The 277,853-nt window shown below is 37.8% G+C and overlaps 35 protein-coding genes and 2 long non-coding RNA genes across 61 annotated transcripts in view; 21 read left to right on the top strand and 16 right to left on the bottom strand.

The window, feature by feature from the left end:
* LOC109703669 (late embryogenesis abundant protein 1) lies at nt 274-1,388 on the bottom strand. The gene is made up of 4 exons (XM_020224381.1): nt 1,248-1,388; nt 1,066-1,152; nt 869-970; nt 274-597 (listed from the first exon to the last, which is right to left on the bottom strand). Exons 1-4 carry the CDS (start codon nt 1,299-1,301, stop codon nt 466-468), a joined length of 375 nt encoding a protein of 124 aa, XP_020079970.1. The 5' UTR covers nt 1,302-1,388; the 3' UTR covers nt 274-465.
* LOC109703581 (glutamyl-tRNA(Gln) amidotransferase subunit B, chloroplastic/mitochondrial) lies at nt 1,884-6,472 on the top strand. Its single transcript, XM_020224245.1, has 9 exons — nt 1,884-2,000; nt 2,419-3,099; nt 3,462-3,671; nt 4,076-4,216; nt 4,324-4,527; nt 4,862-5,059; nt 5,350-5,418; nt 5,757-5,873; nt 5,975-6,472. The coding sequence occupies exons 2-9, from the start codon at nt 2,443-2,445 to the stop codon at nt 6,053-6,055; spliced, it is 1,677 nt and encodes a 558-aa protein (XP_020079834.1). The 5' UTR covers nt 1,884-2,000; nt 2,419-2,442; the 3' UTR covers nt 6,056-6,472.
* LOC109703633 (protein ILITYHIA) lies at nt 7,520-30,213 on the top strand. The gene is made up of 60 exons (XM_020224329.1): nt 7,520-7,850; nt 9,400-9,779; nt 9,866-9,997; nt 10,102-10,483; nt 10,606-10,752; nt 10,859-11,043; nt 11,156-11,282; nt 11,392-11,465; nt 11,894-11,970; nt 12,099-12,135; nt 12,333-12,499; nt 12,706-12,889; nt 13,597-13,674; nt 13,872-13,991; nt 14,082-14,141; nt 14,693-14,815; nt 14,922-15,021; nt 15,112-15,284; nt 15,869-16,171; nt 16,267-16,383; nt 16,495-16,596; nt 16,682-16,828; nt 17,080-17,244; nt 17,457-17,633; nt 17,882-18,004; nt 18,140-18,220; nt 18,316-18,432; nt 18,702-18,874; nt 19,334-19,411; nt 19,499-19,646; nt 20,033-20,155; nt 20,248-20,304; nt 21,198-21,308; nt 21,429-21,620; nt 21,765-21,938; nt 22,561-22,671; nt 22,808-22,877; nt 22,939-23,017; nt 23,113-23,215; nt 23,301-23,471; nt 23,607-23,729; nt 23,842-23,955; nt 24,122-24,228; nt 24,300-24,351; nt 24,436-24,542; nt 24,654-24,713; nt 24,793-24,907; nt 25,474-25,584; nt 25,663-25,800; nt 25,879-26,001; nt 26,123-26,194; nt 26,515-26,627; nt 26,990-27,148; nt 27,231-27,327; nt 27,601-27,783; nt 28,088-28,282; nt 28,558-28,731; nt 28,879-29,011; nt 29,131-29,209; nt 29,689-30,213. The coding sequence occupies exons 1-60, from the start codon at nt 7,685-7,687 to the stop codon at nt 29,729-29,731; spliced, it is 7,932 nt and encodes a 2,643-aa protein (XP_020079918.1). The 5' UTR covers nt 7,520-7,684; the 3' UTR covers nt 29,732-30,213.
* Nucleotides 39,326-47,994, top strand: LOC109729063 (ABC transporter C family member 5-like). The gene is made up of 11 exons (XM_020259706.1): nt 39,326-41,830; nt 42,230-42,550; nt 42,631-42,717; nt 43,167-43,862; nt 44,618-44,782; nt 44,941-45,235; nt 45,725-45,939; nt 46,426-46,731; nt 47,021-47,084; nt 47,173-47,412; nt 47,577-47,994. Exons 1-11 carry the CDS (start codon nt 39,755-39,757, stop codon nt 47,678-47,680), a joined length of 4,569 nt encoding a protein of 1,522 aa, XP_020115295.1. The 5' UTR covers nt 39,326-39,754; the 3' UTR covers nt 47,681-47,994.
* LOC109703636 (bifunctional TH2 protein, mitochondrial-like) lies at nt 50,500-54,560 on the top strand. The gene is made up of 6 exons (XM_020224335.1): nt 50,500-50,962; nt 51,381-51,489; nt 51,828-52,115; nt 52,243-52,654; nt 52,781-53,050; nt 53,809-54,560. The coding sequence occupies exons 1-6, from the start codon at nt 50,544-50,546 to the stop codon at nt 54,225-54,227; spliced, it is 1,917 nt and encodes a 638-aa protein (XP_020079924.1). The 5' UTR covers nt 50,500-50,543; the 3' UTR covers nt 54,228-54,560.
* On the bottom strand, nt 54,649-57,430 carry LOC109703637 (GDSL esterase/lipase At5g33370-like). The gene is made up of 5 exons (XM_020224336.1): nt 57,130-57,430; nt 56,448-56,575; nt 56,095-56,337; nt 55,750-56,002; nt 54,649-55,394 (listed from the first exon to the last, which is right to left on the bottom strand). Exons 1-5 carry the CDS (start codon nt 57,371-57,373, stop codon nt 55,162-55,164), a joined length of 1,101 nt encoding a protein of 366 aa, XP_020079925.1. The 5' UTR covers nt 57,374-57,430; the 3' UTR covers nt 54,649-55,161.
* LOC109703578 (NACHT, LRR and PYD domains-containing protein 4C-like) lies at nt 60,292-66,146 on the top strand. Of its 3 annotated transcripts, XM_020224240.1 has the most exons (17): nt 60,294-60,409; nt 60,591-60,721; nt 60,816-60,915; nt 61,534-61,599; nt 61,680-61,853; nt 61,954-62,027; nt 62,187-62,280; nt 62,565-62,607; nt 63,363-63,425; nt 63,852-64,081; nt 64,183-64,303; nt 64,389-64,489; nt 64,630-64,743; nt 64,867-65,037; nt 65,127-65,273; nt 65,350-65,495; nt 65,784-66,146. In XM_020224240.1, the coding sequence occupies exons 2-17, from the start codon at nt 60,622-60,624 to the stop codon at nt 65,933-65,935; spliced, it is 1,896 nt and encodes a 631-aa protein (XP_020079829.1). In that variant the 5' UTR covers nt 60,294-60,409; nt 60,591-60,621; the 3' UTR covers nt 65,936-66,146. The 3 variants fall into 3 exon arrangements, with proteins under 3 accessions (XP_020079831.1, XP_020079829.1, XP_020079830.1); XM_020224241.1 differs by lacking the exon at nt 63,363-63,425; XM_020224242.1 differs by lacking the exons at nt 65,350-65,495; nt 65,784-66,146 and having other exon boundaries at nt 60,292-60,409; nt 64,867-65,033.
* On the top strand, nt 68,090-77,227 carry LOC109703575 (CLIP-associated protein-like). 7 transcript variants are annotated; one of them, XM_020224233.1, is made up of 17 exons: nt 68,091-68,301; nt 68,615-68,776; nt 69,927-70,024; nt 70,690-70,764; nt 70,842-70,910; nt 70,986-71,071; nt 71,147-71,264; nt 71,879-71,977; nt 72,051-72,384; nt 72,513-73,993; nt 74,096-74,194; nt 75,447-75,551; nt 75,673-75,747; nt 75,824-75,892; nt 76,004-76,072; nt 76,485-76,586; nt 76,864-77,227. In XM_020224233.1, the coding sequence occupies exons 1-17, from the start codon at nt 68,223-68,225 to the stop codon at nt 77,023-77,025; spliced, it is 3,282 nt and encodes a 1,093-aa protein (XP_020079822.1). In that variant the 5' UTR covers nt 68,091-68,222; the 3' UTR covers nt 77,026-77,227. The 7 variants fall into 7 exon arrangements, 5 of the variants coding, with proteins under 5 accessions (XP_020079822.1, XP_020079823.1, XP_020079824.1 ...); XM_020224234.1 differs by having other exon boundaries at nt 68,609-68,776; nt 75,836-75,892; XM_020224235.1 differs by having other exon boundaries at nt 68,609-68,776; nt 76,485-76,581.
* LOC109703576 (transcription factor PIF1-like) lies at nt 77,805-83,474 on the bottom strand. Of its 3 annotated transcripts, none has more exons than XM_020224238.1 (8): nt 83,094-83,474; nt 82,450-83,014; nt 80,653-80,751; nt 80,469-80,534; nt 80,325-80,390; nt 79,191-79,613; nt 78,514-78,577; nt 77,805-78,114 (listed from the first exon to the last, which is right to left on the bottom strand). In XM_020224238.1, the coding sequence occupies exons 1-8, from the start codon at nt 83,195-83,197 to the stop codon at nt 78,110-78,112; spliced, it is 1,392 nt and encodes a 463-aa protein (XP_020079827.1). In that variant the 5' UTR covers nt 83,198-83,474; the 3' UTR covers nt 77,805-78,109. The 3 variants fall into 3 exon arrangements, with proteins under 3 accessions (XP_020079827.1, XP_020079826.1, XP_020079828.1); XM_020224237.1 differs by having other exon boundaries at nt 80,653-80,754; nt 83,094-83,471; XM_020224239.1 differs by having other exon boundaries at nt 80,653-80,754; nt 82,450-83,024; nt 83,094-83,467.
* On the bottom strand, nt 88,083-92,283 carry LOC109703619 (GDT1-like protein 2, chloroplastic). 3 transcript variants are annotated; one of them, XM_020224309.1, is made up of 10 exons: nt 91,922-92,280; nt 91,645-91,804; nt 90,607-90,790; nt 90,120-90,167; nt 89,676-89,772; nt 89,241-89,404; nt 89,071-89,136; nt 88,859-88,909; nt 88,550-88,654; nt 88,083-88,387 (listed from the first exon to the last, which is right to left on the bottom strand). In XM_020224309.1, the coding sequence occupies exons 1-10, from the start codon at nt 92,058-92,060 to the stop codon at nt 88,322-88,324; spliced, it is 1,080 nt and encodes a 359-aa protein (XP_020079898.1). In that variant the 5' UTR covers nt 92,061-92,280; the 3' UTR covers nt 88,083-88,321. The 3 variants fall into 3 exon arrangements, with proteins under 3 accessions (XP_020079898.1, XP_020079899.1, XP_020079900.1); XM_020224310.1 differs by lacking the exon at nt 88,083-88,387 and having other exon boundaries at nt 88,618-88,711; nt 91,922-92,283; XM_020224311.1 differs by lacking the exon at nt 88,083-88,387 and having other exon boundaries at nt 88,620-88,744; nt 91,922-92,282.
* On the top strand, nt 94,742-97,022 carry LOC109728951 (tubulin-folding cofactor A). 2 transcript variants are annotated; one of them, XM_020259512.1, is made up of 4 exons: nt 94,742-94,865; nt 95,055-95,213; nt 96,441-96,527; nt 96,709-97,022. In XM_020259512.1, exons 2-4 carry the CDS (start codon nt 95,061-95,063, stop codon nt 96,802-96,804), a joined length of 336 nt encoding a protein of 111 aa, XP_020115101.1. In that variant the 5' UTR covers nt 94,742-94,865; nt 95,055-95,060; the 3' UTR covers nt 96,805-97,022. The 2 variants fall into 2 exon arrangements, with proteins under 2 accessions (XP_020115101.1, XP_020115100.1); XM_020259511.1 differs by having other exon boundaries at nt 94,749-94,865; nt 95,026-95,213.
* LOC109703567 (uncharacterized protein sll0005) lies at nt 97,425-103,862 on the bottom strand. Its single transcript, XM_020224224.1, has 13 exons — nt 103,412-103,862; nt 103,165-103,314; nt 102,586-102,762; nt 101,958-102,101; nt 101,637-101,742; nt 101,368-101,516; nt 101,171-101,296; nt 100,522-100,665; nt 99,736-99,823; nt 98,932-99,305; nt 98,539-98,859; nt 98,008-98,223; nt 97,425-97,809 (listed from the first exon to the last, which is right to left on the bottom strand). The coding sequence occupies exons 1-13, from the start codon at nt 103,622-103,624 to the stop codon at nt 97,675-97,677; spliced, it is 2,343 nt and encodes a 780-aa protein (XP_020079813.1). The 5' UTR covers nt 103,625-103,862; the 3' UTR covers nt 97,425-97,674.
* On the top strand, nt 105,900-110,884 carry LOC109703548 (7-hydroxymethyl chlorophyll a reductase, chloroplastic). The gene is made up of 19 exons (XM_020224198.1): nt 105,900-106,097; nt 106,191-106,287; nt 106,390-106,474; nt 107,268-107,376; nt 107,507-107,591; nt 107,988-108,029; nt 108,197-108,275; nt 108,373-108,424; nt 108,520-108,582; nt 108,703-108,800; nt 108,989-109,024; nt 109,209-109,270; nt 109,438-109,465; nt 109,607-109,686; nt 109,824-109,893; nt 109,984-110,041; nt 110,163-110,227; nt 110,305-110,399; nt 110,481-110,884. Exons 1-19 carry the CDS (start codon nt 106,007-106,009, stop codon nt 110,560-110,562), a joined length of 1,377 nt encoding a protein of 458 aa, XP_020079787.1. The 5' UTR covers nt 105,900-106,006; the 3' UTR covers nt 110,563-110,884.
* On the top strand, nt 111,040-112,880 carry LOC109703549 (dehydration-responsive element-binding protein 2C-like). Its single transcript, XM_020224199.1, has one exon. The coding sequence runs from the start codon at nt 111,869-111,871 to the stop codon at nt 112,529-112,531; it is 663 nt and encodes a 220-aa protein (XP_020079788.1). The 5' UTR covers nt 111,040-111,868; the 3' UTR covers nt 112,532-112,880.
* On the bottom strand, nt 117,247-119,225 carry LOC109728962 (F-box/kelch-repeat protein At3g24760-like). Its single transcript, XM_020259535.1, has one exon. It carries the CDS (start codon nt 118,927-118,929, stop codon nt 117,625-117,627), a length of 1,305 nt encoding a protein of 434 aa, XP_020115124.1. The 5' UTR covers nt 118,930-119,225; the 3' UTR covers nt 117,247-117,624.
* Nucleotides 123,803-129,294, top strand: LOC109703559 (NADH dehydrogenase [ubiquinone] 1 alpha subcomplex subunit 9, mitochondrial). 2 transcript variants are annotated; one of them, XM_020224212.1, is made up of 13 exons: nt 123,821-123,891; nt 124,053-124,129; nt 124,295-124,391; nt 124,705-124,769; nt 125,038-125,123; nt 125,246-125,330; nt 125,409-125,479; nt 126,274-126,405; nt 127,200-127,315; nt 127,403-127,526; nt 127,708-127,776; nt 128,081-128,201; nt 128,670-129,294. In XM_020224212.1, exons 1-13 carry the CDS (start codon nt 123,875-123,877, stop codon nt 128,801-128,803), a joined length of 1,194 nt encoding a protein of 397 aa, XP_020079801.1. In that variant the 5' UTR covers nt 123,821-123,874; the 3' UTR covers nt 128,804-129,294. The 2 variants fall into 2 exon arrangements, with proteins under 2 accessions (XP_020079802.1, XP_020079801.1); XM_020224213.1 differs by lacking the exon at nt 124,053-124,129 and having other exon boundaries at nt 123,803-123,968.
* On the top strand, nt 132,514-147,507 carry LOC109703489 (myosin-6-like). 2 transcript variants are annotated; one of them, XM_020224096.1, is made up of 39 exons: nt 132,514-133,025; nt 133,261-133,389; nt 133,730-133,873; nt 134,046-134,191; nt 134,297-134,453; nt 134,553-134,611; nt 134,718-134,877; nt 135,322-135,471; nt 135,596-135,732; nt 135,821-135,967; nt 136,059-136,160; nt 136,596-136,653; nt 136,758-136,859; nt 137,396-137,433; nt 137,570-137,696; nt 138,200-138,370; nt 138,460-138,591; nt 138,681-138,790; nt 138,876-138,936; nt 139,044-139,221; nt 139,385-139,590; nt 139,800-139,919; nt 140,363-140,461; nt 141,153-141,365; nt 141,600-141,739; nt 141,829-141,952; nt 142,054-142,098; nt 142,188-142,271; nt 142,355-142,525; nt 143,348-143,503; nt 143,886-144,065; nt 144,456-144,587; nt 144,717-144,787; nt 144,868-144,967; nt 145,041-145,097; nt 146,318-146,374; nt 146,479-146,559; nt 146,872-146,954; nt 147,071-147,507. In XM_020224096.1, the coding sequence occupies exons 1-39, from the start codon at nt 133,023-133,025 to the stop codon at nt 147,183-147,185; spliced, it is 4,545 nt and encodes a 1,514-aa protein (XP_020079685.1). In that variant the 5' UTR covers nt 132,514-133,022; the 3' UTR covers nt 147,186-147,507. The 2 variants fall into 2 exon arrangements, with proteins under 2 accessions (XP_020079685.1, XP_020079686.1); XM_020224097.1 differs by lacking the exons at nt 132,514-133,025; nt 133,261-133,389; nt 133,730-133,873; ... (5 more) ...; nt 135,596-135,732; nt 135,821-135,967 and having other exon boundaries at nt 136,087-136,171.
* On the top strand, nt 149,060-155,179 carry LOC109703490 (dual specificity protein kinase splB-like). 3 transcript variants are annotated; one of them, XM_020224098.1, is made up of 9 exons: nt 149,063-149,369; nt 149,655-152,322; nt 152,415-152,501; nt 152,742-152,894; nt 153,130-153,293; nt 153,387-153,534; nt 153,858-153,980; nt 154,113-154,200; nt 154,714-155,179. In XM_020224098.1, the coding sequence occupies exons 2-9, from the start codon at nt 149,971-149,973 to the stop codon at nt 154,908-154,910; spliced, it is 3,312 nt and encodes a 1,103-aa protein (XP_020079687.1). In that variant the 5' UTR covers nt 149,063-149,369; nt 149,655-149,970; the 3' UTR covers nt 154,911-155,179. The 3 variants fall into 3 exon arrangements, with proteins under 3 accessions (XP_020079689.1, XP_020079687.1, XP_020079688.1); XM_020224099.1 differs by having other exon boundaries at nt 149,652-152,322; XM_020224100.1 differs by lacking the exon at nt 154,113-154,200 and having other exon boundaries at nt 149,060-149,369; nt 154,714-154,859.
* Nucleotides 155,644-160,192, bottom strand: LOC109729032 (carbamoyl-phosphate synthase small chain, chloroplastic-like). Of its 3 annotated transcripts, none has more exons than XM_020259643.1 (11): nt 159,807-160,161; nt 159,627-159,687; nt 159,315-159,436; nt 158,559-158,647; nt 158,405-158,465; nt 158,221-158,288; nt 157,992-158,120; nt 157,638-157,747; nt 157,204-157,551; nt 156,183-156,348; nt 155,644-155,999 (listed from the first exon to the last, which is right to left on the bottom strand). In XM_020259643.1, the coding sequence occupies exons 1-11, from the start codon at nt 160,019-160,021 to the stop codon at nt 155,947-155,949; spliced, it is 1,422 nt and encodes a 473-aa protein (XP_020115232.1). In that variant the 5' UTR covers nt 160,022-160,161; the 3' UTR covers nt 155,644-155,946. The 3 variants fall into 3 exon arrangements, with proteins under 3 accessions (XP_020115232.1, XP_020115233.1, XP_020115234.1); XM_020259644.1 differs by having other exon boundaries at nt 159,315-159,441; nt 159,851-160,161; XM_020259645.1 differs by having other exon boundaries at nt 155,709-155,999; nt 159,851-160,192.
* Nucleotides 160,819-165,981, bottom strand: LOC109729031. The gene is made up of 10 exons (XM_020259642.1): nt 165,823-165,981; nt 165,635-165,722; nt 164,152-165,215; nt 163,749-163,832; nt 162,540-162,683; nt 162,408-162,464; nt 161,696-161,793; nt 161,506-161,605; nt 161,295-161,393; nt 160,819-161,216 (listed from the first exon to the last, which is right to left on the bottom strand). The coding sequence occupies exons 3-10, from the start codon at nt 165,199-165,201 to the stop codon at nt 161,154-161,156; spliced, it is 1,695 nt and encodes a 564-aa protein (XP_020115231.1). The 5' UTR covers nt 165,202-165,215; nt 165,635-165,722; nt 165,823-165,981; the 3' UTR covers nt 160,819-161,153.
* LOC109703638 lies at nt 166,874-169,405 on the bottom strand. The gene is made up of 2 exons (XM_020224337.1): nt 169,259-169,405; nt 166,874-167,873 (listed from the first exon to the last, which is right to left on the bottom strand). The coding sequence occupies exon 2, from the start codon at nt 167,861-167,863 to the stop codon at nt 167,015-167,017; it is 849 nt and encodes a 282-aa protein (XP_020079926.1). The 5' UTR covers nt 167,864-167,873; nt 169,259-169,405; the 3' UTR covers nt 166,874-167,014.
* On the top strand, nt 171,459-173,013 carry LOC109703739. Its single transcript, XM_020224462.1, has 3 exons — nt 171,459-171,933; nt 172,236-172,850; nt 173,000-173,013. The coding sequence occupies exons 1-3, from the start codon at nt 171,459-171,461 to the stop codon at nt 173,011-173,013; spliced, it is 1,104 nt and encodes a 367-aa protein (XP_020080051.1).
* Nucleotides 173,744-177,172, top strand: LOC109703621. 3 transcript variants are annotated; one of them, XM_020224313.1, is made up of 5 exons: nt 173,744-173,884; nt 174,024-174,176; nt 175,254-175,441; nt 175,693-175,922; nt 176,792-177,172. In XM_020224313.1, the coding sequence occupies exons 1-5, from the start codon at nt 173,793-173,795 to the stop codon at nt 176,882-176,884; spliced, it is 756 nt and encodes a 251-aa protein (XP_020079902.1). In that variant the 5' UTR covers nt 173,744-173,792; the 3' UTR covers nt 176,885-177,172. The 3 variants fall into 3 exon arrangements, with proteins under 3 accessions (XP_020079902.1, XP_020079903.1, XP_020079904.1); XM_020224314.1 differs by having other exon boundaries at nt 176,760-177,172; XM_020224315.1 differs by lacking the exon at nt 176,792-177,172 and adding an exon at nt 175,517-175,603 and having other exon boundaries at nt 175,693-175,766.
* Nucleotides 177,964-182,687, top strand: LOC109703564 (putative 4-coumarate--CoA ligase-like 8). The gene is made up of 6 exons (XM_020224218.1): nt 177,964-179,114; nt 179,374-179,560; nt 181,531-181,676; nt 181,761-181,828; nt 181,997-182,099; nt 182,318-182,687. Exons 1-6 carry the CDS (start codon nt 178,116-178,118, stop codon nt 182,453-182,455), a joined length of 1,641 nt encoding a protein of 546 aa, XP_020079807.1. The 5' UTR covers nt 177,964-178,115; the 3' UTR covers nt 182,456-182,687.
* LOC109703565 (auxin-responsive protein IAA10-like) lies at nt 183,204-186,594 on the bottom strand. 2 transcript variants are annotated; one of them, XM_020224221.1, is made up of 5 exons: nt 186,053-186,594; nt 185,046-185,401; nt 184,173-184,275; nt 183,832-183,893; nt 183,204-183,588 (listed from the first exon to the last, which is right to left on the bottom strand). In XM_020224221.1, exons 1-5 carry the CDS (start codon nt 186,496-186,498, stop codon nt 183,551-183,553), a joined length of 1,005 nt encoding a protein of 334 aa, XP_020079810.1. In that variant the 5' UTR covers nt 186,499-186,594; the 3' UTR covers nt 183,204-183,550. The 2 variants fall into 2 exon arrangements, with proteins under 2 accessions (XP_020079810.1, XP_020079809.1); XM_020224220.1 differs by having other exon boundaries at nt 185,046-185,404; nt 186,053-186,592.
* On the bottom strand, nt 197,899-198,660 carry LOC109703738 (zinc finger protein GIS-like). Its single transcript, XM_020224461.1, has one exon. It carries the CDS (start codon nt 198,658-198,660, stop codon nt 197,899-197,901), a length of 762 nt encoding a protein of 253 aa, XP_020080050.1.
* Nucleotides 201,993-204,891, bottom strand: LOC109728913 (putative kinase-like protein TMKL1). The gene is made up of 3 exons (XM_020259457.1): nt 203,150-204,891; nt 202,925-203,019; nt 201,993-202,696 (listed from the first exon to the last, which is right to left on the bottom strand). The coding sequence occupies exons 1-3, from the start codon at nt 204,558-204,560 to the stop codon at nt 202,145-202,147; spliced, it is 2,058 nt and encodes a 685-aa protein (XP_020115046.1). The 5' UTR covers nt 204,561-204,891; the 3' UTR covers nt 201,993-202,144.
* LOC109728987 (probable pectate lyase 8) lies at nt 208,137-211,913 on the bottom strand. Its single transcript, XM_020259566.1, is given in 7 exon segments — nt 208,137-208,654; nt 208,910-209,048; nt 209,179-209,282; nt 209,370-210,075; nt 211,063-211,116; nt 211,604-211,684; nt 211,782-211,913. Coding segments are annotated over 7 exon segments (1,428 nt in total). The 5' UTR covers nt 211,904-211,913; the 3' UTR covers nt 208,137-208,432.
* On the top strand, nt 218,124-219,424 carry LOC109728989 (ubiquitin-like-specific protease ESD4). Its single transcript, XM_020259570.1, has 2 exons — nt 218,124-218,643; nt 218,724-219,424. The coding sequence occupies exons 1-2, from the start codon at nt 218,347-218,349 to the stop codon at nt 218,976-218,978; spliced, it is 552 nt and encodes a 183-aa protein (XP_020115159.1). The 5' UTR covers nt 218,124-218,346; the 3' UTR covers nt 218,979-219,424.
* On the top strand, nt 220,163-221,012 carry LOC109728990. The gene is made up of 2 exons (XR_002221174.1): nt 220,163-220,500; nt 220,580-221,012. It is a non-coding gene; the product is annotated as an uncharacterized LOC109728990 (long non-coding RNA).
* On the top strand, nt 226,540-228,963 carry LOC109703547. The gene is made up of 3 exons (XR_002213981.1): nt 226,540-226,776; nt 227,742-228,628; nt 228,700-228,963. It is a non-coding gene; the product is annotated as an uncharacterized LOC109703547 (long non-coding RNA).
* Nucleotides 228,349-231,587, bottom strand: LOC109703545 (shugoshin-1-like). 2 transcript variants are annotated; one of them, XM_020224196.1, is made up of 11 exons: nt 231,354-231,587; nt 231,064-231,233; nt 230,939-230,976; nt 230,694-230,802; nt 230,573-230,596; nt 229,861-229,929; nt 229,694-229,765; nt 229,513-229,600; nt 229,336-229,396; nt 229,105-229,236; nt 228,349-228,858 (listed from the first exon to the last, which is right to left on the bottom strand). In XM_020224196.1, exons 1-11 carry the CDS (start codon nt 231,406-231,408, stop codon nt 228,519-228,521), a joined length of 1,158 nt encoding a protein of 385 aa, XP_020079785.1. In that variant the 5' UTR covers nt 231,409-231,587; the 3' UTR covers nt 228,349-228,518. The 2 variants fall into 2 exon arrangements, with proteins under 2 accessions (XP_020079785.1, XP_020079786.1); XM_020224197.1 differs by having other exon boundaries at nt 229,513-229,612; nt 229,718-229,765; nt 231,354-231,586.
* On the bottom strand, nt 232,018-235,902 carry LOC109703552 (protein N-lysine methyltransferase METTL21A). 2 transcript variants are annotated; one of them, XM_020224202.1, is made up of 9 exons: nt 235,798-235,902; nt 235,329-235,395; nt 235,109-235,174; nt 234,406-234,499; nt 234,171-234,287; nt 233,708-233,808; nt 233,409-233,483; nt 233,229-233,321; nt 232,018-232,528 (listed from the first exon to the last, which is right to left on the bottom strand). In XM_020224202.1, exons 1-9 carry the CDS (start codon nt 235,809-235,811, stop codon nt 232,238-232,240), a joined length of 918 nt encoding a protein of 305 aa, XP_020079791.1. In that variant the 5' UTR covers nt 235,812-235,902; the 3' UTR covers nt 232,018-232,237. The 2 variants fall into 2 exon arrangements, with proteins under 2 accessions (XP_020079791.1, XP_020079792.1); XM_020224203.1 differs by having other exon boundaries at nt 235,329-235,412; nt 235,798-235,876.
* On the top strand, nt 236,013-239,140 carry LOC109703553 (U11/U12 small nuclear ribonucleoprotein 31 kDa protein-like). Its single transcript, XM_020224204.1, has 3 exons — nt 236,013-236,182; nt 236,239-236,925; nt 238,934-239,140. Exons 1-2 carry the CDS (start codon nt 236,072-236,074, stop codon nt 236,914-236,916), a joined length of 789 nt encoding a protein of 262 aa, XP_020079793.1. The 5' UTR covers nt 236,013-236,071; the 3' UTR covers nt 236,917-236,925; nt 238,934-239,140.
* On the top strand, nt 247,956-249,957 carry LOC109703580 (transcription factor MYB36-like). Its single transcript, XM_020224244.1, has 3 exons — nt 247,956-248,222; nt 248,484-248,613; nt 249,057-249,957. The coding sequence occupies exons 1-3, from the start codon at nt 248,087-248,089 to the stop codon at nt 249,772-249,774; spliced, it is 984 nt and encodes a 327-aa protein (XP_020079833.1). The 5' UTR covers nt 247,956-248,086; the 3' UTR covers nt 249,775-249,957.
* On the top strand, nt 264,966-272,026 carry LOC109728991 (ABC transporter B family member 1). The gene is made up of 10 exons (XM_020259572.1): nt 264,966-265,467; nt 265,564-265,618; nt 265,716-265,891; nt 265,973-266,173; nt 266,252-266,511; nt 266,601-266,917; nt 267,255-267,478; nt 269,210-269,583; nt 269,699-270,404; nt 270,498-272,026. The coding sequence occupies exons 1-10, from the start codon at nt 265,102-265,104 to the stop codon at nt 271,773-271,775; spliced, it is 3,957 nt and encodes a 1,318-aa protein (XP_020115161.1). The 5' UTR covers nt 264,966-265,101; the 3' UTR covers nt 271,776-272,026.
* LOC109703603 (zinc finger C2H2 protein ECU02_0310) overlaps nt 277,498-277,853 on the bottom strand; it is a 1,795-nt gene continuing 1,439 nt past the window's right edge. Inside the window, exon 4 of the mRNA XM_020224282.1 lies at nt 277,498-277,853. This exon is cut by the window's right edge and continues 86 nt beyond it. Coding sequence (XP_020079871.1) covers nt 277,837-277,853 — 17 coding nt within the window. The 3' untranslated portion in view covers nt 277,498-277,836.

The following is a 277,853-nucleotide window of genomic DNA, read 5'->3' as shown; positions in this document are numbered from 1 at the left end:
TTTTTGCTATTATTGTTAAATTGATTTCATTGCAAGATATATGATATAACATCCTATATTCGAATCGATAGTGAGATGTTCATCTGCATAAATATTCTGTACAAGGGGTTGAGTAAAATCTCATTGTAAAAGTGAAAGAAAGAAAATCTTTGATTCTCAAATAAAAAGAAGTGTTCAATGTTCACGTCAAGCTCCAGGATTTTTAAACAATTAGGTGGTTGCTCTAAAATAGGCTATTACATTTCTCTCAAACTGCAAATTTGCATACATAGATAGGGGCCAAAAAAATTTAATATTTTATATAATAATCAAAGAATTAATTCCTTACAAGGCAAAAACAGAATTAAAAGAAACCATATGAAGAGAAAACAAGACGAGGGATTCAAGCGGCTAGAATCACACCTAGCTTATTTCACATAATATGTAGCGCCAAATTTAAAGAAATTAAGTTCGCCCCGAAACTAGCTAATGCTTGCTGGTAGTGGTGGTGGTGGAAGTAGTGGTGTTCCCTGCAGCAGTGTCGGTGTTCCCCATTCCGACCGCGTTCTTCACCGCATTCGCAGCACCCTGAGCCATCTGCTTCACTTGATCCCCGGTCTTCTCGTACAATATTTGAAAACGAAAAATAAAACACACGTTATATATGATCCAGTAATTCATGCATATATAAGAAACATATAAATTAATGACATATATTTGCGATTTGTACGTCTATAATTTTGGTTTGAAAACAAGCATAGTAAACTCATTTTACTGAGAAAAAAACAAAAAAAAAAAAAAAAAAGGNTCAGTTAGAGCGTGGCAATCTTGTAAATACAGGTTAAAGCGCGAGTTAATTAATTAATTATGATAAGACTGAAGTTTAAACCTGCTGGAGGAAGCCCGCGGCCTGGTCCTTGTTCTGCTGCGCGCTGTCGCCCATGGAGTTGGTGGTGTCCTTCGCGGATTGCATCCACTGGCCCGCCTTCTCCTGCACGAATCAACAAGCGATGATCAAACGGTCAGAAAATCATCACCTGCCAAACCCTCGACCTCATCCTACTCTGCGCCGCCCTGTGAACTCACCGCGGCCTGGTCCTTATTCTGCTGTGCGCTGTCGGCCATGGATTTGGTGGTGTCCTTCGCGGATTGCATCCACTGGCCCGCCTTCTCCTGCACGAATCAACAAGCGATGATCAAACAGTCAGAAAATCGTCACCTGCCAAACCCTCGACCTCATCCTACTCCGCGCTGCCCTGTGAACTCACCGCGCCCTCGCCGTGGGCTTTGCCCGACTTGAACATCTGCTGCGTGTTCGACATCCTCTTCTTTCGGAAGATAAAATATATGTTACGAAAAAGGTACGTGGAAAATGTATTTGTGTGTTACTAAGTATATATCAAACAAGCTTTGCATGCATGAATATGCTGATCCGTGCGAGGGGAGTTTATATATATAGAGGGCTGGAGCTTGCCGAGTGAGATGACACGTGGCGGGATTGCATTAGGTGGTGGCACGTGTAGGGATTGAAGGATGGTTGGAGCGGGTAATCCTGCTTTGGACCAGGGAAAATAGTTACTGTTACGAATTTGGTGATGCGGTGGCCAAATGTAATTTTTCAATTTTGAGGCTAAGATGGAGATTACGTTCGCGCAGTTTAGAAGCTTGTAATTTAATAGTAATTATTATTATATTATTTAAATTTCAATATTAAATATTAAAAAATATGTTTTTATTTTAGTTTCGAATTTGGACTTAACCCAACTTTTGAGGCCCGAATCCGGCCCCGTTATTGGCAACTTTTAAGGCCCATATAAATAGAGCCCATTTTCCCGACTCTGGGCTATGGTTTGAGCTAGGCCCATTTACGGCCCATCCTCTGCTACGAACCACACTGGCTCTTGTGGTCGGAAACTGGGGCCGAGAGAAGCGCTGCGATAAGATACTCGTCTCCTTCGCACACGGATTAGCTTCGCCAACAACAATGGCTTCTGCTTCTCTTCGCCGCGCTTAACTCAACAGTGAGTTTCTCTTCCGTGCTCCTTTTACTCTTCTTTTTTTCTTTTTTTTTTTGCCTTAAAAAATCTCAACTAGTAATGATTCCTCTTCTCCTTGCGATTCGGATGTGTTCGTTCATTATCTGATGATGATTTACGTCTATTTTGGGTGGGAAAAAGTACCCATCAATGTTTTTTTATAGCTAATTCGTCAGATATTGCAAAAGGAGTGATTGAAATGTATTCTACGACCAAATTATGAGCTGGGCTTTGTCGAAAATCTAATCTTTTGTTCTTCATGCATTTCATGGAGTAAAAATTCATGTTCACTAGGTTTTACTTCTACAAGTGTTGGGCTTGAGATAGCTACAAAAATCTTTTTTTTTTTTCTCTTTCAAAAATCTAATTTTTCAGTACCTTGCATATGTTCTACTCCAAACAGTTTTCATGTGATCAGTGGTTCATCATGGCCTTAATCGTTTTCCGAGGAGGATTCAGAACCAACCACCTTCTCCTCCGCCGAACATTTCTCTTCTCCGCTCGTCGCGACAGTTCCCTTTTATGCACAATACAGCAACACCACCAAAGATCTCGATACAATGTTCGCGCGGAGAGCCTTCAAGCAACAGAGAGCAAAACAAGCAGTAAATCTATACAAATGGCAACTAAAGAACTAGTAGAGAAAAAGACACGGGGATATGAGGCTATAATTGGAATAGAGACCCATGTACAACTCTCTACTATCACCAAGGCTTTTTGCAGCTGCCCTTATACGTACGGGTCGCAGCCCAACACAACCATTTGCCCAATTTGCATGGGACTCCCCGGAACTCTTCCGGTTTTGAATTCGAAGGTCGTTGAATTTGCCGTTAGATTGGGTCTTGCACTCAATTGCGAGCTATCCGTGGCTTCTAAATTTGATAGGAAACAGTACTTTTATCCTGATCTACCAAAGGGGTACCAGATATCTCAATTTGATATCCCAATAGCGAGGAAAGGGTATGTTGATGTTGATCTTCCTGTGGAGTTCGGCGGCGGGCATAGGAGGTTTGGCATAACTAGGGTTCATATGGAGGAAGATGCTGGGAAACTACTTCACTCTGAAAGTGAAAGTTATTCGCAGGTTCGTTAGACATTCCCCTTGTTTCGGTAAATTTTTATCATGAAATAATACGCTTATGCCGTTCTTTGCGCCTATTTGGCCGGGGTATTGGAACAGTTTGCTGCTTCGAGAAGCAGCAACTAGGTGTTTGACAAACAACAACTTGCGAAGATTTTGTTGTCCTCTGAAGCTAAAATGAGCTTTTGAAACCCAGCAAGTAGAAACTCTAATTTGAAGCTTCTCGTTTTGCTATAGCATGAAACTGTTTGGCGGGGTGGTGGATATCGAACAACTTTAGAAGCTTCAGACGAGCCAAATAGTACCTTTATCATCTTTCAAATTATTAATGATCTGTTGATGTCTCTGGTGTCCTTTTTGTATAGGTCGACCTAAATAGAGCAGGGGTTCCTTTGCTTGAGATTGTCTCTGAGCCAGACATGAGAAGCGGGATTGAGGCTGCTGAATATGCTGCTGAGTTACAGCGGCTGGTTCGGTACTTGGGGGTCAGTAATGGGAACATGCAGGAGGGTTCCCTTCGTTGCGATGTGAATGTTTCCGTCCGGCCAATAGGACAGTTAGAGTTTGGGACAAAGGTAACTGCTCTTGATCTTTGAACCAAACTAATTCTTATTTTTGTAATATGTGTAAATCACATAGATTCACTATCTAGTTTCAGATCACTGTTGTGTTGTGCTCGTTTTTGGACTTTCAAAGATTAGCATCTTTAATTGGAGTCAGGAGGAAAATAGCTTATAATTTCTTGAATGATATCTATAGACACTCATCTAGTTAATTATTTTAGGGAAAGACACCTTCTGAAGAAGATGGGCAACTTAGTTCTTTGTAGATGCCAATGTTATTTTTAGGGCTTTAAAAGCTATTCTGAACTTCAATCAACAATTTTAGTAGTATGGTTTTGGCACATGCTTTTTTTCTTAAGATATCGAGGGTACAAATATGACATATATGACATTGCTTTCTTTTACTTTATTGACAGGTTGAAATAAAGAATATGAATTCATTTTCTGCAATGAACAGGGCAATTGATTATGAGATCTCGAGACAGATTCAACTCCATAATAAGGGTCAAGTTGATCAAATTGTTCAAGAAACTCGCCTTTGGGACGAGGGCACTCAGGTTTATAAAAATCTTATGTTCTGTTTTTTTCTCAATATTTTATGGCTTTGATTTGCTTCACAGGTATCATTCATTTATTTATTTATTTTTCCTATGTGCTTCTTCAGAAAACTTTCACAATGCGGAAAAAAGAAGGGCTTGCTGATTATCGATATTTTCCCGAGCCTGACCTTCCTGAAGTTGTCCTCACAAAGGACTTCATTGACCAAATTCGTCAATCATTGCCTGAACTTCCAGAAGAAAAGCGGAGACGTTATGAGAATCTGGGACTCAGCATGCAGGATGTTCTCTTCCTTGCAAATGATAGCAGTGTAAATTTCTTGACACTATAATATGGCTTAATAATAGGAACCCTCAATTCATATCAGGATTTTTTACTTTGTCCCTGAAATATTGAAACATAATCCAATAGTGTTCATTACTTTGCCTCCTTTAGTACTCTGTTTAGTGTTGTCTATCACGTTGCTTGCAGTCCCATGGCTTAAAAATATAGGTTTTAAAATTTAGAAGCTCGGAGGGCAGAGTGAAAATTGTGATATTTGTAAGCGATTTCCTGCATTATGGCCATGAAATAATTGTTGCAAAGGAAATTCTAAAACAATTTATCTTTATATTCTTCTAATTTCACCCTCGATGACGTTTCAGGTTGCCGACTTTTTCGATGCCACTCTTGAGAATGGTGCTGATGTGAAGTTGGCTGCCAACTGGATTATGGGTGATATTGCAGCGTACATGAAGAATGAAAAGCTTTCTATTAATGAGCTCAAACTAACTCCTCAAGAGCTTTCTGAGCTGATTGCTTCCATTAAAAATGGAACTATCAGTGGAAAGATTGGGAAAGAGGTAATCACATCGTTTTGGCACTTGTCTTCTTTAATACCTAATAGAAATTTACAATTACATCATGGTTTTGCAATTTATGGGAACTAAAGATGTTATATCCTTGGTGTGTCTGGTGGTTTATTTTGTTTATCTTGTTTTTCACGCTTTTCCACTTTATTGCCTGTCATATAAATACAGTATTGATCATTGTTTTGGAAATTATTTGATTTTTTCTTGGCCCAACCTTTCTGTACTTGTTATTGAGCAAAGTTCGATTATAAGTATTAAGATTTTGTTTTATGTGCTTGCAGATACTCACTGAACTGATATCCAAAGGTGGAACTGTCAAACAGTTGATTGAGGAAAAAGATTTGGTTCAGGTAAATCTTTTTACATTTTTGCAAGAACTTAAAGAGGTGAATATTTTGCCAGGGAAATGAACCGCAAAAGATATTCTAGAATCAGAGCTGCAGGAATAAGCACAACTGTGCAATTTTACTACCTCTCTATCAGAAATAAACACCTGTCTTAAATGGATGCTCCTTTTGTTGAGAGTCGGCAACATTAAGGACTCCGAGACATTCTAATATCGAAATTCATTTAATGAGTGTGTTATTGTGCTGAGTCATGATAAGTAATTAGTTTACTAAATTGTATGCGTGCTTTACTGCTAAACAACCATGGTTCAAATAAGAGCTTATATCACATTGCTTCCCAGATAGTAGATCCAGCTGCTATTGAAGCATTGGTCGACAAAGTTATTGCTGCAAATCCGAAGCAGCTTCAGCAATATCGCGCAGGAAAAACCAAATTACAGGGATTTTTTGCAGGCCAGGTTTGTCACATTTAGAGAAGCTTTTTTCACCCCCTTATCCTTCCTAATGCAAGTGCTGATTTATTTATTTATTTATTTTTCCATCCTAAATACTTTAATAGGTGATGAAGGAGTCGAAGGGTAAGGCCAATCCTGTTCTTCTGAACAAGATCCTTGCGGAGAAATTGAATTGTCCAAGTTGACGAGGCTGAACACTAATTAGATGGATATCAGAGTGTGCGGACTGTTAAGCTTACGGTTCAGTTGAAGAAAAAGTGAAATTGAGAGGGGAGAGTCATCAATTGCTTCTCTCTTTTGTCAGTTTTGGCGTCTGTTTTGATGCAGCCATATGTTGTATTCATGCATCTCATTCTTGGGTGAGCAAATAGCAAGTTTTAAGGGTAGAAATTTGCCGAGTTTAACTTAATTTTGCTACTACATTTCTCTTCTTTTTTAAATTCGATCCAAATAGATCACTGTGTATATTTTCTTTTTATTCTACATTCACATGTAACACCTAAAGTAGCCTATCGGGAAAAAACTGTGTGTAATGTTTCAAATTTTTCCGTCTATTTATTCTGTTTGCACATGTTCAGTAAATAAAGCATTTGTTGTTTCTTCTATGTGATCTGTGTGAAATGCTGGAAGAGAGATAAGAAGATAGCCTGCTGCTTTCATTTTCCTTTTTGAGTCAGCTTTTCCGCAAGCATTACTGTGTATTTGACATGTGAAAGATCTGGAGCTTATACTAGAATGGGGAGCCAAGTGAGTTTTGGGCAGCAGCAGAAGCTTAGTTGTGACAGTGAGGTAATCTTTTGTATCTGCAGATTCCAGGGAATAAGCTGTTGTTTCTGGGCCTGGCTTTCAGGTGCTCAACACCGCGAGTTTTTTGGGCTTTGCCTGGGCTTCGAAAATTCAGCTCTTAAAAATTAGGCTGAATTTTAGGGACTGTTTGGTTTTCCGAAAAATATTTTAAAAAATAATTGTTTTTTGACTCACAAGTATTTCTGACTGTTAAGTATTGAGGAAAAGTAGTATTTATGTAAAAGTTTTTTTTATTAGATTTCATGGAAATGTAGTGTTCTTATTTTCTGATTTGTGAAAAAGGATGTTTCTTATCGAACTTTTGTTTTCCTGAAAAATAATTTTTCATGCTTTTTTAAGAAACCAAACACCTTCTCAGATTCCATATTCGCATCTAATTTCAATAGTGTCATTGTTCTCAGCATATAATTATTATCTTATTAAATTGGAGTTACAATAAATCGTCTCATTTTTTGTGAGTACATATTTTATTTCCGAGCAGTAATTTGATTGTTTGTATAACCACGTTAGTTTGGAATTGTGCGTAAAAATAGCCAGAGGGCTTAGCCCCAAGTTTGGGTGGGTCTCATTAATTCGCATAAAGCGTTAACTTGGGCGGAAACATGGCCCATAGCGCGTCGTTTATTAGGCCGGGCTCCAGTTTGCGTTGGGCCAATTGATATCTTGCTCGCAAGTATGAACCAGTACGTAAACCCGGTCTACACAACCCGTTCGTCCGTTCCAACACCACACTATCCACTACATGTTGAGGACTTATCCGTCATTTTCGAATGTCACCGGGTTTTCTACGGCATGTTCATATCTCTATATATACGCACTATACCCTCGGCCAAAATGGTAGGACTCCTCCGATTCGGCCACTGAAAACCCCTAAGCTTCTCCCTCTCGGCCTCTCCTCTCCGTCACCGTCCGATCGTATTATAACGCTCCTCTTCTTATTCTCCGCGCCGATCTCTCTAGGGTTTTCCTGAGATCTCTTCCTCCGCCTCTCTCCGGCGTCGCCACTAATGGAGGCGCCGAGAGCCTCCGCCGCCGCCGCCGCCGCCGCCGCGGAGGAGGCGTCGTCTTCGTCAGCGGTGCTCATAGCCGCCGCGGAGGAGGTGTCCACTTCGTCGACGAAGCGGCGGATTCGGATCTTCCGCGAGACGCTACCTCCGCTCCTGAAGAATTCGGGTGATCCTTAGACTTTTTTCTATAGTTTGTGATAAGGATTAATGAGGTGTACTCAGCTTGCTTGATTCGTTGATGCACCGAACGTTCAGTAAATCGGAATGAAGTGGTGCTTTGTTTTAATTGTTCTGGTGTAGGATAGATAAATCGAGTAACGGAAACATTAATTTGCTGGTATCTTAGTCTTTTTAGATTTACAGTGGCATTGAGTTTTTTCACTTACCACCCTCCCACTGTAGTTTACGATGCACATTGCATTTTACTTGACTGTGAAGTGCTTTAGTTGCTTAAGCTGAACGGATAAGCAGGTTTCTGATCAAACAAGCTTGCAGTATAAGTTGTTGGCTTTGTAGCTTCTGATAACTTAAACTTGGTAAGAAAAGAAATAGTGATAGGTGGATTTGAGAAGTGGAAAGCGCATAGCAGTTTGTACTAGATTAAATCTCCATCAAAGCAAAAATTGATGGCTAAGATGAAACCCTCAAACTTCATGTTTTTAGTGGCCCTGATACATAAGCAAGACCCCTAGAAGGTGCCCTTCTCCTCTTCACTTTCTTCCTGGCTTGGAGCAAGACGCCATTTGCTATACTAATCTGTTGATTTATTTGAGTAGGAATTCGTTTTTTCAGTATTGGCCAAAAGTGTTTTCTTGAAGCTGGTTGTTATATAATTGGAACTCAAGCGAAAAATAAGAAGTCTCACTCATAGTAACATACTCAACTGGGTAATTCTGTGTATTTCAATGCTCAGTTCTTGGAATTTATCGATCCGTTTCTATTACACCCATTCTTCTGCAAAGTAAGGACGACATTGATGTTATTTTTATATTTTTTTTCATTGAGGGAATCTTTCTTACTGCTTGACCTCCTGATTTGCCTCTGCTCTAGTAGTTGTTTGTATCTTCTCTGAACTGTTGAGTATTGATCTGTTGAGAAGTTTTGTTAAATTACATATTAAATTGTGAAGAACATAAGCTGAAGTTTTCTGAGATTCTCAACACGACCCCACATGCACCACAATGATCATACTTATTAGATAAACATGTCTCTTGCACCTTTCTGGGCCAGAATAAAATGAGATCTCTGTACCCGTATATATGTTGTTTATTCTGGAGAATAGTCCTTCAGTTTTTATTCTCATAGTGCTTCAATTTACTGTATAAGATTCTGTGCTCTGAATTGTTTCATTCTATGAGGGCTATCTGAAAGAAACTGCTTTATTCCTTTTTCTCTTATCATCTATCACTTGCTTTAGATTTCTGGAAATGCTAATCTATGATAACTGTGCTGCTTTGCGGCTTTCTGAGAATTGTACAACTACTTGGCCATTAGCATGATTTTAGACTGTGCTGCTAAGGATATAAGTTCATGAATTCAATTACATATTTTTTCACACGCCACTATTATACAGCATTAAGTTTGATCTTCAGCTATTATTTGTATTAATGGTTTTTAGATGCTATTTGGAAATTTCACAACTTTTTCCATATGGACATTGAAACATAAAGGAAGGCATGTTTTGATTTCTCATCTTGGTTTTGGTTTTTCTACAGACTCATTGCTTGATGTGACATCTCATTTGGTTGATATTGTATTCCATACGTTGCATATATACGATGACCGACCATCTAGAAAAGCAGTAGATGATTTGATTGTTCAGGGTCTTGGAGAATCTACCTTCATGAGATCATTTGCTACTGCCCTTGTTCAGTCCATGGAAAAGAATTTAAAGACTCAAAATATTGTAGTATGCTACAAGCTTCTCAGGTGGTCATGTATCCTTTTAAAATGGAGCCAGTTTATCAGAGTGTCAAAAGGCGGTTTTTCAAGACTGACTAATGCACAAGCAGTCATATGCCAGGTCCTTATGCAGGGTGGTTCATTCCATATGCGCCAAGCTTGCAAGAAAATGTTTTTCAATCTATTCTCTAAGGTACTTTGCCTTTGGTTGCACAATTCTCGAAGTATAAGACGTTTCAATAATTTTTGAGTTTTTCTTGTTTGATTTGTGTTTTTCAGCCTGTTGGACTATATGGGGTCTATATGAGGGAGCTGAAAGAGTTAAGGATTTCTAGCAGGGACTGTCCTGCATTCATAAGAACATTACTTGATTTTTCTATTTGTCATCAATCTATGTTTGGAGAAAACAAGGTAAGGGGCAAGCCTCAGGCCTCTCACATGATACATGTGATGTTTATTGTGTTGTTGTTTTTTATCTGATTTGCATCTTGATCTGTTGCTTTTGATCTCTGCAGCCAATATTTCTTGATCTATATGTTAAAGCTGTTTTAAATGCAAAAGATAAGCCATCCCAAGCTCTCGGGGAAGCTTTTGAACAGCTTTTTGTGCACATAGAACATGAAGATTTCAGGAATGTTGTGGTTCCATCTTGTATCAAAATGTTAAAAAGGAATCCCGAGATAGTATTGGAATCTATTGGGAATCTATTAAAATCAATCAACCTTGACCTGAGCAAGTATGCTATGGATTTTCTTCCAGTTGTTCTGCCACAGGCTCAACATCCTGATGAAGACAGAAGGGTGAAAGCTCTGACTATTATTGGTTTCCTAAGCCAGAAGTCCAGTGATCCAGATACTTTGCCCTCAATGTTTAGTGCTATAAAGGCCATATTAGGAGGTTGTGTGTGGATTTACCTTTAGCTGACATCTTACTTTCACATTATATAGAATATGTTCCTGCTATTAATGGATGAAAATACTACTGGTCATCCGGTTGCATAACAGGTTTGATGTGAACAGGCTCAGAGGGAAAACTGGCACTTCCGTACCAGAGGATCGGAATGATTAATGCTATACAAGAGTTAGCGAGGGCTCCAGCTGGAAAGCAACTAGACAAGCTGGCTCTTCTTGTTTCTAGTTTCCTCCTAACCTGCTATAGGGACAATGGTATAATCACATATCATATTTCCGTTGTCATCTATGCCATTTCTTTATTCCTTTAAATTGTTCAATTCTAGATTGTGGTTGGTAAAACATTGTCGATTAATTTTAGGAATTGAGGAAGTGAAACTGGTGACTTTGTCGGCATTAGCTTCTTGGTGTTCAAAATCTACTGAAGCTGTGCAGCCAGATGTTGTTTCTTTTATTGCTGCTGGCTTGAAGGAGAAGGAGGCTTTAAGAAAGGGGAATCTTAGATGTTTGCAAGCTATATGCAAGAATTCTGACTCGTTAACCAGGGTATGCTAGTTATGTTGCACTATTTGCAGTTGTTTAATTGTTAAATAAAATGTTTTGGCATTATTAGTTGCCTAGTGTAGTTCAAGGCTTACTAAGCTAGATCAGTTTTCAGGTTTCTTCTTTGCTGGATTCCCTTATTCAGCTAGTGAAGGCTGGTTTTACCAAGGCAACTCAGAGGTTGGATGGAATTTATGCATTCTTTTGTGTAGCAAAAATTGTCTCTGTCGATACCAAAGGAGGTGCTGTTTAAATTTTTCATTCTATCTTCCAAGGAATATGATGTGTTATCAGTGTGCTGTATGAACTTTGGCTCAATGATGTTCTCACGGTTGATAATTGATTGAACAGAGGGAAATCTGGTCAAGGAGAAGCTATGGACATTGATTGCTCAGAATGATCCTTCATTGGTTCCTAACCAATTGGTATTTCCCTTGCCGTACTAGCTGATAGAAAGCATAGTCCTTTAACTTTGAGTTTATCGCTTGAGCCTCAACCACATGGTTGCAGGTTTGAGTCTTGAGAGCAGCCACTTCATGCAAAAATGCTGAAGGTTACGATTGTCTATGAAAACAACTCTCTTCCCAAATCTTACTTTATTGGCACCATAAAAGGTGCAATTGCCTTTTTGTTTATTAAGCTTCTAAGCCTTGTGCCAATTTATCTGGAAAAGCATGACCATTCTTTACATATCGAGGTCACTTGGAAGTCATGATCAACCAGCTATATCTTTGATGCACTGTCTGACTCGTATTTATGCTTACTTTCTGGACAACTCACTAGCAATTGTAGCTTGATGCTTTGGCTAATCCTCATATGGCCTTTTTGTAACTTCTTGTTGTTGATATTATAGGTTGCAAAACTATCAAATGAAGATTGTGTAACTTGTGTAGATCTTCTTGAGGTACTGCTCGTGGAACATCTGTACAGGTTTTCTTCGTTCCTCGTTGCTCATTAACACTGTATTTCAAGTAGTTTTGGTGCCATGCATCTAGTTATGTTATTTTCTTCCTCTGCTGGTATGTGAGCCTCTCTTTTCCTTTTTTTTCCCGTTGCAGAGTGCAGGAATATTTTCCTATCAGATCGCTGTTACAGGTGAAATAATTCATAATGCCATATTTTGGATTAAAAAAGCCAATAATTCATAGTTTTTCCAAGGAAAAAAACACCGCCCAATTAGCACTTTTATGAAATATTTTTTGACAAACGTTCACAATTTGAAAAACAGGGCACCTCCATCGGAGTCCTGGAGCTCTTTGTTTCTTAATCCTTTTTTGTCTCTTGTGATGCAGTTGCTGCTCTATCTAATCTGTCATCCAAGTTGGGATGTTAGAAAGCCAGCTTATGATGCTACTAAAAAGATCCTCTATTCTTCTTCATCTTTAGCAGAAGATATTCTTCTCCAATTTACTAATTGGTTGCAATTAGTTGGAGAGAGGGTATCCCTCTTGAATATGAGGTATTGTCCTGTTTATAGAGAAGCAGCTTTACTTCGTCAATTTCATTTCTAATCACGGAATGAACTGCATTTGTATAGTACTTGTTGATTTGAGCTATTGCATAGTATATATTCCTTTTAATTCTCTTATCATTTTGCAGTTTGAAACTCCATCTTGCTGTTACTTATCTTGATATGGTTACTGTTTTCTGTTTTGGGCTTAATAGTGACATAGAGAGTTCAATGGACCCGCAAGTGCCTTTTATTCCATCGGTTGAGGTGCTAGTGAAGTGCTTGCTTCTAATTGCACCTGCTGCTGTTGCTAGCAGTCCAGCATCTTATTCTCGTCTTCTGTTTTGCTCTCACCATCCTTGCATAACTAGCACCACATGTCCTAATGGAGTGTGGAAGGTATTGGTTTCTTTGCTTAGTATCTTTGTTGTATTTGTTGCAACGGTAGTCTTTTTGTATTATGTAGATTCGTGGAATTCTGTTTGTAGACAGTTTGGTTAGTTAATGAACAGGACGACTGTTGCTAAGTCTTCTTTTATTCATTTTTTAAGTATCCTTCGTATATCTCTGGTTAACGTTCTAAATGCCTAATAGCCTGACCTTAAAAGTAGCCTTATGAGTTGGACATATACACAAAAGTACAAATGGAGTGTGTTACCACCACCTAAATTATAGAAGATAGTTATACAGACATAGTATTTATATGAAAAATTTCTCAATCATTGTGGATACTCCTAAATTCTCTTTCTGCTGCATCTAAGCATCTTATAATCATATCTTATAACCATTTTATGACTTCCAAATTACTTTTTCTGAGAAAAGAATAAATGATCAATTTGGAGTTGCTTAGTGGGCTTATGTTACTAATGCTGTATACAAACGTTTAAAAGCTGATTTGCAATCTTCTTTTCGTAGTTCAAATCTGAAATGTTCTTATGGCATTTCAATTTGTACGTGTGAGCTACTGTACTGTTAACCAAATCTTAGTTGCCAACCTGTTTTTGGTGGACATGTTGCTGCCTTAGTATTTTGATGTGGTTCAGTCTAAGTATTTTTTGTACTGTATTTTTGTATCAAGTGTCTTGCTTCTTCTATTGATATGACAGAGGCTTCAAAGAAACTTGCAAAGGCATGGCAATGATGTCGTTGACATAATTACTGCAAACATTGAGACGATTTGCAAGGTAATCTCAGTCATCAACCAAGTTGAATTTCACCTCTTTATGCTATGATAGCTTATTCCTATTCACTGTAAGAAGTGTTATTGTTCTTCTGCTATTGGTCCACAGAGTGTGCTGGAATTTCAAGCTGTTGCTATAAGTTTTTTGGGTTTTATTGTTGCCCTTTATTGTTTGTCATTATTGCTATATGTTTGTTTCAGGAATTACTTGGGCCAATGGCTTTACTAAGTTCCAATATCCTAGAACAGCGGGCAGCCTTATGCTCATTGGCAACACTGATGACAATAACGCCCAATGATACATTTTTAGAATTTGAGAAGGTCAGTTGCAGTTATTCTGTGTTACCTGATATATAAACTTAAGGAACTTAATGCAATTAACATAGCGATTTGTTTGCTCGTCCTTCTCAGCATTTCAGTGGACTTCCAGAGCGTTGTTTGCATGATGAACTATCAGAGAGCGATATAAAGGTGAAGTGATTCAACCATGTGTTACTTATATCTTTGCCTGATAACTGATCTATGATGAAACTGTTGGCATTCTAACTTCTAATTTATGTTGGAAGAATATGCTAACTGCTCCAATTGACATATTCTGGAGAAAAGCTTCCCTTTGCTCCAATTGACATATTCTGGAGAAAAGCTTCCCTTTTGCCTCTTGTCTCGCTGTCATAATTTGTCACGTCTTTCTATCAACCTACTTATTTTCCAAGATTTTAACATGAGCCGAATACCGAATCAATCATTCCCACGTTATAACAAAGATAATGATAACTCTCTTTGCTACCCTCTTTTCTGTCTGTTTCTCTTCAATTTCCTTCTGGTATAAATTTGCCACCATTTTTAATAATCAACACCAAGTCGGTTTATGACTGTGGAGTCTTCTCAATCATTCTGGTCAGTCCTTTTGGAGATTCTGATGGGATTCTTGAGTGGCTCCTTTTTTTTATTACTTTTAAGGAATATAACTGCAAAACGCGTGCTTCTCAAAGAGTGATTTCTGCCTTTATGTTCTTCACCAGATATTTTATACTCCTGAAGGACAACTATCAAGTGAGCAAGGTGTTTATGTAGCTGAGACTGTTGCAACTAAAAACACAAAACTTGCCAAGGGCAGGTTCCGAGCTTATGATGATCAGGATGAGGTACATTTCTATAGACATATCACATGAGTAAATTGTTATACTATGCCTATCTGGCTATTTGGAACTAATGCTTAACTGCTGATCTTCCTTGTTCATCTATTTGTAGGATGTTATATCTTCCAGTGTTCCTGTCCGAAGAGATTCGATTAAAAGAGAAACTGTAAGCTCTGGCAAGAAAGAGACTGGGAAGACTACAAAAAAGACCGGTATGTCTTTCACTTTCAGCTATTCTTTAAATAAATATTTTTAGATTGTTTGAAGCTTGATTTTTTTTTCTTTTCTTTTTTCATCTCAAGTGGAGAAGGTAAAAACTGCAAAGGAGGAGGCGAGGGAGCAGCTCCTAAGGGAGGAAGCGTCTGTTCGTGAGAAAGTTAGGTGTGTAAAGAGGAATCTTTCGGTGATGCTCAGAGCTCTTGGTGAAATGGCTATTGCTAATCCAGTATTCACGCATGGTCAACTACCTTCTTTGGTGAGCATATTTCACTGTTTATATCTGGTTATTTGTTAATTTACCTTGAATCTTCTCTCAAATGTTTCCTTTGTCCTTTGGAAGTTTAGTCTCATTAACTGGAATTTATTAGTATTGTTACTTGTGATAAGATCTATGCATTTTTTTTTCGTCTTATAATCCTTACACCATTTTGTTTGGTATTGAAGCAACATACACTTTTTTATTAATCTGGCAATATACAGTTATTTTCTTTGTTATAATTTGACAGCTTTTTTTTATTCTTTATATGATAACTGTGCCATGCTAATCTTCTTATTCTGCAAACCAACTTGCCATGAAGCTTTTGGCAAAAAATATCCTATTTATTTTGTTATTTATTTTGCCTGCAAACATATGTAATCAGACAGACCAGTATTATTGCTTCCATGCATCTAAATATGACTCGTCGTATTTTATTCGCTAGTTCTTTTAGTTTCTGGTACATTGCATGCTTATTGTCATATTATGCTATGATGACTATGCTGTCATATAGATGGTCATTAGCAATTCATTAACTGATTTATCACCAATTTTGGTTTGCAGTGCTAACTTTATTGTTACAGGTAAAATACATTGAACCATTACTGCGCTCTCAAATAGTAAGTGATGCTGCATTCGCTACCATGCTAAAACTCGCGCACTGTATTGCCCCTCCTCTTTGTAACTGGGCATTGGAGATTGCTGCTGCTTTACGCATAATATCTACCGAGGAATCTAATGTAGTGTGGGAACTTATGCCCCTAGTAGTTGAAGGGGAAAATCATAGGAGGTCGTCGTCGGGTCTCTTTGAGCAAATAATTACAGGTCTATCAGTGGCTTGCAGGGCTGGCCCACTACCGGCAGATTCATTTTCTTTTGTGTTTCCGGTACTTTATTTTGCAATCTGGAATTCTCTCAATCTGACAAATTGTGGCTTTTTATCTTTTCATCTAATTGGATTTTCTTTTTACTGTGTTCTCAGATTATTGAGAAGATTTTGCTTGCTTCCAAGAAGACTGCACTACATGATGATGTGCTTCGAATCATTTCTATGCACTTGGATCCTATATTGCCTCTTCCAAGGCCTCGAATGTTATCAGTTAAACTACTACCACTCTTACCTTCTGGGGATAAATGATGTTATCTCACCTTTCACTCTTTTTCTTTGAACATCTGTGTCAGCTGTTAACCATCTCTAGTCTTTGTGTAGGCTCTTTATCATGCACTTGGTGTTGTTCCAGCTTATCAAGTGTTGATTGCGCCTATGCTAAATGAATTGTGCTTAGGTCTTCAGAGTGATGAGCTAGCAGCAGTAAGTTTCCCCTTCCATCAAGCCTTTATTTTTCTCCTTCTGCAGTTCTGCTATCCTAATGTATTTTAAATCCTAATATATGCAGGCTCTTTGTGGAATTTATGCAAAAGATGTGCATGTTAGAGTTGCCTGCCTAAATGCCATAAAATGCATTCCGTCTGTCTCCTCCCATCTACCTCAAAATCTTCAGGTTACCACAAGTCTATGGGTTGCTTTACATGATCCGGAAAAGGTTCGTCATGTTTTGGAGCCTCATATAGCAAAGTTTCTCTTGTATAATCTTGTAACTTTCACAATGCTTCACTCAAGGATATCTGCCATAGTGCTATTATATGTCTAAGAAAGCACCTAATTCCTAATATCCTCTCTATGACATATACATGCCAAGTGAGCACTTAACAACTAATACCAAAACAAGCACCTTCAGAGCTTTGTTCCTTTTAATCTGTTCTCTTAGTTAACATTTCTCTTTATTGTTTTCAGACAGTAGCTGAACTGGCAGAGGAAGTCTGGGATCGCTTTGGTTTTGACTTTGGAACTGATTATTCTGGTCTGTTTGATGCACTTTCTCACGTGAATTATAATGTGCGAGTTGCTGCAGCTGAGGCGCTAGCAGCAGCCCTAGATGAAAATCCAGATACAATGCAGGTAGATCTTTTTTTTTTTTTGCATTTTTTATGAAATAAAAAATTTGCGTTTCTTCCTTTTTCATTCTCTGATGTACTGTGAATTTACTACCCAGCACAAGTAAAGGTCCAAGGATCCTAGGATTTTGGCTTCTTTTCTTCCTTATGATGGCTGCAGCGGAGTGCTTTTAACCTTTTTTTTTGTTTTTTTTTCCCTTTTTGTTATGTTTTCAGGATACACTCCCTACTTTATTTAATTTATGCACTCGGGATCTTGGTGGTGGAGATCAAACGGCGGATTCTTTATGGCTAGGAAGACAAGGTGTTGCTTTGGCACTCCACTCGGCTGCAGATGTATTGAGAACTAAAGATCTACCTGTTGTCATGACGTTTCTGATATCACGTGCCCTGGTAAGATCTACCCTCTTCTTGGGTGTTAACTTTGTGGGAGAGGATTTTTTCTTGTTTCATCTAGTACTTTCTGTTTAATTTTTATTTTTGTTGCAAATCAGTAGATTGGGCAAACTCAGTCTATTTTCTGCTTGACATGAACAAACTCTAATCTGCTTCTTAATATGAATGCGTTAAGTATCTTAAACTTTCATCTTTTCTTATTTATTTGGGAGATGATTTCTGTTGTCTGGCACTTCTAACTGCAGGCAGATCCTAATATGGATGTTCGTTCAAGAATGATAAATGCTGGCATTACGATTATTGATAAAAATGGGAAGGAAAATGTGCAATTGCTATTTCCTATATTTGAAAGTTACTTGAATAAAAAGGTAATTTATTTCTCTTATAAAATGTTTTAGTATGTCAATTAAGGATGCACCATAGTTTTTATTCCTTGAGTTGTGACACCAATACATAGGAAACCTTTTGGACCTAACATTGCAATGTTGATGCCTGATGTGCAGGCGTCTGATGAAGAGAAGTATGATCTGGTAAGGGAGGGCGTTGTCATATTTACTGGAGCGCTTGCGAAACATTTGGCAAAGGTTTCATATCATTTTTTATGACCGTTTTTGGTATCTCGAAACTGCTTTCTTCCTCCTATATTTTGCTTACCTGAATGTGTGATTTGTCGTTTTAGGATGACCCTAAAGTACATAATGTTGTTGATAAGTTGTTGGATGTTTTGAACACTCCCTCGGAGGCTGTTCAACGAGCTGTATCAGACTGTTTATCCCCACTTATGGCCTCGAAGCATGTAAGTAATTTTCATTGCTTTGTGAAAAGTTACCATTTGGATGTAATTTACTATTTTGCGAAAGAATGGCATCTGTTGTTGTACTGCTTAGCAGATTCTGACCTTTTTTTCATTAGTATTGTGCTACATTGTCGGCTTAGTTCTCCAAACTTCGCCATGGAATACCCAATTTCTTGCTTTTATTTCTTGTCCTTAATGATTTTAATCCTACTCTTTTCTTCTTATATCATTTTCTTCGTTTTTTTCTTCTTTTTTTTGGCTTTGATCAGGAAGATGGCCAAGCTCTTGTATCTAGGCTTTTGGATAGGCTGATGAAAGGTGATAAGTATGGGGAACGCCGTGGAGCAGCTTTTGGGCTTGCTGGTGTAGTCAAAGGCTTTGGAATTTCTTGCTTGAAGAAGTATGGTATTGTAGTTGTTTTACGTGAAGGTTTGGCAGACAGGTTTGCTATCCATCTTGATAAACTTTGTCATGGGATCTACCTTTGTTGAAGTCAAAATATTGGATATATATTACTTGTTATCAATATGTTTTGGAGTAGTGCTTTAACCTCTGCTTGCTTCTTTATGTGTATTTTTAGGTCACTAAATAAGTTTCATATGAAACAAATTCTTGCTTTAGAAATTTGTTTATTTATTTTTCTATTTATGTAAATTTTTTGTCTCCTTATTTTATAAGTCTACATAGTTTCTTAAACTTTTCACAGCATTATCTAATCGTCAACTCTCTTTTTCTTTTTCTTGTCTCTATTGAATAGCAAAGACTTTTTCGCTTTCTTATATTAAGTGCACTAGTGTCTCTTTGCTGCTTCATGCTGTGAAACTCACCATTCCACTTGGTCAAGTTTGAGTTTTGTAACCTACGATGTGTACTTTGCTGAAGATCTTCTCTTTCTTTCCAGAAATTCTGCAAAATCTCGTGAGGGAGCTTTGCTTGGTTTTGAATGCCTTTGTGAGAAGCTTGGTAGACTGTTCGAGCCGTAAGTTAGTTTGCTATTTACTGTGTGAAATGAATATTATTCACGTAGCTGCATTCATTTTTCTGATTAGATAACCCTCTTCTTCAGGTATGTGATTCAAATGCTACCACTCCTTTTGGTTTCTTTTTCCGATCAAGTTCTAGCAGTACGTGAAGCTGCTGAATGTGCTGCTCGAGCAATGATGTCGCAACTTACTGGCTATGGTGTGAAGCTTATTCTTCCGTCGCTTCTTAAGGTGTTCTATATCACTGGTTGCCCCTCTTCGTTATATATGTTATAAGCAATGCTTTTTTATTCTGATTAGTCATTCTGCTGGTAAGTAATGGTTATCGTACTTTAGCATTTTGAATCTGATTGTGATGATGTTGTGCTCTAATCTGCTTTGAAGTTGTATCATTTTAATTTGGGTAATTGACATGCTTGTTTGAAGATTTTCTCATTTTCTTAGCTATTGTAGTTCTTGGTATTTTAACCAGTATTCTTGATGTTTGCATATGCTAATATTGCTGTATATATATTTCAATATGTCTGTGATCGTCAGAAATTATGATGACATATCCTGCATTATTATCTTGTAAGTTATGATCTGGAGGTTTGGGTTTATGTTCGTGATCTGTCCAGGGTCTGGAGGATAAAGCATGGCGGACTAAGCAAAGTAGTGTGCAATTGCTTGGTGCTATGGCATATTGTGCCCCTCAACAACTATCTCAGTGCCTACCTACAATCGTTCCGAAACTAACAGAGGTTTCTTTCCAGCGAAATTTTGGACCCCACTTTTCCATGAGTGATTCTTAAGATTCAAATGTCATTTTTATATATATGTAACCGCATTACAGGTGCTGACTGACACACACCCCAAAGTCCAAGCTGCAGGGCAGACAGCTCTCCAACAGGTATCATGTATTTTATTTAAGAGATATTAACACCTATACCCTGCAAAAACTTATATAGGGAAAACCGTACAAAGATCCCCTGAACTCTAGATCTTTTGTAAATAGGCGCCTGAATTTTCAATTTTGGAAATTGGACTTCTTAAACTTTATCAAATAATTCAATCGATCCCTTTCTTCAATTAAACTTGTAATTATACAAATGAGTCATATGTATTACTATAGTTTTGTGAAGCTTCAAAACAGCTGCATAAATTATCTTTTAAAAAGAAAGTGATAACAATTGGAGTTCGGTTCAACCTATTCTTCGATCATCATGCTAAATTATCGAAATTGAAAGAGAAAAAATAGATTTCTTTATATTTCGAAGTCTTACAGGATTATATGCGCGACATCCAATCAGAACGGCTCTGTGTAAATTCACTTGAGGAGAGGCGCCTATTGAACTTTTTGACAAAGTTTAGGGGACATAATTGTCAAATTGAAAGTTCAGCCGCTTGTTTGTAAAAGAGCTAAAGTTCAAGAGGTCTCTGTACATTTTTCCCTTTATAACATTTACATGTATACCCGAGAAAATTTTTGTGTTTCTATATATTTCTTTGCAAAATCTGGATTTCAACATATGCCTTTCAGAAAAAAATCATCAAACTACAGAAAAAAAAATCGTACTTCAAAATATTTTTTTTCTAATAAAAACTAACTCCCACTCGTGAATCGGATGACTCCCCAGTTAACAATTTCTTTTTCTTCTTATTCTTATTTTTGTGTGTGTGGGTGGGAGTGGGTGTGTGTGCGTGTGTGCGAGCATGCTCATGATCATGGGTATATATGTAAAAGCCCCTTCTTTCGGTTGTGACTAAAATACTTGTATACTATTATGGTCATGCAATCTGCAGGTTGGAAGTGTCATTAAGAATCCCGAGATATCTGCTCTTGTCCCAATCCTATTGATGGGTCTGATGGACCCAAATCAGCATACCAAGCACTCTCTTGACATCCTTCTTCAAGTAAGCGGAGTGCATTCTCAGATACTGTTTTCTATTTTTCTCTCTCTTTCTTCATGTAGCCTTTAAGGAACCTTTTTTTATTTTCATTCAATTTTTTAATGCTACATAATACCTCTGCAGACTACCTTCATCAACTCAATAGATGCACCATCTTTGGCATTGTTGGTGCCTATTGTACATAGAGGGCTGAGAGAGAGAAGTGCGGACACCAAAAAGAAAGCTGCTCAGATTGTTGGAAATATGTGTTCGTTAGTAACTGAACCAAAGGATATGATTCCTTACATAGGATTGCTACTTCCTGAAGTGAAGAAGGTCAATCACCTCTTGTCCCATTCCACCTCTAGCAGGAAAATATAGAAAAAAGAATACATGTGCAGACGCATGCACATAATTCCTCTTCCTTCAAGTTTGATTTGGCCTTTGACTTGTTTGTTGATGTATTTTCTTGTTATATAGGTTTTAGTAGATCCTATACCAGAAGTTCGGTCAGTTGCTGCTAGAGCTCTTGGCTCTCTTATAAGAGGAATGGGAGAAGAGAACTTTCCAGATCTTGTTTCCTGGTTAATGGATACACTTAAATCTGATAGCAGTAATGTTGAGCGATCTGGAGCTGCTCAAGGACTTAGTGAGGTTAATATTTATTTTCCTCCTTAATTCATGCATCTGAATTGTAAAATTGTTATGATTACGTCATGCAAGAAATTATGCTGTTATTTGCCTGCTATGCTTGTGCTGTTTATATATCATACAATTACTCTTATATGATATTTTATGCCATATGCCTATGATCTAACTTGGATATAATTATGTATATTATCAGACGGGAGTGCCCAATAAATCAAATTATTATTCAACTTACTCCCTCAATTAGTATGTACTAAATGACTAATCAATGAAACTAAACATATTTCAGAGGCTCCAGAGAAAACTAGAATTCAACATTTTGATTCTTTACTAGTCAACCAGAATGCCAAATGACAATGAAGAATCAGGCCATCTAATTACTATCATCCCTGTGTTCTGATCGGCATGGTACCTTTGTCTCCTTTTTTCAACAAAAGGCTTAGGATGGGGAGCAGATTTTGCGCTGGAAAGACAGTCCAAAAATTTATTAGCATTAAATTGGTAGCATTGAGTTCACTCTAGTGTCTGTAAGACTCTGTATATGCAGAAAGCAGGATTCATGTGCTCTCAGTGAAAAATAACATTACTAGGTAAGAAATTGTTCACATCTTCCTGTTTTGTTTTCCAGGTGTTGGCTGCTCTTGGTAAAGAGTACTTTGAGCGAGTTCTCCCTGATATCATACGAAATTGCTCTCATCAGAAGGCATCTGTTCGTGATGGACATTTGACTCTATTCAAGGTTAAAACTTCATCCGATCCCCTGATTTGATATACTTCTATAGTTATATTAGTAATATATGTTGCCTTTTTTCCCCCTTTGAAGTAAAAGCCCATAGGTTTCCATCATGTTTCTAACATAAAATGTTGATGTGCAGTACTTGCCAAGGTCGCTAGGAGTGATGTTTCAGAATTACTTGCAAGTTGTTCTTCCTGCAATATTAGATGGTAAGTCGTTTAAGCATAAAATCTTGTCATGTGGGAGAATATAACTGTTTATTCTTTATAGGACTTGCTGATGAAAACGAATCTGTTCGTGATGCTGCGCTTTCTGCTGGCCATGTTTTTGTGGAGCATTATGCAACAACGTTTGTGCCCAAAAATCCCTTAAGTTGTTTAATAAGTGCTCTTTATTTAATGTCTATGATTTACATTTAAACTTATGTGGATATCGTGGATATAGGTCGCTGCCTCTGTTACTACCTGCTGTTGAGGACGGCATTTTTAGTGAAAACTGGCGAATTCGACAGAGTTCAGTGGAGCTTTTGGGTGATCTTCTTTTCAAGGTTGTATATCCTGTTTTGCCTTCAACTTTTCTAAATTCTGCTTGGGCCTGTTCTATACTTTGAGTCACTCATGTGCTGTTTGCAGGTTGCAGGAACTTCTGGGAAAGCACTTCTCGAAGGTGGCAGTGATGACGAAGGTGCCAGTACAGAAGCTCATGGTCGTGCTATAATTGAAGTACTTGGAAGGGATAAGCGCAATGAAGTTCTTGCTGCGGTTTATATGGTTCGTACTGATGTCAGCTTATCTGTACGACAGGTATATAATACTGTATCTACTATTTTTACTACCTATTTTTTTAATCTTTTGGTCCACATATTCATTTTTTCCATCTAGTAATAAACAGTTTCGACAATCCAAAAAGTTCACCTTTATTTAATTTTGTTTGATCAGGCTGCTTTGCATGTATGGAAGACAATTGTGGCAAATACTCCGAAAACTCTCAAAGAAATAATGCCTGTTTTAATGAATACGCTTATTTCATCTCTTGCTTCACCTTCCTTGGAAAGACGACAGGTCGTAGTGTCTCCTTTTTGTTTGTGTTTGTTTGCTTGCCATTTTGAGTTCTACTTGGATAATATATATGTTTCTAAACTTGATACTGAACTTATCATTAGCATCCCTTCAGGTTGCTGGAAGATCTCTTGGGGAACTTGTTAGGAAACTAGGTGATAGAGTGTTGCCTTCTATTATTCCTATTTTATCACGAGGACTTAAAGACCCAAATACTAGTCGGAGACAGGTGAGTTTTTCTTTCTTAAGAATGCATTAATAGGAGCTCCAATTTTTCTCAAACGACATATATGACACAACACACAAGTGCTTACGATGAATGAGAAGAAAGGTGAACACAGCCATAGATATCGCCTGCCCAGATTTATCTTCAGTGTATACTTGATCTCTTCCAGGGTGTATGCATTGGTTTGAGTGAAGTGATGGCAAGTGCTGGTAAACACCAGCTATTGGATTTCATGGATTTGCTTATCCCTACAATTCGTACTGCGCTATGTGATAGGTTTGTTCTCTCCCCTTGTATTTTCCGTGGACTTCGTTACAGATTGTAAGCATATTCAGCATGCATGACAGTGCTCAAGAAGTTCGTGAATCAGCAGGCTTAGCATTTAGCACTCTTTATAAGGTAATTGTGTGTAACCAATTTATATACAAATATATAATAAATTATGTAACTGATCTTTAATTTTTTATTACAATCTTAATTCAGAGTGCTGGGATGCAAGCTATTGATGAAATTGTCCCCACGCTGCTTCATGCGTTAGAGGATGATGAGACCTCTGATACAGCCCTTGATGGCTTAAAACAAATACTAAGGTTTCTATTCTTCCACAAATTGAATTTCAACTTGTTTGTTAGCAGATTTTTCCATTTAATTAGTTTTTTTTGTTCCTTGCCTGCTCTAAATCGATGCCTTGGTAAATGCAGTGTCAGGACAGCAGCTGTTTTGCCTCATATCTTGCCAAAGCTAGTCCAGCCTCCTCTCACGTAAGTGGATTAATTTTTTTTTTTTTCAGTTCTGTTTTCTGATAACTACTTTCTCTTGACACGTTGTATATGCATTTAGAGCCTTTAATGCACATGCGTTGGGAGCATTGGCAGAAGTTGCTGGGCCAGGTCTGAATTCTCATGTTGGAACGGTTCTCCCGGCCTTGCTGCTTGCTATGGATGATGAAGATGTGGTAACATATCATTATTCTTGAATGTTAATTCGTTGTCAATATATCAATGTTATTGATTAGTATGATTTTGTGGTTGATTGTTAATCATTGGGCATCTTTCATTCTGCTTTAATCATTTTGCTCTGTTTGTTTCCTTCCTTCTGATTTTCTACCTGTATCATCATACTTCAGATGATACAGATAACATTTTCTTTCAGTTCATCGTGTATACACTTTACCATAAAAGATCAATTCGTCTCTATAACGTGCTATGCTCCTCGATATGATATCCAACTACTTACTGTTAGTTGTACTTTGGAACTTTGGCATTTAAGCCGTGCTGTTTAATCTCTTAAATTTTGGTGTAATTTACAATTACAGATTAAGTTCATATAAGATTTGTGTTACATTTTTCAGATGCGAAGAAATATAATTACTTTCTATCAAATGATAACTTTCCTACTCATTATTAAGCAGTCTTCTCTATTGAGTCCTAGTAGTTTGTCTTTTATATCACCATCTTTGTGGACATTTTCTTCCTTACATTGCTTATGTTTCTAAGTCACATTTTTTCTTTTCTGTGCTAGGATGTAAAAAGTGCCGCAAAGAAGGCTGCAGAAACTGTTGTATTGGTTATTGATGACGAAGGCACTGCATCCTTGATATCTGAACTTCTTAAAGGAGTCGCTGATAGTCAGGTATACTTTTACTTTTTCTGAATTTATATGTAGTTCTACGGTTATTGCAATTAAATGCTAACAAATGTCTTTTGACAGGCTTTTGTGAGAAGGGGTGCCTGTTATCTGATAGGTTATTTCTTCGAGAACAGTAAATTGTATTTGGAAGAGGAAGCACCTAATATGATCACCACTCTGATCACTTTGCTAAGCGATACAGATGCAGCTACTGTCTCGGTAAACACAGACTATTAGTAAATGTCATTGCAACTTCTTTTTTTCCTATATATTGTGAACTTAAGTTTTTATTGATAGGCTGCTTGGGAAGCTTTACGGAGAGTAGTAGGCTCAATTCCAAAGGAAATTCTGCCTTCATATATCAAGCTAGTCCGGGATGCTGTCTCAACAGCGAGAGATAAAGAGCGAAGAAAGAGAAAGGTACTGATTCTTTTACTCCATGTATTTTGTATGCATTTGCTGTAGTTGGAACTTGGAAGTCTTATTATTAATTCATTGTTGTTATAATGCTTATTTTAAATAGTTTAAACTTGTATTGCAGGGAGGTTCTATTCTTATTCCAGGATTATGTCTTCCAAAAGCTCTACAGCCTTTACTTCCTATATTTTTGCAGGTATTTCTTATCATCAGCTGTTGAGATTCTACTTAATTATTGGAGCAATAAAACTTTAACTTTTGGAGAAGCAAAGCATCTGAAAACTAAATCAAAACAGATTTTCTCTCTCAAACAGGGACTCAGAATAATGGCAATTTATACAGACAATGCAGATATCCTGAATTTTGTCTATTATGTTTTTTCTTCAACCATATATCTATATCCTGCCCTTTCTGTGCAATACTTTCCTTTGTTGGTTACATTCAGATCCTAGGCTTAGACATATTCTAGCAAGCTGAGTTGCTCTGTACAGTAAGTTTGTTCTCTCGATATTCCAGGGTTTAATTAGTGGTTCAGCTGAGACACGTGAACAAGCAGCTCAGGGCTTGGGAGAGTTGATCGATGTGACAAGTGAGAAAACACTAAAGGATTTTGTTGTACCTATTACCGGGTATGGATCTTATTTGATGTTGAATTGGTCATAGACCTAAGCATCTAACCATCTTCATAATAGAGAAAGCATTATTAAGACTTGGTGTCTGCGCAGAATGTAACTGCTGATACATTATTGATCATTGCGCATCTCTCTTGAATTTGCAGTTTTGTTTGACACTCTAATATATTTGGTTTTGAATACGGTTTGGCTAACTCTTATTGTTAGTCCTTTCTTTGATAGTTAGGAATGCTGCTTCTCTCTTTTTGGCAACAACTATTCACGGTTGCTAGTATAAGATGGATCTTTAAAAAAAATATTTGGTTTTTCCACTGTCTTCACATCCATTGCCACATTTGTTTTTTTTTCCTTTTTTATAGGCCTCTCATCCGGATTATAGGAGACCGGTTTCCGTGGCAAGTGAAAGCAGCCATCTTATCAACTCTATCCATCATAATAAGTAAAGGAGGCATCGCACTTAGGCCTTTTCTTCCGCAGCTTCAAACTACATTTATAAAATGCCTGCAAGATAATACAAAGTAATTACTCTTCTCTTCTTCACATCATATTAGACTGTTATGTCTGTTTTGATCAAAGGCATTGAGAGTGTGGGCATTACAGGGCTGTTCGTACAAGTTCCGCGCTTGCTTTAGGAAAGTTGAGTGCACTCAGCACGAGGGTCGACCCATTAGTTAACGACCTCCTATCCATGTTGCAGGTAATTCTTGTTTATACTAGCCTTAAATAGTAATGCTATGGGCACCTTAGAATTTACCCTGAAAAGCCATTGTTGCATCAGTTTTCTACATACGGCAGTTTGCCAGTGCTTTACTATTTTATATTTGATATTCAACTGGGCTGCCACATTTGAAACCTATCTCAACTTTACTGTGGATACTTTATGGGGTACCCAAAGCATATCGTGATATTTTAGTTAGTGTACCATGCCATCGGTATTCTTAGAGGTGAGCTGATTTGCCAAATTCTTCAGGGTTCAGATGGTGGTGTGAGAGAAGCTGTTCTAATGGCACTTAAAGGTGTAATAAAGCACACCGGAAAAAGTGTAAGCAGTGGGGTCAGATATCGTGGGTTTATTCTTCTCAAAGATCTGTTACAAGTTGATGATGATGAAGTGCGGAGTTCTGCTGCAAAAGTAATAGGCACATTATCTCAGGTACGACTGATTCAGTTGAACTTCTGCGAAACTTCTTCAGTGTTTGCCTGAAAAACTAAAACGTACCTGTTGGCTTAAATATGATCGGCTAATATGCTGCAACATAAGAATTGCCCGATTCTGCACTCAAAATGTCCATCTCTATTCTGAAAAGAATCAATGACCTGTGAAATTGTTAGAAATTTTATCGGTTTCCTTCTGTTACATGACTGGAGTTGTTTAATGTGCATGTTTTTCTGTTTTTTTAAATATATATATATATATTTTTTTGCCTAAGTGCCTAACCTGTGTGTTGTTGTTACAGTACATAGAAGAGGGTGAATTCACAGATCTGCTGAAAACGCTCTCTGATTTCAGTACCTCTTCAACGTGGTTCATTAGGCATGGCTCTATGCTTGCATTCTCGGCCATGTCAATGCATAGTCCATCCATGATATGCCGGTCTCAGCTATTTCCTTCTGTAATAGATCGCCTTAAAGATGCTCTAAAGGACGATAAGGTATTGCATGAACCACAGACATCATGATTATCCAGAGTTGACTTAGAACCTTCTGGAATCACTTGATGACTGGTACTTTGTTTTTATGCACGTTGAATTGCTTTGAGATCTATTTGTATTTTCTTGAAGGTGCGTGCCTGCCTGATGCATCCTCCTCATCAGGGGCACACACTGATCTCAAAGCCAGTCCGACATTCACAGAAGATTGACAACACTGATTGATCTTAATAATCAACATATTAACTTGTCTGACTAGTTCGTTTTATGTGAGACAGTTCCCCATTCGTGAAGCAGCTACGAAGGCATTAGGAAGGCTACTTCTTTATCAGGCCAAATCTGAAGGGAACAAAAGCATAGTACAACTAGCTCAATTACTTGTTATAGCTTTGCAAGATGATTCAAGTGAAGTCCGGAGAAGATCTTTGTCCTGTATTAAAGCTGTCGCAAAGGTCTTGTGGATTAAAATTATATGCCTTCTCTGCTATAACTTTAATACATAGTTTAGTTATCATACTAGTTACATAGTTTAGTTATCATACTGGTAAAGTTTAGTTATCACACTAGTAATTATTCAACTCTTCTGTAATTGGAAGCAGGCAAATCCTTCGGCTATTACAGCCAACCTTTCGATTTTGGGGCCGGCAATCGCAGATTGTTTGAAGGATGGGAGCACACCGGTCCGCCTTGCTGCAGAACGGTGTGCTCTACATGTTTTCCAATTAACAAAAGGTACAGCCTGCACCCGATGCATCACATCAGCCATTATTTACTTTCTATTACTTCGTTTTGAAGATTACATTGCGATAGTTGACGAGTTTGGCACATCTTTGATTAAATATTTGTTGTAGGTTCTGAGAGTGTTCAAGCTGCACAGAAATATGTCACTGGTTTAGATGCTAGGAGACTTGCAAAGCTTCCAGAAATCAGGTATGCCGGCATGTGTTACGTTCTAACTGAGTTAAAAGTATACACGATCCCCTGACCAGTGCTTTGAATTTGTGTAGTATGTGTTGTTAGGAACATGCTTGTGGATAGTCGTAGTTTACACTCACCTTTAATGCATGGTTTAGCCTGGTAAACACAGGAAAAAAACATGCATCCATGGAGATCACAGTTAACTTCAAACGAAGGTTTGCTGTGTTCGTGGCACAGGTGGTGCTAGCTTTGCTAGTCTTCCAACCTTTAGGCTATATGAATATAAATTTTCTATTTAAGTTATGAGATGAGCTTTGGCAAACATCCAAGCTCATTTAAACAGGGGAAAGAAAAGTTTCAGCACAGGGTGGGTACACCAGTTGGCACATATCCTTATTAAATTGGTGGTAAATCACCTTAAATACGAATTTACATTAATCATTGAGCTCTCTTGCTCATCTTTTCCTTACGTCATGATTCAAATATTGCAGCGATGAAAGTGATAACAGCGACGATGACCAGACGAGTGCGTGATATACGCTGACAGTTGACTTTCGAGAAAGCTTCCTTAACTCCCCATTCATAATGGGATTTTGAAGAGAGTGGTGCTATATTTCTGGGATACAACCTTTTGAAGTACTTGAGCTGCCATTCATCTTTTGAACGGCGGAGCTTCTCAGATGATTGATATATACAAGGTAGCAATGACGCTGCAGCGGTGGCTTTCCTTCTCTTGACGTGGTTCTTGTTTTTCCCTGTTGTGCGGTTCTTCTGTCTGGTTTGTATATGCTCTTAAACTTATAATCAAGTGAGAGTGTATAGTAGGCATAAGTGAATGAATAAAATTTTGTTCATTTGACTTTTTATTATTATAGATAGGGAAAAGAGTGAAATGGTAATTTAAGGATGTTCCCACTTGTTGTATTATTCATTTTGAAAGAAGTAAGGTGATGGTAAGTGGTACTTTAATGTTTCAGAAAATCAATGAGACTGGAATCCAAACTTATTATCTATAATGCTTCTTTCTTCTCCAAATTGTTTCTTAGGGCTAGTCAACTCTTTAACTTTTTTTTTTTTTTCTAATGAAAAAATGTAGCACAGAAGAGGGAATATTTTACCCGAGGGGTGAAAAGTTGGCTTAGGAAGCGTACCGAAAAATTATTTTCAGTATGAAAAATATTTTTTCGCTTATTTGGTTTGATGTAAAAATACTTTTTTATAAAAATATTCTTACAAAATACTAATACTTAAGCTGCGAAAAATATTTTTTTTTATATTTTTATCGAATTAAATAAATGTGATTTTTTTTTTCAATCAAACAAATGTTGATGAATTTTGTTTTAAAAAAAAATTAATGAAATATTTTTATGAAAAATTATTTTTTATGGTTTTACGTTGAACCATACAGACCAGATCCATTGGATCAATGCAGAGCAAGTGTAGTGGTTGGTATGTCTTTTTTCTGCTTCAGGTTGAATAAAAAAGGAAAAGATAATTAGGTGTGAATTATTGTAAATTGCGATCGCGGGATCACAACTTTAACTAGGCCTAGTTTATCAATAAGAGTGGCCCAGTGAACTGGGCTTTATTGGGCCTCTACTTTTTAGATCCGTCCTGTTCCCATGTGGCTTGTTGAGAGTCATTTCTATGTTTCATTGTTTGTTTTGACGGAACTTCGCTACGAACAAAGTTGAGTTGCAATTTTATTGCTTTTCTCCACTCAAATTGGAGAGCAGAAGAAAACGACTTCCCTTCTGACTAAGGCCGAGTCATTTGTAGAACTACGGCTACTCTGTTTTCTAGCAGTGTTATTAAAATAAAGAGTGAGAACTCTTCACTCTCAACTGGAACTTATTTCTAATCCCCTCGCCTACACAAAACCAAACATTCTGTTGTCAGCTGGGAATGTATGCATTTCATGACAGCGACGGTGGTCGCAATTCATCACCCGCGCTGGTATGAAGGGACAGGTACAACTGTCATTTAGAAAATCATTTCAAAATTATTATTTTAAATTTTATCAAAAGATCTAAATTTCAAAACTAAAAAGTTATCCTTTAAACAAGTTTATTTCGTCGAGGTTTGAGTAAAATTACAATCCTTTCTTCTGAGAAGAAAAATGTAGCAAGATATCTGCTTTATTTATTTTAAAACAAATAAAATTTAACTAAAATATAAAATAATTAGACTTAAATCTTATGACTCGAATATCAGGCCGTGCCACTAAAATTATAATTTTAAAAATAAAATTTGATATATCTCTTACCACATTCATCCCACGAGTAATTTTGCTATTTTTAAAAATAATTATAATAAAATGATTAAATTTAAAAAAAAATATTACATCAGCTATATAACTAATGCATTTTATTTTATTTTATTTTTTTTACCGTTCCACCAGCAAACATGAAAGCTGATCCAACACCGTTCGTCAGCCTAATAGTCATGGTTTGTGGCGCGGAGCTTCTCTCTCTCGTCGGTATGCAGAAAACAGAGTCAGAGGGTTTTATCGTCAGCTACTTTCTCTTTTCCACGTGTTCTTAATGCATGGACCCACGTACATCAATGCTCCATCACAAAATCGACGTGGCTACAACCGTAAAAGCTCTCGCTTTACAAAATTATTACCAAATAAAATGGATAATAAAAATTTTACCGGTGGTGGAAGGGGTAGCCAATTTTGACTAGTCATTTTAATTACTGACGATTGGTTCAACAAATATTTTGCTAGGCTTTACTAAATCAAACTAGAATTGGTCTATGTTTTAGGCTTCATTTCAAATTATAAAATTATTATTTTATATATAATAAAAAAATAAGATAAAAAATTATAATTATTTTTATATATAAATTACGTTCAGTATATTATAATGAATCCAAATTATACTTTTTATTAATAAAGATTGATTCGAATATGATGAATCACGTAGCCTAGTACGGTAGACACCAACCTATATATATTAAGTGGCCGTGCTGATTCTTGAGGAACAAAAATTAATATATGATAATTAAAAGTTAGGGACCAGGCGCAAAATTCGAAGAGAGCAGGCAACTAAACTGTAGAGACAAGGAACTGTTTAGTTAGATATAATTATAAATATAATATAATTAGAAAAACATACAGTTAAAAATACAGTTGTTATAACTACATGCATCCTGTTTGGTTGGATATAATAAAAAGCGCTGCAAGTATAAATAATTTGTTTGGTTGCATGCAAATAAGAAATAATATTTAAAATTTTATTATTTTATATATATGATGGTGAGATTATCTCAAATGTCAAAAAAAAAATTTGTTTAAAAAATAATTGAGCAGGAAAGCATATTTTTTATTTAAAGTTACTCTCCAACTGCTATAGTTGAAACTACGGCTAATTTGGGTGTAGTTTGATGAGCTACAGTTGGGCCTCCTCCTGCAGTTTCTACTACAGCAATTTGAATTAAATATATCAAACAAAATATTAAATTTACATTTGCATGTAGTTAGTTGCAACAATATATAACCAAACGGTCCCTAAAACAAGATTTTATTTTATTCTTTATTTGCTAATTATTAATTAATTGTTTTTTTTGGCTGGTTTCACGAACACGCGGAGCGAACAGATCCGTCAACAGCTGATTGTGACATCCCGCGGTTGCGTAAACGAGAAATTCTACACTATCACACTTGCACCACGTCATCAATAACAAGCCAATCACCTTTCTTCTTCTCAAATAAAAATACAATAAAAATATTTTTTTATAATCATAATGGGACATATATTTCTAAAAAATTTTTTTTGATTGGTTTGTTACGCCACGTCATTAATATACCCGTTGCATTCTAAAATTTTTCTTGCGTAAACTGAACACGTGGCGCCATAATTGAGACTCGTCCGCGTAGGATAACCACGTCGTTTATCACTCGGGGCTCCTTTTCCCTTGTAAATATCTACATGTCCAAAACGCTTTGTTTGTTCTCCTTTTCAGTTTTGCCCAATTCTAACCGCATGTCAAATTAGTCAACTCAAAAGTACTGTTTAATTTACCTGTATACCTCAAAACTTAAGTAAAAAAATTTATACTTTAGTCTGTGTGTGGCACGTATTTACTCATTTGTTTTATCCTTCTTTTCATTAAATTTTTTTTAAAAAATGGTAAAATTTTGTATCTAAGGAGGTAAGATATACAACTATAGATCGAGTGTATACGTAGTGCTTTTATTCGGAAATAACTGGCGTTAGAAATGTGAAATAGATAGGCATTATTTATTTTTTATAAGTTGTATTGTAGATGTAATTACAAGTAAACTTTGGTCTGCCATATTATATTAGAATTACAGATGAAAGCCTAAATACTGTATTTTCAATCTATGCCCAAACTAAATATAGATGAAAATAAAAGAAATTTCTTTCTTCTTTAAAATTGCAACATATAAGAGAACTTCCAATTATAGGCAAGCGAACAAAAATATCGATAACTTTGCACTCTCAATTACATATATTGTGACGCTCTACTTTTCAAGATATCATTCATTCTATGACTATTTTAGTCCTAATACATTTAACTTTCTCAACTTCTTGAATTTAACTACCGTCCAAAATATTATAGCCAGCGTTGTGAGACGCGTCTTGCTAGTTTTAGCGGATCTTATGGTGAGCCATACTTCACCTACAATAGTAATCAGTATGAGAGTCTCGCTCTCTTCACTATATAATCTTACTTAACCGAGACTCATCTTACACTTCTAACTGGTAATTCGCTTTGATACTAACCGTGATGCCTCATTTCCCAAAGTGTCACTCATTCTATGGCTACTCTAGTCCTAATATATTTAATTTTTTTAACTTCTTAGGCCTAACTAGCCACCGCCGAAAATATTATAGTCGAGTTAAGAGTCTTGACTCTAATATATCCTATATATAGGATTATTTGAAGTCTCACTTCTAGCTATGAAATAAAATAGTTACAAATATAACTGCTGCAAATCAAGCTACACGTCTCTGTAATTACATTATATTTGTAGATACATTCATCTAAACAGCCCCCTATCTTTCCAGCCTGTTTTTTAAGTTGAGTAATAAATAATAAATTAAATACACCATTGTTTGTTAGCCTAACCATTGATTGAAGTTTGTTTGCTTGCTTAAGCATTGATTGAAAGTGACTTGTCTCACAGTGGCTAAGTAGTCAACCTCTCCAGTTTCATGCCTAGCATTCATCAATGAGCCTAATCTAAGCATTCACTGAAGGTTAAATTTGTCTTAAGCAATTCATTGAAGGTAGGTTTTAGTCTGACACATGCAGCAGGTTCCCCAATTACTTTGTTTTCTTTTTCTTTAAGTCGATTTAGCTTTAATTAGTTTGTGAATGGAGAAGATTTATTTACTTTGCTAGGCACTAGAACTTTATATTATTTTTCGAACGGAATAATTTTAGCCATTGAGTCGGCTTTTGATCCGACCCGTTGGTAATAAACACTCAAAAATTGCTACCAATCTTAAAATTTTGTCCCACCAAATCCAACTTTTACCATCCAAATCATACTATGTATTGTACTTAACTTTGTTTTACTTAAAAAAAAAAAAAAAACTGCTGGCACAGTTTGTTAAAATTATTTATTTTTTTGCTCATTATGAATGAATCCGAATTTCCACAGATTTAGTTTATGTCCCTGTCACAGTTTTGGAACTAACGCCCCTGTTTTCTATTTGAGAAAAGGGGGAAAAAATGCGACCACTCCTGGCCCCATCACATTGCATCATCTAAACAAATAGAGTCAAAAAAAAAAAAGAAAAGTAAATAGGAGTTTAATGCTCACTATGGAAAGCTTTGTTAAGAAGGAGAATGCATATTAAATGTGACACGATATGTATAAAAAAAAGAAAGGAACAAATATCAATACAACCAAGATGCTATCCTTGTCATATTCCACAGCACATTTCCCTGTTAAACCCAGCATCTTACTGTCCCTAACAATTAATTAATCGTTTCTTTTTTGAAATCCACCTCATCTTTGTGGAGTTCTTTATTAATTAAAAGTTTTTTTTTATTAAAAAGATTGATCACTTGCAAAAAAATATTTTAGAATATACCCCAAGCATCCCAGCATACTTTATAATATCTGCTAGTTAAGCTAAGCAGATCAAACATTTAAAAAGAAAAGCGTTGGGTGATGAATGACGTAATGAATTGAGCTTGTGTTTGCTATTAATTAAACAAATCAATGAAAATAGTAAATAATATATCAATAAAAGCAGTGCTATTAACACTTTTCTATTTTGGAATCTATTTATTTGAAAATATTAATTTAGAATAAATTGAATATTCTGAGTCAAAAGGAGCATCGCTTGAACAAAAAAAAAAATCTCTTCAGAATGCCCGATTGATTTACTAATTAACTTTTAGAATCAATTCAAAAAATCTAAAATTTGCTAGTGTTAAATATAAAAGCATATAAAAACTGTTCCCTGACAGCTTAAATTTTTATAGTATAACGATTGTTTCGTATTATTTCATATGATATTAAAGCCCTTCTAGAATTTTATTTTCTTTCAACTACAATTTTGCTCAATTCCCCGTAAGGCGAATTATTCGTCTGAGATCAAAGGTTTCACATAGTATCAGAATAAGAGGTTATGAGTTCGAGTCACACTAAACTCCTAATATTATTAATTTTTATTTCATTTAATTCAAGTCCATGTTATGAACTTTATAAAAAATTTCGAATCCAGATGTGAAAGAAAGTGTTAAATATAAAAGTATATAAATATCGTTCTTTAATAAATTAAAGTTTTAAAGTACAACGATTGTTTCGTATTATTTCATAGCTAGGAGCTAGATGTACATAGCATGCGGGTAATTGTCACCTCCACTGAGCTGTTTATCCTGCATTTCCTTTTTCTTTTTATCAAGTATTTTAATGTTTCTAGTATTTAATAAAAGTTCTTCTCTTTATCACGTTAAAAGGTATACTTCTAACTAAGATAATCACTTTTATTATTGATATGAAGTAATGCAATTTTACCATATTCTCAAGGATTTTGGGAAGAAACACTTTACTATTCTAGTAGCTACGTTTTAAAAGTTAAAAATTAATTAATTATATATAAAGGTTGTGAGACCGGTTTCTATAAAGGTGCTACTACGTGTACCTCATAGCGCAAGCCGGTGATTAGTGCAACTATATATTTTAATTTGAAAACGTAATTGACTAGAAGGATACCCAAATTTTCAAAAGCAAAAGGAATGTGTCGTTTATTTTGGAATTCGCCGGTTTCTGATATTCAATTGTTTTTTTTATTTTTTATTTTTTTAAAAGAGATAGGAAGCACATTATCCGCTTCGTTTATTTTATTTTTAGAAATAAACTTTGCTGGAAATGTGAATCAACTAGGATTCGAATTTGGATCTCGGGTACTAACCACCAAGTTCTTTGTCACTTGCTTTAGGGACGATCAGTGATATTCAATTGGATCTCGGATATTCTATTGTTATAATCTCGCATAGTCGCATAGCAACAAAAAAATATTTTACAAACTCTGATGGGACCAGATCGAGCACTCGACCCTTTCTCTCGTGCTGCGTATGCGTTAGTGGTGCACTATAAGTGCACCACTGTAGAGTTCAAAAGATCAACAAAGTTACCAAACAGCCATTTTTTTAAGTTTTCGCTGATGCCATGCCTTTAGTAAACCTAAATAAATTATTTATTTATACAATGTTGGAGTCAGACTGGTGAGTTTTCTGCCGTTAGATCTACTACTACTTCTTTGATCGTTTTTACCCTTTAGATCAATCATACTATTCAACCAACGATCTATTCAACTTTAAGGCATCGTTTGTTTCGGGGATAAGCAAAAACTAACTATTCAAGAGATAGGTATAAATTGAGATATAAGCGGGGATTAGATTAATTTTGTATTTGGATAAAAATTAGATTATTCTTGGGGATAAAAAGAATATCGTTTGGTTAGATAATATGAAATAAGAAGGATAATGAGTAGTTATAAATAGAAAAATGATATTATCTCTCTCGTTATATTTGAATTTGAAATTTTTATTTTTATTTTTAAATTTTAAATTTTAACTTTTAAATTTCAAAATATGAAATTAAACTCTCAACTTTTAAATTTTTAAAATTTAAAATATCAAATTAAAATTTAAAATTATAAACTTTAATTTTGNTTAAAATTATAAACTTTAATTGTAAAATTACAAATTAAAATTTTTTAAAATTAAAATAAAAATAAAAATTTTAAAATTTTAAAATTTTTTTAACAAAAGGGGTGGAAACAACTTATTCCCACCCTTAGATATAGTATTTGAGGAACCAGGGAGGATAACCCCTTATCCTCAGTTCCCTCCTTAACCAAACAAGGCGTAAAAAAGACCACTATCATCATAATCACAAATCTCTTCATCCTAACATCGATAACCTAGCCTAATTTTACAATATTCACTTAAATACTTAAAAATATAGAATTAAAGATATTATTTTGTTGCAAATTAAGCATTACTTGTTATTATTATTATTATTATCATATTATATACATAATAAGTCGCCAATTAAGGAATCAAATCACATTTTCTCCTGCTTTCGATCCCAACCTTTTTAATTTCCCCTTTTAGTTATTTATTTATATTTATTTTCAATTAGGAGACGCGTGACGTGCGACTATTTCCCTAACAAAGTAGATCGCCTATTTGACACCCAGCTACGTTGGGGACCAAACTCTGGAGAGCGTGGAGCTCAGGAAGAGGAAGAAGAAAACAACAATTACAACTCTCTCTCCTCCTCCTCCTCCTCCTCCTCTACACACCTCTCTCTCTCTCTCTCTCTCTCTCTCTCTCTCTCCCTCTCTCTCTCTCTCTATATATATATATATATATATATATATATATTGCGTGGACATGCATGCTTGCACCCAAAAAAAAAAAAAAAAAAAAAAAAAAAAAAAAAAAAAAAAAAACCAACACACAGTGAGAAAGAGAGATTAAGATTAAGATTGAGATTGAGATTGCTTTTGAGGTCGGTGAGATTAGCAGAAATTTCAGAAACTTTTCCTTGTCTCTTTCCACTACACTTTAATAATAAATCTGTTTTCATCTCCACACAATTTAAACCCTCTGTTGGTTTCCGCAATGTGGCCTCTCTCTCTCTAATCCCCTCCACTCCTCCCACCCTTCACCTTCGCAAAGTGTCGCCACCTCTCTCTCTCTCTCTCTCCTCCTCGGGGCTCTGCAATAAAGAGTCGAGTTTCACTACCCGCGTAGTGAAATGCTCAAAGCCAATATACACTATCCCCACCGCCGCGCCTCGTCCTCCTCTTCCGAATCTCGCCCGAAGAAGATCCAAGCTCTGCGCCGCCCCAATTCCCATTCCGGGAGATGGCTTCGTCTTCGTCTCCCCTCTCCTCCTCCTCCTCCTCCTCCTTCGATTCCCTGCCCTTGCTCGAGAAGGCCTCCGTTCTCGCGCAATCGGCGCTCATCCTCTTCTTCCTCTTGCTCGCTTTGGGGCGGAGGGTGTTCCGAGCGGGCTCCAAAGAGCCCCCGAACGCCTCAATCCGTGCCCAATCCACCGCCAATTCGGGCTCTGCGGCGGCGGCGGCGGCGGGGGGGGGTTGCTGGTTCAAGGCCACGGCTCTGTGCTGCTTCTACGTTTTGCTNGTGTTTGGGGAACAAGGGAGGATAACCCCTTATCCTCAGTTCTCACCCTTGTTCCTCAACCAAACAAGGCGTAAAAAGGGACCACTATCATTGTAATCACAAATCTCTTTATCCTAACATCGAAAACCTAGCCTAATTTTACAATATTGACTTAAATACTTAAAAATATAGAATTATAAGTCGCCAATTAAGGAATCAAATCACATTTTCTCCTGCTTTCGATCCCAACCTTTTTAATTTCCCCTTTTAGTTATTTCTTTATATTTATTTTCGATTAGGAGACGCGTGACGTGCGACTGTTTCCCTATCAAAGTAGATCGCCTATTTGACACCCAGCTACGTTGGGGACCAAACTCTGGAGAGCGTGGAGCTCAGGAAGAGGAAGAAGAAAACAACAATTACAACTCTCTCTCCTCCTCCTCCTCCTCTACACCTCTCTCTCTCTCTCTCTCTCTCTCTCTCATTACATNAAACCAACACACAGTGAGAGAGAGAGAGAGAGAGAGATTAAGATTAAGATTGAGATTGAGATTGAGATTGCTTTTGAGGTCGGTGAGATTAGCAGAAATTTCAGAAACTTTTCCTTGTCTCTTTCCACTACACTTTAATAATAAATCTGTTTTTATCTCCACACAATTTAAACCCTCTGTTGGTTTCCGCAATGTGGCCTCTCTCTCTCTAATCCCCTCCACTCCTCCCACCCTTCACCTTCGCAAAGTGTCGCCACCTCTCCCTCTCTCTCTCTCTCCTGTTCGGGGCTCTGCAATAAAGAGTCGAGTCTCACTACCCGCGTAGTGAAATGCCCAAAGCCAATATACACTACCCCCACCGCCGCGCCTCGTCCTCCTCTTCCGAATCTCGCCTGAAGAAGATCCAAGCTCTGCGCCGCCCCAATTCCGATTCCGGGAGATGGCTTCGTCTTCGTCTCCCCTCTCCTCCTCCTCCTCCTCCTCCTCCTCCTTCGATTCCCTGCCCTTGCTCGAGAAGGCCTGCGTTCTCGCGCAATCGACGCTCATCCTCTTCTTCCTCTTGCTCGCTTTGGGGCGGAGGGTGTTCCGAGCGGGCTCCAAAGAGCCCCCGAACGCCTCAATCCGTGCCCAATCCACCGCCAATTCGGGCTCTGCTGCGGCGGCGGCGGCGGGGGGGGGTTGCTGGTTCAAGGCCACGGCTCTGTGCTGCTTCTACGTTTTGCTCCTGCAATTAGCGGCGCTCGCGTATGAAACGGTGCGCTTGGCGAAGGAAGGTGGGCGGCGCTTCTCCGCCGTTTATGTGCCTCTGGTGCAATCCCTCTCCTGGGCTCTTCTCTCTCTATCCGTCGTCCACTGCAGCGGCCGCGCATTGGAGAAATTCCCCCTTTTGGTGCGGCTATGGTGGTTCGTCTCCTTCTCCCTCTCCGCTTACATCGCCCTCGTCGACGCCGAGGGTTTAATGAGCGGCTCCTTCGCTCTCGGCTCGCATGCGCTCGCCAATTTCGCCGCGTTCCCCGCCCTCGCCTTCCTCTGCGTCGTCTCCCTCCGCGGCTCCACCGGAATTGCCCTCGCTCCGGGGAATCCCCGCCTTCGCGAGCCGTTGCTGGCCGAGGAGGAGGAAGGCGAGGACGAGAGAGAGCAGGGCTGCCAGAAGGTCACGCCTTATGCTCAGGCCGGGCTCTTCAGCCTCGCCACTCTGTCCTGGCTTAACGCCCTGCTGTCCATCGGCGCGAAGCGGCCCCTCGAGCTCAACGACGTGCCGCTCTTGGCTCAGAAGGACCGCGCCAAGACCTCGTATAAGACGCTGAATTCGAACTGGGAGAAGAGGAAGGCCGAGCACCCTTCCAGGGCGCCTTCTCTCGCATTGGCGATATTCGATTCGTTCTGGAACGAAGCGGCTTTAAATGCTGTTTTCGCGCTGCTGAACACTCTCGTCGCCTACGTCGGCCCCTACATGATTAGCTACTTTGTCGATTACCTGAGCGGAAAGATCGCGTTTCGTCACGAAGGCTATGTCCTCGCTTTGATCTTCTTCAGCGCCAAGCTGGTGGAGACCGTCACCGCTCGCCAGTGGTACCTGGGGGTGGATATAATGGGAATGCACGTTCGATCGGCTTTGACTGCCATGGTGTACCGCAAGGGGCTGAGGCTGTCGAGCGCGGCCAGGCAAAGCCATACGAGCGGCGAGATTGTGAATTATATGGCGGTCGACGTGCAGAGAGTTGGCGACTTCTCTTGGTACCTTCACGATACGTGGATGCTACCTCTGCAGATACTTCTCGCTCTGGCTATTCTGTATAAGAGCGTCGGGATCGCCGCTCTCGCGACGCTGGCTGCCACAATTATCTCTATTCTCGTCACTATCCCGCTGGCGAAATTCCAAGAAGATTATCAAGATAAGCTGATGGCTGCTAAGGATGAAAGAATGAGGAAGACCTCCGAATGCCTTAAGAACATGAGAATTTTAAAACTACAAGCTTGGGAGGACCGGTATCGGTTGATGCTCGAGGAGATGAGGAAGACGGAGTTTGGGTGGCTGAAAAAGGCTCTGTACTCTCAAGCTCTCATCACTTTCATCTTTTGGGGTTCTCCCATCTTTGTTTCGGTGATAACTTTTGCTACTTCTATATTATTGGGCCACGACCTAACTGCCGGCGGTGTTCTTTCCGCTTTAGCCACTTTCAGAATTCTCCAAGAACCGCTTAGGAACTTCCCTGATTTAGTATCTATGATGGCTCAGACAAAGGTGTCCTTGGATCGGATATCAGGTTTTTTACAGGAGGAAGAGTTGCAAGACGATGCAGTAACAAATGTTCCGCCTGGAACTACAGATGTCGCTATTGAAATAAGAGACGGCGATTTTTGTTGGGATCCGTCTTCTTCACGGTCGACGCTATCTGCGATTCAATTGAAAGTGGAAAAGGGAATGCGTGTGGCTGTTTGTGGTGTTGTTGGTGCGGGGAAGTCGAGCTTTCTCTCTTGCATACTTGGGGAGATACCGAAGCTCTTCGGAGAAGTCAGTAAATACATTTCCAGTCATCTTTGTTGGTTTCTAGTTTGGCAAAGAAGCATCGAGGCCTCCTCAAGTATATGCCATTTTGAAAATGCCCTCTAACTTTGCATTTCATTATTGACACCTCGTCAGCTGGCAAATGAATAGAGCTATTAAATTCGGCGGAATTACTGTTAAATATAACGGAATCTCAATTAGACCAGTTGAGCTCACTCAAATTAAAACAAGCTAAACTTCTAGTAGCATCGATTACTTAAACAAAATAAAATAAAAAAAATTTGGAGGTCTGTTTCAAAATGGCCTGCTATGTAGGAAGCCTCCGTACATTTCTATCTTCTGTTTAAAGAAGCTTTTGTATTATGCAATCTGTATATATTATGACTTCCTTTCGTGTTCTTTTAGGTCAAGGTATGTGGATCTGCTGCTTACGTGTCTCAATCGGCTTGGATACAGTCTGGAAATATAGAGGAAAACATTCTTTTTGGATATCCGATGGAGAAGCAAAGATATAAGAATGTTCTCCATGCTTGTTCACTAAAGAAAGATTTGGAATTATTCTCTCATGGAGATCAAACAATTATTGGGGATAGAGGTATTAATCTAAGCGGTGGCCAGAAGCAAAGGGTGCAGCTAGCGAGAGCACTCTATCAAGATGCCGACATTTATTTGCTTGATGACCCCTTTAGTGCGGTCGATGCGCACACGGGAAGTGAGCTATTCAGGGTAATAATTAGAACCTTATAATTTTGTCGTTTCCTTAATAGCGTTAAACTTAGGTAAACTCATGAAGTATAATATTGCAGGAGTACATAATGACAGCACTGGCTGGTAAGACCGTGATATTCGTCACTCATCAAGTTGAGTTTCTTCCAGCTGCTGACATGATACTGGTATTAATCTCCCTTTTCATTCTTATCTTTTCACCCCCAATGGCAGAATCGATGATTGATATGTTTTAGATCTCCTTTAGTAAAGCCCATATTCGCTTCAAAAAAAAAAAAAAAAAAGACTTTTACCAATGACATGTAGTTTTATGGAAAGAACTTTGTTGTCCTACGGCAAACTTGGTAAGAATAGCGCCTAAATATTATTTGATTTTTAAGTACGTATTTATGGATGTAGATACACATACGTTCCCATTGCTTATCTAGATAAAGAAACTAAAAAGAGAAGAAGAAGAAAGAACGGGCGATTTGTTTTTCTTGAACTCTCCTTACCAATTTTTTTTATCCATTACGACCATGTAGTTTTGTTATTTATTGTTAAAGAGTAATTAGTTGGCAATGTTATGTTCTTGATCGAATTTAACAACAGCACATCATATTATTTTCCCGTTCAGGTCTTTAGAGAAGGTCAGATAATACAGGCTGGAAAATATGAAGATCTTCTTAAAGCAGGTACTGACTTCAACATTCTCGTTTCAGCTCACCAAGAAGCAATTGATGCAATGGATATTTTTGAAAGTGCTTCTGAAGATTTAGAAACTAGTACTTCTAATGGAGAGAGTTCCCTATTCAATAAAAGGTTAACATCAAGCAAAAGCAACATTGACAATATGAACAGTGAGATATCGGAAAAAGAATCATTGTCTGATAAAAAGGCAAGGAAGGAGAAGAAGAAAGCGAAGAGAATGAAAAGAAAGCAGCTGGTTCAAGAAGAAGAGAGAGAAAGAGGAAAGATCAGCTTTAAGGTGTACTTGTCATATATGGCTGCAGCTTACAAAGGAGCACTTATTCCTCTCATTATTCTATCTCAGACAGCTTTTCAGGTGCTTCAGATAGCTGGCAATTGGTGGATGGCGTGGGCAAACCCTCAAACTGAGGGAGATAAGCCAAAGACAAATAGTGTCGTTCTTTTAGTCGTTTATATGTGTCTCGCTTTTGGGAGTTCAGTGTTTGTTTTCATTAGAGCTGTTCTTGTTGCTACCTTTGGTTTAGCAGCTGCACAAAAGCTGTTCATAAAAATGCTACGAACGGTTTTTCGAGCCCCAATGTCCTTCTTTGATTCTACTCCTGCAGGCCGGATCTTGAACCGTGTAAGTAATTTATCACTAATTGTAAACGGTCTTTCTTTAACAATTCTAAGAAGAATATACTAGTTATGTAATATTTCACTTAGCCTCCGTTTGGTTCGGGGTTAAGGAAAAAGTAGCTATTCCAAGGATAGGGTTAAGTTCAGGGTTAAAGTGTGGTTAAAGTTTTTTTGTGTTTGGTTGGGGGTTGGAGTTAGTCTAGAATAATGAAAAATAGTGTTTGGTTGGAGTAGGTGGGATAAGAAGATAATGATTGATAAAGAAGGATAATGATTGGTTGGAGTAGGTGGGGTTGGAGTAGGTGGGATAAGAAGATAATGATTGATAAAGAAGGATAATGATTGGTTGGAGTAGGTGTGATAAGAAAGATAGTGAGTTATTATGAATATAAAATAGTGTTTGGTTGGAGTTTGGTGGGGTTAGGTGGAGTTAGCTAACCCGGGATAATTTATTTGAGGTGGGGTTAGCTAACCCCATCCATTTTTTGGGGTGTTTGGGGATAAAATGGGTGTTAAGGGGTTATTCCACCCCTTAACCCCCAACCAAACAAGGGCTTAGGGATTTTACATGTATATTTGTGCAAAAACACCTCGTTAAATATACGGCTGTAAAATATGAATGTTCATACATACTCCTTGACTAGTGTGGTTCCCTTTTTTTAACTTCATGTTGACGAGTCATCCAATTTATGGGTATGGGGTAGTTTTGTGTCCGGATGCAGATATGACTTTCAATAATATATTGGTATTATCTTTCAGGTGTCTGTTGATCAAAGTGTGGTGGATCTTGATATCCCTTTCAGGCTTGGTGGGTTTTCATCAACAACAATACAGCTGCTCGGTATAGTTGGTGTTATGACGAATGTTACATGGCAAATTTTGTTTTTGTTCTTTCTTATGGTGATCGCTTGCTTATGGATGCAGGTAAATAATTTTTGCACTCATATATTCTCAGTTCTGAACATCATGATAATAATTTTTTTCTTCTTAAAAAAACATGCTAAACTTCCTGATACATTTTTCACAATCTAGAATTAGATTCGCATATGGTATGAACATTGACATTTTTCCTTGTAAAACAGAAATACTACATGGCTTCATCAAGGGAGTTGGTTAGGATTGTAAGCATTCAAAAGTCCCCTATAATACATCTGTTTGGAGAGTCTATTGCGGGAGCTGCTACTATTAGGGGGTTTGGTCAAGAGAAACGCTTCATGAAAAGGAACCTTTTCCTCCTAGATTGCTTTGCTCGACCATATTTCTGCAGTGTTGCGGCAATAGAATGGCTTTGTTTGCGCATGGAGTTGCTGTCCACCTTTGTATTCGCCGTCTGCATGACTCTTCTTGTGAGCTTTCCACATGGAAGCATCGATCCAAGTATGTATTTTGTGGTTTTGCACAACTTTTCCAATTTTACATTTGTTTCTTTACTATGTTGTTGAAACTGTGTAAGGTGTTATATTTATTTTTGTGATGTTGCACATTTAGGGTTTGTTTGGCCAAGTTGGAGCTTCTGTAGATGTTCTGCTTGAGTAGAGCTGTTTGAAGCTCCATTTTAGAAGCAGAAACTTCTGCTTTCTGCAATAGAGCTGCTGCTGCTTCTTGTGACATAACAAGTTTATGCTTTTGAAACCCAGAAGCTAATCTTAGGTTCCAGCCGTGACAAAAGTGTCGCACTTTCATTTAGTCACTTGCCTGGTTTCTGGAAGCTTTAGCTTTCTTGAGTAGAGTAGCTGTTCCAGAACCATGGCAGTGTTTTTACTAAATTTTTTAGTGTGACGATTGTAATATTCTGAACATTTGTTTCTCAGCAATTAAATGTGCTTGTTTTTGAGAGAAGATTAAATGTGCTTTTTTACTTGATAGGTATGGCAGGGCTTGCTGTTACGTATGGCCTTAATTTGAACGCCCGTCTATCCCGCTGGATATTGAGCTTTTGCAAACTGGAGAACAAAATTATCTCTATTGAGCGGATTAATCAATATTGCGAAATACCTGGAGAAGCACCACCTGTTATTGAGAACTGTCGACCTCCACCTTCATGGCCCGAGTCTGGCGCAATTGAACTGATCGATCTCAAGGTGCGCATCTAACAAAGTAGCGTCTTATGCGTCAGAGATATTTACACATGTTGCTGCTCAAAATGATATTTCTATGCACGTATTAGCAATTTGATTCTATCACGGTGCTGGTGTCAGATAGAAATGCTGTTCTTTGACATATATTGGTCTAATACCGTGATAGTTTGAAGAGGTTAAACTTCTCACGATCCTGATTTTTGAGCTCTCAAGAATAAATTACATTGCTGATATGTGCTACCTCTACCTCATTTTGACAATTTTAAAAGAAAAATACCACGGCTTGGCATGCTCTATTTTTGGCGGCATAACATATTCATGCAGTTGTGATTTTTTCAAATGATCCCTTGCAAAATGTTTCCCACATTACATCACGCAAATGGCATCTTAAGATTAGCCAGTCAAAATATGACCTTTTCTTTGCCATAGATATCTATAATTGATTAATTAAGTGGAATTGACTTTATTCTCTTTTTAATTTGTCTAAAGGTTCGTTACAAGGAGAGTCTACCAACAGTCTTGCATGGAGTTTCGTGCACATTTCCTGGTGGGAAGAAGATTGGAATTGTTGGGCGGACAGGAAGCGGCAAATCCACTCTTATACAGGCACTTTTCCGCCTAATTGAACCTTCTAGTGGGAAAATTATAATAGACAACATAGACATCTCCACCATCGGCCTCCACGATCTACGATCCAGGCTCAGTATCATACCACAGGATCCCACCTTGTTCGAGGGTACAATCAGAGGCAATCTTGACCCTTTAGAAGAGCGTTCTGATTATGAAGTTTGGCAGGTTAGGCCAATAATACTTGTTTTGTTGAAAAGTTTCATTTCTTTTGGATATACTTACATATATGCCCCTGAAAGATTATCTTTGACATATATGTATCCCTCTTTAGAAAAATTCTTCTATTGCTAAACCAACCTTCCTCAAGAATTAACGTTGTTAGGGCTTATGTATGAAAGGTTTCAGATCTTACGAAGATTTGTATGTAAATAGATGATTTATTTATTTTATTTTATTTTTTGGTGGATTTGTTGAAACCAACTTCTTAGCATGACCTTCTTATGGTGTCTTTCAGGCGCTTGATAAGTGTCAGCTTGGAGATGTGATCCGCCAAAAGGAAGAAAAGCTCGACTCCCCGGGTATTTGCCACGATACTAAACCACCATATGTTACTCTATTATTTTGGCATTTTTCTGTGCAAATAAATATAAGATTTCGGCCTTGCAGTCTTAGAGAATGGAGAAAACTGGAGTGTCGGACAGCGACAACTTGTTTCAGTAGGCAGGGCACTGCTGAAGCAGGCACGCATATTGGTGCTTGATGAGGCAACGGCGTCGGTCGACACAGCCACTGATAACCTCATTCAGAAGATCATCCGAAGCGAATTTAAAGACTGCACCGTCTGCACCATTGCCCATCGCATCCCGACTGTTATCGACAGTGATCTTGTCTTGGTCCTCAGTGATGGTAAGTTATTTACATGTAATAAAACAACCATGAAGCATCATGGTTTAAGTGACTTCCACTTGCTGTCTTTTTTAAAAAAATAAAAATATATTTTAAAGTGCATTTTCCTGCTGCTTTGTTTTTCTTTTTTCTTCTCTTATATCTTTGAAATGTTCCACTTTCAGGTAGAGTTGCAGAGTTTGACAGCCCAATGAGATTGTTAGAGGATAGATTCTCCATGTTTCTGAAGCTGGTCACTGAGTACTCCACCAGGTCAAGCAGTATCTGAGACCGTCGAGACCGCAAGGTTACGATCATCGAACTGGTGGAAGCGACAAATATAAAGCAGTAAATAAGACAATAATGATCAATAGATCTGATCAAGCTCTAAACAGGGCTGAGGACTGACAGAGAGAGAGAGAGAGAGAGAGAGAGAGAGAGAGGAGAGAGAGAGAGTCTACCAGTTTCAACCAATGAAATTTCCCTATAGAGAGAGGCTAAAGAAGTAGAAAAATGAGTGAAAAAGTATGTAACATGTGCTAACTTTGCAAGAAGATTTAACATATAGTTTTGAGTAGTACTCAGGCTGGCAAATTTTCCTTCCGTCCTATCCTTTTTTATCAGTATTCAGTAATTCCTCGGCAATTGTTTCGAGTGGCACGGGGTGGGATAGGTTCGGTTGTGTACGATAATATTCACACACACACACACACTACCGTCTATATAAACTTATGTACATTCTAATGTAGAGTGTAAATTTTACATTGCACAACTTTAAGATTTAAAGTTACCGACCGTCCCTAGAGCAAGTGGCAAAGGATTTGATGGTTAGTACCCGAGATCCAAGTTCGAATCCTAGTTGATTCACATTTCTAGCTAAGTGTATTTTTAAATGAAATAAACGAAACGGGTAGCATACTATCTATCTCTCAAAAAAAAAAACTTTAAGATTTAAAGTTGATAAGTGAATATTTTCTTTTTAAAGACTATGGTGTAAAATATAAAATATGCGTACGGTCAGCATTGCTAAAACATTACCCACCTTCTTAATTTATTTTCTATGCAAATGCTGTTAATCCATGCATACTACAATCTACGAAATAGAAAAGCATGCGCGCAAAAGGCCAAATAAGAAAATCACAACCATTAACTAGCCTTGTTGGTTAAGGCACCAACAAGTGCCTATCATAGGCTGGGGGCTTAGGAGGCTATTCATTTTCAGAATTACGTGTCACATTGTCATCGGATAGGTAGGACATTTGGTAGGTCATCAACAATAAGAAATTATAAAAGAAAAAAAAAAGGAAAGTTCAAAAAGTAAAATCAGCCCCTTTCGGAAAAAGGAAAAAGTCAATCAACCAGGATCTTCCGGAAATTGCATGAAGTAAACAAAAACTACCTTCTTTTCTCTCTCTCTCTTTCCTTTTCAAATTTAAATTATATCATGATTGCAATAACTTAACATAGCATGTGTTGGCTGATCAACAGAAAATTAAAAACAGAATTGAATCGAAACGTGCCTCTTGTGGGCTGTGGGCCCGCAAATGTCAAACAATCGTTCAGTTTTTTCTTTCTTTTTTTTTTTTTTTTTTTTCAATCTCAGCGGGCCCATTTAATACGTGGACTTGGCTATATTTCTCTCAAAAATCGTCATCACTAACGTTTTAAGCCACCGCATCCACCGTCGAAACTTTACGATGAACGGTAACGGGCCGTTGATAGTTTTCTAAAGCCCATTGGATTATAAAAGGCCAAGTAGGCCCCACGGGCTGCTTAGTTTGAATCAAACCCTGTCTTATTCTAAAACTTCATTATCCATAGGACATTATGACGTCACCCATGATATTTCTATATTTTTTTTACTCCTTCGCTCTTTTGACCGTCGGATGAAACTGGCACAAAACAGGCCATCTTCATCTAGCCGTCAAAACGAGACGAATTTAAAGGTCGTGGTGTGCATATGACAACTGGAATTGGAAAACATGTCGATGTCACGAGAGAAAGGGGTTCAAGCTGGACACGTGTCAGTAGATGAGTCGCTGAGATTCGGACTTTTCACTTTTGCCGTGCGTTCCATCACTCAATTCCCTCCCTACCTGTAGTCGTGAAACGGTGCGTCGCACGAGAAGGTTTAGCATATTTAATTTATTTTCTCTCTTTAATCAAAAATCTAAATTATGAATTTTAAGTGTGTAGAAAAATTTTATGCATACTTGTTATTCAATTTTGAAAAAAATTTCAAATACCATCTCTGTGATTTCACACTTTTTCATTTTAATATTCTGTGGTTTAAAGTGTATTAATTTAATATCCTGTGGTTTTATTTTTATCTTTTTATTATTGATTCTGTTAATTTTTTTATTAAATCGGTGACAAAGTTAAAACTAAATACTAAAGTGAATATTCGATAAACTTAGGTAGGGTATTGAAGTTTTTTGTATATAATTTAACGAAATATTAATGAAAAAGATGACGAAAAGATAAAAATAAAACCACAGGACACTAACTTGATACACTTTAAACCATATAATGCTAAAGTGAGAAAGTGTAAAACCACAAGAGTGGTATTTAAAATTTACCCCTTAAGATTTTTCTGCTTCGCTTATTTTATTTAGAAATAAATTTAGCTGAAAATTATGAATCAACGAGAATTTTAACTCGGCATCTCGGGTATCAACCACCAAGTTCTTTTCCACTTGAGCCAGAAAACAGCGGATAGGAAGAAATTATCTGGGAGAAAAAGTACACGCATCTTCAGGCTCTTTAATTTGTGTGTTGGCGTGCGCTCGGTGTATAGGCTTCGGTGCACGCAGAGGGCGAAGTGGATTTTCCTTAAACAACAGCGACAAGTACCCACCATTTGTACCGAAGGCCCTCCACCAACGTCCAACCGCCGACCCGGTCCGATTCCGACCCACTACTTTCACCAGAAAGCACTAGTAGACCATGGAAAACCGCGCCGGCCGCCGGTTCCTTCCTCCTCTTCTCCCTCTACTCCCCCGCCTATAAATACACCCGCTAAAAGAAGTAACCCCAACTCGAACCCTAACACTAACTCTAACCCTAGTTTTCCTTTTTCCATTTCCGGCCTCTACCCTTCCTCTCCCCTCTCCCCTCTCCCCTCTCCCCCCCATCCCCACTCCTCCCCATTGATGCGATTCCTCTCCCCTCTCGTACGACGAAACCCTAACCCTAGCTCCTCGCTCCTCGCTCCTCGCTCCTGGCTCTCGCTCTCGCGCTATAGATCCGCGGCATCGATCCGCTCCCATTCCCGTTCTCGCTGCGCGGACGCGTTTGGATCGCTCCGTGGGGAAGGATCGGGCCGAACGGAAGTGTTCTCGGCCCCGGATTTGGCTCCGGATTCGAAGAAGGGAACGGCCATGGCGGTTGTGACGAAGGGGGTGGAGGAGGGATCCCCGGCGAAGAGGTTCTGGATCAGGTCCCAGAAGGAGGCGGTGTTCACCGCGTACACGCCCTTCGTCGTGTGCTTGGCGGCGGGAGGCTTAGAGTCCGAGGCTTTCCAGGGCTACGTCGCGCAGGACGTCCACTTCCTCAAAGCTTTCACTAAGGCGTAAGTGTGTTTATTCTTAGGCTCTTTTCGTCATTTCTTTGAGTACTCGCAGTTAAGGTGAACGGGATTTAGGGTTTGCAGTGCTTGTTATAAGTTCTGCTGAGACGTGCATGGATTGTAGTGTTACGGTCAAGTAGACAGATATCCATATATCTATACTGTCTTGATCCTTTGCTATCTAGTGCACTTTCCGATTTGGTAGTTAGGATTTACAATCTAGCTTTTGGATTTTATCTATTATATCTTGCATCCTTGGTCGTAGAACTTAAGGCAGATTTTGGTGTTCATAGTAATTGTGGACGATTTAAAGTGTTTATATATGTAAATGCTTGCGACTGCTTTATTTTGTGGCATATTTTTTTTTGTTATGAGATCATTAATAATTGTAGCTATGGACTTGTTATCTTGGTTGTGTTAGCTATGAGATGGCGGAAGAATGTTCTGATGATGATGATGCCAAGGCTACGATACGTGAGCTGAGGAAAGCTGTGATTGAGGAACTGAAAATGCACAATTCAGTTGTCCAAGTAAGATACATTAAGCACGAGCATTTTTAATTTTATTCTAATTTTTCTTAAATTAGTCGCATCACATTAGGTTTCACGGTTTTTTTTATGTTGCCGATACTTGATGAGGAACTCAAATAATTCCGAATTGAATTTTATATTTTGGAGGCAAGTTGATGTTTGTATCACTATTTCTACGAGAACTCATACTCTATAATTTCTGAGAATTGTTTTGCATGGGCAGTATTGTTTAAGAGATAGTCAGTAGATGTTCTTCATACTATATCAAGAGCAATTATATATCATCTGCTTTTGAGATGCACCTTCCTTAAATAGTTCTCAGCAAATAATTTTTGCAGGAATGGGGAATTGATCCCTCCAAGGGAACTGCTCCTAGCTCGTCCACAACAAGATATATAGAATTCCTGATTGCGACAGCTTCAGGGAAAATTGATGGAGGAAAAGGTCCTGGGAAAATTGTCACTCCTTTTGAAAAAACAAAAATTGCTGCTTATACAGTAGGTGCTGTGACGCCTTGCATGAGGCTTTTTGCATATCTGGGGAATGAACTTCAAGTGTTTCTGCAAAATAATGGTAATCATCCCTACAAGAAGTGGATCGAAAGTTACTCCTCTAGAGCCTTTGAGGTATGCTATCGAAATCCTTCTCTTTTAAGCTGTTCTCTTATACGACAGAAACTTCTAAATAGCTGTTTATCCTTATATTATAGGAGCTATTTACTTCTTCGATTTATCATTGTTCACTTGCTTGCAGGACACTGCTGTAAAGATAGAAGATTTGCTTGATAACCTGAGTGTTTCGTTGACTGGCGAGGAACTCGAACTTATAGGAAAGCTTTACCAGCAATCTATGAAGCTAGAAATTGAGTTCTTCTCCAGTCAACAAATAGCGCGGCCTTCTGTAGTTCCCTTGACAAATCCGCATGATCTGAAAAATCGACTCATTGTGTTTTCGGATTTTGATTTAACATGCACGGTAGTTGATTCCTCTGCCATTTTGGCAGAGATTGCTATATTGACTGCACAAAAGGCTGATCAGGGTGTGGCTGATGGATTGATTGCGCGGAAGTCATCATCAGATATGAGAAACTCCTGGAACATGCTCTCAAGGCAGTTTACTGAGGAGTACGAGGAATGCATAGAAAAATTACTGTCATCACAAGAAGGTAATAGCATTCTGTGTATCATCTTATTCTTGACTTGCAACAACCGGGTAGAAAATATAAACACTACCTGGCCTGGATAACTAGGATGTTAACTTCCTCATGGTTTGGTTGGTTCTCTATTTGCAGTAAAGGCATTTGATTATGACCGCCTGCGCACAAGTCTGAAGCTGCTATCTGATTTTGAGAATCGGGCAAATTCTAGGGTTATCAATTCTGGATTGTTAAAGGGACTGAAGTTGGATGACATAAAGAAGGCTGGTGAGCGGCTGGTTCTTCAAGATGGTTGTACAAATTTTTTCCAAAATCTTGTAAAGATAAAGGAGAAGCTGAATGTGGATCTGCATATTCTTTCATATTGCTGGTGTGCCGATCTCATAAGGTCGGCCTTTTCTTCAGGTATCTATTTCCTTTCTTTTCCTGCTTTCCTGTGAGAACATTTCATAAATGTTTGTTACATCTCTCCTACCAGTTAACTTCCCTCTGTTTTTCTTTACTAGAAAGCCCCCTGATCCTCTTTTCGTTCAACTTCTGTTGGTTTTTTGTGTTCAAATTGTTTCCATGTCAATGAGTGAAGATCAGCTAGGAATGTAGAATTTACTTGAATATTCAATTTGATGATTGATACACACTGTTCACTACATTTAAGCACCATAATGCTTGCTTATCAAAGTTTAGGTGATAAGTATGGATTTAAGCCATGAATCAGAATGTGTTCTTAGTGATTAAGGAACTGTTCATTTAGTTACTAATTGATGCTTGGTTTGAGCATCTTCAGAAAATTTCTTGTAGGTGCTTTGTAGTAATTATTAATTCTTGCCATCCGCTTTGCCAAGTGGGAACAGCCAAATTCTTCCCTAGGAGCAACTAAGTCATCTGGATTTTCCTATTTTATCTTATGCAGCTTATTTATGCTTCGACTTGCTGTGGTTGTGTGTGTGGCTAATGCCTTTTCTTGGTGAAATTCTATTTATTATTTTTTTTCTTTTAGCAAACTATCTAGCTTATCTTTGAAATGAGACCGACTTATAGCGTTAAACATTTGTTTTGTTTTATTGGTGAGACTAGTTTTTTATGTGGCATCTTACAATGCAACATTGTAGTACTATTTTCTCCAGATGCTTCTAACATTGTATTTTCTGGTATTATATGCGCAGCCGGTTGTCTAAATGATCTAACCATCCACTCAAATGAATTTGGCTATGAAGGATCTGTTTCTACCGGAGAAATCTTCAGAAAGATGGAGTCTCCCCTTGACAAGGTTGAGAAATTTAAAACCATCATAAGCAACTTAAGCCGTGACCCGAAGCATTTGTCTGTGTACATAGGGGACTCGGTGGGAGACTTGCTCTGCTTACTCGAAGCAGATATCGGCATAGTGGTTGGATCGAGCATGAGTTTGAGGAGAGTGGGAAAGCATTATGGTGTTTCCTTCGTTCCACTATTCTCTGGATTGGTAAATAAACAAAGGCAGCTCGACAAACAGGAAAAGACCCCTGTTTGGAAGGGCTTGTCCGGTGTCCTCTATACAGTATCTAGCTGGTCTGAAATACATGCTTTTATTTTAGGGGCGTGACATTTCAATGTTTGTTCTGATCCATCTATTTCTATACAAAGAAATATGATAAACTGTGGCTACTTTTACAAAAGCCGCAGGTTTAATGCTCTTCCTTTTGCCTATATTGTTGATAACAGTGTACTGGTGTTTCGCCTATATTCTTTTTAGGTACAAGAAAGTAATTCCTGGTGCTATCGGTATGCCCGAATTCAAGGGCATTTGTTTGTGAGACGAGCTAAAAGGATGTCTTAGTTTGTGTTCTTTCATTTTTGTCGCTGAGCTACACATTCTGTAACTGCTCATTGCAAACTGTAACTACTTTCTTCTATCATGAAATTTGAATATGTGATCTCCTTTCTGTTGTCACCTTTCTCTGATTTATGCCGAGGTATAACTCTTTACTCATTTTATGGCCATGTTTTTTGAGTAGTGCCACGGTTTCGTAGTTTTACTTGTAATGTTTCGGAAGCTTTCTCACTTCTCCGTAAAAGCTACTGTTCCTCCTTACTGCATGGAGATACTAATCGTCGGTTTGTGACCATTTCATTGAGGATTTTTATTAGAGGAAAATTTGACAAGTTTGATATGTGCATTTGCACATTATTGAGGTATTGCCTTTTGTCTCTTTTTGGGTTTTCCCGCGCTTACATGGGTATAGGTATAGGGTATAAAAGCTTATTTTATACCCGTTTCCCCCTTACTAAGTGCCATCTTTTTCCTGGAATATATTATATATGGAACTTCTGAAGCAAAAGATGCATCAAGCAAGGAGAGTATAGCTAACACCTCTGCTAACTATACCTTAAGCACACCGTGGATTATTAACAGTGACTTCAAACAAGGTAAAAGCTCAATCTAACACTCAGAGGGGTGAGTAGTGAATTCGAATAAGGTAAAAGCTAATCTAACACTCAGAGGGGTGAGTAGAAGGGAAATTCTGAATTCTAATATATCAGATTCGCGCATCCATGGCGAGGATTGTGCTTAGGTTCATGGGGTTCATGTACTCGGTGGATCCGGCCATGAATTGGCTCACGATGATCCGGTTAGCTCTCTCTGTTGGGTGGAATGCATCCCAGAATGCGTACACATCTCTGTTCGGGCACACGCTTGAAAGCACGGTGCAGAGCCCGATCCCGTTGTATGGCCCTTGCCCACAGCATGCAACCTTGGATGTCACGAAACCTGCCAATAATTTTGACAATCAATTAGAAATGCTCGTTTGTTAATAAAACAGCAATTACCAAACCAGTAGTTGAGTTTTTCGATTATCAGAAAGTAAAAGCGACACATTAAAACAATTTGAAGCTTCTACTACGGAGGAAATTTGAAGTTCCACTTTAAGCTTCTACTCCTATGTTCTAACTACAGCAAGAAACTGCCATGGATTTCGATGTTAGAGCTATTTCCAAATGGCGGTTCTTCAGCAAAACTTCTGCAGAAGCTCCAGTACAGTTATGGTTTTCATTTCTTTTTCTTATACAAATAATAGGTGTTCCAACATAATAATGCCCTGATAGTACCCACAATGATTTCTTACCATATGCTTCTGGGTTGGATATGAAGTCCATGTGCATCCGGAAAGCGTTAACGGCGATGAAGATATCCGACTGGAGCTGACTATTAAGCTCTCCCAGCATCTGAACCATCTGGGGATTGAATAGGTCTGCGGCTTGCTGCAGCTCCGGGTCACAGAGCCCGGCGCGGCTCCTCAGTGCTAGCTCGGCCGGCACGCACCCCAGTGGGCCAGTTCCAGTGACCAGGACTTGTCTCGCGCCAAGTTCATAAAGCCTCTGAAATGTTACCAAAAACAGCAGAAGAAACACAATGTGAATGAACCATTATAGCTGCAGTGAAATAGATCAAAGCTAGGAGTGAAACATACAAAAAGAATTTTCCGGTATTCAGAATTGAGATACTGGACATAGTCGGGCAAGGAGAACTCTCTTGATCTCGCAGAGTAAGGCACCAAGTAGTAATTGTTGACAAAATCATTTCCTCCTAGAGTTATCAGAACGAGCGCGCTGTTCACGAGGTGCCGCGTCTGTTTCTCGCCAATCAGAGAGCTCAGCCTCTGCTGGTATTGCTCAAAGTACTGCAATTGCTTCTCGATCCTTATTATATTAACCTGCATATGGGGCGGCAAAAGGAAAAAGTTTTAACATGGTTTTTACTTGTCAATTTGGATAGACTTTTTTCTTTGACTTTTCTGTGTAACTATGTTATGAAAGAGCTTACAAATTGGATTCCGGTGTCGTTGAGAATCCCAATCCCTGCTGATGCAAAGTTCGCTCCGACAAGTAGTTTTTCCCCTTCGAGATGTGGACTCAAGTATGGCAAAGGAGATTCAGCTCCAAGGTGCTCGCCTAGGCATTCAACTAGCTCTCTTAGATGACACTTTTTGGAACAAAATCACAATTCAGTAAAGAGCATTGGAATTGCTTTTCGAAAAAATCGTTGTAAATTGGTCTTAGTTTGAGACCTCTTGAGGAGAAGCATACTTAGAATCTGGAATCCATACAAAGTGTGGTAAATTTACTTTATTGTCGTGACATTTTGAGAACATCATTGGTGACTAGAGATTGTCAACTTGAAGTGTTCCGCAATGTTAGTATGTACAAGCAAATCGAGTAACGGCACATATGGTTTTATGTTGAGTGTCGCTAGGAGTAAGATTCCAGTAGACAAGGACATTCAGATCCAACTCTAATCTATTTTCTACAGATAAATTTTTATGCATACTGTTATGAATTTGTTTCTCGTCATTCAGTTATGCTACTCATGATAAAACTACTTGTCTCAAGATACCTCCAAATTGTTATAAGAGTACGGAAATGAGATGACCAGCTAGAAATTATTACAGACATGTTTAATACTTCAGTAACATTTTTTAATGTATTCTGATATTAGATACACTAACTAATAATGTCAGGGATGTTCAATCCATTGGAGAATCGGCCTGTAGGGTGGTGAGATGGGAAGTCTATGCCGTAAGGAGGTGCGTCGGCCCGAGCCGTCGTCGCGAGATAGTTGTTGTTGCCATTGTCTACAAGAGAATCGCCAAAGACGAAGAAGGCGCGTGTTGCATTTGACACAGGAAGTGTTCCTAAAGATAACAATAAGCATGGAAGAAGAGTGAATAAGAAGATCCTAGAAAAGGTCATGGCTGTAGATTGTAGAAATGTGAGAACAGGAGACAGAATAAGAAGGAAATGGGTTTAAGAGTTCTTGCAAGTAAACTGCTGAAGGCCCAACTGGTGCTTTATATAGTCCTCTACGTTATGTATTTTCTTCATCTTTCGAGCGATGGTTGGTGGAGGTCCTTAACTACAAATTTAAATTCTGGAGTTTATATAGTAAAAAAAAGAAAATTTGATGTCGTCTTTGTCATGAGGACTTTTTCTTGCAATATCACATTTTTGTGTGACAGTTGGGAGACCGTGTGTTGTATTTGCAAATGACGATGACGACATTTGGGATTCTAATTTTTGATGCTATAAACAGTGACAATGTAACTATAACAATAATGGCATCCAAGATTCTAATTAGATACACCATTGTATTGCTGAAATCCTATTATACACTTTTGTGTCAGGTTCCTTGTATTGATAGCTAGCCTTTGCTGAATATGATCATCGCTCAATTACACCAGTTGAGTTGTTAAGTTGTATTAACTTATAAAGCAGAGGAATCTGAGATTGTTTAAAAGAACATTTATCGGTAAATCCTCTTGCCAAACTTTCATATTATGCCTTTTCTGTCAAAATCTGTCCAAATTATTGCTGGAAAATTGCAGTAGGAGCAATATTAGGATTAAGAGAAGTCATCTGGTTCACTAAATATATCGATATTTTTCTTTTTCTCAGCACTCTCTCACATCTTAGTGCCATATAGATCCTTAACTTCATCTGCTTAAACCCACAATTCTACCAATAAAATTTTAGTCAACTGAAAACACAATCCTTGAATATCAAACAGAAACAACTCTCTTCCGAAAAAAAAGAAGAAAATAGATTAGTTAAGCTAATGTGCAAGATCTTGCCTCTATGATCCTTCAAGGATCATAGAATGAAATACCTACATACTCATGATGAGGAATTATTTAGCGAGCGCCACTGACTTCCTTTTTTTTTTTTTTGAAAAAAGGGAATCGAGCAATTACTTTATATGCACAGCTGCAAAAAAAAAAAAAAAAAAAAAAAAAGCTGATGTATTTCACAGCTGCAAGAATAAAGAAGGTTATATAACTTCTTTTGAGTTGAAAGTAACCTTGGCCACTCATTATTTTTGTACCATATTTATCTACATCCTTTTAGGCCATGTTCAACCAGTGCATTATTCAGGGCCAACATCAGGAAGGCAGGTACATGTACTAAGTACATTTCCATTAATGAGAATGATAAAATAGGAAATAATCAGCCTCTCTCCAGTATATAGCTAAAGGCAATGTGAAAGTGTAACTGGTGGGGTTTTATGTCTAAAGTTTAGTAGTTAAATTCAACTAACAAATGCATGAAACAAGCTGCGGTTAAGATCAGTCACTTGAGAGCAAACCAACCATGTTGTCTTTCTATTTATTCCAAAAATTTTGAACCACATAACAAGTAGAAACTGTACCAAATTAGACTGCTTAATTTACTGCTTTAACTTTCTGAGCTTTTCTCAACTCAAGATTATAAAAAAGTAATCTGAGTCTTTCATTCTTTTATTTACTGTTACCACTCTCACTATTAGTACCTGCCACCGCCATCACCAAAAGAGCATTTATTACTTTGATGATCATGGTGCATATGATCAATAAAGAGTCCCTTTTAACTTATGTCATAGATGACAAAGAGTGCTCCATGCACCTTGCAGGTTGATGTTTATGCCAAATGTAGGAGGTGAGCACTGAGCGACAAACACGCCACTAAACAGTGTCCCTGAGTAATGAATCTCTCACTCTATATAACTCTCCTTTTGAGGGCAATGAATTGTTATGTCCACTTTGGAAGAAAAAGAAAACAAGTTCACCAAAAGTCAGTATTAAACTTAGGCCAGAATTGTTGTAAGAAGTACACAGGCATTTATCAGGTTTGTGCAGTACGTTTGATGCGTAAAACTTTGAAGTGTAAAAAAAAAAAAAGAAGAAAGAAAAGTATGTTTGGATAGTGTCACTTCGACGAAAATTATATATTCTTATACAATTGTGAGTTGATTTTTTAATGCCGATAGTTATACTTTCTGAAGAATTAAGATTGGAGTTGAAGTTTCACCAATCAATTTAACTTTTTCAGTTAATCAAACTTCCCATGGGTGAAATTGACAGAAGTTTGAGAGTCAAGTTAGAAACATTTCATGATGACTTTATGTGCAGTTGACTGAACATATGAAAAGAGACCTTCTTTTGCACTTCATAGCAATAATGACCCAACAATATTTTCAGGCCATTGAACGCGTCTTGTACTACAACTTCATACTAAGTGACAATTCTTCCTGAAATGTATTTTAGGCAGTAATTTCCGTCACCATTTTGTAATATCAAGAGAGAAAAATGTATTTAAGTGGATGTACTACGGTGATATATTTTTAGATTAGATCCTAATTCCTCTTTGACAAACTTCAACTTGGGCACAATTTTTTTTAATTTTTTAATTTTCTATTTTTTTTTAAAAAAAAATTTAGACATGAAATCTGATTGTAGGCTCACCCCACTCTCTCTCTCTCTCTCTCAAAAGATAGTAAAAATAAAGAATAAATACAAAAATAAAATCTGAATTTGTTGCAAAAGACCGAATTCGCCGACTTCAACTTGTGACAAAAAAAAAGAGGCGGAAGTGGGGTAAAATATGTCGCCAAGAAGTCGCAGACGACAACTGGAAACTGCCGACTTCACTTACAGTTGCAATATTGAGTTTCGGTGGCGGAGAATCTTTCGCTGCCGACTACAAGTAAAAAGTCGGCGTACGAAAGGAAGAATGCGACGACTTCAGTTCGGGTCTAACTTAGACCCGACCAATCGGTCGAACCCGTATTGGCTCGTATAGGTTTCGTATGGTTCAATTAGGGTTGTGAAATTTGACTCGACCCGACCGTTTCTCGTCCTTCACCTCTCTACTCGACTCCACACTTCTTCTTCCTCCACCATCGCTCTCTCTGACTCTCTCTCCTCTCAACGTTGTTTATAGCAACGTATTAACCTCAATCGCCCATGTGATTCGGTAAATTATCGTTTTTATTGGCAACTTTTTAAGGTTTAATAAGTTCCTTTCGATTTTTCGTTTGATCATAGCTTACTTCTCTTTGGTCCTTGCTGTGAATCATGGATTTTGTACGTCCCGAAATTAAATTTCCTAATTGAGATTACTAACCCTAGTTTATTTTGAACTTTTTGAGCTACAGGTTTTGTTGAATCCATCGTTGATGTTACCAAATGTCGGAGGAGGTTCCATCTTTGTTCGCTCTATGTTTGAAGGCTATAACATCAGCAATCATACATGGTGAATTTTTTACGGACATTTTTGAGTGTTATGGTAGTGAATCGTTAATACCATTATTGAATCTAATGATTGTGTTGTTTTCAATGCTATTTACTTGTTAAGTAATGTTTTTCTTTTTTTGATTTAGGATATGATCATTTGCAAGACATACTAGATCTTCCGTCGGATTTGCTTGATAGCGTGGTGATAAACTTACCTCCATTGGCCTTGCAAACACTTCACAACGTGTCAGTCGCTTTCATTGTGTTCATATTGGTTAAATTTGTAGTTCGTGTAATTGTTTACGTAGTTCGTGTAATCATTTATCTTCTCTTTTATCATAATGTGTGCCTCTCATTCGCTATCATTGAGTTGTAACTCCTGAAGAAAGATTAATTGCTAAGTTCAGAAGAATGGTGATAATATTATAGTATGATGATATGGAATATTTATAGATTACTTGGTAAAGTTTTTTTAGTATCTTTGTCAAGTATTTCAGCTGTATGAAAGATCACTTATCTTGTACAGTAGTTAGCAGTTATGTTTAATGTTAAAAAACTGTCCTAATTCAAGGGGTGCTTGGATCACAATTGAATCGAGTCATTCTTTATTCTATAATAGTAATTTGAGGTTTGATGACAATGATTTTAGTGAATTTTTTCTCATTTTTTCATTAGATTGGGATAAATAGTTGGTTTGTCAAGGCTTTTAGGAGTGTCAAGTATGATCAGATTCTTGACCATCGTTTTTAAATACGCAATGATTTGTTATTCTTTGCGCCATTTATTGCAGATCTGTCAAACATTGATAAAAGGTTGTTGTTTGTTCATGCTTATATCGAAAACATGGAAATTGTCTTCTCACAGATTGATTGATGATTGTATGGAGAAATTCAGAACTCCTGGTGAAATTCACGGGAGAAAACGTGGAAGGTTTATTACTGATCATGTGAATTCAAGAAATGAAAATAAGTCATTTTGCAAATACGTATTTATAATAGATCAATTTTCAGGTATGAAAACTTCAACATTGCGTGGAAGATACTGTTTAGAAAGCGGTGGCCAGAGGATCTCAGGAAGATTGATCCAAGAAAATACATTACTACAGATGACAGTGCAGGAATACATAACTCGGTGAAGGGTCCTCTAGATTGGCAGCAGCTGTTCTGGGAGAAGCACCTGCAAAAGTATCCAAACAATTTGATTTGTTATAAATTCACTTGTTTTTTGTTTGCGAGAGTGGAGAAATGATACCGAGTGTTTGACCAACTTTATCTGCTAGAGAAGTTGCTTAGATGATGCTGCAGAGAGAGCCCTTCTTCCTTCTTTTTATGGGCGCATTGGTGAACTGAGAACATCCAGTAAGTTCCTTTGTGACAATTCTGAAATTTATTACTGGTCATTTGTGCTTAGTGCAACTGATCCTATCTACTATGTTGTATGGAGGATATTATTAGTATATCTGCTGTTGTCTTGAAGTGGCTTTTGCTTCTCCTTTTTCCTTCTCTTTCTTTTTGCAGATAGCATAATTAATGCAATCAGCCATGGTGAGAACATGCTTGATGAGTGTTTCAGATTATCGTATCATTGCGACAGATTTGGATGCTATGCAAGGTAGTGCGTCATTTTAGATCCTGTTCAATTTGATAAATGGATCAATTTTTTTGTGCTATCGTATTATGAACTGTTTTTCTTCAACTTGATATGCTGATTCAGCAGGACATAAATTTGGAGACTTAGCGGTACTATTTTTTTTAGGATATTGTTTGTTTCTATCAAGTCTTTACCTTGCCAGCAGTTTGTTTTGTTTTGTTTTGTTTTTTTAAGAATTGAGTTACCAGAATTTCAGATATGATGTCTTCTGTTACTATTATCAAACTTTTTTTTCTGTTTTGCAGATGTCTGAGACTTCAAAATGTGCTGTGTGCTGTAGAAATATGTGTAAGCATTACGACTAACTGCAGTTAAGCCTTTTAAGATGGGTGATTTTGGGCTTGATTTTGTTAAAATTCATTAAGACTAGATAAATTATAGTTTTATGTTTACAAGGATCTTCTTGTGGAAACAAATCTTTCTGTAAGTTGTTTTAGGCAGACATTATTCCCATGGAAGTAGAATCAATGTGTGAACATCAAAATTACTTCATTCACGATGTTCTAAATTTATGGCCTAACATTTAAAACTATATTGATGTATAATCGTCCAAGCATATTATTCTCAAAATAGGGACATTAGTATTTATTTGTATTTTCAAATACTCTGCTTCATCTTCAATGGTTCTTCCTAGATTATCCCTTATTGTTGAGAAAGGGTTTGGCTAGTGTAACTGTTGCAGATTATCCATATATAGCATTTTGTATGTATTCATTCTGTCGATGTGTTATTGCCGATTTGTGCTGCCTTTATTTTTTTCTATTTCTCCTTAATTCAGCTTTTTTTGAATTTCTGAATCACATTCTTCTACATGCTGCAAACTCTGAATATTTTTAGATTTAGAAATCATCTCCTTTATTCTTTCATTTGTTGGCTGATAGGTTGATCTCTTTTTATAGTAAATATTTTCCTACCAAAGATCAGAACAAAGATGAGAAGTCTATCCCTGTACTTCTTTGTTTTTTTTTTTTTTGTAATGGTGGCTTGGGAGTATTTTTTTGACCTACATGAATGTAGTGTTTACGATTTTTCTATTCTTACAGGAGATGTTGAGATCTTGCAAGCTGCAAAAATTAATATTCATTAGAATTATCTCCAAAACTCAGGCAAGTCTCACACAAATCCAATCATTCACTCAAAATGTCTCAAGCATAATATCTTTGTATGAGCCTATAAGGGTTTTATTTTATGGAGAAACTAAGGTGATAGATAGTTGATTCTGTATAAAAATAATTCAAGGTTCACTTGTGATCGATATCTCAAGTATCAGTTGTTTATTGACACGGTATTAGCCTTGGTATGTCATCTGATGCTTGCCATGCATTGGTATAATAGCTTCTTTGCACAACTCTTAGCCTACAAGCATGTTAGTACTTACCTTTTACTAGTTATAGCACTGTTGTTTCTGAAACTATGTACCGCAACATACTTTTTTTTTATATAAATCTTGAAATCTTTTTGTTTTCTTTATTACTTATTGTAGTGAGTGTTTTACTATGGTTAACTTATTCTTTGATTTGTGCCACATTCAGGTTGATGGAGTGTGTATGCTTCTGAACCACCATAGGAAAACATTGCTGTCTCTTGAGTTTAGCCACTGTCAACTGTATCCCACCGTTATGAATAAGATTTGCAGTAGTTTGTGTGAGGAGGGATCTCTTATTCATGGGATCCAGAGCTTCTGTGTCAAATCATCACCCATTTCTGAAAGCAAGTCATCTTCAATACCTACTTGTCTACTATCTTTTCTGTCTTCAGGAAGGTAAACTTCAATTCGCTACATCTTTTTCATTCTTTATCTTTATTTAGTCTTGTTTTACCATCCATTACAGAAAAATAAATTTAAAATGTTTCATTGGCCAGGTTGTTGGAATCAGTATGTTTTTCTGATACTAAGATGCAGCCAAAATTTGCAAAAATGATTCTCGATACTCTCCTGAGCTCTTCATCTGATTTAGTGACTCTTGAGATATCAGAAAACAATGTGAGCAGTTTTAGCAGTTGCTCTTTCTTCTTTTTGGCCATCAGTAGTATGAACAAGAAAATTTGATCATGTTCAGTTTCTGCAGATTTCAGGTTGGCTGTCTAAAATTGAGAGACAATCCAAAGATTTCCGATCACTACTTGGATCAGATGCTTCCTTGAAGTCTTTGACTGTTCTAAATCTTAGGTATCACTGTTTATTATTTTTTGCTTTTGTTAATTTACATTAGTTTACGGAGTCTATTATGTTGTTTTTTATCCAGGTATATCCTCAGTCTGGAAATTTCCATAATTAAAATATTTATTAATCAATTTTTATCATACTAGGGGAAGCAATTTGCATAGCAATGATGCAGAAGATCTTGGCCATATATTGGTAAAAATGCCTTGCTTAAAAAGTCTAGACATAAGTGACAATCCAATAACAGATGAAGGCATCAGGTATTCTGTGTCAAGAGTTTGTCAAGTACGATATTTTCATCTTCTTTAATAAAATACTGCCTTTATGAATTATGACACTGTTATCTTGGAACTTGAAAATTTTGATGGCCATAAATCTTGCAGATCCCTTATTCCGTACTTTGTAAGGGCTCTTGGAAAAACAAACCTTCTTTCAAATGTAAAATTAGAAAATTGCAATCTATCCAGCGGAGGAGTGATTGAACTTCTAAGAAGCCTCCCATCATTGGAGGAGCCATTGAACATGCTATCAATTGCAGATAATCACCTTGGCAGGTTACTTAGGGATAACTTTTTCTACTTATTCTGTTTTCTTTCAATCTCTTAGAAGCCATTATTTTAATATTAATTTACTTTAATTTCAGTTCTGTAGCTGCAACATTGGCAAAATTTTTGGGTGCTTCTGGTTTAAGAGAACTCAATATTGAAGATATTGGACTGGGAGCAGTGGGTTTCAAAGAACTGGAGGAAATATTGCCCCAAGAAATTGCTCTTTCATTCATCAACATCAGGTTAGTGTTGGTTATTCCGAGATGCCTATGAAGCTAGTAAGAAATACGATTCACCTAATTGCTGTTTATGTTGTAGCAAAAATCGAGGTGGGATTCGAACTGCATACTTTTTGTCCAGGCTCATTTCACAAGCTCCAAATCTTCTGTCGATCAATGCAGGAGCTAACATTATGCCTCCTGAATCAGTGGACATTATTTGTGACGCACTAAAGCTGTTGAAGGGTACGCGTCTTTCAGCTTTTTCTCTAGGTTTTATTTACGAGTTAGCTTGTGAGCTCAATCACTTGGCTGCATTGATTAAGAAATATGACTTGGACCACTTGGTTTGTTGTCCATGGGTCTCGATTGCGATATGGACTTTCATCTACATTCTAGTAGTCATCAGCTGATCAACTATGCTCTTTACTTCACAAAAGTTGCTCCTTACTTCCTGAATTTTTGTAGAATATACCTTTCCCTTCCATGAAAATATGAAATTACCAAAACTCATGCCATGTCCACTAACTTTAGGTAAACTGGAGCATTTGGACTTATCAGAAAATAGCCACTTATGCCGGTCAAACAATACTTCGGCACTGCTGGAATTTTGTCACCAGGGAAAGCCCATTGTGATGATTCCGTCACCACCACAATCCGGCACACCCTACGATGATGATCCATAAAATGATATCTCCTATATGTTCGTGAGTCTTATGAATGTTCAAATGAGATGCCTGCTATTTTGTAGCAGATAATATAAGAAGAGTAATTACTGACTGAAAGAGGGAAAATGGTTCGGATTCATAATACTTGTTAAATGGGCTTCATGGTAATGCTTTGTATATGTTCTATGTGGACAAGCAATGAAAGATACAGGTGAGCTACAGTCTATCATGTGATGTATTTCTTTATTGGATATGTATATAGGGATATGCTGATCCTAATTTTGCAGAAGGAATTAAAATTTTTGGTTGTTACCTTCCGGTAGGAAGGTTTTGGAAAAGAGCAAAAATTGCCAACTGTGTAGGAGGTGTCATATAGAAAAGACATTCCGTTGCCAATTAGTTTAAAATTATGAAGGAATCTTCTACCTTCATTTCACCAGATTTCTACTCCTAGATAAGTTTTTTGTAGGTTTTTTTTTTTTTGGCTTCCTGTATTTTGTATATCATGCACCGGTGACATTATGCCTTCATTATGCCATGAAACTGAAGGTTTACCGACCTGCAGGTATGATGATTTGGCTCTCGATCATTTATTATCATTACTGTTATTAGTTTACTCTTCAAGTATGAAATGTTGTGAATTGGTGATGATTCGTATTTAGTGACCATGTACAATCAGAGTCTTTCTATTTGGTACAACCTGCTTTTATCATGTGTACGAAAGAACACAACCAGTCGTATTTCAAGTTGTTAAAGAATTGGATTAGTAAAAAATTAAGGAATTAAAAGAATGGCAAAGTTGGTCATATGTCGCAGTTATCGTCATTAAAGTTAGAAATTTATTATGAAGCATGATGTTTTTATACGTCGTTGTTGGCTAACCACATTGGTACGAGTTGTTTGCCCACAACACGAAGTAAAATAATGAAAAAAAAGAGAATAAAAGAGTAGGTAGTTTTGTAGTCTGTACCAATTATCATGGTTCACGCTAACTTCCTTGTATTTGTTTGATCTTGTTAATACACCAGGATTTGCTGCACCAGAGCATAAAAAGAAAGTGATTTTACTTTTAAGAAAGATAAGTTTGTTGCATGGATGTTGGAACATCGTATTCAGATGGATAAGAATAATCACAAGATAACATTGTGTGAACGTTGAAAGAGAGATGATCTAATGTTTAATTTCAGTAATATTGTAGATCACCTTTGAAACGGATTTTGTTGTTTTGTCGTGTTCTTTATGAATGTATGGACATCTAGTTATACATATCCTTTTGATTTACCCGGAAAATTTGTAATATTTAAAAATAAAGACCATCTTCAAATGTCAAGAATAACGTTGCATATTGGCACCTTCAAATTTTTTTCGTAATAAAAGAAATTACTTCTCAAGTAAAGTACGTCCTACCAAATTACAAAAGTAAAATTTTTTTAAAAAAAATAAAAATCAAACTCTAAATTTTTAATTATAATATACATTTCGATGCATTCCGAGCAGTTCCAAGTAATACAATTGGGTTTTTTTTTTTTTTTTTTGCCAGTTATTCTAGAAACTAGAACACCAAAAATATTTATTTTATTTATTTTAGTTTTAGAAAAAAAGAAAGATAAGTGATTATCACCAGTAATTCTCATCTTTGGCCTTTTCACACAGCTGAAGTGGCATTCTCAGAGTGCGACCTTCGTTGTCCTCCTTTCTCTCCCAAGCCAATATCAAAGCGAGAGGCCATAAAATGGGTGGTTACTCAGCCCATCTGAACCGTCCAAATCCGTGTACCCATCAATCTGTACGTGGACCACGAAGAAAAACGATCATGGCCGTTGGATTAGTGAACTTCCCTATCCCGTATCCGACGTCCCAGCTACCGTTGCAACCTCATACGCTTTACGAAGGATACCTCGCTTTTTTCTGGCGTCAATCACAGCCGTCCGATGATCATCTTGCGGTCCTCGTGTTTGCTCTACCTGTGAAATTTTTGTCTAGTCAAAGGGCCAGTGGCACTTTTGTAAATTATCTTATGAGAAGGGCCAAATCCAAAATTTCGAACACTTGCAAACGAGCAGTGGCATGGATCGGTAAATTACAGGAATCTCAGTGGCAGTTTCATTAGCATCGCATGATTCGTGGACGGTGAACTACCTATAAAAGGAGGCTCGCATTTCCCTCCCTCCTCTCTTCTTCTTGAATCCACCGATCGAGTACTCTCTCCCTCTCTCTCCTCTCTCTCATTTCATTCGATACAAAATTAGCTAAACCCTAAACCTAACCTAACCCTAGAGGTTGTTCCCTCTTCTTAGTGGTGAAGATGGAGAAGGATGTGGAGATTCCGAGGGGAATTAGCCCGAAATGGAAGAGCAGTTCGAGGGAATCATCGTTCTTCGGAGGTCGATTTTTTCTTTTACTTCTCTATGCGATCTCCACAAGAAAAATATTTGTTGGTGGAAACATAAACGGAGCAACGATTCGGTCGTAGGATTATGGCGTGGGTTTGTAGATTTTTATATGTATCATGTCATATATACTACTCGTGGACATAAATTTCCTTGGTTAATTATAATTTTGGACTATTTCTTAATTTTTTAAGTATATGCCGTATTAATTATAGGAGTTTTTGCCGCATTGTTCCTAATAAATTGATTTTAGAACATCTATTATCTAGATTACACTAATTAGGTCCTTTTTTAAAAAAAGTTATAGGAGAAAATGATATTGCCGTAAAGCCAGTTGAGCCTATCGAGATATACTCTGAGAGGGATTTGACAAGGGAAATTGGGAGAATTTGTTCGAATTTACATCCAGATAAAGATTGGTTTGTTCGGGTGACAGCCATGCAGACAATCGAAGGCCTGGTGCTTGGAGGTTTTGTTCACTCAATTTATTTTTCATGTTTAGAAAATAAAATGTTCTCTATTTGATTCCTTTTTTCTTGTTTCTATTCATTTTGTTTCTTTTGAAGTAATATAATGAAATACATAGTACTCGTTCCATTACCTTGCAAACTTGCAAATATTTATCACTATCTCTAATTATCCTCAAATTGCTCTTGTTTATGTGGATTGAAATTCATCTAGATATTGTAGGATGCTTGAGATATGACTCTGTAGCAGGATTCAATAATGCCGACTTTGATCGGTCCCTGTTAATCTAATAATGCTGAGTCAGATTTAACAAATAATAAAAGCTAAATTGTGTGCTCTCTTAAATGTTCGATTAGATCTGCCTTCAAGTTTCAAGAAATCAAGCCTGCAACCTGCTTATAATTCGTGGAGTTGGATCAACAAACAAAATGCACTCAGGCTTCAAGTTTTGACTGCTGGATTATTTTTTGCGGCTAAAGATAAATCTCCATATCCACAAAACACACAATCATATAGACATAGTTTTTCATCTACTGGGTACAAGTATGTTGCATATAAGGGTTAAACTAGAGAGTTTGCTGCTAGATTAATAAGATCAGAAATTTGATTAAGTAGTTGAATGCCATAGCCGATAATAAGTGTGGCCTCAAGATCAACAGTTTGCAGTGTCCCAACTTCCAGAATGGTTGTTTTCTTTGTTCAGCTAAATATATAACAAATAGATGGCAAAGAGTTGATGAATTTTTCTGCACAAGCCTTTTGATGCTTGTTTGCCAGATCATTGTTTATTTTGATTATTAGGTTTCTGAGCTTCAAGCTCACAGTGACTATAAAGTTTTGGGCGTAATTCTTTGTATTGTAACCATCCTTTCGCACGCACAAACATGTAGATGTAGGTGCGTATATTTGTATGAATTGCTTCACTAAGCCATGCCAATTTAAGATAAAATCTGTTTATTCTCAGCTTCGAATTACCTTCCAAGCTCGATATATAAAATCTGATCAGCATAAGTAATGACTCTTTTCCTTTGCATGCTGGTCATATTTCAATAATTAAACACTAAACTGGAATATTATTTGCAAACATAGAAGGTTAAATATTACTTCTTTCTCATGTGGTATCCCTTATGTGCTGCTGTGCTATTTATCAGGTGCTGCCAATTATCCATCATTTTGCCTTCTTCTAAAGCAGCTTGTTGCCCCATTACACACTCAGCTACTGGATCGACGCTCTAGCATCATTAAACAGGTCGATGTTTCGAGCTCATTTACTGGCTATTGTCTCTTAGTCTTTGCGATATGCCAGGCTTTGTTTATATGAAACACTCTGGTGGCAGTTGGTAGTTAAATCAGGTTTATTTACTTATAATTGATCACTTCATAATATCCTCTCCTGCTCATGTAGTGTGAAACCTTTAAAACCTTTATTAAGTTTGTCTTGTGTGCTGGGGAGATAATTGAAACCAAAGTTCGACCCAAGGACCGAGAGGAAATACTCTGTTATGCTAGAGATGTTCAAATCTGTGTTGTACTAGGCTGGTGCGGGAAGCCCATAAACTTTCCTTGCTTGTTGGATATGAAGATATATTTATGACTTTATGTCTATTTTTAAACCTGTTCTCATAGAATTTAGCTTTTTATGATTTGTACAACTTGGCAATATAAGTAATTCTGCAAAATCCTAAGTTTGATACCATCTCAGAAAAAACTTTCCCTCAACAGACAGAAATAACTTGCATTAAAACAGTCCTTTTTTTTTTTGAGAAATTGCATTAAAACAGTCCATTAATTCCTATTTTGTGTGCTAATGCATATATGCAAACTTTTGGTGCTTTACCAAGTATATTTTATCTTTCTGGAGGACATTATTTGGGTGTTAAATTGTATTATATTAATTTCTCTTCCTTTCTTTAGGCCTGTCATCTATTGAGCTTCTTATCAAAGGAACTTCTAGGAGACTTTGAGTCTTATGCTGAGATGTTCATTCCGGTAGTTTGCACTTCCCTTTCACATAATTTGCTCTTTACTGCATTTCTGCTGACTTTTCATGACACCATACCTTGCAGGTTCTCCTTAAGCTTGTTGTTATAACAGTTTATGTAATTGCTGAGTCAGCAGACAATTGTATAAAAATGGTATGAACTGTGAAGCTTCCCTAGTTACTTTTACCTATTGGTAATCCTTTATTTTTACAGGCTGTTGCTTTTCAGATGTTGCGGAACTGCAAGGTTTCACGTATTCTTCCACGAATTGTCAATTGTGTCAAGAATGACCGAAGTGCAGTTCTACGTGCTAGGTAGAGCATATTAAGGCCCGACTGTTGATCAAGTATATCTTCTCTCTGTTCTAAGTTTTCTATTCAATATTGCAGGTGCTGTGAGTATGCACTTCTGATACTAGGGTACTGGGCTGATACCCCAGAAATACTTCGTTCAGCTGATTTGTATGAAGATCTGATTAAGTGCAGTGTAGCAGATGCCGTTAGTGAGGTATGTGCTTGTAATTTTGTAATCATTGCAGGGGTGGGGTGTAAGCATGCAGAAAATGATCAAACTTAGCTAAGTTCAAAGCGAGCTTGTTTTGGGATCAAACTGAGCGAGAGCTTTTTGCGCTTGGAGTTCAAACCCAACTGCTCGCTAAAGGCTTAGAAAATTATCCATAAGAAGCAAGAAAAGGATATGAAAGCACCTAGAGAACGAGATCACTTACATTGTTATTAATGTGAACTTTGATCCTATATACCTTTTTTTTTGTTTTTCTTTTTATTGAGAACTTTGATCCTAAATCCTATTTAAATTCATTGCACGTGTAGAATAATGTTTGTATAGCATCAAATATTATCTCATTTACATAAATATCATTTTTCATACAAATAATCACCATATCACTATTGCTTGATGTGTCACGGCCATTCACTTGATAATTCTTTCTGTTTTCTTCATATATTGCATCACACATGTTTAACTAGTATGGTCTATATTTTTTTTTCGGACTATCATTAATTACTGTAGAAAGCCAATGATAACATAATATGTTCCTGCCTTTCATTATCTTTCTACCCCCTTAATCTCATCAATATTAAATGTCTTTTACACCACTGAAGGTGCGATCAACTGCACGAGCTTGCTACAGGATGTTTGCCAAAATTTGGCCGGAGCGTTCCACTCGCCTTTTCTTGTCATTTGACACTGTCAGACAAAAGGTACATCACTCTCTTCTGAAGTGAAATTGATTTATTTGGATTTCATGATTTTACTAATTTGATTCCTTTTCAGATAATCAATGATGAAGATGGCGAGAAGCACGAAATATGTGCTTCTCCATCACTTAACAAACAAGCAATTCAACTACTGCAAACTCCATCTCATGCTCCTAGCCTAAATTCACCTGCATGTGCTACTTCTAATGCACTTGCAATGGACAAGACCATCGATTTTGCTTCTTTATCACAAACAAAGCTATGGTCAATCAGTGATTCAGAAAAAAATTACCAGAGTCTTCTCTCTGCTTGTAAAGAAAAGGGTCCACCAATTGCAATATCCGTGAAAGCTGTAAATGTATCAGACAAGGAAAGCCCTCATATTTCATACTTGAACAATTCTGATTTAGGTATTATTTTATTGCTTCTGTGAATTACAGTTGGTATGAACTTATAGTATTTACCTAATTCAAACTTACGCAATGTCAAATTATTTTATCCACTTCTCACCTTCTTTTACTTTTCTTTACTAGCGCAGGAGTTGATCACTTGTCTGCAAGTTTCTCTTTACAGAATTCAGCATTTTCTCATGCATCCACGGCTACTTTAAACAAGGATATTGTAAATCATGGCGATCAAGATTCAGAAAATCTCATCCCTCTGGTCCACTCGGCGAAAGATTCTACGAAATCACCTAACGCCGGTCAGTTATCATTAGATTCCGTGTCAGCCTCTTCATTGCCTTGTACTTCAAAAAGTTCAGAAAAGTCTCAAAATGGGGGTGTCATTGAATTCACTAATGATATTAGATCAAGTAAGCAACTTTCTCATCAAATTGACGGTAATTTTATCCCCAATTTTCGCCGACCGCTTCTAAAACAACAAGTCAATAACTTGCTTCTGGCGACCTGCGTAAATAGTTTTGATGATAGTGAGCTTTTACTGGGTGAAATGGCTAGCTATATCGATGCTCCATCATCTCTTAATGATTCTCTAGTTGAGGGCCTAAAGCCAAGTTCAGGTTGGATTATGAGGATTTTCGCATTCAATTATGTCCATTCATTGTTGCAGCAAGGACCCAAAGGAATTCAGGAAATTACCCAGAGTTTTGACAAGATCATGAAGCTCTTTTGCCGATATTTGGATGATCCTCATCATAAAGTAGCACAAGCTGCTTTCTCAACACTATTGGAGATGATCCCAGGTTTTAAAAAGCCTTTTGAGACTTATCTTGACAGGACTTTACCGCAAGTTTTTGGTCGGTTAAATGACCCAAAGGAATCAATTAGACAATCATGCTCAAAAATCTTAGACATTGTCGGTGCATATTATGGAATTGAATCCTTATTACCAGCGCTTGTCCGTTCATTCGATGAAAAGAAGTCCCCTAAGGCAAAATTAGCTATCATTCAGTTTGCAAATAGCTCATTCAGCAAACAAGTTATAAATGATGATGATTATTCTGGTCATGGATTTCTTAAACTATGGCTTTCTAAGCTAGAACCTTTATTTAATGACAAAAATATAAAGCTAAAAGAAGCAGCTGTGACTGGATTCCTATCAATTTATTCAAATTACAATCCTGGATCTGTTTTAACATTTATACTTAGCTTCTCAGTTGAAAAACAGAAAGTGCTCAGACGGGCACTTAAGCGGTATACTTCGAGGATAGAGATTGATATAGTGAATTTTGTTCACACTAAGAAAGACAGGCAATGGCCAAGATCTTTCTATGACCATTTTGATTCCACTGGAACATCTTTCAATGAAACTTATTGTGGAGCACCAATGAAAGGTTCTGCTAGCAAGGATGGTTTAAGGAAAATGAACTCCATGCAGCAATGTTCCACTTCCCTCAGTCAGTCTGATTGTGGTGAAAATATGCAGCTAGTTTATCATAACAACAAGGCTGGCTTGGACTCTCAGGTGCACAGGCACAATATACCAACGCAGCTCATGATCGCAGATGAAAAGCTGACTTCAGATAGTGGAACCAGCTTTCCCCAACTGCTCCATCAGGTCCATTGTTATTAGTTTCTCTTTAAAAATATATATTTAACTGTGCTTATGTATTTGTCTAGCAGTTTAGACTGGTTCGTAATCTGTGATTCCTCATTTTAGGTTAGCGGGAATGATCGAAAGTCAAGTTCAGACAAACATAAGGCACTTCATCAGTTGGCTGAAGTTCTGAAAACCAGTGAACATTCTGCCATGGCCAAGGTTATAGACCTGTTTACAGGCTTTCCTCTATTCAATTTACATAATTGATGTTTATCGGCAACATGGCAGTTTTTTTCTTTTCTCTTCTTTTCCTTTTTTTTTTTTGAGAAACTATGTGGGGTTATGTTTATGCAATAGTTAAATTTTATGCATTTGTTGCAGGATGGCTTCTTTTTAAACTTGGGAATATCGTAATAAAATATTACATTTAGGGCGTGTTTGGTTCGCACTATGAAAGATTACTAGAAATAAAAAGATGTCCAAGAATTCATATTCATCCTATTACTAAGAATATGGTATTACTGTGTTTGGTTCGTACGGTCATATTATTTAGTCATGTTATTTAAGATTACAAAAAAATATATAATTTATTTATTTATTTCTTTAATTAATTTTAGATAATGCTACCAAAAATTTTAACATTTTTTTAGTAAAAAGGGAGAGAGAACATAGGTTAGAGAGCGAAAGCATAATTAAAGAAATAGGAAGAGAAATAGAGTCGAGATTAGAGGGAGTGAGAGAATTGAGATTTTAGGAAAAAAAGGGGAGAGAGAGCGCTTAGTTTAGAGAGAGAAAAAGAGTTGAAGTTTAGAGAGAAAAAGATAAGTTTAGAGAGAGATATGAGGTTAGAGTGGAAAGAAAAATAATACCAACTAGCCGGCGGATAGGGAGAAAGAAAGAGATTAAACATATTATGATTACCCCAATCCATTAATATGAAGATACCCACCCTCTCTCAAGGGAATGAGATTAGTACTTTGGAATGAATCTCATTCCCAAGTAAATATAATATTATCAACTAGATTACTTAGTGCGTTTAGCCAAACACCGCCATATTTTGTTATTCCTATTAGATTACTAGGAATCTTAAAAAAATAACGCGAACCAAACGCACCCTTATGATTATCTTAATAGCATCTTTTGAAGTAGAAATTGTGCCACTTATTCTCATATTTTCAAGCAAGATGGATTTACTATAATTACATATCAAAGGACATTTTTTTCATACTTTTCATGTTTTGACTATAATTACATATCAAAGGACATTTTTTTCATACTTTTCATGTTTTCAAGCAAGACAGATTAACTGTAGTTACAGATCGAAGGACATTTTTTTTCATACTTTTGGTGCATAGCTTGATTACTTGGAAATATATAGTTTCAAATTAAACTAAAATCAAGATATAGATTCTACTTTTGAATATAATGTAGAGATTGTGTTCCCTGGTGACATCAATTGTCATGTTTGCAGTGCGTCAATCAAATTTTAACTGTCATGCTTGAGATGCTGGATGATCCTGATTCATCAGTTAAAGATCTCGCTCTTTCTTTATCCCTTGAAATGCTAACCAAACAGGTCTGTGTACATTTACTATCACTTAAGTTGTTGCTTGAACCTCTTTAATCATGTCAGCTGATTCTATAAGGTTGCCAGGATTGTGTGCCGGTTTTTATGAAACTTGCCTTACTGTTTTCAGAAAAAGGTGATGGAAGATTCTATTGATACTGTTATTCCTAAATTGATTCATGCAACCAAAGATGTCGTCGTGAAGGTACTATGGATTCATGGTAAAAGATGTAGCAACTTTTTAGAAATCTATTCTTTATTCGCTTACAATCTTCTTGCAGGTTGCACATCAGGCAGAGAGCTGCTTAATTATTGTGTTGACAGAGTATGACCCGTTGAGATGCCTAGTTGTATGAGCTCTCTCAGAACCTCCTTTATTCTTCCAAATCAGAAGAAAAAGATTTGCTCAAACTTCTAATTGTGCTACATAACTTTCATTGTCAAATTTCGTGGATCTGTAGGGTATTGCTCCTTTGCTGATCAGTGATGATGAAACGATACTTATTGTTAGCATCAATAGTTTGATCAAGGTATATTTCTATTTTCTGATTTGTTATAACCACGTCCTCATGTGTTTTAACCCATAGGAATGGCCATATGGTGTATCATCTACCTTTTTTCATGTTTTGTTGATAACAGTTTAGTCATGCTTGTCTGAAAGGGAACATATTCTAGCGTCAAACCCCGAACTCTTATTCCAGATTCATGTGATAGGTTTTCAAGTCACCAGTTTCATTGCTTAGCACTATCTATTGCTGTCACCAGTTTCATTGCTTAGCACTATCTATTGCTGTCAGTAGGGCAACAGCAATATCTTGTTTCGACTTAACTAATGCCAGCGATTAGCTAGATCTATTCCTTCTCTTAATAAAGAGGAAATTTCCACTTTAATCATCAGTTTGCATAATTTCTCAGGGAATTTTATTTTTTTGCATTATGCAGATTGTAACTCGACTTTCACAGGAGGAGTTGATAGCTCATTTGCCTGCATTTCTGCCTTCACTTGTTGAAGCATTTAGCAATCAGAGTACAGATGTTCGTAAGGTCCTATTTCATTCCCATTATGCAATTTCTCTATATTGTTTAGCTTCTACTTATTTTTCCCGAAACACATTATGTAGCACCACGATATGCTTAGAATAGCTTGGAGTGGAGGAAAACATATTTCGTTTTTACCAAGCTATGTTGATGTGATTCGCATTAACCACTTAGATCCTTTGTTCTTTCGTTCACTAAATATCTCAAAGCCTATTATTGATCAACATTACATAGGATTACCAACACAACACACTGAACGGATGAAATCTCTCTCATTTTGCAGACAGCTCTGTTCTGCTTGGTGGACATCCAGACCATGCTTGGCGAAGAAGCATTCTTACCATACCTGGACAGGTTTAATAGCACACAGCGGCAGCTCATAACATTTTATGCCAACGGAACTTCACGGGCGAAGACTACTGCAAGAGATGCTATACAGGGATAGAAAATAGTGCACTTAACTGCATGTGTAATTTTTAATTCTATCAGCAGCTCTTGTATATTTATTTCTTGTTTACTTGATGCCCCCTTGAGTAATTTGTTGACATGTTTACCCCCACACATTATGGCGTTTAAACGCTAAACTAGTTAATCCGTGCTGAACGATAAACTAGTTAATCCATGCTTAAGAACATTTGACTTTCAAATATGAAGTGTAGGTACTAATCATGAAATATTAGATTTTTTACATTAACTTTACTACTGAATTTTGTTCAAGGATTAGAAAGTTCTTAGGCGTCTGTAATTTATTTAATAGATTTGTTAAACAAGATAACAGTATAAATAGTTAATTAAAGTTAATTAAATGTGACAAGAATATATCAATATAGCAAAAGAGGTATAGTCAAAATAAGGACGAGATAAAAAAAAAAAGATAATAATCCATCAATATGAAAGTCTACAGAAATCAATTAATTACGATAAAAATATTTCAGTCATTTCACTAACATTTAACTATCATATCATTACATTTTTAATAAATCTTTTTAAGAAGCTTATTATGTACAAAAGAATATTTAGAACATTATTAATATATTTTTAAATTTCAATGATGCCATGAAAGTTTTTAAAGATAGATCGTGTTAAAGAATTGAGTTCACACACACAAAAAAAAAAGAAAAAGAAAAAAAAAAAAGCGAGGTTTCTAAGAAAAGCTGTCGGTGTTGTGAAAGAACAAATTGATAGATTGATCAAGGGCGGAAAAACAGCAAATGTATATGCATATAATGATCAACAAAGAAAAGCAAATATGTTATATTCAAAAGTGAAACTTCAAACACTGTAATTACTTTTATCTGACGAAGAAACACATCACATTGGCACCGGGGGGAGAGAGAGAGAGAGAGAGAGAGAGAGAGCATATTTTATTGTACTATAGATATTACAGTAGTACAAAAGGTTTGGAGATAAACTTACTATTTGTATCCGCGAAAAGGTAATTTCTCTTCATCTACTCTACAAAAATTAGCAGGCCATGCCATCCATTTCAGGGTACTTCCTTCAGTTTTACTTCCACAAGTTCCTACATTTCAACCTGCAAATGGAGACCAATTTACAGAAATTGGATAAAGTACATTTTTTGCAATTAGTTTTCTCGAGCATCAAATAAAGTCTGGAGCAGGCTCAGGCTTTTCTCTTAAAGAAGAACTTCAAAAAGTAACGAGGTTGTGACCATTGAGAGATAGACTAAAACAAGAATGCATCTAAGAATTGCAGCCAAAGAACAAGAAGCACAAACAGACGGTGAAAGAGCTTTAGATGCACAACCAAATTTATGCATCTTAAGATGCAGGAAACTGGAAAAAAAAAAAAAGAAAAAAAAAAAGAGAAAAGAATATCGCGGAGAGGTGAAAAAATAGAAGGTGAGACTAGTAACCAAAACAAATTACAACTATCCAGAAAAAAGGAGCAAAACTAATAAGGGCAAACCTACCATGGGGAATGTTTTCATTGTTGCCAGCTTGCTTGTTGGCTTCTGGTTTCTCCACTACTCCGTTCTGCCAGAAAATTATGTAAACTCAAGAAATGGTTTCGAGCATCAGCTCTCAAAATCACAGATAAAATATTCAGAAGTCCTTGAGAACACTTGACAGCAAATTCAACAAGTATTTTAAAAAACTGTTGAAAAATAAAAAGGAAAGCACCAAATTTAAACCATTTCATTAGAGCAAAAATCCAACCGACAGAACGGCAAAGTTGAAACTCTCATTTCTACCAGAAAGCAAGGTCCAAACACTAGTTTTTTGCTTTAAGGTAATCTTCAGGCCACATTAGCTGTGTTTATGTCTTTTCTTTTTAGTTAAATTCAGTGCAATTGAATATGCTAGCAGATGGACTTCTGTGTTCTTGTCATCTTTGGTTAGCTTGAAACTCATTTCTTTCTTAAAGGAATAAAGAAGTGAGAAAAGTTGGTACTAAATCTTTGTCGTATGCTGCCAAACAATAAATAGACATACAGATTGCATAGAGTTTTAAAAGAAGAAAAATGAAAAGCATAACTAAACAAGGCCTTAACAATTTCCTCTCAATTATTTGTCCTTCTTTTCAGATAAGAAGCAACATAGAGAGGATACTTAAGAGGGCCAAAAAGAAAAGAGAAAGTACACATACCTGAGATGATACTTGAAAGGGGTTAACTGGAACAAAACCGTGATAAGGATCACCAACATGAGGAATTTGAACCATGTATTGACTCTGCATGTTAGATGCCAGTGCTTGCTGACTGGCTGCTTGAACTCGAAACTGGTTCACATTGACAACATTTGGTGGATGGATGGATGGCATTATGGGCAGAGGTCGAGCAGGACTAGCAATAGAAGCACATGGCAATAGGGGACCAAATGGGAGCATAGGAGGCCTTAGGCCCCCACCACCTACTTCTGCACCAATTGTCATTCCTGGAGCCATGTTCATCCCCATATGCATTCCCATGCCCATACCCATGCCCATGCCCATACCCATGCCCATTGGTGGCATGTATGGTTGGACACCAGGAAACATAGCAGGGTTAATGCTGCATCCTGCAGACATCATCTGCAGAATTGAATATTCAAAATGATCATTAGCCTCCAGTATTCTAGTTCTATAACGAGGATGACACTACAACAGTATAGCAGTTAGCTCAAAAATGGCCGTCCCCTACAACTGATCTTTCTCAATTAGCGGTACCATACCAGCATTTAAGAAAGTCACCTGTGTTGCAGAAAAACTAACAACAATACAAGGAATGATCATCAAAGAGAGAGTTTGACTATTGACTATTTAAGCCTGATATCAATAAAATAAATTGAAGGGTCTCTAACGAATAACAAGATATGGCAACTTCATAAATTATGCAACAGTAGGGTCAGAAAATTGCTGATAGTTGCAACTTAGAAATCAACCCACATGAGAAAAGAAAAGGAATGGAGTGCAAATAGCAAGAGGTAACAAATCAATTTTTTCAAACATTTAAAGCCTAGCTGACATACTTCTAAATCGGATAATTAGATAAGTTTAAACCAGTGAACAAATCAAAGTAATGTACATCTGTGGAAAACAGGTGGCTCCAAGCAGCTATTTCAACAAGAAATAGGAGCCCCTTGAGGCCCTGACAAATAGTTGATCTGCAAGGCTAGATCAGATAGTAGAATTGTTCATATTCTCTCAAGGCCTTCATATTAGCAGACAAGTTAAAACCCTCACATTGGAAAGAACATATGCCTTCATCTGAGAAAAAGATAAACAATCCTAGTCAAAGTTCACCTGGATTTGTGACTGAAGTGACTTAAGGTATCCGATGGCTTCATCCAACATTGAAGCTTTATCTGACTGAAAATCAGAAGATGACAAAGGAAATTATAGTCGAAAATGATCCGATCTAAGAAGATTGGACTGTATGATGGTGACCTTGTTGCATCTTGGTATAAGTTCTTGCAAGGCCTTCATCTTCTCATTGATCCTATCCCTACGCCTCTACAACATAAAGCAGCAAATTTCAGTAGGGACTATAGATATGGGTAAAATATGACATAAAAGAGAAAAACAAACAAAAATAACAGAAAAGCCAAAAAGAAATCTTAACGTAATATACCCGCTCAGAGAGATTGTGGACCTCAGCGGCACGAGATCTTCTTCCAGCAGCAGATCGGCGAGCGTCTTTCCTTTTCTCCAAAGTTCTAAATTCCGTATCCTTCTACATAAAAGAGAGCAGCAAATGCTAAAGGCATCTCGCCAACACAAGTGCTTAAGATTATAGATCGAGAAAGTCTTGCACATCATATACAACCTAGGATTTTTTCAACATATATATATATATATATATATATATATAGAGAGAGAGAGAGAGAGAGAGAGAGAGAGAGAGAGAGAGAGTTGGGCGAGAACACTATTAATAGTGTTTACCCCCTTTTGCTATCAAGTTTTTAGTTTTTGGATCAATTCCGTTGATTATTTCTAACCATTGGATTAAATATGATCATTTCTAACTATTGGATTAAATATTATAACCCAGTGGGGACCACTCAACCTTAAAGGACTAATATCAGAGCCGGAGCTCCGGTACTATAGTGTTGTTTTCGATCTTCGGGCGTTCAAATCAACGATCCACACCGTTAAATATGATCTAGGGTATATGATGTTTTTAGGAATAAAATTTTAGTTTTTTTCGATATCGTTTACTTAGTAAATAAATTCAAAATGGATGGTGGAAATTGAATGCTCTTTAAAATTTGAGTATAGAGCTTTTAAATTCAAGATCAAGAATGTTAACCTTAATCTATATAGTTTAAAATATTTTCTATCAAAATTTGAAGAAATTTAGATTCTTCTACACCGTTAAACTCCAAACTCGTTGTAATAGCCATTGAAAATTGACAATTTTGAAATGGTTTGATCATAAAGTAAACTATATCGAAAAAATATAAAATTTTATTTCTAGAAACTTTAAATACCCTAGATCATATTTAACGGTATGGACCGTTGATTTGAACGCCCGAAGATCAAAAAAAACACTATAGTACCGGAGCTCCGATACTATAGATAGTATAGTAGCCTAATTCCTAATATCATCCTAACATTACAATTTCCCATCCAAGGGTAAAAACTTGATAGCAAAAGGGATCAAATGCTATCAATAGTATTCCAGCCCAACTCTATATATATATATATATATATATATATATATATATATATGAGTCCGACTGGGATACTATCGATAGCACTAAAGGCTTGGTGCTATCGAGTTTTCCACTGTTAGATTTAATCCTTTGATTATTTTGACCCGTTAGATTATACTATTCAACCAACCACCCACTCAACCCTAGGGGACCCACATCATCCTAACTGCAGATTTCTCAATCCAAGGGCTAAAACACTAATAGCACCAATAGCTTGGTGCTATTTATAGTATTCTAGCCTAATTTTATATATATATATATATATATATATATAGGTGCACAAAAAAACCATATGATATTTTCTCCGCAACATAATACACCAGAATAACTCTGATTATTGGTCCAAAGAAGTATCATAAGCAAGAAGGTTATTTAGCATCTTTTGTCCCCTGGACAGCGGGAGGAGTTCTCAGCTCACAAAGTGCAATGAAGAAAAAGTAATTAAGCATAAAATCGAACCATTAGCAATAGTGTCGACGCAGATTGATTATATATCAGATAGATCTATTATGATGAAACATATATACTGCAGAAGCACTGTCGAAGAAAAGCAGAACACGAAGAAGTTCTACACATACTAGTTTATTATGTTAACTTAAAGAAAGCATATAATAAACAACCTGTCCCCACGCAATTGTCCTGCACAGTGACAACATAACGCAAAAATTATTGGATTCAAAGAGACAAATATAGGTGAGGGCGTATTAACTAACCTCACTGTGACATCCGGAGCCGCCGCCCCCCTCTCGCGCCTTCCGCTTCCGCTCGTCCGCATGCGCCATCCCCCGGCGCTCACTGCTCGCCTCCGACGACGAGCTCAACGCCTGCTCGCACGCACGCGGAGATCCACCACCTCCTCCTGTCCCAACCCCGTACGGATCGCACACCTCCACAACCGATACCTCGTTGGATCCCACCGCCGACTCCTTCGGCGCCGCCACGAGCCTCTCCGCCGCCGCGGTAGACGCCGCCGCCGCCGCCGCCGCCGCCGCCGCGGCGCGCCCGTCGTTCCCGATATCCTGCGGCGAGGAACCGAAGAACAGATCGCCTCCTCCGCCTCCCCCGATCTGGTAATGGAGCCACGACGCCATCTCGTCCTCCTCCATGAATAGCTGGCTCGCCACGTCCACCACCAACCCCGCGTCCGCGCGCCCGGAGAGCGCCGCCGAGCCCGGACTCTCCGGCGGCGGCGGCGAGAGGCCCCGGATCCAATCGCCGTGCACCGGCTGGGCCACCGGCCCATTCCGCCATATCAACTCCAGCAACTCGCTCTCAGCTCTACAAAACCCTAAATCAACGATCACCAAAACCCAAACCAAATCAAACGAAACCAAAAAAAGGCGTTCCAGCTACTCACAGGGCGGATTCGGAGATCTTGCAGCGGTGGGGGGCGGGGACGAAGGAGGAGACGAGGAATGGATCGTCCACGTCGAGCTCGAACTCGGGTACAAGGTGGTTCATCTCCAGGGGCCAAGGAGGGGTTTCTCAGAGAAGAGGAATGGGGAGGGTGATGCGGGAGATATATATATATATAACCTAGAGCCATGACAAAGGGGATGTATACTCATCGGGTTTCGTCGGGAAAGAGCATTAGGGTTTTTTTCCTTTCTTTTTTGTTCTTTTCCTTCTCCGCTGCCAACCGACTGAGCAGATCGAATTGCAACAGAGCTCGTCTATTATATTTTTTATTTTCTATTTTATTTTAGCTATTATGTTGTGATCTTTACTGCCTATAGCTATATACACAGACAAAAATTTTATGGGCACCGGCCCCAATTAACTTAGTTTGGGGTTAGTTCCTGATGGGCGCCGCATGGCACAGGCGCCACGCGGCGCCCATCCACCACTGCTCTCTCAATATGGGCAGTGAAACTTCTGGGTGCACCTCGTACATCTATACCGGGTGCACCATAAAATTAATTTTTAATTTTTAGTTTTTTAAATTATAATTTTATATAATAATCTATCATGTAGAAATTAAAATTTTAAACTCCATTTGATTTCAAAAAAAAATAGGAATAATAAAAATTATCCACGCTATTCCACGAAATCAAAAATAAATTTATTTTAAAATTTCAATTTTATAAATTAGTAATCATGAATTATAGGCCATATAAATCTTAAATCACAACATATATACTAATATATTAAATTTTAATTTTAAAAAGTTAAAAAATTACATTTATGGTGCACCTCGTATACATGCACCAGGTGCACCCAAAAATTCCACTGCTCTCCCATATGGAGAGAGCAGTGGTGGATGGGCGCCGCCTGGCCCCTGTGCCATGCGGCGCCCATCAGGAACCGGCCCCAAACTAAATAATTTGGGGCCGGTGCCTATAGAATTTTTGTCCTATATACACTACGAAGTGAAACCCTAAAATTACGCCTTTAAATAGCTAGAGATTTGTCGCGAAGCTAGTGCAGATCCAGAAAGTTCTTGGAACAATGGAACCGCTTCAGTGAGCAGAAAAGTTAAAAAGTGGGGGTTTTTTTGCATTTGACTTTCTCAAAAGAAAAGAATTTCACAAATAGTCCTATTAAATTAATAATTATAATTTTGATTTTATCCCGCCACGCAAGGGAAGGAACAAAAGTTGAACCCTTTATCGTATTTCATACTTATGTTCTTCCTATTCAATACTTATATTTTTTTGCAATATATATTTTTCTTAGACACATAAACTTTGACTTTTTTTGTATTTGGCACTCAAAAAAAAAAAAAATCATAAATAATTCCATCAAATTTATAATTATAATTTTGACCGTATTCCCGCCACGCAGACGTAACATCAATGCCACGTAGCTGGCAGGGGAGGGGCGTTAAATAGTTCAACTTATTCCATATTTATATTTCTCAATTCAATACTTATATTTGTTGGTAATTCATATATTTTTTCCGCCGTAAAATCATAACTATTTGGATGGATGGATGGTGGGGAAAAGGAAGAGGACGAAGCGGGAAAGAGTGGGGGCGCAGCACTTTGAGAATTTTCGGCTTAGACCCTGTCCACCACATCACCAAATAATCAGTTCATATTTTTATGTAGACTCATAATATATCGATTAGTTCATCAAATATTATCCAATTAATTTATTAACGTATCTAAAACTTATTGTCAAGACAAACTGAAAAAAGGCTTGAAGCATGAATAAATACAATATATATATATATATATTTGGCAATAGCAACTATAATATAAGTTTTTAAAATTCATTTGCGTATATATAAAATTCAAGATATGGACGACCAAAACATTTTTCTTACGAAAAAATAAAAAATAAAAAATAAAAAAATCCTAGTGCTCGACAGTATTGCAACAATGACATCAACCACTAATCATATTTAACTATCTAAATTTGTAGATCCAATTGTTGCTGTATACAGATTTGAGTTTTAAGAAACGGGTCCATGAGCAACGCGCGTTGCTCATGCATTAGAATCACTGCAGGGCTAAATCCTGCCATAGCGGGCGATTTCGTCGGCTCCCTGAGAGGAGAAGAGTTACTATTTTGNTATATAATAATCTATTATGTAGAAATTAAAATTTTAAACTCCATTTGGTTTCAAAAAAAAATAGGAATAATAAAAATTATCCACGCTATTCCACGAAATCAAAAATAAATTTATTTTAAAATTTCAATTTTATAAATTAGTAATCATGAATTATAGGCCATATAAATCTTAAATCACAACATATATACTAATATATTAAGTTTTAATTTTAAAAAATAAAAAAATTACATTTATGGTGCACCTGGTATACATGCACCAGGTGCACCCAGAAATTTCAGTGCTCTCCCATATGGAGAGAGCAGTGGTGGATGGGCGCCGCGTGGCGCCTGTGCCATGCGGCGCCCATCGGGAAACGGCCCCAAACTAAATAATTTGGGGCCGGTGCCTATAGAATTTTTGTCCTATATACACTACAAAGTGAAACCCTAAAATTACGCCTCTAAATAGCTAGAGATTTGTCGCGAAGCTAGTGCAGATCCAGAAAGTTCTTGGAACAATGGAACCGCTTCAGTGAGCAGAAAAGTTTAAAAGTGGGGTTTTTTTTGCATTTGACTTTCTCAAAAGAAAACAATTTCATAAATAGTCCTATTAAATTTATAATTATAATTTTGGCTTTATCCCACCACGTAAACTGGTTGGAGAGGGATATTAAGTTGAACACTTTATCGTATTTCATACTTATATTCTTCCTATTCAATATTTATATTTTTTGACAATATATATTTTTCTTAGACACGTAAACTTTGACTTTTTTTGCATTTGGCACTCAAAAAAAAATTTTCACAAATAATTTCATCAAATTTATAATTATAATTTTGAGCATATTTTCGCCACGCAGGCGTAACATCAGTGCCACATAGCTGGATAAGGAGGAGCGTTAAATAGTTCATCGTATTTCATATTTATATTTCTCAATTCAATATTTATATTTTTTCGTAATATATATATTTTTTCCGCCGTAAAATCATAACTATTTGGATGGATGGATGGTGGGGAAAAGGAAGAGGACGAAGCGGGAAAGAGTGGGGCGCACTTTGAGAATTTTCGGCTTAGACCCTGTCCACCACATCACCAAATAATCAGTTCATATTTTTATGTAGACTCATAATATATCGATTAGTTCATCAAATATTATCCAATTAATTTATTAACGTATCTAAAACTTATTGTCAAGACAAACTGAAAAAAGGCTTGAAGCATGAATAAATACAATATATATATATATATTTGGCAATAGCAACTATAATATAAGTTTTTAAAATTCATTTGCGTATATATAAAATTCAAGATATGGACGACCAAAACATTTTTCTTACGAAAAAATAAAAAATAAAAAATAAAAAAATCCTAGTGCTCGACAGTATTGCAACAATGACATCAACCACTAATCATATTTAACTATCTAAATTTGTAGATCCAATTGTTGCTGTATACAGATTTGAGTTTTAAGAAACGGGTCCATGAGCAACGCGCGTTGCTCATGCATTAGAATCACTGCAGGGCTAAATCCTGCCATAGCGGGCGATTTCGTCGGCTCCCTGAGAGGAGAAGAGTTACTATTTTGATCGAACAGGTAATAATTGAATTTAGTTGGCGGGGTGGCGGAATTCGCAGCCGAAGACGACGACAAAAGAGAAGTATGAAATTGGGTCCAAAAAAAATCTGCTATATCACACTTACACTATATTATCAGTAACTAATTAATTATATTCTTTAAAAAATATATATAATAATAAAATAGATGAATTTAAAAATAATAATATGATTAATTAAAAATATTAGGGTTTTTTTTTTTTTTTTTTTTGAGCTACAATGGTATCAGAGCGATGGTAGCAGAGCGGATACTGTGGATGGCCCCTCCTTTTATCGGGATGGGACCCATCCTTGTTTGTTTGTCCTTTAATTATGGGTCACGTACAGAAACTCGGATCGCAGGAGTTAAAACTTCCGCCCAGAGTTCAGTGCCACCAACTTGCTTTTCCGCTCCTCCGTGAGACAAGCAATGATAACCGTACATCTATAATATTAATATAAAATTTATTGTTTTATGGTCAATATTGATTCCACGTTTTATCAATTATTTTTATTAATTTTTTTTTTTTTTTTGAAGATATAGAGCGTACGGATAGTATCTTTTTATTTAAATTAAATTACCATAATAAAGGGCAGCTACAGTGTATCAATCTCCATCCACTCTTTAGAATTTCTTTTTTTCAGCCTACAATAAGAAGATAAAATACATTCCCTGCTATAACAGAATTTGAACTCTGCAACCCTTCAGAATATATTATTCGGCTCAACAAACAGCTTTTCACAAGTGAATAGTATTAAAAAGATCTTTTTACAGCTTAATTTTAATAGTTTTAGTTCAATGCACATACAAAACCTTCAAATAAGAGTTTATATTTTGGATGCTGTGAAGTTTATTTCACCTTCTCCCAAAGTTTTTAGTTCTTCACAATTTGTTTGCTAAAGACACTACCGGTTGCTTTTATGAGCAGAAAAACTGTTCCTCGGCCCAGCTTGCAGGAACGTCTCAGCTCCGGGAAGTGAGATTGTGAGAAGCAGTAGTTAAATAAATAAAGCATTCTTAGCTTTTGCTGTAAAGCAGCCAAAGAATAATTTTCTCATTCGAAGTATATGCTAAAAAGAGTTGTTGAAGGCATTTTAAAGAAAGCATAAACACCTCTTTGGGCAACTCTTAAATGCCTGTTTGGCTTAACTTACCTATCTCGTTATCACATTGCGTAACGAGGTACGTCCACATTTATCTTTTTATCACTAGATCCCACAGGTTCACAACCCAGCAAACGAACAAACGTTAAGTCGCGAAAAAGACTCACCCAATCTAGTGAATGAATTTATGGATGCTGCTTCACTAAAACTGATGCCAATATCAAAACTCGCATCTGTTACGCCTAATTTCAAACAAATGATCATCGACTACATATTTTAATAACACAGATTTATTCCCAAACTGGCCGTAAATAAGTTAAAAGTGCGAACTATTCTATCTAATAATGGAATACAACATGTAATATCCAAAGCATCTTTCTTACCATATCATCCTAAAAAACTCCGAGCAGAGTGGCCGCCGCGAAGATCAAAAATAATACTCCACCCAGAAAGCCAACCTGATCGTTCAGAAAATTCAGCAAGCAATATATGTATATTTTTCATCTTTTCTTTGAACTCAGAAACAAATATTTGATTGCCGGCATAAAAGCTTCAGAAACAAATATTTGATTGCTGAAGTAAAAGCTTCGAAAAGGAAATTAGCTAGATGAATTGTGTACCAGTTTCTCGGAAATATAGTTGGCTAGAAATGCTCCACCCAGAATGGCAATAGATGTTGCAATTAGGTGTCCGGCAATGGCTCCACTAGCAACACCCCATGGAGACTGCAGAGAACAAACATATCCCTAAACTGATTCTGGCTTCTTGAGGATAAAAATTGACTGTTTTGAATATCTTCGTTAGCAGCTTATCCGCTTCAAAATGATACTTGTGTTGCAGCAGTAAGCTAAAATAGACCTCAAAAGTACAAGCTAGCTTCTACATCTATTGTACATGTAAAAACAGTTTGTATATACGTGCTCGCTCACCTGTGCAGCACCTAAAGCAATTGTAGCCAGCATAGAGCGATCACCCCATTCCTGGAAATATTTAATACTTGACACATCATCATATACAGCTTCTCAACATTCAGTTAAGCTCAAAGAGAAAGAAAGAAAGCATACAGAGGAATTTAGTGACATGTCTACTTATAATAAGACAGATTAATTCAAGACCAGAAGTAAGATGAGATGTGGCTCACCGCAAAGAATACAAGGCTAAAAGACTCCCAAAGGATCTCAAGTGGACTGGTTAGCTTTTTGGCTACCTGAAAAAGAAATATAATAAAATAACTTTCAAACTTCATGTAAAGGCAATTAATAAGACAAGTTATAAGACATTGATAGTTTCTTGCACTATGAAAGGGACAACCTTTTCCTTCACAAGCTCCTCTGCTTCAACAAGTTCTCCAAGTTCAGTAGTCTCTTTCTTATCACCATTGCTAACATCTGATGGGAGTTCCCATGCATCTTTTATTGACTTTAGACCAAAAAATGTAAGGAGAGCCACTGCCGCGTACTCTCCAATGGGTAATGCTGCACAAATGCACACAAATTTTCAGTTACTGCACAAGCAAAAGGGCCAAAAGAAACAGAGTGGTTCTTATTCTACATAAAGCACCACTCAGTCTAAAAATCTAGTTTGTTAAAAGCTATAATTAACGGAAGGTATGTGCACACGAATAACTTCAAACCACAAACATAATAGGGCAATTATCTCAAGAGCACCTTACTTTCAATAATTATTTGCATGTCAAGTTTTAACCCCTTAGTTTCTCAATGAAAATGGTGTTATTTCACAACTTACTAGTCTGAAATTGTGCCGGCACAGATTGGAATATCCGTCCTATTATGACAGATAAGATTGTCATTAGTGAGAGAGCACCCATTGATCCAAGTAGAACCTGCTCATTCAGCAAAGCCACAAAGGAAATTAAAAAAAAAAAAAGAAGAGAGTTTAGGACGGTTTACAGAAACAAAGCTTATATACCAAAATATATATATATACACATTACAATGGAGGAGGGGAAACAATTTTTGCAGTATCAGATGCATACAAGAATCATGTGAAGAGGCAGCTGATCATGTAGTGAAGGATACAAACATAGAATCTACTCATAAACAAACATGATTCAAGTCTACGGCAATTGCAACATTTATACATGTAATTTTGTTATTTATTAGAGGATCAAAATAGTAAGCTTTAATATGGCATCCGTGATGAAGCACTACAATAAGTCAGGTCATTTACCAGTGCTCTCTTATACTGCATAGCTAATAGTGCAGCAATGAAAAATGTCTGCAAAAATAAAAGAAATAAGGGTTAATTGAGTTTTTCACGATATTTGCAACATAGAAGGTAAATGTTTGAGTAAAATCAGGACTACCTTCTACCATGACTATGAGATTGATGGAAAAAGAAAAGAAGACGAAAAATCTTTAATTATTGCAATAAGCTAAAAGAGTAAGTCATCACGTTGAGATTAAGGTTCTTACTGTTGACAGACTTCTGTGACAACTTTTGAAAATTACGAAAGTAAAAAGGTGTTCATCTTCAAAGAAAATGAGCACTGAGCATGTTGAGATTTAAGATAAACATAACATATATGCAAACCATTGATCAACTATATATTGAAAAAAGGCTCCAACTGTTAAATCAGATAAGCTTCTAGCGGAACTCCTTAGATATGAAATAAAACAACTAACAACATAAGAATCAGTAGATGCAAGTTGTGTACCTTATCTCCAATCTCAGAAACAGATATTAATGTGAATGCAGCAGTGAAGCCTGATTTTGCAAGTGCATCTATGACCGCAGAAGGTCCTCCTTTCAAAGTAACAATAAGAGAAAATGCCAGCATGGATATAAGTAGCACACCAGCAATAGATAACTGGTATCGAACTCCTGAAAGAGGCTTTTCTCTGCCATTGGTTATATGTTGAAATTAAGGTCAGCATTAACTCATACATAAATTCCATAAAAATCATTAGGCAAAAGAATTCAGAAAAAAAAGGAAAGAAAAGTCAAGAACAAGAAGAAGCCAAGAGTAGACTGATTTAAAAAAGAGAGAAAAAAAAAGCACTTATAACAAGTCAGAGGAGGCATCTGAAGTAAAACTTACTAGAAAATCTCATGATAGATGATTAAAGTCACATGCTTATGTAAGCCTTGCATGCTATTCCATAGAGATTCCTGATTACATAAGCTATGGATATAGGTTTACTAATGTAGAAAGCTTTACAGCTTTTTTAACTTAATTGTGCCTACTCTCTCCAAAGTTGCTTAATCTTTTAAGTGCATCATGTAAATTTTGTGCCATCAATTTACATATGGATCTTCTTCTCCGTTTGCAGACACAAGCCCCTGCTTTCCTACAAGATTCTTCGTTAAAACCCAACATGTTTATCATGTCACCACTCACCAGTGCATTAGTATATTCTTCATTATGCCATAGCAATTCTGAATGTTGCAAACGAAGTATTACTTCACAGTTATGAGTAGCTCGATAGTACAATATTTTATTCTGTGTTATTCTTACTTTCCAGGTTAACATTAGCAACAAGATCTCTGTTTTCCAACACCTCAAAATGCTTTATGCCCTAGTTTTCTCACCTCCACGAGCAACTTTTCCTGATTCTATCCTACTCTGTTGGCAGATTGGAATTATAATATATGTCTTTCCTTGATGCAATTGTTACGGCAAATGTTACTCGCTATTGTTGATAAAATGAACGGAAAGCAAACACATTAAATCTGAAAAACAGGAACTACTCACGATTTCGGTGAAGTTCCACTTGTAGACCCATCCGCCATATCTCCGTGGCTACTCGTTCCTCCTTCGCCTCCATAACCCCCAGCTCCAATGTTGACATTTGATGCTTGAGCTCTAATGCTATAATGCAACGATCTAAACCTCGATAAGCATCTGTATCTTACTACAAAAAAAAAAAAGTTTATTACGCAAGATTCCATCGTTCGAATCTCTTCAACATAAATAGGACAAGTAAAGCTTCGAAGAGAAAGATCGGTCAAACACTACGCATCATACTTACATGAAATCGATGGACTTAGGGATGATCTTCGTCGTCTTCTTCGATCGAGAAGTAGATCTGGGGACGAATTGAGGAGCGGAGCAGAGGGAGGTTTCACGGAAGAGAGGATTTGGAGGTTGAGCGCGCTACAGGATTGCATCGTCGCCGTCGTCTTCTTCTTCCTAGAGATCCTTCCCCATCGTTCCGTGTAACCCTAACCCTAATTCTCCGCTCTGAGTGCGGATTTTTCTCCCGCTCTGTAGTCACTACTACTACTAGGTAGGGACTAGAGAGAGAGGGAGAGAAGGGTCGGGCGAGGTCGAAGGAGGAGGAGGTCGCGACGTTCGTCTCGCACGTGGCACGTCGAGGATAGAACTGTTCGCGAATTGCGATCCGCTGTACTTACGTTTTGAGCAGGTAAATTACACATTTTGTCCCTCAAATTACTGAATTTTTTTTCTAACATAATACATTTATCAATAATAATATTAATATATTAAGGCCAATTTGCATAAAAAATTCACTTATTTTGGGCTTTTGCAAAATCAGGTCACTTTTTTCGTTTTTGCAGATTCGGTCCGTTTTTTCAGTAAACTGACAAAAATACCCTTATTACTTTTTCTCTTTCCTCTTTCTCTCTCCTCTTTGTTTCTTCCGTTCTTTTTTTTTCTTTCTTTCTTTTTTCGAGCTCGCCGCCGAGCCCCTCCTCCGCCTCCGCAAGCCGAACCCCTCCTCCTCTCCCCCGCCGCCGCCGCCGAGCCCACCCCCACCGTCGTCTCGCCTCCTCTTTCTCTCTCCTCTTTCTCTCTCCTCCTCTAGCCCCTCCTCACCTCCTCGTCGCCCTTCTCAAGCCCGCCGCGAAGCTCCGCGTCCTCCTCCTCCGCCTCCACAAGCCGAACCCGCCGCCGCGTCGTCACCGAAGTTGCAGGGGCGGAGCAAGCTCCTCGTCAAGCTCAAGGTCGAGGAGTCCCCGATCGTCTCCCTCTTCACGCGAAGCTCCGCCGCCGAGCCCCTCCTCCTCTCCCCCACCGCCGCCGCCGAGCCCACCCCCACCGTCGTCTCCGTCGCCGTCGCCGTCGCCGAGCCCACGTCCCGCCCCTTGCCGACCGCCTCGTCACCCTCCAATCGCCTCGTCACTCCCCTTGCTGAGCCCTCGTCACCCCCACCGTCGTCTCCGTCGCCGTCACCGTCGTCTCCGTCGCCGTCGCCAAGCCCACTCCCCATTAATGGTATAATGGTGCACCATTGCACCATTACACCATTAATGGTGCACCATTACACCATTAATGGTGTAATGGTGCAATGATGCACCATTACACTAATGGTCCATTGCACCATTACACTAATGGTGCACCATTACACTAATGGTCCATTGCACCATTACACTAATGGTGCACCATTACACCATTACACCATGAATTTAACAACAATTAATGGTGTAATGGTGCACCATTTTACCCCATTAACACCAGAAATCACCATTAATGGTGTAAAGGTGCACCTTATTACTACTATTGAAGAAAGACAGAAGAAGTAGCCGGCACGCGCGCGACCTGCGTGCGCCGCCCATACGCCGCTGCGTGCACCGCCCCACCGCGGCTCGCGTGCCCCGCGCAAAGCAGCCCGTGATCAGCGCTCCCGCCGCCCGCCAGACGCCTCAAGAGCGTCGTCTGCAACGCGGCCGGGGCTCGACGTCAGCGCCGAACTCTCGCAGCAGCTGACAGCCCCGCCTTCCGGCGATGGCCGAGGTGCAGGGCAGCCGACGCGGACTGGCGTCGACGGGTCGGCCGGCGCAATACCGGGTCGCTCCGTCTCGCAGCCGCCGGACGAACTCCGCGTCTCTTCCTCCGCCGGCGCCGCCTGGGACAGCCGACGACGACCCGCGACGCGACGAGGGTCTTCGGCGATGGAGACCGAACAGTAGACGGCGTCATTAGGCCGCCGACGGCGCTGCCGTGGCTCGGCGACAGTGACGGAGACGACCGTGGGGTGGGGCTCGCGGGGCGGCGGGGGAGAGGAGGAGGGGTCGCGCGCGGTGGAGAGGAGGGTAAGGAGGGAGGCATCGGTGAAGAAGGAGGGTGAGGAGGGAGGCGACGGTCCAATCCGCCTCTTTTTTTTCGGCAAGAAAAAAAAAAAGAACGACAGAAACGAAGAGGAGAGAGAAAGAGGAAAGAGAAAAAGTAATAAGGGTATTTTGGTCAGTTTGTTGAAAAAACGGACTGAATCTGCAAAAATGAAAAAGGTGGCCCGATTTTGCAAAAGTCCAAAATAAGTGGATTTTTTATGCAAATTGGCCATATATTAATAATAACATAGATATTTTAATAAAAAATAGTTCAGTAATATTTATAAAAATATAAAATAAAAAAATTTTAAAATATAGTATAAAGATTAATAAAATATAATAATATATGGTGTTTTTGAAAAAAAAAGTTAGTACTGTAAAAGTGAAAAAAAATTATAAACTATAATATTCTACAATGTAATTAAGCCTAAAATAAAAATAAAATTATATATCTAGACTGAAATACTATAAATAGCACCAAGCTATTTGTGCTATTAAGTTTTTGACCCTTAAATTGAAAAAATATACGGTTAGGAAGATATGTGCCCTCTAGAATTGAGTGAGTTATTAGTTTAATAGTATAATCTAACGGGTGAAAATAGTCAATGAGTTAAATATAATGGCGGAAAATTTGATAGCACCAAACACTTTTGGTGCTATCGATAGTATCACAGTCGGACTCTTATATAATAGTAAAATAATATTTTTAAATTATAGAATGGTAAAGTTAAGTTTTTTTATTGTTTGTTTTAAATCCTTCTTCGCCAGANTTTTTTTTTTTCGGGTTATATGTTTTCATTGCAGTGACCCTCCCTCAGCTTCGCTCTCCGAAGATCGATCTGGGCCGAAACGAGTGAGCGGATCCTCTCTCAATCTCTGAAACTACCCTCGAAAAGAAAGGTAAATTTTGTGTATTTATCTCTCGATCTGCGATAATTTAATATCTCATTCCCCATTTTCAGAATCGATTAAGCCCTTACTTGGATCAAACCTTCATTCTTTTTCTATGCTGATAATAAATTTCTATAAACCCTAGAATTCTCTTTTTGAAAATGGTTAACATTATTCTAACGGTGGACTATGCTGCAGCTTGAAATGGCTACTATTCGGAATCTGAAGATCAAAACATCTACTTGTAAACGCATTCTAAAAGAGCTCCACTCCTACGAGAAGGAGGTCGAGAGAGAAGCTGCGAAAACTGCGGAGATGAAGGAGAAAAGCGCCGACCCTTATGATCTTAAGCAGCAGGTACCTGATCCTGTAATCTCATTTTCCTTCCTTATATAGATTTTTAATTTAGTTTAATTTCCATTGATTTTTTTTTATGTATTCGCCACTTTAGTGTTGATCCCTAAATAATTATAGTTTTTCGAGCTCGTAGCAGTTTCTGTGTTTGGTGAAATGCTAAAGTCACTGCATGTATTTCTCATCAGTTGCTGCTTGTTTTGTATGACTTTTGCTACTGCTGTGATCTCTCACTATCTCTCTCTCTCTTGGCTAAGATTAATGTTTGGTTTTAGATTGGTAGGAGAAGGGTTTTCGGCAGTTATGAGATTTTTAGTGGGAAAGGTTTGTGTAGGATCAACTTGTGATTATAAACTGCTTTGTATTGAGAAACTAGTGATGCGAATGTACTCACGCTTGTGTATCCCATTATTGCCGGAACCTGCATCTTTCGTGTTTCATGATGAAATTGTAGAACTTTCAAGGAATTCTAGGGAGAAAATCATCCTATTATAGGATGACAATGCCTCCTTGTTAGTGCAGGGTAAGTTGTCGGTATAAGTATTGATTGTTGACGGTTGAAACATTTGATCCTTTGTATCGAAGATTGTGATTTTTAACCACTAAATCACCCCTTGCTCCGCTCAATTTTATCGCTTCATTTCACCAATTTGGTCCCTTCTTTCCAAGTTTGTATGGTATCTTTTGTTCAGACTTTGAGTGCTGCTGTTTGCATTCTTGTTTCATACATCGAGAAAGCTTTGCTGTCGGCTAGAAATAATTCAATTCGCTTGTCAGGCTACTGCTGCTGCTGGTTTTAACGATAATTTCCATGCAATAGGAACTCGTGTTATTGATCTGATCACTTGTTTTAGAGGCCATTGTGTAGCCTACTCAATGTATCAAGAACTGAATTTTAGCTATCTGAGTCAATAAAGGATAAGCAACGGCAACTGTATTACTAACCATCAGTAACTAAGAAAGCTCGCCAAAACCAGATCTTTGAAAGTCCAAGGCTTAAGGAATTGAGATGTAAATTTTATCCTGGATTGGAACTATCTTCAACCTATTGGTTCTGTTTTACATAGTACTTTTACAATACGAGAGCTATTACATAGTACTTTAACAATCCTGGATTGGAACTTATCTTTTTCATTATTATGAACTACCACACTTGTAAGGAAAATTTTTTAAGTACTTATAGGTAATTGCATCTATGATTGATTCTGCTGACTTTTTGACTTTGAACAGGAGAATGTGTTAGCAGAGTCAAGGATGATGGTTCCAGATTGCCGAAGGCGACTTGAAGCTGCACTTGCTGACCTGAAAGCGATATTAGTATGTGCATCTAATGTAGAGATATTTACATCAATGCCGCTACAAGATCATCTACTTACTGTTTAACATGTAAATAGATGGTTTTGTAGGGTTATATATATGTAAAAGCACCTTAAATGTTAAACAGGACAGGCTAGCATGCTATTCTTGCTTTGTCCTTACAATTAATGCACTGCTGCAGGAAGAAGTAAAGGAATCAAACCAACAAGTAGTGGAGATTGAGGAAGCTGGTAGCACGATTGCAGAAGTTGAAGCTTTATTTCAAACAGCAGAGTAGACGTTCAAGGATCTCATAATGTCGAGAGATTAAATGAATGAGTTACAGATTTTATGTACTCTTGGAGGATTGCTTTGTGGTGTTTTCAGCTTTTATAGCGAAGTTGTCTCCAACTTCGAGTGCATCTGTTTTTCAAAACCTTCAGTTTAAGACTGGTCTCTTCGAGTTTTATCAGCAACTTGGTTTGATAAATTGGTATATATGATCTATGCTACCAATGCTGTCATTTGCAAAGTATCATAAGTTTAACCGACTACTAAGATGAAACCTTTTTAGTTATTGATAAGATCATTCCATCATACAGGAGTGTGATGCATAAATTAATGGCCTGCTATAATGTGATTTTCTTATGGTTAGATTTGAAATGCGGAGCTTGACAACAGTAAAAAGAATTCATTTTCCATTTCGGATGGTAACGGCCAAAATTAGTGCTTCATAACTTCTCCATTTCAGATAGTAAAAGCCAAAACTATTACTGGTAATTTGTCTAATCTTACGTCAGTACTGATATTTTGGGCACATTGAAACAAGCATAATAAAGCACCACTGTAGCTAACTCCTTTTTCTTGAACAAAAGGCCCTTTCCCTCGCATAGTTTCTTGCTGCAGGCGCACACATAATTTCTGAGAAGGTTGTCATCTGTATATTAAGCATATGTGAAGACAACATCTATGATAAGAATTAGATATTCTCAGCTCCATTTGGTTAGCTAACCTTTGATATGTTACACAAGAAAAATGGAATGGGTCCTTTGAGGTCAAAGATTACATTTTCTTGTGCATACGCCCTTCCATAGGGACGATTACATTTTTATATACAAAGAGAGCCATCCCAAATTCTCTTTCTGTCAAATTAAACTAATATTGCAAGCTACAAAAATGTGTCCCGGATAAGACGTGCTAAAATCCGTGAAGATAACCGGTTCAAAACCTCCGGCAGAACCTTTGCTGATATACCCGGCAGCACAGGAAGAAGCTCTTGGATTATATAGGCAATATTTACTTCCTGGCAAATTATTTGTCAAAGTAAACATTCAATTAGAGCATTCATGCTGCTTCTAAAGAGTTTACCAAGTAACATGGTCATATGTCGCCCAGAAGATACTAATTATCACCAACGAGCTTGAAATTGCAGCATAAGCAGATAAACCTACAAAGATAACAACGAAATTGAGATAGCATGAAGGACAGTTGTAGAATATACCTGCTGTGATGTTGTGGTTGAAGTCCCAGCTGTCAGAAATCTCACAACTTTCTCAACATTGTTTAATATAACCTTGTCTTCCTCCGTGATGGTGGGTAGCAAAGATGCAGGCCTTAGAGGAACCATACTGAAAACAGGGGCTAGATTCCGAATTCCCAAAGCTGCAGCTATTTGTACCAACTGCTCCCTAGAAACTGCGTCAATGGCTTTGACAATCTAACATTGTTTATTAAAGTATCAATATCAAGAACTCTAGTCTCACCACAAAGTTATTAAAAAAAAAAAAAACTTAATCCAAGATTGAATTAATAAGAGAAAATATATCACAGGTATTATGAAGTCATTAGATGACCCTTTTACGTGAAATGAGACATTGCATTAGTTTAAGATTTCCTTAATTTGAACTCAGTCAGTATTCCTTAGCTAAATCATTTAGAATTCCAGACTGGAAACTACATCTATTTGAAGCTCAGCAGTCTATACCATACCAACATTATATTCATTAAAAAACATAATATAATGGTAAATTACCTCATCAAGGATAAACTCTCGGAAGAAGTTGCCCTTTTCAGAGAGCAAAAATGTAAGGGCCACCCTGGTTTTGACCGGCTGCGCTGGCTGAGATATAATTGCTGGAAATAACGGAACCAAATAACCAGGACTTTGCAAAACAGCAAGCTCGGCCATATTGCCATTCAGGTTCTCACCACCTCCACTTTTTGCCGCACTGATAAAGTTTTCAAAGGCTTGCATAACATCAATGAATCTTTCAGCATCAAAAACTCCACTTTTCCCATATATGGTGTATCGTAATGCATTTTTCAACCGAGGAGACTCATCAGTTAGAAGTCTCTGAAGAAAAAGATCATACTAGATTAGCAAACTTAACCTTTTCATGGGAAAGCTCTCAAATAGGTGGCTTACCTGTGCAATATATGGATAAGCTTCATCAACTATAGCAAAGTCAGGGTTCCCCACTAATGCAATGCCTTCCAATACTCCAATGGCCCTGATAATTAAAGCAAAATATGGGGGTATCCTGAATGGATAATCGAATGTTATCTGAGCCAAATCAGATGCTAGTTCTTGAAAATTGATATTTTTCGCGCCCCCTCCTTCAAGTGCCTGATCAAAAACTTTGGCCAAGACGGGTAATATTGGATCCAAATTGACTCCCTCGGGGATGAAATCAAGCTTTACAAAGTCCTTAACTATTGCATCATAATCACGATGAATAAGGTGAGCTATTGCTTCAATCATTCCGTATTTTTTATCATCAGTCAATTTTGTTACGAGGCCTGCACCAAATGGAATGTGGAATAGCATTACTTACCCACTGATGAGGAGAAGAAACATGGAAGTTGAGCAGTCAATTCCCAGAGGAAAAAAGAAATCATACCAGAAGTTTTTTTTTTTTTGGTTTTCCTATTTCAAATATGAGCTTCTATTGACTTAGTTTGGAAATTTACAAGAAATTAATCACTATGGCTGACAGGTAGTCATATCAATTGAAGATAGATTATGTGGTTGAGAAAACTGCTATATGATCAGCAAAGATGTTTTGAAGTTCAGCGCACTTCCAATTTTGAATCATCAAATAACAGGACTATTTATGAATGGTACAAAGAAGTCGGGTTACTATGCATATGTAGCTGACAATATTCCATATACAAGTCAGTTGTTGCGATATAACCTGTATTTTTAAAAACATATAAAGCGCATATTTACCAAAATCAAGAATAGCCAACTTTCCATCTGGGGTTCGGATCATATTCCCTGGATGTGGATCAGCATGGAAGAATCCAGTATCAAGCAACTGCAAAATTCATCTTGAATCCATCAGATAAAGTGCAATTACACCGGTTTTGCTACAGTAAAACTAATGAATCATCCCACAGTAGCAAGAAATACTAGCTTTTTGGTTTACACATCATACTGCATCATTGAGAGAAATTTCGAAAAGAGTGGGCGAGCTGACATCAGAGAACAAAGGGCAGTTTAATTACAACTAGCCAGTCAGGTCATTCGAACAAACTACAATTAGTAGCGAAGGGCAACAAAGCAACCATATGCTAAGGTAACAGATATATTTTGAGGACACAAAAAGAAACTACTTTAGTTTAGGGCAGTAAACAACTGCAAGGAATGTAAATATATGATTCGAATATCATAATATCCACTTAATTAGCATCAGAAGAAATCTGCGAATCATAAATTTGACACATGATAAGTCCCAAAAAAAATCTTCAAAGCAAAATATAGAATTTCATTAAGAACAACATACTGAACATACAGATGCACTATTTCCTCTATAAACTCGTTGCTCTTTCCACAGATAAGAGAGCTTAACCATCAGCCCACAACAGTTGAAAAGTCAAGCAGAATTACAAAGGAAAAGCATAGCCATTGTGGCATGCACACAACATTATATCATAGGTGCTACAAAAGACAAATGGAATTAAGAGAAGTCGAATTTTTGATACAAAAGTTCCAGACATAAGAGAAAATAATCACCTGTTTTAGGTAGCATATGACTCCAACACTAACCAGTTCCCCTACATCACTTTCCGTGCTCTGTGATAGCTTTTCTCCATCTATCCATTGAGTGGTAAGAACTTTCCTTGATGTATACTTATGATAAGTCTTTGGTACCACGACCTGAAACATCAGATCTGAATGATTTAGAGCGATCACGTGCAACCAACAAATACAGAAACAATTGTGCAAATAGAAGGTAAATACAAGAAAAAAACATCATGACATGCATGACAAGAGAACTAAGATGATCATTCTATTTATAACTGAAAAACCATCATATCCTATTGAAATAAAACATCAGTTGATTTCCTTAAAGAGGATCAGTACAAATCAAGTTGGTACTTGTACCTTTATTTATTTGCGCTCAGCATTATTTCTAGAGCTTAACCATATCACAAATGGCAATTGTCACACAAAAGATCTTCTATAATAAAAATAGGTACAAAGAGAAAAAGGAATTGAGGCACAGGACATGTAGAAAGAGAAGTAGCATTTGTGTCGTCAGCATAACCAGCTGTGCAGATGCATTTGCAATATCAGTTTATCTCAATATGTTCAATATCTACTGTTACTAAAAAGGAATCCGGAGGATAAGAAGCGTAGGAATGAATGGGCAGCTAGCTACCTGAGGAAGGTCTTCTCTCATCATTTCAGCGAATAGAGTTCCATTCTCTCCTTCATTCACATAATCAAGTTCTTCAAAAAAACGAGCAGCCCACTCATCTACTAACCCAACAACATCAATAGAGATCTGAAAAGTTTGGGACAAAACATAAATAATAGAATAGAGCATGTTAAACAAAAATACAGAAAACCAATTACCTGTGGAAACTTCCTCAAAACCAATCCCAATTTCCGGATAATATATAAGTCAATAGTCACAGTCTCAAGAACGAATGGTCGTTGTACTTTGACAGCAACCAATTCTCCCGTTTCTCTTAGGCGACCTTTGTAAACTTGTCCCAGAGATGCTGCGATGCAAGATATAATGCAATCAAAGGCACAAAAACATGGAAAAATAGTTGCAAAACAGGATTGGATAAATAGGAATGCAGCTACAGAAAACTAATTTAATGAATACATGACCTTACCTGCAGCAATTGGTGAGGGAGACAGTTCAGAATAGATCTTCTGCCAAGGCTGACCGAGCTCTTCTTCAATTAGAGCCATTGCCACATCATCTGGGAAGGAAGGAACCTTGAGGTAAAACACGAGAAGATCCAGTTAGAAATCTCAGACACCAAGTTTATCAAGTACATAGGCTCCAAAGACGAAAAGTTTTCACAAATTAAAAACAGATCATTCACATAAAAACCATGCCCACCAACTGGTGGCTAAATAATCTGCAGTCAATTATCTCTTAAAAATCTTAAAGGATACTGCAGTATAAAATAGCTTCCAAAATCAGTTACCTTATCACATAGCTTCTGTAGTTCAATCATTGCCGCAGGAGATAATATGTCTGGTCGAATACTTAGTGCTTGCCCGAGTTTGATGTAGGCTGGACCCAAAGACGTGACTATCTCCCTCAATTCGATGGCCCTTGCAACTTCATTCTGGAGAATAAGCAGAACATAAACAATGAAGTATCATAGAAACATCAGAAATTATATTCTGTATAAAATATAGAAAAAATTTATTTACAAGGGACAAGGATTAAATGGAACTCAATCACATATCATTTCTAGTTCCTTGAGATTCTAAACAAGGTTATATGTACCTTGCTTTTTTATCTATTCCCCAAGAATAATCTTTCTGAAGAGAAGGTAATGATCATACTAAAGCAGCTGAAGGAGATTTCTAAATGGAAACAACTCTGGACATGCTGAAACTCGACTAAGAGTATTAATATGCTCTAGCTTACCTTTATAGATTCCACAAGAGCAATAGCTATAGATTGTAATAAACGTAATAGAAGCTCTCAACAGAAACAAGTAAGGCTTCAACAAATTAGCTTAGTAGTTAAATAAGCAAATGGCGTCTTCTAAACTTATTCTATTAGACATCACAGAGCAGAGTGTCATGTAGCTATAGCTTTACCTCTTTGATCTTCTTATTAACCAGATCCCAAATTAGATGAGATAGAAAGCCGCCGGCGACAGATAGCAACTGTACAATTCGTGTGGCAACAGCTCTAGGACGTTTTCTCCAGTATGATGCTATGATATCTGGATCATACACTAGAGGCAATGTCTCACTGTTGTTCACTGCTGGTACCTAGAAAAGCAAATGCTTACTATCACAACCGCACCATCAAAAAGAATATTCAAAAAATAAACTAACTTACCAAATTTAACGTCACATTAACATTTCTCATTGATGAAATTTGACTCTCCAATCAACTTAAAAATAAACTTAAACATGCATACTGTTCTGCAACTCTCATTGATTTTCCATAGCCCTTCTATATGTTTTACTTTCACAATGGACATCTATAAACAATACTTCTCCACTCCACAGGCAATCATACAAACTTCAAACTTTGACAGTTATAAACGAAAATACCTGCAACAAGTCAATAAGATCTTCCTAAATTATCCACATAAATGCGATCTCAATCGAACTAAATAACCGAGAAGGCAAGTACAATGCATAAAACAAACATAAAGTGAAATGAACCTCAACAAGGCGCAGCGTGATGTTCTCATCGGCAAACTGAGCATCTGTGAGGTTCTGACCACGGAGTCCTCTCATCAACGTCGCCAACTGTTCATCCTCCTCCATCTGCTTCCTCACCTTCTTAATCTCCTCCGACATCTTCCCAAATCTCTACAAAACCTCAAACAATTCAGCAAACAATCACACAACGACTACAAATGAGCAATAGAGATCTACAAACCCTAAATCGAATCTAGCAGTCTCTTACATTGGCAGCTCCATTGATGGAGACACGAGAAGAGGGCCCGGCGCTACCGGGCTTCGGCTCGGTGGCGATGGCGAAGACGCCGAGTCCCCGTCCCTTGGACCTTGCGAGGAACGGGCGGGGGCGAAACTTCCCGCGCAAAGCGCGGAGATCGAGCGCCGACGATCGCCGGAAAGGGTCGACGCCGCAGTGGAGGAGCTGAGGCGGGGCTTCCATGGCAGAAGAAGCTCCCTCCGCTCCCTCCCTTTATCTTCGATTCCCCCTTCGATCTCGCGAGATGAGGAAGAGGACGAGGAACCCTAGAGAAGAGAGAGAGAGAGAGAGAGAGAGAGAGAGAGAGAGAGCGTGTGGTTCGAACTTCGAAGTGGTAGTTGTCTTCGCTTGCCGGCGAATCGCAGGACGGTAGTAGAAGAATCGAAGCGGGCACTGTAGTCCGCGGAATTCTACGGATGCTGTTCCTTCGGAGTATGCTAGTGTCACTGTCCTTCTATTTAAAATTAAATTTTGATTTATAACGAGGGCTTTTCGCTGGAAAATATACGGACCTTCTATTAAATTTTCATTTATATAAATTTTGATTTATATAATTATTCTTATTAAGCTTTTAATTTTTGAAAACTAAATCTGTAAGTCTACTATTTTTTCTAATATATGGACCATTCCATGCAAAATTTTCAAAATATATAAGTCAACTAATCAAAAATTTGTTTTTTTTTTAAGATAGGTAGCACGCTACCCGTTTCGTTTATTTTATTTAGAAATAAACTTAACTGAAAATGTGAATGAGCTAGGATTCGAGCTTGAGTTTCGGATACCAACCACCAATTTCTTTGCCACTTGCTCTAGGGACGGTCGGTCTAATCAAAAATTTGGTCATTACAATAATATTAGCGTATCAAATTATATACAAAAATAATATTATAAAAAAACTATAGTAGTATTTTATCTAACATGTTTATCTTTTTGTATAATTTATTTTTTAATATAAATCTTTGGCAGGACAGTAATCTCAAGGTTTTGAAATTGCATATACCAATATTAATTTTCAAAAATATTTTATATGATTAATGTAATGTATATTAAGGAGGTATATACAAGTAACAAAGATTATTAGACACATTTTGATATTCTTATAAAAATACTAAAATGGAGGTTTATGTTAGTGTTGAAGTTCTCGAAGAGTATTGCAACGAAACTGGAAATGAGTGGGCACGAGAAGAGCGTGCTCTGAGTGGGGAGCATTTCTTTTCGTTTCCTTTTCTTTTCTTTTCTTTTTTGCGCTTTTGTTTTTTGTTTTCTGTGTAACTCCGACCAGGTAGGGAAAAGAATTGGACTGTGATAAGACACGTGGCGCTTTGTCGTGAGATCACTGCGGGTGCTGGCTCTCTCTACGCCGTCCGTTTACTACCAGTTATATCGCACAACATCAAAGCGCGATCTTCTGAGAACGTTAAGGGGACACGTGGCAGATACTTAGCGGTGACTCGTGGGAGGAACCGAGTCGACCACTCGACCAGCCGAAGCATGGAGCGCCGCTGCTTTGATCCCGCAACGAAAAGTTTGGCCTCTACCTTGTGCACCACGTCATCATACACCGGCCTATCATGAATTTTTTAAATTAGAAGTTAAAAAAGAAATGCATGGATCTTATCTAAACTGTTTATCATTTTATTTAATTAACTTGAACTAGTGGATGATTTTTTAGGTAAAAATAGTATAACACACTAATTGCTTTAATAGGAATACGGCAACGTCAATTAAGCAACATGCTTTATTTATATCAAATAAAATATAATCAACAAGTTTTAAAGTTAAATAGCACAATTAAGTTACATGCATTTCAACTAAATTAGAATTTTGACTTGAATAAGCTCTGAATGATTGTTGAGATATAGTAATGGAGGGGCTGGGATTGGCCAATAAATGGCCGACGTGGTGGACCAGGTACACAGGTTACAGGCAAAATTCACTTATCACGCCCGCAAAGCTGAGCTTATTTTGGGCCCAATAAACAACATGCGGCCTAATCTGGACCCAACCGAAAAGCGGAAATAGAATAATCATCCATTCATTTGGCCCGATGATGGCTTAGCCAAGACCCAAATTTTTTTTCTACGTCAATTTTTCTTTTCCCCTTCTCTAAGATCCAAGTAATATTTTTTTTAAAAAATTGAATAGAAATTGAACTTCTCTAAGATCCAAGTAATTTTTTTTAAAAAAAAATTGAATAGAAATTGAACTTCTTTAGAAATGAATTTTCAATTGTATTTCATGAGTAAGTAAAAACGGGCCGGGTTACTCTTCAGGTTTGGGGCCGTGTTGGGACCATATCTTCCTATGTTTACATATTCGGTCCACGGCCCAATCACGGAAGCGGGTTCAATTCGGATCTACACATATCACGGGTCGAGTCAATTAAACCCCGACCCGATAAGTCAAATAAACGGAATTAATTAATTAAATAATTAGTTAAAATCGCGCCCATATTTCAGCGGCAATATCTCCATTCTCCAGCATCGTCAAGCTCTCACCCCGTCCACTCGTTCGAGCTCTCGCTTCGGCGTCGTCTCCCCTCTGTGCACCTCCGCCGCACCCGCCATGGCCACCGCGGCTTCGTGCTCCTCCTTCGTCCTCCCCTTCACCATACGCTCCTCCTCCTCCTCCTCTTCCTCCCCATCCCCTTCCCAAGGTACGAAGATCGAGTAATCCCCATCAATTTCCCATTCCTTTTCGAGCTCTTATCGATCTCCTTGTTCCCAAACCCTATCGGTCATATCCATAGAGAAATCGACGAATTCGGTGAAGCTAAGAGAGGATTGGAGGAAGCGATCCAAGCCGATTCCTCCTGGTGGGGTTTATCCCGCAAAGGACCATTGCAGGTGAGCTTATTATTTTGATCTCTTCCTTCGGGCCTCTTTCACTGCTTGATTTGATGCCTTCTCTTTTTCTCGATCGGTTGATGTGTGTGGTGGATTTGTTAGTCGTTGTGGGCTATGCGATACTTACTACATCGCCCACGTGAAGAACGCGTGTGCTTTCCTCGGAGACGGAATGTCGAGGATTGAGGTGAATTTCTGAACTGGATTTCCTGTTTCTTTCTTATCTGGAAGTTGTTTGAATGTTAAATGAATCTTCAGAGAGAAATTAACAAGGCACGTAAGGAAAATGCTTTGCTGCTTTTGTCGGTATTAGTGTATAGCTTCTACTTATTCCTCATTGAGGACAAGGTTTCTTAGGAAGCGCCATAACATACAAGAGAAAGTAAGCTGATGAAAAACATCTGTAACGAACATTGAAAGCAGATTGATTGTAGATGCTGGTGGCTTATTGATGTGGAATTGGTTTTATTATATGAGGAGTTTAAAGGACAAGAAGCAATGTTGTGAACAGTAAGGAGAAACAGGACCAAATAAATGCAGTGAGGGACTTAATGATCAATGATCAAATTTTTGCATAATAAGCAATCTCTGCAATCAATATTAACATCGGTAGCAATTCTATGGCTTCATAATTCACATTGGAAAGAGGGTTTTTTTTTTTCTTTTGGAGAGTGTTAGAATGTTATAACTTATAATCCATTCAGAACATTTCTTACCTTTACCACCCGTATGTTAGTGTTGACTGGTTGCACTAACAGATCTCGTTAAGTTATTTATTGAGCAATTTAATCTTCAAAATCTAGGTATTAAAGTGCATCTAAATTATGTTTTGAGAGTTTTTATTCTTGTCTCTTAATTTATTTTTTAAATATCATCACTTGTGATCCGAGGATTGAGATGAGTAGTCCTTATATGTCTGCTTTTTGGTCTCATACCTTCTTGGAATCACTGCCAAATTTAGAAGCAATATGTGTTTTTAGGCTTTGGAGCCCATGGTCCATGGAAGAGAGAGAAACACAAACGCTGATGAAATGTACTTCGGTGTTCATGAAAAGTTGTTGTATGCCAAAAAGATAAAACCTGTGAAAGGTACTGATACAATTTCGTGATTTCTTATTTAAGTAGTTTACTTTAGATCACCTGATGATGCCTTTTCTTCCATCATTGCTAATTCACTGTATTGCCACTTCAATTGTCATGATGGTTCTCTTGCATGTAGGAGCTCAGTGGACAGGAATTGTAACCACAATTGCGGTAGAAATGTTGAAGGCAGATATGGTCGAAGCTGTGATTTGTGTTCAGAGGTAGCATGATGCAGATCACGGATCAAATATCTACGTCCTTGTTTGGTCGCACTTACGTTTTGCTTTGTTTTATAGACACAAATTTATGCAAATGAATGTGCTGGCAGATGGCGGATTAAGTGGTTTTGTTTAGCCGAGGCAAAGAAAAATTCAATCGTATATTTCTTTTTTGCTTCTTTTTTTCCCCAAAGGAGGCACTGTTTTGTGTCCAAGCTTGGCATGTCGCAAGGTGACCAACAATAAAAGGGATGTGAAAGTCCATTCACTGATGCATTCAGTTTGCATAGAATTCTAGTTAAAATGCATAACTGTAGCCAAATGATGCCTAAATTTCTCATTTTATGTTTTTATAGTTCTTAGTCTACTTTGAGGTAATACTTTCTGTAAATAATGCAGTGATCCAAATGACAGACTTGCCCCAAGACCTGTTTTAGCGAGGTACCGTTGAAATCCCAGACATCTCCTGAGATGAACTGTTGTGATACTTAATTAATAACTATATAAAACGATTGCAGACTTTTATATTAAGTACTTTTATTGGTCACACACAGCCATTTTGGCGATGCTCTGGCATGTTCAATAATTTTTCAAACTGATGCTCGTAGGACCCCAGAGGAAATTATTGCAGCAAAAGGTGTTAAGCCAACATTGTCTCCTAATCTTGATACACTTGCCCTAGTTGAGGTAAGTTGATAAATTCTAATGGTATGTATTCTATTCATAAGATAATGTAGATCAGAAAAGATGTACACAGTATATATAATTTCTTCTTTGATGACAGGCAGCCGGTGTAAAGCGTCTTCTTTTCTGTGGTGTTGGTTGCCAAGTGCAAGGTATTGTCTATCTTTCTGTTATTTTTTATTTTTGTAGATGTTTGCTTTGTTATAACCCACCACTATTGAAATGCAGAGTGATTTGTTAACTGCAGCATTGAGATCAGTTGAGAAGTACCTAGGCCTGGACAAGCTTTATGTGCTAGGAACTAATTGTGGTAATCGATTGTCTTGTATTTTTGTAATTTTGATCTATCCATAGGGTTTTGGGAGAAATTTTTTGCTTTTTAAGCAGTTAAAGTTGAAAATTTTTACTCTTATTGGCCTTGTCTTCTTAGTGGACAATGGAACCCGTGAGGGATTAGACAAGTTCTTGAAGGCCGCAAGCAGTAATCCAGAAACTGTTTTGCATTACGAATTTATGCAAGATTACAAGGTTTGCACATTGCACCTTCCTAACAGTTTTAATATATTGCTTCACTGTTAATTTTCTAAATATGGCAGCCACCTTTTGCTATGGCGTATCTCCCTTACTGGCCTTTTAATCTGTTATCTGTTAAGATATTTACTGTTATGATTCCTTTTTATTATACTATACGGTGAATAATAGAAAGTATCTACCAGGTTCACATAAAGCATTTGGATGGGCATATCGAAGAGGTAGAGTGCTTCTATTTTGTTATTCCAGTGCCTTGGATGTTTCAAGCAAGCTTTAAACCTCTCTCTCTCTCTCTCTCTCTCTCTCTCTCCCTCTCTCTCTCTCTCCTTTTATATCTTTTTCTCTTCTTTTATTATTATTATTATTATTATTATTATTTATGTAAATCATTTCTTATTGAAGCAGGTTCCCTATTTTTGTCTGCCGGCAAGAGAACTAGTTGATGTTATTGCCCCATCCTGTTACAGGTACTTGTAAGTGGAAAATGCTAAGCTGAAATAAATTTCCTTTTTTCAACTTGTTTGCTCGCAACGGAAATTCTATCGTAGAATATTTCCTTATCTATAAATGATTGACAAACACTTCAAGCAAGACTGTTGTCTCTACTGACTTCATTCCTTGTTTCATCGTGCAGCTGCTTTGATTACACAAATGCATTGGCGGTGAGTTTGTTACTTCTCGGGTGAAAATTATTATTTATGAATGCAACTCGCAAATGGTTTTTTCTCTTTCATTAACAGTCTTATTTTAGTGAAAAACAACAAATTGGATTCTCATTCTAGTGAGTCTGTCTAAAACTGCAGGACTTAGTGGTTGGGTATATGGGTGTGCCAAAATACTCTGGATTAGCCATGACAGAGCACCCACAGTATATTACAGTCAGGTAAGTACATTTTTTATCTCCTTATTAACATTGTGGTCCATGTGATATCAAAAGGATTCCGTATGATTACTCTGGTTAGCTTGCATATTTGGCTGAATGCATATTACCTCCTCAAGACATGTAAACTTTGAACGCAGGAACGAACGTGGAAGGGAGATGCTTAGTCTTGTTGAGAACCTCTTAGAAATCACTCCTACAGTAAGCAATGTAGGTGATTTTGCTCATAATATCAAACTTATTTTCTGCTCTGGGGAAAAAATAGCTGTTCGCCAATTGAACTGTGGCATTTGTATTCAGGGTAATAGACGGCCTTTCGTCATGGAGACAGTTAAAGCAGACGATGCTGCAAAACTTGGTATGTGCGGTAAAAGTTGTTGTTTCGGTATAAAATGAAGTTGAATTTCCAACATTTGTCAACTTAATGAAAGAGAAACTAAAATATTTGTGCATGATATTGATATCTCTTAAATTATCAGGAAAAGGTCCTTCTCAGCCAGCTCCAAGGTTTATCGGCAACATTATAGCATTTCTACTAAACTTGGTACTAATCTCTCTTATTATGCATAAACTTGTAAATGCTGCATGCTGTTTAAGCTAACAGCGAGTGACCTTCTCCAGATTGGTCCAAAAGGTCTGGAGTTCGGTCGCTATTCTTTAGATTACCACACAATAAGGAATTACCTGTATGTAAATCGGCAATGGGGTAAACAGAGGTATGAAACTCTTCTTACAAGTACATTATCTGAAACTTGCCAATATCTCATTTGTCTCATGTCGAACTCTATTTCTAGCAGAGCTGATAGGCACATCCCGTCGTATGCCAAGAAAATTGTGGAAAGTTATAATGAGGACGGGCGCATTGATATGATGCTCTGACTTAAATTAAATCCCCATTAAAAGGTTGGTATTTCCCCAACTGATGCTAGTTAATTTGGTATCTTCACATATTCACGATCGTATCTTGTCGACTTTTGAATGGATTTTCGGGTAGTGCAGTTACTTTGCTTTCAGTATTTGGTGAGAACTGTAGTTGTTGTCTGTCAACGTGAATACGCATGTGGCTGATCCTCTCCATTTTTTTACTGGCCAATTGTTTTGCGAGAGGTAAAATATTTAGCTTGTATAAATAATTTCACTTCTCGGTGCACTTTTGGGAGTATCTCTTGTACTTGTAATAAACTACAGTCTCTATTGTTTCCGATCTCCTCTCAATTCGTCTCTTAACAAATGCTTTTGTTCAATGTTGCTAAACTGCTGATCCAAAGGTCGATTCTGAAATTTTGGTGGGATTAGTATCTTCAAATTGAGATGCGGTCACCTTGTATATACGCTCACAAGTACGCGGGAAATTTATGGACGCTCCACAATTTGGCCATTCATCTTTTAGACGAAACTGGATAACGGTTGGAGGACACGAGTCTTGCATTGTGGCCGGACGGTCGGATCAGCGATGGACGGTGATTGTAGACTCACCATACCTCTTTTGTGTTCACCCAGTGCAGAGTTTCTCTAAAAGGGAATAATAGATATCCAGAAACGGATAACGATGCATAAGATTCACGTGTCGATTGCAGGGCGAGGGGGCACCCGAACCCTGCCATTACACTCCTACATGTCGAGCAGCTAGCGTCGGTTCCGGCCGTCAAAAAAACAATCCTGCTTTCGATGTCGCGCAATCCATCAGAAAATGTGAAGTCATTCGATCCATCATCACCACCCGGTAAACCGGTTCACGGTGTCAGCTTGCAAGCCCCTCGCATTCCCTCCACGTCCCCACGCGGAACCCTCCTGGACTCCGCCCTTCCCGCCACGTGGCACATCCTTGTGCGCCTCGTGGAGCCCACCCCTTCCGGACGTGTGGCCCACTGCCACCCCTCCCCCGGCTCGGATCACGACACCCTCCCTCTTGGTGTCGTGTCGAAGCCGCCGAAACCTTCTTTGAGGGGCTCTCTCCTGATCTATGAATGATCTCCACTCCCGCTAGCTTAATTATTTGACCACCAACCCTCCTTACATCTTTACCCCATCCACAAGGCCTTCGCATTCGTATTCACACTCCCTCCTCCTCGTCCTCCTCTCCGTGCAAATATATATAAAAGGGGCCCACCTCTTACTTTTATTTTCTGCGTTCGAATTATCATTTACAGAATTGGGTAATCAGGCGTGGTGTTCGTAGGGGATCATGCAGGGGTCGGAGCAGCAGCAGCAGCAGAAGAAATGCTGCCCGCTGCGGCGGTCGCGGAAGGGGTGCATGAAGGGGAAGGGGGGCCCGGAGAACCAGCAGTGTCCCTACCGCGGGGTGCGGCAGCGCACGTGGGGGAAGTGGGTGGCCGAGATCCGCGAGCCCAACCGCGGCGCTCGCCTCTGGCTCGGCACCTTCAACACCGCCCTCGAGGCCGCCCAGGCCTACGACTCCGCCGCCCGCAACCTCTACGGCGACTGCGCCCGCCTCAACCTCAACCTCAACCACCCCAACCCCCCGCAGCTAACTAGTACTAGCCCCAATCACCAACCCAACACCCTCCTCTGCCCCTCCACCCCGACCTACTCCCCGCCGCGCTCCGCTGACTCCACCACCACCACCACCACCACCACCACCACAACTACTACTACAAGCGACTCCACCGTCCCCGGGGGAGGGATCGAGTCGCCCGGCTTTTTCTGCGGAGTCGATGCAGGGCTCGACGATTTCGACGACTACGTGACGAGGCTCCCCAAGGCGGAGGACTTCGGGCTGGAGGGGTTCCAGGAGGTGCCGCTGTTCAACGACGTTGGATTCTGCGACACCGAGCTGGATCGCGACCTCATGAGCTTCGACGCGCTGCAGCTCTCCTGGTGCTCCTAAAGCCATGCATGCACCAACCCCCCCTAGCTAAGCTAGCAGTAGTTGTGCGTGCGCCAACGAATTAAACAAACAAAAGTGCGCATGCAGCTAGCCGTACATGTACAAATTAGGAAGGGAAAGGCGGCGTACGTACGTACGTACGTGGTGTGTACATATGTACAATACTTTGTGTATGCATATGTCTTTGACATAGTATGGGGTTTGGGTTATGGACTGAATAAGTTAGTTTCGCCCAATATTTTCTTTTTATTTTGAAAATTAAGGAGAGAGAATAATTTGTTCTAATCTCACTCAGTGAATTGCCGTAATTAATGCCTGATTCGGGTTGGCGTGGGTAATTAATATAACTATGTATTCGCGCTGAAATAGAGCGACGAGTTAATTAATCATGACCAATCAATTCCTCGTGGTCGTAGGCTCGTGATACGTACCATGCACTCGCGAGCACGAAACCAGTTCGGGTTGGGTTCTCGTTGGGGCGCCACCCGTGTATAAATTTACGTCAGGTTGTGCGCGCGAAACATAATTTTCTGGGTTTTGTTAATTACTTGCTGAGTTCGTAACTTTAATTTACGGAACTTAAATTTTGCGAGGTTTAATTCATTAATTTGGGTTCAAATTAATTACTTTGTTGATCAAATTTCTTAGAAATTTTGTTGAATTGAGCTTTTCTGGCCTGTTCGTGTGACCGGATTAAAGAGAATGGTCATTGTCAATTAATGGATTGAAGATTTGGATTTTGTTATTTTCGAATGAATGATCATGTAATACTGTAACTAATTAACACCCGTGATGTGGATAAAGTACAATCAATCATACTCTCTCCCATCCATCAGACAAAACAGCTGAATAAAAAATAGATTTAAATTAGGAATATTTCTAATTTAACATATTGTGTAAAACATAACAACGTTGGAAAAGCTTTCAGCATAAAAATTCGAGACATGTATAACAACCCAACTACTCTAATTAAATCAGCATTTGCACTCTCTTTCACGATAGTTCCATTGTGTCTGTTAGCAAGATCATACATTTTCTACGATCTCACATGTACAAATATTTCGCACTTAAGCTACCGACATGTTATCTATCCTTTCACCTCCTTTTAAGTGCATGATAGATCACTCTCCAACTTTTGGACAATTATCACATTGATTGCTCTCTAGCTTCAGCTGGACATTGAAGTTTTGACGGATTGTTAGACAAGTATTACGTTAGCAGTGTGCAAAAGAATTTCTATAAAATTGTAATGTAAATACACATGAAAGCCATCACACGCCCACCTATCGTTGCTTTTATTGAGGAGCTATTACTATCCGGTATCTTTTTTTGAGAGAAAGATAGTATGCTCCCCGCTTCGTTTATTTCATTTAGAAATAAACTTAGCTGGAAATATGAATCAACGAGAATTCGAACTTGGGTTTCGGATACCAATCATCAAGTCCTTTTGCCATTTTGCCACTTGCGTTGGGGACGGTCGGTATTACTACCCGGTATCCACCGAGCCAAGGTAGAGTTTGATCACACCATATCCCGACAAAGACCCTAACAAAGACACGTATATCCATTCACACCCTCCCAGGGATAAGTCCTCGTCGAGTGCACTCTGGGCCTCGGGATTCATAATACCACCACCACTTTATCCTCCAGCAACTTTTATTTTATTTTATTTTTTTTAAGATATGTCTTTTTAAAAGGAGACAAAAAAAGAAAAAGAAAAAAAAAAAGAAAAAAAAAAGTAAGGGGATCAACATTGATCTTGGTATTTTGGGCCGGGTGTTTTTGATAGCACACGTGGGCCTCCGAGGATGCAGGTAACGGACGATATGTAAAAGCCCACGTGGTGGTAGTTGGGGGCGTTGAAATTGTGGGAACTTTGATGCTTTGGTGTTAGTGGGAGTGGATAAGCATCGTATTAAGTGTGCCTTTCAACTTTTATGGTGGGTGCATGAATCCTCATTTTCTAGGTCTAGGTTTCACTGCTGTGATGTAAAATTGCATCAGAAGATTCTGCTTCTTTTTCTTCTCGATCTCGCGATTACATTCCTGGAACCCAAGTCTTCCACAGGATTGATTTTGCTACCTCAGAAGAATGGCATTTTCTATGTGTCCGCATCCATCCGTATTTACAGAATAATTAGAACTTGAATGCAAAAGATTTGTTGATTCCATCAATCATTTGGATAATGCCGTGAATAAAAATACTATTTTTAAACTTAAAAAACTAAACTAATACAAAGCGCTTATAACTTTTTCTTTTCTAATACGTTAAAACTATTATTGCAAACACTACCAGAAAAGTTTGTAGTTATATGTTTTCTTCGGTAGTAGATATATAACCATAAGTTTGTAGTATAGAAAAGAAAAAAATTAATAAGGATTTTAAAATATAAAAATCATGCTTTTAATCACCACGTTATCCAACTATACCTAATAAGTTATGAAAACATATAATACTCTGATTAGAACTGCATGCATATTAAACTATGCTAAGTGAGATAAAATAGATGACGAAAAAAATAACATAAATGACAAATCAATCCGATAATTAAACTGAAAAATATGAAAAATAGTGAAATTGATTTATTAATTATGTACGTTTCTATCATGGTGTCGCATTTATGCAAACGATTATTATTTTTTGCATACTGAACTAATACTAAACTTGTGAATGTTTGATTTTCTAGAAAATAATGCTGATTAATTAACCAGTTTTGTAATACAAAGCAAAGTAATAATGATTAATTGACAGGTTAGATATCATATCCAGTCGGACGTCATGTCGAATTAACAAAAGAAGAAAAGGTAACATAGTAAGTAATGTCTTTTTTTTTTGAGAAATACATAGTAAGTAATGTCACAAGTAGAAAAATGCGCACATATTGCATTTCATGATTTTATTTTGTTCATAAAACATATAAAGCTTTCGCAAGGACTTCAATCATTTGAAAACGCGTGTCCAAGATTTTAAAATTTTGTTTATTATGCTTTTTTTTCGCTCTATTTAGTTTAATATACGAAAAATTATTGTCTCCATCCAATGCATTTAAATATCCATACATCTATTAATCTATTAAACATAATGAAAGCTCAGTTTCTTTGTACATGGCGGAGAGGGCTCAGCGGGAAGCTGGGTGGGTGGGCCCATCCCTTTTTATGCCTTTATTTTATTTTATTTTTTTATTAATTTTAAGAAGTGGATTTTTTAAAAAAAATTTAATCTAATTTTTCTCTCTGATTATAAAAATTTAAAATATATATGTATTTTTAAATAGTTTATATTGCATGTATTAAATATAAATTTTAATTTTATAATATTAATTACTTAGATATAAATTGTATAATAAAAAATAAAAAAGCAATTGATGATATTTAAGCTAATTATTTATTTAATAAATTTAGTTGTAAAAATTATATGAAATACTAATTAAATCTGTAAAACTAAATGATATATTCAAATTTGAAAGTCAAAGTATTATTAACTGATTCAAATCTAACATATAAAAATGTTAGATAGTAAAAAAAAAAAAGAAGAAAGATTTGGAAACGTTTGTCCAAGATTTTAAAATTTTGTTTATTGTACATTTGTTCACTTTATTTAGTTTAATATATGAAAATATTATTGTCTCCATCTAGCGCATTTAAATATCTGTACATCAGTTATCTATTCATTCATAGTGTATTTTTTAATGCATCTTAACCATTTAATTCTTAAAAATAAAAAATTATTGCTAATTAAGCAGTTGAACAACCAAATAGATCAGAACACCGATGAAAAATATAGAATAGATATAGGTAGATGTAGTAGACATAAAAATAAATTTAAAGTCATAAAATAAATAGTTTTGAAGATTTAGCTAATAAAATAGTTCGTAGTTCAGAAAAATTCTATATGTTTTCATTTTTATTTTAATATTAAACTTCAATACTATATTTAATGTCACGAGTAGAAAAATGCACATATATTGCACTTCATTATTTTATTTTGTTCATAAAACATATAAAGCTTTAGCAAGGACTTCAAATCATTTGGAAACTCTTGTCCAAGATTTTAAATTTTGTTTATTATACATTTGTCACTTTATTTAGTTCAATAAATGAAAAATAATTGTCTCCATCTAGTGCATTTAAATATCTGTACATCAGTTATCTATTCATTCATAGTGTATTTTTTAATGCATCTTAACCATTTAATTCTTAAAAATAAAAACACCTATGAAAAATATAGAATAGATATATGTAGATGTTCCAGACATAAAAATAAATTTAAAGTCATAAAATAAATAATTTTGAAGATTTAGCTAATAAAATTAGAAGTTTTAAAAGTTTTTAAAAAAAGTATGTCTCAACCAACTAAAAGTTTAGAGTAGATTTAAAAAAAAACTTCAAATACCATCCATGGTTCAGCGTTTTCTAATTCTAGTAGCTTATGATTTAAACTGTATCACTTATTCACTTTAATTAATACCATAATATGATTTTATTTTTTCTCTTTTTGTTATTTTCTTTGTTAATTTTTTTATTAAATTAACAAAAAGGCTAAAACTACATATTACTAAAATAAAAATTTTGTAAATTATAAAATATTAAAATAAATATTTAATAGACCACGTATATAAAGTATCTGAAGATTTTTTTTCTATATATCTTATTAGAGAGGATAAGCAAAAAAAAAGAGTATACATAGACATATTTAAATTTTTTCCTAATTTTTATATATTATTTACCTTACATACATACATTTACATCAAATCGCTGTTACAAGGACCACTGCATTGTCTTGTCTTATTTGATGTTTGTTGCCCCTGTTGAATAATCTGTGTTAACTCACATCATGTGATGAATGCTAACTAATAACTGCCACAGTGCCACTGTAATGGGAGGGAGATACTAGCTTATATTTTCCAAATCACTTAATACAAACAAAGTACATAATTGTTTGATTCAATTTAGAAAATCATTCGAATCAAAATAAGTTTAAAAAAAGTCAAAAAGAGAAGCGCGTACATAACGAAAAGGCAAAGCAAAGGATCTGTTTCAGAAGGACACGGTTGTTGAGGGATCCAAGTGCAAATTTCTACCGAAGGTTTACTCTACCGTACGACAGGTCCCCGGGGGGCGAGGACCGGGTGCACGGGCACCGGGGAGCAAAAGGCGATGACCTTGTGGAACGGGTCCACGGGCGCGGGGAGGGGCGGCACCTTCCTCCACGCGCACCTCAACCCACCGGGGGCGTCGTCGTCCTCGGAGATCTCGCACACGCACGCGGGGAAGCCCCTGTGGCGGTCCTCGTTGAACACGTACACGACCCCGTCGACCCCGGCGCACTTGAGGCTCGCGAACCTGTCGTCGTCGTCGTCGGCGGCGGCGGCGGCGGCGCCCTCGCCGTCGAAGAGCCACGCGAGGAGCTCCGCCGGCATGGCCCCGACCTCCTCGCACTCCATGGCGGCGTCGTCCACGGCCCAAACCGCGAACTGGGCGGGGCCGTAGTCGGGCCCGCTGCGGAGCCCCGCGAGGACGAGGCGCCCGCGCGCGGCGGCGAGGAAGGCGAAGAGCGGCGGCGGTCCGGGCGCGCGGGGGCGGAGCGGGCGGGGGCGGGTCCAGGCGCCGCGGGCGAGGTCGAAGGCGGAGAGCACGCCGGAGTAGGTGGCGAGGACGAAGAGGAGGCCGCGGCCGGGGAGGAGCGCGGCGGAGAGCCACTGGGAGGAGCACCCCGGGCGGAACTCGGCGGGGAGAGGGGGGCCGAGCTCCCACGCGTCGTCCCCGGCCTCGTAGATCTCGACGGGGAGCCGATCCTCGATGTCGACGAGTCCGCCGACGACCCGCGCGCCCCCGACGACGACGACGCTGGGCCTTTCGTGGCCGGAGCTGAGGACGGAGACGACGAGGGGGTTGGAGCGGGGGAAGGCGAGGGGAGGGGAGAGGAAGGTGGTCTGGGGGCGGAGGAGAGGGGAGAGGGAGAGGCGGGAGGGGGAGGAGGAGAGGAAGGAGAAGGAGAAGCCCCCGGAGCCGGAGAAGGAGTCGGGGAGCGGCGCCGAGGGGGCGGGGAGGGGGATCCACGCGGACTCGTCGTCGGAGGGGTCGTAGGCGAAGGCGCTGCTGAGGCGGGGGACGAGGTTGTGGTGGGCGAAGACGAAGAGCCAGGGCAGACGACGACGACTACTACTCCACGTCGAAGGAGGGCAGCGGGCGACGACGGCGCGCCACTGCCGGCAGACGGCGCCCGCGCGGACCAGCGACCGGAGCGGCAGACGGCACAGGATAAGCTCCGTCAGGTCCCAGCCCAGCCGCTCCCACTCCGCCGCCGGCACCGCAGAACAAGCAGCAGCAGCAGCAGGAGGAGCCTCGCCGCCGTCCGTCTGCCCGCTCTTGTTGTTGGGGCTGTCGCCTGCAGCCATGATATGATGGCTTCGATCGGTTAGTCACAGAGAGAGAGAGAGAGAGAGAGAGAGAGAGAGAGAGAGAGAGAGAGGAAGGATTGGGTTGGGTTGTGTTGAAATAATAAGAGGAGGAAGACGTATATAGGTTTGGTGTAGGATACTAGAAGGGAAGAGGAGGAAGACGAAGAAAACGACGACGACGGAGAGTCAATGGGAAGAGAGTAAAGTAGAGTAGTAGAACGTAACTGGCTGTTCGCTGGCCCCACTTAATTTGCACGTAATTAGATAGAGCGCATTATTTGCTAATTTAATTATTATTCCTTTTTACTTACTTTTTTTTTTCTAAACAATAAATTTTTTTTCCAGAAAACAAAATTTATTTTAAATTTTTTTTACTGAAAATTTAAAATTTATGTACTAAAAAAATATTTATGTGATTTTTTTTTCTTTTTTGGAAAACCAAACACTTAATTCCTAAGTAAAAAAAATAAAAACAGTGTACAGTGATCCGTGCAATATTAATTATATATATACATCTTGTATTTTTGTTGATGAAATTATGTTAGTATTTAGAATGCATGCACATTTATATCTGTACCTATATCTATATCTATATATCTATATCTATTTTATATTATTATTATTATATTATATACATTATTTTTTATAAATTTTTACCACGTGGCAGCACCAAATATAGTCTCTCAATCTCAATATTTCAACTCTCTAATCATTGCGACCGCTTGTCTTCAACGTCTGTCTCTTCGGCTTTCCGTCTTATCAGTTACTTTTTCATACCGTATGCCTCTTTGGCTTCCTGTCTCATTAATTCTTTCTCTATAACATCGTTGTTTCGATTTTCCGCTTTATTAGTTTTTATTTTCTAAGAAGCGTTGCCCGAGAAGCCTGTGGGCACAGCATACGACGTCCTCGACAACGACCTTGCATATTACGTCCGCTCCAACCACAAGCCCACAGGCACGCTGCCCTCGCCCTCGCCCTCGCCATCAACGTCGGATGAGTCGAACTCCAACCCTTGCCCCCAACCCTCCTCTTTCGATTTCGACTATTTAAATTTGTAATGTATAGTTTATACAAATGGTGTGTATCTCTCTCCTCTAATGGTCTCGGAGGACGAGAAGTATCGGCTAAGATATAGATTTACTGAAAAAGAGTTGAAGGCACTGTGATATTTTACGAAATGGTCTGTGTTAGTATAGAATACCCTAAATAAGGGTACAAAAAGGTCTAATTTTTATGTAACAAATTTCTTTTTTCCTATTATTTTTTTTATCTGTTCGTTGATTTTCATTGAATTATAATTCTATTCTAAAAATTTTAAAGTATTTTTTATATTATTAAATTTAATCAAATATAATTATATCTGCTACATCGAGCGAGTTTCTACACTAGTTATTTATAAAATACCTAGGGAGTTAACACTTGCAAAAATTTTAATTAATATAAAATAAGTTTGTTGATATATATATTTATAATTTTTTTTTTTGGACTTTAAAAGCGAGGTTCAACGTGACATTTTCAAAAGTGATGGGGCGAGCTAAACTTTCTTTCCGTCGGCAAACACCACAATAAGTTACATGTGGAAACCTTTTCAAGTAACAGAACTGGGTGGTGCATTTAGAAAGCAATTTCATTTAATTAGTAAGATAAAAAAAAAATCTTTATATAATTCTAAACAGAAATTTTATTACACTAGTATAAAAATATTAGCACTTATTTACAATATAAAATCTCAATGAAATCAGTGGGCGGTTACACTAGTATAAAAATATTAGCATTTACAATATAAAATCTCAATTAAATCAGTGGGTGGGAAATTAAGTGCTTCTAGAAGAAGCTGTTTAAGTTCAATTAAGGTGGCATTTTCTACGATACTACTACACTATATCTAGCTGGAACTCTCGCTGGCGTGAGTTTTACTACCATCCCCCCATTTCGAGTGAGAGGCTTAATTTATTTTTTTATCTGATACCCATGTTGGAGAAAAATGTGAGAAAAAATTATATATGTATTATCTCTTTAAAGTACTTAAAAGAAGAAAATTGGCTAATCGGCGTAAATCTAGAACATTTCAACAGTTTATTGGCCGAATCATCAATTTTGCCATTTTTTTAAACCCTACAATTTAACTTGCAATCTTGGATCATCTTGAATACCGATCCATAAAATTTTTAAATGTAAAGTAAAACTTCAGAGTTTTTTTTTTTTGAGAGAGATAGGTAACACGCCACCTGCTTCGTTTATTTCATTTAGAAATAAATTTAGCTAGAAATGTGAATCAACTAGGATTCGAACTTGGGTCTCGGGTACCAACCACCAAGTCCTTTGCCACTTGCTCTAGGAAAGGTCGGTAAACTTCAGAGTTATTCAAGGCCAAAATACCTTTATTCTTTCCTGAGCAGCAAAAATAATTAGCGACATAATGGTCTTTCTCCTCTTTCATTTGTAAAAATTTTCAAATTAAATATATATAAAGCAGCTTTACTTGTACAGCGTACACTACAAAAAAGAGTGCGAATCCGACACCCTTTATTAAAAAGACCAATATTATGTCATTACAAGAGTTTATAAATTTTAAGACAAGATGACGTATGATTTAGATTTTTTTTTTTTTGAAGTTTACATGGAATAATCTTTACATATATATGCTCTATTTTATAATATATTTTTCAATCAGGAAATATTAGTACAGTTGACAGAGACAAATTGCACCTAAGAGTCCAGGCTAAAGATGCTCAAACCTATTCGTTTGCCTCAAACTATTTGGCCCTGTTGGTTCCTACCTAAAAGCAACACGTATACACACACAAAAAAGCTACATATATAGGTTGCTTGTATCTTTGTGGACTGTGGTCCATCCTTTGCTAATTTATTACTCTCTGAATCTTTGGCTATCTCAACTTTTTTTTAATTAACTAAACAAAAAGAAAATGCCCTGCATGTATATATATATATACTATTATTAAAACTGATACTTGGGATCTATTCTGAGATATTGTCCTTTGACATATCCAATTAGATAGACCACACTGTCGACTATATATTTTTGTTGCATGTCAACCAAACGACAACGCCATTCTATTATTAGCATATTATATGCCATATGTTCACTTTATTTTACTTTTTATTTTTTTTAACCATACCATTTTATTACAACATTGTTGCAACTTGTAAGCATGGAATAAAAGCCAAGTTGAACAAATAAATTAATTCCTTTTCAGCTTCTTGCTTATAGGTTATTACCCATTCTGGTATAAAAGGAATTAATAAATTAATGAAAGAAGGAAAATATAGTTAACGTTAAATTATATGAAATATGAAATAAATATTATTTTCTGACAGCTTAAGTTTTAAAAGAGCGGTGTTTTTAGTATTTATATTTAATGCTCACTCTTACGTCTGAGCTCAAAACTTTTTAATTAACATAAAACGTAGGCTTGAATTACATGAGAGAAAATTAAATAACACTTGGAGTAGGCGGAACTCAAACTTAGGATCTCCTATTTTGATACTATATTAAATTATATAAAACAACCATTAAAAAAATTATTTTTTTAAAAAATATTAAAAACTATTATCCTTAATATTTATACTCAACAGTTAAAAACAAGCATTATACTTGTAAAGCGATGAAGAGGGAATATTGAAGAGAATATGTACCGAGCTTGCCTCAATAAAGAGGTTTTAAAAAATGAAACCATTATAATGTATGCTGTCATAGTGGGGAACAAGTAAGGTGTTTGAGATGAAATAAAGATATGTTTCGGAATGGACATTCTGTTCAAAGAAAGAATGATTAGGTAATATTTCATTAATAAAAAGCCCTTTAGTGACGCAAAAGTTAGGAATTGGCATATGAAATCAACTTTGGCATAATTGGAAGGGTGGAGAATATGGCTATGATAGATCCCAAGAGGGGACAGGTGGAACAGGCCCTAGGGGAACACACTTGTCGGTTTTAGATTGTAAATCTCAATTTCGGATCTGAAAATCTATACCCGGTTCGAATTCAAGTCTTTTTAAGTCGGATATCAACAAATCGGGTAATCATTCACCTTTTATACATTTATATCTATATCTATATCTATATATTATTTCTTCTAAAGTTGTCATATGACCATTATTAAATGTGGACCAGCTTAAGTCCTTTTTTTTTCTCTTCTTTCGGCTGTTATCTTCGTTCATATGCAAGATGAATCTTATTTCTTATCATTATTTTTGTTATCACTGTTTTTTTTTTTCGTTGATGTTTTTAATTCTTTTCGTAATTATCTATCCGCCGCATTGTGTTGGTTACTACGCTAGTATTTCATTATTTCTCTCTGAAACTATCTAATCTTACTATCACTGTATTTAAAGATTGCAGATTATGTGGCACACACGATAATTTGGGGTGTTACATGAGGTTGCAAGGATATGGGCCATAGTTGGTTTTACTGGGCTGGGCCAGTTTCCCCATGTTAAGCCCATTAAATCATCGGCCCATCATTAACCAATTAAGACCAGCAGCGTGCCAGCGTGCTACCTTTTTTTTTGGCCCATTAACTCATCGGCCCATCATTAACCATTAACTCATCGGCCCATCATTAACCAATTAATCTGTGGTTTTTTTTTTTTTATTTTCCCCCCCCCCTCNAGATATTTTTGCTGCACCCGGTGCAGTCGTTACGCAGTGAACCGCTGGATAAAGATGAATTTTAGTTGGGATGGACGGTTGATAGAACGCCGTGCACTGACAAACTGATGCACCTGGTGCAGTCAATTGGTTGAGAAATAAACGGGCTATGAATATTTGCTCTCATTCACTGGGCTGGGCCGAACCTAGGAAAGCCCATGAACCGATGTGGCTCGTCTCTTCCCCCCCCCCCAACCTCTGCGTCCACAGCTTCCACGCTTCTACTTCGCTTCGTGGATCTCTCTCTCTCTCTCTCGCAAAGGAACGATGCAGGCAACGTGGAGGCGCTCCTCTCGGGGTCTATTGGAGCAATCGCTCGCTCTCGCTTCGCTCAGATCGATCTACCCACTCTCCTCTAGTGGTATCTCCTCTTCCCAATCTCGTTTCTAGGGTTTCAGTGACCTCATCCGATCTTGTTAAAGCTCCAATTCTATTTNACGTGGAGGCGCTCCTCTCGGGGTCTATTGGAGCAATCGCTCGCTCTCGCTTCGCTCAGATCGATCTACCCACTCTCCTCTAGTGGTATCTCCTCTTCCCAATCTCGTTTCTAGGGTTTCAGTGACCTCATCCGATCTTGTTAAAGCTCCAATTCTATTTGCTGTTCTCATCAAATCTTCGATCGGTTTACTCTCTTCGACCTCTAAGTTTACCGTATTTTGTGGTTATGACGATGATTTATGACCACAGAGTGTGGAGTCGATCACCCTCGCTATGTGTCGACCATTTCGGTCAAGGGAACGGGGCATATCCTACGAAAGGGCACGGGTGGAAGATCATCTGTGAGGTACATTATGCCCTTTGGTGTTCTTTTTTGGGGATTAATTTCCTCTCTGATTGGTGGATTGATTGATTCTTTTTCCATTCGGTGTCATTTCCTTAGATTTAGTCGATACAAACCGGTGGGTTGCAATTTCTAAGATCAGATGTTAGGTGTTGACGTCAAAATTGTTCATTTTGGTTCGGATTTGTTAGTTTGTTGATTATTGCATTCGAAAGCTGGAAATTTTCTCTTTTGGAACTTATTTCGGTACATCTACTGTAGCCTTTGTATGCATTAATATGGTTATCTCACTAGAATTTCATGATGGTTCCTGCAGTGGAATCGTTGCAACTGTTTTTGGAGCTACAGGTTTTCTTGGTCGTTATGTTGTCCAACAGCTTGGTAAGTTCCGGAGATGCTTACTTTTTGGGTAGTGATTTGATTGATAGACCAACGTTTATGATTGTGAAATGTTCAGTTATATGATTAGTTGAATGGATGTTTGATTAATTATGAATAAGCTACAAATATCTTGATTCTAGAAGTTGACATGTTGGACTTGTTTCAACTCAAAATACTACCTTTATATATTTCATATTCTAGTGCTGTTCAAGATGATGGACTTTCATCATTCCATATTTGAAATTTATCTTTATGTATTTATGTGCAGCTAAAATGGGTACTCAAGTACTTGTTCCTTTTCGAGGATCTGAGGATTCTCACCGACACCTCAAATTGATGGGTGATCTGGGTCAGGTATAAAACTAGGGGTAAATAATGCTTGATTTATTTTTTGATCAAATAATCTGTATTTTCTTAAAATCTTTTCTTTGCTCAAGAGTATAACTTTGGTTCTCTCTTGATTTTTGTGCTCTCAGATTGTTCCTATGAAATATAATCCAAGGGATGAAAATTCAATTAAAGCTGTAATGGCCAAGTCAAATGTGGTGTTAAACCTCATTGGTTTGTATTTACTTTTATACATAATCTATACATCCTGGCGGATACAAATTAAATGGTTGTTGTTTTCTGAGATGGCAGGGAAGGAATATGAAACAAGAAACTACAGCTTTGAAGAAGTGAACCGTGACATGGCTGAGCAACTTGCAGTGGTATGCAGATTGAAAGTTTATAAACATGATTTACTACTGGAGCTTTAAAGCTCTTCCACAAACAAATATAACAAACTACTATAAATTACTGCAATCTGATTAGAGGAATGAAGCTTCAAAGTTGGTGAAGTTCTATTGACTTTGATATATAAATGCATAGTTCAAAAACACTAGGCGGAAAAGAAATGATTAGGTTAATATTTGGAATTGAATTTTGAGTTAACCATACAAAAAGATACCTTTTTCATTCAGCAATTTTGCTTATTAATAAGTGCACCTTTATCACAACCTTTTTATTTGTTACATCTCCAGTTTACATGGAATTTGCTTTTCAGAAAATGTATGTATCTTTTGGCTGGCAGCATAAAGCTAGTTCTGTTCCTTTCTACAGGGTGCTATCTAAAGACATATTTTAATTAACTGATTAATCAACTGAAAATTATGTTTAACCTGGTAAAGATGTTGTTCACTGGTTCGCTACATTTGTTAGCACATACACAATGAAAGAAGTTCATATTTATTCTTTGATGGATATATGACTCATTCTGAAATGTGGCTACTCAGTTCCCATTCTGTGCGTTTCAATATATATTTAATACTTTTGTATGGACTTTGATTTTTTTGGCAGCGTTGTTTTCTCTTTGCTAACCCGTTAATGGCACTATCTTTTTCAAACTTAAACATATTGTGACCTTTTTGCTTATTAAATTGGCATGATATTGATGATGCTGAAACAACCTTTTCCTCTCTTATTCATAGAGGATGTATGAAGGTTTTTTTAACATGTTGTACAGATTGCTAAAGAACATGGCGGTATCATGAGATTTATTCAAGTATCTTGCTTAGGGGCATCTTCCTCATCTCCTTCGAGAATGTTGAGGGCAAAGGCTGAAGCAGAGGAAGCTGTACTAATGGAGTTTCCTGAGGTCGGCATCTTGTATTATGCGATTCTTTACTGGTATTGGCGATCATACACTTTCATTAAGTTTGCATAGCTGTGAAGCATATGAACTTGTTCATGTCATTGTTTTATAGGAATATGTGAGATAGGATTACCTTCATTTCTTCTTTTTTTCCTACCTGATCTAACTTACTACCTTTTGAGGTGCGCATTAAATCTTCAATGATTTTGATTTGTATCAAGGTTCAAGCAACCATTATTTTTGATATATAGTGATTGGGATATCAATGATTGATAACTGATTGGTGAGAGTGAGAAGGGGTATTATTTTTGGTTTCCTAATAGGTTGCCACTCGATCAAAAAAGTTCAGTGAGTCAATGAATGATTCAAGGAATATTGCTTTTAGAACTGCTAATTTAGTTTATGAATGACTCCAAAACTCCCTGATTTTCATATATCGCATATAATAGGATGCTCATTGATGTCAATTGCTCATACATGACTGGTTGTTGTTCTTTTAGTATTTTGGTTGCATATGTGCTAATCGCAACTCACTATGCAATAACATTATTTTTCTCAATAAAATAAGCTTCATGAGACTTATGATGATTTTTCCATTACTTTTCGGTATTGTGTACCATAAATCTAAGACTGGCTAGATAATGTTACATAATTCGCAGCGACCTTAACTGTGATTCGACATGGTTTATTTTATGAGGCTTCTTAAGCTTCTATAGGTGAGAGAGAACTAGGGAAACCAGGTCAAAGGTATAATCAACTTTTTATCTATGACTAATGTAAAGATTCACTATTGTTAGGCCACGGTTATGAAGCCCGGAGTTATGATTGGTACAGAAGATCGGATTTTGAATAGATGGGCACGCTTTGCAAAGAAATGGAGCTTCCTCCCGCTCATGGGGGATGGTTCTACAAAGTATGAACTTTAACTCAGGATTAATAAAGTATTAATTAGACTATCCATAACTTGCTAAGTTTCATTTTGCTGAAATTATGCTCACAGGATTCAACCAGTTTATGTAGTAGATGTTGCTGCTGCCGTTATAGCTGCCTTAAAAGATGATGGTACAAGCATGGGGAAGGTATATGAGCTTGGTGGACCTGAGGTTTTCACTGTGCATCAACTGGTAAGTATTGTGTAATCACTTAAATTTTACAAACGCATGAATGGTTTACATGTAACGAGAACGCAACAAATATGTGACATTCGAATCATGAAATTTGATAAACGGAATAAAGTTTGTTGGTTATAGATTTGACTCCTTTTATGTAAGTGTTGAGCCGGCACTGAAACTTGGTATCTTGCAGGCTGAATTAATGTTTGACGTGATACGAGAATGGCCACGATATGTGAAGGTTCCTTTCCCTATTGCAAGGGTAAGAACACATTATTTTCTTTCACTGAAAATTTGCTAGTTCATCTTGGAAATATTATACGTTTCCTATGTTGATACTTTGTATCATGGGTTGTTGATTGTTATCATTGTTATTGTGATAATGCCCCTCCTACTTCCTCTCTATCTTGGAGATATTACTTGCCACTTGATACATAATTTCTCATTAAGTTAACAATCTACATTTAAGTCTTTGAATATCACTGTTCACCAACATTCTGCAACAGTTCAAGGAAACTTTACCAATTAAGTAAATGCTATTAGCTAATTTGTGTCTGGATTTGCAGGCAATTGCATCTCCTAGAGAGCTCCTTTTGAAGAAAGTACCATTTCCTTTGCCAAATCCAGAAATATTCAACCTGGATCAGATTAATGCACTCACCGTAGATACTGTAGTGTCTGAAAATGGTAAGTATACTCTGTTAGATCATCCGTATTTAAATGTGAGTGTAGATCCCCCAACTAGAGGTCATTTTGAAATAGACCCCAAACAATGCCCTTGTTTATATTGACACCAATTCAACTTTTATTTGTTTTGGTTTGAATTATTTCCATCAATCTAACTGGAGATTCTGTGAACATTAACAAGTTTGTTAGCTAGCTGCCATAGATAATTGGTATCAGTAGTTTCAGTTGCTGAAAAGCCGATAGAACCATTAAATTTAACTGAAGCCCCATTAAACTAATAGACATAAATCAAAACAAGCAAAAGTTGACGGATTGTCAATCAAAATTTTTAAAAAAAAAATGTAAGAGGGTCTATTCAAAATTTCCTATGGTTGAGGGCCTCTTTAAAACTTTACCTACATATATTAACATCCATCTCTCTCTCTCTCTCTCTCTCTCTCTCACCATGAGTTGTCTGTAACCATGCAGCTCTAACATTTAGCGATCTGGGTATTGTGCCGCACAAGCTGAAGGGCTACCCAGTGGAGTTCCTTACCTGCTACAGAAAAGGTGGGCCGGCTTTCGGCTCTACAATCAGTGAAAGAATACCCACCGAGTTCTGAAAATTCAGCACGAAGATCTCAGATCTCTCTTACAATCTTTTAGTTGCATATATTGTTTTCTTTCCTTAACTGTTGCGGAAATCACTGCTGCTTGGAGAAATTCCTCGAGTTCAAGCAGAGCTTGACTGCCCTTTCAATACCCCATTTTCTGAAAGACCCCTTTATTTCTTGAATAAGTGAGGAGAATTGTATGGATTAAGTTATCATTTGGTGGTACAAGCGGTGAGAAGGAAATATGTAATTTGCTACAGTCCTTTGCTAAATTTTTACTGTTTAACTCGTTTCCCCTTTTTCATAAAATTTGTACTGTCATTATACAGGAGGTTTGACAGAGTGCTCTCTTCCACCGACACATTTCAGTTGCTTGTGTTGGTATTTACATTTTTTGGAATGCCTTACGGTAATCGGCTATTACCTATCATCCTGATGGCATTTTCCTTGTCTTATGGTACTGTTTCACTTAAATAAAAGTATTCATTGGATTGGTCGCACTGTGGATCTGCATCAATGTAAACACCACTTTAGCAATTTAATTTTGCACGGTTCTGATGGATGTAATGTCTAGTAGGTGCTAGAACAGCTAAGTCTAGATAAAGTACGCTCAGCAATTTTTTCCACATTAAATTTTGGCATGAAGATTTCTTTGGGAATTTCTCTACGGATAGGCTTGAACATGTTAACCTGTTTACTCAGATTCAGTTACCTGTAATTGAATCTCATAACCTATTACACTTTACACAATTACTGCTGGGCCATTGAGTTGGGGCGTAGCAGACTCTGGGCCAATGTTTTAAATCTCATGCAGTGCGCTTTGATCCACTGTCAGGGCCATAAAAGCCTAACATTGCTTTCTGTAAAGTTTTCAGGTAACTGCAGTTGTTATACGCCAGAGAAAACAGGTACGCCAGAGAAAACAGGTACAAGGCACCGTGCTCCATATTCGTGTTATAGAGCTTTAAAATTAAACTTTTGATTTATTATTTATTATATGTGTTTCATGACGTATGCATATATGATTTGAACAATGTTTTCTTTTAAACCCGTTTGATGTTTTTTTAAACCCGTTTGATGTTTAAATGATACATTTCTTTATAAAATCCGATATATTAAACCTTGATTTAAAATACTAATCATCGACGTGTATGAATACACTGGGCTCAGGCAATTGGTGGAAAAACTAGCTTTCTCGTGCAGCGTCTAGTTGCATTGACCATGGAACGCGTGACAGGATTAAATAAATGGTACAATTAGGATTTTTGTTTTTTCGGGGACTAAACATGTTACAGGTCATCACTCTTTTGGTTATTTCTCGGCATCTGTATGTGTCGAGTTTCGGGTGCTTTATTGTTAGTCTAAGCCTTAGTTATTGTCTAATTAAATGCTGTGTGCTTGTTGCCATAAAGGGTTCTTTTTTTATACGAAACCAAACGATTTTACTTCTGTAATGAAGTACCAAAATTTAAAGCAGTAGTACGTTAGAAAGAATATAAAAAGGTTGGATTTACTAGGGAAGGGGCATGTGGATAATGAGTTCCTGCCTATTTCACCGACACATTTTTTAAAATTTATATGATAAAAAAAGTAAATTTTTGTGTCCCAAAATTGAAATTCTAATATATGAGGTTTCTATTTAACAACTCACCGATTACCTAAATAATAATTAATTCTTTGCAGCAATTACGTATACTGTTAAATTGATATTTTGATAATGATCATAAACGTTGCCTATTGTTCATTCTAGTTGTACTATTCTCTACCAAGTACGTGGGCTTTTTTAAATGTTGCGCGCCAATTAAGGACACATCAATATCTGATACACATAGATATTTTTTTTATTTTCAGAGTGAAATAATTCTAATTTTTCCTCTACCGGTTCAATGTCATTCAATTTCACTTCGTTCATCTACATTTTGTTGCTATATGCGATTTCTTCTAATAGAAGGCAATTCTGAACTAAAAAATTAACCAATCCGACGACAGTTCAGATGGATCTTCTCCGAGTATTAGTTAGTGTGTGGAACCGCCGAGCTCTGGTCATTTGAGCCAGAACTCAATGCTTCTGCTCGCACCGTTTGTACGCGTCTTCAATATGTTAAAGTCGAAGACGAGCAGGCCGACGGCATTGCCAAATACTGGATCTCAATTAGCAGCAGAAATTGCTGGTCAAGTTCTGGATCCGATTCTGCTAATTCCAAACTCAGCTCTAATAAGCTCGTTAAGCTGATAAACTCTAGCCATATTATGATCACACGAACCGGAGCCTAAGATCCAACGGCCAGGAACGAACCCACGGGACTGAAACTGCACCGGATCCGTCCGTTTGTTTTTCGACTCGTGAGGAAACGAGGTAACGACGTTCTCGTGATTCGCGTTGGGAATCTCTCGGGCGCACCGCCACTTTCCCCCGGAGAGGGCGTAACGTAACTACCCGCGGGCCCCCTCCATCATGTCCGTCGGTGGTTTCACGAGGCGATTTTAGCCGTCCGATCTTAAATGGGTCATAATAAAAGTTCGGAACCTGTCACCATTTCGAATCAGATTGGAGCCAATTTTGGCCGTCGGATTTTGAAACTTTTTGGGCGGCTAATAATTACTCCACAAATTATTTTGTAAATTACCACAATGACCTTCTTGGGTCGAATTAATTGGGCCTAGTAATCGGATCCGTATCACCTAGAGATTGGGCCTAGCCCACGAAGTGCAGAGGGCCGTCCATTTTTAATCACGCGGTCCATATTACAAAGAAGGTGCTCATTATTATTTTAGCAAGGCAAGGGTAAATTTCGTAAATAAAGGCCCCCTGATCTATGGTCATTAATTTCTAATTAAGGTTTCTAATCCCTAATTAGTGGCTAAATAATAAATGAGTAAAAGGAGTAAGAGAGAGCTCTTTGGATTCGAATTGAGCAATAATATGGCTCGAGTCAATTGACCGAGTCAGAAAAAGTGATTTATTGAGGGACTTGCAATGGTATCCAAGGACCACAAGTCCATTATGGATCCATGGGACCATATATACGACGCTCGTTTGATCTGGGTCCACTCATCCAAATTTCAAAAGAGAAAAGTTAATTAATAATAAATTAATAAAAGATATTACAATTTCTATGATAAAATCTACTACTACTTTCGAGAACCACCTAGCTCTTCCTTTTTCTTTTTTTTTTTCTTTCTCTTACCTGCAATTATTTGGAACAAAATAAATTTAAAAATTAGAAAAATCTATAACACTTGTCATAGTAAAAAGTATTTTTTTTAAAAATAATACATAATCAAATAATATAACTTGGTTAACTTATTTTATTAAACAAATTACTTCGCGAGTATCTAAAGTTTTCGATAAAATGGCTAATATATTGTGCTGCGTAAAACATGAGCAAGGGTTTAATCAACCAAAATTGATACTTTGATACCCCACTCTAACCTAAATTAAATTAAATTAATTGGTCTTACCGAGCGACACCAACTACCAGTCGTGTTAAGGACCCAAAACCTCATGATTAATCCCCGGGCCCGAAGATTAAGCGAGTGCTAAACCCGATGCTTCAACGTTGAAGGGAGGGGCGCGGGTCGAAATTATTGGAATCATCGGGGGCCTTTTTGTAATAACGCATTCACCGTTCCTGTAAACAGAGAAAAACAGAAAAAAAGAAACAAATTTTAGAAAAATAGAAATAAAACAAAACGTCGTCGTTTTACGTAGCTGTTTCATGTGAAAGGTAATAGAGAGAGAAAGGAGAGAGAAAGGGGGAGGGAGCGAGAGAGAGGGAGAGAGAGAGAGGGATCGGAGAGCGGCGGAGGAAAAGGGATTTGGGAGGCGAAAGGGTTTTCTCTCTCGAACCTTGTCGCCATTTTTGTCTCTCCTCGATCCCTTCAATTGGATTCGCCGATCTTAAGAAGAGGGAGGAGAGGAGAGGGAGGAGAGAGAGATCTTTGTGTTAATCCTAAGCGTTGGTGCCTTAGATCCCATGGAGGTTATGTGGAGGCTATTCGCGGAATTAGCTAGAGAGAGAGTAGCGAAAACCGTAGAAAGAGGAGAGGAATCGGCTTTTTGTACATAAGGGATTAATCGATAGGAGGAGATTGGATCTAGTAATTTTTCTTTTTTTTTTTCGCGATTTTTTTGGGTTCTCTCATTTGATTTTCTAGGGTTTAGGAGGGGGTGTGTAGGAGGCCGATCGAGGTGCTTTTCAATTATCCTACCACTTCGGGATCTGGAATGGTATGCAATCGTCTTAATATCCACCTATTTCTTACTTAGATTTCGACAATGTAGGGATTCTTAAAGTTTCGGCGTTATTCTCATGCTTATACACTCCATTCAACTTGAAATATGCAGTATCGACTATCGACTAATGTAGTCATTTGAGAACTTTATACGTGCTTCAATTGATTCGGCTGTTTTTTCAGTAATTGATGTGGTTGTGATTGTGTTGTAAAACAATTTTGGTTTACAGGCTACTGTAGCCAATGTTACAGTGGGAGCTCAGGTTTGGGTGGAGGATCCTGATGTGGCATGGATCGATGGAGAATTATTGGAGGTCAATGGTGATGATATTAAGATTGAATGTACTTCTGGGAAAACAGTGAGTACTATTACTTACTTTTTGTTCTTATGGCATTTAGGTTATTGGGCATTTCTTGCCAGTTAGCTGCGGAGTTGATTTCGATATGCCAATCATATGCTTAGACCTTGTTTTGTGGTGCATATGTTTTTCATTATTTTTTTTTTGAAACTCAAATTCTGTTCGATTGGATCTGCTGGTGGATGGCAGACTATTTGCTATTCTATACATCTGTGGGAATTGTGGCAACAATAGCTTGTATACATAAGAATCAAAACAAATTCTTATATATGTTCTTGTATAAAGTTCAAAATACCCAAGCTGGATAATCAAGGATTAATAGTTTGTGCTTTTACTGCAGGTCACGGCTAAAATTTCCAGCATTCATCCTAAGGATCCTGAAGCCGCACCATGTGGGGTTGATGACATGACAAAGCTCGCTTATTTGCACGAACCTGGTGTTCTGCAAAACCTGAGATCTAGATATGATATGAATGAAATTTATGTAAGTGTTGACCGAAAAGTAAAAATGATTTCCCATCTTTTAACTCTGCCGCTTGTCTATATTTTCCTACGTATAGCCTTAAGCCTTTATATTATGATATAAATCATATTCTTCAACAAATATCTATATCTTTTTTCTTTTGCCCATTCTGTTTTATCTTCTCCATTTCTAGACTTACACTGGAAATATCTTGATCGCGGTGAATCCATTTCGAAGATTACCTCATCTCTATGACAGCCACATGATGGCACAATACAAAGGGGCTGCTTTTGGTGAGCTAAGTCCTCACCCTTTTGCTGTTGCAGATGCTGCGTATAGGTATCTTCTAATACCTTTCTAGACATACTTCAATGGAACTAAAGTGCCTATAATTTCCAAAAAAGGAATAAAAAAAAGAAAATGTCATTGTATTCCATGATGCAGACTGATGATAAATGAAGGAATAAGTCAAGCTATTCTTGTAAGTGGAGAAAGTGGAGCAGGTAAAACCGAAAGCACCAAAATGCTTATGCGTTATCTTGCATACATGGGAGGGAAAGCTGCTGCCGAGGGCCGCACTGTGGAACAGCAAGTTCTGCAGGTGAGACAGTGTTGAAATCACTTTGTTATCCTTAATTATATTATCTGCTATCCATTTCTTGTTCCTTATATTAGTTTTATTTTTTATTATTTTTTGCAGTCCAATCCTGTTCTTGAAGCATTTGGCAATGCGAAGACTGTCAGAAATAATAATTCTAGGTTGGGAAGTGACCCTAATTTATCTTTTTCTTGTTGGCTGAAGTTTACACTGAACATATGTCTGTAACTGATTCAACATCTACCTTTGTGTTGTTGCTATATATAGCCGCTTTGGCAAATTTGTTGAGATTCAGTTCGATTGTAAGGGAAGGATTTCGGGTGCGGCAATCAGAACTTACCTGCTTGAAAGATCTCGAGTGTGTCAAATATCTGATCCCGAGAGGAATTATCATTGCTTCTACATGCTGTGTGCTGCTCCACCGGAGGTTAGAACTCTGATTTCTTTATTGAATTCCTGCTTAGGATATATATGATGTTAACAAAAGATTTTTGCTTAGGATTACTAATTTTGAGTTTATAATCCCAACTTTACTGTCCTTAACAGCTATGCTTCTCTAACAGAATCTGATTTTTAGCATGAAATTAAAATTGGATAGACGATAAGTATCATATGAGATTCTTGGATATTCAGCTGACTTAATATTAGATTGACACCTTCTTGACAACTACAATTAAGATCATGAAATCTGAGTAGTGGACATTTGATACAAAATGTTCTTACGGTTGAATATAAAAGGCATTAGGATTTTATAACGAGGCTTTTTTGCCTACTCTTTTTCAATCTTCGAGTCCTGAAAGTTCTTTTTATTTTATCACTTATTTTGTAATGTTGCTAAAACCTCGACTAATTTAAGATACAAATCTGTCAGGATATTGAGAGATACAAATTAGGAAATCCGAGGTCATTTCATTATCTTAACCAATCGAACTGCTATGAGCTGGAGGGGGTGGATGATTCCAAGGAATATCTCGAAACTAGGAGGGCTATGGATATAATTGGAATCAGCTCAGATGAACAGGTTCAAGTTCTTCCTTTTTCTTTTTTGTGCTTTGTTTTGAGGAAAGAAAAACCCATTGTGCGTTATTATTAATTACTAAAGTAGCTTTCTTCTCCTTAAAAGTGTTAATATTTTCTTCATTTAGGATGCAATTTTTCGGGTTGTGGCTGCTATTCTCCATTTAGGAAATATTGAATTCTCAGATGGGAGTGAAATTGACTCGTCTAAGCCCAAAGATGAGAAGTCATGGTTTCACTTGAAAATGGCTGCTGAACTCTTCATGTAAACTACCCTTCCTATTGTAATCGTAGTATTGAATATCATGTTGGATCATATGTTTTTGAAAGGAGCTTCATTAAATTTTCCTTAGGTGTGATGCGAAGGCACTGGAGGACTCTCTATGTAAGCGTATTATTGTAACTCGTGATGAGAACATTATAAAGACATTGGATCCAGAAGCTGCAGCTCTTAATAGGGATGCCCTAGCTAAAGTTGTATATTCACGTTTGTTTGATTGGTATGTGCCAATGGAATCTTCAAATTAACTTATTCAGCCAGTTTATATTTTATATTGCTTTAGCATATGTACTCTACACCCTTAATTGCAGGCTTGTGAACAAGATTAACAACTCTATTGGTCAAGATCCTGATTCGAAGTGCTTAATTGGAGTGCTTGATATTTATGGATTTGAAAGTTTCAAGACAAACAGGTGCTTAACCGGTATGCTTTTGGGTTATCACTACAAAATGTGAATATTTTCTTCTAAAACAGATAGTTTGTTCCATCAAGTGCTTCATAGTTCTAACTACTTAACCACACATAAATATCGGCTGACCGATCATTGGTCCTAAGGTTTCATAGTTCCTTAATTTGATTGACATGCTTTCAATTCCTTCACCTAGACACTTTATGGAGGGACAATATGATAACTGGAAATTCCATGAAAGTGTTATCCTGCAAATCCGAGGTTTCCCTCTTAAGTTGCTTTTTCGGGCTTTTATGACTGGATTGGTGCAGTATTGTTTGAATTGTTGCTATTTGTTACCTATTATACAAGTTGCTCTTTCTTTATTTGATTCTTTGACGCTGTTTTACATATATTTCTAAATTCTAATCAAGATATCTAATATGCTTTTCTTGACAGCTTTGAGCAATTTTGTATCAATTTGACAAATGAAAAGCTGCAGCAACATTTTAATCAGGTGCTAATAGATTACTTTTACTTATTACTACTACGAATGCCACTTGTCTTCTTCATTATTACTGAACAAGAAATTCCTCCATCTAATTTGTCTCGCTTATACAGCATGTTTTTAAGATGGAGCAAGAAGAATACACAAAAGAAGAAATTAACTGGAGTTATATTGAATTCATTGATAATCAGGATGTTCTTGATCTCCTTGAGAAGGTATGTTTCTATCGCCACACCAACAATCAGATAAACATGAAATGTGAAATTTTCATATTTGAGTCTTTATGTCTTTAACAAGGTAATGATTGTACTGTCATAAAGTCTTGGTTACTAGTCTGGCAGAATGTAAATTTTAATCATGTCAAGACTTTCTTTATGTTGAATATTTTGTGGCAGTTGTTGAATCAAAAGTAGGTTAAAAGCTAGTTTCCTTTATGCTTGTAGCAACTACTATTATAACAATTGACTATGACATGCAATTGACATAGACTAGCTGTAGCTGGTACAAATCAATAGTGTTCTGCTCCTATACATTTTGATTTTACCTGCTAGTTTAGAAAAGCATCATGCCAGTGCTAATTGGCGCTCAAGAAAAGGCTTTTCACGCGCCTGTGGTTTTTCGCATCAAAGCCTTCCTTGAGTCCTGCCAGCGTGAACATTTCTGTTCTGATAATTTAAACATGAATTCACTGTAATTAATTTTGTGAACATATTGCTTCTTAATGCTTTGTGGTTGTTTCACTGTCTTCCAGAAACCAGGTGGGATTATTGCTCTTCTCGATGAGGCTTGGTATGCTTTTGTCTATGATAACAGATGGCTCTTGTTTTGTTCTTTTGTTCAGTTATAGTAATGGATCGGTTTCAGAGAATCTGTAATTGATTTAGTTGATTGTATTTTTGTGCTGTTTTTGTTATCTGCAATGTAGTATGCTGCCAAGATCAACACATGAAACATTCGCTCAGAAGCTGTACCAGACTTTTAAGAACCACAAACGCTTCAGCAAGCCAAAGTTGTCACTCTCTGACTTTACAATTTCTCATTATGCAGGAGATGTATGCACCTCTTCCTCATTTCCTTTTTATAGTTTTCTTTTATGGACTTTTACACTCTGAAATCATGTATATACACATACTTCCCTATAAAATATGATTTTCCACATGTTCCTCAAAAATACAGTTTTTTTACAATAAACACACTTTTCTTAGTTTCAGAGTAACGCGATTCATTTAGGCAAAATGTTTTTGTTTTAAACAAAAAATTATAAAGTGGGTACTATTTGTTTTTTTTTTTTTTTTTTTTTTTGCGAGAAAGGTAGCATGTTATCCGCATCGTTTATTTTTTTTAGAAATAAATTTAGCTAGAAATATGAATCAACTAGGATTCGAACTTGGCACCTCGGGTATCAACCACCAAGTCCTTTGCCACTTGCACTAGGGACAGTCGGTAGTGAGTACTGTTTGTTGTTAGACGGTTATACAGGAATTCTGCTGTGGTATAGATGAAAAAGATCTCTTCATGTTGATTTGTTTAAAAGGCAGACTACTTTCTCCATTAGGTTACATATCAGACGGAGTTGTTCCTTGACAAGAATAAAGATTATGTGGTAGCTGAACATCAGGCACTCCTGAGTGCTTCTAAATGTTCCTTTGTTTCAAGCCTATTTCCACCGCTTTCCGAGGATGCATCAAAATCTTCAAAATTTTCATCAATAGGGTCAAGGTTCAAGGTATGTGCTTTGCATGTCAAGATAGACTGCTTCCTACCTTTTCACCTTTTCATGGTTTCAATCTTCTAGTTATTCTATGTTGATTGCAGCAACAACTTCAAGCTCTCCTAGAAACTTTAAGTGCTACAGAGCCACATTATATTCGTTGTATTAAACCAAACAATCTTTTGAAGCCTGCCATTTTCGAAAACAAGAGCGTTCTTCAGCAGCTTCGTTGTGGGGTAAGTTCCACACCCAAACCCCCTCCCGGCGACTGCTTCTTAAAAACGTTATACTGTAGTTGTTATATATTGTGATATGCATTGGTTAGGGAGTTATGGAGGCAATTAGGATTAGCTGTGCTGGGTATCCAACGAGGAGATCATTTTATGAGTTCATTGATCGATTTGGTATTCTTGCTCCTGATGTTTTGCCTGGAAGGTATGTTCTATATGAATATGTAAACTTAGAAATTAATTTTATGTGCATCCTTTCACATAGTATATTCAATTTCGTTTTTTCCCAGTTCTGACGAAGTCACTGCTGCTAAGAGATTGTTAGAGAAGGTTGATCTTAAAGGCTATCAGGTAAGTCTGAATATCTGATTGATAGTGGCTCTGTTGGTAAATTCTTGAAGAGTTCTTGATTCCACCGCAATTTTTTATTTTGTTAAATCCAATGTTGAAACTTCCAGATTGGAAAGACAAAAGTATTTCTTCGAGCTGGTCAGATGGCTGAACTTGATGCTCGTAGGAATGAAGTGTTAGGACGATCTGCTAGCATAATTCAAAGGAAAGTTCGGTCATACTTGGCTCGTAAAAGTTTCATCTTACTTAGAAAGTCAGCTAAACAAATCCAGGCTGTGTGCAGAGGTAATCCTGTGAGACTGTCATTCCTGTGAGACTGTCATTTGTTGCTGGCTTCTCTTATGTTCATTTGACTTCCACCTAAATTGCCCCCACCCCCCTCCTTTCTGAATCTCTGATTGAGATGCTTATGAGCATTACAATCTGATTTTTTATATTTGATGTGAAGGACAACTTGCTAGACAAGTTTATGAAAATCTACGTAGAGAAGCTGCCTCTGTTAGGATCCAGAGCTGTTTCCGCATGCACTTTGCCAGGAAAGCTTACAGAGAGCTGCTATATTCATCGATTACCATTCAAGCCGGTTTACGTGGAATGGCTGCTCGCAAGGAGCTTCATTTGCGGCAACAAACGAGAGCTGCTGTTATTATTCAGGTAAAGGGATGAGTCAACAATTGAAATTAATTCACTACCATTGTTTTTTTAGAGAAACTTGTAGGGACTCTTCAAATGTGTGGATATAATTAAACATTTTTCAAGCGGGTAGTTGCAAAATTCTTTTTTTTATATATCAGTTTGGAGGACTAAGGATGATATGAAAACCTTTCTCTTACTTTCATATGCTGGTGATATATCTTTGCCAGAGCCAATGCCGCCAATACTTGGCACGTTTACATTATTCAAGACTAAAGAAAGCTGCAATAGCTACCCAATGTGCTTGGAGAGGAAGGGTCGCTAGAAGAGAGCTACGAAATCTTAAGATGGTATTTTTTTTTTTTTTTTTCTTCAATCAATATTTGCTACCATGTGTGAATTTAATGAAGGGCTGATAATTTCTTTTCATATGCAAAATGGCTGTACTCACATTCTTGGTTTTCACACCATTCAATAGTTTATGAGAACTTGTGCAGCAATATTGCAGAAATCAACACATTTAATGCTTAAAGATTTGATACTTGCAATTCCTATTCATCGTACAATATTCCACTACTATATTTTCAGGAATGTGAAACTGTATGTACCGTTCCTCAGACTTACCATTTGTAATGTATATTTATACGATCAAAACTTCTAACAAGAGTATTTCACCATTGGATTTGTTGTCAGTACTAGGTGATTCCTGCTTTTGAAGGATTCGTTCTGAAAATAGTGATTGAGTACCTTTTTTTCTTCTTCTTTCTTTCTATCTTCTCTTTCTTCTTGTTAGGCTGCAAGGGAAACAGGTGCTCTTCAAGCAGCCAAAAACAAGCTTGAAAAGCAAGTTGAGGAGCTTACATGGAGGCTTCAGCTGGAGAAACGCATGAGGGTAAAGACGAAAATTATCTCCTGATACCTCCTCATTAGTTTTGTCATTACTTTTTGGCCTTTTTCCCCCCTTTGGTTCTTTCTTTTTTACATGTGCAGAAAGGTAAAGATAGTAGGATCTGTGGGAAAGGGGATCCAAGTGAATTTTATATGGTTATGCATGTGCTATTCTTCTTCACATATCTTGAGTTGGTCCAATTTAATTGTTACTGTATAGCAGACCATTAAAATAAGATAGTTTAGGAAGTCTGAACATCGTCCAGAAACATTTGAAGCAGAAAACTGCTTCTCAGAAGAATGCTAGAAAGAGAAATAGCAAGACAACACGTTGATTTCTGTGTTTTTCTTTTTCCTGTAAAACTAGATATACTTGTAGAGCATGCATGTAATGGTTATTTGAGTTATTCACCGAAGATAAATGAGCAATGCGTTATTTGAGCGACGTGTTACTGGTTGGTGTCGCATCCTTGAGCTCAATGTCTTTGGTGCTTTTTTAATTTGAGTTACTTTTTGTTTATGACTTTGTGAATCATAAGTTTGATGAGTTCTGAGAGGTTTTGTTGTCTTATATTAGTTATTGATAGTTAGTCTCATTGCGGGTCGCAAGTCAGTCATTTTATTTCATTACCTATCTGTCTGTTGCATGCTTTCTTTTATATTTTACTGGAATCAATGCGCGCTATACTTTGCAGGCTGATATGGAGGAAGCCAAAACACAGGAAAATGCAAAATTGCAAACCGCCTTGCAGGAGATGCAACAACAATTTAAGGAAACTAAAGAGTTGCTAGTAAAGGAGCGTGAGGCTGCCAAAAAGGCTGCTGACATTCTTCCAGTTATTAAAGAGGTTCCTGTTATTGATACAGAAATGATGAATAAGCTCAAAGTTGAAAATGAGACGCTTAAGGTGCTCATATATTCATAGCCTATCTTATATACCTGCTGATTTCTTTTCTACACTTTGTCTTAGAATATTATTTGTGGAAACTTTGGTGTTGAAAAGTGCAATCATGTCAGAGATTAAGCCGAATTTTATTTAATATCTTTTTTTCTTGCCCTTTTCTCTATGTTCATCCCTTTCTCTTTGCATTCTAGTTGTTGGCACTTGGCTATTATAGCACTTCATGATTTTTGAAAACAGACGCTGGTGAGTACGCTTGAAAAGAGAGTTGATGAAACTGAAAAGAAGTTTGAAGAAACGAGCAGAATCAGTGAGGAGAGGCTGAAAAAGGCAATGGAGGCTGAATCAAAGATAGCCGACTTGAACAGTGCAATTGGAAGGTTCTTCTAGTTTCTTCTACTCTCCTTATCAATAATACAGAATGAGAGTAAGTACAAACATCTAAGAGTCACTGGTTTCTCCATTACAGGCTTCAAGAAAAACTATATAACAGACAGTCTGAGGATAAGATTCTCCGACAGCAGGCCTTTCTTAATTCACCTGTAAAAAGCATGTCTGAACATCTAGCAATTCCAGTGACTCCCAGAAAACAGGTATTTATGTTATATGTGTGCACGCACGCCTGCGTAATTAAAGTTTGTTTGTTTGCTTTCTCTCATTCGGTGTCTTATTACTTTCTGCTTCTGTCTTGAAGAATTTGGATAATGGTCATCATGTTGTTGATGAAGTGGAACCAAAGGTTTTTAACTTCTGTCACTATTTTGTTTTTGCACATCTTTCTTTTCTTCAGTGTATTGTTGTTTATACTCAATACCTATTATTTTTTAGGAGCCGCAAAGTGCACCTCCCGCAATTAAGGATTATGCAAATAGTGATCCTAAATTGAGGAGATCGTACATAGAGAGGCAACATGTAAGTGCTGATGATTTCCTGGTGAATTTTTTACTTCTCATTGGGTGTTGATACTTTATTGATGTGGAAATGTTAATATGCAGGAGAATGTTGACACACTTATCAATTGTCTCTCTAAAGATCTTGGATTTAGCCATGGTAAACCAGTGGCTGCTTTTACGATATATAGGTGCCTTCTTCATTGGAAATCTTTCGAAGCGGAGAAGACAAGTGTTTTTGACCGTCTTATTCAGTTGATTGGCTCTGCAATTGAGGTAATTTAATGCTTCTAACTATTGTTTAACTTTCGAACTGATATATGCGTTTCCTTTGCAACCACATTGGTTCTTACTTAGTCACAGACTCGTAGTTATTACATATTAGTAGGTTTTTTTGCTCCTTTAATGATGGTTTAGGTTCTGCAGTTCCAAACTAGATTTCTTAAATGTGTTAGCTAATGATTAAGATTTATGTGCACGATTTAACTGATATGAAGTGCTTCCAACTTGATATTAAGTTTTTGTTTTATTCAGAATATAGAGAGCTTGATAGATTTCTAATTTTGGCCTTTACTTAATAAATCTGCTGAAAATTCTAAGTTTTGCTATTTTGTTGGTGTTGCTTGATTCTCGTAGCTGTTCTATCCTGTTGATACTTCTGATGGATGGACCAAAACTAAGCACCACTACCAACTAGCTTCCCCTATTTTTTCTTTGAATTCTACCAGTTAGTTTGCATGCTTATCAAAATTATCAGCACGATAGATAGAAAACCAACAAGAATGAAGCAACGTTAAAAAATAAGTTATAAATATTATCTTTTTGAATATAAAACCAAATCATGCAATCATGCTTTGACAAAAACTTTCCTACTACCTTTGTTTTTATAATTTGTCATTCAAGATTGCATTCAAAGTTAATCTTAACATGCATGGGTAGATAATTTTTTCCCCTTGAGAAAATCTCTTTGTAGCAAATTCTAGCTGCCATGGCTTTTTGTAGCTGAAACAGAACAAGCCGGTGCTTTCCTTCAACACCTAAATAGTAGATTCTATGGAGACATTTTTGTACATTTCTTTGTCATTCTGAAAAATGCAGAATGAGGAGGCCAATGACAATCTCGCTTACTGGTTATCAAATACATCTACATTGCTATATTTGCTACAACGAAGTCTTAAGGCTGCCAGTGCAGCCGGGCCTCTTCCACCTCGAAAGCTCCCTCCTTCAACATCATTTTTTGGGAGGATGGCTCAAGTATGTAATTATTTCTTTTTTAGATATTTGCATATATTCCCCTGAAAAATCATTTATTTACTATACCCTGCAAAAACTGAACTTCTATTTATGTCCTTTAATAAGTTAATTTGTTACATATCAGCCATTGTACTTGAAATGGCCTTTTCAAAGAAATGTTTAATATGAAACAGTGCGCCCCCGCTTTAACATAAAGGTATATAGTTTACGTGGGTGCAAAAGTATTTATATGTAAAAGCCAGCCTTGTTTTACCTAAATTACGTAATTTGTTATCTCTTGCTTTTGGTTACATGGCTACTTTGTTGGGCTCATCCTAAATCAACAATGCAAGCTTAGTTTAGAGAAAAATTCATATGCTTATCATCACATGGCAAATATTAGGGTTTCCGTTCTTCCGCAAACCTTCCTGTAGATGGATTGGATGTGGTGCGCCAAGTGGAGGCCAAGTACCCTGCTTTGCTATTCAAGCAGCAGGTCACTGCCTATGTGGAGAAGATATTTGGAATTATTCGAGACAATGTAAAAAAGGACTTGTCTTCCTTGATTTCAGTGTGTATCCAGGTACCTTCCATTTTTATATAGCTTTTCTACTGCCTACTCTGAATGATTATGCTGGATTAGTAAGAATAGATGCTGCATCATTGGTCCATGCTTCTCAGAATTTTAGCTTGTGATATGAGGATTATTAGTTCATATAGAAATCATCACAACAGTTTTATGTGGTTTGATTCGCAATGTTGGAGATGAGGGTAAAAAGTATTCCAATTATTATGTATTTTGCTCTAGGTGATTGATCATGTCCTTTCAATATAGTTTTTCCTACATATTGTAATTATGTAAAAGTTTGTAAATGCTAATATTTTACTATCTATAAATGCTAATTTCCATAGTATGAATTCATGGGCTTTGTTTTTATATCTAATTGCTAGTTGATTTCTTTCTTAACTTAAGGCTCCACGAACGACAAAGGCAGGCATATTGAGAGGGTCTGGTGGTTCATTTGGAAGGCAATCTCAGAACAGCCATTGGCAAAGCATAATTGAGAGCCTCAATAAACTCTTAAGTACTTTACAAGAAAATTATGTGAGTATTAACTAAACTCTTAAGTACCTTGCAAGAAAATTATGCAAGTATTAACTGGTGAAATTACTTAAATTGCATCTTTGATATTAGATTACTTAATCTGTGCTTTTTTTTTTTGGTAATATTCAGGTTCCACCAATTTTAGCTCAGAAGATTTTCACTCAGATTTTCTCATATATAAATGTTCAACTTTTCAACAGGTTAGTTATCTCTAATAAGGTAACCCCTTTGTACATGTGAATGTGTTATTTCATAATTGTTTCTACTTCTGCTTTTCCAGTCTACTACTTCGCCGTGAGTGCTGCTCCTTCAGCAATGGAGAGTATGTGAAATCTGGGCTAGCGGAGCTAGAATTGTGGTGTGCAAAAGCAAAACCTGAAGTAATAATCTAGACCGAGTTATTCCAAATTCATGCCTCTTGGGTTAGATCTTATGAATTTTCAAAACTTGCAGTATGCTGGGTCAGCATGGGATGAGCTTAAGCACATAAGGCAAGCAGTAGGCTTCTTGGTATGTTATTCATGTTATGACCTTAAATTTATCTTATTGATCATCTCCGTGCTTGAATTACATTTAATAATAAATTAGAGATCTTCTTTAGTCTAGTACGTGATACATTGTCCAGATATGCTGTGGATCAGGATTTTAAATACCATGCTTTTATTACATGGTGCGTCAATGAATTGCATGCTTACCTTTTATTATAGATTTTTTTTATTAATAGGCTTGAAAAATATTATAATTATGAAAATAGTTCGACAAAAAATTTATTTAAAAAACTAGGCCAATATGGTGAATGAATTACCGCTTTCTAAATGCGGCAAATCACTTATCGCTTTCTTCTAAAATTATTTTTAGAGTTTAATATTATATATTTTTCGGAGTTCGGATGTGGAAAACATATAAGTTATGTGAAAGCGGTGAATGGTTTACCGCTTTCTAAAAGCGGTAAATCATTCAACGTTTATGCCTAGTTTTATAAATAAAAGTTTTGGATGCCTATTTTTATAATTAAAAAGTTTTGTAGGCTTAATAACCCAAAAAGCCCTTTTATTATATGCTCTCCTAAAGTATAGTTCTTTCTCCCCTACTTTTGGTGATGGCCTTTCCGATCTTGTATGGATGATTAATTTTCTAGTTTGGACAATATGATAGAGTATATATCGGAAAAGAGGTTTCCTCCTGTTCTTACAGAAGGCAAAAGAAAAGAAAATTGACCAATCTGATGCCTTTAACATCTAATCCGCCGCAGAAGCCAATGTCTTCATCTATATATATATATATATATATATATATATATTACTAGTTTACTTTATGGCTCATTTGCTCCTACTAGTTTGCATTGTGATAACTCTATTTATAAGCTTTGGCTTCTAGTTTTATTATATTGTGAATTCTGGTTATGTAACTTAAAGTTCTACTCGACCATATGTCAAAGGAGAGTGAAGTTGTTTTATAAGAAAATAGCACATCCTTTTAAACAGGAAAATACAAAATTTTTTATTTAACCATCAAATCTGGTTTAAAATTTGGGTGAGATTGGCTGAACAAAGGCCAGAAGATGAAAAAGTGTTTAAAAGAGCTAGTTGCACTTCTACTGATAAAAAATCATCAGAACTTCTAGTAATTAGTACATGTGTCAGAAAAGAATAAGTAGATTCCCTAGGGTTTGGAATAGTTGCATCTCCTCTTGACTACTGATGTATCTGCTGGTCTGGTGCAATATGCAGGTAATATTTCAGAAGTATAGGATCTCGTATGACGAGATAGTTAATGACCTATGCCCGGTAAAAAACACGACCTCTCTCTCTCTCTCTCTCTCTCTCTCTCAGTTTGTTTCTGTGTGCTAGTGTACCAGAGATAACACATTGATACTGATAACATCTTGTAGATCTTGAGCGTGCAACAGCTCTACAGAATTTGCACACAATATTGGGATGACAAATACAATACTCAAAGCGTTTCCATGGGTGTAAGTTAACTTGTTTGAAATCCTTTACAATTTAGATCTATGCACTATTCTTTTTCATATATTATGCACCATTTCCGGTTGTTCTTAGGATGTTAAAACCAAGTTGACATTCATTATGTATTGAAAATAGGCAATGCTTTCTTATATTGTGAAAAAGAAGAGAGCCTTTTGTTACCAGTATAGCCACTAATATATACAATTACACTATTGGTGGTAGCAGCAATCTTATTCCATACGTTCATTGCTCTTCGGCTTGGAAGTTAGCATTCATTTCTTAATTTATTGGCTTGCTTCCTCATTGTGTTTATACAGGTTCTTTCCAGCATGAGAGTTCTCATGACGGAGGATTCTAATAACGCTGATAGCAATTCATTCTTATTAGATGATAACTCCAGGTAATGAGAACTTGTCGAAACCACCCTGTAGACATGAAATCCGGCGTTCGACATTCTTTGAAGCTTATAGATCGACGTTATTTGATAAAATTTCAAATTAATTTGTTCTCATGCAGCATTCCCTTTTCGGTTGATGACATATCGAGTTCCCTACAAGAAAAGGACTTCTCGGAAGTGAAACCAGCAGAAGAGCTTCTCGCAAACCCCGCCTTCCACTTTTTACAGGAGTAAGGCTGTAGTATTCTTCACTTGTAAATTTCATTTACCGTTCCCATTGTTCCCATCTAGTTGGTTGTGTAAAATTACGGTTTTTATATGTTTGGGGTTGGGTCAAATTTTTATAGGTAGCTAGTAGTGTTCCGAGGTGGCAACATTCTTTATAGGCAGTTGAATAGTCGTTGAAGGGCTTGTTCTAGATTTCCATAGTAAGTCGCCCTTCTTTACATTGCGTACACATATTACATTACTGTAAAAAGACTAACAGAAACATTCATTCATAGAATATTTATTTATTTCTTCCATCGAACAGAAAATTTTCAATCTATTGAAATGATTGGCTTTCTTTCTTTCTTTCCGGTTTTTAAACTTTTTTTTTGCATATATAGCCTTCAACATACTCCGTATTCTTCTTCGACAACCTCACAGGTGATAAGATTCCCAAGTATTACTTTTGAGATAGAAGAAAAAGAAAATGGCGTTTTCTCATGGCCTTCAACATCTGACTGTGTACATCATATTAATTGCTATTACTGTGTGTTGCTTCTTGCGATTTTAATAGATGGGCCTTTGACATGACACCTGCAAACAGTGACAATCTCATGTGGACAGCAGCATCTGCGTGCGTTACCTGACCCAGAAACTTAAATAAGTGCACAATTAGTTAACTAAGTATGCGTTGGCCTCATATAACGAACCGCTAATCGCCATTTCGTCATCAATTGATAGCAACGTTTGCTTTTTTTATCATCATTACAAATTTACAATAAAACTGTAATCTCACACAATGCCTCCACTTAAAACATGGAAGCGCACCAACTTAAACAGTCTCTTGTAGGTAGGATGCTGCAACTAATGGTCCAAACCGTGTGTGAGGACTTAAACTGAGCTCGGATATCCACCATGTGAAGTCGGCGACGATTGTAGTCCCCACGCACCGAAAGCTGCCGACTTCTTCTCCTGGCTACACTTCATGCTGCCTCCTCCACATGCCTACCTGGGGTCACGTGGAATCAAAATATCTCGTAATTATATTATAGAAACTTGTCACACACAAAAAAAAAAACGACAAAACAAAACAAGAAGTGTCACGAATTTATTTGAAATTATCTGTCGAACCTACTCTATCGCACCATTCATGTGTCTTAGGCTAGTGAAAAATGTTCTATCTGTATCTTCTATATCACACAAAAATATTTTTGTTTGGATGAAAAAGTCTATATAGCCCAAAGTTGTGTTCAAATAGAGCTTTTCAAAGAGTCTAATCTTTCTCCATAAAATCTTTCGCGATACTCTTTACTATAGCTGCACACCATAATCAAAAGCTCTTAATATGAATATAATAATAGAAAAAAAAGGGCTAAGAAATTTGAATTTTGGGGCTCGTCGCATGTTTTATCTGATTAGAATTCCCCATGTAAATATTAAGTTTAATAAAACTCTTGAAAGAAAAATACCAACAACTTTTTCCATGATATAATTTTATAATTTTATAGTTTCTATTTGTGAAGTCGAGCCAATTTTTTTAAAAAAACTTCTGAACCCAAAAAATTTGTAGCTTCATATTTGCTGCATTTGTTTTCAAGCCAAATAACACTTGAATATCATTTTACTCTCTCGTACAGGTGTGAAATTAAGCTTCGAAAAAAGAAAAAAAAAAGAAAAAAGAAAAATGCCATAAAAAACAAAACAAGGAGACTAAACGAACAAAAACAATGGGACGAACCAGAAATGACAAATGGCATTTACTAATGGAATTAAACTCGCTCGAGAGACTTTTCATTATAGCCGTTGAACTATTTCGATCATAAATCCCACGTGCATGTCACGTGATTTAATAGAGAGAGAGATAGAGAGAGAGAGAGAGAGAGAGAGAGAGAGAGAAGGGAAAGGTTTGGTAATCTCGTTTCAGTTACGCCTTCTCCCTTAGTTATTGCCGCGTTGTTCTCAGGGTGCCCTTTTTTAACGCACCGTATTTAATCCCTTTCCGAAACACTCGGCTCTTTTTCCCCCCAACCCAATCCCTAATTATTCTTAAAAACAAAAAAAAAAAAAATAAAATAAAATAAAAAAATACTAATCGTTGCAAATTATTCCAACTGTAATTTGGTATCCAATTTCGAATCTTGGAATCCGATTTCTTATTGGAGACCTCGGAGTTGGTGGAAGAGTCAAGGAAGCAGTGATCAGCTCTTTGAGGTTTGAATCTCGCCTTAAATTTACAATTCAATCGGAACCAATTTGGCGATCTTATCTGAATCTATAAATTTTCAGTTCAAAATCGAATATTGTATTGTAATGAACCCCTGTAATTTGATGTGTTTCCCTGTTCCTCTCTTGTTATTGTGGATTTCGGATTGATTATTTTTTCTTTGCCTCCCTTTTTTCAATGATTTTCCTCTCTTTTGCAACCAATTTACATATAATTGATGTTTCGTAGCCCCTTAATAACTTTATCGTTTTGTAATTTCATATGGGTAGCAGATATATTGGATAAACTGTTCACTTTTGAAGTTTGATGCTCTTGAAAATTTCGGAATCTGGGCGACTCACTTTTGCTTGGTTATCCAAGGCATTTCTCACAATGTGAACCGGCTACGCGTTAATTCGTTCACCGATTTGGCTTGTAGAAGAAGCACATTTGTTAATCTATGAAATCTGCTGGTGCTGTATCGTGTTTTCGGAGAAATTTGTGCCCCTGCATTTGGGATTCCATGAGATGGAGGCATAAGAGTGTATTAAGAAGATTAGGAAGGTGCCATATGATACATTTCGATAATCATTTTGTCCGTGTGGAATTATGGAAAATGGTTTATCAGGGTCTCCGCGCCAAAAATTTGCACAAAATGGTATTCCATCGGCCTCAGCCGGGAAAGCTTCGAATAACCACTTAAATAACATCTCCATTCAGACTGGTGAGGAATTCTCCATGGATTTTATTCAAGATCGAGCCGCTCCGAGAGGAATAACTCCTAGACCTGTTATCGATACCGGTCAGATGGATCACGCAAATTACAGTAATTGTCCGAATTTTCATGCGGTATATGAAGATCTCACTGGCATTCTCGGGCTTAGCAGATCAAACTCTGATGCTTATTCAGATGTTTCGAATTCTAGCTTGGCCAAAGGCAATGCGGGTTATCTCGATCGAATACGCAAAGTTCCATCTGACGGTTGCTGGAGAATAACCGAGAATTGTATAGATGAGTGCGTTGAATATAATAACCAGTATGGATCAGAAACCTCAGAAAGCCCTAATTCCGGCAAAGTGAAGTTTTTGTGCAGCTTCGGAGGGAAAATTTTGCCTAGGCCAGGTGACGGGAGGCTTAGATATGTCGGCGGAGATAATCGGCTCATCTCTATTGGGAAGCAATTTTCGTGGAGAGAGCTAATGCAAAAGACCCTAAAGGTCTACAGCCAGCCTCACACCATCAAGTACCAGCTCCCCGGGGAAGATCTCGACGCGCTGATATCAGTTTCCTGCAATGAGGATCTTCAGAATATGATGGAGGAGTATAATAATCTTGAAAGGGCAGATGGGTCTTTTAGACTCAGAATTTTTCTCATCTCTCCGAGTGAAACTGAAAGTCCTCCATTAGATACTAGAGCCTTGCAAAGTGACTCGGAGTATCACTATTTTGTTGCTGTGAATAACATAGCAGAGCCAAGTGCAATGAAGGTCTCAAGTGGTAATAATAGCTTATCGAGCCAAATAGGGTACATTCTAGATAACAATTCTCCAAGCATTCAAAATAATTCCCAGTTCTCTCCTTTGGATATCACTAGTGGGGCTAAAGATTCGGCTGGAATGTGCATAAATCAGCCTTCTCCTCAGCTTTTTGATACTTCGCAAATTGTACGAATTCCCATGGAGTCATCTCCGTTTACTCCAACGGTAAATCAAAAAGAAAGTGCCAAAATTTCTCAAAAGCAATCAACTGAGGATCAATACGTAATTTATCAGCAAAAAATACAGAGTGATATTCAGATGCCAAACGGGTCCTCTAATTTGCCTTTTGTACATCATGCACAAATTAGAGAATTAGTTAATCCTCATTTTACTCATAATCAGAGTGACTTGAGTTCAAATAGCAATTATGAAAAGAGTGCTCAAGAGGAAAGATCTTTTCATTCTGAAAAGTGTCGGATAAAAGAATCAGTTGGCCCAGTTCAAGGCATGCCTCATGCTTGTTCTGATTCTCTATTACAAGATGCAAGTGAAAGAGTTGTACCAAACATATCAGAATTTGCAGAATCCTACCTAAACTTCATGGGACAACCATCTTCTCATAATACTCTTATTGTTCAGCAGCAGGAATTAGACTTACAATGCCAAGAAAATGCTCTAAATGTGATATATAATCCCTACACATCACAGAAGACAATATCTGAAAATTTTCAGAATAGGGAGGAACCCTCGATTTCTCACCTTGTTAGTGAGACTTCTACTTTTACTGGTAATTTGGTTGACACGAACTGCAACCCTTATAGTATACATGGTGGTCATGGTTCTTCAAAGGAGTCAGAAGCATTTGAGTGTTCTGTTCCTACTTTTCATTTGAATTCTAGCAAAGAAAGCCAAGCGGAGAAACCTGCGATAAATACTGGTTTTGTGTGTGAAGATACTAGTACTATGCCCTTTGTGCCCCCTTCTTCATGGCCAATGAATTATTTGGAAACGTCGTTTCCAAATACAGCAGCTCCAACATGCACTGTGCCTTCAAATTCAAAGAGTACAGAGGATGGAATTGCGAATTCTTCGAGTTCTGTACCACTTGTAACATTGAGTAGCACTGATATGAGCCTGAACTTGTATTCTAATGGGCTGCCTACTTGGTCATTGTTCAATAGTGCAGCCATGGATGATGTTTTAAAGAGAGAAGTTGCCCTTCTTCATCCGGACGCTGCAAAGTGTTCCTACTCAGGTGCAAATCCGGCATACCATGGGGTGTTTCCGGAAAAAAGTAGGACAAATGCTGTACCAAATGTGAATGCAGAAGCTCCCATAGAGACAGTGGTTACTGTTGAAGATGTAACAGATAGTGTTCCTCCAGATATTCCAGCTTCCTCAGTAGTTGTTCCTCATGTATTTCATGAGTGTGCTGAAGATGACGAAAATGGAAATACCTCATCACCAGAATGCAGAAGTGAGGTAATACTTCCATGTTGCTTTTAACAGACTGCCTACTGAAACTAAATAGGTTGCCTCTTACACTAATTTGATTTGCCTTATAAACACCGTAGGATGGGAAGAACGATGAGAGAGGTGCAGATGAATCTATAAGCGATGCAGCAATAGCAGAGATTGAAGCTGGTATATATGGTTTGCAGGTTTGTTTAGGTGGAATTGTTGTCTAATTAAAACATGTCACCTCACACTGTTTCTAGAACTACTTGCTATTATATGCTGTTTAGTATTGCATGATATTATTTTTTTTTCCGCAACAACATCGCTCATGCAGTTTCTAGTCGACCTAGTTATGTGCTGGTACTTTGGTTTAATTCTTTCTTTGGCCTAGAGAACTGTTATCATCCACTTGGATATGACAGTGTCATTTCTCACTGCGACAGATAATAAGAAATGCCGACCTTGAAGAGTTACGTGAATTGGGATCCGGCACATTTGGAACTGTTTTTCATGGAAAGTGGCGCGGAACTGATGTTGCAATCAAGAGGATCAAGAAAAGCTGCTTTGCTGGGAGGTCGTCTGAACAAGAGCGATTGGTCTGTTCAGAAATCATCTACTCCATATATATATATTTGTACCATTTTGCTTTCGTTTTCTAGCATTAAAATAATTAATAGCTTTCTATATCTGATATCATGCATAGCGACTGCAGCAGCTTGATTACTGCTCGATTCTAATATGCATTCCTTCACGTATATCTTACAAACCAATTGCATGGGCTGATAGATTTTCTAATTGATTATATATTAATTCAGTATATACATTTTGCAGACTAAAGATTTTTGGAGAGAGGCTCAAATCCTATCAAAGCTGCACCATCCAAATGTTGTTGCTCTCTACGGTGTCGTTCCAGATGGGGCTGAAGGAACACTGGCCACTGTAACAGAATACATGGTGAATGGATCACTCAGGCATGTCCTACTAAGAAAGGATAGGTAATTTCAAGCCCAATTGCAGATTTTATTTTTTTCCCCCTTTTTTCTTCATGATAATGGTGTGTGATTATATTTTTGAAATTGCTTTTGCAGAGCTCTCGATCGTCGTAAAAGGCTTATAATTGCTATGGATGCAGCTTTCGGGATGGAATATCTGCACTCCAAGAACATAGTGCATTTCGACTTAAAATGTGATAACTTACTCGTTAATTTGAGAGATTCCCTAAGACCTATATGCAAGGTACTTCCACAAAATTTATGCCGAGTTCTCTATAATATTGCTACAAATCCTTAATTCACTCGGTAATAGCTTAACTACGTTATCAGGCATTGTGATCAGACATGTCGACTTGTGTATCTGTACCAAATCTTCATACCAACTGATAGGTGCACATTTGAAAATAAAAATCAGCAATAAAAGAGTTAGCTCACATGTATGTTTTTTCTGATACTGATCACTGGAGATTATTAATATGGTCCATTTATACCTCAAAAGGTTTCAGTTCTGGTTCTAGTGTAATATGGTTGTGTAATGAGTAGATGATTAAACTTTGACATTATCAGGTTGGAGACTTTGGATTGTCGAGAATTAAACACAATACTATGGTTTCTGGTGGGGTTCGAGGAACCCTTCCTTGGATGGCACCAGAATTGTTGAATGGAAGCAGTAGCCGAGTTTCTGAAAAGGTATCCCTTCTAGTTTATTCTCCTCTCTCTCTCTCTCTCTCTCTCTCTCTCTCTCTCTCTCTCTCTCTCTCTCTATATATATATATATATACACACACGATAGGATTTACGGAACTATTTATGGCGTTGTAGGTCGATGTTTTCTCATTTGGAATAGTTTTGTGGGAGATCCTTACTGGCGAGGAGCCCTATGCGAATATGCACTGCGGTGCAATTATAGGTAAACATTTAGATGCTTCGTAGTTCGTAATTATTTTTGTGGGCAAAATTAGATACTCCAATATGCTGGTGTGATGCTAACTTTACCTAGTGATGGATTAGTTTGTCTCCAAATCAAGGTCGTGGGTATCTAAGTATACAATGCTAAAACTTACATATTGCCATATATTTATCCACACGTAAACAGTGTCATGTTTTTTTCAACAATAAACTATTATAATTGGTGGATTCGATTGGTTTTTACCAAGCTGGGAATTTGTGTTTCCTATTCTTGGAAATTGAGTCAAACCAAACCAAGCTGAGAAGAAGTGGTTTAAAGAAGCAGGTAAATATTCACTGGTATACGATGTATGTTTTGTTGGTATCGACTGTTGTATGATCTTTCTTTTGTCATCTATACTTTATTCCAAATTGAACGAAAAGAAGGATGTCGCATGATTAGCTGGGTTCCATTGGATTAGCACATCATTTTACACAATGCTGATAACAGTAATGTGTATCTGTAATTGTGAAGGAGGGATTGTGAGCAACACTCTTCGGCCGCCCATCCCCGAGAAATGCGACAGCGAGTGGAGAAAGCTAATGGAAGAATGCTGGTCGGCGGACCCTGCAGTCCGCCCTTCATTCACTGAGATAACCAACAGACTGCGCACTATGTCGATGCAACTTCAGCCAAAGGGACAGACTCATCAGTCCAACAAATTAAGCTGAATCGTCCAATTGAGATCCTTTTTTTTTCCTTTTTTTCGTTTGCGAACTTCATTAGTAAGAGGGTTTTTGAGCTGCGTAGTTGCCTCTCCTAATGATATTTTGATGAAGTTCAACTCCTTCAACAGCATGAGCATGTGCATTCTATTCTTGTGATATAGATCTGTATGTAGTTTTCTCACTCCTTTTTGTTATGATACGAGCTATTTAAATGTAAAGAATTGTTCTACTTTTTCTTATTGAGTGCAATAAATTTCACTTCTCGACCACAATAATACAGTAATGCTAACTATTAATGCCAGCTTTAATATACATTGACTACTCTTGTGATGAGGAAATTCGACGTGTGTTTGGATTCAGTGTTTTTAAGTCCAATTTGTAGTAAGAAAAGGTCATTGTGAACAGGTTTGTAAAACATAACTAAATCAAAAGCAAGCGAAAGGAAGTTTGTGCCACTGAGAAAATCAAAGTAAACTTTTCTAGAGATAACGAAATGCTAATCCTGTTTCTGTGCTGAGAACAAGAAATTTAGTACAATGCTGAAGCATATCAGATTTGCTTATCTTAAATGGCATCACATATTTGATACTGTGGTTTAGATATAGCTAGAAAGAGGGCTATGAGGGATCATCCGTTATGTCACAGAACAGTAAATCCATGGGTTAGAAAAGTATAAGAAAAAGATGAGAGTGCAAATTAATGAGAAGAGCAACCAAATATGGCATAATTCTTAAGCTAACAAAGAAAAAGAGTCTTCATTAAGACTTTCTACTCAAAAGTTCAAACGAAAAAAAAAAGAAAAGAGGAAATGAAAAGCAGATCATAATTAATTTCAACATACAGTTTATAAGAGGCATACAAAACTCTGTATTTTGCGATAACTAGAAAACAAACAGCTACTCAGAGTTCATCTGAGACCGTCTTGCAGCAGATGGAACAGGCAAGAAAGAATAAGAGTATTCCTACATTAAGCTTTTCCTACTGCTTTTCATCGCCAGCCTGTGTGCCAATCAAGCAATAAAACTAGAAAAGAAACAGCTTAGGACTTATTTGCCTTCACTGCCTTCATTAGCTGTAGAAACTCCCCAAAAGCTGTAAAAACAGGGGCAAAAACAGAAAGATGGTGTAAATAAGAAGGTGAAAGAGAAAAAGCATAAAAAATCTGCAAATCTTGTGCATAAATTTGCAGTAAAGACATTGGATAAAGGAGTAAGGGGATTGAATATTCTTGTAGTCATGTATATGTATGACAGAGCAGATAAACTAAATATATACCAGGATCGGAGTCATGAGGCCCCGGAGAAGACTCTGGGTGATACTGAAGAGACATGAGGTTGAACGTCGGGAAAGCAAGGCCGGCGCAGCTATTATCATTCAAATTTATGTGTGTTACTTCAACACCAGCTGGAAGTGATTCAGGGTCCACTGCATAATTATGGTTCTGCAAGGGCAGCAACATGGAAAATCAAACATTAACAACAGAAAAAAAAAACCCTAAAATTTCAGAGATACACACGCGCAGTATAACACAGCACTGAGCATATGATGCTCGCCTATTTGGCTTGGCTACATCTTTAGGCAGAAGTCTTGTCTGATTAAAGTTGTAGAAAGCACTAATAGCCTTTTAATATGCATTCCCACCAACAGCGGCATGCTACAGCAAAAGTAAAAGCTTCAAATTAAAGCTTTTTTTTTTAGGATCATTGGAACTTATTACAGAATAAGCTCTAGCCTTTTTCCTTCTTTTTTTTTTTTCCTGTTTAAAGCGAAACATTTGATTTTTGTTTCTCGGATAGAGAAAGTGCTCCACACTAGCCAAGCCTAACAGGCACTACGGTGGCAACACTAAACCCAAATAGAGTTCTTTTACTAAGATTATTTTCCAGTGTATTTGTTATTTCGACAGGTACAGTGGACAGCCATAATACAATAAGTTGGTCACAATTGGAAAAATCATGTCTCATAGAGCTATTTCTCACAAACCCCAGAATAAGGCCTTTTAATAAACAAGGTAGAGATATTTAGAGATAAAATTCAGAAAAATTATCTATTTACAGATAAATCCCTGCAAAACCTGTTTATAGTTATGCCCTCAAAGAAACTTATTTATGTGCGTACCCTTGTACTCACAAATATACTCCCTCTTTCAAAGACTTTTCGTAACGCAAAACAAACTTTGTCATAAGTAAAATCAATTCATCAAATACAGCTCAAATTCCATGGAGGTAAGTTAAATTATCTACAAGGAGACATATGAAAAGGAGCCAACAAGGTAATTCTGTGAAAATACACAGACCTGTGCACTTATGTCAACACGTCCACTCCGGAGATCACAAACTGGGTGGTTCCCACCATGATGACCAAACTTCATCTTAAAAGTTTTGCCACCCAATGCCTGACCAATTAATTGATGGCCCATACATATACCAAAAACAGGAACATTTCCAATTATAGCCTTCACTGTTTCCACAGCATAAGGGACTGCAGAAGGGTCTCCTGGTCCATTGCTAAAAAGAACCCCATCTGGTTTCATCTTTAGCGTCTCTGAAGCAGGCCAATTTGAAGGGACAACTGTGATTTTACATCCATAGGATGCTAAGCGCCTCAAGATATTGTGTTTGATTCCAAAATCATAAGCTACAACCTACACAGTGAGACAAACGAATGAAAAGAAAAGATGTGGAAAAATAAAGATTTAGGGCTTCATTTAGAAGAGTAATTTAAACTAACATGAAGATTTTCACCAAAAATCTGATTTTTCTGGAACTCCCACTCTGGGTCGGTTTTATCAGTCCATTCATATGGAGCATCACAAGAAACGCCGCTTATCAAATCAACACCTGTAAACCACCAACATAAGTCTCCTTTTACCCCATTATTCGTAAATCAGATAATTTTAAAACAACTTAATTTTCTTCTGCTTCATTAGCATTTATCAGTAAAAACTCTTTAACTTATTTGACTAAAATCAACAAAACAAAATAAAAAATTTGAAATCAAACAATCAGAGAAGACTTCTCCGAAGGGAAAAGCAAGACCAGAAATGTCAAAAAAAAAGAAAAAAAAAGAAAAACTTAAGCATACCAACAATTTTCCATCTGCGTGCCATTTCTAACAAATCTTCATCAGTTTTAGATTCTTCAGTACTTAGGACTCCTATAAGGCTGCCATCTTGTCTCAATCTACGTGTTATAGCCCGTGTATCCACATCATCTGCAATAAAAGGTTACATATAAAAGAGCAAAAAAATAAAACAAAAGATAACAAAAAGAACCATTTGTCAAATACAAAAACTAAAAGAGGCATCGCTCACAAATGCCCATGATGTTTCTCTTTGCCAAGTAATCACCAAGTGTTTCCGAACAGCGCCAGTTTGAAGTACTGCAGAAAAGATGGATTATAAAGTAAATGCAAGGTAGGAGGAGGATAAAGTTCTATTAGCAAATAAGTATATCCTAAACTGAACCAACTTAAAGCAGATGGAAGTAAAAGTGCACCAGATACTTAGATTTCTGATTATAAGGCCAGCAAGGAAGCAACGACTTGATTCTTCATCATCTGCAGGATTGCGATTTCAGTACTAGTTCACAAAAATTTTGGAATGCATTTCTTCTAATACTTCTAGAATTCTTGAATGCATGATCCACTTACCACTATTAACACCAGTATTTCCAATATGCGGATTGGTCATCAAAACAAACTGGCCAGCATAGCTAGGATCCGTCAAAATCTCCTGATACCTACAGCAGTTTGTTATCTATAAGACCTCTACACTCATCATGTAAGCATGTAAAGCAAAGAGCAGAACCGCGATCATTTTTCTTCATTATCTAAACAAACTGGCCAGCATAGCTAGGATCCGTCAAAATCTCCTGACACCTACAGCAGTTTGTTATATATAAGACCTCTACACCCATCATGTAAGCATGTAAAGCAAAGAGCAGAATCGCGATCATTTTTCTTCATTATCCACATCCCAATGAGAAATCAGACCATTAAATCAAAATAAAGCAGATATGTTTCACCACAATATGGCATTATTCAGGAGCCAAACAAAAAGTCACTAGGGAAATAATAGCAATGCAAATAGCAATAAGTTTGCAGCGAATCAGGATTGCTTAATCCGTATATACTACACATTATACCAAAGTTCGAATGGTTGTATGCAGAGAGATAAAAAATGCTATTTGATAATTAAAAAAAAAAAACAAAGAAGCAGTTGGTGTTCCATGTGGAATAAAAAATGGTGATTAGCAACAAGTTACAACAACATGGTTTAGCATATATTACTTCTAAACTATTCAATATTCATAGAGTGACAAATTAACTAGCGAAACGAGAGAAGATAACGACACGGAACGTTAGTAGAATCAATCTAGAATAGAAGATGAGGATATATTAATTCACCCGGTCAAAGACGTATTGAACACGACTTCACCGACTTGTGTTCCTGACACACCAAAGGACTTGGCCCTCCATATAGAACCATCTTCAAGCACAAGCCTAGCATCACTTGTTTTCCACGGTCTCTGTGCTGGACGGAGAAACACAGAAATTAATAACGAAATCATGTTTCGAGTCCGGAGAGAAAGAAACCCACAAACAACAATCTAAGATTAAAAACTACTTTCCCAATCAATAAAACAGTATATATCACCGAGCATGATTAGTTGATTAGAACAGTTAACTATTAGTGTCCTCTACGGTTCAAGTAACCACCTTCTTCACGAACTCCAAGGGCACTGCTACCACCTTTGACGCTCTGATTGCAACTAATGCCCTGTAATCAGAAGACGAAGATAGAACAAGGTATTCTCAAACTTAGATCAACAAAACCATCCTTGAACAATTGAACCCAATACAGATATTCGGAGACAAGGGTAGCAACGAAATATTCACCTTTGACCCAAAAAAAGGTAAAAAAGAAGAGACAGAACCCTAACCAGGGATTTGAACCGGTGGGAACGAGCACTGCGGAAGGGAACAGGGGAGGATTTGGGGAAGGGGAGGAAGCTAGGGTTTTGGGGAAAGATCTGCGGCTTGGAGGAGAAGCCGCAGTTGCTTGTTGGAAGCTCGAGGGGGTTCGTGTAGGAGACGGATCGAATGGTGGCCATGGATGTGGTGGGATGGATTTGGGATAGGAGAGAGAGAGAGAGAGAGAGGGAGAGAGAGAGAGAGAGGCGGCGGAGGAAGCGGCGGAGCGTGGAAGGGTTGAGCACACTGCGACGGCGCTCGAGAGGATGGGAGAGGTGAACCGGAACCGAGCGAAGTTCTCCGGGTCAAATAAAACGACCCAAAAATTTAAAAGCTGAAGTATTTTTTCTTTTTTAATTTTTTTTTTTTGTGAAAATGAGAGCCCCTCAACTATTTGGACTTTGAAAGAGGTCCCTCGATTTCATAGTTTTATGAATACACTCTCTTTTTATTTGCATTATTTATTTAATTAATTTTTTTAAAAAATACAGACACTTTGAAGTTGTAGTTCTCTCCCTCTACTGTACACTGCAGAAGAGGCCGCGGCTCAAAATTCCCATCTTATTAGAATGCACGAGCAAGGATTTGAGCCCCTCACCTTCTTCATAGCATTCAGAAAAACAATCTATTATTCTAATTACTAATTGTTGATTAAATGGTATATTAAATTTATAAATTCTATAAGCTATATGATTTTGTTGAAAACTGTAGAGCAATTACTATAAAGAAGAGAAAATCGACTGAAAATTTGCTATCACTGGACAACCTGATTAATAGAACAAAGTCCATGTTTAACTCCTCCAATCCCTGAGAAATTGGGCGTTCATAGTTCAAAGAAGATAGATGATCAGAACGATCACACATTTTCACGGGATAGCAACGTTTATTAAGCTTCCGAGAAAATATCCAACCATAAACTGATCACAAACTCCAGAAGTGAGATTAAAAAGCGTGTGTATATATATATATATATATTTACATTATTATAGAGCATTAAGAACCCGTCCTATGTAAGTATGATAAGTATCATCTGCCATTGTAATTGCAATTTATAGAAAGAACCACTAAATTTACGGCAAAAATGGGTGAAAGGATGGAACAACATCTCCACCCTCAAACTTTCAAGAAACGAAAATGAAAGTTCTGCTCGCTCTACACGAGTGCAATTATAACATTTGGTTTGCCAACATTCTTTGTCGCTCCCAAAAAGATGGAAAATCACTTTAAGCAATTTTCCATTCAAGATCAGAAAATCGGTCATCCAATTGCAGCTTAGGTGATCACGGACTTGCATACAGGACATGAGGTTCTTCTCCTGAGCCATGCGTCGATGCACTGGAAAGGCAGCATTTGCGGCAGTTAATAATTATATAATGTTCATTTAAAAGTTAATATTTGATAGGTAGAATTTACTTCTTTATGGAACTTATGTAAGCACGGTAAATGGCGGATGACGTCTCCAACACAGGGTGAGTCTAGGCAGATAGTGCATACATCCTCAAGGTTACCTCTCTGACAAGAAAAGGTTAATACAAAAAATTACAAGAGTTAGTGATTTTGTAATAAGGATAACCTTCCAATCAAATCCTCCAAAGAGAATGAATTCCAAAGAGAAAAGTTGGACCTGAACAGTTGATAGTGGCAAGCTATTGATCTGACTGTCTGAAGCACCAGCATACAGAGGATTCTTGTCGTCGATAGCCGAAAGGGCGTCATAATCATCACTATAATAATATATAGAAACTTTTATAATATTAATAGTGGTTCTTCACTTGAAAGTTAAGGAATGGTGACCAAAACCTGTAAGTACTTACTCATCATAATTCCAAATATCTGGGAAAAAATCATCTGAAAATGCCATATCATTGCTGCTTTCAAATGCAGCTTCCAATGCCTCCAAGAAGTTAACCCTCTGTACATTACAAGAAGAAAAAAAAGACAAAAGTAGATGCATCTTTGTTCCAAAATATTAAAAAAAATAATGAAAGGAACTGTACAACAATCATCTAATTTGGCAAATAAGACATCCCAAAAAAGCCAACACTTAGTTCATAAACACACAATAGGCATATGGAGAAGTCCTGAGCACTTGACTATAATATAGAACCACCATTAATAAAATTATGGCTGCCAATTAAATAGATAAACCACTTATTATGTAGAGATTTAAAAGATGTTCAATCTATGCTCCAAATGGGACTTACTAGGGTATCAAACCAGTCAGGTCAGGTAGCACAAGAAAAGATATCAGTAAAACAAAACAAATAAAACCCTAATACTTCAATGGACAAAAGTCTCAGCAAAATCAATCCCTAAATCAATATCATACAATAATAAAAGCTAATATGTTGTCCTACTGCAAGAGAAGCACAAGGTTCCACGTTTTATATTCAACAGTTAATGACAGGGTTAGCAATGACCAAAAATATGACTGAGTAATACAAGTTTGAGATCATACAGATACTTGTGAAAATTTACACAAGAATAGTCTACAAGTTTTCATTCACAAGAGAAGTGAAAGGATACCATTTCTAGATCCATCTTGTTGCTGCTGAACCCTCTCCTCAATTGTGCTATAATAGTCTGGTGATACATTGAATACATTAGTAAATAAATTATGCAAAAAATTACAAATAAAGTCTACCCATAAAGCAGTACCATCTCCTGATCCATTTCAGCGCAGTTGAAGTTTCTTAAGTGAATCCTTCTACCGGATTCAGGAACTGGACGATGATTTTGTTGTGCAGAAGAAAATGGAAAAAGTTGGCTGTCTGAAGATAAATCTACCATTGGCTGATCCCTCTGCAGAAAAAACAAAGCAAATTTCAAATCGAACGAAAACAGCATTTTGGAGATTAAAAAAAGAGCATCAAACACTAAATGAATTTTAATAACAATGAAGAATACGAAAAGGACAGAAGATATAATATATCTTATCTCAGAAGGCCAAGCTAGTTGTTAGACGGAAATCAGAAATAGACGGCACAAGGTACTAGAAGTAGCCTTATTCTGCTCCACAAGATCATGACCAAGTACCACTTTTAGGGTAAATAGTCCATTTAGAGATTCTAGAAGGCAAATGTCTTGTAGCAAAAAATTGGAAGATACCACTTAATTAGGAATCAAATGTATACACAAGGGAAGCAACCTATAGCTACATTAACAAAGCACAAACTTTAAAGAAGACAATCACTTTCCATCTCTGCTCAACATTTATTATGCAGAAAAGGAGCATAAATATAAATACCAGTTTCAGACCAAACATAAATAGTAATAGATAGTATTCACACCTCCACTGTAGAGTATTTCTCTAAGTTCCTTCTGTTCAATCAATAAAATTATATCAATGATAATGCATCAACTACTGTTTCACTTTCGTTCAACAGCAGGCATAAGTTGGACCATGCAACACATTCATTTGCAGGAATCTTAAGAATCTCACCCAAAAGCCGAAAGTATATGTTTCATTAACTTATTTTACAGCTATGTCGGCTAAGATATAGTTTATTTTTCCATTTATTGTTCAGGACTATGCAGTTATACATGCCAGCTCATCGACTTTGCTTAGTTAAGTCAAGCATGGGGTGCCAATTAAGCTACATGGAACCGGTAAGCTAAGCTATTAAAATACTTTTTCTCCCGTATTGCAGGAGAACATTCATTCGAGTCAGACGTAGTAAGGGACAATAACACATTAGTTTTTCAACAAACTCTGAGTAGACAATAACAAAAGATCAGTTCTAGCTTCCCGCTGATCTATCCAACGAGTCTTTCTCTCAGAGTTGAAATTAACTTTCGACCCTCTAACTTGAAAAGCTAAAAGATGTAACAATTGTCTATATATGTAACCACCATAGACCTACTTACTTCAAGAGAGTGAGCCTGCCTTGCGAACGACCTAGCATGTTGGGCATCATCTTGCTGCGATATCCATGCTGTAGTTGCATCTACCTATCAAAATGGTGGGACAAAATGAGCATTACATCAAAGATAAAACTGTTTTATCATGTTAACTCAACCCCTTTTATGATAATTGAAGGGGTGTATGGCCATTAGGCAATGGATTTTCTGCATAGAAAATGTCATGTAGAGTTCTGTCAACCACCCTTCCAATAGGGAAGTTTTTGTACTTAAACAAGAAAGAAAGAAATAGCGCTTCTTACAAACAACTCAATGTATTGCTCATACAACAAGAGCAGCTGAAGTAATAGGTTAGGCTGGAATAATCTCATAACAAACAAAAAAGAGGAAGAAAAGGTATGGGTAGAACCTCTTCCGTGCCTACTGAGCTTTGGGCTTCCTGCAAGAACTGCTCTTGAAGCTGACGAGCTAATATTTCATCTGATTCGACTTGACAAATTCTTGAATCACGGTCATCTGATTCGACTTGACAAATTCTTGAATCACTGTCATCTTCTGTTCGAAAACTGCTATGTCTAACTTCTTCAGAATTCAGTACATCAACATTTCTTAGGGAAGCCCAGTTAGAAAAGTGTTGACCCTGGGTAAAATTATGAAATCTATTTGGTATAGGGCTTTTTTGCCCATACACTTGACCAGAAGAAGTTTCCAAGGATTCAAAAAATGAGGAGGAGGATTGACCAAAATTAGAATGAACTGAGCCATATTTCCTTTTTCCTGTTGTCTGATTCTGTTGCCTATGTACTCCAAACTCCGAATCAGATTTTGTTGCCAGGGATTCAGGTTTGGCCATCTCACTTGATACAACTTTTCCTTTCCCTTCACTACTGCTTCTTTCTTCAGACCAAGGAATTTTAATGTGCATATCACTCTCGTCAGGCAGTTCCTTGCATGGCAACTTTCCCAGGATCCCATCTTTAGCCACATTTCCACATCGTGAAGTATTGTTAGGAGATGAAAAATCATTATGCAACTGCTTTTTATGTCCATGACTCTCATGACAAGCATGAAACTCTCTTCCCTTTCGGAACGCATGTTCATTTCTAGGTTCTGCTCCAATGGTTATCCCGTTTCTGTTATCTCGATTTCTGATTTCAGCAAATGAAGAACACGCCTGCCTGTTAGATGAGTTGACGATATCTTGACGGTTAGCTAACAGGTAAACATTTTTCTTCCCAGTATTACATGGAGCGAAATGACCATTTTCACCGAGCCCACTATGCACTTTACTCCTTTGAGACCCATCATGCTGTGATTCTTTTCGTTGTACTTCTCTTATAGCTTGAGGAGCACTACCAAGGATTCCCTTCTCTTTGTCGATAAGCTCGTTTACGTTAGCAATAAAAATGTTTCTCTCTGACCTCGATGTATCCATTCCATTAAAATTTTCTGCATCCATTCCATTAAAATTTTCTGCGAAAGTTGGAGAATACCCAAATAATCAAAGCAATCTACATTAACTAAACTCGAAAGTTCTCTCTTTCAGTTTCTCCAAACAAATCCCGAATTTCAATGCAAGAGTACAATATATATATANATATATATATATATATATATATATATATATATATATATATATATATATATTCAATAATCATCAAAAAATAAAGAAATATCATGAGTGTATCTCTCTGAACATTCAAGGGAAAAGTGAACTCTCGCACACAAACACTCAGTTACACGAGAAATAACAGGAAATGATAGAGAACTACAAATATTACTTCAAAAAAGACTCAAAAACAAAGGGGGGGGGATCTTAGACTCCAGTGATTCAAAAATAAGTAACAAACGATGATAATTTTAGAATATAAACAGCGATTACAAAACCGAACCTAAATGCAGCTTGCGACTCCTTTGATCGATCGTTGCAAACAAAACATGACGAAGAAGAAGAAGAAGAAGAAGAAGAAGAAGAAAACCCTAGACGCGCATTACGATCAAAAGAATCAGCTCATAAAAATCGCAACAGCAACAACACCAAGAGGATCGGAAACAAACATGGGGCGAAGAGGAGTATAACCTTGGGATTCGATTCGACTCGGGAGGGATCGAATGCGGCGTCGAGAAGCTTCGCGAAGCAGAGAGGAGGGGGAGGGCGATACGCCGAGGCTCGGCTATCGTGTTCCCCAACTCTGAGCTCCGCCCACTTCGTCGCTTGGGGCGCGTGATATCGACTGTGGTCTATGGAGGCGTGTGCCGGCGCATCGAGATTCGTGCGAGTGCGGGTGATGGCGTCGCTGTTATCCCGTACACCCGGTGTACAACACCGGACCGGACAAACCGTAACGATGTTTCAGATAATAAAAAGGGCAAAATCATTAATTTTAATTTTAAAATTGACACCCCTTTAGCTTCTAAATTCTTTTATTTGAGATTTTATAGTTATCTAAATTAAAATCTGTTATTATTTTATAGCTCAGTTAGCTATTAGTAGTTAATTAGTCTGATTTTGTTCGTTATAAAACAGTTTAAACTTTAAATTTTGATATAATTATTAATTATTTTAGTTAGCTAAATCATTTAATTTAAAAAAAATCAAAAATTGAGAAGGTCTCAATTAAAAAGTTATAATTCATCGGTCTATTTTAGATGGCCTATAGACTATAGTGGAGAGGGCCTCTATACATTTAACTTGACCTGATAAATTTTTATTAATTCTTTTTAGCAATTTTTATGGCTCAATATATATTTTATGGCAAATAAATGAAGCGGATATGTGCTACATTAAAAAAAAAAAAAAGCATATTTCATGGCAATTTTCTTAAATTATAAATTCACATAGCAATTTTTATTAATATTTTATGGCATTTACTTATTCTATGAGTTATATTTTATGGTTTGTACTATATACAAAATATAATACTTTTGTCGTCCTTTTCTACTTTTTTTTTTCCTTACGGAAAACACTTTTCCTCCCTTCTTATTGGTGGGTTTCTAAAGTGCTAATCTTTGAATCATACAATAAAAGACTTTTAAAAGTATATTTCAATAAAAAGGTCCAGTCATTCGAGCCATTACTTCCTATTTGAATGCAAGTAATAAATGTATAAAGAATTTAACCATTTCTACCATCCTAAACAAATAGAAGAACTATTGAACTGCAACAATGTATTAAGTCCACAAAGCTAACCTTTTTAATAAACAAATCTGAGACAAATATATTTACAACGATTTCGCGAATGCAAAAAACTACAAAGAGCTTCATCATCGCATCACGACCGCTCCTCTCTCGATCTTCTGAATCTACGACGCCTTCTTGGCAACCAAGTCTCGTTATTCTCCAGATTCCCGTAGTCGTCGCCATCAATTTCCATCCAGTTTCGGTGCACCGCGGAATGTTGATGGGTCCTCCGGGCCCGAGACGAGCTAACTGAATTACTGATCATATGGTCCATCAATGTGCTCCACCAAGCTCCATTCCCATCATCCAAATGATAGTCCTCCGAAGGCTCATCTCCGATGTCGATCACGTAATCCCCCAGCACGATCGCTCCGGGCATCGCCGATCTGATTGCGCTAAGGACATCCCCATGCTCCCTCCGGAGTTCCAGTTGGCGCCACGTGCGCAACCTCGATGCGTCCACATCAGCAGGCCTCGCAGCAGGGTGTGCCCGCCTGGCATGACTGCGGAGCTCCGCATAATTCCCTGAGAAGTGACAGAATTCACGAGAGCAGCTCCGAACTTTCAGGTCCATGTAATGCCGCGCTTCTTTAATAACTGTCCAGCCTGTTACATTTCCCCGACAAAGGGGGCAGTTCAAGTAGTTCTGCACTAATGTATCAATACCATTACCAGATTCACCAACATTGTTCCTTTCTTGTGGATTAGGTTCGCAAAGTTGGCTTTTCTGAATCATTTTTCTGAATCGGTCGAGGCAATTTGAGTGCCTATGACTTGTATTGCAAATAAATGGTCTGCAACCTTCGTCGTGAGAAGTGCAAATTAGCAGTACAGCATTATGTGGATGGTCCATACAGATAGAGCACGTGGCCTCGTCCCATTCATTGCGCTGGGCGAGTGAATCAGTATTGGCAGAGTGTTTTTCTTTAGTTTCAGTCATCAGTACTCTACTGCCATCAGTTGCCAAAATGTTAGATGAACCAATAATCAGATCTTAACAGGTATACTTCACGATACACGTTTAGATAAAACTAAATTGGAACATTGCGGCATCGTTTCAAATTCAACGAAATGTATGACCAAATATGAAGATTGTCTTACATTAACAGAGTTGAAGAAGGAGATGCAGTTTAGTGAAATATGTCAACAAACAAATCCGAAAGATAGCACAACAGGACCTTTTTTCCTTGACTCTAACTAATAGCTCTGAGTTTCAAGATTAGATATTGGACTTTTCAGTGAATCACAATAAACAAAATCGAGCAAATCTGTTTCCAAAAGTTCTAATTTTAGAACAATGTTTCGATCAAAGAGGAATATAGCAGTCTGATTTGTTCCCAGATCAATCTGACAATCTGAGAAAATCTTAATACAGAACTACGAAAAGAATTAATGTTCATTGACAATTTCTAGAACTAATATTTCTCAACAGACCTGCAAAGCTAATTGACAGTGAGGACAAGATTCACAGCGCAGTATCTTCCTCAGAAAAACCACAATTTGTCTCGATAGCGAATCAGCATGCAAAGATCAAAAGTGGTAACCATGTTGATAGGTAGATCATATAAGGAAAGCCTAGTAATAGTCTTAATGCTTCCACTCATGTGGATGCTGGAGATCATATAAAGTATAAACCGCGCACATAGCATGGTAACGAGGAATTGGGGATTTATCCTTTAAACATCAAATGTCAAAATTGAATCCACGACCTCACTGAATTGAGAGGGTTCAGAATGGGGCTGAACCCAATACCATATTATCTAAAACATCAATAAAATACGATAGTGCCGAGGCCTAGGATCAATCAATAACAAGTAATCTGAAGTTATATAAATTAGTACTCACTAACAGATCAAGCCCGACAATGATCCTAAATTTTGATTTAAAACAAAATAAGATCTATATATGGAGATTGAAAACTTGGATAATAACACATGCCCTGCATCTTTTATGGCTCAAAGATTATAAACAACTAACCTCGATGAGAAGCATGATGAAAAAAGATAATAATGAAAGTAAGAACTTGAGAGGGGGGGCACAAAAAAAAAAAGCTTTTTCTAATTTCAATCATGAATCCCAAGCTATTTCTAAATTCACCAGCACAAAAGAAAATTCACAGGTCAACTAAACAAAATTTCATGATACCTAAAATCCCAAATAAACTTCAGAAGGGAACGTTTTTTCTCCCAACACGATCCCCGATTCAAGTTACAATTAACCTTAGATCTAATTTGTAAAGAATATTTAGGAAATAACATAAAATAAACATGTAAATTAATAACAATCAAAGGAACAAAATAGCCAAATAAAATTTTTAAAAAAAAAAAAGTATTACAGGATTTATGGTGATAAGTAATACGCTTTCCTTTTTTCCCCCTCCTCACTCTCTTTCGTCGTGGGAATCGTAGAGCGCAATGATGTTTATGTTCTTCCTATTTCGTCCCTGTATACTTACCTTTTCTTTATTTATTTATTTATTTATTTTTTTCGGCGTATTTACTTGTATCATCAGTTATTTATAGGAAGGAAACGTGGAGGTGGAGCGCCACGGACGTTTCCGCACACGAGGGGAATCGCGGGAGCAGGAGAGAGCGAAAAATCATTCGGTGGAAATCGTCCACCACGTCATCCGTGGACCAATTATTCCACCACTCCAATTTTCCCCCTTTCAATCAGAAACCTCTAGCATTCTTTTGTAACGTATGATCATTTTTTATTGTAAAATATTAATTATATATTATATATAATTTAATATATGGGAAATGTATGATAAATATTATTGAAAAGTTTTAGAAAATTATAAGTAATTCGTCGTCCCCTCTTAAATTATTTTATGTAGAAAAATTATTTACAAAAATAAGAATGGACGGCGAATGTTCCAACTAGGCAAAATTTTCACTTAAATAAACTGGATAAAGCTGTTCCACGGATGACTTGGTAAGCGAGGTGCAGGAAATAATTTTCCCGAGAAGGAGAAAGCTTCTAAGGTGGCCAGAAGAACCGTGAAGGCAAGTAAAAGGATGCTTCTTACCCTATTATTTGGGTTTCTTCTGGTCAAACAAGTTTTAAGTTGACATTTTATCTTATATCTCATGTTTATCACGTGTTTTACAAAGAGAATGAACCAATTTGCACAGCATTGAGTTAGAAGTGGCGATGGGGGGCCTGACTCATGAAGTGTTCTAATCCGATCGACGATCATGGGTAATCGCCAAACAGTAAACCCTAGGGATTTGTATGCATATTTGATTTATATTATTAAGGTTTACTTAGATGTTAACAGAAGTTTACGAAGAAATAACTCGTGTGGAATAAAACTAAAAGATGCGTGAAACAACAAACCCTTTAGGAATTGATTTGTATAGCTCGAGTTGAATGTTGAACTTCACTGGAGCTTCCGTAGAAGCGTCGTTGTGGTAAAGAAGGCTATTTGAATCTAGGTCTATTAGCTTGAAACGAAGGGTAGCTACGTACGAACACAAAAGAGTTTTGGTTTAGAAAGTGTGCCTTATATTGGCAAATAGTCCTTTTGATTCATTGTACTCAAACAATATTCATTTCCCCTCCTAAGCAATTCATGCATCTTCTTAATTTACGCCTTTTAATTCTCCATCCAAATTACTAAATTATTCTTCCTAGACCACACTATTGATAATCTTTCTCCCTGACTGTGTAGATTTGATTAGTGATTGCCTTTGCAATCCCAGTACATCTTTTTTTCCCCCCTATCTTATTAATTCTTCTTAATCACATGCTCCCCTCTTGAAGATTCAGCCCTATACTTTTTTAAACCTTGAAAAGTAGCATTATGCAATAAGAAAGGTTGATCTAAGTGTCGACGGCCTTTTAATATAGGGATTAAAAGATCTTAGCTTTCAGATTGGGCTAGCCTGGATGTCCCGGCACATGGACGATTTAATCATCTCTCTCTACATCATTGGCAAGCTAGTGTACTACAATAATTTTCACAGCCACATATACTATATATTAAGATGACGTGATAGCTAAATCAGTTACTATATAGTAATTTTATTAATCAAAATTTAAGACAATGACTTGATAGAAATGAAAAACTCTGTTTGTTAATGTGTTAATTAATTGCAACAAATTTCATGATTGAGATCAATTATAGCCAATTGAAGTCCAGTACCTTGAGTGAAACTCCGCGATATGTTTAGCAACCAACAGTGCAGTTTATCCTTCCTCCTTTCTCCATCACATGTGATTATTCCCTTTTAGTGATCTTTATAAAATCCCTTCTCTTTAAAGCTTGCCCCTCTTAATTAATCATGTGCTAAGATTAAACAACTAAACCTACTCTAATTGCTTTGCTTAATTCCTCTTTCCAAATCATTATTCCCTGCCAACCAATGCAACTCTTTCCCTTCTCTAACACCCATCACCTAATTTTGAAACACACCATGCCACTCAAATGATGATCATCTCCACCTCACCACTCTCTTATAAACACTTATTTACTCCTCTTCAACCCACTTAATCTCAATCCTCTCTCTCTCTCACGCACACACGCAATAATGGACAAGGTCCAACACAGAGCCCGGCTTCTAGAAGATCCCAGGAACAAGAGCTCCTCCAAAAATGTGTTGTTCCATTGGAAGAGGAAGCTGGTCGGACACGTGGCGGGCATCCGCGCGCGGCGGACGCGGTGCGTGGTGTGCCTGCAGGTGCACCAGATCACGGGCATGTCCCCGGCGATGGAGGGGCGGGGCGTGATCGTGGGGTGGAGGACGAAGGGGTGCCGGGGGGAGCACACGCGGGCCGTACACGTGTCCCGGGGCGCCGCCGCGTTCGACGAGATCTTTCTACACTATTCTAGAAGCGACGAGCGCGCGATCCTGCGGAGCTTCGCCGTGTGGGTGTCGCTCGTCGACTCCGCGGATTGCGATCTGGGGACGTTCCACCTCGTCCTCGGCGGGATCGCGAGCGGGGGAACCCTAACCCTAAGCGTGTATTGTCGGATGATCGAGGAAGAGAATAGCGAGAGCATAGGTATGTGCACAAGATGTTTGTGATAGTTCCCATTTGGAAACTATATTGATAAAAGACGTAATGAGACCCATGTTGAAACAGATCCCTTACCATAACCAGTTAAATGAAGAAATTTGAATAAGTGAGTTACTTATTATTGCACCTTTATTTGCGGAATCACTGTAAAATTTAGTAAAATTTTCAATTTGATTGATTAAGATCCCTCAAATAGTCAAATTATTAGTTGAAGGGGGCCATTTCAAAATGCGCAGTAGTTGAGGGGTCTCCGTGCATTTATACCTAACTACTTTAACGATATGTAGACGCAGGGGAAAGAGAGCGTAACAAGACCGGTTGCTTCTCCTGCCTACCTGATCTGAGCTGCCTCCGAACTCGGCCGGTGACCGGCTCGGCTCGGCAGGCCAGTTCGATGCGGTCCGACCGGGGCTTCATCACAATCGAGAACTCGAACTCGATCGTAGGCAACTCCGCACCGCCGACCGACGATGGCGAAGACGACGGCGACTTCATCACGATCGAGAAAGGCACCGTGTCGTTGCGGCGGCCCCCCTCCGACAGCTTCGACGCCGAAAGCGTCGGCGCAGACGGCGACGAGAAGCCGTGCCTTCTGATGGAGATCGCCGAGGAATTCGACGCGGAGAAGGTGGAGGACGAGTTCCTGCGGATACTCGAAGAGAAGTGCTGGAGAGGGGGCGATGACGTGGATGACGACGTGGAGGTTATGAGGAAGGGGGTGGAGGGGAGTTTGAGCTTGAGCTTGGACCTGAGTTTGGACTTGGACTTGAACTCGCTGATTAAGGAGGCGGAGATTGAGCTCGCCAAAGCGGCGCAGATGTGGAGGGGTAGAGTGGGTGCGGCGCTTGTGGAGAAGGAAGAGTACGAGGACTTGATGAAGAGATTGGGTGCAAATGAGGAGAGTAAAAATACTACTACTACTACTAATAATAAAAATAACCGATATAATAATAATAATAATAATAATAATAATTCTGGGTGTGTTCTGGGGAGAAATGGGTTTGGAAGTCCCATTTAAGTGTTTGTGAAATTCTTTTTTCTGCTGTGCCAGTTTTTAAAAATTAAGGGGTGTGCTCATATGTTATTGATGGTTCAATCTCTTGTGTAATTTTTGTGATTTAAATAAGCCAAATTGGTTACTTGAGATGAAACTTTGGAATTGTTGCGTGCTCCTCTTGCAAAGCTGTGGGATGTGCCATCTACGAAGCCACTTGAAGCTCTTAATTTTTTTTCCCTTTTTTTGGTTTTAAGAAGATCATTCACGTCTGAACACGGGGTTTAGCAGTAAGTTGAAGCTGTTAATTAGAGATTCCTTGAGTCTTTATCTATTAGATCGGGAAGTTGATTGAATAATGTGACTCCAAAGTGGAGTATACGAGGTGAGAATGTAGGTTACAATTTGATTCGTTTCGTGATAAAACAACTAAGATACAAGACTTGTTTAGTTTATGGATATCATTCTTTTCTTTGAGAGATAGGTAGCACACTACCCGCTTCGTTTATTTCATTTAAAAATAAACTTAGTTAGAAATTTAAATCAACTAGGATTCCAACTTGGATCTCGGGTACCAACTACTAAACCTTTTTCCACTTGCTCTAGGGACGGTCGGTAGTTTATGGATATCATTCTAACAACACTTTTTTACGGCTCAATCCAACTCCCAGAACGGCCATAAGGTTCGCCCTATCATGTATGGCCTGTTAAAGGGCCTAGTAGGCTAGTACGGCTTGTGTACTGTAGCAAACGGGGCGGGCCCGACCCGGCCCGTTATTGAATAACAGGCCTGTTAACACACGAGTCGCACAAACGCTGGAGAGGAGAAAGGAGAAAGCGAAGGGGAGAGATGTTGAGGACGAAGCTCGCGTCTCTCGTCCTAGCGAAGAGCTCTTCGTCTCCGACCCCTCTAGGGTTTTTCGAGCTCCACCAATCCCTTCGGTAACGCTAATCGACCTCTCTCTCTCTCATCTCTCCCACTCTTCTTCTTCTTCTTCTTCTTCTTCTTCTTCTTCTTCTTCTGCGCTTTTCGCTCTAAATCTCAATTCCGTGACCTAACGATGATGGTCACTTCGCTCAGTTACTTTTCCTCTACCTCGGAGCAAGCCAGAGTAAGCAGCAACCGGACGCGATATTTGGGTCGGAGGGTGCTCCAGATCGGGCTTATTAGCCTCGCCGGAGGGTTTGCCCTAAGCGCCATTAATGACCTCGCCATCTTTCATGGATGTAGCAGGTTTTGTTTCCCTTTGCCCTACTTTTTCTTCTCCTTCTGTGATTTAAGATGGTGGAGTCGGTGGTTGTGCTCTTCCGATACTTTAATGAGGGTCCACTTGAAATGGAGTGTGGAATCATGGCGTTTCTTTTGATTTCTACTTTGTATAGTCAGTAGGTTATATATGTTACTCGGAGTGAAACCTCAATAGTGGAGATTGGTTGGAGATCATCAATTATTTCGGCGTTCCCATGTGCACGGAAACCGATTTTGCTAGCATTAATGTTCTTGGTATTTATCCTGAAATTGACGCAACGGCTTCTGATCCTTTCATGTAACCTTTGGTGCTAATGAACAAGAAGCTCTTTGCTTCGCAACAAGTGCGGCGCTTTTATTTCCTTGTGTGGTATTTAACTGCATATTTGCTGATTTAGACTAAAGTAGCACTCAGAAAGTAGTTGTCCTTTGTACAAAGGATTCGGTGGAAAATAATTTTTAAGATCATATAGAGGTTGTTGCAACACATTTTAAAACATCAGTCACTTGAACCTAACCTGTTTGATAATAAGGTAAAATAGACATGTTAAGACTGAAATTGGCATGTGCGTGTGTGACAAGCAATTTACGTAGCTTGTATAACCCCCTAACTTGCCCAGTAGTTTGTAAAACAACCCTCATGTAGGCATGGATTAGAAGGCCAAATTATCACTGGCTTTCCATAAGGGAAACATTTGTTTCAACAAATTGGCAAATCTCGGTATATGAGTGTATCAGGAAATTTTCTTTCGTGTGCAATGTGATGCCACATTGACTAATTTGATGTTTGCAGTGGGCTAAGTCCTTCATGAGGCTCTATATAGGTTCCTTATAGCATCTCATTTACATTATTTTACTAAACTTAAAAAGCTAGTATAAAATGCTTCTTTAACTATTCTTTTTTGTCTTCGGTTTTGGAGAACACAATCATCTCCACTGTTATGCTGTGCACATCATTTGATATTATTGCTTTAAAAGATTGATTCTGATGACAAAGGTAGTGTGGTCTTTTAAATGATTAGAACACTCACTTCTTTATATTTCAAATTGAGCTGATTCCAGTAAGGCAATTGAAAAGGCTAGTCAAAATCAAAAAATCGTAGAGGCTATTGGGGTGCCGATTGCTAGAGGACCATGGTATGATGCATCTCTTGCAGTCGCCCATCGAAGGAAATCAGTCTCTTGCACATTTCCAGTTTCTGGTCCACAAGGATCTGGCATTTTTCAATTGAAGGCCATTCGAAGTGGAGGTTGTTCTTTTCTCTTTCACTTCACAATTCGATGAAATTGACATTATTAGGGCTAATATACTAGCCTCTATACAGGATTTAGGAACTTCATACGGCAGTTAATTCAGAAGATCTAGCATAAAACTTTTCATTGTTTAAATAAACACTTTATGTTTTACCAAGGTACATAATATGTTCCCCAGAAGCTATCACCAATTTTGATTGAGATTGCTCGAATGATGAAAATATCTCTTCTTAACTTCGTGATGCAGAGGATGGATTATTTTCATTTCTGCGGCACCATGACTGGGAGATACTAATTATGGAGGCTCTCCTTCACGTCCCCTCAAATGACGAGAAACAACACTCTACGAGTAAGTCTCACGGGCGATCCCCCTACTCTCACCGCTCCACTCAACTGCGATGCCTGCCTACATCAAGAATCGGAATTTCCGGAAAAATGAAGTTCTCTTCATTTTTTGTTGGATGCTTACTGCGACGGGTACTAGTTCTTTTTTTATGATGATTAACTTTCTTAAACAAAATATGGGAATTTTCCAATGGCGTGTTTTTACTGTTATTTTTATGAAACTTTTGCTATTAATTATGATGGAAATGCTTATGTCTTTTTGAAAGATCAATTGGATATGGAATAACTTGAGGATAGAATAACACTGCTTCTAACATGTCGCTATTTGCATGTGACACAAATAGAAATGCAGGAGATAGTGATTGAACCGAAAAAATTCAGTTGTCGGGAATCAAACCCACGACCTTACAGGACTGCGAGGCTTAGGACCTGGCTCTAATACCGCATTGTGTAAAACATTTGTTACAACCGGATGGCCTAGGAATGGCCTTAGCATTTAACACTATAGATGGGGTAGGACATGGACTGACACGAAGAACATGCAGCCACGGTCTCTGAAAATGATTTCCTTAATTTGAGGTTGCTCAGTAATGAATAGAAACAGCTTCTATGAGCACGAATTTCTAGCTCACAGCTGATGTGGCGATGATCGCTCACCGCTCATAAGGCCGTTGAACAGTGAGCAGAAAAAAAAATCCTTTTCTGAACCTCCTAAGTTTTAGCGACTTGCTTGTATACATGATAAAGGAACTATTCCTATCTTTAGATGAACATAAACTAAATGCGCAATGAACCAACATACAGCTGGCCTTTGATACAGCTGGCCTTTGATAGAGTTCCGTGTTGAAAAGCCCAAGGACACCTTTCTTTTCTTTTCTTCTCTTTTTATTTAGTGTTCTTTCATATTCATTGTGTATTAAATTTTCACTTGTTTGATCTTTTAATGCTCCATTTCTTGCCGCATGTTAGTTACCAGGGGCGTGATCTTTCCTTTTCTCCAGCTGGCTGGTCAATGGACAAGAGAGTCGCTGTGTTTGTGGAAGAGTTGTCTGTGTAAATTTAGATCCCCCGGCTGGAAGAGCACCTCTTATTGAAGCGGCGTGGTTAAATGTAATGTCGAAGATGAACGAATGCTATTTCAATTAGTGGTGGCGTTACCCCCCACATCCGATTTCAAATCACTATTCACCCAGTGAATTTGACAGATGCTCATTTAATATCAATGTGTTTCATGTTCATTGTATTTTTTTTTTTTCATTTTTTTAATTATACGGTTGGCGCTTGCTAATAATATATTAGGACACGACTGTAAGTTCTTGCTTTTGTGACCTGAATTTATTGATGGAAAGTACGAAATGCCGGTATGTCTGCATTCGATTGTTTGTGGTGGTTTGTCGTGCTTTACAATTGGGTAAAGTTCTGTTTAAATAGCAGTAGTTGTTATTTTGAAGCGAGTGATCCAGCTAATTGGATGAGCCTCTGACTTAACAAGACTTTCTAGTTGTACGAGGGAAGTTGGAAACCCTTTTCTTTTTCTACATACACCGGACCGGAAATCTAAGATATTCCAAAACATAGGTAGGTCACAAGAGAATGTAAGGTATTTTCTTTCCATTTGAGGTCAAGCAGTTTTTAGTTTTTAATTTAATAAGAAGATCTCGTAGATATTGCGCATAATGCCTAATAATAATGCTTTAAAATTTTCATTTTTTAAAAATTGTTTTTTAAAAATCTATCCACGGAGGCGGACCAGACCGGGGCAATAATTAGTACTATATTACTACGACCTACAGGAGACGCGATTGTCATCTACAGCGCACTATTCACTTGCGGACAAAACAAAACAGTATGAGGCTGTCTAGTGTCTAACATGGAGACTCCAGTCAACGTGACTGTATATGTTGTGTAATTCTATATATGTTATTGTAAACTTGGTATTTTGCGTCAAACGAAACGAAACGAAACGAAACTGCCGGTCTTGGTAATTTATAACGTAGAAGAACGGTTGATGGTTGATGGTTGATGGTTGATGGTTGATGTCTTTCCACCGTCTTGCTATTTATTGATTTGAGTAGGAGTGCGTGAGCGAGCGAGCGAGCTGGGTGAGCGATGCCTCCCACGTCGTCACGAGTTATCACCGCGACGTATCCCCCGGCCCCTCCTCCTCCTACGATCCCCAATAAATAAATTTTCCCTCCACATCCACTCTCCCTCTCCCAGTCTCCCAGTCTCCCAGTCTCTCTCCCTCCGTGTTCTGCTCCGAGAAACTAAATAATATATTTTTCAGAGTCCCGGCAGCAAGCAGAGAGCAATTCTAGCGGCAGCATGGGAGATGTCGGCAGCGGGTTCTCCTCCGCGGCCGGCATCTTCCGCAGCCTCTGCTCCCCCCCGCCGCCTCCCTCGGCCGGCGACTCTGATTCCTCCCTCCCAGAATTCCTCTTCTCCCTCGCCCCGCCCCCGCCGGCCGACAAGCCCGCCTTCGTCGACGCCTCGTCCGGGCGCTCCCTCTCCTTCGCCGACCTCCGCCGGCTCTCCGGCGCCGCCGCCTCCGCCCTCTCCGCCCTGGGCCTCCGGCGCGGGCACCTCGCCCTCCTCCTCTCCCCCAACTCCCTCCCCTTCCCCGCCCTCGCCCTCTCCGTCCTCTCCCTCGGCGCCCTCCTCTCCACCCCCAACCCCCTCCTCACCCCCTCCGAGCTCCACGCCCTCGTCCTCGACTCCTCCCCCTTCCTCGTCCTCGCCACACTCGACCTCGCCCCCAAGCTCCGTTCCCTGCGCACCCCCCTCCCCCTCCTCGTCCTCGTCGAGCCCTTCCTCTCCTCCCTCCGATTAAACCCCGGCCCCATCCCCATCCCCGCCGTTCGGGTCTCCCCCCACGACCCCGCCACGCTGATGTACTCCTCCGGAACCACCGGGAAGAGCAAGGGCGTCGTCGCCACCCACCGCAACCTCGTCGCCATGGCGCGCGTGCTCCGCCACGTGTGGGGGTCGGAGGAGCACGTGTACGGGTGCGCCGTGCCCCTGTTCCACATGTTCGGGTTCTCGGTGTTCGTGTGCGGGGCCATCGCCGCGGGGGCCACCACGGTGATGGTCGGCGCGGAGGGGCGGCGGTTCGCGGCGGAGGAGGTGATGCGCGCGGTGGCGGCGCACCGCGTCACGCGCCTCCCCGCCGTCCCCCCCATGGTCGTGCAAATGGCGCGCGCGGCGCGCAAGGCCCAGCATTTCGACCTCTCCTCCCTCCGCGAGGTCATCTCCTCCGGCGCCCCCCTCGCCCGCCAACATTTGGAGCGCTTCGGAATGTGCTTCCCCCTCGTCAGGCTCTCGCAGGTATATTCTACATATATATATATATGCACACGCCTATGCATGCATGCATATGCATGCATGCATGCAACTAGATGATAAGTAGCATGCTAAAAATAAAACTGAAAATATGAATCAATTATAATTCGAATTTGAAATATTGGGTATCATTCATCACGCTCTTCGCTAATTGAAAAATTATTACAATTTTTACTATATTTTTCTTATTATTTTATTAGCATAGTCTTTTTGGGTAATGTATTGAATTACACGCTGTGTGCAGTGCTATGGTTTGACGGAAACGAGTGGGCCAGTGACATTGTGTGATGGGGTTAACGGGAGGCTGCACCTGTCCATAGGGAGGCTGATCCCAACAGTGGAGGCCAAGATAGTGGATGTGCGGACAGGGAAGCCACTCCCACCGAACAAAGATGGGGAGTTATGGATTAGAGGCCCCCCTGTTATGCAAGGTGCTAACTACCCACTTTAATTCCTGTATTAAATGCATTACGCATTTATGGAATCCTTATTATATATATATATATATATATATATATAGAGAGAGAGAGAGATATATATATATATATATATATATAATTGAGTTAGAATACTTCTAAAAGTATCCAGGTATTGGTGCTTTTATATTTGTAGCCTTTGGATGAAGGTGATNTCCTTATTATATATATATATATATATATATATATATATATATAGAGTATGTCTTCCGTGCTTTCGAAAGTACGGAGGTCTCCAGGCCTGTAAGTTGTTTTCGATAATAGGACATCCGAACGATCGACTCCGTTAGGCATAATCTACGCTATTAAAATTATTTAGAAACCAAATTTTATAATTTTTCGACATCATACACCAAGCGATCACAGGGTCTCAAAAATAACTATTTTAACGGCCGATGTAGCACGTTTTTAAGTTCAACGGTTTAGAAGTATCCAAATTACATAAAAATTTAATAAAAAATTCTACTTAATATCAAGAGTAAGAATAATACTTTCGATTTGAAATTTGAGTCTTTTATCACTGTTTTTTATGAGTTTTTTATTTTCAGTCGTTCATTTTGAGACTACTCGTTCACTAGGCAAACGAAGTTAAAAAACTATGAAATTTGGTTTCTGGATAGTTCCAATAGCGTAGATCATGTCTAATGAAAACTGATCGCCGAATCAGACGTCCCATCATCGAAAATAACTTACAAACACGAAAACCTCCGTACTTTAGAAAGCATAGGATATATATATATATATATATAATTGAGTTAGAATACTTCTAAAAGTATCCAGGTATTGGTGCTTTTATATTTGTAGCCTTTGGATGAAGGTGATTTAGGGCTAAGATGATACTAGCCCACTTGAGATTAGTGGTAGTATATGGAATAGTATTTAATTCAAAATGTAGTAATAGACAAGGGGTAGATCCAAAGGTTAGAAACTTAAAAGCACCAATATCTTGGTGCTTTTAAGTGTATTCTAGCTTATATATATAGCAGGGCTACTGCATTATTAAGAGTGCAGTAGTCCGTGTGCTTCTAAGTTTCTAATCATTCATCAATTTTGATGAGTAGTTGGGATGAGAGAGAGAGAGAAAATTGAAAAGAAATTTGGTATTTCAATTTCTCTTTTCTTTGTATTTCTTTCTCTAACCATCCATTAAAATTGATGGACGATTAAAAACTTAGGAGCACACGAATTGTTATGCTCCTAATGGTAAAGTAACTTTACTGTATATATATATATATATATATATATATATATATATATATATATATATAATCCAATTCAATATGAGCTATTATTACCAGAGTCACCGTATGCAGCATTACAAGGACTAGGTATGCTTAATTTATAAAGATATGTTCGATGCAATAAAGCACAGAGATATTAGACCTTTGTCGTCTTATTTCCAAGCATAGTATTTGGTAGAATAATTTTCTCTGCGTTGGAAGTAGAAGTCGAATTGAAAAGATATGGCTGAAATAAACTTCCGAAACCAAAAAGAGAGTCAATTGTAGCTGACACAACTAGCTTTAATAGCCTTTTTCATTAATAAGACACGCAATATCAGCCACCTACAGCAGTTGGGAATCAGATTTTCTCTGCTTTTGGGACGTTTTGGCCTTTTGCTCTAGTTATTTTCGTTTTCTCCTGGTCAAATGCCTGGATAGCGAAGCTATAATAAGAATTTTAAGCCAAATAGGTAGGTTCCTAGTCAACTCCAGAATTACAGAACATGTTATAGTTGGATTTGTTCAAGTTGAGAAGAGTGAATTCAATGGTGTTTGAAATTTAGTTTCAGCGTGATCAACTGAGTGAGTGTAACGAAGTTATTCAGCTAGATCCTCCTCTTTATGTGAGTACAAATTAAGTAGTAGTAGTAGTAGTAGTAGTAGTAGATGATGATGCAAAAGCTATTTATGAGGTTCTTCCAGGCTATTTGAACAACCAAGAAGCTACAGCTCTCGCCATCGACGAAGAAGGATGGCTCCGCACGGGAGACCTGTGCTACGTCGACACGGATGGGCTCATCTACGTTGTCGACAGGATCAAAGAGCTCATAAAATACAAGGCTTATCAGGTATTAATTTTGCGCCCAGAATTCTATGCAAGGAGAGCCCTGTTAAGACTGTGTTTACTTCTGGGTGTGTTGCTGCTTTTGTAGGTAGCCCCAGCAGAGCTTGAAGAGATCCTCTCCTCCCATCCTGATATTCTGGATGTTGCTGTGACATCGTAAGCCCGAAGATTTACTTAATTGAGAATGTAGCTATACTCCGTCGAAAATTCTTCTATTATAAAGTGTGAAACAACATTAGATAGAGCTCTTTGATCCTCTTCAAGAGTGTTTCTAAATGTCCTCTACTTGTTTCTAAATGTTCTCCTTATTTTTGCTCAATCTAGGCACCCAGATGAGGAGGCCGGTGAGATTCCCATGGCATGCGTAGTGAGAAGAGGAGAGAGCAAAATCAAAGAAGAGGATATAATTTCATTTCTGGAGAATAAGGTACTTGAGATTTGCCCTTTTCCCAAAATCTCAACGTTAGCATCTTCTCTACATTTCCGTTAACCAATCAACATACATGTTTAATTTGAATTTCTTGCTTTTCTAATTTGATCTCTAATGACAATTTACAATTAGTATTAGTGTTTTTTTTAAGGATATGATTCACATGAGCAACATCAAGCAACTATTCATATGTGACCTTTTGTGATTTCTCCTAGGTGGCTCCCTACAAGAAGATTAGGAAGGTGGTGTTCTTAGAATACATCCCAAGATCGCCTTCAGGGAAGATCCTGAGGAGACTTCTGAAGGCCACAGCTTCAAATCAACAGAAATTAGAAGTCTCCGCCAGGCTATAAACATATATTCATTGAGACATAGACGTCGGAATAACAAACAACAAATGCTATGAAATTATAGCTATATCTACTATATTATTCTTTTGTTATAAACAATTGCTAATGTTGGAAATCGAGGGTAAAGGATTATTTACATATGTCCTTAATATTCAGGTAATCATTGTTTGTTTATCATATATTTGTAACACAAATATTAGTTGCGAAGTTACGATTATTTCTTGCCTTTGGTTCATGTTTATCCCAAAATTCATTGGATTTCTTTTGTATATTTACCATAGAACATCTTGAGAAAACTAATCAAAGATATTAATAAGGAAATAACGGGAAAACTCTTGATTAATATATATGCAGAAAATAGTAATAAATCAACATAAAAGTTTACCTCCTTCAGGCCCCTACAAGAAAAAGAAAAAGAAAACTCTGCTTACGCAACAAGGTTCCACAGGTATGTATAACCTATCATCAGTAATAGTATTGGAGGATCAAGACATTTGCATATAGAATCAGACCTTAATAATCCGGAAAAATTACACCGCTCTTAACAGTTCACACCACTCCACATTTAAGGCCTAGTTTAATTTACCTACAAATTTTCGGTCTCTCCTAAAAGTCCTGAGGATGGAGCACGTAGCATTCACAATATGCACTAAAACTCTCTACTTCACTATCTACTGACTGTCAAAAATGCCAAATAGATATGTAGGTAGCTCAAATTCGGATTCACATCAAAATACAGAGAATTAGAATATTTGCGAAGCATAAACATTCATATTCGGCAAACAAATCGCAAAACAACAAAGCAAACATAAAACAAACATAAAAAACAGACATATTTACACTATTGCAAGTAGCATTTATGTTCTGGTTATAATTGCACAGCACTAGCAGGAACAGGGAAACATAGGGGGTGTAACAAAGAAACACCCAGCAAAATGGACAAATTTCCCAAACAAAGAAAAAAAGGGGGGCAAAATCAAAAGAAATGGCCAGTGGAATGATCGATCCAGGCTTGACTTGGAAAGAAAACCAGCACTCAATTTCTCTATGTTTCTAGGGTTGATAGACTACCTTGCATATGCAGAGTCTTCTCTAGAGTCAACTTTTCAGGTCACCAGGCTGAAACCGTGGTGCTGCTGCAAAGAGCGACCAAAAGAAGAATTTTAACAAAGTTTCCCCGTTAAATCAAAAATATTATAGCTAATACATGATGAATTGATGACCATAACACATTTTTTTCATGACAAGCCCTGGAAAAACCAATTTAAGGGTAAAGAACTAATACATGTTCTAGGCATCAACATAGTCTTCTAATATGTAATATTTTAGTGCAGAGTTAAGGATTGATACTTATTCTTAGAGGGCAAATCTGAACTTACCATGTCCACTGGTTTCAGATCTCCTCACAATTCTAAGTCTCTCGACACTATTCAAAAAGAGCCTGCATGGACGACAAACCACAACTGAGAATTAGGACAGAATTTAAGGTTATAAGACAATATAATCACTTAAAACTTTTCAAGGAAAAAAACATTTTGGAGAAGAAGCAAAGCCATGTAACAAAATCATCATTTAGAACAACTGAATACAAGAAAATAGGAAATGCTATCATGCCAAGCATCCAGGCCACGAAGAATGAAAATGGTAATAAATTGCTCTGATTTAATTGTTTCAATCAAAGCAGATTATCCCTTTGAAAAAGTGAGAAAAGAAAGCCTACCTCCAAGGAACATCCCCAACCATCATCCAATCACCATCCTTGTCTTTATAAGTGAGCTCAAACTCAGAAGAAGCATCTAATAACTTTAAAGCGTTTAAACCATCTGCCAATATCCACAACAATGAGATCAAGAAACTATAACAACAGAATAAACATTTTCCTCGATGACGCAAACACAGATATTGCAGGATGATAGTTACAAATAGATATATATGTATATATATATATATATATATAGAGAGAGAGAGAGAGAGAGAGAGAGAGAGAGTTGGACTCGTATAATATCTATAGTACCAGGGCCTACGGTAGTAGTCTCATTTTCGATCTTAAGATATTCAAATTAACGATCCACACCCATAAAACTGATTTAAAATATTTAAAATTTTTAGGAAAAAAATTTTAATTTTTTTTTAACATAGTTTACTTAATGATCAAATCATTTTAAAATTGTCAATTTTCAATGGCTATTATGGTGAGTTTGTAGTTTAACAGTGTAAAAGAATCTAAGTTTATTCAAAGTTTGATAGAATATATTTTAAACTATCTAGATTAAGGTCAGCATCATTGATCTCGAATTCAAAAATTCTATTCTCAAATTTTAAAAATTGTTCAATTTTCACCGTTCATTTTGACATTATTTACTTACTAAGTAAACGATTAAAAAAATTTTAAATAATTAAAATTTTATTTCTAAGAATTTCATATACCATAAATCATATTTCGCGGTGTAGATCGTTGATTTGAACACTCGAAGTTTGAAAACAGGGCTATAGTACTGAAGCTCCAGTACTGTAGATAGTATAGTAGCCTTGTTCTCTCTCTCTCTATATATATATAATTAGGACCACAAAGTTGTTAGGAGCAGATACATACGGATCGACACACCAAGATCCGTCGTTGGCTTGTGGAACATGAGCTCAAGAGAAACGGCAAGGCTCTCATAAGAGTGGTGGGCACTAAGATCCACCTTCCTCCCAATAGGATCTCCAACCATGTTCACCTTCACGAAGAGAGAGTTCCTTGTAGCCGGTCCTTTCTTGACCGGATCCTCGACCCCATTGCTACTCTTCATATTGTTGCCATTTCTGCTACTGCTGCCGCCGCTGCTATTGTTGTTGGTGGTCTTCTTAGGGTTTGAGGTGTCGAGCTCAGAATTGCTCTCCTTAGACAGGTTGAACAAGCTGTTCATCCTGAATGCTCTTATGGGGGGCCATCCCACCACCATCTGACTGCTGCAATGCAAAATTATTCCTTTATTAATATACATATCAATAGACAAAATAAATTAAAAGTAAAAACCAAAAAAAAAAAAAAAAAAAACATTTTTTACTACCAGGGATTAAATGATTTATGCATTAGGAAGCCCATTGTATGCTCTTCCCTTTATTCTGGAATTTTTACTTTATTTTTCGTTCCATCAAACTAATATCAAAAAGTAGGTTTTCCTCCTTGCTATCAACTGTTTTACATGATATTATTAATTATATCGAATATTGTGAGAATTTATTTTCTATTTTTGAGAGTATTATAGAGGAATAGTAAGAGTTTAAGAAAGGATGAGACATAGGGGAAATAAAAAGGGGAAAAATACCAGGTGATGATTAAGGAGAATAAACATGTGTGGATTGAATAAATTACCCATTAACATTAAATAGAACGATAATATTAAAACCAACAAAAGAAAAAAAAGGTCCTAAATCTTACGAAAATCTCTCATTCAGTCAAAAGAGCTTGGTGAAGAATTAGGAGAAAGTTAATGAAATAATACAACCAAAAACTAAGGGCTAATTTAAGAGAGAAACTAAGAACATCAGCTAATCATAAAACCCTAAGCGAGATTATAAGAAAAACCCCAGAACAGGGACACCGCTACTGCTCACCTAGGGGGGTGAGCGGATCCGACGCCCTCGGGCGAGACGGGATCCGCCGCCGCGGCCCTCTTGCTCCCGGCGCCGGCCAGGGCGGCGGAGGAGGAGGAGGACGACGACACGGACGAGTTCGGCGACGAGAGCGGCGACGCGCGCCGTGGCGGCGCCGTGGGGGGGAAATCCTTCGCCGTTAGTATTCGGCAGCCCTGCCCCCTCGGCGCCCACTTCGCCCCACGCCCCGAGCTCACCTTCTTCTTCGCCCCCAAACTCAACCCTAGCTCCAACTCCTCCTCATCCTCCTCCTCCTCCTCCTCCTCCTCCTCCCCCCCTTCTCTCTCCTCCACCTCTTCGCCTCTCCTCTCCTCCGCCGCCTCCTCCCCCGTCGCCACCGGAGCCACCGCCGTGGCCGACCCCACCGACGCGGCGCCGCCTCCGACGAACCCGCTCGCGCGTCTCATCGGAGCTCTCTCTCTCTCTCTCTCTCTCTCTCTCTGCTACAACAGAGCACAGGGGAGGGGAAATGCTGAGGGACCGCTTTTTAACGGGGATAGTTTCGGGAGTCGCGAACAGGGTTCGGAGTAGTGGTGTGAAAACTGGTTTTTAAATTGGGTTAATTACACCGGTAGTACCCAACTTTCCACTAATTTTCACTTGAATCCCAACCTTTATTTTTGCAATTGAATTCCTAATCTTTTAATTTATTATAATTAGTCCCAACCATTAAAAAAACTGTTAAAATTAACGGAATCGCCACGTCAGCACCTATGCGGCAACCTTTGTATGTCAATTAGGTCCCTAAATTTTGCACATTTTTCATTTTAGTCCTAAAAAAATTCAAAATTTAAATTTTAAATTCAAAAATAATATTAAATTAAAATTTTAAACTACGCGAGAAATTAGAATTTTGAATTTGAATTTAAAATGAATTAAAATTTTGAATTGAAATTCAAATTTTAAATTTAAATTTTAATTGAATCTAATTTGAATCCAAACTTAAAATTTTATTTTAATTTTGATTTTGATATTTCAATTACATTTAAAATAAAGTTTCGAAACCGAAATTTAAATTTAAAATATGAATTTAAATTTAAAATCATATTCAAAATTTTTATTTTAAATTTTAAAATTGAAATTTAAATTTGAATTTAAGATTTGATTTTAATTCTAAATTTGAATTTAAACTTCGAAGTCAAATTCACATTTTGAATTTGAAATTTCAAATCGAATTTTGAAATTAAATTAGAATTTAGAATTCCAAATGTGAATTTGAATTTAAAATTAAAAATTAAAAATTAAATTCAAAATCGGAATTTGAATTCTAATTTAAATTTGAATTCAAAATTAAAATTAAAATTAAAATTTAAAATTTAAATCTTAAATTAAATTTTTTTTTGAATTTATAAATTTAATGGGTTAATTACACCATTGGTTCTCAACCTTTGCACTATTGTTCAATTTGGTCCCTAACCTTTTTTTTTTTTGCTATCCACTGACACAGCGCCACCGTGGCGCTGACATGGCGCCTCCGTGGCGCTGACGTGGCATTTTTCGTTAATTTTAATAGCTATCTAACCGCTGAGACTTAATTGAAATAAAATCAAAAGATTAGAGACTTGATTGCAAAAAAAAAAAATGTTGGGAAACAAATTAAAAAATAGTGTAAAGGTTAAGGACCATTGGTGTAATTAACCTTTTAAAATTTGGTGTCTTTGTGTTTCTAGAAAATGTAAAATTTGTGGGTGAATTAAATGCACCATAACACTCGGCCCATCTTTTGGGACCTAGCGATTTATATGGCTAGAAATGCTGGGCCCCATCTAGGCTACTGGGGAAAAAGTTAAGGTGGAGCATTTCATTTCTTCATGTGGAGTTATTTTTTGTGGTGAATTAGATGCACCCGTGTTCCTTATTTTTGTCATGCTAAATATTACCAATATAATTTTGTGGTTAAAAATAAATTCTTTTGAAATATTTAATTTTGCCGTATCATAGAGAAAAATTTCGCAAGAAATTTTATGTAATATTTTTATAATGCTTTTTTAATTATTTTATTAAACAGTATTATTTTTATTTTGACTTTTACATTTAAAAATAATTCTCAAAATAAAGTATTTGATGAGTAAAAATTATATCGAAATATATTTGCTACATATTTTTTTAATAGTATTATATCTTAAGAGCAATTGCTGGGACACTTAAAAGGGACAAAGAACATGAACCTTTTAGAGAGAACAGTTGTTGCATGTATTTTGTTGATTGTAAACTACTAGGTGCAAATTTACAGGTCCATGTAACTATTGTTTTAATGATCTAGGTAGTAAAATACTAAATATTAAATTCGCTAATTATATCTCCTTATCCTTACCTAGTGGACAATTATGTCGGGAAAATAATGTCCTGTTCTACATACTTTAATCACTTTAATCCAAAATTTTAAAATTTAAATTTGGTTTAATTTACAATAATCAGAAGAAAGTAGAGACAGGGAGTTGGACCACCTCCGCACAAACTGCAACTTTTGCCCATGGTTGGCTCATTTTATTAATAATTAATTAGTTAATTAATTAATTGTGAGATTAGGAGAAGAACTTAGCTTGACCAGTTAATTAAGCTTAGTGGAGTTGCAATTGGTGCTCCTGTGGTCCTAATACACACAGTTTGGTAGTTGTTAATTGCTTGTCGATGTTCTTCTCCTTTTAGAAAGGTGGACAAAAAGAAGATGCTGTCTGGTTAATGGAGGGTTAGAGCAGTAAATTAAGCAATAATCACTATCCACCTATCGCTGCTCGATCTCATTATTTACTTTTAACTCAACCGTGATGTATGGATTACTGAGCAATTTTACTGAACTTGATCTAGTATACTATCGATAAACTAAACTCCATTACTATCTTTTTTTTTTTAGAGAGAAGAGTAGCTTGCTATCCGTTTAATTCAATATGAACATAAACTAATTAAGCTACATCGATTTGACAACTAGACCCGGGAAGGAAAAATAAAAATAAAATAGAAAAAGGATGAAAAAGAAAAGAAAGCGAAACAACGCAAAGCATAAGAGAAAGAGATGAAAAAAAATACCAACAAAAACAGAAAGTAGCTAACTTTCTAACTGTGGGATGTCCAGTATCTAGTGTATTGATTGAAACATCGAATAATATATATATATATAGAGTCTGGCTATGGTGCTTGTAAAAGTACCAATGACTAGGTACTTTTAAAAGCATAGGAGCTCAATTATATATATATATATATTAATATATATATATATATATATATATATAGAGAGAGAGAGAGAGAGAGAGAGAGAGAGAGAGAGTAGGGCTACTGGGCTATCAGGAGTACAACAGCTCTTGTGCTCCTAACTTTCAAACTATCCATCAATTTTGATGGATGGTTAGGATAGAAGAGAGAAGAGAAATTGAGTATCTTAATTTCTCTTTTCTTTGAATTTCTCCCTAATATTTCATCTCTTTTTCACCCTAACAACCTATCAAAATTGATGGATAGTTAGAAAGTTGGGAGCACAAGGGCTCCTGTGCTCTTAATAGCACAGTAGCCATACTCTCTCTCTCTCTCTCTCTCTCTCTCTCTCTCTCTCTCTCTCTCTCTCTATATATATATATNAAGGGAGAAGAGTAATTAGAGAGAAATTGGATTTCCCAATTTTTCTTTTCTTTGAATTTCTCTCTAATTTCTCTTCTTCCATTAACCCTAATCACCTATCAAATTTGATGGACAGTTAAGAACTTAGGAGCCCAAAGACTGCTGTGCTCCTAATAGCACAGTAGCCCTACTCATTATATATATATATATATATATATATATACAAATGCACTGATTAACTAAAAACAACTTGATATAAGATTTAATTGATCCAGCTAGGTATAATTCATTACATGCCTAATCTAGGTCTAAATAATTTATTATTTTTGAAAAAAAGTCTAAATAATTTATTAGATATAGAATGTAGCTAGGTACAAAAAAACATCATAGATATAAACAATAATATATTAATTGCTAGCTAGGTTTAAAGAACAGAACCATCCTGACGCCAAGCACCTTAGAAAGGGCAAGGAAAGGAGGAAAACTAGTTAAGGGCCAACTGGCTTTTGGAGTGTTGGAGATTTCGACTATCACAAGCTCTTAGTTATCAATAAAATTTTAGTTTGGGAGGCCAAAAATGATGCGATCTTCAGATTGACTAGGCCAGATCCCTTTAATGGAATTTACAAGATTAATCAACTAACAAGTCAGTGAAAGCAACTTCGTCAATCAGCGGGAGACAATTGTACTGGTTAACCTCTTATAAATATATACATTTTTTTTTTCGTCCTCCTCGAGGCCTGCAATGCCTCACCCATGTAGCTTAGTTCACTTTTTCAATTAATAAAACAGGTAGCATGCTACTTTTTCCTAAAAAAATAAATAAATAAATAAATAAAATTTTAGTTTAAATAATAAAAAAAAAGTATTAAGTGTTACCTAATGAAACCTTAAATTGCAAATTTTTGTCTCAATTGGGCGCAATTAAAAAAAAAAAATCCAAGTAGGATTTATTTATTAGTATATAGTTACCGGTATTCACTCTTCTAAATAAATGTGCACTAATGATTCATAATACAAATAGGATAAAGTTCTATTTCTTTCTAAAATATATTAATCAGTAATAAAGTAGTTTTTTTTTTTCAAACAACATTGAATTATTTAGAAGCACAGAAAAATAATATATTTTTGTGAAGTATAGCACTAGTTACTTCTAAAATTAATTAGTACAAGCCAAACTGCAGTTGCTTAAATCAAAATTTTCATTCTTAATTATGAAAATTAACTGCTTCAATCGGATCTTTCACCTGTCTATTTAGGTCAAAATCTTTCCCTATCAAGAGTTTAAGGCAAAAACAAAGTATAAACTATAAAAACTTAGAAGGTCCACCTACTCTCATTTCAACACTAATTATTATATATTAGAATTGAATTAAGAATAGCTTAACTTGTGCATGCCAATTCATACTCACCCAACTCGAGTTAAGAATAAAAAATCATTAATGATGATCCGCGTGCAAAATAATTTTAACTAGTAAGCAAAAGGAAAATAGTTGTTGGCATTTTCATTCGTTTGTATATTTTGTGCAACATACTGGCTAATACTTTTTCTCAACGCATATTTACAGCTACCCTTTTCGCTGATTGCAGGTTGGATGATTAGATTTTAAAGTAGAAGAGTATTTTACACTTATAATTAATATGTGAAATAAGATGCAGTGCGACAAAAAATAATACATAAGATATACGAAGTGAGGGTTGTAAGCGATATAATGGAAACTCTTCCATTATTTACTGCACCTACCGCTACTCTTTCAAAAATAACGAACAATTAAAATTAAATTTTTATTCTGATTTTTCATATTAGCATTATACTTAAATTTTTATTATTAATTAAAATAAAAATCATTCCCTACTTTAGTTTAGTTAGTTTTTTTTTTTTTTTTTTTTTTTGTGTGGTGGAGAGAGCTTAATTAATAGCCTTTTCCCGTGTTTCCCTCCCAATACCTTCTCTTTCAATTGTGTCGGGAGTTTCCCTCATTAATAAAACGTCAACTTCACGAAATTAATGAACGATACGAACAAAACATCGCGATAAATTGAGAACAAAATCGTTCATGGTAAAATGAGTTATTGCACCTAAAATCATCCTTAGGATTCGCTACAGCACGTGTTGTACAAAATGTCACAATGCGGGGCCAGCGGAGCGTAATAAGTGATTCATTTTGGAGGACAAAGCAGCCAGTAGAAAGACGCCACGTAGGAAAATTGATGTTTCGTAGGACGTGGGGGTTAGGAATCTTCTGGGGACAAGGCGACAGCGTGTGTGGGCCCGGGCTCCAACACGTGTGAAGTGTCGCCAAGTGGGCCGACAGGCTTTGCGAGCAAGGCGCAGCAGAGGAGGTGGGCCCCACCTCACCCCCGCCTTTTTTAGAAAAAAAAATTAAATTAAAAGATGGTGGGGTCCACCTCCACTCTGCGGCGGTTGGACGTTTCCCCAACCACACTTAAATTGTTGGAGTCGTAGCTTTCAAGTCAAAAACTTACTCAAAAGATGTACTATTCTCTGGACCCGGTCCACCAGTCATCCATGATGGATATACACTCAGGAGCCACGGCCAACCAAAATTTTTTATTTTTTTATTTTATTATTATTATTATTATTATTATTTTTATCACTTGCGGTGCAATTCCAACTCAAGAGATTTAACTACGTCGAAACAAAAGATAGCAATAAATTACTGATGATGATCAACATGCATAAATATTTTTATTATCAGATTGGCATAATATATAGTTACAATTTAGACTGTACTTATCTCATGATGTGTCATTTTATTATTATTATCAGATCGTTGGCGTTAATTATTAATCCTAAAAATTTTGCTGTTAGAAATACGTAATAAATTTATTAAAAGCGTACGGACACAGCGTTCACGGGTCATGATTATGACTCGGCCCAATCTGACCTATCGTCACAGGACAGTATGCTGGTCTTTTTAAACCAACAATCATTAGTCGAGAAATTGCTAGTACACAACAATGAGTTCTATCTTCAGCTTCACCTAAACTAAATATCAGACCTCCATCGCCCTCACTTTTGTCGGGCTCGGCCAGTTACCGTTCCATGTCAGACACGCATAAGTAATGGTTGTTTTGCAGTTGGTCTACGGATGGTGGAATAGACAATGTCCAGGAAACAGTTTCTTCTCGAAAATGGTCCCAATTATACTGATCCCCTCTGCTCATCCGTATAGAAGTGATTGTGCGACAGCTGTTTAATTGCCCGCATAGACATATTTATACATATACAGGCGCGTAGGTGTAGGGGGGGTTTGGGCCGTGTTGAAGGAGAAATTCTAGAATGCAACGGGTATATTAGTGACGTGGCGTAACAAATCAATCAAATTAATCTTTTTAAGAATATATGTCCCATCATGACTGTAAAAAAATATTTTTATTGTACTTTTATTTAAAAAGAAGGAATGTGATTGGCTTGTTATTGATGACGTGGTGCAACTGTGACAGTGTAGAATTCCTCGTGTTGAAGGGCGTGCGAGGGGGGGGGGGGGGGGGGGGGGGGGGGGGGGGGGGGGGGGGGGGGGGGGGGNGGGAAGGGAACAGGCGACCGCCCAGGTGTTGGGGGCCCACCACAAAATTTGAGAGATTCGTAATTATGACCCCTAAGATACGATTAATTATTATTACAACAGTAATTATTTAGTTGATTAATTATGCACCTAGCTATTCGTTTTTTTTTGTTGTGTTGTGTGTTGGATTCGTCTTTGATCCGAAGCGCCCTAGCCCAGCAGTGTAACTAGACTCTAGCCTCTAGGCTAGGTGGAAAAAGCTAAGGCTAGAAGCTGCTTCTTCGCATCAAAAAGTGCTCCTGCTACGAGCTCGAGTTGTGACGAATGTTAAAGCGCATCAACATTCGTTTATTTTTTAATAAATAAATTTAGTAAACAATATAAAATAATTAAATTTTAAATTTAAAATTTTAAATATCAATTATTAAGTCTTTGGCATTTGTACGAGAAACAGTCAATAATTTGGATATATTAATTTTGGATTTCTTTCAGCTACTACATAGGGTCTGTTTGGTTGCAAATATTATAGTTGGAATTACATCCAAATTGGCTACAGTTCCAACTGCCGCAGTTGGTGAGGAATAGAATCACCCACAAATTAACAATAATAAATAAATAAATAAATAGCTAAATAAATAATTAATTAATTAATATATATATATATATATATATGGATAAATAAAAATACTTGTAAATAAATTCATAGTACTAATAAAAGTTTTTAGACAATACAAACTTTGTGCAAAAAATTAATTTTTTTAAATTTATTTTATTTAAAATATAAATATAGATTTTTTTTCTAAATTTTTATAGAATGTGATCGTATATGTTAATTTAATAAATTTTAATTAATTATAATTATTAACTTTGATTAAAAAAATGAGAGAATCATTTAAATTTTTTAAGTTTGATTTATATATTAAAATTAAATATATTAAAAATTTTAAATTTTTCGATTGATAAGTTGAAGAATTATTAAAAACTACAAAAACATTACATATATCCATTAAATAAACAGTAAGTTTAAATAATTAATAAAATTATACAATTATTTTATGTATAATAAAGGTAATCTCACCACTTGATTTGAAAATCAGGTGACGAGATTTACAAATAGAACTATTAGCTCCATATTATTAAATAGAAGAAATGCAACTGTAATAGTGTAAATATAACTGTTATATTTTTAACTGTATGTATTTTTAACTATACAGTATTTACAACTATATCGAATCAAACGGCCATATAGTGTTCAATGCCGTGAATTACTATTCTGAGAGATATATATCATGATCTGTATAGTGCGGATAAAACAACTAGAATATTCTCCTTTTTTTTTTCTAAAAAGAATTAGCCTTATTTGGTCCATTTATATTTTTAAAAAATAAACATAGGCAACTATACTAGATATGATCAAATTCTTAGCGAACTATACTAGATATAATCAGTAAAATTTGACAATATATATATATAAAGCAATGGAGCTTTTGATCTCAAACACAAATCATCAAATTCTTAGTCAATTATATACACTAGATACCATCAGTAACAATTGAGAATAATTAAACTGTTGGATAATACACCTTTTCGTATTTTGATTGGGCGGATGTATCAAATTGAAGTGAATTCATCTCATTTAATGTATTCCATTTCTTTATCCTCAATTCACTCCAAATTAAATTTTCCTCTTTATCCTCACACAAATCTTAAACAAATAGGTTGACACCTTTAAAAGGAAAAACTAAACCTACCGAAACGACAAATTAATGTAAGGAAATCCAAACTCTCATTCTAATCTTTTGCTCATTTTTTAAGGAATCAAATTTATTTTGGAGCCAATTAATGACTTTATTTTATCATTAGAAGACATAAAAAAGGGCGGATAATTGGAGCCAAAATCTAATTAATAAAACAATCCATTTTGAGGCACTCAAAATTATTATTTGAATAAGAGAACTTAAGTTTATCCCACTTGTCAAAGCTCAAAGGGTGCTTAATATATACAACCAAAAAACATAAAAAAATAAAAAAGGGAAAAAAGCTTTGGTGAATTGGGTGGAGAGTGGAGACAAAAGGCTTTTAGTAAAGCGAAAGCATTGTTGTTGTTGTTGGTCTTTGCGATTTTAAGCGTACGCGTGTTATGGTTGTGCATAAATAATCCCTTTTTCTTTTTTTATCTTTTTTTTTTTTGGTCCCAGGACTATGTTTAAAGTTGCCTTTCATATAAACTAAACTAATGTAGGAAACAAGGAGCAAATGTATCTCACCATGGATTATGTGGATACCTTGTCCTTATCTTTTTTAGTAAAGGAGTTTGCACTAATTTTATTTTAAGAATGATATCATCAGTTTGTTGAAAAAAGAGGAGATAAATTTATTTGTTTGTTCCACCAAAGCAATTTGATCTTCTCCTGATGTGTTCAAGACTTTGGATTATGCGTCTTTCGGGCAACAGAAAAATCTAAAACTTCTAGCTAGATCGAGAAGCTAGAATAAGCTTTCGAAAAGCAAAAGATCTACTTTGGAGTTTACACAATAGCAAGTTATTTCTCACCACATAGTATTACAGTCGCGGAAAGTATATCTTTTCATACTAAATTTGTGGTGGTGACAGAATAGTTTCTTCTACATAATCTTGTAAAATAGTATTATGTTCTACTGTAGTGCCCTTAGATCTTCTTTTTTGACAAAAAAAAAAAAAAAAAAAAAAACTTTACTAAAATTGATAACGAGAAAAATGGGCTCAACATGTACCCAATGGTGGTGGGCCTAACCGGGCCAGGCATAAAATGGGCCATTACGTAGTGTATGTCGACGTAGTGGTAGACCCGGTAGTTGAACTTGGGCTTGGCCCAAGAAGCCCGTTTACATCTCTCCATTAATCACCTCTTAATTCTCTGCTAATTTACTGCCACATTTTAACTTTGTCACAACATTTATTATTGTCATTTTTTGCAAACTACTTTTCACAACTCCATATAACTCATGCAAGTACTTGAATGCCGTGATCTCTTCTTTTACCTCTTGATTCGTACCGCATTGTCTTTGAAACGTCAACGATATATCGAGCATGTAGATTTGTAGACAATTCTAGAATTGAATAAAAACTAGGTCAATTTTGAGAAAGAAGATCAGTGAAACAGGCAAAATCAATTTGATCTGATTTATCTGCAGACGATTTTAATAACTTTATCGACTTCTCCTCTCTTAGTTCATAGATTGATGAAATTTGCACAAACGATTAAACATAAAAAAGAAGATTAACCTTTCATGACAGACCAAGTATTAATGCTGACAAAACTTTCGAGAAATGGAAGTGCTTCGATTCATTGAAATAACGAGTTATTTGTATTAATTGTACACGTACCCGAGATGGCGAAAATGCACATCACTCGAACTCCGACATTTACTTCCTATATCTATCTCTCTTCTACTTACAAATTAAGTTCATTCCAGATATTTACTCAATAGTCATATTAAGTGTTACTTAGCTGGCTAAGGGGAAATGTTTTGTTACATTTAGGGAAAATTTTCATATAGAAACTATTCAAGTACAAAACTTTTAATAGGGGCACCTTTCATATATATACACATATGTATATATATACATATATATATATATATACATATGTATACATATGTATATGTATACATATGTATATGTATACATATGTATACATATACATATGTATACATATGTATATATACATATTATAACAATTATTATATACATATTATAATATAATACATATGTATACATATTATAATATATACATAATATATTTGAATATTACTATTATACATATTATTATATATACATATGATATATATACATATCTATAACATATGTATATATACTTATACATATATATATATCTACATATATAACATAATACGGATGTTTTCTGATATACTATACATATGATATATATATCACACATATATATATATATATATAGAGCCCATATAAATAATATATATATAGCACATATAATATTATATATATACCCATAATATAGAATTATATATACACACATATATATATATATATACACATATATATATATATATGTATGTATGTATGTATGTATGTATAATTTAGTATTTTCTGACACTTTGTTTGATTTTAGATAAAATTCTAAAGTGGAACGTAGACAACCTTGCAAGATTTTCACAAAAGGAAATTTTTATTGAAGACATGAATTATGAGAAGAGGTGAATTGGCAATATTTATGCTTAAAATAAACTCAAGTACTATTTTTTTTTTAAATAATAGAAAGCTGCCATTAATTGCATGCAACGAAATAACGTAGAACGTCGCTACGTAAGTTTACGGTGACACTTGATTTAAATTTCTTCATATTTGAGTGGAAGATATATATCATTTCCGATTCAAATTTTATCATCCATATCACAGCAAAGAAACACCCTTAATGTGCAAATTAGAAGATATATATGAAATATAATTGAGAAAATGGTGAAACAATAACCTTCACCCTTAAAGGGTAGTAAACACATTTATAGGGAACAAAGTTCTCTTTTATTTTGCCATCCATGATGCATTGACACAACTATAACCTATAAAGAAGCAAAGCAAGTTCATAACATGTTTGGGCCATTGCGCAAACTGCTAAATGAGGATTGAAATTTAAAAGAACAACAACAACAAACAAACAAACATGCCAGAAGAAAATTCTGATCTTATTACTCTTAAAAAATATGCCTTCATAAACGGAGAGTAAGGTCGATCTCGTTCTCGACCTCATCCTTGCCGTTGTTGATTGCATTAGAATCCATGTCAGCTCCCTGGTTCGCAGTTGACGGGCCCGCCGTCACCACATTTCCCCTCTCTTCTCCTATTGTAGAGGGTGCACCATTGTTATCACTCAAATTCCTATTCAAGATCATAAACCTCCTTTGCTCTTCATCTCTTGCCATTCCTACTACATGTGGGCAAGTGGAATGGAATCTTGAAGTAATCCTAGGGTCTTCGACACCAAAATTTTGCATGCTAGTAGGATATCTAGAAGGGAATCTAATAAGATCTTCATCCCTTGCAATTCCTCCAATATTATTATATGAAGAAGTAGAAGAATATCTAGGAGCAAACCTTGGGGTAAGCACGACAGGAGCCCCTGATGCTTGGTGGGTGCAATATGGCGGTCGATGAGTTTGGTAATAAGAATGTCTCGAGATCAAACGATTGGCGTGACAAGTCGGAGAGTGCACATAGTTTTGAGGGTTGTATTGTAAGGGTTGGTGGGGGGGGTTATTGGTCGCGGGCGGGTAAGATGGTACTTCTAAAGATTGTGGGGGAGGTGGTGGCATTTGCATGGCTAGGAGATGAGCTTCTTGTTGAGCCTTCTTCACAGCCTCGCGCTCTCTCCGGTGGCCATTTTGATGGCCGCCCAATGCTTGCGAGCTCATGAATAGGCGGTCGCAGTAGTTGCACGGGAACCTTCTCTCCTCGTTGTAGTCTCCTTCCATGATTTCTCTTCTAGTGTTTTTGTTAACAATTTGAACCAAATTAGAAAAGAATAAAAGCAAGCCAAGAAATAAGTAAAAGGTGAATGAGATGGATGATATTAACAAGACGTTTCGAGCACAAATCTTTTCAACGATTAGAGAGCTAGACAAGGTACGATAAGAAAAAAGGAAAAGATAATAGCCAACATACCACATGGGGGATTGAAGCAAAGAGAAGGATGAGATGTGGTTGTGAGAAGTTTCTCCTTTTATAGTAGTTTGTGAATTGTAAACCCTAGTTTCCTAATGGATCTTGTTTCCCCTTACATGCACACCAAACTTGAAATTCAAAAAAAAAAAGAAAAGAAAAGAAGATAATTATGCATATCTTCTAACATTATGTGCATACATTCATGGCAATTTTTCTTTCCGGAAGTACTTCAATGCATCCCCCCTTACTCTCTTCTTCATTAAAGAGTTATTATCTCCACTTTTCTCCGATTCCATTCGAATAGAAACATCAACTTTTCCAACAAACTACTTAGTTGTCCATAGTGACAAAACAAGAAACACGAAAGCTTCAAATAGAAGGTTTTCAGTCACTAGCTCTAGTAGATTTATATGCTTTGACTTACTCCTATATTGCAAAATAAGCATTTACTTAAAAAAATCACAGAAGCATTTGATTTCATGCGTGAAACAATATCTTTGAGGAAATCCACTTGACACAGTGAATTTATTCAGCAAACCATTACAGGTCACAGTGTAAGTAACTATTCGGTTGATCGAATAAATGGTATCTCCGAAGATATCTTCGACGAACCTAGACATTTAAGAAGAAAACATCTGAACACAGTTTGCAAATGTTTGCAACAAATTAATAGGTTACCGTATTAAGTTACTGGTTAGATGTTCATTGCAAAGTAGTAGACCAAGAAAAGATGGTAAAATATTTATGCTATTATGTAAATTGACTTATTACGAACATCTGATAGATGGAGAAGTTAGGGATCGACTTTGCGTGTCATCAGAAAATTTTTAGACTAGAATAATAACAAACGATAAGAGATTTTATGTACATTTGAGTTGTTATAAAATTGCATACTCATGAATGTCCTTTTTAATAAGAGTCGATCACTCAAAACCACGCAAGAAGGATCATAACTTGAAAGAGGATTAACCAACTTTAGGAGAGACGTAGTCGAACCACGTACATTATGATTGTTAATGCATGGTCATTTAATCCTTCTAACTTCACCATGATCATAACAATATTTCACGCAGATTGCACATGCATACGTGCAATCAAGGATACGTGCCAACACACGCGATGAATGCGATCGATGTATATTCATGAAAATTCTTTCTCGAGTGCTGTGTTCAACTAGAATTTGCAGTAGTTTTATTTCTGTAAAAAGAAATGTGAAAACATGAACACTTGGATTGCGATTATGCAGATCAATTGACTATAATTATTCATACTATTTAAGGAACTCTTGTGCGTAGCTCCGCAAATATCAAATGCTAGCTACTGGATAAATTTCGACTTCTTAGTTCTCACTTTATTTAAGATTAACACGATTAATTACTTGTTAGAAGCAATTTAATTTGATGTCTGGATCTCTCAAACTCACTAATCATTCCGACCTATATTGTTCTTATCACTGACACGACAATTAAGTTAATTATCGCGATGTTTGTAAACCAGAGTTTTCTACATACCAACCATGAGATTCAAATTCAGAACCTATTATCCAATCGAGTAGAGGATATATACTAGCCTACGTACATACTCGTTATTTGTTTGGGTAATTCAAGTACATATTCAACATAAATAATTAAAATATATATCATTTTTAATTAATATAAAACATAGTATCAGAAACACGTTGAAATCTCATGTTCTTCATGGTCCCTATCAAATTATTTTCCTTTCCTCTATGGGTTTACCCCCACACAACATGGGAATGATATTTATTGCTTTATCCCAAAGTGGGTAGTTAGGGACGTGACATGTCCCGCCCAATCACACAATCGGGAGAATAAGTCAACAGCCACGTCATCATTACCCTCTTTTCTTTCTATCAGTCAACTGTTCCAAGGTTGACAACAGAGTCACCAACTAAGTGACAGGGACACATTAATTCAACCCTGTCGATCCGTGCCCTTTTTTTTTTTTTTGGTTCCCCAACCATTTATTTCTCATATTATTCGACATGATATGTTTTGTAATTCTATTCAATCCAATCATATACATAACTCAAGTTACCGGTCAAAATACTTATTAAAGTTTGATTATTAGTATTAGTAGACTAAATTATTACAATATTTTCTAAAAAAGCTTTGATTTGATATTTTAAAAAAATCCTCATGCTTTTATCTTTTGAGTCTAAAGTGATCATTCATGTGGGTCTGATAAACCATAAGCACATCAAAGCAAGTCGATCCTTTTTTCCTTTCTCTCTCTCTTTTTAAAATAAGGGAACACCATGAGGAATGTTCCTTTATTAAGTCCACAGTGAAAAGAAACATCACAGGACACTTTATATGGGCCCCTTTTAAATTATCTAGTGAAGCTTTTCTTCACTGTGAGCTTGGTACGAACTCTAGTTTGTACATCAACTTGTGCATAAACAATATTAAAAAGTTCATTGATTTGGATCCAGCTATACATACTGATCCTACCAACCAATTTCCTCCCATATATATTTATAAGAAAGAAACATTTCACTAAAGTCTCACTTTTAACTTTAAGATCAATATTAACAATTGGAATCCATGAACAAAGAAGCTTGTTTATTCTAAAGAATCACAAGATGATTAATTATAACAAGAAGCACCAACCACTTAACAACATAGCTATAGATAATAAACATAATCAAATTAGATGAGCCATGTAGCCCAGGTAAACTATGGACCACAATAAAAGAGCCTGTTACACCGGCTAAGTAAATATTAAAGACATAGAATGTACGAATAAATGGCGATGCGCAATTTGATCATTTCAAAGAACAAGAACAAGCTGTTTAACAGAGGATGACCTAAATTAACAGAGCAAAATAGAGGCCTTATATGTAGACAAGTTATAAACCATCAATCTCTCTTAATTCAACATCCCTACTACTTCTTTACATACTAATCCTACTACACCCGAGAGATCTTAATTCAACAATCAACTTATCATATCAGATTGCCCACTTTTATCAGTTTTTCAATTTATATTGCCACCTTTTGAGCCATCGTGTTTCGGCCTGACTACAACTTGAAACGACCTTATATATATATATATATATATATATATATATATATCTTCGATATACAGTGGTAAAATGTTGTTGCTAAAAGTAGAATAATAACCAACAAGGAGACTTTAATCCTTACCATCTTGAATCTTCTCTAATTTCATAGCAGCATTTTTTTCTTTTTTTTCCTTTGAGAAGGCTCATTGAAATTAATCCAATTCTATTGATCAATTACCATAAGATAAAGGTTTCGACAACAACAATCACAAGGGTGTACCAATTTCACTCCTAGTATCGGCAGGGCTGTAGAGCGCGGACCGATTCCTCGGCCTATTCTCCTCCAACTGCTTCACGACTTCGTTCATGTCGGGCCGGACCTGAGCCACGGGCGCGCAGCAGCCCATGGCGAGCTTCAACGCCTGCACGAGCCCTTCTTCCGTCGGGCTCCTTATCCCCTTCAAAATCTCCACGTCGAACACGTCCATCGTGTTCTCCTCGAGCACCGCCACCTTTACTAACGCCGGTAGGTCGGACCCCTCCCCGCTCCCCTTCCCAGCTCCCCTTCCCGGCTTCTTGCCCATCAAAATCTCTAAAAGCAGTATACCGAAGGCGTACACATCGGTCCTAGGGTTGCACTTCTTCATCTTCTGCAGCTCGGGCGCTTTATAGCCGTCAGATTTGGCGGCCGATACCATCTCATCGGCGACTGCAGGGACTAGTAGTTTGTTGAGCCCGAATTCAGTTAGCCGCGGCACGAAAAACTCGTCCACAAGCACATTCTTCGACCGCACATTGCCGTGGGCAATTGGCGTCTCCTGTTGTTAAGCACGAGAACGTTACAAAGTTGTTCTTCGACAGCTTAAGAGAGAACTCAATTACCTCATATGGTATTAGAACTGAATAAGAACCATCAATTGACATATACGGTTTTACAAACTAAGTTCAATGCATCTGTTTTGTTAATAATCAGTGAAAATTTGTGCTCTATTAGTATCACTGCCGCTACGTATTTAAGCTTTCACGGGAAATGGTTCTTTTCATACCTGACCGGTGTGAAGGTACGCGAGCGCCCTCGCGATCCCCAACGCTATCTTATGCCGCCGCGTCCAGTTGAGCAGCGGCCTCCCGGCTCTACTCTCTGCAGCAGCATTAAATTAAACCAAACACTTAGTCCATAAACAACAATTTTCTCAGCAGCATTAAACCAAACACTCGGTGATCGACAACACAGCTGCGATAGATGGCGGTAATGAGTGCGAGCCGAGTACCGTGAAGTAGATCATGGAGCGTTCTGTTAGGGAAATAGTCGTGTATGAGCAGCTTCTCCCCTCTCTTGCCTTGGTAGAACGCTCTCAGGGGGACCAGATTCTCGTGGCGAACCCGCCCGAGCTGCCGAATTACGGGCAAGCACGAAGCCGTGTCGGCGCAGCTCCCTTCGCGCAGCAGCCTAAGCACGATGTTGCCTCCTTCGGCGAGCTTCGCCTTGTAGATAGTCCCGTAGCTCGTCTTCTCCATCACCTGCCCTGTAGCATTTAGCACGTCCTCTAGAGTAAGGTGCTCACCGCCCTGAAACACAATGAGCTTACCCTCGTCCCCTTCGTGCCCTGCCTCCATTTCTATGCAGCCGTCGTCGCCGTCGTCGTCGCCTTCCCCTTTGCCCAGTCCCCGGCTCTTCCTCTTCCGCCCCTGCACCCACCCGATCGAGACGGAGGCGAGCACCACGGCCCCGGCCATGGTCCCGATCACGATCCCGGCGATGGCGCCGGAGCTCGGGCCCGCGGAGCCGGACCCGCACTTCCTCAGCGGAGCCCCGCAGAGGGAAGGGTCGTTGCCCTGGAACGCGGCGGCGCCGAACTGGGAGCGGGAGAGCGCGGCGGGGAGCTCGCCGGAGAAGTTGTTGTAGGAAAGGTTCAGCCTTTGGAGGCCGCGGAGCTGGGCGAGCTCGGGGGGCACGGGGCCGGAGAAGCGGTTGGCGCTGAGGTCGAGCTCCTGCAGGGCGCGGAAGCCGGTGAGGAAGAGGGGGAAGGGCCCGTCGAAGCGATTCTCGGCGAGGTCGAGGAGTCGGAGGCGGTCGCAGGGGGAGCCCGGGGCGGCGGGGTCGGGGACGGGGCCGGAGAGCGCGTTGGCGCGGAGGCGGAGGGAGACGAGGCGGTCGCAGAGGTTCCAGAGCGAGGCGGGGAGGGCGCCGGAGAGGGAGTTGGAGGCGAGGTCGAGCTGGGAGAGGGAGGGGGAGTTGGCGAGCTCGAGGGGGACGGGCCCGGAGAGGGAGTTGACGGGGAGGAGCAGGGACTCGAGCGAGGAGAAGGCGCCGAGCTCCGGGGGGAGGGAGCCGGAGAGGGCGGAGGCGGGCAGGCGGAGGGAGACGAGTTGGAGGGTCGGCTCGTACACGAGGGAGAGGTTGGACCGCACCCCCGCCTCCGAGCACGGCACCGGCGCCGACGATGCCGACCATCGGAGGCCGCGCCACAGGCACAGCGGCGTCGACGCGTTCCACGTCGCCAGCTCCGGGTTCGTCAAGGACGGTCCTTGCAGCGCCGGCTTTATCTTCTCCAGCAGCAGGGCCACGTCCGAGGACATGGCCGATGAGGATACGGGGACGACGACGAGGAAGAAGAAAAAGAAGAAGAAGAAGAAGAGGAGGAGGCGGAGGGGAGTGCTCATCAATGGCGAAGAAGACATTGTCGTTGGAGCCTCGAGGAGAGAGAGGAGAAGAGTGTGGAAGGAGAAAAGGTGGGGTTTTGATTTTGATTTATTCTGAAGAAGAGGAGGAGCCGAGGAGGAGGAGGAGGAGAGATTTTCCTTTTCTTTTCTTTTCTTTTCTTTTCTTTTTTCTTTTGGTTATTTTAGCACTAATTAAAAAGAAAAGTAGGTGAGTACTAAAACTGGTATGGTAGTAGTAGTAGTAGTAGTAGTAGTAGTAGGGTTTTTGAGAGTGGAGATGGTTGGAATTTTGAGGTGGCTTTTTTAAATTTCTCTTTTTCATTATTTTTCTCCTTTTTTATGTTTTTAGAAAAAAAGATTGTTGTCTTTTATAGAGTTTAATAAGAGCTTATTAGAAGATCAGTGCTCAACCAAATAACCCACTTGCATACACCGCAATGATGGGATATATCCCACTTAAGCATTTGCGCGGGCTTTATCAATCAGTGTGTAGAGATAATAAATGTTATTAATTTTAGTGTTGATCAGTGATGGAACGTAAGTGAATTATTTAATATGAACAGCTTAACTATATTTGTTGACTGATGAGCAATATTATCAATCTGAAACATAATTCTTTTTCTTTTTCTTTTTTTTTTGTATACGAGATAACACTTAATTAGTATGCGGACATGATGAGTGTGAATAATGGTGTAGGTGAGGACTTTGAATTATTAGTTCGCTAAATAGTGTGAAAAGAGGAGGGACGGGTAGAGACTAGAGACTGTGGACGCTGACTACTTGGCTTGTTCGCTGGTAGGTGTGGGCGTCCATCTGATGTTTTGTCCTTTCTATTGTTCTCTATTTTTATTCTTATAAATAAAAAAAAAAATTTATTTATATACTTTTGAAATATTTTTGACTTTTCAATTTATTTTTCTTAAAAAATTAATATTCAAAATATTTTTTCTACGTTCCAACCTATTCCTAATATACTCATAAAGTTAAAATCGTTAATGAACTATGTTATTTCTGTAAAATTATTATTTTGTCCTTTCAAATGTACCTTTTCACAATTACTGACTTTCTTATTTGCTCTTAGGGTGCGTTTGGTTCGCGCTATCTTTTAAAGATTCCTAGTAATCCAATGGAAATAAAAAATTATGACGGTGTTTGGTTAAGCGCACTAAGTAATCTAGTTGATAATATTGGATTCACTTGGGAATAAGATTCACCCTAAAGTACTAATCTCATTCCCTTTAGGGAGGGTGGGTATCCTCATATTAATGAATTGGGGTAATCATAATATGTCTTATCTCTTTCTTTCTTCCTACCCGCCGGCTAATTGATATTATTTGTCTTTACACTCTAACTTTATATCTCTCTCTAAACTTATTTTTCTCTCTAAAATTCAACTTTTTTTTTTCTCTCTCTAAACTAAGCTTTCTCTCTCTCTCTCTCTCTCTTTCTAAAATTTCAACTCTCTCACTCTCTCTAATTTGACTATATTTTTCTTTCTATTTTTTTAATTATGCTCTCTCTATCTAACTTATACTCTCTCTCCCTTTTTTCTAAAAAGATGTTGAAATTTTTGGTAACATTATCTAAAATTAATTAAATAAATAAATCAATTAATTATATATTTTTTGTAATATTAAATAACATGGCTAATTAATATTACCGTGCGAACCAAACATAGGAATTCCACATTCTTAGTAATAGAATGAATAGGAATAAGATTCTCGGATATCTTTTATTCCTAGTAATCTTTCATAATGCAAACCAAACGCACCCTTAAAGTCAAGGGCACCAAAAGTATTTTGACGTTTGGTCTTTCAATTTTAATTTTTTTTAACTATGGTAGATATTTAACTCACATTTAACTCAAGTTAACCTAACATGAGATAACTGCGGGAATATTTTGCAATAACGGTAGAACATATGAATGATATTTTAGAAAGAAAAAAAAAAGATAGAAATAAATCGGATATTTTTAAACTTATGAGGGGCATATAAACAATTATCTTTAAAAAAAAGTATCTATATATTTTTATTTATAGATATTTTTTTATTCTAAAATTTATAAATTTTAAATAAAATTTTAATTATATGCATTAATAAGATTCAAATGAAGAATATAAATTTTAGAATAAATAATAAATTTTAAATAAAATTTTAATTATATACATTAATAAGATTCAAATGAAGAATATAAATTTTAGAATAAATAAAGTGTAAAAACTATTTTCAAAATAACACATTTCTTTAGAAACTAGAATATTACATTGTGCGTCAAATTAAATAAAGACCATCTCATTGCTCTATTTAAGAAAAAAGTACATCAAATGCTGTATAATATTTAACAATTCAATATAAACATATATACCAATATCAACCCACCAGAATCAACCTAACAAACTCTATTAATTATTAGCAAAATAATTATGCTCAATGTGGCCGAACCCTGTTATATAAACGGGGATCAAGTTGAATGGTTTTTTTTTTTTTTGCCTCGGATTCCAAGCTGCATGACGAGCGCCAAGATATCATATTCTTATACATCCCGCGATCTTTTTATTTTTAGAATTGACATTATTAGTTGAAACCACTCTTATCTTCCAAATAAATAGTTCACCAAAAATGTAGAAAAAAAATTTGCACGAAAACTAGAGAAAATTTATTCGAATAATCAGACCATTTTTTCCTTAATTTATCCGAATTAATAAATAGCTTCTAAGTAAGATTATCGGTTGCTTACTAATTAATGCCTTTTTGTGTGTGTGTGTGTGTGTATCAGTGTATATACATATATATAAGTTTTGTAGGCTTCGTCTTGTCATGTTTGCGTGGCTCGAACTGGTGTCCATTGCTGGGGCTCCCAGAAGAATCAAGAGGGCTTGGCTTCTACAGATGACACCAACTTAGACGTGACAATCTCTTCTCATAAAATCACTGTTGACTATGTGGTACTTGTCATGTATATAGGTACAAAAAATTCCACGCACAAGGTACTGTTGTTGGTCGCTGTAAATTAAGTCGTCGATATATGATTTTGACGTTGCTTGCGTATATGATATAAACTATTTAATTTGATGTGCAGGATCAATAACTATGTTGTACTTATTTACTGTCTATAAGATAAGATCAATATTATAGGGGAACCAAGTTATTTTGCTCAATCTCCCTGGGGATACAAGGCCTTGTGTATACATATATGGGCTAAAAAGAAGCTCTTCGTGTACAAATTATGTGAACATACACACCCCTTTTGGGCCTAGAACTGACCGGGCCAAGGCCCGATATAACATCTTACTCTCTATTTATGCACTAGAACAGGAGTTTAATCTCAACATAGATGCTCTACTCGGCGTGGCTGTAGGATCGTCAAGATGATGTTTACTGTTCCAGGTTTCGAATGTACTCCTCAAATCAAAGCAAAACTGGATAGAGAGGCTTGGAAATGACAAGGGCTTGCGAAAAAGATGCTATGCTCGAGTCACCGGAAATGGTTGGTGACCAACAAAATCATGTCACATTCCATTCAGAAAAGAGAAAATTGGACTAAGTTGCCTACACATCAATCTAAGAAGATTAATACACAAACATATATATATATATGCAGCTATTACACTATATATACCATCCATACAATTGCCAATTTGTGAGTGTACTAGCAATGGACATGGATTCTAGTCACAAAGGAAAATGTAAAATTTAACAACACTGCCGCATTAGCCACGCAATAATCCAACAGAAGCAGGCAGAGGTTGCGAGAAAACAAAAACATCGAAATATAAATACGACTATGCTGCATAAAAAATATCGCACAAATCTATAGCTGCTGCAGAAAATTTTAAAAAAAGAAAGAAAGAACGGAACTGTGCGGCGGCCGTGCTTGTCGCGTACATTAGCTAGCACGACTTCCCTTTGCGGCAGGAGAGGACTCCGGCGCCAGAAGTGATATCGCCGACCATGTCGGAAGGCCTGGCTCCGAGGCTAGATGCCCGCGAGTAGCTCGCGGAGGCGCCAGCCCCCGACGGGGTGAAGTATGCACCGTTTAGCATCAGGTCCCCTTCCGACCTCCAATTCCAGCTCTTCCACACGCTCTCCTCTGTCTCCACCCTCTTCGTTACCTTTATGTATATATTTATATTCTTCGAATTCAAAATAGCGTAATAAATAATGCACCTATCATCATATCATTCTGTGATGATGTGATGATTAAAGTATAATCAACTGTTATATCACAATTTTCATTGTAATTAATGCCTCTATAATCTAATCAGAGAAGTCAAATAGAGTTTGGGTATAGCTCATCAAATTGAAATAGAGGTTCAAAGTTCTGCGGCAATGCTGCATCATGTAAACATTTGGTAAAGTTGGTTTACCTCTTTGGCGAAGGGGTTGCCGGGGGCGAGGTAGCGGTTGCCCTGGCTATTGATGGTCGGATTCGCGCTCCCTCCGATGGCGTACATCTCCCAGTGCGTGTAGTCGTTGTTCACGACGTGAAAGTACCCGTGCCTGCACCTGTCGTTAATTTTCCAATCCCCAAATTAACAAACAATTTAGCATTACTAATCCATCCTCTACAAATTAATCGATCACCCTATCAGAATGCAGAGCATGGAGTCACCCACTATTATTATTACATTATTACCTCGGCATCCTCTGAATTAGGCCCTCGCCAAAATGATTGAACGCAATCGTTACTTGCATGGCCTTATCTTGCTCGTACGAATCACTGTGACCCAATAACATCACCTATACATATTTTAACCGGTTAGTAATTAAACAAGTCGAACATTAATAGAACTGTTCGGGAGATATTATTGCAATATGTACATGTACCTCGTTGTGGTGGGTGAAGTAGTTGTTGGATATGGTGATGGCGGTGGAGCCCGCGACGGCGTCAATGAGGCCGTCGGCGCAGTTGGAGAGCGAGCAGTGGTCGACCCACACGTGGCTGGAGCCGTAGATCGAGACGGCGTCGCCGTCGGCCATCGTCCGCCACCCGTAGTGCGTCGGCGAGCTCCGCACCATGGCGTTGCCCGTCGGGCGGCAGTCGTGTATGTGGACGCCGTGGATGATGACGTTGGTCACGTACTGCACCGTGACGCAGGCGCCGTCGGCTATGTGCACGTTGGCGCCGCGCCCGTCGATGGTCTTGAAGCTGTTCACGATGAGCTCCTGCTTGAGCGTGATCACCATGTCGCGCTCGAACACGATCCACAGCGGCTCCGATTGGATGGCGGCGTGGCGCAGCGTGCCCGGGCGGGGTGTCACGGGGTCGTCGTCGCCCGGGTCGGTCACGCGGTAGAATCGGCCGTCNCAGCGGCTCCGATTGGATGGCGGCGTGGCGCAGCGTGCCCGGGCGGGGTGTCACGGGGTCGTCGTCGCCCGGGTCGGTCACGCGGTAGAATCGGCGAGCCGCTTGCGGTGGAGGTGCCAATCGGGGTCGCACCGCCAGCAGTCGTCGATCGGGTTGCCCGTGCCGCACCCCGACAGGTAACTGCTGCTGCTGAGGGCGCGCCGCGCCGTGCTGTTTTTGACGCTCCTGAATTATGTTAAATCTAATTAAGCTGAATTAAACTAGATTGTATTAACTCAAACATCTCAAATTAAACAATGAAACTACTTGCGGATGTGAGCGGAGTTAATGGAAGGGCATTGCAAGTACAATTCAGAAGAGGTAGCCGTGCCCACATGAAACTACGCATAGACCAGGTCCGCCACATCATCTACGGGTGCAGCATTTGTTATGCAATGAGAATTAAAATAGCAGGTGAAATGTGAGACCTCAAATAATTTTATATATACTATATAATAAGGTTAAAACTCTAAATCCGATTTAAGTATTTTGGACGGTGGCTAGGCCCAACTCCTAAAAAGTAAAGAGAACAGTACTTGCTTGGACAGGAGTAGTACTAGGATGGTGACTCTATAAGAAATTGGGCGTCACATGAAATGAATAATAAACTCTTTTGACGGTCTATGATTGACATGATGGACCAGGTTCACGCAATGATTTGGATCATGAACGTCGCTGGAGCTACCATGCGGTTGGAATTGAATGAGCCCACTCTTCATTAAATTCGAGAGGGGTAGGGGGTGTACCTCTTTCGTGGGAACGGGCTAGTAGTTGCAGAACAACGTGAATTAGTGCAGAGCCCTTTATGGTTTTTTTGTTTGTTTGTTTTTTTTTTTTAATCAAAATATTAGTTATCAAACTCTTCGTAGTCTATGGTCACGTGATTGTGTTGAGAACGAGCCCTGGATCGGACCCGAACCTTATTTGGGTTAAATTGGAATCCGATGAGCTGGTGATTGATTCGGGCTCACATGTTACACGGGTGATTGATTGGCTTTAGTAAATTCACAATATTAATTTGCCTTTTTTTTTCCCTTACAAAAACAATCTATTCTTTATAATAATAGTTGAAGTTGAATGATAAATACAAAATACGAATCTAATTAAACAGCTTCAAGGGAAAAACAAAATAGATAAGTATAAATATATATATATGAATAAGAATGTACGTACATTCCTACCATGGAAGCAACTTCTTCGGGGTCATCTACAGCACCCACCACTGGCCTGTACAAACGAGGAGTCCAAATTAAAGTAACGGAATTTAAGTAACTTGATTAAATTAATCTCTTATTATAGTCTCACAAAACTACAAATTAATACGTAAAAACTGTAAATAAAAATTTTTAAAAAAGAAAAATACAAGTCACAAGAGATAGTAAATATATTATTTAGTTATTATGTCGCAGCGATGCCACCTCGGGAGGAGAATCTCCAACGACCGAAGCGGCAAAACGGTCGCGGCTATAAATTCCAAAGAATCAATAAATAAATAAATAAATAAATAATATTTAGAACAATGAGAATAAAAAATAAGTAATATTTTAAGTAGCTCTTTTTGCCTTTTCCCCAGTAAAGCGGAAAAGCAAAGCCGTGATTGGAGGAGCAAATTAACGAACGGGCGACAACGAAGCAACGATCCAGATCCACTCAGCACGAAAACCAACGGGCGAGATCTAAAGAGAAGGGGAAGCGCTCTCCAACTCCAACTCACCTCTCCGGGGTAGAAGAAGAAGAGGTCTCATTCGCCATGGACTCTCTCAGGAGCCTTCTAGAAGCTCCTCCGCTGCTAATCCTGGAATAGTAATAACACGAAGAACAGGTAATTGCTACATTTCCGTTAATTAATTTCTAATTAATCGCGAATGAGACGATAATCGAGAGAAATGTACCTGGAATTGACGAGGTTTTCGCGTTGAATCCACCCAACGGCTCCCATTATAAGCATCAGAAGCCCTAGAAGAAGAAGAAGAAGAAGCAGAGGAGCCCTAATAGAAGAAGCCGCCGCCGCCATTATCGAAGCTTCAGAGCTCTCTCTCTCTCTCTCTCTCTCTCTCTCTAGCTTGGAGAAGAAGAGAAAAAGCGCAGCTGGAGGGAATGCGAAAGAAGCGCCATTTTTATAGAGAGATTTGGGTATCGTTTCCCTCCTACTTAACCACGGTTAAAAGCTGTGCCCACCCCCCGTTATGACGCCGTTATAACGGTTTCCCCCAGATTCCCCTATGGTAAAAATGTACACGGACCGCCTCAACAACAGCCAATTTTGAACTAGGCCCCTAAATTTATGTGACTTCGTACATTTTTGAAATATTGAATAAAATTGTAGGGTAAAGGATGTATATGAAAACAGCTTACAATCGAGGGGGTCGTTGTACAATTTTTTTAGTGTTTCCTCTCCCCTAGTGGCGTCTCAACTAACTTTTAACGCTTCAACCGAAGGAAGGAAATGGGTAGTGGCGGGGCCCACCGATGGTCCACGTAGGATTTCGTACCGGCAACAGCCGGTTTCCCGGCGAGTATTTAGGTAAACACAAATTATGGAATAAACCGTGTGGTGTTATTATTATATAATGCTTAATCATTTTGGCGTTGTTTAATTCCCCGCTACGGGGAACCAAAAACACCACCACGCCCCTTCCCATCATCGCACGCTCTCACGCGTGCCGGGAGGGTCCAATCGACCGTACATTGCGGGCACGATCAATAACGACCGTTAGATGGACGCGCGTGCATTGAGTTTGTGCATGAACCCCATGAAGCTTCTCACTGGAGAAATACTATTGCCTGTACCCAGTGTATCCATTAATTTTTTTTTTAAAAAAAGTATTCCAAGAGTATTTCCCTAGTATGTAAGTAACTTATGCGTAAACATATACGAGACCTTTAGATTGAACACATGAACGAATCATATACATGTACACATACTATCTAATTCGGCATATCACTTATTCACAATTAGACTCCGTTTATGATTGCGCTCATCAAAATGAGTCGATTAAAATATAGTTTTTATAATTTTATTGAAAAATAGGAAAGCATATTTTCGTATGTTTTTTCTTTAACTAAATATTTTTTTTCATTATAATTAGATAAGCTTCAATACCAACAAAATGATTTAACTAAAAAAAAAAACCCTTAGAATAGCACTATATATGACTAATTAATATACACTACACAGACTAATAACCTCAGAGTCTACAAATAAAAAATTGAAGCTTTGAAGGCCTGTTACTAATGCATTAAAAGCCTCAAAATTCAAAGATATAAGAAAGTTTGATCTAGAAGGAGAGAAATAAATGTTCAAAAAATTGACGGCCTCTAAATATATACATCCAATAAATTAGACAATGATTTAAAATCCTTTATGATTAATTAAATCTTACGACGGCGGGTGCATGACATGTAGCTGTACATCCGGTGCAAGCAACAACTTTTTAAGGTGAGCTTTATTTGGATAGGGTTAAAATTAAGTTAAACAGTTTCATTTTTATTTTATTTTTTTGGGTAAGAGATTATTATCATTGTGCATATTTATATCACTTTGCAACGTTCACATATTTTGTCCGTTGCGGTCTTATACAGATCCGATATTAGGGGGCCATTTTTGTTCGGACAAAAGAATAGTCCATTTCGTACAAGACCGTTATTTCATGTTTACGTTTTGCTGGTGGGGCCCACTCTCCCAAATGGTGTTGTTTTGTTTTTTTTTGTTTTTGTTTTTGTTTTTGGCCAATTTCTATAAAAAATTCACTTATTTTGGAGTTTTGCAAAATCGGACCACCTTTTTCCTTTTTGCAGATTCGGTCCGCTTTTTTCGCCGCCTGACCAAAATGCCCCTCCTATACAATAGCCTCCCGCGTATTTCTTGACATACGTATACTACCCTGCCGTACGTTCTGGCGCGCATTAAATGACCCGTTCAATCTCAGTCATTTCTCGGAACNTTGCAATTCATGTTTTACGTTTTTTTCACGTTATGACCCCTCTATAATCTCATTGTAAGCAGTATTGTCACGTTGCGGAAATGCTCATTTTAAGCTTTATCAGCGAAAATGAAAGGGGCTCTGTCGAAGCTATATTGGCGACCACAGAGGATAGTAGTGTCTTCTCTGCGATATTACATCTGCGATGCGATGCATGAAAATGTTCGTAATTTACACGCGCACACAAACGACCAACGCATATAGGTGCGATAAGCGGTCTGGCACACAAACGACAAGGTACTTAGGTAACGTGATAATAACACTGTATCAACGTGGCAATACTTGAATCAAGATGAAAAAATGGGATGCAACGTGATAATAACACTGTATCAATTTGGGAATACTTTAATCAAGATATAAAAAGACAGACATGACAGAAAAAGTACCATCTCGCCTCGAGGTTTAACGGGTTTTGTTTACTTTGTAAGGTCTATCACGCTTAGTTGGAATTGCGGAGCAACGACCTAGCAAGAAAGACTAGCGGAGCAACGACCTAGCATTGGAGGCTAGCTGGGAGGAGGAGGAGGATCGTAAGAGGAACGTGACCTTGCTGCGATGCCAACGTACCATCTTCCAAACAAGGTGGCAAAGAGGGCGGCATCTCGGAAGCGGAATGTGATAATTGGGACCGCGCGGCTCCATATCGCGGCGCCACCGCCGCCGTTATTTCTTCACCACCTCGGATGAGGATAAAGTGTGGCGATATAAGCTGCAGTGGTACAGGAAAGTAAACGTGATAATGGAATTCTAATTTAATTTTTAATTGTGGTTTAGACACTTTTAAAACACGATGTATAGTATGACAATGTGCGAAATCGCCTCTTAGAACTTGAGTAAACTAGACTCAACGTGACATAATGATGGCATAACGTGAGAATGTCCAAAGCATCGTGAGCATCTATTTTAAGTAATCTGACAATAAAAGGGCATAACGTGAGAATGCTCGAAGAAACGTGAGAAAACTTTTTATAAAAAGACATTAATTGTTACGGAACGTGATAATAAGCGCGAATTGACACTTGAATAAATTGTTCGTTTTCCTGCGCACTAGAAAATATCCTTTTGAAATGTGTTAGCAAATCGGCAATACAGCGGGGAGAGCTTGAGGCTTGGGGCGGCCGCTGGCAGGTCGGGGCGGCGTCTCGAAGGACCGGACGGCTGAGAAAACAGCGTGTAGCGGCTGGCAGGATGGGCCGTCGCTGGGAGGACGCGTCGGCTGCGAAGCGGACGTAAACCTCCCCTGCAGCAAGTAAACGTGAAAATTCAAGTCTAATATAATTCTTTACCTGCACTATTATTACAGCATATTGTTGCACTATTTTTATACGATTGAATGATTTATTGATATTTTAAAGTGATGTTACAGTAATACGGCTCTTCAGGTGAGCATTAGCCACTTTCTGTTCACGACGAAAACTAATATTTCGCGAGCATTAATAGTCGGTTACCTAAATGGTTACGCAACGTAGGGTAAAGGAGTACCTCGACTCTATTCCTCAAATGCCTGTTCGTTTTCTATAAAAGCACTCTCCAGACACTTGGGCAACCGGCGACGAGAAAACGGCGATGATGGAGGTACACGAGACGAGAGGAGAGACCCGCAGGAGACGTCGACGAAGAAGAGGCTCGGTCGTAAGTGTATCATCCAGTAAGGAGGCGTTAAGATTGATTCGCACTATCTGAAGTACTGTGCTTTATTTGCGACAAGGTACCACCCTATACCAGGTTCTTAAATTCTTCCAGATCTTTATTCTTATCGATAGATTCTAAATTTATCCTGACTATACTGTCTCTTTACGAACAATGTAGTGCCAAAACGTCAATGCGAAAGTGCCTAGTGCAAATAAAGCTCCGACATACCCCTCCGAGCGAGCCCTCTACTCTTCGCCATTTCATCTTCCGATAGAGAAACCTTAGAGTATGTTATGTGCTCGTGGATTTGCGGCAAGCTTTGATGATGATTCAGTATTTTTGTAAAATGAAGGCCTAATTTTGTTCCCTAATAATGTTGATGCGAAATTTACAGTTGATGTTGTGAACATCGTATTGTATGCAAAACGTGTATTATATGTTGCGTTTTCGTCAAAGACAATGTATAATTTGCTTGCATATTAATAAAGAGATCCCTTTCTTTACATTGTTACGCCTTATAGTAAATATATCTGTATATTCATTATATTCTTGCACCGCTTTTAGCTGTATTACACTATTAGCCCATATTTTACAGTATTATTTCCGACGATGTTGCACTTTTACATTCATATTATAAACAAATACAGAGAAAATCTTACACTATTTTTTGGCCACTTACAGTACTTAGGAAACAATGTTACAAATATAAACAAAAAAGTTCTTGCACGAAGGAATTTTCTTGTACTGGTTAGACAGTTGTTGCACCATTTAGGTAATTTATTACACTAATTGGTGAAAGACCTCACGATTAAGTTAACAACGTTAAACGCGATTAATAGTGTGACGCGCTGTAAAAGAGCTCAATAGGCCCGTAATGGTGTAATATTATCGTAGTAATCGATCAATGGTTTGAAAGTTATGGTGCAACGAGTTAATCTCTGATAGTAATGGTGCAACGAGTTAACCAATTTCAGAACTGGATTATGATGGTCTATATATTTTATAATACACCTTCAAGAGTATGTTGAGAATGGTGCAATAAGAAGTTTAATCAGGATTAAATCCGGGATGAATTCTCCCGAAGAAAGTTCGATGTCTCGCCGGTGTCTCTTCCCTCTCTTACCGACCAGCGGTGTCTCTTCCCCTCTCTTACAGGCCAGTGCCTCTCTTACCGGCCAGCGCCGCGGTACCCGTCCCGTCGACTGGGAGAAGATCAATATGGAAGACATCCCGATTTAAGATCAGTCCAATGACTGCGCGATCTTCCTGTTAGCATACGAGGAATACTTGCAGAAGGGGTGGAACTTGGACTTCTGCCAGAAGGATATGACGATGAGACGCGGCGAGATAGCAGCAGAATTCTTGCGTCTTTTTTACTCGCAATAATTCGAGGCTGGTTCGAGTTACAGTTCTTTCATTTGTACTGTCATTTTTTTCACACTAAGACGAATTGGTGTACATATATAATTCTCATTACCTTTGTTATAAAGAAAATAATAGAATTTTACTTGTAATATTGTTCGTTACACTATTTACCAGAATGTTGAACTATTATCCCTCCTTGCTTCAATGTGTTTGCACTGGAACGAGTCTAGTGATGCACGCTTAGAAAGACTGTTACATCATTTAACCTGGCGTTTCTCCTTGTCGTTCCACTATTATTTCAGTCTTATTTTAGGTTCACATATTTAAAATTATTAAAGCCGAACAGCAAACACCTGGTCTTGCGAATAGCGGAACCGATGTTGTCCGAGTTTCGAAAAAAAGCCATGTTGCGTGAAGCGCATGGGCCGCATTTAATGGCCCGGAGGGTTGTCTAGGGTGTTTACAATCTGTGTAACAGTGCAATGTAATGTACATAATGGTGCAATTTACTGTAAAAGTGGTGTAAAAAAATTCCTCTTGTATTATAACAGTGTAATGTAATGGATATAATAGTGCAATTTCTTGTTTAAATGGTGATTTGATTACATCTGTTACACTATTTTATTTCCATTCCCAACAGCGTAACTTGCTTACCTTCCCGAGGCGAAATTCCCTTACAATCCTGTAATTATATGAGGCCCTTTGAGCTATATGCAACAGCGCCGTTTTATGACAGAGCATTAAATGCAAGCCATTAAAGAGCCATTAATGCAGCAAGCGCGGGAAAGGTGGGTTTAGGGCGTAGATATTCTATTCGCCAGATCCTGTGTTTGCTGTTAGATTTTTGATATTTTTATTTATATTATTTGAAAGTGCAGCCGCGTTTGTCTCAAGAACTGAAGGGAATAAAATCTAAAATCTATTGATTCCGCTGTGTCAAGTATTTTCCCGCCTTGCACAACTTAACCACTCATTACGTTAACTGGATGATATTATATAAAGAGTGTTTTTTGATAACTATTAGCTAATTTCCTCTATCCAATTCTTACGAGTCATGGATAACACTGATGAAATTCCAGTGCACTTCAATTTTAATGGGTGTTTTAAGGAGGAAGGAGGCTCTGTCAATTATGTAGGAGGATCCAGCCGGCTCAATTTCCTGCAATGGTGTAAGAATTTTCTGCAATGGTGTAATTACGATCTCATTCTTTCATTGTTTGGTAACAGCACCCAATAATCGTTGACACCCCCCTCCTCGGATGATACATCAAGATTAAAAAAGGGAAAAACACTAAAATTGAAGGTCACAAGATCCTCACCGCCCCTGGAATTAAAGTACTACGGCAAGGGTGAGTTACCGAAGGAGGATCAGGAGCGAATTGAAAAATTCCTGACAAGCACCACCCCCTCCGCATTAGTACTGCCTTCGAAAGATATTGACATTGGGAGGAAGGACTTGGTTGACCTAACAAGTCACATGGCCTTCGTCAGCTCCGATGTTATTAACGCCTACCAGAATTTACTCAAGGAGGCGGAAGGGGACAAGTGCATATACACGACGTCATTCCTTTATCAGACCCTAGGGACTGCAATGAGCCCCGAGATGTTTTTGGTCGACATCACCCAGGAGAGGATCAATGAGGCGAAATACTGGTTCATCCCGCTCTTCGACTTCGAACACTGGCATTTGCTGGCTGTTGATCTCCAAGGCGGGAAGTACCTCCACTTATCATCCATTAAAAACCCTAAATACAACGCGGGGTTTGAAAAAGCAGTAAGTGTTACCTAATGCATAGAAATTGTACCAGCATTACCCGATTATATTTTTAATTAGTGCAATGTTTCCTTATGCAGTGTAAATTCATAGGAAATTATTTACAAGAACATTTTTCTGATTTGTTTGGGCGCCGCGGTACCCGTCCCGTCGACTGGGAGATGATCAATCTGGAAGATATCCCCATGCAAGATCAGTCAAATGACTGCGCAATCTTCCTGTTAGCATACGAGGAATACTTGCAGAAGGGGAGGAATTTGGACTTCTGCCAGAAGGATATGACGAGGAGACGCGGCGAGATAGCAGCAGAATTCTTGCGTCTTTTTGACACGTAATAATTCGACGCTGGTTCGAGTTACAATTCTTTCATATGTACTATCATTTTTTTCACAGTATGACGAATTGGTGTACATATTGTAATTCTCATTACCTTTGTTATAAATATATGGGTAGGAATTTACTTGTAATGTTTGTCGTTACACTATTTACTAGAATGTTGAACTATTATCCGTCCATGTTTCAAGGTGTTTGCACTGGTGCGAACTAGTGTTGCACGCTTAGAATAGCAGTTACATGGTATCACCTGGCATTTCTCTTCTCGTTGCACTATTATCTCAGACTTGTTTGGTTTCACATATTTCGGAAAAATAATAGCCGAACAGCAAACATCGGGGCTGGCGAATACTAAACAAAATACAAAAAAAGTGCAATACTAACGAGATATTACAGTAACATTCGTCATAACGGTGCAACGATAGGCTGTAATAATAGTGCAACGCCAGGAAAAAAAATGAAAAATCGCAAGATATTACAGTAACATTCGGCATGATAGGCTGCAATAATAGTGCAACGCCAGGGAACAAAATGCAAGAAAAAGTGCAATACTGGCGATATATTAGAGTAACATTCGCCATAACAGTGCAACGCCTTTATGCGCATTGAAACTGAAGAAGCTATATTTAAACAACTCGCTTTTACTTTTCCCGAGACAGCTTCGATATAACCGCCGGTGTCTCCTATCCTGACAGAATAGACGCTATGACGTAGACGTAATGCTACGTACTTTTAGAAGCATTAAATGCTCGCTGCGGTCGGAGCGCATATCCACGCTATTCGCCAGAACGTGTGTTTGCTGTTCCATGAACCCATTGCACTATTAGTATGACATAGTTGCACATTTATGAACTTAGTTGTACTATTTTAACGGAACTTGCACTATTACATGTCTTGCGCGGCACTTTTTTTTCCTGCTCTCTGATATCATTGAACTATTATGTCGACCACATTGCACCATTGTAATCATCGTTGTGGTCTTTCACCCTACATTGCACTAATAATCGCCGTGCGCGTCGCACCCTTAATCCCCTCGCATTTGAATGCTAGTGGAAGGCACGATAAGTGACGTGTAAGGTATATTCGGTAAGTGAGGAAGAGATGTACTGGCGGGTTTGTCAGCCCACGATTCGTTTTTTTAAATATCGGTTCTTCAGATGCATCTCCCTTTACGGAAACACAACGGCGTTCCCTGCAAGAGGAAACGCAGCGCCGAAGTACGAGATGGAGCCTCCTCCTACACTGCCGCGGCTCTTCCTCCTGCCGGGAACGCCGTTCCTCGCCTTCGCATCCTTGACCAATAGTTACTAGGCTACAGTTCATTCATGACGTTAAGCAACGACGGTAGATGGCTGAAGCAGAGTTCGCGGAGTAGGCGGCTCGCTGCGAAGGGAGCCGAAGCAGAGTTCGTGGAGTAGGCGGCTCGCTCCGAAGGGTACCATCCAGCAATGAGGCGTTAAGATTGATTCGTGCTATCTGGACTGCGTTATTTGCCACGAGCCCATTGGCCCTCCTCTCATACAGGTTCTTAAATTCTTACAGATCTTTATTGTTATTGATGGATTCTTATGTTATGCTGATTGAACTGTCTGTTTCATGGTAGAGCGGAGCTCCAAAGGGCTTGAGGCAAATAAAGCACTCCAGATAGTGCAAATCAATCTTAAGGCCTCGTTGCTGGATCTACACTTCCGAACGACCCTCCTCCTACTCGCAGTCTCCTTCGGCAGTCTCCTCCTCGCAGTCTCCTCCTCGCAGTCTTCTCCTCGCAGTCTTCTACTTGCAATCTCCTCCTCGCAGTCTCCTGCGGAAGTCTCCCCTGGCCTATACATGTTATCTTAGGCTATGTGCGCGTGGAATTGCAGACAAGCTTCGATGATTAGATATTTCTGTAACATAATTTTTATTATGTTCAATTTGTTATTGTTGAAGTAATAGAATTTTTCATTGTAGGCAAATCCTTTTTGTATTGTGTAAACTTGTATAAAATCGTGTACTCGGATTTAAAGAAGAAAATATAATTCTTGTTCACAAATTAATGTACTGCTTAGGAATTTGTTGCACTATTTACCAGTTACAATATTTTTCATAAAATGTTGCACTGTTTACATCATAGAATAATATAAATTTCGACCTTTTTGCACTATTTTGTTCATGTTAACGCCAAATCTTTGAAAATTTCGTACTAGGTATCATCTGTTACACGCTTTAGCAGAGATTCTTAAACTCTTTTGATCTGTGTTACAATACTTAAAACCTTCTTTAAATTAAATTTTCATTTCACCGACCTGGCGTTGCACTATTATTATACCTTGTATCAACCTCTCCAACGAACCCTTATAAGCTTAGTACGAGTCTTTTCAAAATATTGCACTGGTTTACTACCTTATTGCACTTTCGTTGCACTCGTTTTTAAATCGATTGCACTATTATTTATACCTTATTGCACTCTTACAAGCATCTTTGCACTCTTTTAAAAATATTGTTCTGTTATTCACTCTGTCTTGCACTATTATTGGCGTTCATCTGTTAACCTATTCATGCGTTATAAGAACGCTGATCTTTCGTAAGAACAGTTTGCACAATCGTTTAGCATTTATGTCGCGCCTCTCGAAAAGCGTCCTGCGCCGGCGACCTTCCAGCCCCGCCGCCGAGCTTCCTGGCCTGCCGACTCTTATGTCGCACATCGCCGACCTTCGAACCCCGCAGCCACCGTCCTGCGCCGCCGACGCTTCGGCTTCATTTGGAGGGGTAGCCGTTCATTTGCAGTACTAAGTTGAGATTATATTAAGGAATAGAGAAAGTAAAATTTTGACTGATTTTGGAGAGGTTGCACTGGTGCGACCTAGCGATGCACTGTTATAATGGCAGTTGCACCATTTTTTCGGTCTCGTTTCACTTTGCGTTGCACTATTATCCCTGCTCGGGCCGTGCATATTTTCTCATTTATCGTGAGTTATTGTATTAAAGAATTAAAGCCAAACAGGAAACAGCGGGGTCGGCGAATAGCGGGGGTGGAAGTGGTCCGGGTTCCGAGAAATGACTGAGATTGAACGGGTCATTTAATGCGCGCCAGACCGTACGGCAGGGTAGTATACGTATGTCAAGAAATACGCGGGAGGCTATTGTATAGGAGGGGCATTTTGGTCAGGCGGCGGAAAAAGCGGACCGAATCTGCAAAAAGGAAAAAGGTGGCCCGATTTTGCAAAACCCCAAAATAAGTGGATTTTTTATGCAAATTGGCCTTTGTTTTTTTTTTTTTAATCTAGTATTTGGTGGAGAAGAATATAAGGAGGAAATTCCAGTAATAAAGAAAAGGTTAAATTACACTTAATGTCGTCAAAAGGTTCTCAATTTTTTATTTATTGTATTTCTCGACGTAAATATTTATACTATAGTAATTAACCTAATTAAATTGATTAAATATTAACGTGTTACTGATATGAAAGTAATATTAAATTTAAATTATTATTATGTTATCAATCGCAATGTTTCTAAATCACTATCACATTAGTGAAAACACATTAATATTTAAATAACTAAATTGAATTGTAAAATCTTATTGCAGCTACTTTCTGTAACAAATTAAACTTTGAGGATCGTAAGTACAATTTGGCCTGAAGAAGAAGAAAAAAAAAATTGGGATAATTTCTGGAAGAATAGTTTCTAGGAAGTTACTTAAGCTGACACATTTTATCCTCGATATTCTCAACTCGGATTGACAGGGTACTAGTTATTCCAATTGCTAGAATTAGAGATATTCTAATCACTATGTTCACACTTTTTGACTGGAGATATATAGAATCATCTAAAAAGGTATGATTAGTCATATTCTTTTCCTTTTCTTTTCTTTTTTTTTTTTTATAACTTCTTAACTGTTTTTTGTTTTCAATTGTTTGTGTTTGTCAGTAAAAATAGGAAATCAGCTAAATTTTAAAATACAATGCATCAACAGTGTAGTTAACAATTGATACCTGTACTTCATTTCTCGGAAGTTACTTAACCAGCATGAATCAAAACAAATAATTAATAATTAAGGGGTATGCACTCCGTATACTTTTAGCTTTTTTTTCGTATTTCTTTACCAAAGGCTATATATCAAATATCTTCAGCATGATTTATTACACAAATGCTATGAAAAGCGATTATGTTCGAGAACTACTCGATTGAATCACACAAAGAATGAGATGTTATCCGCACTAAAAACAAACATAACTTAGGAAAAGTTTGTCCTAATATTTGTTTCCTCTAATCATGATTTCAACCAGTGCATGGAATGTTAGTTGCCCCTCGTGAAAGCAATCTATTCTTCTAATTGCATGAATTAATAGCCAATATCAATTGCTTATTGTGCAAAAGAAAAGTGCAAATCATGTTAAGATCTCCATAAAATTAATTAAGATAGAGGGAGTGTGTGTGTTTGTGAGAGAGAGCTCAATTAATTCTCTGAGCTCAAGTTGGATTTGTAGGGTCTCCTCTGTATATAATTAATGCTTAAGAAGATCTGCACTAATGCAAGGCACATGAAAAAGTTGGGCTTTATGTTGCCTCCCCTAGACGCAGGGGGCGACGTTACTGTTTTCGCGACTCATAACATGCTTTGCACCACCAACTCGTGTATTGGATCAAAATCTAAATAATCATGCATAAAGTGATCTTGTTGTAGTATCACTATACCAATTCATAGTTCATATTCGCACATTGAACATGATTGGACTTAAGTTTATTGTGGTTCGTGATCGTATGGACACCGGAGATCTAAAGGCCTTTAAATTTATGTTTCTTATATTATGGTCTATAGACCATGGTTTACGCAATAATTTCTCTTCTTCAACTCTTTTTTCTTTTTTTTTTTTGAGTGGTTCTTTCAAGTTGTGCGTTCATAAAAGTGTTTTCTTTGACCATCTTCGTCTCCTCTTCCCTTCACGGTATGGCGAATCCTCATGTGATCATTGACCGTTTGATGCTGATCGGACGGCTGGGAGTTTCTTAACTTTTTTTTATTAGGAACATGTCATGTCAAAGAAGCCCCCATTAGTTGGAAAAATTCTAGAATGCAACGGGTATATTAGTGACGTGGCGTAACAAACCAATCAAATTAATCCTTTTAAGAATATATGTCCCATCATAATTGTAAAAAAATATTTTTATTGTACTTTTGTTTGAAAAGAAGGAATGTGATTGGCTTGTTATTGATGACGTGGTGCAAGTGTGACAGTGTAGAATTCCTCCATTAGTTGCCCCTGCAGCCGTCCGATTAATTCTTTTTGACCGTTCAACGTTCTGCGCGATCAACCAATCAGAAAGAGGCTTTTTCTGATCACCACCGTTCATCTGCCACGTAGTAGCGGGACACGTCTCGCTTCATCTCCAGAGAATCTACTCAGCTGCAGCAAGAACATGGAGAGAGGATGCTCACGGTCAAAATTATATCATCAATAAATTATTGTTATTAATTATTATTAATTAATACACATAATAACAGAGTAAGTGGCTCAACACAATAAAAAAAATTTCAATTCACTATTTATTCTTATCTATTTTTTAAAATAACTCCTTATGTTATTATTATTATTATTATTATTATTTTCTTCCAGTAATGGTTCTGTATCATTTGTTGGCACAACTTGCACTGAATTAGAGGAACGGATATTGTCCGTGGGATCAAATGCGCAAGAAATTCATTGACGATCACCCAAAAATTGGGTGCGGATTTTCTATGGTAAAGTTGCGTAGTTTTTTTTTTTTTTTTTGCACCATTTCTTCGAAATCTGTATCTAAGGTCTTCAGTATAATAGTTACGATCGACCGACATCTTCAGATCAACAGTTATGGCAGGACCACTAGGGTCTGAGTGGTGCCATAAAACCTAAGATGGTGCGTGCCGTCTCCAATAAGAGCTAATTCGATACGCATTCGTGCTCAGATTTTTTCTGCGTATAAAACAATTCCGCCATCATTCGGAGATGGAGTCTAACAAAGTGATCGGATGGCTAACTAATAGAACGGTCGCAGTCGATCCTGTTTATGATCTACAATAACATGGAAATTTTGTATGCAGCTGCAGAGAATCTACAACCTTTGCCGATGCACCTGCATATAGCTCCAGCAACGAATCGCGACTTTGTGGACCGACACACTAAATGTGTTTTGCCGAGCTAATAACTAGTGAGGTTGCACCTTTTATCGCTGTTGTGAACACTGCCGTACCATTGCGGCTTAAGCCATTTCAGTCAATTTCAGCTGCAACCGCGACAAATGAATATGAAAGCAATGCGCTGTTTGCTGCAGCAGTGTGCCTGGTTTGGTATAATTTCAATACTAGCATTTAGGCATGTTTGGTTCAGGATTGAAATAAAAGTAAAAAATAAAATAGATTCATTTGAAAAATAAAATAAAAAAAAGAATCATTCAAAAATATTGCATTCGCTATTGTAATAAAAATGAAAATGAAAATTTACCTTGATATGGGTCAATCCGGAATCTAAAATCGGATTGAGTTATAAATGAATTTGGCCAATTTTAATCCCAGAGTGAAATAAGAATCAAAATTCGATCCCCATAAAATAAACCATAACTATCAAAATCAATTAATCAATTCCGATTTTATAGTCTGAAATAGGTGAACCAAACACGTACATAATTATTTCATTGCCTTCGAGGCCCTACATAAGGTCAAATGTGTTATCAAAACGAGCAAGTTTGGGCTTGTAAGAAGGCCAATCTCATTGCGCCTGGACTCATTGGGCTGTGCTCAGCAATATGGCCCATCCGATCTATTGGGCCCCACAATTAATACAGCTCATTTGGAACCGGGAGTTGGGCCAATGTTGGGCCGCTATGATTCACTAGTCAAGTGACTTGTTGGTCCGGGCTACATTTTGATACGGCTTTCGGAGTCTGATCACCTCCGGTAAGCTCACCTTCCCCCACTTTTTGTCTCGTTTGCTTCAAAATAATTTTTTTCGTCGATTGTTGCTTACAAAACGTGGGGTTCATGCGCACGTGGCGGTGAACGTACGCTGGAATGTTGGGCCACTATTGAACAGCTTGACTCTATATTTATTTATTTATTAATTAAAATTGAATAAACAGCAAAAAAGGGTCAAAGAAACGTAGAAAATTTTTTTTCCAATTTTATTTTATATATATATATATATATACATATAATTGAGCATAAATTTTCTTTCATTTCGGTTTGATTGTACTACCACATCGACAGAAATGAATGATTTATTATTCGTGCTTTATTATCCTCATTTGAATGTTAAAATTCAAAAGAGCTGTCCATGAATAGGACTTGTTTACAGTTTACAGTGAAAATGTACAAGAGAAAATTACCGGTTTATTTTCGCAAGTAACTTTATGTCGTGTCTTATATATAACTTTGGTAATTTCATTGAAGCATTTCCAACTCTTTGCATAATAAATTAATAAAGGCATAACGCCTTTAATGCTAAACGGGCCACGAATCCACCTAACTGGATTCGGCCCAGGAATTTTTGGGCCTGAATACGGCCCACTAAAATCGAACCGCTGTGAACCGGGAATAAGGAGATAGATGGATAGAGAGAGATGAAGCAGCCGCCACCGAGCTCGTTCATGGCGGAGGCGTCGCAGGTGCAGGGGCAGGGAGGGATGGGGGAGATGGAGGAGGAGGAGCAGGTGGGGATGGAGGTGGACGACGCCGACCCCGTCGACATCCTCTCCGACTTCGACAAGCACCACCTCCCCCTCGACGCCGACTTCTTCAACTCCTTCCCCGACGATTTCCACGACGACGACCTCGATTGAATTCGAGGGGTAACGACCCCTCCCCTCTCTCCTCCCTTCTAACTTGGGCTAGGGTTTCTGGGATCCCCGGAATCGCTCGCTGATCGTTCCGTCGATTGGATCCTAAACTGTTGATATTATTGTTGCTGTGGACCCGTTTCTGAGGTTTTAGCCATTGTTCTTGGCGATTTTTGGAGTGGTAGTTTGTTGATGTGTAAGGAAGTGGCACGATTTTAGTATACCTAGCTTGGTACAGTTTGATTTTGGATAAGTTAGGATGATGGAGGTGGTTTTTTTTTTTTTAGGTGATTAAAATTGTGAAATTTGATTGTGTAATGTTAAACTAGGGTTGTTGTAATTAGTTTTGATGCTTAGCTTCTTAGGTCGATTTGATTACTAGTGAATCTTAAATAATAGCTTCAGCATGCAAACCAACCTAGTGGGTGGATTGCAGATAAAAGGATTAGTCAGAAACTCACAATTTCACATAACCATATTCCATTGATAATTTTCCAATCATTTCTGGGTGTTTTTTTTTTTTTTTTTCTTTTTTTTTTTTTTTTTTTTTTTTTTGCCCTTTTGGTTTTTGGTTTTGTTTTGTTTTTCATTTACATAGTTATGGTGTTGATTGTGTCATGCAACCAAGTGATGTTCCTTCTTTCATAGATCTTACACTGTAGGGGAAGTTTCGATATGTGAGTAAATTTCATCAAGCCACATTAGAAAAGAGAAAAAAGAAAAGAATTAATTTCTTTGTTGAAATATGCAAAAAATGCATCTTCAGTTGATTTGCTGGTTCTTTTGGAATTTTGAACAAATCAGTAGCTCTTGAGTCTTGAATATGCCGCTCACCGTTGTTGTAAATATTCAGCAAGTTTTTTATTCATTAGTTCGAATCTCGGTGATACTGCATTCCTATATTCGTATGGATTGATGACGTTTATCGGATCTTTTGGGGCCTTTGGCTGATGCTCTTTCGTTTTCTTTTGATGCAGGAGTCAAGTGTGTTCCTTGCCTTGTTAGAGTCGGCAGTAAGCAGCGAGGTGCTCATTGTAAGAGGTAAATGGGTTTACATCTTTTAGAGGTGGGCTCTGTATTTCCTCCAAAATAATGTTTTTAGATGAACTATCTATGTCCATGTCTGTTGTTATGACATACAGATATTTCTGGACCTTTGTTATCAACTCGTAGAGCAGCAAATAACGGTTCATTTAGGCTTGGCACTTGTCATTTTGTATAATGCTTGTTCTTTGCACTTGTCTTTCTCATGGTTTTTACCATTTCGCAAGGGTGTGGGTGTTGAATGCAAGGTTGTCACGTTACATATTACTTGGTTATGATAGATTGGATTGAAATGAGAGGATGGCTGCATGCCATCCAATCTCTTCTTATACGAATCTCTACGAGATGCCATCTTGTACAATGTTTCGCCTGCCTAATGAATTGCAAGGACATGAGGCTCACCCATATCGAAAAGGCGAGATTGTAGGCATTTTGATCAAACATCTTCTGATTGGTGTCAAAACAACTCCCAATTTGACCGTACATAGAGAACTCTTACAAATTACAGATGCCTATGACATTCCAACAGAATGCTTTGGCTGGAGAAATCAGTTAGTAATATTTAGCTGCATCGAAAAGTTAGCTTTAACGCCAGTCTACAGAAAAGGTACAAAAAAGAAAAGCAAGTGGAAATTACAAGCTACATGAAACAACCAGATCACAGTTGTCGCACAGCTGAAAGATTACAAGCAGTAGTAGGTTGAGCCCTCTTACACAACTCGCCGCATTTTCTTTTTCAGAGACATTTCCTTGTAAGAGCTGACCTTCTCGGCGGCCCTGCGCAAGGGCCTTCCAGATAAAGATCTCCGGGCCCCTTCAAGTAATTTTGAGGACTCATTCGCGTCCTTTTGATCTTCACTCTTTCCTTGCTCAATGATTGTATTTGAACAGGAGGGAGTTGCAGAGTCCAGCTGAGTATGATTATCTTTTCGCAGAGGCTCCACGAAAAGAGAGCAAGACGAAACCTCGGTGTCCTCTATCTTGAACGAGTCCTCCATCGACTCGTGTGATTCGGATTTCAATTTACTCGATCTGCTTCTTAAAGACTTTCTGTTCATGTAAAAAATTTATCAAGCTTGGATGTATTTCCTTTCCAAATACAGAAGAGTGAAGATGGTGTTTTACATATATAACGCTGAAAATTATCTATCAAAATGTGCACCTGTGTGAATTTGAAGTTTCATATATGCCACCGTAAAGTGCACTTTTCTAAGAACAAATGTTAAGAAACCTTTTTTTATTTTCTGAGGATTAGGATGTATAGGTAGATATGTTAATATCTCAAAATTCATATACCTTCTTCCTTCATTTAAGGGCTCGCCAATTATTGAGCAATCTGGAATTATGGAATCCTCCATCTTAAAGGAGTCCTCCATAGATTCACATGACTCAGATTTCAAACTGCAGGACCTCCTTCTCAAAGACTTCCTGTTTCAATACAAACTCTCAGGTGAATTTATGGACTTTGCAATACTAAATGGAAAAGAATGTGCACAGCACTTCACCCGATACGCGCATATTACTTACCTTCTATCTTTTTTTTCTTCTCGTGCTTCTTCTTGATGGGTTATGGCCATAGGTAATGAAGCTGTTTGAAAACAGGGAGTCGAAAAAGAAAGAATGAAAACCGAAAAAAAGTATACAAGCAGCAGACCTGTGTATGTCTGTATGATAAACAATGAAGTCAAGGATCTAGGAAAATACATTGAGTTTCTCCAATGCAATTCCTATCTGGATTGAAGTACTTGCTACCGTCTAGATGAGATGCGCCTGCTGCAACATCAGAATCTTTCTGTCGCTCCTCCTTAATGTCAGTATAAGGAAAAACATATGTATATATGTATCAGAAGATAATGAAAATTGGGTAGTTTAGTGTAACTACAACCAAATGTGCCAGTTTTGCCGAAACCTCAAAGCAGACGCTCTCAGACGGTTGCCTGTTCACCTTGTTCTTCTCCTAAGGTTACCAAAGACGTTCAGTATGTTTATGCCTCAGGGAGAGAGAGACAGAGACAGAGAGAGAGAATTTAACTGCACCACATATTGTTGTACCTCGAGTTCTAGAGTCTTCAATCTAAGGACTGCTGTCGTGCACGCCAGTTCATGTTGCAATGTTTTGAGCTGCATATCGAATGACCAAAAAATTACCGAACTACAGAATGTTTATGATTCAAAAGAATCCGAAAGGTACTAAATAAAGGGATAGGCAAGATAACAATGATAACCCTCTTTGCAAGAACTTCCTATGAAAAGCTAGATGATGAACATTTGACGCACTAAGATTTGGTCGATGAACGTTCTCTCTTAAAGATTTTAATCTCTGATCTTTCCTAATCATTGCAATGTCATGCTTAGGTTATTTTCCAGGGACCTAACGTCGATTAGGAGGAGCGCATCAATGTTGCCTTTATCATATTTAAACGACCCTTAAATCCTGTTTGACTCCAAATTGAATTATCCATTAAAAGAAAGGGATAATTCCTTATATCATAAGAGCTTTTAACTATAAAAAGTGGCTAGGTAGCTGGCCCTTCAAGTCCATTGTTACAAATGAAGGGATACCTCATTACAATACATCATGTCGAGTGTACGTCTCCTAGTGGATCTTGGGGTTTTAGACACAAACAACGCGAAAGGCGACACTATAAAAATCAGGTAAGATCAAAGACTACAAAAGACTACTACTTTGAGTTGAAAGGTTAGGGAAATACAAGTACATTTATCACAACAAACAATCCAGCTGTGAAGGTACAGAGGAACTTACTCTATCTTTCCCTAAGTTGAGTTCCTGCATTACAAGATCAGATAAAGTGATTCAGAATCAAAACTTTAACTAATGGAAAAAGGAAAAAAGAAAAAGGAGCTAGGAGGATAATTGAACGGACCATTAACATCTGAGTGTTAGCTTGCGCGAGCTGCCAATTCTGTTGTTTCGCTTTCTGGAACGCGAACCGAAGCTTCCGCAGCTCAACATTGCTTGCTTCTATAATCTTACTGTTGCAACAGTTAATAATCATCATCCGCCGCAACCAATTGTATCGGAATAAACTCATAATCAGAATCAACACACACCACACACACTTTGCGCAAAATGGAATGAATGAGTTAATCTTTCAGATTTTTCACATACTTTCGTTCCGCGAGAAGCTTCATGAGAGCGGTATTTTCCTGCAACCGAAACCAAATTACTTATAGGCAAAGGGAATGGTGAACAAAATAAGAACGAAACTTTAATTTGAAAATTAGGGTAAGAACCTTCATCAGCTCAACGTAGTCCTTTGCGCCGGCGCAAGGCGCGATCTTAGGGTTTTCTTTGTCATCGTCCTCGCCGACACTTTCGAGCCTCCTCCCCGTGTTCGTAATGTCCGATAGCCTCTTCCTCGTAATCGCCCCTGCCGCCACTATCGCCTTCCGACGCAAATTTCCTAACCCAATCGATCAAAATCTAGCATTACGATTCAAACAATAGGAAAAGAAACCTTCACCCTAACCCCGGAAACACTCGAAGCACAAACTTGGCAAGGCAAAATTTGGGTCAGATCTACCTGCGTCGCCTCCATTTTCGTCGATCTCGTGGGGAAGAAGAGGGCCTCGTTCCATGGAGGACCAAGAACGATGATCCGAACAAGGATCCCTTCTCTCGATTCGGAAGAGGCTTTCGCAGAGGTGGTGGTGGTAAGCGAGGGAATTGGGGATTTTGATGCGTCCCCAAAACTACAAGGGAGAGAGAGAGAGAGAAGGAGAGAAATCGAACCGAAAAGGGAAATGGTGGGGGGAGCGAGGTTCGGAAGAGGTAACGTTACTCCGAACCTAAGTCCGAGCCTGCTTTCAAAATTGAAACTGAACGTGGCTGGTATTGTGGGCTGGATGCAAAAATGGGCCGGCCGGCCCATTTGATTCGGGTGAGATTGGTTTGGTGTTGGGCTGGGCTGGACCTCGCCCACAAGAATGAGAACCTGAGATTCAAACTATTTTTTTTTTAAAATTACTTTCTTTCAATTTTTGATTTATTTTAATTTTAATTCTTTTCTGAATTAAACTGGGAACTCATTAAAACCAACTGCACGAATTTTTTTTTTTTATAAAAAGCGGTACAAAGATGTACGTCGAAATAACAAGGGTTATTTCTTTTTTGTATCTTAAATTTCATCGAGTTGCTAAGAAATGATGCTACCAAATTAATCAGGCATGATCAGCATTACACTGTTCTTTCGAAAGTTTGATCAGCATCTCAATCTAAACAAAACCAAGGGAGAAATTGGCATAATCCAAATGATAGTCTCTTGAGAAATTACAACAAGCAGCTTTGAGCTATTAATCCACTTTCTTCAATTGGGAAACAAATCCATAGATAATTGCAAGGCTGACAACAGATTAATTACCCTCAGTTTGTTTAAAATTTGCCACACAAAGAAAATAGCCGACGATTTCATGTGATCTTAATATCTTGCATAAGCCTTGCAACCATAGCGCCGTATCTTCTAATTTCCCAATCGTCGAGCTCTCTCTTTTCCGATCCCACAGGCTTTCCATTGACTATTGGGTTCGCAGCAGTACCTTCCTTCTCGCTTTCTGCCTCGCCACTCTCATTGCCCTCGTCGCTTCCGCGGCCGCACTCTGATACCTCGCTTGGAGTACATGTATCGTCTCCACATTTCTGTTGAGCTTTCGGTTCCATCATGAATAATTGTATACTTGGGTGTTGATACTTGTTATCCATCTACAACACAAAGGGAAAGAGAAATTGAAAACAGAAGGAAAATCAACATGTGCTGTGGACCACCTATATATTACTGCCTGGAAATGATTTTCGTTCAGCTTGCTAATTACTTGGCGATATTGAATTTGGTTTGTAATAACCTAACCAAATACCAAAGACAATTCATGCTTTGGCACAAGCAAGAATATTTGAGAAAAACAGAGTACTTTTGGGGGAAAAAAAACACCATTCTGTCCGGTTTCTTTTATTATTATTATTTTTTTCATTTTTCAATTCAAATGGGTTCGTGATCTACTCATGATCCAACCACTGAGCAGTTCAAACTCAAGATATCTCACAACAGGAATATTGAATGTTGGGATGCAACCTTGTTGGATTTTGCACTATTAGCTTTGTTTGACACCAGAAAAGAATTTCAGGAAATGAGCTGAAAGAAGCCATAAATAGGCCATAGAGTACGTGCATTTTAAATGGGTGGTGGCGCATCAAAATTTGTGGATAAATAGTCATCAGGAATTTGAGAAGATCAAACATAGTCCAAGCAAATCTAACAATAACATGAGAGATTTAACTTGATCTATCAATCTAAATTTAAGAATAATGTGCATATAAGCAATACGGTCAGCACTGAGCCACTGATATGCCAATTTATAGGAATTCTTGAAAGCATCAGGTAAAAGTATAAAGCTTGATGTAACACCTTTGATTTCGGGATGCTCTTCACTATAAAATTATTCTTCCACATCTGCATCATTTGTTCATGGACTGTGGTGGAACGGATCTCATAACCTAACTGGTTACGAGATGGTCAGTATAGTTATGTCATCAGACCATTTGAATCCTTGCAACAAAAAGGTAAAAGGTTTAAATTTGCAAATACCAGTATTGATGTTCTAGGTCCCGATAATGCCAAAATTGTCTGCATTAGTGGTTCCAGTAAATGCTCTGAATAAACCTTCAACCAAAAAACGTCATGAGTACTATCTTAGTTATGTTAGACCCGAAAGGATGAAATCGAAATTTTACATTGAAGGGTATAATGCTTAGCTGGTTGTTTCTGAAGCTAATAGCATTAAAATTGACTACCAATATTTTACTCTAAATGAAGTCAAGGTGTCTGATTTTCAACATAAGAAAAGTATTACGAATAAATGAAAAATATAGAATCAGAGAACTTACAACATCAGTGCCAATAATGTAATCAAATGGAGGTCCAACAGATTTAATGTGCTCTTTATTTCCCCAGTCCAGCTCCGCAACCGAAATTGAGCCAAAAGGAGCTGCATAAAATGATTGGCTACATAAGAAAAGTCAACCACTATTATGAAGAGAATCATCAGAAATTGAGGGATTCGGATCATCAGAATATCAGAAAATGAGTTAGATTTGCTGCACACGTGGCTTTAGTGAATGTGGTGCTAAAAGCTTAGGCCATGATTGCACCTTTTGAAATTCACTCAAACATAAACAAGTAACAGAATCATATCTAGATTTGCTGAATACTAAAATGCACTCATTTGGTAATTTTGGAAGAAGAACCAAACTTTCTTTTTTGTCTCATGATTTTAGTCCATTTTATTCCAAAGAGGAGCAATTGGCATTTATCCTACATGAGAATAATCTAAGAAAGAAGGGGGGGAACCTGAATCTGAATTTGCCTGCAAAATCCAAGAAGTATTACGCTCCACATTTCTCATAAGCAACGGCAGAACCTCAACTTGGTCTGTCGTAATTACATCACATCCTAGTAGGGCCATTCCTAAAGAGCAAGTAGCAAAAAGATATTACTTTCTGAAGTTAAAAAAACATAAAGATGTAGACAAATTCAGCTATTTCTCATACTTGGTAATATTTTGATTCTGGTGCAAGAAACTTACCAAGCCCAGCTAAACCACAACCTGCCCCTAATTCAATCACACGTTTTCCTTTCAATTTAGATGGGCTAAACCTCCCTTTTCTGCAATTCTTTTCCTATTATCAAGATAGATAAGAAGGATAAATTACATAAGATATAGCTACAACATCATGATGATAATAAGATTTCAACATATAGAAAGAGCAAAACTAAGGTCCAATACTTCATCTGAACCTCAAACATTTCATACAAATAATGGATGAAAGAGGGAAAGAATATCTAAGAGGGTAACCGCTGAATTTCATAACATAGAAAAGATAAACCATGAAAACTTGCACAAATATGACCCAATGCCTAAAGAGTAGCTACTACTAGTACCAAGGGCTGCATAAAAACATCATTACCAGAAAGGCTTTAAGAGTAGCAGGTCAGCAGATTTCAATGATTTAAGAGACAATTTTCAACTGGGAGCATTGCATTATCTTATTAGAGCGGTATGCACCATAAATTTAAATATCTTCAGTTTCGTCTCACCTCATCTCATATGCTAAAACTGTCTATATAACAACACCTCTGCTGTACTTTATACTCTTAATAGGAGTCATACTCTCTCTTTCTTATCTCACATTGATTCTCTGTTAGTATGATGGCCACCATACTGTTGTTACTTTGAGTATAAAGAAATACCACATGAAAAGAACCAATAACGTATTTTAAGTTCTCACCAGATATTTCACAAATACCATTGACGCATCCCAAACAGTAGTGCCGAGATGCTTGGAGTTCGGATCCTGTCAGTATAACACAACATAAGGAGACTAATAACTCAATGAAATAGGAAATAAGAATCTCTAGGAAGGATTTATCAATAAAATGGTTCGCAGAAACTTCTACACAACTTAAAAAGTTGCAGCTAAATCTGAAAAATTGGTCAACACATTTTACCTGAGCTATGTGTAGTCGGTGGCCTAAAACCTCAAGTGTAACAGCAGATGAGCTAGGAGAATTCAATCTGAAAGAAACACAAAACTATAGCACTATAATTGAAGATCCTATTACAGTAAAATAAAATCACCAAAGTCAGAAGATATAAGAATTTTATCCTTCTAAACTATATATACGTCAAATTACCAAACATAAACACTAAATTCAAAATTGAAGCGGAAATTAAATTTCAGGATCTGGTGATTTATTCTTTGGGCTTTTCCTGTTAGCATGTATTAAGTGCACATTACATTCACCAACAAAATTTTACTATAAAAAAAAAAAGAAAAAGAGAAACGAGATCCCCATCTCTCCTCATGTGACGAACTAGCCTTACAATTTCAAATCGAAAATCCGAACAGAAGAAAAAAAAAAAAAAAAAAAAAAAAAAAAAAAAAAAAAAAAAAAAGGGTTAGGAAGAAGAGATCACCTATCATCGTCCATTTGATTTAGGGTTCCGCTTCGGACAATGAACCCTGCTTCGAGGCGGATGGAAGAAGACAATGGACAGAGTAGGGAATTTGAGTGAGGGTGGGTCGGGCCTGTATTTACAGTAGATTATAGACCTGGATTCATCTGGCCCATGGGCCCAATCCAGTCTGGCTCGACCCAGGCCCGGCCTACTTGTTCACGCTTGGGCTAATGCTCCGGGCCACTCAATCGATAAAGTCGACAACGAAGGGCGGAGAGAGCGAAGGGACACAATGGCTCACCGGGGAAGGGGAATCGACGACGACGATGACGAGGAAGAAGACGACTTCGTCTACCGCTACCCGACCNGGCCCATGGGCCCAATCCAGTCTGGCTCGACCCAGGCCCGGCCTACTTGTTCACGCTTGGGCTAATGCTCCGGGCCACTCAATCGATAAAGTCGAGATCGAAGGGGGGATCGGGGGGGCTCGCCCCGTCGAAGTCGACGGTGTACGTGTCGAACCTCGACTACAGTCTCACCAACTCCGACCTCCACACCATCTTCTCCACCTTCGGCAAGGTCGCCCGCGTCACCGTCCTCAAGGACCGCGCCTCGCGCCGCAGCCGCGGGGTCGCCTTCGTCCTCTTCGTCTCCCGCCGCGACGCCGCCGCAGCCGCCGCCGCCATGCACGGCAAGGTCCTCAACGGCCGCACCCTCTCCGCCTCCATCGCCTCCGACAACGGCCGCGCCGCCGAGTTCATCCGCCGCCGCGTCTACCGCGACAAGTCCCGCTGCTACGAGTGCGGCGAGGGGGGCCACCTCTCCTACGAGTGCCCCCGCAACCAGCTCGGCGCCAGGGAGCGCCCCGCGCCCAAGCGGGGGCGGAGGGGGTCTCACGGGCGCGGCGGCGGCGGCGGCGGCGAAGGCGAAGGAGGAGAGGATGGGGCGTCGTCGGAGGGCGGGGAGGGGGAGGAGGGCTTCGAGGACGACAATTGGGCGTCGGTGGTGGACACGAGGGGAGCGGATGAGAGGGCGAGGGGGAGGGAGGAGTTTGGGGATGATCAGGGGTTGGGGAAGAAGACGAAGAAGGAGAAGCGAGTTAGCTACTTCAGCGACGAAAGCGGCGAGGACGATTAGAGGATTAAGGTAAATTTGTGCTCCTCCCTTGATGTGATTTTTGCTGCACGCTGAGGATTGACTTGGATAGTAATATTTGCTTTCGTTTGGCTGGAATGATTTATAGTTTAGCATTTAATTGGATTGTTTTTCTTTAATTTTGCATGATCTGGAGTGAAACAAACTGTGAATGAGGTTTGCGGGGCTTTTATGAGATTGGTACTCGCTTCGATGAGGCCTGGTTGCCTCACTTTGTAGCTTTGTTCATCTTCCAGATGAATGAAGCGGTAGCAAGCTATCCATTTCTCAAAAAAAAAAAAAGGAACTATAGCTATCCATTACTGGAATAGGTGCTTCATGTACACTTCCTGGTCTTGATTCTTTCATGCTACCTTCAATTTCCTTCTCAAATTTATGGTTCAATATGGAGAATTGGACATCAGTTGCCTGTATGATAGTTTAATTATACTTTGCCTGAGTTTAAAATCTAAATGAAAAGTATAAGAAAAAAGAGAATTAAATTTTATAAGCTTGAGCCCGGTACCTGAAGTAGTTGCATACTGGGTTGGTTCTCGGTTGAGGTTTTATGGCAATTATCACCTTTACGAAATTCTTTACCATGGCCTTATTCGAGCAGTCTTAGAATGTGACAACTGCTATGCTCTTATGGCTTATTCCTCATTGAACTTTAGAATTTAAGTCATTACCCATGATAGGGCTCACGAAATGCACGCTAAACCTATATGGTGAACCGTGCTTCTTCAAGTTGCAGAATTACTATCACTATATCTATTTTGATCTTCATCCTTCCTCTGTTTTATCATAAATGCTCAGGCCCGGTTCAGCTATTACTTGTCTCCTATGTTACAGGGCAGCCTTTTTTTTTTTTTTTTTTTTTTTTTTGTATAGATAGTGCACCATGTTGCTTGTTGTCGGAAGACCTTGACTTTTATCAAAAGTTAGCTCGATTTGAGTAAGTGGTACTACACTCTGCACTTTCAAATGTATTTCTGCACTTGTTGTATCACCTTAAAACGTGCAACTTTGAACATAGCATATCTTGTTGTTCTTGTGGGAAAATTGAGAAAGTAAGCCTACATCTTTCGACCGAGTATAAATCTTGGGCCTTGGTTGAGAATTGAACTTCTAAGAATTCCACAGGATGACCAAGCGATAGCAAACTTTTGTCTTGGCTGACAAAAGGTGGTTTCATGTTTTACACAGTTGGCCTAAGATAGTTGAAATACTTTGCTGACCATGTGTATGTATATATATATATATATATATATATATATATATATATATATATATATATATATATATTTTGTATTGTGTATGCGTTACCATTCTTCTTAGAAGAGGCCATGGTCATGAACCTTTGTTTAAGTGATTTTGTTCATAGAGAGTGCATTTGAGCAAAGATAAGCTATCGATACCTTATTTAGATGGACTGTACTGGCCCCTTATCAGCCCAGAAAAGCAGTTTTCTTATGCAGCTATATATTTTGCCATTCTCTCTGCTGGGTTTTACAACTGTCGATGTTATGGGGATATATGTATCCTTGTTATTTCTATTTGTCGAACATTGACCATTTTTACGATTGCATTGACGACTTAATTCTACTATCGCGCGCATGAATTCACATACTGCGCCCAGTTATCTAATGAGCAAATTTTGCATTAACTGGATGTAAGATGTCTGCATATTTTCATCAGACAGCTCAGCCGCTGAGATCCTGTTGAGTTTTCTTCAACAGAGGTGTGTAGAGATGCGCTGGAATTACCAGGTGTGAAATAGGTAGAGATTAGTTGAAACTAAGTATGGGCCAAAGGTACTGATAATGTTCCACTGACAAATAGGAAGGATTTGTTTGTCCTCATGTTCTTTTAGCAGCCCAATCTTTGTCAGCTCTGTTATTGGTGATCTATTTTGTGATGTTTTGAGTCATATTTACGACACTTTTCTTTTCTGACCTCCATTGCCACTTTTTTCTATTCAGCCTGTAATTATTTGTTGATCTAGTGTTCTTATGTGCAGGAACATGCAGGAAATTGAAGAAGCTAAGAAGAGATCAAAAGAATACACGGTTGTCTCAGATGGTGCAATGGCTCTGTAAAACTTGAAGTTCCCTACCACTTAGCTAGTTTCATTGAGACAGGGTTTTAAGCAACTTCTTGCTGTTCCTAAACACTGTTCTCTACCAAAAAAAGTTGAAGTAATTTAGTTGTCTTTTCTCAAAGTAAACATCTTGTTATTATGTTTTTTTCTTCTGCTATTTATATATATATATATATATATATATATATATGTAGTTAAGATCGATTCAGGGTGATAGTTGATGCTGGGCTGGGCCGAGTGAGCTGCTGGGTCAGATGCTAATGAATGCTCATTACTGAGCTTCAGCAACATTAATAGGGCCGAGAGAGTCAGAAGCCCATGGGCCTAATTTTTAAAAAGCCTCTCCGTACTCTGTACTCGCCTCACCTTACAAACGGACGGTACCGGACTCCTCGCGGTATGAAAATGTCGCGACAGGTGCACGAATCACGAGGCGCTCGGCCCAACCTTTACCTCGGGACAAACCATTCGCAGGTGCACGTCCACCACGTCACCCAAGAGTCAGCTGATCACATCATATTTTTAAATAAATAAATTGAAATGTAAACTGTTTGATGTGATACGTAACCTACGAAAGAAAATTTTATAATTTCGAAAAATTTTATTACCAAAAGTTGACCTCTGTTTAAAGAGGGGGATTTAACGTAGTGGACCAGGTCCAGGGAACAATCGGCTTGCGCCGCGCGAGCGCTAGATCGGCGGATGATCCGGAGTGGTCGATCCGAAGTGCACGGATCTCGGCGCAACGTTGGCGACTCCCGAGGAACACGCAAGAGGTGACGCTACCTGCCCTTTTAACCGTATGCGATCTCGCATTCACCGACCTCAAATCTCACTGACACCGACGCGGCCACACTCCGACACGGGATTTCTCTGCATGCACCGGGTGTACATGTACAGATCATACACCGCAATTACTGAAATTTAGAATGAACCTCAAATACCACTATATGGTTTCTCATTTTTTAGTATCTTGTGATTTCAAATGTATCAATTTAGTACTCCGTGGTTTTGTTCTTCTCTTTTCGTCGGCTCTTCCGTTAACTTTTTGTTAAATTATTATATATAAAAAACATCAGATATCCATCTAGATTTATCGAATATTCATTTTAGTACATTTTAAATTTAACTTTGTTGCCAATTTAACAAAAAAAAAATTAGTGGAGAAAATAATAAAAAGAGAAAGATACTAACCACTGGATAGTAAAATAAGAAAATGCAAAATCACAGGAATAATATTTAAATTTTTTGCTAAAATTTATTATAGGATGAAACTCAAAAGTAAAATCTAATTCATTACGTGTTTTCTTTGTCATTTGAAAATGCGTATGTAAAAAAAAAAAAAATAAATAAATAAATCATCGAATGCGGCATTTAATACAAATCAAACATTATTCTTTCCATCGTTGATTATTATGACTATTTGATGTCTTAATACTATATTTCCAAATTCTGTAATTTTAGGGCATTAAATTTTAATTTTAAGTTATTGATCTTTGAATATTACATGTGGTGCATGCTGTGTAGGATACACCAGGTGCATGCAATGCTTTGTCCTACGTACCTTCTGGCGCCGCATATATTTTTGGTGAGACCAGGACGTACGTACTCCGTATATACCTCTGCTCATCTCAACCGTCCATCTCCTCGATCTTTGATCTAAATATTGCGAGGCCTCTCGAGTTACTCCTGTGAGAGAGGAAGTTTTAATGTAATTATATATATATTTTTTAAAGAGAAACATATAATTAAAATATTTTTTTATTAATCATGATCGGACGGATGAATCAAAAAGAACAATTTTATTAATTGAGAACGTTACCTCAGCAATATATTGATGTATTCTAAACTTTTTTCTTGTAAAGAGATTGTTATGGCCTTGTTTTTGTTTAATATTGCTCTTTGCTAGAAGTTTTTTTTTTAATTTTTAAAAAGTTCTTTTAAAAAAAATTAAGAGTTTTCCGAATTTTCATTTTGAGGCTTAAATTTGAAGATGAAGCTTCCATTTAAGAGAACGAAAATCATTTCGGCCCTCTATTCCGTTTAGAAATTTCGATTATTTAAACACTAAACTAATGGTTGAATATATAATAAAACAATTTTTTTCCCGAAATGTAGGAGAAGAAATGCTTTGCAATTTTCGCGTCGGCACCGTCGTCATCGTCCTCTTCTCGATCGAGAAGCACTTGTACATGGCATTTCTACTCGACTCGATCGTAATTTTAAATGGTCGAGGCTTTTTCCGTAAAATCCGTAAAGAAAAATATATAGATTTATTAGTTTCTTAGATCAAGCCCTTCCCTTAGGCAAGAAATAAACAATGCAAGATACATTATTAATTAAGTCTCCATTATTTGAAATGATTGATGCTCCCATTTTGTCTTTAAACAAGTCATCAGTCCTGTTTTTGCGAGTAAAATATTTGTCTATGTTGTTAATTAAGTATCATTGGCCATGTAAAGCAACTAAATTATGTATCCATCATTGCGTGTTGTCCTTAACTATTATGCTAAGTTGATTCCAATTATTATTATTAAGATTATTTCTGAATCAAGCAATCCTAGGGTTTTTTAGAGTTTTGGAGCTCAAGGAATTGCTTTCCATGCACCTTCAAAACAGCCGATAGGATAGATGTTGTCAAATGGCACTAGAATGCGAACCAAATATTCTCTGTCGAGCGTGCATATGACATTCTTATTGCGGGGTGAATACGGAGGCTGAAAATATATACTATAAAAAGTAAAAAATTTTGTAATGCTAGTTTTTCAGAAAAGGATTTTTACTGTTGATAGCCTATGGAAGAGAGGAAGGTTGGTTGATAAACTTTGTGTGCTATGCAGTGACAGTCAGTAGATCATTGACAAAACACAAAGGCTGAAAATATCATAAAAACTAAAAAATTTTATAATGTTAGCTTTTCAAAAAAAGATCTTCATTGTTGATAACTTATAGAAGAGATGACGGTTGGTTGATAAACTCTGTGTGCTATGCAGTGGCAGTCAGTAGACCATTGACCATTTATTCGCTACCTGCATATACTGTAAACAATTGTTATTGTGTGTATTGTCAATGAATGATTATCGGAACAACTATAGATCTAGAGAGTTCGAGAATTGTGGAATAGCTAGGTTGATGGTCACTCGGTGTAGAAAGAAGGGTCGTACTGCACTTGTAATTACTTAGTAGGCGTTTGGATAGAAAAGAAAAATGTAACATTTTGTATTAAGGGTAACAAACTTCAGCATGTACTTGTAATAATTTGATGGAATTGTACATGGGCTGAGTTTTGTAGGTAATCTTGGGATCTATTTCTTTTCTTATTATTTCTTGACTTTTTTGGATTTACTTTTTGTACTTTTGCGGCCTAGTTGCATCACATAGTAGCTGTTAATTTATTTCCTAATGAATTATTCAACTTTAATTTCTCATATCTATCATTTAGAATCTGTTAAAGTTTCATCAATCCATTACCTCCTCTACTCATATCTCTTCTCTTGATGCTAGCTTGTCCATTGATTAATATGCATTTCCATATATAAAAGAAAAAGTATTAAGACTCTTTATGAACCTTTTCCTTCAAAACACCAATCTCTGTGTGTGTGTGTGTGTGTGTGTGTGTAAAAGTGGTTGTGCAAATCTTCTTTATTAAGAGAGGAAACTAAAAACGAGAGTTTTCTCCAGTAGTTATTGCTCATAGAGTCAAAGATGGTGACGATACCACCATTTCCGCAAGGATATGTGAACTGTTTTTAATTATTTGTTATCAGATCATTAGTACTACTTAAATTGGTGTAAAGGTCCTTGTTTAATTAATAAAAGATTCTGCTATAGAATCATGCATATAAATATTGCAGCATTTAAAGATTACTGTCCCGTCAATACAACTCACCTTAGATGTACACCCTTTATTTTACTTTTATTTTATATGATGTGAATTAACCTATTTGTATATGTATGTTGCCATGCATGGCCTTGACCCTTGCTAGGTTTACTAAGTCCATGCCACCCACTAATTTAAATAATATACGTACACTGTTTCCTGAATATGAACACAGTAGTATTTAATTATTCAAATGAAATGTGTGTATGTACAACTCTGTCAAGTGATTCTCTATTGAGCTGTGATCCACGCGAGTTCCCAACATTATGACATAATTTTGTACTTATAGTGAGAATTACACTATAATTTGACACAATTGTTTTGTTTTTTTATTAGAAAGAAAGACAACAAGCTATTCATTTTTTTTTATTTTTTATTAGAAATCAACTCAGCTATAATAATATAAAGTAATTAAAATTTAAACTTGAAATCTCGAATACTAATCATTAAGTTTTTAGTAACCTGTGGTAGGTATACTGTTTGTAATTTGATGCAATTATTAGTTCCGAATTTGTTACATATTTTGATTAACTTACTATCTTAACTAGCCGTTAAAAATAAGCTATACAACCTAGCTAGTGTTACGTCTCTATCATCTGCGAATATGAGAAGGGAAAATGGATGATTAAACTGTAAAATAAGCATTAACCAACAACTTTTTTGTTAAAATCCTAATAAACTATGTTATGTATAGGTCGTTCGCTGTATATCAAGTACCACACAGCTTACATATGAATTAGACATTTTGTAGCTTAGTTTCCCATGATTAGTCGAATAATACTCTTGATTATATGCAGAGTTTGGGAACACTTAATTTCGACGGAGTACAATCAAACTATATATTGCAGGACACATGCATCAATCTAACAGTATTCATATACCTAAGTTTTAAGATCTTTTGCTTGACTAGTTGATTAGTTTTTACTTAACAATGCGCACTCTTATTTTTTTACTTTGTGATCATCACCAACTTTTGTTTTCTTTTTCCACATAGGACTAATTTTTTAAAACCCATAAAGATCGATAGTTGACTTGCATGGCACTAGGATTTAGTTGTTAAGCTTTCACCATCCTTACTTGGATACCATCTCAATTGATGACGAGGGATATTGTTTATCAATCATTGCCCATCTATTTAGATCCACATATATAGATTATTACCTTTATCACTAAAAGTGACAATAAGAAAATTTTTTAAAAAAATGTAATACAACACAAGTTAGATCTCTTCGTTCAAATGGCGCTCCTATTACTCAAATAAAAAACGAGTACACGGCTTTTGTCACATATATACAAGATGGTGATTAATATAGTAGCCATGCATCTAGGACATGAGTTATTTTACTGCTGCTTCACTCTATGCACAGGTTTTGTCGTTTATCGTCCTTACGCAAATAAAGTAATTTTAGATCATCATTGATTAACTTAATTAATTAAGGGTGCCTTAAGAATATATATATTTTGTCAAGAATATTATCTAGTGGGACAGTTAAATAATCCATGCATGAGTACTGATAAGATTCCTCTATGCCAAAGAAGAAGTAAACATCGATCTATGGAGACTAATCATCGCAACTTTCCATTATCGATCGATGTCGTAGACATTTTTCATGGTTAAACTATATATACAACCTATAGTTCTTTTTCTAGTATATCTTAGTTGATAATTTAGCATTCTTAGCCGTGCATTAGAACTTGGCCTTGGTAAAAAAATTACCACATGCACCCAGTGTATCGATGCAACATTTGTATTGTATTCAATAATTGTCGGTCCGTATATATCTTGAAACCAAAATGTGATCCAATACAGGTGATCCAAAATATATATCAGCAGGGCTAATATATGTTATCCAAAAAATCGATCTGATGGGGGATGAGCCATGTACATTTTTAACAAAACTTTTAAGCAGTTCAAAGAGACAACTGAACTTTTTTCTTGTTGAATATAGAAGTAGTCTAAAACGTGGACTGGAATAGAAGATTATGTATACAATTTAACATCACATGAATCAATACAGGTTAGTTGTGAAAAATATAAAGCTGTTATAAAACAATGAATATATCTATAAGTTTTATATACATATTACTACTAATGACTTTTACTCGGATCCTAAATCAATAGCATGCTGTGATGTTTACTTGCTCTACTCTGATTAATTAAAAATTAGTACCTGCCATACTAGCTAGGTGAGTATACATATATATGTATGCATGAAAGTAATTTTTCAACCCCAGAAATTCAAAGGAGAAGGAGACCATGCTTGAGAGACTCGTTCTTAATTATGACCCGGCCATCTTTTATATATAGTAACAATATTATTATAGGTTGAGACTTCGGAATGGGTACATGACATTTCCTTGTGCTGGACTAATATATATATATATATATATATATATATATAGAGAGAGAGAGAGAGAGAGAGAGAGAGAGAGAGAGAGAGAGAGAATGTGACTGGAATATTAATATCTAGTAATAGTATGAGAATAGTATTTGTTATTTATTTTTTTACAATTAGCCACTAGGGTTGAATAGTGGTAGGTGAAATAGTAATAATTTAATGATGAAAATATAAATATATAGTAAACATCATTTATATATTATCAATAGGATATTAGTATTTTAGTACTAACTCTTTTTAGTGCAAATGACAAAAGGCTTGGTGTTTGGTACCCGAGATCTCAAGTTCGAATCCTCTTTTAAAATAAAAATAATATGCTAGTTCAACTCTCTCTCTATATGTAGCTAGTTTTAAGGATATAAAAATTATATTTGCTCAATGGCTCTTTGATATGAATAAAGAAGATATAAGAAAAAAAAAAAAAGGAAAAGAAACGCAAGCCACTATTGCACGCATGGGTCAATTAATAAGAGACATACGCATGCTGAATTGGATTGAACCATACTTTTTTTGGTGAACCTATTTCCGGCGTTTGTGTAGGTACGTATAAATAGATTTTTCACCTTCAAAAAGTAGAAGAAGAAGAGTTTAAATAGATTTGTATGTATTGCGTGTAAGAACGAGGAAGGGAATAATGTCTTTAGTGCAATGATTATGATCCACAAGCAACTGTCACTGGCCAATAAAAAACATGGCATTTTAGATTTGTTGTATCAAGTCAAAAAGCTCAAGAGTACATATTTGCTTTCGAAGAAAAAGTCAAAAATAATCCGACATTTTTCCAATAAATACAGTTCAGAAAACAATTTTTTTTTGAAAAATAAACAGATAAATAAAAGTCTAAATTAAGCAGTTCATTTTTTCCTTATTATATATATATATATATATATATATATATATATATATATATATATATATATATATATATATAAGAATACAGCATAAATTCTATTAAAATTTTATGGAATAAAAAAATGTTGTAATAAAATTTCATAGACTGTTCTATAGTTTTCTCGGTGAAACCTTTAAGTTATAATGAATGAATGTAATTTTTAAATTTAGAAGTAATGAAAGTTAATTAGATTATGGAATTAAACTATATACTGAGTTTGAATATGCTATGTATACAACCTGGAAAATGCTGTAGGATTGCAATCTATAATCCAAGGATTGTAATCCTAATCGATGACCCTTTTTGGGTTTTAGTAATAACAAAAGAGGGATCTAATTATCAGACTGGTGGAGAAATCTGAACTCTTGAATGATAGAGTTATAATATATCCAAAAGTAATTATAGTGCTAGCGCTGCTCAATTCAAAATGCACTGTAATGTGTGCAATTCATCTTATCTTTTGGTTAGACTACTAGGACATCTATGCTAATGCACAAGAGCAACGAAAAAATGAGTTGGTTATAAGAAGGATAATATTCTTATCAACTGTAGTAATAATATTAAATTAAGTAATATATACTAGATTTATAATACCAAAGGGACTATAATATTATAACAAAGTATTAGGTGTGCTCTATAAAGGCTACATGCATCGATCTATGTAGAACTCATAGGCTGTGATTCGGGAGGTGTCCCTTTTGCGAATGAGTGCCCCACCTGGCTTTTTCTCTTGTTTGTTTCATTACTCACCATTACCTGATCCCCAGTGACAGGGAAAGAAGATGCAGTGAAGTAGATAATAGATGCAATAGAACCTCCAAAAATGTAGGGATTAATTACTTTATATATTTATACATATGAATACGTGTAGATGATATATGGTGAGTCTATTTTGAGCTCCGAGACTGATCATACAGCTCCAGCTGGAAAGAAATTGTTTCCTGGACCCAGTGCATTCGTACATCTGTGCACCTTATATATTATATCTATTCATCTTTTTACGCGGTCATGGTATAATTAGTACCATCTAACTTTTGATAATATCCCTAAGCTTTTTTCTTACTAGATTGATTGATCTTGGGAAATGATAGGCCATAGAAGTGAGTGTAAATTTTTACATCTTATTCATCCAAGAGTAAATTTTTTCTCACTAACTTTGTCAATCTTTTCTTCTAATTAGGAAAGTTTAAAGAATAGGATGAGAGAGTGTAAAATCTATATTTTACTTTTAGATATAGAAGTAGCATTTTTTTTTAATATCATATCAAAACGTATCATAAATTTTGTTTGTTCCAATATATATATTACATTTGCCATTTAATGGCATAATTGTTATTTGTTATCCTCTTATCTTTTCCTACTATTATTTATTTTAGTGGCGCATGTAATTTGACTCATCACCTTATTTTTAACATGCATGTCAATAAAGTGTTAAAATTATTTTCGAGTTGCTTTATTTAAGATTAATCTTTTGTACAACACTAGCACGTTGATAGAAAAAACATGCCGCCCTTTTGAACTATTGGCTCAGAAGAATGAGATGAGACTAGGGGTGGAGATAGGAATGGACATGGATGTATAGTGCACAGAACACTGATGCACCAGGCGCACGCTCAACACTGTATTACCCCGGCCAGGAATACTGATTGGAACTAGACAGGCTATCCTTTGACTTCTTTGACATATCCATATCCATCTCCTTTCTTTTCAAATATACCTCTGTGTTGTCTCTCTCTCATCTATCTCTCTCTCTCTCTTTCTCTCTCTCTCTCTCTCTACATGTGTTGTGTCCTAAAGGACGAGTCTTCTTCTCCTTCTTCTCCTCCTCCTAAAGGGCATAGCACAAAGCCAAAAGGGCTCGGAAGGGGGAGAGGAAAAAGGGCAAAGGATTCAAAGAAGAGATGGGGAGGGCTCCTTGTTGTGATAAGGCTAATGTGAAGAAGGGGCCCTGGTCTCCAGAGGAAGATAGGAAGCTCAAGGAGTACATAGAAACATATGGCACTGGTGGGAATTGGATTGCTCTCCCTCAAAAAGCTGGTAAGGTAGAGAGAGAGAGAGAGAGAGAGAGAGAGATTTAGCAGATTTTTCTTTTTCTTTTTCGTTTTTTTAACTTTGATCTTACTTTCTCTCCATGTATCATATCATAATATTGCTTAGTACTGATGCTTAACTGAGAGAGAGAGAGAGAGAGAGAGAGAGAGGGTCTGTTTCAATCTCTGTTTCATGGGTAAGGGGTATCTGATTTTCTTCTTCTTCTTCTTCTTCTTCTTCTTCATTTTTTGGGTTTCAATTCAACAGGATTAAAGAGATGTGGGAAGAGCTGTAGGTTAAGATGGCTAAACTATCTGAGACCCAACATAAAACATGGGGACTTCTCTGATGATGAGGACAGGATAATTTGCAACCTCTTTGCTAGCATTGGAAGCAGGTGAGGTGACTCGATCTAGTCCACACCTTCCACTAATATCTAACTATCCTTTCTTCTTCTTCTTTTTTCCTGTCACTATATTTTCCCTTTTAGGGTGCACTTACTCCATTTAGTTTTGATCCCCTTCCTTTTCATTCACTACTTTCTTTAATTGGTTTGACCCCCTCACTTTTCATCCAGTTTTGGTACCAGGCACAGGAAATGGAAACCATTTATATTTGGAAAAGTCTGCATGAAAGAACAAGGATATATCTTCCAATTTTAGATAATTTATCCATTCATATACTCATCATATATATACTGTATATATATATATATATATATATATATATATATATATATACATCATATAAAAGCTCCTGAAATATTTATTAGGGTTGGTGTTTTATTCCAAAAGATTTTGAAGTGATAATGGCTTTTGTACCCTTCCTTTTCAAGTGCAGGTGGTCCATCATAGCAGCCCAGCTTCCAGGAAGGACAGATAATGATATCAAGAACTACTGGAACACAAAGTTGAAGAAGAAGCTCATGGGGTTCCCACCAAACCAAAGAAAGCCCAACCAGCTTCAGCAGCAGCACAAGCAGCAGCAGCAGCAGCATCAGTTTTTCTCTTCTACTCTAGAAAGCACTTCTCCATTCTCACTCCCACCAAGCCTAGAAGGAATGCCTGCTGCACTCTCACCCTATCTCACAAACCCTAGCACCACCACCACCACCACCACCACCACCACCACCACTTTTTCATCACCCACCCCTCTTCAAATTGGCCCTTTAATGCCTCAGTTAAAAGAAAGTGGCAGCAATCTCCTCATCTTTGGTGGTGATCAAAGTTGCAGCTCATCAGATGGGAGCTGCACCCAGATACACTACGGGAGTGGGAGGGACATTGAGTTTGATCTCTTGAATATTAGTGCTGGTGATCATCAGCAAGTGAGCTTAGAGAGCTACCTCTTCAATGGAGTGGAAGATGCCCAGAAGCTATTACTAATTAGTGGTGGTGGTGGTGGTGGTGGTGGTTGTGGTGGTGCTTCATTCGAGTACAACTATCCTGAGGAGATTAAGCCTATAGTTGGTTCAGGTAATAATGGGTGCAATAGCCTCTATCTTAATGACCCAACAAGTGGATGCATCAAGAACCAAGGGAAGTACCTGTACTTCTGAGTGTAATTAAAATCTCATGAATATTTGCTTTTCCCAGAAGCCAATGGTTGTTTGTGTGTTGTGTCTCTCCGAGACAGAAAAGGCTTTTGATAGTACATGAGCTTGGAAAGAGAGAGTGTGTGTATGTGAGTGTGTGTTGCCTTTTCTTGTGTGCACTATTAATTATTTCCCTCTTTTGTGATATGATGTCTCTGGTCATAGTGTTTTGTGGGGGTACACTCGTTTCTGTTTCTTCTCAGAATTCAAACCCTGTTAAGAGTGTTTATGATCAGTGAGAGAAGAACCACCACTCTCTCTCTCTCTCTCTCTCTCTAGATCTCTCTCTAGATCTCTCTCTCTCTCTCTCTCTCTGTAGATCTCTCTCTCTCCCTCTCTCTCTCCCTCTCTTATTTTTCTTTTTCTTTTTTTTGGAGAAATGTTATTTTCGATCTTTGCATGCTTGAGCTCTAAACCAGTCAAGCCTTCGATGAGTGGGAGGCTTTAATTGGACTTTGTGGATTAAGCTTGGGGGTTAGGTATAATTGCATCATCCATCCCTTTCTTTCTTTGATTCTTCTTTTTATAAGCTTTTTTAATTTAGATTCTTAATATTTATTGATTGATTTAATTCGATCTCTCTTTTATGAAAGAAAAGTTAGCTTTTGTTGTTAAGGTTTAGTGCTGATGCGAAAAATATGATTGTATGCTAGGGGCCATCTAGGTACTGAGATTTTTTTTTATGTTGGTATATATATATGGAAAAAATACAATTTTGTATTTACATGGTAATTATATTTTGATTAAGTTGATTAAGAAATTGGGGAACAATACATAGTACGTACTACTAGCTAGCTAGCCCTATTTAATTACGGAATAATTATATACAACTCGAGGATGTTTTTTTTTTGCTTAATTATTTCATTTAATATTAAGATTAGAGAAGCTGGGAATAGGTATCACATGGAGTAGTGAAGCTGCAGCGCAAGAAGCGTGTCGTGTCGTTACATATTTTATGTACAGATACTAATAATAAATGTATTATGCACTTAGTTTTGTAACTGAGATTCGCTACGTTTCTGAGGCTATTGAATATTCTACTACTCAGTTATAGCTCTGAGTAATCCCCAAAATAAAAGCATTTACAAACAACCAAGTATATATGTCAGATGCTTGTCCCTAGGCCACAACAAATCCCCATACAAAGGGTGAATTTGGTCTCTTTTGGTTTTAATTGGGTCTAAATTAATCAATGTTGTTGTAGTTAATTAATTATCATGGCTCATTCACGTGTGAGACATAGAATTGGTGTTTTACTTTTACTGGATATTTAATAAGCCCCCTAAATATAGATGTTGAAATTAAAGGGGAATTAATTTTGGCAGGAGGATAACCTTTAATTTCCTTTAAAAGCTTACAATATTTTTACTAGAGAAAGATATAAGATCAACTTAAAAAAAAACAAATGAAACTAGTTCAAGTGTAACATTTTGGAGGAATCAAGTTTGATTAAGTAGCTAGTGTTAAATGTTAATGGTATTTCATTGAAGAGAGGTCCTTGTTTAAGACAAAAGCCAACCCAAAAAAAGGTCTCAAAATCACAATTTACGACTCGAAAATGACTAAATTATTACCTCATTTATTAATTACCAGCATATAGCACATACAATATGTTTATATGTACCTAACATATTATTTTTAGTCCTCATCAAGCCGAAGTTGATCACGGTACGTAACGCGCGTCTACTCAAAATAGAAATTAAGATTTGAATTTTAATATCAGGTACAGCAAGGACCATTTGTTATGGTTTGAATTATGAATAGATCAACTATTTTTTCAAACCTTTAATTTTGCAACACCATTGTTTAGAGGACTGACACAGATATATTACTAGTTGTTAATTTGAAAAGTGTATACATGTTTCTTCTGGGAAAGAGAGAGGAAAAAAGAAGAAGAAGATGATGTTTGTGGATAGAACCTTTCAATCTTTGGATGGTGTTTGATATAATAATGTAGTTGGACAAGTGAAAATTAGAATAGTGCATTAATTGAATAGGTCAGTCAAAATATATATACATAATGCCTATTGAAATGATAATTAATCTTCCTTGCTGATGAGTGAGCAATATTGTATGCCAACATTTTACTGTAATTAAAAGTTCTCAAATCTTATGAACATATCATATTGAGCTTACAATCATAGAATATAATATAGAACTTGCGCAGGGCATCTTAAATAGTACAACACCAACATACTTTAGCTAATAAGATCGATCGCAATCAATTAATAAATGGCCACTTAGACCTAACTAAGGGAAAAATGACACCACTGCTATATTTTACCACCTTGGGGTTGCTGTCCTGATTTTGATTATTAGAGCTTGTTGTTAGGCATGATAGGAATTTGGCATGTCACAGCTTAATTATGCTACTCATTACAAAAGACATAAATAGTGATGTACAGTTGTTTGCGGTTATTAAATCGCATAATAAATCACCCTGTGTCTTATAGTCAAAGTAAAAAAAGTTATTCAATCTCATTAGATCTCATGACCAGATGACATATGTAAGTGTTGGAAGTTTGTTTATAAAAAATGTTCTAAATAGCGTGTATAAAATATAAACTACAGCAATGTTCTACTCCAAATTACGAATCTCTGTACACACACCAACCAATACTTCTACGAGTCAAGGGGATCCATATGTACACAACCACTTGAAGAACATAAGATTTTAAATTGACATATGCCATTAATAATGGTTAACGGTAACGGAATCCCTACCAAGAATAGTTCCAAGAATCCGACGAAGAACTATGCTGAGCTCTCGACGTACGATCATTGGCCCACGAGCTATTAGGACCACGATTAACCAAAAAAAATTATGTTAAAATTATAAAATCCATTGACCTCTCATTGTCTTTTCTCTAGTTTTTTTTTAATTAAGGATTAGTTTGATGCTTTGCCAGCTACATATCGTACATTTGTTTCCTCTCGTTTTTCACACAGCAGGGCTCTAAGTATACTACCAATAATTTGTGACAAAACGCATTTAATATCATATGGCATAGGTCCAAGGTTTGCATTTAATTAGAAGGATAATTTTCACCAATAAAAATATATACACATATACATATATTTTTTCACCAAGAGGTTAATATTGACCACATAGTCAAAAAGTTAGTTGGGGGTTAGGCCATGATACTACAGTTTCAATGTAGTAGGAAATCCTAGTCTTTCTCATGATTATGTCATTAACTAACTTAGAGATTGTTGGGGACTTTTTGCCTCTTCCTTGAATATCTTATTATGTTTCATTTTCCTTGCATTGGTGACGTATGAAAGCACAGTAACGCTTCAATCAATCTTATTTTATTTTAATAAGGTTCTTTTTCTATTAGTAGGATCATGAAGTGGATATTTTGTCGCATTACCATGCATCATTGTTTCAGTTGAAATATATGGACAAATTATTATGATCTTTATAATTTCTTGTGATCCTGTTGTTAAGTCCTTCTCAATTTCTCTTTCGTTCTGAAGAAAGTGAAACATAAACTTTTAAATTTTTTTTAAAAACACACCTGTAGTCCAATATATAGGTAATAGTTTATTCAAAATATTATCTTTTAATTTTGAATTGATTTTTATTATTAGTGTGTGAAAAGGGCAAGTTGATTAGGGCCCAAATTTTGTGTCTCAGGCTTAATTCGGCTTTTTGATGCCCTATATATCATGCAATGGTCTATTAAAAGGGTAAACTGATAGTATAGTTAAATTAAGGTAAAAATGTATAGAACTTATCTGAATTGCTATAGTTTGTTTTGATTTGATGTATCTAACCTTTCAGTTCGTTCCATTTATTTTGTTTGATAATTCTTGATTAAAATATAGGCTTATTTTATTTTAATTAATGAACTTATAATCACGTACTAAACATTTTCAAAGGTGAGTTAGTCCGATCAAAATGAGTGATTATTTAGATGCAGTCAAATCACTGTCTCATTAGAAAAATTCAACTATTCCAGCAAATAATGCGAATTACCGAACACGACCAACATAGGATAAACAAGTTTCTGACAAACATCAATTTCGCACTGTAAATTGAAAGCTCTTTCTGATGAAAAATAATAACATGTTCTGACCGACCATCCCTAGAGCAAGTGGCAAAGGACTTGGTGGTTGGTACCCGATACCCAAGTTCGAATCCTAGTTGATTCATATTTCCAGCTAAGTTTATTTGTAAATAAAATAAACGAAGCGGGTACGTAGCGTGCTACCTATCTCTCAAAAAAAAAACAAAAATAAATAAAAAAAAAAACATGTTCTGTATCAGTGATCAGTTTGGATGAGCACTTCCTTTTCACCAGCATTATTAATTTCTCTCTGTTTATTAGAAGTATTATAATGAACCATTAGCTCAATCAAATTGCAAAACAATAGCTGTTGCAAATATGCAGACGAAATTAAAAGCATTTAACATTATCAGGTACAACAAATTACGAAGTCGAAGAGAACAAAATAAAAACCAATCATCATTCATCAGTAACATGTACGTGGCAGAAATAATCAATTTTTGAACAGATTGAAAGATTCTTCAGAAGTAAGTTTAAAAAAAAAAAAGGGCACAAAAATTTGGACCATTTCTCGATTTGTGCGTGTCATCCTTGCGCAGGGGCCATGCTAATCTTCTCTGTATCGTTCCAATTTTATCGGATGTCTCCGAAGAGACAATCATAGGCAACAGAGAATCATAATATAGTTCCAAAACGAATGAGCACAAGCGATGTGGGATGAAACGCTACGCATCTTATGGGCCCAGTTTACTGGGCCTGATTTACTGGGCCTAATATGACAAGGGTACAAAAGTAGGCCCTAATTCAAAATTTAGGCCCATAGTTTGGACAAGCCTACAACAAAAACGGCCCACTCTGCAGTAGCCCGATAAACATCATCTATTGCGCTTTAATGCTAAAATAAAATAAAATAAATCTATCAAGTAAAGAGCGTGCTTAGTATGCAAAAGTACTATTTGAATAGAGTTTTTTGAAAAGTCATTGAAACATTTTCTTTACCAAATCACTCCAACAAAGTTGCTTTTCATAATGGAACAGATGATTTAGAAGCCAGGTTGTGAGTATTTTCTATTAGATCGATCAGCACCACGTAATCTCTGTTCTATTGTTTAATGATTTGAACTCTTATCTTCAACTAATTTCGCTATCTTTTCTGTTTATTGCACGGACGTGGCATGATTTTTCTGTTTATTATACGGACGTGGCATGATTTATCTGATCTCCGTAAGCACGGCCCCTGTAATAATGTTTGCGTCCGTGGGGGCCGCGCGCATTGAATCTCCATACTAGAAAAGGCTGCAACTGCTTTGTTTTTTTTGACAAAACGGCCCCAACCCCCTGCTTGCTGCTGCTCCTTTCAAAGCATGGGGCAGCCCACGATGACCCAGTTCCAGCTAATTACGGAAGCTTCATGAGCATGCTCCAGGTTGGCACGTGTGGGGGGGAGCACACACGTGCGCCACTGCTATGTTGGGCCAATCCCCGTTCGTTTACGTTAACCATGCACTCCATTGGCTACTCTCCTGGATTCGCGCATAAATGCTTTCTCACTGTCCCTGTGACTCTCTGAGCAAAAAGTTGAAGTATCTCTCTCTCCATATATTTATATAGTAGGGTTACTATACTTTTATTTTATAGAGCCTTTTGTATTTATAAATTGTTTTGATGATGAAGCTTCTGAATCGACGATTCATTCTGTTAATTATAATTTAGAATATTTGAAACTTCCAAAAAATACATTTCGTAAGTTTTCAAAATCATAATAAAATCCATCGAGCAAGCATAAAATGAACGGTCAAAATTAAACGACATTCTAAAAATAGATGATTGGATCCTTTAATTTAGGATCGGAGTTATTGATCTTTATCTAGATAGTAAATACAATTTTCTATTAAAAATTTAACCGATTCCGATTATTTTACACCGTTAAATTTACAAGTATCTCAAACCGACAGTTAAAAATTGTCAATTTTGAAATCTTTTGATTATAAGGTAAACAATGTCAAGACATTATAAAATTTGATTTTTAGAAGTTTTAAATGCTTTGTGTAAGGTTTAACGGGCGGTATGGATCGTTGATTCGAAAGCTCTACTATAAAAAACGACTTATGAGTACAAAAGCGATGGTACTCATAAAAATATAATAACCTATGAGTCTAAATAATCATAGTAAATAATGGCTTAAGTTACTTGTCATAATGCTTTAAGGAAGATAATAAAAATGTGTGGATGCAGCAGCGAATGCAGGCAGTTTAAAGTGACTTTAGTAATTTGTCGAGTTTTTTTTTTTTACGTGCATGCGGAATATTTAATTTGCGGGCATGCATGCATAGATACAGTTATAAACTTTTCTTTCTTATTGTTTTTAGATTTTTTTTTTTTTTGTTACATCAATCTTTTCATATGCTATCTGTGTATATGTTTCTTTCGTATTTCTCCTTTTGGAGTTAAGAAGATTGAAAGAAAAATAGGCACTCATGGTATAGTAAATCAGTGCTTTCTATATTTATCTTTTTAATTTCTGTGCCAACTTTTTATTAGCTTATAATAATAGTTCATATGTAAAATGTTTTTTTTTTTTTTTACTTGTGAACTTACTAGCTAGATTCCGAGGACTCATCCATGGAAGGCCACAGAAAATGGATTAATTCATCAATTTACTCCCTACATATCTTGGGATGCATGTGGGCATGCATATGGTTGGTGGGGTGTTTCCATCACAAGGCCATAGGGGAAAACAATGTGTGAGTTGGAAAAGTGTTAAATGGATCAAAGTTGCACCTAAAAGGACACTTGGTGCAAGCCAATTTGTGAGCCCACCCCACATGAGATCATGGCCTTGTATCCTACATATCCTCACCCAAATTATATATGGACCATTGAAAATTGGGTCACCCTTGTATGCATTTGGTAGGTAGTTAATTCCTAGGTCTCTTTTCTACATAAAGGGAACCTTCCATCTTTCTTATCTTCTTCTCTCTCTCTCTCTCTCTCTCTCTCTCTCTCTCTCTCTCTCTCTCTCTCTTTTGCTCTTTTATCCTTGGTCATGAGATGTGCAAAATAATGTCATACAACCCATCAAGCATATGCTGGAGGGAACTCAAAAAAGTTTCTATAAATCATCATGTGATGTTCCCCTCTATGACTTTGGGGTCAAATTTTTTGGCATTAGCTAATTAAAAGGCTATAGAGCAATTGGTCTTGCTCCAGAGAGATTGAAAGAAGGAAAATAGGCATTGAGGAGATTGATTAATTGCTTTGTTCTCAATTAATGCTTTTACTTTTTTATCTTTTAAGCTCCACCTCATTGGCCCACCTTCAATAATAAGATTCTACATACATATGAGAGAGACGAAAGAGTTTTGCTTAGCTTTCACCGCTTCTTTTATTAATTATCTACTATCGTCACTCTTTCTATGACAGAAGCAGAAATTTTAAAAAATAAAACTAAAAGCAATAGTAAAAAGGAGATTTTTCAACTTTTTATGCAGATAGAAAGAAACTGTTGAAGAACTTTTGAAAGAGAAATTAACCACTTCATTCATTACGAAAAATATATCTATAATAATAACTCTTAAACAACGCTGCACCCTATAACTAAGCCAAATACCCCATACTGAAAAAGCAAAGAGATTGAGGATAAAACATAAGAAGAAGAAGAACATCGCACATGGAACGGACGGAAAGGCCCCTAAGGGCTCGTTTGAAGGTGCACCACTTGGTGGCCACATGGGGAGACCAAACCCCACCACTTGACCAATAATCACCCATCATTGTGTACAGTAAACACACTTTTTGTCATTAGAGGGAGTGAGGTCAAACCATAATTGCAACTTAATTAAGCCCTCCACTAATTAATTAACTCGTGTCATCATCTACTTAATGTTTAATCATGAAGGGACTTTTGAAAAGCTTATTAGCTCATCTTTTCCATTGGCTTTGAAGGGATGAGATGTTCCCCCCACACTACTTTGAGGTGGGGAGCATATTGATGGATGACCATTTTTGTCCATTGCCATGCTTACCATGGGAATATATAGGCTTACTCATGGCATGGCTTTAACATTTATTGGGAGTAGGAGCTAAATAAAGCAATATGAGGTCTAATGATGCTGTTGAGGAACAAAACACTAGCATGGTCTCTCTAATCAAGTTAGCCCTTGAGGGAGGCAAAACCAATTCATATTTATTTATTCGGTTGGTTCATGGAACAAACAATGTGAGATGTGGAGGAAAACTTCTATATGATTCTCGTTTGGTAAACATATGTTAGTGGGCCTAACATATTATTGAAATTGTACTAAAAATTAATGGCACCAATAAACCTTGACTTTATTTGGTTACGTGGGGTCTCCACCCATCTCATTGATTATGCCCTCCTTAGAGATCGAGAGCACTCCCATTAGAGCCCTACTACAAGTGCTTCTGAGTTTTGACATTTAGATACATCACACACAGATTAATTTGTACCATATGTAAATCAATATGTCAAAGTTAGGGGTCATTTTCAATGGTATCAGAGTTAGTAGTATGTATTGTTTATGAGATATCTATTATGGACATGAATGGGAGTTTTAAGAGAGATCTTGGGCCATTGCTTATAAAATGGATACCACCACATATGCATTCATTAAAAACCCCTTATTCCTCTAATTAACTATATGTATATAGCAAAGTGGCAAAGGGGTTGGCGGTTGGTACCCGAGACCCAAGTTCGAATCCTAATTGATTCACATTTTCAGCTTAGTTTATTTCTAAATGAAATAAAACGAAACGGGTAATGTACTACCTATCTCTCAAAAAAAAACTATATGTATATAGCATGTAGTATCAAAAAGAAAAGGCGAAGAGAGGGAACGAAAAGGCGAAGCTTCTATACACAAACACAAGGGAAAGACAAGGCCATCAAATCATGGAGTGAGCCTCACATGGACTTTAATAAAACAGGGTCTAATCTTAGTGGGCTTTGAGTGGTGTCCCTATGGAAAGATCTCTCTAAAATACTCATCAAATTAATTAAAGACACTGAAAGATAGTGGGTGTCCTTCCCCCGAATAAATTTTCCTCCTTTCCTTAATGAAATTCTTTTAATAGATCTATCTACTAGTTGTACCACCTCAAAAGCGTGTTTAGTAGCAAACAATAGGCATGTATATCTTTGGCCTAGTGAAAAATCACGTAGAAGTGCTATTTGAGAAGAATATTTATAATTAGAACATTTAAGAAGCTCGATTCAGTTTTCGGTCAAAACGATATGCTTGATGATTTTGAAAGGAGAAATGTATTTCAATGTCGAGAAAGATTGGCGAACACTAATTTATGAAAAAGTTATCATTAATGGTAATTGTACTTCATTATACTCTTCATTGCTCATCCTCTCTCATTGGCCAACCCAACTTGCTACATAAAAAATTCAAAAGGAGAAGGTTTTCTAAGCTTTTTCTCTCTCTTTCTCTCTCCATCTCTTCTTCCTCTTTTTGACTTGTTCTATGCTTCCTTTTGCCAACTCCCAACCTAGCTAGCAGAGGAACTGACAAAAAAAAAAAAACCATAATTATATTGCAATCAAAGATATGCACCATTAAATTAGTTATGCCCTATAACCTAAAGGATGGGATGTGCTAAATATATATACAAAAACTTTGCTTTACACCTAGAAAAGTACCAAAAAGGGGACTACATTGAGGTTTAGTCCACATCATTAGTACCTTAAATTTATTATTAAGCATCAGGTTGCGTAGATGACACTGTTGGTAGTGCCTTCTTTGATGGATATGATATTTTTCGCAAACACTTTAGGTTTGTTTTTCGTCGATCGCTTTAGTTTGAGGTTTAAGATGGCGACGTACGTAGTAGATGCAAACAAAGTGCTACACAATTGACACAGCTTTGGCATTGAACTCATTAATTCAAAAGGCTACTTCAGAATTCGATGAACAAAAATAAGGAGATATTACCGTAGTCGAAATATTATTAACAAATCAGATACATTATCTTTAAAAAAAATGACGCAAGGATTAATTTTTAGCTTTCACTTAATTTTAAAATATGCTGACATAGAAGATTTCAAATAATAAAATTATTACTTCATTGATGATTTTTTTTTGAATTTTTTTTTCTAGATGCATTGCTCAGTTGAGATCGATCATCTTTTTGGCCAAGTCAAAATGCAGGAACTAAAATTTAACCGTACTGGTTTAGAGACTTAAATGTTTGGTTCGTGGAATGCACAGGACCAGCATTAAATACAATTAATTTTTTGTTTCCACTCTAATTATTTTCCTCTTATCAACAAAATAACACTTATTAGATCTCTCCCGTCCTTGATTAGGTACCACCGAACCCAATTTGGGTGCATTTAATCACGCCGTAATCTCGAGATATCTTTCTCTATCCGAATAAAATCACACCATACGCGAATAATAACATCTCATTACTCACAGGCATCAAAATTCGCGCTAGCACCTAGCCAATACATATGCATAATTAAGTAATTAATTCGTAGATTAGATAACGCTCAGGTGGCAGGGACAAGTATTAGGGTCTATTGAATGCACCGGGCACGAGACCAACTGTGCGGATGGGTCCATAAATTGGTGTCCGTGTGGCTCCTTATCAAATTTTCGTACGAAATTGACACGGACACTTCGCCTAACTCTCGTCCCTGGATCGAACGTACCGGATTTGATTAATTTCCGTCCTAATTAGACCCTCGGATTCGCATTTAATTAATTGGCTTTGTGTTTTAAGTAATTTTGTTATTGAAATTTTTTAGAATTAATTAGGACCGTCAAATTTTCGATTCATTTTTAATGGCAAAATATTTAAATCGACAATCCATAAATTCTGTTTAATTTGAATGGTTTTGATCAGATTTTGATTGTCTATTTGAATAAAAAGTTATTCTAATTAATGTTTCCACACACTATATTTTCTAATGATTTAATTCGATACAAAATGGCTAAAAATATATTCTACACACCATTTGATCATTAGTGAACAAGGTAAAAAAGTAATATGGTGCAAACAAAATGTATCAGAATTTTTTTTTTTCCTTTTTTGTTTCTTTTAACCCAAAAAAAAAAAAAAAAAAAAACTCTCACGGGAGCAGGATCAACAGTCGGTGTGCTTTCACCAAATCCAAACCGTCCAATCTCGCGTATTCCGATGCCTAGCTGGGTAAATCTCCACCGTACGATTTGAGAATCTCCGCACTTGCGTCGTCCTTGTGTGCTCATCCGCTTAATCCAATAATTAAGCCGTAATTATTATTGTTATTATCGTAGATTAGAAACGCCGGTGGCCATTTATTTATCCACTAAAAATGAAGGGATTAATTATTAATTAACTGCAGCTTCCCCTCCCACCCGGTGCTCTAATTTTTAAGAAAATAATAATTGTTAATAATATTCTAACTTTAATTTCTGTAAAATATTTTTTATTAGACCTCTGAAGTTAATTAAGGATCCATATATACGTATTATTATTATTATTATTATTATAACAGTTGGCAATAACCAAGTGGACTATACATAAATATATATACTTTTATTCTACCACCTAATTATTATTATTAATTATTCTTTAATTATTATCGTCATAAGCATGTTGTGTACGTACTTCTTCTTCTTCTTCTTCTTTCATATATAATGCGTCTTCTTCGTTCCCAAGTGAGAACATAAACAAAATTAAAATTAAACAACTAAAATAATTTTTTTTTTTTTTTTAAAAAAGGTGGTACACTACACTAGGGGAGAGTAAAAAGTCTCCGCATTTAAAGGGGCAGCAGTGAAAGAAGAAGAAAAGGACGGTCGCACGAAGACAATCTAGCGAGTGTGCAGTTGAGTGGTGGGAGTATTCTTTGACTTTTTACACTCCTTTTTATTATATCTTTAATAATATATATCTCTTTTGATATTTCCACCCAAAGTAGTATTATTTGTAAGCACTTTAGATGCATGGTGTGTTAATTAGTTTAATTATTTCGCGGCACGTGGAGAGAGATTAAGTAATTAATTTTCCAATGTCGTAAATATTTTAAAATGCTGTAATTGTAATTGATTTCATCCCACCAATGACAAAAATTAATTGCAGCCAAAAAAAAAAAAAACCGATAAGCTTTAATTTGTCCCTGTGTAATTTAGCTTATTTTTATTTTGTTATTTTATGATTTAAAAAGTTACACTTAACTATTCCGCCATTTTATTTTTACTTCACTGAAAAATAAAATACTATCAAATAATAAATATTTATTCATCCCACACACTTTCAGCTTCTACATTATTTACTTTATACCATACAAATAATACTGAGAGAACTTCAGTTTTTATACAAACTCTAGTTTATTCAAAAGGCTATTTTAATGTGAACTTTAGCTTCGATGAAAACAATCTGAACTTACGCTTGAAAATCTACTTCAAATTGAGATTCATCTGTTTCACCGGAAGTAAAGTTCAAATTGATCGAGATAGACATTCAAATGAACTAAAATTCATGTAAAAATTATATTTCTTTCGCTATTTATTTTTATAGCTGTATAACTAAATTTTTTTTCAGTTCTGTTGCATGTTTAATAACAGTATGAGCTAATCCTCCAAGTTAGATTAGAATAGTAACCCTCTTATTAGATACGAGTGGTGTAAGTATAACACTAAAATAAAATCAAACTTGTTAAACGAAGATAAGTTAGTTGGGTTAACTAAGACTTGTTACATGAATGGAGTACAAATATAAAAAATCTCTACCATGGGAGAAGCACTTTTGTGTGGTGTAATAGACTAATAGGTTGTGACTATTTTAGGGCTTTAATCTGTGAAGATCATTTGCCAGGATAAAAACAAGGGGAAAAGGAGCAGGGGACGAGAAGGATTGGCTTGGAGAAGAAGCAGCTTCAATTCTTGGAGTTTGGTGAAGAAAAAGAAAAATTCCCTCACACTCCATCTGGTCAAAGAAGCCATTTCCGACCCTGCAGTTCCCACACGTCCTATTGTCGGTTTTTTTTTTTTTTTTTTTTTTTTTTTTTTTTTTTTTTTTTATTTTTTTATAATAAGATAAATAGATAGATAGATAGATAGATAGATAGATACCCCAACTTTAATTATTTTCCTCAGTACCCTTGGCTTGCTCACTACTTGTGCATAATAATCTTATTAACTATTTTATTTTTTAAAATTTTTAATTTTTTACTATTTAATTATTTATGTTTTTTTATTTGCATCACTCGACAGCACTTTAATTTTAAATTTTAAATTAATTATTTAGCTTAATAAATTTATAGTCATAAAAATTATATAAAATATATATATTAAATCTGTGAAGATAAACTACGCTTTTAAATTTGAAAAAATTTTAAATACCGTCCCTGTGGTTTTACACTTTCTCACTTTAGTATCATGTGGTTTAAAGTGTATCAATTTAGTGTTCTGTGGTTTTATTTTTATCTTTTTATTATCGATTCTACTAATTTTTTTCGTAAAATCAATGGCAATGTTAAAACTAAAGGGTACCAAAGTAAATATTTTATAGACCTAGGTGAGGTATCTGAAGTATTTTGTATATGATTTAACGAAATATTAACCAAAAAGCTGACGAAAAGATAAAAATGAAACCACAGGACACTAACTTGATACACTTTAAATTAACCACAGCGTACTAAAATGAGAAAGTGCGAAATTATAGGGACGGTATTTGAAGTTTACCTTTTAAATTTTAAAGTAAAAAAATCGTTGATTGATTTAAATCAAATAAATTAAAATATTAAATAATAAAATTAAATTTTAAAAAGGTCGAATAGTTAATTACTAACCGTTAATAGTTTAGGTAAGTTCGCTATAATTTTACCTTTTATTAATTGGGTTGAGTCAGTTGGATGCAACTTGGATCCAGCCCATGTATCTAATTTGACTCGATTAGTTATTTTGAGTTCGAGTTATAATTAAGGTAATTGAAAATGATTGAGAACTAACACTTATATAATTAAGGTAATTGAAAATGATTGAGAACTAACACTTTCCTTTACGTACATGCTGAGGATCTAATGACGTATACCACACTCGCAAAGCGAAGAGATAACAAACAATAAAAAGACATTAAAAAAGTTATATTAGCAAATAATTAATACGGATCAAAACGTTAAGCGCGACTAATTCAGCTCGTTGTCAATTCTACTCCAGTTATAGAAGGATACAACAAACACAATTACAACTATTAAACAACATAAACTCCATATAATGATGAGCAATGTCCTTCACTATCTAGTTTGACTAATGAACATTGCAAATCAAATCCCTTTTTACTAGCAGGTTAATTACTAGAGCTTATCCATAAACATTATGGGCAAACACAATAATTTGAGCAACAGTGGTGACAATCAAATACCATTAGTTCCGATCTCAACGTACGTACAAGAAGCATTCCAAAGCAAAAAAAAAAAAAAAAAAAAAAAAAACCCACAAAAAGGACCATCACATTTACAATTACTGGGTCGCAGTTTATAGGGTGTGACACTTTGTTAGCTTCTGTTCTACTTTGTTGTAAAAAGTTTTATTTCATTTAAAAAAAAGGAGTATATAGCGAGAGACTTGAATTTTTGGCCTCAAAATAAGTAATCAGATATATTATAACTAGACAAGTGACTCATCATTTAAATTATTAAATAATAGACTAAATAATTATGATGGATAGAATATGTTAAGTAATATTATTTTCTATATATTATAATAAGTCGATTACGATATTTTTTTATAATATTATTTAATTTTAATATATTTTTATTTTTATTTTAATTTATCTACTTATTTTAGAAAAACTTCAATATTAATCAGCCGTGCCAGATTATGACATTTCGTTTTGAAATGTTAAAAAATGGTGCTTGTAATCTGGTATATCCCAAATTTAAAATTTTGCTAAAATAAATTTTGTTTTTGAACATAAATAGTATTTCCCTTTGCGTAGATCTAGCTACTATATCTTCAAAAGCATAAAAAAAAATACTAAATTTTTTATGCTTCCAAAATGGAATGGTTGGGCTCTCTGTATTATTATTACATTACCCCAAATAAAATAAAATAAAATAAAATAAAAAACCCACACAAAAGGTGAGCTAATATGCGAAAGGTCGTTAAAAAGGCAATAAGGTACTCCTCACAGATAGAAGGAAAGAGTGAGTGGCGCGTGAGTGGCGAGATATAGAGAGAGAGAGAGAGAGAGAGAGAGAGAGAAGCTCACTGCCATTTTTTTATTTTTATTTTTATTTTTACATGTTGGCTTCCTCCGCAAGATGCTGTCGCACACACCATCACCACCACCACCACCACCACCACCTCCTCCTCCTCCTCCTCACATGGAATCCTCCAACGGTAAGCTTGACGAAGCATCCTCCGCCTCCGCCTCCACCTCCGCCGCCGCCGGCGCCGGCGCCGGCGCCGGAGGAGGAGAGGAGAAGAAGGCGGAGCCGGCGGTGGGGTTGCTGGAGCTGTTCCGGTTCGCGGATGGCGTGGATTGCGCGCTCATGGCGATCGGCACCGCGGGGGCCGTCGTCCACGGCTGCGCCCTCCCCGTCTTCCTCCGCTTCTTCGCCGATCTCGTCAACTCCTTCGGATCCAACGCGGCCGACCCCGACGCCATGGTCCGCGAGGTCGTCAAGGTTCGTGGAGCTCTGATTCTTCTCGTTTTCGATGGCCGTTTGCTTTGTAAATCACTGCAGCTGCATTGGTAACAACAAGCAAGTAAACCGTTGCAGTACGCTTTCTACTTCCTCGTCGTGGGCGCCGCCATTTGGGCGTCTTCTTGGGCCGGTGCGCTTCCTCTTCTCGCTGTGATATTACCACTCGATTCGCTCCTTCAATCTCGACGAGATCGAAAAATGTTAATGCTTCTCTTTGAATGGAACAGAGATATCTTGCTGGATGTGGAGCGGAGAGAGGCAATCCACGAAGATGCGGATCAAGTACTTGGAGGCGGCGTTAAACCAGGACGTGCGCTACTTCGACACCGAGGTGCGCACCTCCGACGTCATCTACGCGATCAACGCCGACGCCGTCGTCGTCCAGGACGCCATCAGCGAGAAGGTGCGTAATAAGCGCCAATTCCTGTTCTAACTTTTGAGTTCTCTCTAACAATTCTAGTCGAGATTGTGCTCTTCACTTCAGCTGGGCAACTTGATCCACTACATGGCCACCTTCGTCTCCGGGTTCATCGTCGGGTTCACCGCCGTGTGGCAGCTCGCGCTCGTCACGCTCGCCGTCGTGCCCCTCATCGCCGTCATCGGCGGCATCCACGCCGCAACATTGGCCAAGCTCTCGTCCAAGGGCCAAGGCGCCCTCTCCAAAGCCAGCAACATAGCCGAACAAGTATGCCTCAGATTCGCTTTCGCCACTCGCATTTTTGTCCCTTTCTCGTACTCACAATTCTCTTCATCTCTCGTTCAGGCATTTTCTCAAATAAGGACGGTGCAATCGTTTGTGGGCGAGTCCCGGGTCCTCCAAGCGTATTCGGTATCCCTGACTGTGGCTCAGAGGATCGGATACCGCAGCGGCTTCGCGAAGGGGCTCGGATTGGGCGCGACCTATTTCACCGTCTTCTGCTGCTATGCTCTTCTTTTGTGGTACGGCGGATACCTCGTCCGCCACCGCCACACCAACGGTGGCCTCGCCATCACCACCATGTTCTCCGTCATGATCGGCGGATTGTAAGAACCAAACACCTTGTTCACATTCATTTGTGTTTTTGTTTAAGATGGTTCTAATGGGATTTCGTATTTGAATTTATTGGTGTTAGGGCGCTCGGGCAATCGGCGCCGAGCATGACGGCGTTCGCCAAGGCGAGGGTGGCGGCGGCGAAGATATACCGCACGATCGATCACAAGCCAGCGATCGACCGGAACGGTGAGACCGGGGTCGAATTGGGTTCGGTCACGGGGCATGTCGAGCTGAGGAATGTCGAATTCACCTACCCTTCACGGCCGGACGTCCCGATTCTCCGCGACCTTTCGCTGAGCGTCGCCGCCGGGAAGACGCTCGCGTTGGTCGGCAGCAGCGGGTCGGGGAAGAGCACGGTGGTTTCTCTTATTGAGAGGTTCTATGACCCAACTGCTGGTAAATCATAACAATGGCCTTGTTCTCCTCTGCTATTGATGCTCAAATTGGGTTAAATTTGATGTTTTTGATGCATATACACTTATTGTCTTTTGGGTTTAAATTGAATTGAAGAGAGGGAGGCTTTACTTTTTGTGGTCTTCATGCTGAGACAAAAAGTTAGTGTGCAAGGAATACTATGTCCTATGATGAAGCATCTGGTTATTAATTTAATATAAGAATATTCTTTTATACTTGTGCTATTTTGGTTATATGAATGAGGTTGATCGGTTTCTCTTTCATTTGGTATAAATAATTGGAAAGTAAAGTTTTTTCTGAAATGTTTGTTATTTTAAAGGGCAAATATTGCTTGATGGGCATGACTTGAAGAGCTTGAAGCTAAGGTGGTTGAGGCAACAGATAGGGCTTGTGAGCCAGGAGCCTGCTCTTTTTGCAACCACCATTAAAGAGAATCTGCTTCTGGGGAGAGAAGATGCTACCCAAGTAGAGATAGAAGAGGCTGCAAGGGTTGCCAATGCCCATTCCTTCATCATAAAGCTACCAGATGGCTATGATTCCCAGGTCTCGGTCAAATCCCATTCTTTTTTAATTCAAAGTTTGCTTCTTTTTTTTTCTTTTTTTTTTTTTTTTTTTTTTTGCAACCATTTCTAGTTCTCTAAGTGTTTGATGGTTAGTATCTAAGATATCATATTCGGACCTTGATTGTTTCATATTTCTAACTAAATTTATTTCTGAAAAATAAACAAAGCGGGTATCTACCTTTGTCTCTCTCAAAAAAAATAAAAAAATAAAAAATCACTATTTTTATTCTACTTTCCCCCTTGTTGTTTTTAAGTAAAAGTGCGTAAAATTTATTTAATTTATAACACATTTTGAAATGGATGCTTCAACTCTTAAAAGTTATAATTTATAAATGGTATTTATAGAGAAACTTCTGGAAAATTCAATCAGATAGTAGAGTTGTCTAATAGAGTACAGAATAGTTTATCGAAGAAAATCAAAAATATCTTTAAACTCTGATTGAGACATGTTTAATCAAAATAGTATAAACTTAGCAGATTCAAACTACTACCTTGTCTTTAGTGTTTTTTAGACCCAACTTTTACTGCTCTGTTGAATAACCCCACCATCTTTTACTATTAGGCAAACATGGGCACCAGTTGGGTCCGCTCGGAACAGAGAGGCTAACAATGTATCCTGTTTTCCTGTACTGACTACTATGCCCCTTGCTTTCAAATGGAGTAACATGACAAGATTCTTTCCTTGGGTCCTTTTCTAAATCTAACCTCAGCATAGACCTCCCACTGTTCTTGGACCAAGTTAGGTTTCACTTTCCATTCAACACTGCTTAATGCTGAAGCTCAAAATAAGTAACTCGGTCCCACTGTTATTTCTAGTCAGGAATAGTAGATTGATCCCATGAATCATCTTGTCCTCAATTGAAATATTTAAACCAATACTTCATTTTTCCTTTTAATTATTGTAGTGGATAGTTACTGGAGGGTTACTAGACAATAATCCTTGTTATTGGAAGGTGAGCAAAATCACATGGCCAGTATTTGTAGTCCTTGCACCTCACTGTTTGCATGAATCTGTTTTATATACTATGCACTTCACATAATATTACTAATATTATATATTACTATAGGACAGAACTTGTGAGGTCATCTTTTCAGACACAGGCTGGTCAAAAGGAAGCAGCTATTCATGATCCAATGGTGGTTTCAGTCAAAGACTCAAAGTGCTTGTTTAGCCATAATTACCCCTCTTTTAAAGCAATCAAGTAGTTTATATTTAATTAGTCACTGTTTACTAAGAAAGTCTAAAGCTCTTACGTAGTGCATTCATTCCAATCAACGATGTATTATCGGGTCAGAGTCTAATAAAAAAATTCAGTCAAATGTGTGTCCACCTCAGCAGAATCAGTGACGTATAGAAAATAAGTATATTGGGCTAGAGGAAAAGAGTTCAGAAACCATGTTGATATACTATTACCAAAATAGAGTGGACGTGAAGACATCTAAGCAATCAACATCAATGCATAGCAGTAATCCGTCATTTATTCTAAACTGAATTTATGTAGGATTGAAATGAGAATATGTACTCTCCCCTTAAATTTGTCCTTTTAGCATACAAATGAACGAAAAAGGACCCAGATATCTCACTTGGACAAATCTCTAGCAATTTCGTCTTCATTTGTTTCTTGCAATGTTAACTTATAATTAAACTTATGATAGAAATGGATCTTTATCATGGTTAAGCATAGTCAACTGATTTTGCCATGCGACGCAGGTGGGGGAGAGGGGCCTGCAGCTCTCTGGTGGGCAGAAGCAGAGGATTGCGATTGCGAGGGCGATGCTGAAGAACCCGGCGATCCTTCTACTGGATGAGGCGACGAGCGCACTCGACTCAGAGTCAGAGAAGCTTGTTCAGGAGGCCCTTGACCGGTTCATGATCGGCCGCACCACCCTTGTCATTGCCCACCGCCTCTCCACCATCCGCAAGGCTGATGTTGTTGCCGTACTCCAACAAGGGACTGTCTCGGAGATCGGCACCCACGATGATCTGATGGCCAAAGGCGAGAACGGGCTCTATGCGAAGTTGATCCGGATGCAAGAACAAGCTCATGAGGCTGCTCTCATCAATGCCCGAAAAAGCAGTGCCAGGTAAACCCTCTCTGTTCTGAGCTCTAGCTGGCTTGTTTTTTTAAAATAGCTTCCTGTAATTAAGTGCTTGTTCATATTTGTTCGTGTTGATTGATAAGTTCTCGCAATCCTGCAGGCCTTCAAGTGCACGCAACTCGGTTAGCTCCCCGATCATCACCCGCAACTCGTCATACGGCCGATCGCCGTACTCCCGCCGCCTCTCCGATTTCTCAACGTCGGATTTCAGCCTCTCGATTGACCCAAACCACCGCATGGAGAAGCTCGCATTCCGCGACCAAGCCAGCTCTTTCTGGCGCTTGGCAAAGATGAACTCGCCTGAGTGGGCCTACGCCCTAATCGGCTCCATTGGCTCTATGGTGTGTGGCTCCATGAGCGCCTTCTTCGCCTATGTCCTCAGTGCAGTTCTGAGCATCTACTATGCTCAGGACCCAAAGTACATGACCCGGCAAATCGGCAAATACTGCTATCTCCTTATTGGTGTGTCCTCAGCGGCACTTCTCTTCAATACTATGCAGCACCTCTTCTGGGACGTTGTGGGTGAGAACTTGACGAAGAGAGTGCGCGAGAAGATGATTGCTTCAATCCTCAGAAACGAGATCGCATGGTTCGATCGGGAGGAGAACACCAGCGCCAGGATCGCTGCAAGGCTTGCACTCGACGCCCATAATGTGCGGTCGGCGATTGGGGACCGTATCTCTGTTATTGTTCAGAACTCGGCTCTTTTGCTTGTTGCATGCACTGCTGGGTTCGTCCTGCAATGGCGCCTCACCCTTGTCCTTATCGCTGTTTTCCCACTCGTCGTTGGTGCTACTGTCCTTCAGGTAATGCACATTCAAAATCCTCTCTGTTCTAACCAGCTTTAGTGTTATTGATCTCATTGGGAACTTGATCGAATTGTGTAAATGGTGCCACAGAAAATGTTCATGAAAGGGTTCTCCGGTGACCTCGAAGGCGCACATGCCAAGGCGACGCAGATTGCTGGAGAGGCAGTGGCGAATGTGCGGACTGTGGCAGCCTTCAATTCGGAGGCGAAGATCACTCAGCTCTTTGCCGCTAACCTCCAGGGCCCGCTCCGGCGCTGCTTCTGGAAGGGCCAGATCGCCGGGAGTGGCTTCGGCGTGGCACAGTTCCTCCTCTATGCCTCCTATGCGCTCGGGCTCTGGTATGCTGCATGGCTCGTGAAGCACGGCATCTCCGACTTCTCCAAGACTATCCGCGTCTTCATGGTGCTCATGGTCTCTGCCAACGGTGCTGCCGAGACGCTTACGCTTGCTCCAGACTTTGTCAAAGGCGGCCGTGCCATGCGCTCAGTGTTTGAAGCTATAGATCGCAAGACGGAGATTGAGCCTGATGACCCAGAGGCCGCTCCCATCCCCGAGCGCCTCCGCGGGGAGGTCGAGCTCAAGCACGTCGACTTCTCCTACCCGTCGCGGCCAGACTTCTCGGTGTTCCGTGACCTCAGCCTCCGCGCTCGCGCGGGAAAAACCCTTGCACTTGTCGGTCCCAGCGGATGCGGCAAGAGCTCTGTGATCGCACTCGTGCAGCGCTTCTATGAGCCCACATCCGGGCGTGTGCTCATCGACGGGAAGGACATAAGAAAGTACAATCTTAAGTTGCTGCGGCGTGCCATTGCGGTGGTGCCACAGGAGCCGTGCCTGTTTGCGGCAACGATATTCGACAACATCGCCTACGGGCGGGAGAACGTGACGGAGGCCGAGGTGATCGAGGCAGCGACGCAGGCAAACGCGCACAAGTTCATATCAGCATTGCCGGACGGTTACCGTACATGGGTCGGGGAGCGCGGGATGCAGCTGTCGGGGGGGCAGCGGCAGCGTGTGGCGATTGCGCGGGCACTGGTGAGGAAGGCACAGGTGATGCTACTGGACGAGGCGACGAGCGCACTGGACGCAGAGTCTGAGCGGTGGGTGCAGGATGCATTGGATAAAGCGGCCAGCGGTGGCGGGCGGACGACGATAGTGGTGGCGCACCGGCTAGCGACGGTGCGGAACGCACACACAATCGCGGTTATTGACGAGGGCAAGGTAGTCGAGCAGGGATCACACTCGCACTTGCTCAACCACTTTCCGGAGGGGTGTTATGCGCGAATGCTGCAGCTGCAGCGGCTCACGAACAATCAGGCCGTCGCCGGAGCGCCGGGACCGTCCAACAGTGCAAGGGAAGGGGGGACGTAGGAGAAAGGGGGAAGAGTTTAAATTTGAAGAAGAAAAGGAGGGAAAGGGAAGAGGCGCCAAAAATGGGGAAGGATAGAGCTGATGATAAATCGATTTCTTGTCATATTTCTAGATTTTGTTTTTTTGCTTTGGCGCTTTTCTTGTTCTAATATTTTCTTGATGTGGGCAAGATCCAATTGGTGATGTAATTATGTTATTATGTAATGTGTATTTAGCGAAATTAGTCCATTTTGCAATTAGGTGTTCGGTTTCGTCTTCATTATTACAATTTTCTTCCCTAATTTCCCTATAATTTTAACATATGTCGATTTTATTTTTATTCAAAAATTATAATTTGATTCTAGATTTTTTTAAAATTTTAGTATTAAAAAGTACCCAATGATAGAAAATTTTTTAATAAGACGTCATTGGAGAGTACGTGCACTAATAATGTATAACGATCCGATTCTGCACCAATAATGTATAACGATCCGATTCGTTAACAATAATAACTTGTTCGCCACTAAATCGCGAACCGCAATACATGCACCAATAAAGTATAACGACCCGATTTGACCCGCTAATAATAATAATTCGTTGGATCCTAAACCACCGATCTAGAATGCTTAAGTTCAGTTATTATAACTAGCATGTAGGTCTTATATATTCTAATAAGGATTAATTTTTCACCCGATGTGAAACTATTAGGGCGGTATATAAAGTAACTTGCTTTGCTCGGGTACCAAAATACCTGCGACGACAACAAACACGTTGGAGATAGATTATGAACTAGAGCACATTAGGTAAGAATTAGTTGGCGCATAGAAAAGAAGTGGAGATTCTCCATCCCCACCACCATCCCTGCTTGTTCTCTTCCACTCGGATTTATTAATAGAAGAGAAGGGATTATTAGATGCTTCTTTGAGTTGCCCACCAGCTTTATGTTGAAATTCCTAAGAGGAGACAAAAAGTTTGGTGGGTCAAGCAGTAGTGTGTGAACCCTTTTTTCTGTTTTTTGTTTTTTTTAATCTCTACAAAGATTAGAGCCATTTGATTGCCAGATGGAGTTCTTATAAGGTAGACTTTTAATTAAAAAAGAAAAAAGAAACGAAAATGTTTGGAGATCGAACCCCTCAAAATATAGGCCATTTTGAAATGCACCCCTCAAAAGGACCATGTTTTTATTTGCTTGTCTTTGTTGATCATTATTGGTGAAAAGTAATTAATTAACAAACAAGTGTGGATTACAAGCCTTTGGTCATCATGATGTTTAATATAATCACTTCAAAGAGAAGCGATTCTTCTCTAGATGGAGACTTTTATGCTTCTCAATTAATGATAAATAAATAAATACAATACAATACGACGTAAACCGTCTCGCGATTGGCTCGTACCGTGTTTTATGCTCTTGGTGGGGTTTGTGTTTAAATTAGTGTTGATACACAAGAGGGTTAATAACTAAATATATACAATCTAAGTTTGAAATTAACTTGATGGTTTTGACCCAAAACTTTTAGTTTAAACTTAGGGCCCTTTTCTTTTTTCCAAGCAATGGTACCTCATAGAACTATTGAACATTTTATAATATGTGTAGTGCATTGTAGTGCTCCAAATTATTATTTGATATAAAATGTTGGTGTATAGTAGTGTAGAGCACTGAGACTAAATAATGAAACATGAGTGGATTAAGAAGAGTATCAATGAGTAGATATTTTTGGTGCATGAACAAGGGAGTTGAGTCTCCGCATGCAAAAGAAAAAAGAAATTAAGGGAGGATTACAAAAGAATGTAAAGATTTTCATGCCAATTTCCTGGATCTCGTTTCAAGTGCTCAAGCAAGAGCAAGTTTATGCGTAATTTGAGATACGAAATGTTGGACTTTTCCAATCATTTGAAAAGATAAGAATAGAAAAACCACCTACAATTTCATAGGCTAGGAAGAAACTCGCAATGGTTATCCCAAAATTAGTGAAATGTAACTCAAAAAAACCAAAAAGAAAAAAAGTGCTTATATTTCGTCTCACTGTAGCCTATACAGAAGAGATGTTTGAAAAGCTCTTATATTGTATTTGTCAAATATTCACGTGGAAAAGTTATTTTACAAGTCAGGCCAAACAGGTTATTGCGATTGAGTCATGCGTGAGCCGAAAGCTTTGACATAATAATTCCATGTGAAATTAGGTAGCTTTTAATGTGGTAATTAACAAGAGGAGGAGGGACCACACCATAGGATGCTTGTTCCGAAAGCCCGAAAATGACAGGAGGAAGAAGAGGAGAAATATCTAATCACCATCCAACTACACACCATCAGGAATTCGTTAGGAGACAGCATCCACCCCGGTTCATGTGATGCTCGACCCCTCCACACCCCCCAAAGCTCTTGCATCCCCAAGTGGGAGAGAGAGAGAGAGAGAGAGAGAGTGCGTGCGAGAAAAGATCCATAATTTGAGTACTATCAACTATCCTTGCCTTTTTAAGTTACGTAGAAACAGTTACTGATGTGCTGGTATGTACGAGATATTCAGCAATCAGTTTGTACTCTTTAGCTCGCGTGACTGAGAAGGTTGCACTAGAATGTCGAAAGATCCCACTATCGTTCTTATAATAAGGAATGGCTAAAAATTTCACCGTTGCAACTACGATTGATAACTTCAATATGGTACTTTAAAAAGCTGCTGATGGGCTAACATTTTACGTAGTTTAAAAATGCAAACTGATTAATTTGTATAATACAATTAGCACATCAGTGATTGTAGGAGAGACAACATAACAAGTATTTAGGACAAATTAACAATTCTAGATAAACTAGGCTAGCCAATCCAACTACATGAGACACATGTAGTAACCTTATCTTGAACTTGTCCAACTTGAGGACTTGATTGACACAGAGAAGAAGAGAAACAATAGAAGAAAAGGACATGAAAAAGACCCTCATCAACATTCAACAATAGCTTTATTCGTTTTGGATTTGGGACACCCTTTATGATCCACTAAACACTCGAGCATTTTGATTCCCCATCCTATCCACTGTAGGTGTATAGGATGTAAAGGAGGAACAAACTATAGGAGACTTAATTAGAGATAAAAAGCGCACACTTTTCTAAAGGAAAATTAATCTTTCACTTCTCGGTGTCTTTGATAGATTTCTTTGAATTAGGGAGATACACCTACAAAAAAACTAGAGATTTAATTTTGACAAACACATTACTCAAGGAGTATGAATTCACCATGGTTCTATTCCACAACTTAAGATTTTACCTCTTTATCAAAATAAAAGAGAGCCTCTTCTACCTTGTGTTTGTCAGAAAAGAACTTAAATGAGATTACAGATCCTTAAAAATTACGAACTCCAATTTAAAAACTAATACTTTTACTACTAAGAACAATTGTTTTTTTGAGAAAAAAGGTAGCACGCTACCCGCTTCATTCAATGGAATGATGAATTAGGCTACAAGGGTGGGCAGCCAGGCCCCGATAAAAAAAAAAAAAAAAAAAAAAAAAAAAAAAAAAAAAAAAAAAAAAAAAAAAAAAAAAAACGATTCCCACTCCTTCACTAGTATCTTAAGTCTAAGGTCAAGTCGAGAGAAACGATTCCCACTCCTTCACTAATATCTTAAGCCTATGGGCAGCTATTTCGGGATTCGGTAGTCTATTCCTAAAAATCAGGTCATTCCTCACCTTCCAGATAGTCCACCAGCAGCCTACGAGCTCAGTGAGTCTAGTTCTCTTCGCGATCCGATCCTTTCTATCTGACCATTTTTCCCAGACAAGTTCCACTTCGTCCCCCAGATCCTGTGCCTGTATATCGTCCACCCCTGTTACAATGATAAATTTGCTGAACACGCATTGACAGAACAGATGGTCCACAGTCTCCTCTCGCGTTCCACACAGGACGCAGGTAGGATCGTTGGAGATCCCTCTCTTGACTAGTGTATCACGAGTAAGAGTTCTTTTCTTGAGCACTATCCAGCAGAACACTTTAACCTTTAAAGGAATTTTCAATTCCCAGATCTTGGAAATGCGTACGTTTCTCATCCCCCCGTCCGTCAGCGCCGAATAGGCCGATCTGACCGAGAACTGACCGTCAATGTTCCATCGCCATTGGATCGTGTTCGGTCTCTGGTTGATGATGAAGGCTGAAACCCTTTGTACCAGCTCAGTTAGGTTGGGTACCTGCCCTTGCGCTTGTCCAACATCGGTTCCTAGAATCCTAGTCTAGTTCCAAGCCCCCATCATGAAACATTCGCTAACCTTAATGTTTCTCCTCCCCGCCGCCTGAAAGGCCTCCGGAAAAGAAAGGTTCAACGTTTTCTCTCCAGTCCACCTATCCGACCAAAAATCTATAGAATGTCCGTTACCCAGCTTGTATGCCATTCCCCATTTGAAAATCGTATTAAGGCTTAGAACTCCCTTCCACCAGTTAGAGAAAGGTCTGAAGGAATTGCCTTCTCTCAAAGGTATTCTCCTTCGATAGTACAGCTCGCGAATTAGCTTATTCCATTGCAGATGTGGAGCCGTGTGAAATTTCCACCACCACTTCGTCAGTAACGCTAGATTCATGGATGCTACATCTAGAATGCCCAGTCCCCCTTCTTTCTTACTTCTACAAACGTTTTTCCATGCCAACAAGCAGCCCTTGCCGGGGGAGTTACGTCCGCCGTTCCAAAAAAAGTCTCTCCTAAATGCTTCAATGCGCTTAATCACCCACCTTAGAGCTTTGAAGACTGCTAGGGAGAATAGAAGTATGTTTGTAAGAACCGCGTTGACCAAAATGAGTCTGCCCCCCGAGAAAGAAGTTTAGCTTGCCAGCCTCTGATTTTAAGATGAAATTTTTGAATGACCCCTCCACGCCTCCTTAGAAGGTGGTCTGGGAGATAGGGGTAATCCCAGATATTTGGTCGGAAACACTCCCGTTCTACACTCAAGAATGTTTGCCAATCTAACTCCTTTACCAACCTCTTGGCCTAGATAGTATAGTTCTGATTTCTCTCTGTTGATCTTCATAGTAAGAACAATTGTTACCTGATTAAATAAAGTGCTTCTCCTAATAGTGTCATTCATACAAGGCTTCGACTAAATAAAAACAGTGTTATGCTCATGAATAGGGTAGTCGACTAGATCAAATTTTAAACACTATTGGGTAATTTGACAAACGCACTGAGGTGTACATGAAGTTACAAACTGTACGTGGAAAAGAAGGAAAAAAAAAAAGAAAAAAGAGGCAGAAGCTAATATTAGGGAAAAATATTGAGGTAGAAGCCGATAATAAAATTAACGCGACTGCATCCGAAAACTACGCACAAAAATTATCACAGAAAACATGCCTACTACACTGTGAGTAGGACAATGCCAGTCCAACAAGGAGAGCAAGAAAGACAAATCATGCAGAAGGAAGCATCGAAACAATCAACTGATGGAAGACTATTCATGTCTGTTATTTAAACACATCTGCATGCAAACTCAGATTCACGCAAGTAAATCAACATAACAGTACGTTGTCAGTCGATCTTAGGACTTTTCACATATCAGATTCGAGCAACTGACAGGTAGACAAATTTATCTGCAGTAGCATGAGCAATGTATATTGCATATTGTCTGTTGCTTAACAGCAGTAACATGAGCAACATGGATTTATACAAACTAAACAACATAACAACACATCAATCCGCCGTCAAATGAGACTTCGGACTTTCACTTATCAGATGCCAACAACAAATTATGGCGAAATTTATCTGCGGCAACATATGAGCAAACAACAATATATATTGCACTTTCCCCCCTCCGCTTTCTTCTGGTAGCTAATTTCTTGCCTACAGGAGTGTTACATAATATACTGTAGAAAAGCATGATTTACCACCAAGAGAGAGCAGCGAACCAGAAATACATGTCGATGACATGGTAACCGAAAATGCATATTACATAAGAATTAATTTGCCATGGCGGGAGCATTCTATGTTGGTACACTTACGAATAAAAAACATCTCGAACTTAGATTACCTCAAGAAGGTTGATATCAACTTCAAGCTTTAAAAATGCAGTAGTAGGATGGAAACAAAAAAAGTATAGACCAAAGAAAAAGGGTTCACATAGACATGAGCA

The sequence above is a fragment of the Ananas comosus genome, linkage group 25, assembly GCF_001540865.1.
Source record: "Ananas comosus cultivar F153 linkage group 25, ASM154086v1, whole genome shotgun sequence".
NCBI lineage: Eukaryota > Viridiplantae > Streptophyta > Magnoliopsida > Poales > Bromeliaceae > Ananas > Ananas comosus.
Note: the sequence above shows the minus strand (reverse complement) of the source record. Positions and strands in the feature narration are given on the sequence as shown.

Coding starts and splice junctions, on each gene's coding strand:
- LOC109703576 (XM_020224237.1), bottom strand. CDS start 83,197: ATGAACCACCTTGTACCCGAGTTCGAGCTCGACGTGGACGATCCATTC. Junction 80,755..82,449: donor GCTCCGGATGTCACAGTGAG/GTTAGTTAATAC, acceptor TCTTTTATGTAG/AAGGATACGGAATTTAGAAC. Junction 80,535..80,652: donor TCCACAATCTCTCTGAGCGG/GTATATTACGTT, acceptor TTTATGTTGTAG/AGGCGTAGGGATAGGATCAA.
- LOC109703739 (XM_020224462.1), top strand. CDS start 171,459: ATGGACAAGGTCCAACACAGAGCCCGGCTTCTAGAAGATCCCAGGAAC. Junction 171,934..172,235: donor AGAGAATAGCGAGAGCATAG/GTATGTGCACAA, acceptor AACGATATGTAG/ACGCAGGGGAAAGAGAGCGT.
- LOC109703490 (XM_020224098.1), top strand. CDS start 149,971: ATGGAAAATGGTTTATCAGGGTCTCCGCGCCAAAAATTTGCACAAAAT. Junction 153,294..153,386: donor GTCCTACTAAGAAAGGATAG/GTAATTTCAAGC, acceptor TTGCTTTTGCAG/AGCTCTCGATCGTCGTAAAA. Junction 153,981..154,112: donor GTAGCCGAGTTTCTGAAAAG/GTATCCCTTCTA, acceptor ATGGCGTTGTAG/GTCGATGTTTTCTCATTTGG.
- LOC109728989 (XM_020259570.1), top strand. CDS start 218,347: ATGGCCTTCGTCAGCTCCGATGTTATTAACGCCTACCAGAATTTACTC. Junction 218,644..218,723: donor ACGCGGGGTTTGAAAAAGCA/GTAAGTGTTACC, acceptor TTCCTTATGCAG/TGTAAATTCATAGGAAATTA.
- LOC109703633 (XM_020224329.1), top strand. CDS start 7,685: ATGGAGGCGCCGAGAGCCTCCGCCGCCGCCGCCGCCGCCGCCGCGGAG. Junction 11,044..11,155: donor ATTCTGACTCGTTAACCAGG/GTATGCTAGTTA, acceptor ATCAGTTTTCAG/GTTTCTTCTTTGCTGGATTC. Junction 26,002..26,122: donor AAGAGCGAAGAAAGAGAAAG/GTACTGATTCTT, acceptor CTTGTATTGCAG/GGAGGTTCTATTCTTATTCC.
- LOC109703548 (XM_020224198.1), top strand. CDS start 106,007: ATGGCCACCGCGGCTTCGTGCTCCTCCTTCGTCCTCCCCTTCACCATA. Junction 108,425..108,519: donor TGTTGGTTGCCAAGTGCAAG/GTATTGTCTATC, acceptor TGTTAACTGCAG/CATTGAGATCAGTTGAGAAG. Junction 110,228..110,304: donor TAGCATTTCTACTAAACTTG/GTACTAATCTCT, acceptor GACCTTCTCCAG/ATTGGTCCAAAAGGTCTGGA.
- LOC109703549 (XM_020224199.1), top strand. CDS start 111,869: ATGCAGGGGTCGGAGCAGCAGCAGCAGCAGAAGAAATGCTGCCCGCTG.
- LOC109728913 (XM_020259457.1), bottom strand. CDS start 204,560: ATGTCTTCTTCGCCATTGATGAGCACTCCCCTCCGCCTCCTCCTCTTC. Junction 203,020..203,149: donor GCTCCATGATCTACTTCACG/GTACTCGGCTCG, acceptor ATGCTGCTGCAG/AGAGTAGAGCCGGGAGGCCG. Junction 202,697..202,924: donor CGTACCTTCACACCGGTCAG/GTATGAAAAGAA, acceptor GCTTAACAACAG/GAGACGCCAATTGCCCACGG.
- LOC109703669 (XM_020224381.1), bottom strand. CDS start 1,301: ATGTCGAACACGCAGCAGATGTTCAAGTCGGGCAAAGCCCACGGCGAG. Junction 1,153..1,247: donor AAGCCCACGGCGAGGGCGCG/GTGAGTTCACAG, acceptor TGATTCGTGCAG/GAGAAGGCGGGCCAGTGGAT. Junction 971..1,065: donor AGAATAAGGACCAGGCCGCG/GTGAGTTCACAG, acceptor TGATTCGTGCAG/GAGAAGGCGGGCCAGTGGAT.
- LOC109703621 (XM_020224313.1), top strand. CDS start 173,793: ATGTTGAGGACGAAGCTCGCGTCTCTCGTCCTAGCGAAGAGCTCTTCG. Junction 174,177..175,253: donor ATCTTTCATGGATGTAGCAG/GTTTTGTTTCCC, acceptor AGCTGATTCCAG/TAAGGCAATTGAAAAGGCTA. Junction 175,923..176,791: donor TTGGATGCTTACTGCGACGG/GTACTAGTTCTT, acceptor CCTTTTCTCCAG/CTGGCTGGTCAATGGACAAG.
- LOC109703580 (XM_020224244.1), top strand. CDS start 248,087: ATGGGGAGGGCTCCTTGTTGTGATAAGGCTAATGTGAAGAAGGGGCCC. Junction 248,223..248,483: donor TGCTCTCCCTCAAAAAGCTG/GTAAGGTAGAGA, acceptor TCAATTCAACAG/GATTAAAGAGATGTGGGAAG. Junction 248,614..249,056: donor TTTGCTAGCATTGGAAGCAG/GTGAGGTGACTC, acceptor TTTCAAGTGCAG/GTGGTCCATCATAGCAGCCC.
- LOC109703619 (XM_020224309.1), bottom strand. CDS start 92,060: ATGCAATCCTGTAGCGCGCTCAACCTCCAAATCCTCTCTTCCGTGAAA. Junction 90,791..91,644: donor AGTGGAACTTCACCGAAATC/GTGAGTAGTTCC, acceptor AACCAATGGCAG/AGAAAAGCCTCTTTCAGGAG. Junction 88,388..88,549: donor ACTATATTTCCGAGAAACTG/GTACACAATTCA, acceptor CTGAACGATCAG/GTTGGCTTTCTGGGTGGAGT.
- LOC109729031 (XM_020259642.1), bottom strand. CDS start 165,201: ATGGATGCAGAAAATTTTAATGGAATGGATACATCGAGGTCAGAGAGA. Junction 163,833..164,151: donor GCTCAGTAGGCACGGAAGAG/GTTCTACCCATA, acceptor CCATTTTGATAG/GTAGATGCAACTACAGCATG. Junction 162,684..163,748: donor GGCAGGCTCACTCTCTTGAA/GTAAGTAGGTCT, acceptor TTTTTTCTGCAG/AGGGATCAGCCAATGGTAGA.
- LOC109703552 (XM_020224202.1), bottom strand. Junction 234,288..234,405: donor TTGTGGTTTAGCTGGGCTTG/GTAAGTTTCTTG, acceptor CTTGCTCTTTAG/GAATGGCCCTACTAGGATGT. Junction 233,322..233,408: donor GACCTAGAACATCAATACTG/GTATTTGCAAAT, acceptor TCTCGTAACCAG/TTAGGTTATGAGATCCGTTC.
- LOC109703575 (XM_020224232.1), top strand. CDS start 68,223: ATGGAGAAGGATGTGGAGATTCCGAGGGGAATTAGCCCGAAATGGAAG. Junction 70,765..70,841: donor ATGCTGAGATGTTCATTCCG/GTAGTTTGCACT, acceptor CATACCTTGCAG/GTTCTCCTTAAGCTTGTTGT. Junction 75,893..76,003: donor ACCCGTTGAGATGCCTAGTT/GTATGAGCTCTC, acceptor GTGGATCTGTAG/GGTATTGCTCCTTTGCTGAT.
- LOC109703738 (XM_020224461.1), bottom strand. CDS start 198,660: ATGGAAGGAGACTACAACGAGGAGAGAAGGTTCCCGTGCAACTACTGC.
- LOC109703489 (XM_020224096.1), top strand. Junction 140,462..141,152: donor AGCTGGAGAAACGCATGAGG/GTAAAGACGAAA, acceptor TATACTTTGCAG/GCTGATATGGAGGAAGCCAA. Junction 141,740..141,828: donor TTGAACAGTGCAATTGGAAG/GTTCTTCTAGTT, acceptor TCTCCATTACAG/GCTTCAAGAAAAACTATATA.
- LOC109728962 (XM_020259535.1), bottom strand. CDS start 118,929: ATGGCTGCAGGCGACAGCCCCAACAACAAGAGCGGGCAGACGGACGGC.
- LOC109703637 (XM_020224336.1), bottom strand. CDS start 57,373: ATGACCTTTTCTAGGATCTTCTTATTCACTCTTCTTCCATGCTTATTG. Junction 56,576..57,129: donor GAACATCCCTGACATTATTA/GTTAGTGTATCT, acceptor TTGAATGCCTAG/GCGAGCACCTTGGAGCTGAA. Junction 55,395..55,749: donor ATCCAACCCAGAAGCATATG/GTAAGAAATCAT, acceptor AATTATTGGCAG/GTTTCGTGACATCCAAGGTT.
- LOC109703638 (XM_020224337.1), bottom strand. CDS start 167,863: ATGACTGAAACTAAAGAAAAACACTCTGCCAATACTGATTCACTCGCC.
- LOC109703567 (XM_020224224.1), bottom strand. CDS start 103,624: ATGGAAGCCCCGCCTCAGCTCCTCCACTGCGGCGTCGACCCTTTCCGG. Junction 99,306..99,735: donor GTTGGCTATTCTTGATTTTG/GTAAATATGCGC, acceptor CATTTGGTGCAG/GCCTCGTAACAAAATTGACT. Junction 97,810..98,007: donor CAACCACAACATCACAGCAG/GTATATTCTACA, acceptor ATAATTTGCCAG/GAAGTAAATATTGCCTATAT.
- LOC109703559 (XM_020224213.1), top strand. CDS start 123,875: ATGCAGGCAACGTGGAGGCGCTCCTCTCGGGGTCTATTGGAGCAATCG. Junction 125,331..125,408: donor TGTGGTGTTAAACCTCATTG/GTTTGTATTTAC, acceptor CTGAGATGGCAG/GGAAGGAATATGAAACAAGA. Junction 127,777..128,080: donor TTCCTTTCCCTATTGCAAGG/GTAAGAACACAT, acceptor CTGGATTTGCAG/GCAATTGCATCTCCTAGAGA.
- LOC109729032 (XM_020259643.1), bottom strand. CDS start 160,021: ATGGCCACCATTCGATCCGTCTCCTACACGAACCCCCTCGAGCTTCCA. Junction 157,748..157,991: donor ACGCAGATGGAAAATTGTTG/GTATGCTTAAGT, acceptor GGTGGTTTACAG/GTGTTGATTTGATAAGCGGC. Junction 157,552..157,637: donor TTTTTGGTGAAAATCTTCAT/GTTAGTTTAAAT, acceptor CTCACTGTGTAG/GTTGTAGCTTATGATTTTGG.
- LOC109703636 (XM_020224335.1), top strand. CDS start 50,544: ATGCGATTCCTCTCCCCTCTCGTACGACGAAACCCTAACCCTAGCTCC. Junction 52,116..52,242: donor ACTCCTCTAGAGCCTTTGAG/GTATGCTATCGA, acceptor ACTTGCTTGCAG/GACACTGCTGTAAAGATAGA. Junction 52,655..52,780: donor ATTACTGTCATCACAAGAAG/GTAATAGCATTC, acceptor CTCTATTTGCAG/TAAAGGCATTTGATTATGAC.
- LOC109703581 (XM_020224245.1), top strand. CDS start 2,443: ATGGCCTTAATCGTTTTCCGAGGAGGATTCAGAACCAACCACCTTCTC. Junction 4,217..4,323: donor TTTGGGACGAGGGCACTCAG/GTTTATAAAAAT, acceptor GTGCTTCTTCAG/AAAACTTTCACAATGCGGAA. Junction 5,419..5,756: donor AGGAAAAAGATTTGGTTCAG/GTAAATCTTTTT, acceptor ATTGCTTCCCAG/ATAGTAGATCCAGCTGCTAT.
- LOC109703564 (XM_020224218.1), top strand. CDS start 178,116: ATGGGAGATGTCGGCAGCGGGTTCTCCTCCGCGGCCGGCATCTTCCGC. Junction 179,115..179,373: donor CCCTCGTCAGGCTCTCGCAG/GTATATTCTACA, acceptor CGCTGTGTGCAG/TGCTATGGTTTGACGGAAAC. Junction 181,829..181,996: donor CTGGATGTTGCTGTGACATC/GTAAGCCCGAAG, acceptor TGCTCAATCTAG/GCACCCAGATGAGGAGGCCG.
- LOC109728991 (XM_020259572.1), top strand. CDS start 265,102: ATGCTGTCGCACACACCATCACCACCACCACCACCACCACCACCTCCT. Junction 265,468..265,563: donor TGGTCCGCGAGGTCGTCAAG/GTTCGTGGAGCT, acceptor AAACCGTTGCAG/TACGCTTTCTACTTCCTCGT. Junction 267,479..269,209: donor CAGATGGCTATGATTCCCAG/GTCTCGGTCAAA, acceptor CATGCGACGCAG/GTGGGGGAGAGGGGCCTGCA.
- LOC109703578 (XM_020224240.1), top strand. CDS start 60,622: ATGTCGGAGGAGGTTCCATCTTTGTTCGCTCTATGTTTGAAGGCTATA. Junction 62,281..62,564: donor AGATTTGGATGCTATGCAAG/GTAGTGCGTCAT, acceptor TCTGTTTTGCAG/ATGTCTGAGACTTCAAAATG. Junction 64,304..64,388: donor TTGAGATATCAGAAAACAAT/GTGAGCAGTTTT, acceptor CAGTTTCTGCAG/ATTTCAGGTTGGCTGTCTAA.
- LOC109703545 (XM_020224196.1), bottom strand. CDS start 231,408: ATGGAACGAGGCCCTCTTCTTCCCCACGAGATCGACGAAAATGGAGGC. Junction 230,597..230,693: donor CTAACACTCAGATGTTAATG/GTCCGTTCAATT, acceptor CTTGTAATGCAG/GAACTCAACTTAGGGAAAGA. Junction 229,601..229,693: donor CGGCAAAACTGGCACATTTG/GTTGTAGTTACA, acceptor GAGGAGCGACAG/AAAGATTCTGATGTTGCAGC.
- LOC109728951 (XM_020259511.1), top strand. CDS start 95,046: ATGCTGCAGCTTGAAATGGCTACTATTCGGAATCTGAAGATCAAAACA. Junction 95,214..96,440: donor CTTATGATCTTAAGCAGCAG/GTACCTGATCCT, acceptor GACTTTGAACAG/GAGAATGTGTTAGCAGAGTC. Junction 96,528..96,708: donor CTGACCTGAAAGCGATATTA/GTATGTGCATCT, acceptor GCACTGCTGCAG/GAAGAAGTAAAGGAATCAAA.
- LOC109729063 (XM_020259706.1), top strand. CDS start 39,755: ATGGCTTCGTCTTCGTCTCCCCTCTCCTCCTCCTCCTCCTCCTCCTCC. Junction 44,783..44,940: donor TCGCTTGCTTATGGATGCAG/GTAAATAATTTT, acceptor CTTGTAAAACAG/AAATACTACATGGCTTCATC. Junction 47,085..47,172: donor AGAAAAGCTCGACTCCCCGG/GTATTTGCCACG, acceptor TCGGCCTTGCAG/TCTTAGAGAATGGAGAAAAC.
- LOC109703565 (XM_020224220.1), bottom strand. CDS start 186,498: ATGAGACGCGCGAGCGGGTTCGTCGGAGGCGGCGCCGCGTCGGTGGGG. Junction 184,276..185,045: donor GGATCTTGGTGTGTCGATCC/GTATGTATCTGC, acceptor GGATATTGGCAG/ATGGTTTAAACGCTTTAAAG. Junction 183,894..184,172: donor GTTGGGGATGTTCCTTGGAG/GTAGGCTTTCTT, acceptor TCGTCCATGCAG/GCTCTTTTTGAATAGTGTCG.